The 230,976-nt window shown below is 44.4% G+C and overlaps 34 protein-coding genes and 4 pseudogenes across 38 annotated transcripts, besides 4 other annotated features; 20 read left to right on the top strand and 18 right to left on the bottom strand.

Annotated features, from left to right (window-relative positions):
- Positions 1-25,565: 25,565 nt before the first annotated feature.
- NCS54_01372400 (Cytochrome P450 monooxygenase-like protein) lies at positions 25,566-27,649 on the top strand (the record flags this gene model as incomplete). Its single annotated transcript, XM_053158898.1, has 4 exons — positions 25,566-25,689; positions 25,738-25,834; positions 25,882-26,474; positions 26,523-27,649. The coding sequence occupies 4 exons, from the start codon at positions 25,566-25,568 to the stop codon at positions 27,647-27,649; spliced, it is 1,941 nt and encodes a 646-aa protein (XP_053014873.1).
- A 7,513-nt stretch (positions 27,650-35,162) lies between these two features.
- On the top strand, positions 35,163-36,955 carry NCS54_01372300 (Hypothetical protein; the record flags this gene model as incomplete). The annotated part of the gene is made up of 2 exons (XM_053158897.1): positions 35,163-35,490; positions 35,550-36,955. 2 exons carry the CDS (start codon positions 35,163-35,165, stop codon positions 36,953-36,955), a joined length of 1,734 nt encoding a protein of 577 aa, XP_053014872.1.
- Positions 36,956-37,941: 986 nt separating this feature from the next.
- On the bottom strand, positions 37,942-40,849 carry NCS54_01372200 (Hypothetical protein; the record flags this gene model as incomplete). The annotated part of the gene is made up of 4 exons (XM_053158896.1): positions 40,459-40,849; positions 38,731-40,387; positions 38,265-38,648; positions 37,942-38,215 (listed from the first exon to the last, which is right to left on the bottom strand). Exons 1-4 carry the CDS (start codon positions 40,799-40,801, stop codon positions 37,942-37,944), a joined length of 2,658 nt encoding a protein of 885 aa, XP_053014871.1. The 5' UTR covers positions 40,802-40,849.
- Positions 40,850-41,246: 397 nt separating this feature from the next.
- Positions 41,247-42,378, top strand: NCS54_01372100 (Hypothetical protein; the record flags this gene model as incomplete). Its single annotated transcript, XM_053158895.1, has 4 exons — positions 41,247-41,489; positions 41,538-41,699; positions 41,943-41,998; positions 42,063-42,378. The coding sequence occupies exons 1-4, from the start codon at positions 41,418-41,420 to the stop codon at positions 42,376-42,378; spliced, it is 606 nt and encodes a 201-aa protein (XP_053014870.1). The 5' UTR covers positions 41,247-41,417.
- A 3,199-nt stretch (positions 42,379-45,577) lies between these two features.
- Positions 45,578-49,307, bottom strand: NCS54_01372000 (Hypothetical protein; the record flags this gene model as incomplete). The annotated part of the gene is made up of 4 exons (XM_053158894.1): positions 45,578-48,702; positions 48,762-48,893; positions 48,973-49,029; positions 49,088-49,307. 4 exons carry the CDS (start codon positions 49,305-49,307, stop codon positions 45,578-45,580), a joined length of 3,534 nt encoding a protein of 1,177 aa, XP_053014869.1.
- Positions 49,308-50,065: 758 nt separating this feature from the next.
- On the top strand, positions 50,066-50,937 carry NCS54_01371900 (Hypothetical protein; the record flags this gene model as incomplete). The annotated part of the gene is made up of 2 exons (XM_053158893.1): positions 50,066-50,140; positions 50,278-50,937. The coding sequence occupies exons 1-2, from the start codon at positions 50,099-50,101 to the stop codon at positions 50,935-50,937; spliced, it is 702 nt and encodes a 233-aa protein (XP_053014868.1). The 5' UTR covers positions 50,066-50,098.
- Positions 50,938-51,260: 323 nt separating this feature from the next.
- On the bottom strand, positions 51,261-52,478 carry NCS54_01371800 (NACHT-sigma domain-containing protein; the record flags this gene model as incomplete). The annotated part of the gene is made up of 1 exon (XM_053158892.1): positions 51,261-52,478. The coding sequence occupies one exon, from the start codon at positions 52,476-52,478 to the stop codon at positions 51,261-51,263; it is 1,218 nt and encodes a 405-aa protein (XP_053014867.1).
- Positions 52,479-54,443: 1,965 nt separating this feature from the next.
- NCS54_01371700 (NACHT domain-containing protein) lies at positions 54,444-57,140 on the top strand (the record flags this gene model as incomplete). Its single annotated transcript, XM_053158891.1, has 1 exon — positions 54,444-57,140. The coding sequence occupies one exon, from the start codon at positions 54,444-54,446 to the stop codon at positions 57,138-57,140; it is 2,697 nt and encodes an 898-aa protein (XP_053014866.1).
- A 2,546-nt stretch (positions 57,141-59,686) lies between these two features.
- Positions 59,687-62,143, top strand: NCS54_01371600 (Hypothetical protein; the record flags this gene model as incomplete). The annotated part of the gene is made up of 4 exons (XM_053158890.1): positions 59,687-60,187; positions 60,245-61,193; positions 61,249-61,533; positions 61,842-62,143. The coding sequence occupies 4 exons, from the start codon at positions 59,687-59,689 to the stop codon at positions 62,141-62,143; spliced, it is 2,037 nt and encodes a 678-aa protein (XP_053014865.1).
- A 6,787-nt stretch (positions 62,144-68,930) lies between these two features.
- On the bottom strand, positions 68,931-69,685 carry NCS54_01371500 (Hypothetical protein; the record flags this gene model as incomplete). The annotated part of the gene is made up of 4 exons (XM_053158889.1): positions 69,507-69,685; positions 69,126-69,458; positions 69,033-69,077; positions 68,931-68,973 (listed from the first exon to the last, which is right to left on the bottom strand). Exons 1-4 carry the CDS (start codon positions 69,668-69,670, stop codon positions 68,931-68,933), a joined length of 585 nt encoding a protein of 194 aa, XP_053014864.1. The 5' UTR covers positions 69,671-69,685.
- A 157-nt stretch (positions 69,686-69,842) lies between these two features.
- NCS54_01371400 (Hypothetical protein) lies at positions 69,843-70,992 on the top strand (the record flags this gene model as incomplete). Its single annotated transcript, XM_053158888.1, has 2 exons — positions 69,843-70,836; positions 70,886-70,992. 2 exons carry the CDS (start codon positions 69,843-69,845, stop codon positions 70,990-70,992), a joined length of 1,101 nt encoding a protein of 366 aa, XP_053014863.1.
- On the bottom strand, positions 70,950-71,426 carry NCS54_01371300 (annotated as a pseudogene). The gene is made up of 2 exons: positions 71,226-71,426; positions 70,950-71,180 (listed from the first exon to the last, which is right to left on the bottom strand).
- Positions 70,950-71,426: a sequence feature.
- A 925-nt stretch (positions 71,427-72,351) lies between these two features.
- NCS54_01371200 lies at positions 72,352-74,845 on the bottom strand (annotated as a pseudogene). Its single transcript has 2 exons — positions 74,617-74,845; positions 72,352-74,558 (listed from the first exon to the last, which is right to left on the bottom strand).
- Positions 72,352-74,845: a sequence feature.
- Positions 74,846-76,117: 1,272 nt separating this feature from the next.
- Positions 76,118-78,378, bottom strand: NCS54_01371100 (ULP-PROTEASE domain-containing protein; the record flags this gene model as incomplete). The annotated part of the gene is made up of 4 exons (XM_053158887.1): positions 76,118-76,390; positions 76,450-76,494; positions 76,540-77,179; positions 77,234-78,378. 4 exons carry the CDS (start codon positions 78,376-78,378, stop codon positions 76,118-76,120), a joined length of 2,103 nt encoding a protein of 700 aa, XP_053014862.1.
- A 4,996-nt stretch (positions 78,379-83,374) lies between these two features.
- Positions 83,375-83,763, bottom strand: NCS54_01371000 (Protein kinase domain-containing protein; the record flags this gene model as incomplete). The annotated part of the gene is made up of 2 exons (XM_053158886.1): positions 83,375-83,388; positions 83,451-83,763. The coding sequence occupies 2 exons, from the start codon at positions 83,761-83,763 to the stop codon at positions 83,375-83,377; spliced, it is 327 nt and encodes a 108-aa protein (XP_053014861.1).
- Positions 83,764-85,722: 1,959 nt separating this feature from the next.
- NCS54_01370900 (Hypothetical protein) lies at positions 85,723-87,234 on the top strand (the record flags this gene model as incomplete). Its single annotated transcript, XM_053158885.1, has 3 exons — positions 85,723-85,776; positions 85,823-86,123; positions 86,435-87,234. Exons 1-3 carry the CDS (start codon positions 85,729-85,731, stop codon positions 87,232-87,234), a joined length of 1,149 nt encoding a protein of 382 aa, XP_053014860.1. The 5' UTR covers positions 85,723-85,728.
- On the bottom strand, positions 87,227-87,987 carry NCS54_01370800 (Hypothetical protein; the record flags this gene model as incomplete). Its single annotated transcript, XM_053158884.1, has 3 exons — positions 87,799-87,987; positions 87,462-87,751; positions 87,227-87,413 (listed from the first exon to the last, which is right to left on the bottom strand). The coding sequence occupies exons 1-3, from the start codon at positions 87,958-87,960 to the stop codon at positions 87,227-87,229; spliced, it is 639 nt and encodes a 212-aa protein (XP_053014859.1). The 5' UTR covers positions 87,961-87,987.
- A 1,637-nt stretch (positions 87,988-89,624) lies between these two features.
- On the bottom strand, positions 89,625-90,540 carry NCS54_01370700 (Hypothetical protein; the record flags this gene model as incomplete). The annotated part of the gene is made up of 3 exons (XM_053158883.1): positions 89,625-89,894; positions 89,942-90,486; positions 90,537-90,540. The coding sequence occupies 3 exons, from the start codon at positions 90,538-90,540 to the stop codon at positions 89,625-89,627; spliced, it is 819 nt and encodes a 272-aa protein (XP_053014858.1).
- An 11,792-nt stretch (positions 90,541-102,332) lies between these two features.
- Positions 102,333-105,572, top strand: NCS54_01370600 (JmjC domain-containing protein; the record flags this gene model as incomplete). The annotated part of the gene is made up of 1 exon (XM_053158882.1): positions 102,333-105,572. One exon carries the CDS (start codon positions 102,333-102,335, stop codon positions 105,570-105,572), a length of 3,240 nt encoding a protein of 1,079 aa, XP_053014857.1.
- Positions 105,573-108,785: 3,213 nt separating this feature from the next.
- Positions 108,786-109,212, bottom strand: NCS54_01370500 (Hypothetical protein; the record flags this gene model as incomplete). Its single annotated transcript, XM_053158881.1, has 2 exons — positions 108,786-108,962; positions 109,012-109,212. The coding sequence occupies 2 exons, from the start codon at positions 109,210-109,212 to the stop codon at positions 108,786-108,788; spliced, it is 378 nt and encodes a 125-aa protein (XP_053014856.1).
- Positions 109,213-110,530: 1,318 nt separating this feature from the next.
- NCS54_01370400 (Hypothetical protein) lies at positions 110,531-111,217 on the top strand (the record flags this gene model as incomplete). The annotated part of the gene is made up of 2 exons (XM_053158880.1): positions 110,531-111,058; positions 111,104-111,217. The coding sequence occupies 2 exons, from the start codon at positions 110,531-110,533 to the stop codon at positions 111,215-111,217; spliced, it is 642 nt and encodes a 213-aa protein (XP_053014855.1).
- A 7,366-nt stretch (positions 111,218-118,583) lies between these two features.
- NCS54_01370300 (Hypothetical protein) lies at positions 118,584-119,480 on the top strand (the record flags this gene model as incomplete). The annotated part of the gene is made up of 1 exon (XM_053158879.1): positions 118,584-119,480. One exon carries the CDS (start codon positions 118,584-118,586, stop codon positions 119,478-119,480), a length of 897 nt encoding a protein of 298 aa, XP_053014854.1.
- A 5,683-nt stretch (positions 119,481-125,163) lies between these two features.
- NCS54_01370200 (Hypothetical protein) lies at positions 125,164-127,324 on the top strand (the record flags this gene model as incomplete). Its single annotated transcript, XM_053158878.1, has 2 exons — positions 125,164-127,184; positions 127,240-127,324. The coding sequence occupies 2 exons, from the start codon at positions 125,164-125,166 to the stop codon at positions 127,322-127,324; spliced, it is 2,106 nt and encodes a 701-aa protein (XP_053014853.1).
- Positions 127,325-129,088: 1,764 nt separating this feature from the next.
- NCS54_01370100 (Hypothetical protein) lies at positions 129,089-129,883 on the bottom strand (the record flags this gene model as incomplete). Its single annotated transcript, XM_053158877.1, has 1 exon — positions 129,089-129,883. One exon carries the CDS (start codon positions 129,881-129,883, stop codon positions 129,089-129,091), a length of 795 nt encoding a protein of 264 aa, XP_053014852.1.
- Positions 129,884-136,160: 6,277 nt separating this feature from the next.
- On the bottom strand, positions 136,161-136,575 carry NCS54_01370000 (Hypothetical protein; the record flags this gene model as incomplete). The annotated part of the gene is made up of 3 exons (XM_053158876.1): positions 136,528-136,575; positions 136,240-136,472; positions 136,161-136,191 (listed from the first exon to the last, which is right to left on the bottom strand). The coding sequence occupies exons 1-3, from the start codon at positions 136,567-136,569 to the stop codon at positions 136,161-136,163; spliced, it is 306 nt and encodes a 101-aa protein (XP_053014851.1). The 5' UTR covers positions 136,570-136,575.
- Positions 136,576-139,989: 3,414 nt separating this feature from the next.
- NCS54_01369900 (Calpain catalytic domain-containing protein) lies at positions 139,990-142,177 on the top strand (the record flags this gene model as incomplete). Its single annotated transcript, XM_053158875.1, has 4 exons — positions 139,990-140,808; positions 140,864-141,159; positions 141,205-141,520; positions 141,584-142,177. 4 exons carry the CDS (start codon positions 139,990-139,992, stop codon positions 142,175-142,177), a joined length of 2,025 nt encoding a protein of 674 aa, XP_053014850.1.
- A 5,943-nt stretch (positions 142,178-148,120) lies between these two features.
- On the top strand, positions 148,121-151,218 carry NCS54_01369800 (NACHT domain-containing protein; the record flags this gene model as incomplete). The annotated part of the gene is made up of 2 exons (XM_053158874.1): positions 148,121-149,728; positions 149,785-151,218. The coding sequence occupies 2 exons, from the start codon at positions 148,121-148,123 to the stop codon at positions 151,216-151,218; spliced, it is 3,042 nt and encodes a 1,013-aa protein (XP_053014849.1).
- Positions 151,219-152,337: 1,119 nt separating this feature from the next.
- On the top strand, positions 152,338-153,204 carry NCS54_01369700 (Hypothetical protein; the record flags this gene model as incomplete). The annotated part of the gene is made up of 1 exon (XM_053158873.1): positions 152,338-153,204. The coding sequence occupies one exon, from the start codon at positions 152,338-152,340 to the stop codon at positions 153,202-153,204; it is 867 nt and encodes a 288-aa protein (XP_053014848.1).
- Positions 153,205-156,173: 2,969 nt separating this feature from the next.
- Positions 156,174-156,773, top strand: NCS54_01369600 (Hypothetical protein; the record flags this gene model as incomplete). Its single annotated transcript, XM_053158872.1, has 2 exons — positions 156,174-156,236; positions 156,297-156,773. 2 exons carry the CDS (start codon positions 156,174-156,176, stop codon positions 156,771-156,773), a joined length of 540 nt encoding a protein of 179 aa, XP_053014847.1.
- A 954-nt stretch (positions 156,774-157,727) lies between these two features.
- NCS54_01369500 lies at positions 157,728-161,641 on the bottom strand (annotated as a pseudogene). Its single transcript has 2 exons — positions 159,851-161,641; positions 157,728-159,794 (listed from the first exon to the last, which is right to left on the bottom strand).
- Positions 157,728-161,641: a sequence feature.
- A 3,395-nt stretch (positions 161,642-165,036) lies between these two features.
- NCS54_01369400 lies at positions 165,037-167,480 on the top strand (annotated as a pseudogene). The gene is made up of 2 exons: positions 165,037-165,125; positions 165,161-167,480.
- Positions 165,037-167,480: a sequence feature.
- Positions 167,481-169,295: 1,815 nt separating this feature from the next.
- NCS54_01369300 (Hypothetical protein) lies at positions 169,296-169,745 on the top strand (the record flags this gene model as incomplete). The annotated part of the gene is made up of 1 exon (XM_053158871.1): positions 169,296-169,745. One exon carries the CDS (start codon positions 169,296-169,298, stop codon positions 169,743-169,745), a length of 450 nt encoding a protein of 149 aa, XP_053014846.1.
- An 826-nt stretch (positions 169,746-170,571) lies between these two features.
- On the bottom strand, positions 170,572-173,775 carry NCS54_01369200 (NACHT domain-containing protein; the record flags this gene model as incomplete). The annotated part of the gene is made up of 4 exons (XM_053158870.1): positions 170,572-170,703; positions 170,752-170,925; positions 171,367-173,479; positions 173,525-173,775. The coding sequence occupies 4 exons, from the start codon at positions 173,773-173,775 to the stop codon at positions 170,572-170,574; spliced, it is 2,670 nt and encodes an 889-aa protein (XP_053014845.1).
- A 513-nt stretch (positions 173,776-174,288) lies between these two features.
- Positions 174,289-175,602, bottom strand: NCS54_01369100 (Phosphorylase superfamily protein; the record flags this gene model as incomplete). The annotated part of the gene is made up of 1 exon (XM_053158869.1): positions 174,289-175,602. The coding sequence occupies one exon, from the start codon at positions 175,600-175,602 to the stop codon at positions 174,289-174,291; it is 1,314 nt and encodes a 437-aa protein (XP_053014844.1).
- A 284-nt stretch (positions 175,603-175,886) lies between these two features.
- Positions 175,887-177,545, top strand: NCS54_01369000 (NACHT domain-containing protein; the record flags this gene model as incomplete). Its single annotated transcript, XM_053158868.1, has 3 exons — positions 175,887-176,167; positions 176,215-177,361; positions 177,516-177,545. The coding sequence occupies 3 exons, from the start codon at positions 175,887-175,889 to the stop codon at positions 177,543-177,545; spliced, it is 1,458 nt and encodes a 485-aa protein (XP_053014843.1).
- Positions 177,546-188,119: 10,574 nt separating this feature from the next.
- On the bottom strand, positions 188,120-188,920 carry NCS54_01368900 (Hypothetical protein; the record flags this gene model as incomplete). The annotated part of the gene is made up of 2 exons (XM_053158867.1): positions 188,120-188,485; positions 188,537-188,920. 2 exons carry the CDS (start codon positions 188,918-188,920, stop codon positions 188,120-188,122), a joined length of 750 nt encoding a protein of 249 aa, XP_053014842.1.
- A 1,448-nt stretch (positions 188,921-190,368) lies between these two features.
- NCS54_01368800 (Hypothetical protein) lies at positions 190,369-192,927 on the top strand (the record flags this gene model as incomplete). The annotated part of the gene is made up of 2 exons (XM_053158866.1): positions 190,369-192,138; positions 192,874-192,927. 2 exons carry the CDS (start codon positions 190,369-190,371, stop codon positions 192,925-192,927), a joined length of 1,824 nt encoding a protein of 607 aa, XP_053014841.1.
- Positions 192,928-193,349: 422 nt separating this feature from the next.
- NCS54_01368700 (Hypothetical protein) lies at positions 193,350-196,029 on the bottom strand (the record flags this gene model as incomplete). Its single annotated transcript, XM_053158865.1, has 5 exons — positions 193,350-194,413; positions 194,485-194,834; positions 194,893-195,395; positions 195,506-195,716; positions 195,782-196,029. The coding sequence occupies 5 exons, from the start codon at positions 196,027-196,029 to the stop codon at positions 193,350-193,352; spliced, it is 2,376 nt and encodes a 791-aa protein (XP_053014840.1).
- Between the last annotated feature and the right edge of the window lie 34,947 nt (positions 196,030-230,976).

Below are 230,976 nucleotides of genomic sequence, written 5' to 3'. Positions count from 1 at the left end.
TTATTTTATTTATTTTATTTATTTTATTTATTTTATTTATTTTATTTATTTTATTTATTTTATTTATTTTATTTATTTTATTTATTTTATTTATTTTATTTATTTTATTTATTTTATTTATTTTATTTATTGTATTTATTTCATTTATTTTATTTATTTTATTTATTTTTAATGCTTAATATATAGCTATAGATATTACTACCTATTAAGAAAGTAATTAATCGCTTAATCGCTTAGGTTTTAAAGACCTTAAAGATTATATTTAAAGCCTAATCTTAGTATAAATACCTTAACAAATAAATTATAACGTATAAAACTAATTCCTTAGAATTAAGTTTAAGAGCTCTTAAGTTATTTACTTAGAGACCTATAATAAGAGTATATAAAAATACCTTATTAAGGGCTATAGCCTAAGATCTTTAATAGGTAAATACGAAATTAAGCTAATAATAAAAAGTAAAAGGACTTAATTAGGGTTAGGGTTAAATAAATAATAATAATATAGAAAAGAAAATAAATAATTAATAAGAAAAATATTAATATATAAGTAATAATAAAACTATTAAGAAATAATAATTAAGGAAAATTAATTAGACTAAGGATTTAGCATTATAATATATATAATATGCCTAGGTATAATATATAAATAATATTAAGTAATAATTAAGATATCTAAGGAAAAATATATTAAATAACTTTTATTAATTAATAAATTTATTATATTTTTATAGTAATTTTTACTTACAAGTATAGTAAAAGTATATTCCTCACTTCTTTATATTACTTAGTTATTATATATATTACCTTATTAATAATTAAAAGTATATATCTTTAAGAACTAAAAAAATCTTAAGCTAATACTTTAAAATAATAAAAAACTAAATTATAAAAAAAGAAGGCTTATAATATTAAAAAAATAAATAATTCATTAAATAAAGGTTAATATATAAAGAATAGCTAAATTATTAAGAAATAATAATTAAAGTAAATAAATATAATTAAATATTTAATATTAGAATACTTATAATAAGCTTAGCGATAATATAGAAACATATAAAGTAATAATAAAAATATCTAAGAAAATATATAATAAGTAATTTAAATAAATTTAATAATTTATAATATTTTTATTATAATTTTTATCTAACAGATTAAGATTTTTAAAAGACTTATTTATCTAGGATATTTAATTCTTAAATATATTATAAATTATTTAATTAATTAAAACTACTTAATATATTTTTCTTAAGATATTTTTATTATCACCTAATATATTTATATACTATAATTAGTTTTAGTATAAAAATTATTATATTAAATAGCTAATTTTATTCATTTCTCTTAATTATTATTTTTTAATAGTTTTATTATTACTTCTATATTAATATTTTTCTTATTAATTATTTATTTTTCTTTTATTATTATTATAATTCTTTTTTATACTTAAGTCTTTTTTATTATTTAATATTAAATAAGTATTTGATTTATTTTATAAAGGTTTTTATTTTTAATAATAAAAAGATAACTTAATATATAATTATTTTTATTTTTTATTTAAATTACTATTAAAATTACTATTATTTATATATTTATATAAGTTAAGATATATATATTATATATTTAACTAGATAGGTTTAATGAATTAAACCTATAGACTTTTATCTACTGCTAAGTCTAGCGCTAAGCCCTAGCGCTAATTATTTTCAAGTTTATAGAACTCTAATACTAACTCTAGGAACTAATCCCTCTAAAACGTATAATGCTAATAACTCCTATTTCCTAATATAATTATGCCTATAGCTATATAGCTAGATCCTAGCTAGCTATAGTAAGACTTCTTTAATCCTCTTATTTAGTAATATAAAAGGTCTTTATAGTTATTATAAGTATTATAACCTATGCCTTATATTACTTATTATTTTATAAGCCCTTAAGGAATTTAGTATCTTTATTAATAAGTATCTTTTTCTTTTTTTAGTTTTTTTTTAAGAGCCTTGAATAAATAAAGCTTTTTTCTAATAAAATTAAACCTTTTATTAATATTATAATTAAATAAAAAGAGGCTAGGTAAAAGAAAGATATTATAACTAAAGATTATAAGGTTAATTAATATTAATTTATTAGATTATATACTTATTTTAATACTCTTAAGGCCATTATCTAATATTATTATTTATAGCCTATTATATATGCTTTTTGCGCCCTTATAAAGCTTATAGACCTCCTCGGTAAGGTTATCTTAGTTATATTTAAAGGTATATTAATAGGTATTAGCTATATTACTTTGATTATTTAGTTAAAGGTCTCTATAGAAAGCTATTATAATTTCCTTAATATATTATTAATTAGTTAATTAGTCGTTAATTGGATAATTAGTTAGTTATAGTGGTTATTATTAGTTATAGTTAAATATCCTCTTACGAGGATAATAGAAGCATGATCTTTTAAGATTTTAACCTCTTTAAGTGGTTAAGAATTGCGATCGGAAGGTTAATATTAGAGGGGAGAGCTATTATATGAAGGGGATTTTAACCTCTTTAGTTAGTTAAGATGTAAGCTATTTATTATAAATAGATCTGGCTTTAGCGCGTTATTAAAGCTATCGATGATTATATAGATAATCCTTATTGATTTAAGCCTATTAAGACCTCTGGCTTTAGGTATAAAGCCTTTATTATTAAAACTACTAAGATATTAATTAAGATACTTTAATCACTATTTTAGGTGGCATAAAGTAATATAATAATAATTATTTTTATTTTTTTCTTAATAGACCTAAGGCTTTAAAGATTAACTCTAAGTAATTACTTTACTACCTTTTAATATATTTTTAAGGTACTTAAACTAAGATTTAGCCTTAAATATAATTCTTAGGGTCCTTAAGACCTAAATAATTAAAAGATTAGCTCCCTCTTTAATAAGTATTAATATATATTACTATATATTAAGCTTTAAGATTATAATTTGTAAATTAAAGAAAAAATATTAATTTCTTTAAAAGCCCTTTATATATTTCTTTTTATAACAATAGCCTTATATATAATATAAATGACTAATAAAACCTAATCTTTAAAATATAAATTATAAAATATATATTTAAAGATTTGATTTTTTAATTATAGCCTTATTTTAATATATTAAACTATTTAATATTAAGAGCCTAGAATAAATAAAATACAGTAATATATAAAGCTAAATAATTTCTTTTTATAATATCTCTTTCATTTAATACATTAATAACCTTTATAGCTATTAAAGATAAAAAAATATATAAATTAATTTATAAATTAGCTATATATTATTTTAATCCTAGTAACATAATTAAATTACTTATTATATTTATATATTATCTCTATTATTATTATATTTTCAAACTCTACTTAGAATTAAATAAATAAATATTTTATTAAACCTTTATTTAAAACCTTATTGTATTTATTAAAAACCTTATAAATTAAGCTTTTTACTTATTAATTTTCTTTTTAAACCCTCTTTATAAAATAACAAGGCTCTTATAATTATATTTCTTATTCTTTTAAGGTACTAAGAAATATTAACTCTTTTGTATATAAGAGGTAATTATATTTAATATAATTAGTAAAGTTATAGAGAATGTATTTTTAGAATTTAATAAATTCTTACTTATTATTAATAAAGATATTTCATTATAATAAGTATATATATTCCTAAGGGATAAACTAGTCGTGCTGGGTTTATATTAATAGATAAGACTAATCGCGCTATGCTTAAATAAGGGGGGTATTATATTTAGTAATATACTTATGGTATTAAGTATAACTAAGTTACATTAATAGCTAAGGTAGCTACTATATAGGTAAATATAATAAATATACTCTATATACTTAGGGGGTTTTCCTTAATTATTACCTCTAGGGTATTAATTAGAGTAATTATATAAGTAATTATAAGTAATTATTAAGTAATAATAAAGTCTTTTTTAATTATATAATACGTATTTTATTAAGTTATAATATAATATTTCTACTTTATTAAGTTTTATCTTTAAGGCCTATAAAATTAATTACTTAACTTTTCTTAGTTTATTAAAACCTTTTTTATTAAATATTTAAGTAATATTACTAATATATTAAAAATAAAATTTTAATCTACTATGCGCTATTATTATCTATTTAAGCTAATTAAACAAATAGGTTTTAAAGTTATACCTTATTTAAATTATATTTAGAAATACCTTTAATATAAGATACTTAAGAGTATATCTTATTATTTAGAATATATCTATTAAGGTCGTGCTTATAATAGCTTAAGAGTATTAGTTTTTATTAATAAGTATAATTTAGCTTAATATTTTCTTCTTATTAACCTAATTAATAGTATCTCGCCTTATAGCTAAGAAGTATTACTTTAAGCTTAAAGAAGAGAGGGCTCAAGAGGAGTTAATTACCCTATAATAATAAATAAATAAGCGGCTTTCCTACTTAATATGCCTATATCGCTAAAAGAAGTAAATGTATAAGCGAGATATAGAGATAATATATTAGGGTTTAAACTTATTAAATAAGTTAGATAAGCCCAAGAGGGTAGAATTACAAGCTATAATAGCTATATAGCTTATAGGTGCTATAGATATTATTAATTAGAATACTATTTTTATTCTTTTGTTTAATATTCTTAATAAAAGTCCTTTAGAAGGTATTATATATTAATAAGGTATTTTAGTAGTTTCTATATATTTTCTAAGTCTAGATAGTTCTTTTATTTAATAAAGTATATTATTTCATTATTTATTTTATCTATATTAAGGATACTTTTTATATTATATTCCTCTAGTTGATTAATTTCTATTTCTAGCTTATTATTAGTTTTAATTTAGATAGTATTTTTTAGTAATTTAAGTAATAAAATATAAAAGACTAAATAAAGCTTAACCTTAGGTAATAAGTTTAATATATAATTATATTTTAAGATTTTTTACTTAATCTTATAGGGTTTAATATATATATAGTTAAGTTTTATATATTATTATTTTATTTTAATATTTCTTATTATAAAATAGACTATATCTCCCTCTAAGAAGATTAATCCCTTAATTTTGTTTTTATTAATATAATTTATTATCATATTTTTAATAAACTTAAGTTTTATTGTTATTTCTTTATATAGGTTTTTTAGGTAATCACTAATAAGAATTATATTAGGATTAATAATAGTATCTTATATTTAATAATATATATCTAATATAAATTTAAATTTAGTATAGGCTAATATACTCTTTATACTCTTATTTATAGCTATATTATAGGCTAGCTATATAGCTAATAGCTTCTTAACTTAGTTAGTTTACTTATAGTTAATATAATATTAAAGGTATTATTTTAGAGTTTAGTTTATAGATTTATTTATTTATTTCTTTTCTTATAGTATATTATAAAAAGCTTATAGTTAATTCCTAAATATCCCATAAGGCTTTATTAAGATTTTAAAGTAAATAATAGTCCTTAATTTATAATAATTTTAAGTAATATATTATATATCTAATAATATAAAAATAAAAAAAGTAAGTAAATTCTTTAGTTATTATTAATTCTTTATAAGGTATAAAATATAAAAATTTTATAAGTTTATTTATAATAATAAGAATATTATTATAGAAGTTTCTAATAGCTAATTCTTTTAATAGGGGTAATTTAGTAATAAAGTCTATAGTAATTAAGTCCTATAGTTACTTTATAACTAGGAGTAGTTATAGTTTTCTACAAGATTTATAGCATTATGCCTTAGTCTTTGCGTAGAGATTATATTATTTAATAATTATTAAGATAATCTTCTTTATATTAGGAAAGGTAAACATTATCTTAACTTATTTTAGGGTTTTATTAATTCTCTAGTATCTATATAGCTAATAGCTATATAGTTTATATATAAGGTTATAATATAGTTTTTTTAAGACTTATTATTTATTTATTTTTTTATCTTCTAGGAGTTATTTATTTACTCTAAGATTTATTTTAGAAATAAATTACCTTATTTTATTATATATATTATTCTTAAGTTCTTTTACTATTTTTAAATATATTAGTAAATAATATAATTCTTTATTTAGGTTTTATATTCTTTTAAGAAATTACCCTTAAAGAACGTATTTATATATATTATTAGTTCCTCTAGGTTCCTATAGGTTTTATTATAAAATTAATTTATAAGTTATTTCTTATACTCTTCTTCTAAGAGGTAGGTTTATATCTCGGCTATTTACCTAGCTACTTTATAATATTTTTTATAGTAGAATATATTTCTTTATACCCTATATAAGAGTTTATAGTTATTATAGTGCTATTATATAGCCTAGGTTATCTTATCTCTATTCTTATAATATATAGCTTAATAATAATAGTAATTAAAGATAGTCTAAAATACTTTATCTAAGATAAAGAGTTTTTCTTTATAGGTTTATAATCTATCCTTCCTTCATTTATATCCCTATATATAATTAATAAAGTCTATAACTTATTATTTATACTTCTTAATAAGTGCAAGGTATTTTAATAAAGGTATTAGCTTTTATATTTATTTAATAAATTTCTATTAAAGGTATCTTTCTAGGGTAAAATATAGTAATTATTCTTTAGCTTTAATCTTACTAATATCTAAGTTAGGTTATTAATTAATAATATTAGCTTAGCTATTTTTTATTTTTTTAATATAGATAATAATATAATTAAATTCTAAGAGGTATTTAATATATTTTAGCTATTATTTACTAAGTTTTTAGGTTTTTATAAAATAGGTAATATTTTTATAATTTATATATATCTTAATCTAGTATTTACTTCTAAGGAGGTAATATTAAAACTCCTTAAATATATTAATAATTATAAGAAATTATTTATTATAAATAAAGTAATTAAGTTTTACTTTATATAGCTTATAAGAATAAAATTTAATAAGGTATAAAAGTCTTTTATTATCTTATTATCTAATTTAAGTGCCTAATATAAAATCTAAGGTATTTATTTTAAGTTTAATTTATTAAGATAAGTTAAATATCTTAAGTATTAGTTTACTTAGGATAAGTTCTTTAATTATATTAAAGGCTTTTCTAGTCTTATCCCTAAATATAAATACTTTATTTTTTTTTTATAAGGTTAATTAATAATAAGGTAATTTTCTTAAATTACTTAAAGAATTTATAATAGTAATTAATAAAACTAAGAAAGGCTTATATTTCTTTAATATTTATTAGTTCTTTTTAATTCTTAATTACTATAACCTTCTTAAGGTTTATATATATCTTATTATATAAGATAATATATCTAAGGAATTTTACTTCTAAGGTATAGAATTTATTTTTCTTAGGTTTTATTAATAACTTAATATCTTATAGTATTTATAATACTTTATAGATATATTCTATATATTTTTTATATATTTTAAAGAAAATATAGATATTATCTAAATACTATATAATAAATATATCTAGATATTCTTATAGTATATTATTAATTACTTATTAGAATATCATAGGTATATTTATAAGTCTAAAAGGTATAATAAGGTACTTAAGTAATTTATATTTAATATAAAAAATAGTTTTTTATTAATATTTTTCCTTAATCTAAATAAGGTTATAGACTCTTTTAAGGTTAAATATAATAAAATATTTTATATTAAAAAGTTAATCTTTTAACTTATTAATAAGAAGTAATAATATATAATCCTTAATAATAATAGTATTAAGTAATTAGAAATTAATATAGAGTTAAAGCTTTTTATTTCTCTTTAGGATAAATATAATAAGGTATTTAATAAATAATTTATTTTCCCTAATATATCTTTTTTATAATATATCTTTAATATATTCCTTTAATATTAATAATTATATTTTATTAAGTAAGTAGAGTTTATTAAAGCTAGGTTATATTTTATTAATAAACCTAATCTCTAGGTTATAATATATATATTTTAATAAATTAGTTTTAAGTTTTTTTATAAAGAGTTTCTTATAAATCTAATATTATAATAAAATATTTTTAAGTTATTTTTCTTTTAATATCTTTTTAATTTACTTAAGGTTTCTTTTTAATTTATAAAATTATTATATAATATATATAATTATTTATGAATTTTATTATTTTTATTTATTATAGTATTTATATTATGCTCCTTTAAGTAAAAAGGTATCTTATATTTACCTCTACTTAGCTTCTCTAGTATTTTTAATAAAAGTTTAAGATTTTATATTATATCCTAAGTTATTATTTATTATTAAGGGTATCTTATTATTAAAGGAGAATATCTAGCTAATTCTCTAGTTAAAATATAAGTTATAGTATTATAACTATAGGTACATAAGTATAAGATTATATTACTTATTTAATATTATATTAAATAATATCTCTTAGTTCTTTCTTTTAATAAATATTTTAAGGTAATTAATCTTATTATTAATAATATTATTATTATAATTAAAAGGGGTTCTTTTTAGGTTAATAACTAAGTAAGATATCTATGTATACCTCTATAATAGCTTAAGCCTATTTACTATTATTAAGTTAAAGTAATTCTACTTAGCTCTATTATTTACTAAAATATTTAAGTATTTTCCCTTAATTTATACTCTTAATTCTAAGTACTATCGCTTATATACTTTATTTATAAAGTAAAGGGCCTTCTAGGATAATATCTTCTTATATGTACTATTTATATAGGCTTTATAATTATAATTATCTCCTTAGCTATTAATTTAATCTTAATAGCTGTATTTTGCGATTTTATTTCTTTTATTATATTAAGTAATATTAAATTCTTTTATTCTTCTTAGCTAATTTATATCTATTAGTCCTTAAATTTATAGGTAATTTATTTCTTCTCTTAGATAATATAATAGACTCTTAAGGAGTATTATATATTTATAATATTAATAGATTTATATTAATATATTATTTTATATCCCTCTATCTTATACTATAGGTAAGGTTTATTATTTAGCTAATATAGTAGTAACGTATATAATAAGCGAGCGTCGCATCCAAGCAAGCGTCGCACCTATATTGTATACTAAAAACTAAAAACTTTAGATTTTCTAAAATAGCCTACATAGCCTTAGGATTTTTTAAAAATTAATAATAAATATTTAACTAAAAGAGTTAGAAGCTAGTATTTCTTCTAGACTTTTAAAAAAATTTATAAGCCTTATAAAAATAACAGTTTTAAGAAAAACAGTGCGGATAGGAATTTTCTTCATAACTTCTTAAATAATTTTTTTAAAAAATCTAGGAAAATTAATTTATATATAAATAACTTTAATAGGTTTAATTTAAAAATATTTACTATTTAGGCCTAGTCTTAATTTTTAAGAATTATTTTAAAATCGCGATTTAAGGTAAAAATCTTACTGCGACGCTTGCTTGGATGCGATGCTCGCTTATTATATATGTTATAATAGAGAAGTAATCTTATTCTTATTTTTCCTCCCAGTAGGTTTTATATTAATAGTATCAATATAATATCTAGGAGATATTAATATACTCTTAGTATATTAGGTATATCCTTATATTATCTTATAGGTTAAAAGATACTTCTAGGTACTAAGGGTTTTTAGCTATTTCCTTATAATAGGCTTAAATATAGATTTCTTACTTATTTACTATTTTAATATATTCCTATGTGGTTTAGATATATTTCTCTCTTAGGCTATTTTAATATTGCTTATTATTTTTATTATATAGTTAAGGGTAATTTTCTTTTTTTTATAATTCTCTATTATTTTTTTATAGTCTTTATTATATAGAGCGTTCTTAATATAGCTTTTTTTATAGTTTTTAGGCATCATACTTAAACTTAGTTTAATTAATATTATTATTATATATCTTAGTAATTTAATTATTATATAGTAATTTATTATATTAATTTACTTTTCATTATTTATAGATCGTATTATATTTTTATAATACCTTAATTTAATATTAGAGGCATAAAGTATGGTTATATTATATAGGGTTATCTTATTAATAGTCTTTACTATAAATTATAATAGCTATTTAGAATTACTTATTTTTATTATATCTTATAATTTATTTCTTATAGTTAAATCTTTTTATAGTAGCTTCTTAGAAATTAGCTTATTTATTTATTATTCATAGAGGTTATTATATTAGGGTTAATATTATAGATCCTTTAGGTTTAGGTTTAATACGCTTAGTTATAGTAATAGTTTACTATAGCAGGGGATTACTTAATTATTACTCCTTTTTATCAAGTTCTAAGAGTAGCTTCTATCTTATTGTAAAATACCTTCTTCTTAAGAAGGTCTTTTATAAATAAAGTTCTAGAAAAATAAGCTTATAAGATATAAGCCTAGGATTTTATTACCCTATACTTTAGCTTATGCGCTTTCCTATAAACTGCTTACCTAAGCAATAGCTGCTTAGATAAGCAAGATATAAGGGAGTATTAATAACTGCCCTTTCTAGGCTTATTTCCCTTATAGGAAAGTCACTTGATCTCGGCCTTAGGGTTTTATCATAAGCCTGATAATACTGTTAAACCCGTGTTCCTCTAAAGGGTATTTCCTATCCGGTTTTAAATATCCTAGTTTAAAACCCTATAGGTTTCAACTTCTATTATGCTATAACTCGGCTTCTAGTTATCCGTTATTAGCAAGACTAATAGGGTTTTAAAGCCCGGAACTAGGGCTACCCGACGGTATAACCTCTATCCAAATCGGGCTAATAGATTCCGAGCAATTTGCTATATAAGCTATAAACCCTCTCTTAGAAATAGCTCTAGAGATCAAAAACCAATTCAGACAATAAGAACACCAATTAGAAGCTGGTCTTCTCTATTTTAACCCTATTATCTATTTGCCCTACTTTCATTACTCTATGATAGCTTACCTAGCTAATCAGCTTTATATAAGGACTGATTCCACTGCATATTCACCCTCCTATCTCTATTACTTACCCTATAGTCTTTGAAGACTATATTTCCTCTATTTTTCAGTCTTTTACACTTATAAAATGTTATGCCAAAAGTCTAACAACACCAGACCCACATCACTACCCCCCCGTCTTCATACATTATCTTCATCCTTTAATTACGCAATAATAAGAAGCCCAATAAAGCCGAAAAGTATATCAATTTAAAGCCCTTAATACATAGATGAATATTTTATATAATAACCCCCTGCTCGATGCATGGCTTGAAGCCAGCGCTATATTAACTGTGTTAGCTTTTCGATAAGGCCTAGATTTAATATATCCCACGCTTCCTTAATCCACGATACTATTTTTATTATATTAGCCTAACTTTTGCCTAGTCTAATAAATTTAGGGTATAATCTTCGTAATTTAGACTTTAAAGCTTTCTAATGGTACTCTATGGGGTTAAGATTAGGCGAATTAGTTAGCTAATTTATAGGCCTAATTCTATAGAGAAGTAGCTAGTCTTTGGACTTCTCTAAAGTATAAATCTAGGTATTATCTTATTAAAAAAGCTTAAATTTATTAATAAAAGAAAGAAAACCTTTGAATAATGCCTTAATATAGCTCTAGCTTATATAATTATTCCTCTTAGCCTTAGGATCCCTTATTATAATAATAAATATAATCTTCTTCTTTTTAGCTATACTAGCCTATATTATAATAGACTAATAAACTTTTTTATATTATTAAATATTAATAAAGTCCTTATAAAGCCTTTTATTAGGCTAATAAAAGACCTAGCTATCTAGGTTATTTAGAGCATTTTAAATTATATACTTATCTATAAAGTAGGCCTATGGGAAAGTTAGTAGTAAAACCTTTTATCTTTTAGGGCTAATTTACTAATAAAAGCTTATTAATCCAAGGGATCTAATACTTAGTAAATTTAAGCTACTCTTTTATATTATCCTCTAATAATATAATATATCTTTTAGACCGCTATTTATAGCGCTAATAGCTCTAAAGCCATTACTAGAGGGTCCTCTTACTTATATTTAAATCGAGCTCTAAAATTAGGTTATTTTATATTAAGTGCTAATGCTAGTTAATAAAAGAATTTATCCTTATAATCTATATAGCTATAAGTTTTTTTAGCTACCTTTTATAAGGTCTTAAGTAATTATAATAATATTATTCTTAGCGCCGCTTTATATAATAAATAATACCTGGATCTATGCTATAGTTATCTATAATAGCCCGATATGATTTATTTATATAGATCTTAGCTATTATTATAGATCTTTACTTAGGAGTAAATTTATAATTTCTTTAGTAATTTCTACTTATTTTAGTGCTAAAATTGCGTATCTTAGGTGCTATTTTAGGTAGTTATTCTTATATTAAAATTAAAGCCTATATCGCGAAGTCGCATTGTAAAGCGGGGTCGGGGCGGGGGTATTACTAGACTTTTAGCACGTGATTTTATATTTTATAATATATAAGTATCTAGTCTTATAAGGTTGTTCCGCGGTATATAGCCTTAAACCATAGTATGCTCTATAGGCGATAGTATATTTTACCTATTCCTTTAAGAAGTAGGCTTAGTTATATAATATATTTAATTTATCTAGCTAGATATTAGTCTTATTATATTCCTATTAGGCTATTCTTAGTATTTTAGGAATATAGATAGCTATCTAGGGTTTATTATTATAATTAGTTATATTTAAGTATTTCTTACTTTTTAAGAGTAGCTAATACTCCTTAGGCTAATAGTATTTTTCTTAAATATCTTAGTACTTCTTTTAGTATTTATTAGCCTTATAGCCCTTCTTATAATAGTAATAATATTTAATATCCTTAGGCCCTTATTAAGCTACTTTAAGTTTTATAGGTCTAGGGTATATATTATATATAGTATTATTTTACGTTTTTTTACCTTAATAAATATTAAAATAAGGATTATTAGCTTTATTATTTTTAAACCTAAGGTTTTAGAATTTCTTTTAAGAGAATTATTTATTATTAATCTTAATTACCTTATTAATATATTTAATATGGTTATTAAGTTATTCTTTTTTATAGAGTTTTATTGATATTTTTTTTGAAATTTATGAAAAAATAGAGATATTAGATGTTCTTACTTTTAATTAAGTTTTAAGGTAAGTTAGAGGTATTGTATTTTATACTCTAAGGTAAATTAAGTCTATTAAAGCGCCTTAATTTCCCTTTTAACTTATACCTTTTTATTAATTATTTTAAAGGCTTATTAAAGTATTACCTTAAAGGCTTTATAATCTAAGTAGAGGTAATAAATATTAGGTAAATATTAGCTAGCTAGGGCTATAAGGTATTTCCGTATAATAGGTTTAAAGTATATAATAGCATAGTTTTTAAGCCTTCTTATAGTATATTAGACCTTATTAATAGGTAAGGTAAATTATATTAGGTAATATATTATAAATACCCTTAGCTAAGTAAGGAATATAAGTAGCTTATAGGCAATCTTATTAAAGGGTTCTAAGGGGTTTAGCTTTAGGATTTCTCAAATATCTTTTTTATATATAGCGGTAACTACTATATTACTAATATTTTAAATATTATCTATATACTATATATTTTAGATACGCTAGGTCTCGCCTATCCTCTTAATAAGGTCGCAGAGTCTATTTATCTCTGCGCTTATACTAGTAATTTAGCCTTATAGTTATTTATTTTTTTTATTATCGTCGCTATTTATATTATTTATATCTTTACCTTAGTTAGCTAGGATAGATATAATAGGTAGGTAATTAATAGGTAGGACTTATTAATAGTTATTAATAAGAGTTACCTAAGTAGCTATTATATTATTTAAGGTAATATAAGTAATCCTCTAAATATAAGCTATAAATATATAATAATTATATATATTCCTAAGAGATAAACTAATTATATTAGGTTTATATTAATAAATACGATTAGTTATACTATACTTAAATAAGAGGGGTATTATATTTAGTAATATACTTAAGGTATTAAATATAACTAAGTTATATTAATAGCTAAGGTAGCTATTATAAGAAAATATAATAAATATACTTTATATACTTAGGGGGTTTTCCTTAATTATTACCTCTGGGGCATTAATTAATATAATTATATAAGTAATTATAGGTAATTATAAAGTAATTACTATAATTACTTAACTTTTAATAGTAATTATATCTTAATTAGTAGGTAGTAATAGAGTCTTTTTTAATTACGTAATAGGCGTTTTATTAGGTTATAATATTTATAAATAAAGTAAGAAGTAATTAAAGACTATAAAATAAACTCTCTAAAGGTTTAATAAAGCTCGCGAGACTTTAAGGAGCTTCTTTAGCCTTAATAATTATATTAGGCTAGTTTACTTTAGGCAATTTAAGGTAGCTTTAAGGTTTAGCCTTAATAAGATTTATATATTAAGAGGGCATAAAAGTATAATCTTATATTAAGTTATTTTTATACTTAAGTTATTAAAAGGCAAAATATACTATGTAATTTATATAAGAGCGTTTATTTTATATTATATTATTCTTATTAATACTATCTTATTATTATTATAACCTATATCTAACTAAAGGGGTATCGCAAGGTTAAACCCTAAAAGAGTTATAATAGGCCTATATTACTATAAGATAGTAGGCCTCAATGGCTGGATTAGGGTGAAATCGTAGATTGAAGGTAGGTCTTTATTATGTGTAAGACTTCAACTTGCCGAGCCTTCCACGGTGGCTCGGCTGCAGAGCTTTCAGGAGGTCTCTGCGCACGTGATGACTAGCCGGGGTTACCCCGATTGGTCGGCGGATTCAACGGCCGCCCCACATCCTTACAATTACCTAGACTAATTGGGGCTAAGAGCAATATATAAAAAGAGTAAAGCGCCCTTAGAGCAATAATAACCCTAGAGCAATATACTCTACAGGGCCTTATTGTTGTAACCTAATAAAACACTTATAACGTAATACAAGAAGGCCCCACTGCCCTTTACTAACTAGAAAGTAATTACTTAAAGAAGCTAAGCGATTATAGTAATTACCTTATAATTACCTATAATTATATATATAATTACCCTAATTAATATACTTAGGGTAATAACTAGAAGAATCCCCTTAAGTATATAAAATATCTTTAGTATATTTTTATATATAGTAGCTACCTTAGCTATTAACATAACTTAGTTATACTAAATACATTTAAGTATATTACTAGATATAATAACCCCCTTATTTAAGCATAGCGCGACTAGTTTTTCTACTAATATAAGCCTAGTATACCTAGTATATCCCTTGGAAATATATATAATTATTATACTTATACTTTAGACTAATTATTATAAGTATATAAAATATATTTATAATACTTTTTTATATAATATTTACCTTAGTTATTAATATAACTTAATTATACTTAATACTATTTAAGTATATTACTAGATATAATACTTCTATTATTTAAATATAGTATAATTAATCTTTTTATTAATATAAACCTAGTATAACTAGTTTATCCCTTAGGAATATATATAATTGTTATAATTATTACTAAAATAAAACATAAATTAGCTATTTTTATTATTACTAGCTAGTAATATATTCTTAATAAGATAAGGTTTATCAATATAATAGTTATATATATTCCTAAGGGATAAACCAGTTATCCTGGGTTTATATTAGCAGATAGATTAATCGCGCTATACTTAAATAAGGGGGGGGTATTATATCCAGTAATATACTTAAAGATATTAAATATAACTAAGTTATATTAATAGCTAAGGTAGCTACTATATATAAAAATATAATAAATATATCCTTATATACTTCATGCAATAAAGCAGATCATAATAGATCATAGCCTGTAAGGCCTAAGCTATTATAATCCTACTTAATAGATTAGAGGGGATTATAGCCTATAAGATATAATCTATCTTAATCCTTTATGATTAATAGAATAAGATAAGTCCTTCCTATTATATGGCCTAGGGGTCTCTTAGGCCATAATATAATATCTCCCCTCTATTAATCTTATCCTTAAGGCTATATCTATAACCTTAGTTATTTCGCATATATATACTAATCTTCATCCTATAAAAATCTTTTACTAATATATCTAATTATCCTACCCTTTCTAAGAAGTAATTAACTACTATTAAACTAGGTAATACTATTAACTAATTTAGATTTAAAATCATACCTTACTCTTTTTATTATTCTTATAGCCTTTATTATATAGCCTTACCTAAGAAATTAAATCGCTATAGAGAATATACTTATTATAGCCTTTTATATAATATATTAATAAATATCTCTAGTGCCTATTTATATATTCCTACTTATAGGTTTTTTATTACTAATAATTTCCTAGTAAATCATATTTACTAAGAATCTAATTATTTAGATTCTAAGGAAGAATATACTAAAAAGGACATTTTATATTTATAGTAAGAGGCATAAGAAGCTTAAGTAAAGATAAATAAGGTTTTAGCTCATTTAACCTAACTTTATTATTAAAAACGCTAATTATATACTAAGGGCATTAAGATAATTATCTATAGACTTTATTCCTTAGATAAGCTAGAGCCAACTAAGAAGATAGAGTTAGAGGCTATAATTACCGCATAGTCTATAGGTGCTATAGATATTATTAACTAGAGTGCTATTAGCCTTAAGTTTATTTCCCCTTTTAATATTATTAGTAAAAGTCCTTTAAAAGGCATTATACGCTAATAAGGTATTCTAGGGGTTTCTATATATATTTAGAGTTAAGATAATCCTTTTATTTAATAAAATATATTATCTTATTATGAATTTTAGTTATATTAAAAATAATTTCTATAATATATTCTTTTAATTTATTAACTTCTATCCCTAATTTATTATTAGTTTTAACTTAGATAATATTTTCTATTAATTTAAGTAATAAAATACCAAAGATTAAATAAAGCTTAACCTTTAATAATAAGTTTAATTTATAGTTATATTCTAAGATTTTTTATTTAATTTTATAAGATCTAATATACTTATAATTAAGTTTTTTATTTTATTATTTTATTTTAATATTTTTTATTATAAGGTAGGCTATATCTCCCTCTAAGAAGATTAATCCCTTAATTCTTTTCTTATTAATATATTTTATTATTTTATTTCTAATAAATTTAAGGTTTATTTATATTTCTTTATATAAGTTTTTTAATTAATCACTAATAATAATTATTTTAGGATTAATAATAATATCAGATATTTATTAATATATATCTAATATAAATCTAAAATTAGCATAGACTAGTATAATCTTTATACTTTTATATATAACTATATTATAAGCTAGCTATATAGCTAATAGCTTTTTAACTTAGTTAATTTATTTATAATTAATATAATATCAAAGGTATTATTCTAATATCTAATTTATATACTTAGTCTATCTATTTATCTCCTTATAATATATAATAAAGAGTTTATAGTTAATTCCTAAATATCCTATAAGGCTTTATTAGAATTTTAAGGTAAATAATAATCCTTAATCTATAATAATCTTAAGTAATATACTATATATCTTAGTAATATAAAAATAAAAGAGATAAATAAATTCTTTAGTTATTATTAATTCTCTATAGGATATAAAATAAGAAAATTTTATAAGTCTATTTATAATAATAAAAATACTATTATAGAAGTTTCTAATAGCTAGTTCTTCTAATAGGGGTAATTTAGTAATAAAATCTATAGTAATAAAGTCCTATAGTTATTATATAATTAGGAGTAGTTATAGTTTTCTATAAGGTTTATAGCATTATGCCTTAGTTTTTATATAGAGGTTATATTATTTAATAACTATTAAGATAGTTTTCTTTATATTAGGAAAAGTAAATATTCTTTTAACTTATTTTAGGGTTTTATTTATTCCTTAGTATCTATATAATAAGTAGCTATATATTTTATATATACGTTTATAGCATAATCTATCTAAGACTTATTATTTATTAGTTTTCTTATTATCTAGGAGTTATTTATTATATTACTAGATCTATTCTAGGAGTAAATTACCCTATTCTACTATATAAGTAGCTATATTAATTTAATAGGGTATCCCTATAACTTTATCCTATTTATAGATCTTAGGTTTTTTATATTTTTTATATTTTAGGTAATATTAGATTTTACCTTAGATTTATTTCTTAAATAAGTAATTATTATAGATCTAATTTATAGCTTTAAATATTAGTTAGTAATTCCTATTATAGGGAAACTAATTATAGTAGTAATTAAAGATTTATTTAAAGACTTTATTCAGTATAGTAATCTTTCCCTTAAAAGTAAGGAGTCTATCTTCTTAATAATTATATCCCTATATATAGTTAATAAAATTAATAATTTATTCTCTATAGCTTTTAATAAGCTAGAGATACTCTAGTAGGGGTATTTATTTAGTATTTTCCTTAGTACTAGTAATCTTTCTATAGTATCTTTTATATTAATATATTTTTCTTTTTATTTTATTTCTAAGGTTATAATTATTATAATATTATTATATAGCTTAGGTTATTTCTTTTAGGTTATTATAATATATAACTTAGTAATAGTAATAATTAAAAATAGCTTAGAGTATTTTATTAGGGATAAAGATTTTTCCTTTATAAGTTTAAACTCTATTACTTTATTATTAATATCCTTATATATATTTAATAAAGTCTATAACTAATTATTTATATTTTCTAATAAATATAAGGTATTCTAGTAAGGGTATTAGCCTCTATATTTATCTAATAAACTTTTATTTAAGGTATCCTTTTAGTATAAAATATAAAAGTTATTTCTTAGCCTTAATCTTTCTAATATCTAGGTTAGGTTATTAGCTAATAATATCTACTCTGCTATTCTCTATTCTTTTAATATAGATAATAATATAATTAAATTCTAAAAGATATTTAATATATTATAATTATTACCTACTAAGTTCTTAAATCTTTGCGAAGTAGGTAATATTTTTATAATCTATATATATCTTAATTTAGTATTTGCTTCTAAGGAGATAATATTAGAATTCCTTAAAGGCATTAATAATTATAAGGAATTCTTTATTATAAATAAGGTAATTAAGTTTTACTCTATATAGCTTATAAGAGTAGAATATAATTAGATATAAAAGTCCTTTATTATCTTATTAGCTAATCTAGGCGCCTAATATAAAGTCTAAGGCATTTATTTTAAGTTTAATTTATTAAGATAAGTTAAATATCTTAAGTATTAGTTCACTTAGGATAAGTTTCTTAATTATATAAAAGGCTTCTTATGCCTTATCCCTAAATATAAATATCTTATTTTTCTTTATAAGGTTAATTAATAATACTATGATTTTCCTAAATTATTTAAGAAATCTATAGTAATAATTAGCGAAACTAAGGAAGGCTTATATTTCCTTAATATTAATTAGTTCCTTTTAGTCCTTAACTACTAAGACCTTCTTAAGGTCTATATATATCTTATTATAAGAGATAATATATCTAAGAAATTCTACTTCTAAGGCATAGAACTTACTTTTCTTAGGTTCTATTAATAGCTTAGCGTCTTATAGTATTTATAATATCTTATAGATATATTCTATATATTCTTCTTTTATTTTAGAGAAAATAAAAATATTATCTAAGCAATATATAATAAATATATCTAGATATTCCTATAGTATATTATTAATTATTTATTAGAATATAATAAGTATATTTATAAGTCTAAAAGGCATAATAAGGTATTTAAATAGTCTATACTTAGTATAAAAAGTAGTTTTCTATTTATATCCTTTTTTAATCTAAATAAAGTTATAAGCTCCTTTGAGGTTAAGTATTATAAAATATTTTATTTTAAAAAATCAATCCTTTAACTTATTAATAAGGGGCAGTAATATATAATCCTTAATTATAATAGCATTAAGTATTTTAAAATTAATATAAATTTAAAGTTTTTTATTTTTCTTTAAGATAAATATAATAAGATATTTAATAAATAACTTATTTTCCATAATATATCCTTTCTATAATATATCTTTAATATATTTCTTTAATATTAATAATTATATTTTATTAAGTAAATAAAGTTTATTAAAGCTAAGTTACTTTTTATTAATAAACTTAATTTTAAGCTTATAATATATATATTCTAATAAACCTATTTTAAGTTTTTCTATAAATAATTTCTTATAGATATAATATTATAATAAAATATTCTTAAGCTATTTTCCTTTTAATATCTTCTTAATATACTTAAGGTCTTTTTTTAGCTTATAGAATTATTATATAATATATATAATTATTTACTAATTCTATTATTTTTATCTATTATAGTATTTATATTATATTCCTTTAGGTAAAGAGATATCTTATATTTACCTCTACCTAACTTCTCTAATATCTTTAATAGAAATTTAAGATCTTATATTATCTTCTAAGTTATTATTTATTATAAAAGGTATCTTATTATTAAAAAAAAATACTTAGCTAGTCTTCTAATTAAAATATAAGTTAAATTAGCATAACTATAAGTACCTAAGTACTAGGTTATAGCCTTTTATAGGTATAATATTAAATAAGATTTCTTAGTTCTTTCTTTTAATAAAAACTTTAAGGTAATTAATCTTATTATTAATAACTCTATTATTATAATTAAATTATTTCCCTTTAAGGTTAATTATTATATAAGGCTTTGCCTTATATCTCTATAATAGCCTAAGTCTATTTACTATCCTTAGGTTAAATAAATTCTACTTAGCTCTATTATCTACTAAAGCGTATAGCTATTTTCCCTTAACTTATATTAATATTTTAAAATATCTTAGGTTATTACCTTCTTTTATAGTATATCGGGCCTTTTATAGCATTATAAGTTATTCCTCCTCCTATAGCCCTTTTATAGCTAGACTTCCTAGTTTTTTAATATTATTATAGCATAGCTAATACAATTATACTTATATTTATTATTATTATATACTTTATAGTTATATATATTATCCTAGCTATATAGCTAGTCCTAGTATTATTATTCTTATTCCTATTCTAGGTTTTCTTTATTCTCTAAGTTATAGGTTTTTATTCTTTTAGTATTTCTTCTTAGCTAACTTATTTCTACTAGTCTTTAACCTTATAGATAATTTATTTATATTTCTAGATAGCTTAATATAGGTCTTTATAGTACTATATATATATAAGTCTAATAGCATTATACTAATAAAATACCTAGTAGCCTTTTATTTTATGCTATATATAAGGTTAATTATTAAGTTAAGCTAATAAGGCAATAAGAACATAATCTTACTTTTATTTCTCTTCCATATATTTTTTATATTAGTAATATTAATAAAATATCTAGGAGATACTAAGATATTCCCTATATATAAGGTATATCCTTATATTATCCTATAAGTTAAATAATACTTCTTAGTATTATAGGTTCTTAGCTAATTCCCTATAATAGGCTTAGATATAGATTTCTTATTTATATATTATATCTATATATTCTCACGCGGTCTAGATATACCTTTCTTATAGGTTATTTTAATATTAATTATTATTTTTATTATATAACTAGGGGTAGTTTTCTTCTTCTTATAGCTCTTTATCACTCTTCTAGCACTTCTATTACTAAGAGTATTCTTATTATATCTCCTTCTATAGCCTCTAGGCATTGCATTTAAACCTAGTCTAATTAATACTAGCGCTATTTGCTTTAGCGATCTAATTATTATATAGTAACCTACTATATTAGTTTACCTTTTATTATTTATAGATCTTATTATACTCTTATAATGCTTTAATCTAATATTAGGGGCATAAGGTATAATTATATTATACTAGGTTATCTTACTAATAGTCCCTTTAATATATAATAGAGGGCATTATAAATTATTTATCTTTATTATATCTTATAATCTATTTCTTATAATTAAAATATTCTACTATAGCTTCTTTAAAGTTTATTTACTTAGCTAATATTAAGGGCACTTATTACTTTTGCCCTATTAGTATTATTTCTTCTCTTTATTTAAGCTTCTTAATAACTATAATAATAACCTTTTTGCTATTTATTACATTAGGCATAGGGTTTTCTTATTTTATTAGTTCTAAGAGTAATTACTATTATATATCTTAAGTTTCCCTAGATTATTTCAGCGTATATCCTACCTAGCTATAGGCTGCCCTTTTGTCTAGTCTTTGCTTATACTTATTATTATTTATTTCTATTAATATATTATATCTACTTTATAATATCGCAATAAGTTTAATTATTTAAATCATAGTTTAGGGTTTTTTATCTTCCTATTAGACTTATTATGCTATATTTATATATTTCTTACCTTTTAGGAGGGTCTAGCGCTAACTTAGCTAATAATATCCCTCCTTAATATCCTATTATTTCTTATAGTATACCTTCTTAATATAATTCTTTTTATAGTAATATTAGCATTTAAGGCTATAATAATCCTATTTGCCTTTCTATATAGCTCTAAGTATTATAAGGCTAGCTTTTATATTATAAGAGGTATTATTATTTCTTTTTTTACCTTAATTAATATTAAAACATAAGTTATTAACCTTATTATTACTAAACTTAGGGTTTTATAGTTTTTTCTATAAGAACTGCTAATTATTAATCTTAATTGCCTTACTAATATAATTAATAAGGTTATTAGGTTAGTTTTCTTTATAGAGTTTTACTTAGACCTCCTTTTTAAGTCTATTAAAGAAGAATAATATTAAGGGTTCTTAGTCCTAATTAAGCTTTAAGGCAAGTTAGAGATACTTTATTTTATATTCTAAGGCTAAGTAGGTTTATCTAAGTGCCTTAATCTCTCTTTTAGCTTATACCTTTTTATTAACTATTCTAAATACTTACTAAAGCATAGCCTTAAAGGTCTTAAAGCTAGAGTAGAGGTTAATAGTTTTAAGGGAAAGTTTAATAAATAAGATAATAAGATATTTTTTTATAATAGGTTTAAACTAAGCTATAATATACTTAATAAGTTATTTTATAGCATATTAAACCTTATTAAATATTAGGTTAAATTATATTAAGTAATAAATTATAAAGGTATATAGCTATATAAGGAATATAGGTAGCTTATAAGTAATCCTATTAAACCTCTCTAAGGGGTTTAGCTTTAAGATTTCTCTTATATCTTTGCCCCTTATAGTAGCGATTACTATATTATTAACTTCTTAGATATTATTTATATACTAGGCGTTTTATATTTATTATATTTCCCTTATTTTTTTAATATATTTATAAAGTCTATTTATCTTAGCGCTTATAGTAATAATTTAGGCTTATAGTTATTTATTTTCCTTATTATTAGAGCTATTTATATTATTTATATCCTTATCCTAGTTAGCTAAGATAAGTATAATAAGTATAAATAAGTAATTAATAAGTAAGACCTATTAGTAATTATTTGCGGGAATTACCTAAGTAACTATTATATTTAATATTATTTAAGGTAATATAAGTATTTTATTAAATAAGAGCTATTAATATATAATAGTTATATATATTCTTAAGGGATAAACTAGTTATCTTAGGTTTATATTAATAGATAGATTAGTCGCGCTATATTTAAATAAGGGGGAGATATTATATCTAGTAATATACTTAAAGGTATTAAGTATAACTAAGTTATATTAATAACTAAGGTAGCTATTATATAAGAAAGTATAATAAATATATTCTTATATACTTTATATAATAAGGCAGATCATAATAGATCATAGCCTATAGGGCCTAAGCTATTATGATCCTACTTAATAGATTAGAGGGGATCATAGCCTATAGGACGTAATCTATCTTAATCCTGTATAATTAATAGAATAAGGTAGGTCCTTCCTATTATGTGGCCTAGGGGTCTCTTAGGCCGTGACAATTAAGGTAATATATTAAGTATAAAAGTATTTATAAAGTATATTTAATATTAACTCTTATATTAAATAGCATTAATTAAAATAGCCTAATTATATATAAAATTATATTTCTCTTACTAAGTGCCTTAATTTATCTTTAGGTATGCTATAAGGTTAAATTACTTTTTAATAACTCTAATAATATTATAATTAACTATTTAATAAACCTTAGATATAGCTTTTAATACATTTTAAAAGACTTAAAAGAAATCCTTTTATGGAGATAGAATTAAGCCCTTAGGGAGATATAAGTATAGTAAATAAAGTTTTAAAATTAAACTAAAAGTATTAACCTTATAATAATAAAACTATATAGTAAATAAATAATAATAAGGCTTAAGAAATACTTTATATCCTTTAACTTCTATATATATTTAGCTCTTTAGCTACCTTATACCTAGCTATTATTTATCTATTATTCTTCTTTTCTTATTAGCTCTTAAGCCTAGCTATTCTAGGTTTATAGGGCATTATACTAAGCAGGGAGTAATAACATATCTACTTTATAGATAGCTCTAAGCCTTACATTCACCGGATAAAACACTCGCGCTACACAGAGGCCTTAATCTTTAGAGCAGCGGCTGAGCAAAATTTGCGGTATGTATGTCTAGTGGTCCTTCGGGGAGAAATATGTCTTCGTTCCCTAATAGCAGTCGGGAATAAATAAAACAGAAATCCTTGCGAGGCCATTCCTCCACATATAGGGTAAACACCCAATCGAGGCTCCCTGCAGGATTATATATACTCCTGCATAGCGGAAGAGGCACCCTATCCCTTGAGTTGTGTTAAACCTCCCCTCCCGCCAGGTCGCGGAAAGGAGGTGTAGCTAGTTAAAATGCGTCAATCCAAAGATACCTATCACTATTTCAGCCTGTGATAGAAGTACCAGCAATTTCTCGAGTTACAAATCGCTACATCACACTGCACACATTCCCAATCTATCACGAGGTTCCACCTATGTACCTCCTAGAAGATGGTGGGCATATAGGGCCTGGTACGGCGGGGAGGTTCAACACAACTTAAGGTATATTGCTTCTTCCAGGGAAGTGAATGATTCTTTATCACTAGGTTCTGAAACTTTCCGGCTCCTCGGTTAAAATATGAGACAGCTGTTCTAAGAGTCGTGGAACTCGCTAGAAACCCTTCACAGGAATACGCTTCCATACGAGGTGCATTCCATACTCCATATTCCATACAAGCCTGTATGGAATATGGAATATGAGCAGAAAGGCCGGGCGTAAGGTCGGACAGGCGTCCAAGAGGAGGAAGAAGGCAAGAGCAGATGCGAATTGGTCCATTGATCTTTCGTCCCACCCGAGGCGTGAGTTGAGGTGAGTTGGTCGCCACCTTGGGAGGATCTGGTTTTGTTCGAGGCCGACTTTGGTGTTACTCTCACATGTCTTCACATGCCATGCAACTGCGATGCATGTGATGCAATTAAGTTTAAAAGAAGCTTTCTCGCTGGTGGAAACATGGTCACTGGTAGAAAGCTCATTGGGTAGTGTGGCGATGACTACGTCAACATTATTTGTCCTGGTCTTCCTCGTTCTCCGGGTTCACATTGTCAAATATTTGTATAATTATCCTCATTTGAAGACTGACATGGGGCTGGGTGTCGTTGAATCCTTTTCGTCGATGGCATTTGGAAGGTGACAATCTACCCCGCCTACACATCTAGGAACCCGTCTCTTCTTGACCTCATGATCTCCGCTCTCGTTTTCCTGCTAGTTATCTTTCCAGCCTACTTCATATACAAGAATATCGTCGATCTCCGTGCAAACATCGCAGCTGCTAAACAATCCGGTCTTCCGTATAGCGTCGCTCGTGAGTTGGGCCCTCTAGCTTACTTAGTTCGCTATTGACCGTTAGCAGCTTGGGCCCCTTACAATCGAGCATGGTTTGTAAGCTACCGATTATGGGTTCCCCTACTTCGAAGGCTGCCAAAATCCTGGACAGAAGACTGGCTTAAGTTGGTTCAAAATCATCCGGGGCTTCGAAAGATGCTAATTGGAACAGTTACATGCCTCCCGATTGGGCTTGGGAACTTGGCTACGATGGTATGAAGCTCGGCGACAATTTCTTGGTTGTATCTCCCGGCATGATCATCCTCCACACGTCCGACCCAAGCGTGATCCACCATATATGCAGCAGACGTGAGCAATTTCCTAAACCGCTTGTCCAATATGCGATCCTCAACATCTTTGGCCGAAACTTGGTCACCACCGAGGGTCCAGAATGGCGCATTCATCGCAAGGTCCTGTCCCCAAGTTTCAACGAGAAAAATAATGCAATTGTATTCAAGGAGGCGGTGTATCAGGCGAAAAGCATGCTGCGAAAATGGATGGGAAAAGCTGATGGAGAGGGCGTTGTTGAACTCGGTGATATGCAGCTTGATGCGATGCGTCTTGCACTACATGTCATCAGTCGTGTCGGTTTGGGATTACGATTACTTTGGCCTGGAGATGAGACTACTGAAAACAATGACGTCAAACAGAGAGTGTACAAGAGCTTGGAGCCTTCCGAGGGGTATAGCATGTCTTTTGAGGGGGCTCTAAGCACTCTCTTAGAGAACGTTTCTTGGGTTCTCCTTATTCCTGGATGGATATTAAGTTCGTTTTGTTCCCCATTCTAGCTATTTTATACTGACAAGTTATAAGAGCGGTTGCCATGGAAACCCGCCAATCTAGCACATGAAAGCTATACTAACTGGAAAAAGTATATGTCAGAGCTCTTCGTTGATAAGCTGGAAGAAATACGGCGCGGGGAACATGGCGACGGAATGGATATCATGAGGGCACTAGCCATGGCCTCCGTCCAAGGCCAGGTCCTAGACCCCAGTCCATCGTCTACCGAGAAAGCACAGCTCCCTCGATCCCTCCTAAGCAACGCCGAAGTTATGGGAAACACCTTTATCTTCATCCTCGCCGGCCACGAAACTACCGCTGACTCAATCCACTTCTCCATCCTCCACCTAGCCATGAACCCCGGCTCCCAAGTCAGCCTACACAAAGACGTCAATGAGAAATTCGGCACCCGAGATCCCGACGAATGGAACTACAAAGAAGCCATCAACAAGCTCTTCGGCGGCATGGTCGGCGCGATATTTTACGAGCTCCTCCGCGTCATGCCGCCAGTAATCCGGATTCCGAAGTGTGTGACCATGACCCAAGACCAAGTGATCACCTCAGGCAGTCAGAAATACATCCTCCCCAAAGGCACCTACATCAGCCTGAACGTTGTCGGCGTCCAACACAACCCCAAACACTGGCCGACGAAGCCCAGTGAGCGCACGAACAAGGGCCATGACCTCGACGACTTCATACCCGAGCGGTGGTTCAGATGCGACGCGAAAGCAGACACGAGAAATCCCGATGACTCGGGAGACGAGGACGACAATGATTTTGGCGCCTATGCGGGTACGTCTAACGCTACGATTCCTACGAATCTCTTTCGTCCCGTTCGCGGGTCTTTCATTCCATTCTCAGAAGGTGCGCGCTCGTGTCTCGGTCGCCGTATCGCTCAGACTGAGGTGACGGTTGTCCTCGCGACGATCTTTCAGCGATACTCAGTTGAGCTGGATGTCAGTTCTTGGGCGAGCGATGACGAGGTCAGGAGGATGGGATCCAAGGAGAAGAAGGTGCTGTATGCGAAGGCGGCGAGAAGGGCGGAGAAGACGTTGAAGACGGCCAGCATGAGGCTTACGTTTAAGTTGCATGATGAGCCGAGGTTTGTGCCCATGAAGCTTGTGCCCAGGGGCAGGGAGCGGTTTGTAGGGTTTGTGTAGGAGTCTGCAAGCCGTACGGCTGTCCATGCATCGTCCCTGGTAGAGAGGAACTGGCCTTGGCAGCGATCGGTAATTGTCTCGGAGAGGGTCGACCGCATGGTTAATCGGTAGGCAGCAGTGTGGGTCAGGGAGCGAGGCAGGCCTCAGGATAGCCGGTTGAAAATGACACGAGGACCATGAGCCAAAGCTAAAGGCGCCTTTGCCAATACCAGACACATCCTTGTTAACGCGTCAAGGCTGATAACATAGTGGAGTCAGAGGGCTAGTATTGCCGTAAGATTACTCATATGAGCTTATTGGTTCTAGAGCATCTATATCCATATCCAAACGGCGCTACACATGCATTCCTCCCCTCTTTGCTCCGAGATTCGGCGGTAAGTAGGCATTTATTACCACCTAGTTTTTATAAAGATATATAGCTAGGCAGTAATCTAACTTAGAATAAGTTTTTCCATTTAGTTAAGGAGGTTTATAAGATGGCTCATACTCGGCAAGACCATTCCTCTTCTTACTCCAAAGTGCTACCCATCTAGTGCATCTTAACCTTCATATCATATTGCCTTCCCTTTCCTGCTTATCCTCACCCATAAATACCTCGCAACCTTATACTTCACAGTAGATTCAAGGTCCTAATATCACCTAACGAGGGGGGATCTAGATATGACTATGAGCTTACATGGCGTCTTCTCGAGTCCGACCCCTAGTTAATAGCCTCTTTAAGCCGCGGAGCATCCTTCCTAGCATCTGATTAATGGCTTTCTGGTCTTTGATGTTGATGGAGTTGGTGGATATGTCATGGACAATAACTCCGTAGGTCGGCACGAGGAGCTGGGCCACGTCCTAGACGTGTTGGAGGATCTCGCCCACCGCAGGCTATCGCAGGATCTTGCCAATGAGCGCGATTGTTGATGCAAAGTATGGCTGGACTATGTTCCAGGGTACCTGGTTCTGCCGCCCTCTGTATACCGCTTGCAATTGTTTGCATGCGTGTCTAAGGTATGTGGCGTGCTGGTTGATGTGTTCGGGGCCGTTGTTTACCTGTGGCCACTTAGGCGCCATTACCGCGAATTGGCGCGTTTTGGAATTGCAAAAATATACCCGTTTTCAAAAATGTGTTCCGAGCTGGTGGTGGTGTTTTTGTTTCGGAACAGGCCTGCATCAATTGAGAAAACAGTGTTGTACCGGTCTCAGGAACAAGGCCGCACCAGTGATTGCCTTGTTCCCAGAACCAGGGGGACATCGATGGAGGAAACAGCATCACACCGGTCGTCAAGTGCAAGCACTTCGGCCACGAGACAGATAAGGGCACTACCAGAATAAGGACTTGCGTCGTCATTGCCCCAATTACAGAGGGCACCAATAGTCTAAGCAATCTTAACTCACTTAGCACTTTCCTATAGCAGATAAGACTTTTAAGCAAATACTTAATAAGCTTACTACTAAAGCAATTTTCGCTAATAGCTATCTATTTAACCTATTTAAGTCTGAATAAATGCAGGTTCTATTAGACAGGCTAAATACTACCTAGCAATTATTATAATAATTATAAATTCCTTTATCTGGTAAATATGAGGCTTAGAGCGATTTATAAAATAGATATATTACTACTTTATACTTGGTATAATACCCTATAAACATAAAATAACTAAGTTTAAGAGCGAATAAGAAAGAAAAAATAATAGATAAATAATAGCTAGGTATAAAGTAATTAGAGAGCGAAATTTATATAGAAGTTAAAGGATATAAGTATTTCTTAAGTTATATTATTAGTTTTAATTTTATTTAATATATAGTTATATTATTATAAAGTTAATATTTATAGTTTAATTTTAAAACTTTATATACCTTAAATTAATATTTATTTTAATAATATATGAATATATATAACAAATAAGTATTATAATTATATAAGTATTATAAAAATCTAAATCTTAAAAATAAAAATTAAAAGAAAAATACTATAAATTATATAATTAATTAAAACGATTTATTATATTCTTTCTTAGATATTTTAATAATTACTTAATAAGTCCTTATATTATGCCTAGGCTTATTATAGATATCATAGCACTAAATACTAAGTCTAATTAAGCTTCTTTAATTACTACTCCTTAATAATTTAGCTATTACCTATATATCTATATCTATTTAATTAATTATTTATCTTTTTTTTATTATTATTATTACCTCTTTTTTTTATAATTTAATCTTTTTTACCCTTTAGCGCTAACTTAATATCTTATTTACTTCTTAAAGGTCTCTAACCTTAGCTATTAATAAGACAACTTAATATATAATAGCTTTTATCCCCTTTATAAGAGACTATAAAGCCTCTAAGATTAACTCTAGCGAGCTACTTTAATGCCTTTTAATCAACTTTTTAAGGTATTTAGATTAAGATCTAGCCTTAAGTATAATCTTTAAGGTCCTTAAAGCCTAAGGGGTTAATAATTTAGTTCCTCCTTAATTAGTATTAATATCTATAGCTAAATATTAAGCTTTAAGACTATAGTTTCTAAGTTAAGAGAAATAAGCTTAGCTTTTTTAAAAGCCCTTTTAATATTTCTTTTTATTATAATAGCCTTATATATAATATAAAAGGCTAAAAAGAATTTAATTTTTAAAATATAAGTTAAAAAATATTTAATTAAATACTTTATTTCTTAATTATAAGTCTTTTATAATAGATTAAAATACTTAATATTAAGGGACTAAAATAAATAAAAGAAATAAAATAATATATAAAACTAAATAATTTTTTTTATAAGATTTCTTAAATTTAATTAAATAATAACTTTTATAATTATTAAGGATTAAGAGATAATAATAATTATTTAATTACTTAGCTATATATTAATTAAAATACTTTAGCTATTTAAGATTAATCTTATTATTAATCTAGCTATTTTAAGTTATTATAATAACTTAATTACCTAAGAGATTATTTTTTTAATATTAATTAATAAAATAATATTAACCTATATTAATAATAAATAACTAGATTACTTAGCTTTTTATATTAATTATTTAAATAATTATAATTTATTCTTAGTTTCTAAGCTATACTAATTTTAGCTTTAAATACTTTTTTAAACTTATAATAATTATTTGATTTATAATTATACCTATAAGAAAGCTAATCTTATTAAAGTTATAGATATTATCTAATTAGATATTATACTTTATAATTATATTTACTATAAGCTAAAATTAATTATAAATAATAATTAAATTTTTATATTTAGCTTTTTAATAATTATATTTATAGAAAAAATATATCTTAAGGTCTAAGTATTACTTAATAAACTTATAAGCCTAATATATAGTAATTAATAGCATATCTTAGTTAATACATAATTAATTAGTTATTTCTTTTATAGTATATAGCTATAGGGGAAATCCTTATAAATCTAGGTTAAGAGTAAAATAAATAAGGCTTTATTTCTTTAGATTAGATAGCTAATATAATTTCTAAATAATATTATATTAAGATTAAATACTATGCTATTAATAATATAATGTATAATAATACACCTTATAGATAGTTATAGCTTATTAGATACTTAACTTAGGGTTATTTCATATAGCCTAAAGGGCAAGAAATATCTTAGCCTTAATAAAAGCTAGTAATATATTAGGTAATTAAGAAATAATTAATTAAATATAGAAGATATAAGTTAACGGATTTTTAAAATACTTATATAACTATGATACTTGCTGATTATATATGTTATGATTTAAGTTATAAGGTAAGACTTTTTATTTAATAAAATTAATAGCTAAAATAATTATTTATATATTATTTAATTAGGATTGAAAAACTATAAAACTATATTTAATTAAATACATATATAATACCTTAGCTAAATAAATAAATAATATATTAAGTATAAAAATAATTAGAATTTATATATAGTATGCTAGATATAGCATTTATGATTTTGATATATTATTAAGGTATACTTAAATAATTGTTTAATTAAATATAATAATTAAGATTATAAAACAGAGATTGTAAAAGCTTATATTCTTATAATATTAAGGCTATAAGATTTTATAAGGTTTTTATAGTGTATATCTTTTAAAGCTAATATTTATTATCACTTTAATAACTTTAACTTATTTATTATTTAGCTAAAATATACTCTAAGATAATTCTTATAATAGTTTAATATATTTTTTAATCTTAATTATTATATATATAAAGTATTATTATATAATAATTAAATTATAAGTTTTTTATATGATTATTAATTTACTTTATTGAAGTTTTATTCTTAAAATAAATTATATATATTTTAAATTTTATATTAATCTTAATTTAATAAGATTTTAATTAATTTAATCTCTTTATTTAAATTATACTTATATATTAAGATTTTTAACTAAATAATAATTAAAGTTCTTTAATAATATATAAGCCTAATTTAATATAAGTAATTTACTTAGTATTAGTTATAAGATCTTAATAATCTTTAAGTATTTTTTTTAAAATTATAATAAGAATATAAAAAATATACGAAGTATTTTAAAAACTTTTAAATTTAAGACTTATTACCTAATTCTTATAAAATACATAGTTATTTTTTTTATATTTATAACCTTTAATTTTTTCTTCTTAAGTCTAATTATATTTGTTCTTAAAATAGATTTTAAAATATAAGACATTATTTCTTATATCTTAATAATATTTTTAATATAAACTTCTTTATATATATATATTAATAATAATAATAATAATAATAATAATAATAATAATAATAATAATAATAATAATAATAATAATAATAATAATAATAATAATAATAATAATATATATATAATATTAATATTTTTAATTAATGAAAAAATATAAAGATGTTATAAATTTAAAATATCTTAAGAAAAGTTCTTAATAACAGGTTTTAATTATATAAGATATTTTAATTTTTTATTACTTTTATAAGTAATTAATTAAATTATTTAACAGATTTATATTATAATTAATAAAAGCCTATAGCCTTAAAGCTTTGTAAAATATAATTATTAATTATAAGGTTTTATAATTCTATTAACTAAATACTAATTTTACTATAACTATATTATTATATTTATTTAATTAAAATAATATTTTTAAATCTAAGAAATACCTTAATTAAGTATAAATTACAAATATTAATATTATTTTAATATATTTTTTTAATAATAGAAATATTACCTTAGGGATTATAATATATAATCTTATTATTTATATTAACATGTATATATAGTAAGCATCGCAGTTAAGGAAGCATTATACTTTTCCCTCTTATACCTAACTTTATATGTAATTAATTAATTCTTAACTACCTAATATACCTACCCCTAATCTTAAAGCAAAAACTCTTCTTACCCTTTAGGCCCTTTAAAATAACCTAAAGCTAAGTATTTAACACGCTATAATAACCTATAAGATTTCTAAGTATTAGCTATATTACTAATAATAAAATATCTAATCTTAATGCAATATTATCTAGAAATTATATTAGCTATTTAATCTAGAGGAATAGATCTTTATTTAGTTTATTCTTAACTTAGATTTATAAGGATTTCCCCCCTAGCTATATAATATAAAAGAAATAACTAATTAATTACTTATTAATTATAATATATTATTAATTAATATATATTAGGCTTTAAATTTTATTAAGTAATACTTAGAGCTTAAGATATATTTATAAATATAATAATAAAAAGCTAAATATAAAGATTTAAGTATTATTTATAATAAATTAAAATTATAATAAATATAATTATAAAATATAATATATAATTAAATAATATTTATAACTTTAATAAGATTAACTTTCTTATAGGTATAATTATAAATAAGATAGTTATTATAGGCTTAAAAAGGTATTTAAAGCTAAAATTAATATAACTTAGAAACTAAAAATAAATTATAATTATTTAAGTAATTAATATAAAAAACTAAGTAATCTAGCTATTTATTATTTATATAAGTAAATATTACCTTATTAATTAATATTAAAAAAGTAATCGCGGACTCGCTGCTGCTGCCTCCGGTTTAGCGGCACCGCCCATTCGGGCAAGGTACGCTCGCCGCGCACCAAACTGACCGCGCGTCACGTGACTCTCCTCTATATAAGACGGCGACCTCCTCGGCCCCTGTGAACATGTATCTTTGACTTCTGCTTCCTTCCATCCTCCGCCCCTTTGCATCCACCGTTTTAACTCTTCGGTGGCCTTCGTTGCACTCAACCCCAGCCCCCTTCCCCCTCCTGCCGCGTCATCGTCCTGCATTATGAAGCTCTACGGGAATCGATCGATCAAGGCGACACCTGCTCTCGTCCCCAGAGCCAGGTCTTAGACGGCATAAGAACATTGCCACTCATGGCCATCATATCCTCTGTTTCTTTTTCCTACTCTGCGGTTCGTATGGCTTTCCTTTCTGCCCTCTTCTCATGGAGTCTAACAGCGACTTAGAGCCCAGAGGCCTTTCTCCCCACAGGACTGCCTCACAGCGCTACGATGCTTCCCAGGCAGCAGAGCATCTCACGGCGATGCTTGTTTTCGTGAGGCCTCCAACAGCACCCAGCCAATGGCAGAAATGCCGCAGTGGCTTATCAATCCCCTCCTAGCCCTGAAAGCATGATGGTGGATGGTGCCATCTCAGGCCCGCCTCCTGAAACTGGCACGGGTGCCTACGGAGGCTTCCGACACAGTCTTGCTCCCCGATTGGTCCCCAGATCTGGACGAAGAGTGAGGTCACAACTCGCTTGGCGGGATCCGAGTCACCATTTCTCTGCTCAGGGTTGCCGAGACTTCCTGCCGCTTGGGGGAACGATCCCTCGGCCCGGCGCCGCTCGCGATGGCTCAGCGGCTTCGAAATCGAGAGCAGGCCAGCGAACTGAGAGGGATGATTGGTGGACGAGGGGACGGGGATGCGGACGGGGACGGGCGCATTTCGGCGAGTTGTTGGTGTTGCACGCATGTCAACCCCGTTTGTCTCACTGCTGCGGGTTCATGAGGCGTTTGTGACGGCATCTGGTGCTCTCCCGTCCTCTGAATGGCTCAACAAGTTCGTGGCTGTGGGCGACCAACATGCGCAGGCGCGGCGTTGGGCTCCATCACGGTCAGACGGAAGAGCTAGTGCTGCCGGGAACTTTCTACCCGATGCTGTGACCGACTGGAAATGACGTGCCGTGCGTGAACAGCCCAACATGCATGAAGACCTGCCTCATCTGGTATCTCCCCGAGGACTCTGCCTTGCCAACGAGTGGCGCGAATCCCTGACGACGTGCGGCAAGCTGAATCGAGGGGGGCATCATGTGTTCAGCATAGCTGCCTCGGTGTGGCCCGGCAGTGAAGTGATTGGGACGAAGGGAAGCAGTGTTACGTGTCTGCCTCCATCCGACCCATCACCATCCTGGTAGAACACAGGGAGGCAGCAGGGAGACATCGAGCTGGGCGCCCGCAAGCGGCTAAGACTCATGTTGCCGCATGGTTCAGCAGCGAGCATATAAGCCGGACAATGCCCGCCCATCTTCACCTGGCTGCACTGCGAACACCAAACCCCTTTTCTCTTTTCCTCTCCGCACTCTACAACGCAAGTATGGCCTCGGCGACTTTTAACTCTGAACAGCTGAAGCTGCGGCAAAGCCTCACTCCTCCTGCCTCTCAGCCAGACGCGATATCTTTGCTGAAGAAGAAGGCGCTCTCGGCTCTTGGAAAATCCAGCGACACAGCGATTTGCATTCCCTCTGATGTCGAGTCTGACACTGAAAATGAAAATGACGAGGATCGAGAACTCAACAGCTTGCAATCTTACGCAACACGTGCCAGCACCCCGGACTATCTGGGTAGGTCTTCGACGCCGTGATGCTCCGTTAGGTGGAAGTTTCTGACAACGGACGTCTAGATCTCACCGGCACCGAACATGGTGCAACTGAATCAGAAGCTGCCATTGGCGTGGTCACTGCGCCAACAGTATCCCCAGCTCAAGCGGAAGCCGCCCCAGCTTGGCCGAATGAGACACAAGCGTCTCACCTCGCTGATGCCGAACCGAGCCAGCAATCTTCTTGTGAGATGAATCACATACTCACCGGAGATACGTCTGCTTGTAAAGATGTCAATTTTGCAACGCCTCCTACTAGCCCTGAAAGCCAGCCATACCCAGTTGCGGCAGGCGGGCAACAGCTTCGACCCGTACCAGCCAGTCAACAAAGCAACATGATGGTCGATGCTGTCTTTGACCATGACGCTTGTCATAGCGCCCAGGGTCATCCGGATTCCCCCTCAACTTGCACATACTCTCCGTGGACTGCCAGCCCCGTCGAGGTGGTCCAGGCATCGCTCCGGGAAAGCGAAATACCTGCCGGCAATTCGTCTGACGATGCCACCCCTGGAGCCCGCAATTCATCCCTGACAGCAAGGATGTCACCCGAACCGCATCGGGGGCAAGACTTGGGCGACGCAAGCGGCGGGTCCAGCGATCCCGAGTCCGAGGCCGTGGATGGTGGACCCGGATCGCCAGACAAGGCCCGGCCATCTCCCCAGTTGCCGTCCCCGCGCCGTTCTCGTCGCAGATCCCCACATGCGCATACAACAGCGCCAGAGGACAGTGACGCAGATACTGAAAGCTCCGGCAGTGAGGATGGCCCCGATGTTCCAGAATATGCGCGTGACGAGGACTATTGTCCTTCGCCTCCAGAGGTTCAAGGATCTGGCTCGGAAGACGATGATGTCGACGATGAAGAACATCAAGATCACAAACGTCGCAAGGTCTCTAAGTATCCTTCCTGTTCGACACACAACGCGGCTACCAGTGCTCGGGATTCTCGCCGAAGGAGGCGATCCACAAGAGCTTCCGCACGCTCATTGAGGGAGCGCGACACATCGGCACTCGGCTTGTTAAGTCCAACACCACCGCGTGCAAGATCTATTCCCTCAGAGGCCAGTGCGGTTCTTGCTCGGTTTCAGGAATGGCCGCTCGAGAACGTTTCAATGAAACGCATTACCGAAAATGGCAAGACTACGTTTCAATTCCAGTTTGAGTGGCCCCTTTGCACAAATCATCAGCATGCCACCAGTGTGATCCCCGATTCAGCCCGCTCGGTCGCGACAAAAAGAACAACCAAGCGAGCTCCAGCTAAACGGGGAAAGTATTCAGACGACGAAGATAACTTCCTCATACAGTTGAAGGAAGAGGAGCAGCTCAGGTGGGCGGAGATTCGTCGGCGTTTTGCTCAACGTTTCCCCGAACGAGGCAGCTCGAGTCTGCAAGTGCACTACTGTACGAAACTCAAGTATCGTAGGAGAACTTAATATCATCATGCTCTTCTAGGTCGGGACTTCGTTCGGGGAATGCGTTGAACGAGGGCTCCGATGTGAACTCTCCGAAAGCCGATAACCCACAGTCGAGATTGTCATGTAGAGGAACCAATGTGGAATATCAACCTCTCGTAGTATCCAGTAAAACGCGTGCCACCATCCAATAGTTGCTAGCTAAGCAACATTCTTCCAGTTTCTTGGGCATTCCTTTTGCCACATCTTGGGTATGTAAGGAAGGGCAGACAGCAGGTAGTAGGCAGGGAGGCGGTTTATATGTTATTCATAGTTTAAATTATTAATAGAAGCATGCTACCTATGATTTAGGTTGTAGAAGCTTGACGACGGCGTCGTGCCCGCTCCTGGCGGCCCCGCCTTGGTCACGCAGCGCTCTTCTTGGCTTCAAGGTATCGACAACATCAAGCGGTACAAGTTCTGCTTTCAGACGGGCGGATCAACCCGGGCACCAAGGACTAGTACGGTTCGACGTCGTTATTTGTTGCGGTAGCGAACGGTCTCATCGCTGGAGGCGCAACCATCGAGAAGCAAGATGGTGGAGGCCGGGGTCTAATATGGTAGGCACGGCGCACTAGCAATCCTCGGGTGCTCCAGCTCTTAGTGCAGCATGCTGAAAGGGCTGGCAGTCGTATCCCTGACGCCCTACTCCCAATGATGCCATCTCTATTCTGTTTGATCCCAAAGCCGCTTGGTGCGACGCCTGTACGCTGAGCATCCGGGAAGGTTGCGGGTACTCTTGCAGCGTGTGTGACAATGGGGGTTTCTGCTTGTGTGCGGAGTGCTTTGACGGAGGTATCCAATGCTGTGAGGACTCTCACGTTCTAGTGCTTCAGTGAGCGCCCAAGATATCAATACCGGCCATACCGGGCCTACCGGTGGCATGTGCTACAGGAATGGGCGGTGGCACTTCGCGTCCCCGAGACGGAAGAATCGATTTAGCGGACTCTGTATCTTCTACAAACCGCCTAGCCCGGGAGCTCATACACCGTTGTCTGAGTCTTCGTCACTGCATCCAACTCATAAATGCTATAAAACCCTAGATCACCCTCGAAGGGCTGGATGGTTATAACCTTTGCATTGCCGAGGTCAACGCGGTCTTCGCCGGGAAGGGCCATGGGCGCCGAGAAGCCAAGGAGTTTGGTTGTGCGAGTGTTGCAGACGCGGCAGACCACGGCATTGCCGTAGGTCATGTAGTTGGTGATGCATGAAGAGCAGAAGATGTGATTGCAGGGGCGAAGACTTCATAGTCTGTCAGTATAGACACTGGTCTCAGACACATGATACCCACATCGAGTCACATAACATTCTTCCACAACAAGTACATCCCACCTTGGTCGAACCACTCAAGTTCGATCCTAGCTGAACATTTCCTCCAATCGCATCGAGCTCACCCACACTCTTCGCGCCGACTAGATTATGTCCCCCGTCAGTGACGGCTCCCTCGCCATCGGACGCGAAGAATGGCAACCCTTGTTGCATATACATCTGTGGTGTAATGGGTGACGGCGGCGCGAGCATGCCCGTGAGAGATTCGAAGGCCACCGAGTTGAGAATCTGTACGCTGAGTATCGTCGCCCGGGCCTTGCACCATGTGACGCAACTGAAGGGGTCTTTGTGGATGACCTGGCGGATGCGTGAGCCAGCGGCGATGCCCATTTCCCAACCTCTTTGACTATGAAAACGATGAGTGTGAGTAGACAAAGGCACCTTAGTGCGGATTGGCTTGAAGGGACAAGAGGAAGATGTAGACTTACTCTTTTGGAGCGGGGCCACCATACGCAAATCTTAAATTCAATGCAGCAGAACCCGACGGCATCCAAGCTAGGGGACCACCCGCCCCGTCATACATAGTGGAAGGTGAAAGTAAGTGTGTTTTCCGTCCGGGCAGGCCCCCTACAAGGGGACAACCCGTGTCGCAAAGAGGTTTGCTGTTGCGGTGGCGATTGTGCCAAGGGTGTGCCCTCATTTGAGTAGGGTTCATGGGCCGTGGAGACACAGCCTGGTTCACCACCTGAATGATCGAGTTGTCCTCCATGCCCTGCTCCTGCAGAGAGCCAGAACCAAGGAGCTTGCCCTGGTAAAGCAGCCCAAAGTTCCCCTCGTCGAAAAATTTGCCCATGACCTTGACTCCTGCCTGTGCTCGCTCTTGAAAGCAGGCTTCAACCGTCCACCAAGGCGGCCACTCGACAGACATAGTGCAATGTATGCCACGCTCCACATATGTAAGCGTTATGTTGAGTCGATATATCGCCGCCATATACACATCGGCTCCCGGTCGCCATGGAATAAAGCCCGGAGCCACGTTGGGCTGCGGGTAAATATAACCTGTCTGGGGGGAAGCAATGACCTGTGAACCGTACAGATGGCGCATGTAAATCGGACGATGTTCCTCGATCCAATTACCCGCACTCTGAGATAAGTCGAGGGTGGAACCCTTCATCAACTCCAGGTTTGTCCAGCTAAGAACGGCGATGTCTGTGTTCAAGCTTCGCGGCGTGTCGTATGGTGAGGCATCCTCCACGCCCTGCGGCCCGACACGCCATTGGTTTCCTGGAATGATTTCGAGCTGCATACCACCTACGTCTTCCTTGCCCGTGACTTGTTTTTCGACGGAGTAGCCTGAACCCAATGGCATCGCAATGAACTGTTTGACCTCATCTTGCCCAACAGCAATGCCATCAACGAACTCCTGCGGCGGCACCGACACATAGTCCTGCTTTGACAACCGTTGAAATTGGGGTGCATTCCACGGAAGGCCAGAAACAGCGTTAACGCCGCCAACAAAAGGCCGCACAGCGAAGCTATCTTTTGTGGCTTTGAACGACATAAACATCGCTTCGCGTTGATACATCGGGAAGAACACTCCACCTTTGCGGGCCATGTCCCTCAGGCTGGCATTGCCCGAATTCCGCAGCTTCTCCGCAATACATGCGATATTCGTGACTGGAATGTGGCCTACACCGGAAGGCTGATTATGTATCTTACCGTCCTCCGGCAGCCTCAAAGTTCGATTGAACGTAATCTCGAGCTGTGCAGGAAACGACGTCGCCACTACCTTTCCTTCTTGGCAGCGAATTCTCAGGCGACGGAGGGTATCAGTGAATCGGCCGATAGGTTCGTCCCTGTTGATAAGTAGCCCTGATCCGGCATTCATATCATAGCAAGACCGCCCGTCAACGGCGAGGATCTGGAACTCCTGAGGCATGGCTTTGTTAGGGTTCCAGTTGGGCACCGCAAGACTTGCATGCTTGGCGGAGACGGGCGCTTCGAACTTGTGCTCTTCTAGCAGCTGGATAACTTGCTTGAGGGTCATATACCAGGGCCCATGGATGGTCACAATGAATTTCTGGGCGTGGCTGGGCTTTTTGACCCCATTGAGAGTCAGATTGATGTAGTCCCCTGGAGGAAAGCCTAGACGTGCACGATAGTTAGTTGTGACTTGTTGTAAACGCGGAATACCTCACAGAGCTGGTAGAACGAACCTTTCATATTCAATAACTCGGTATGCACTGGCTGAACGGGCATTTCCGCAATGCCTCCGCCGTGAGGGTCTGGCATGAAACTTGAAAGCCAAGAGTCGAACCCGGAGAACGTCCCGACATCATCCTGAGGATCAACTGGCGAAGAGGCATTCCGACGGTTCGCATCATAGACTGGCGCAGACGCAGCCGTCGGCGCTGATGATAAGGCAGGATCACACGGATACACGACGTGCTTGGAGCTATCCTCGCCGAGGTCGCTGATGCCCTGGGTTGGACAAACTCCCCTTTTCTGGCCCTTCGCCCCATTCCTGGTACCCTTGAATTTATGGATGAGTTTCTTCATAAGCGGAGTCTGCAATTGAGCCGGAGGCTGATCCGTATCGGGAGTGGAGGAATAGGTGATATCGGTGCTTCTTGGCAAAGAATTCTGAAATCAGGTATTTGAGTTGCCTTTGTGGCGAAGTTGCAGCTATTAAGCTTTCGTGGCGTTTTTGAATGTTGGCTATCAATAATCCAAAACTGGGCTTACATACATGACGCAAGATTTACATATGCTAGTTGTCACCATCTTCTACAACTTTGAAGAACGGGAGGATAAGTGGGTGTGTACCCGTTGGATAAGCCCCACTAATCCAACTGTCGAGGTGAGCTTCGCACCTCTTAGTTGGGGGCCAAAACGTGTGGACAGCCCCGAAACCCCTGGGCACGTCTTTTTCCCACCTATTACTACTACTACTACGGAGTACTACTATACCAATTACCAGCCAGATTTGACCAAATTCCACACTTTCGTCCGTGCGCTCATCCTACTCTTGATTCCTTCCGTCTCACCACACGTGGCAGGCGATGATTTCCATACACTGGCCTGCCGGCCCCGGATTGTCTTGGGAAATCTCATCCATCAAGCGATAAGCAACTTTTTTGCCTCCCAAGACGACTATCTAGCATTCCAGAAAGTCATGGAGAAGGTTCTAGACCTCCTTTCTCGACTTGTTGAGGATGAAACTGTCCGCATATCTAGGGCTGAGAAGGTACGGGATCATTGGCATAAGAATGAAGGTTTGGCTGACAGCTGTTAGGATCACGCCAAAATGTACCAGAAATTGGAGAAGTTCCGGAAGGATCGCCTTGCGGGAAGCACAACAAGTAGCTTCTTGGAACGGTTCAAGTTCAGGAGGAAAGAGAAAGATCGCAGCACATGTCTCACGAACCTCAGGACGTGGAACAAGCGGGTCAAGATCGTGATAGATGCGGCGTGGGCAACTGAGAGGAGACAGCCTGTCTCCACACGCCCTAAAGGGCCGTCGTCTCGACTTCGGATTCTCTCATAGCGTCTTTTCACCGCACTGTGGAAGTGCTGGTCCTGCGACTGCGCGAGCCGACACGAGGCGAGGTTCTGTCTCGCCAGTTGCGGTAATTCAAAGAAAGACCCTAGTCAGGGTGGGATACACTTCGATTTTCTCATTGCGCATCCCCACTGTCAGGCGGCATGGAAGTGGCGTGAAGGCACCGTCATAATCAGGGCTCAGGATGCTACTAGGTATGACCGCGGATCCGAATCTCAAGCTCAACGAGCGAGACGTTGACCGATTTCAAACCTTCAGTTGTATGGACTCGCAGGATCGTGCTGAGCTGGAAAGAATTTGCGATGCCGCCGCTAAGGGAATATGCGAGTGGCTGCTTCGGCATGAAACGTATATGAGATGGGCCTCTCATGATCGAGGTCTGCTCTGGATCAAAGGGAAGCCCGGCTCTGGGAAATCGATGTTGCTGCGATATGTTCTGAATAACGTCACACTAATACCGAATACCGGAGAGAGAGGCTTGATCCTCTTATTCCTCTTCCACGGTCGCGGCTCTGAACTCCAAAAGACGCCGTTGGGACTCTTTCGGTTGCTCCTTTACTATCTACTGTTCTAGGTCCCTGAGGCCTTGACAGACCTTGTATCCACTTTTCAATAACGGTGCGAAACTGTTGGTAGGCCGGGCGAAAAGTGGCAGTGGCATCCGCGTGAATTGCTATGACTCTTTGAATTATTGCTTCTAAAAGTCTTGGGAACTCGTTTAGTCTGGTTATTTGTCGATTCGTTAGACGAATGTGGCCAGAAGAATGCGGTTAGGCTGGTCTGGGAGTTCAAGTCCCTGCTCTAGGGGCTCCCGTCTACCGGTTCACAGTTTCACATCTGCTTCACTTGCCGTCACTACCCGATTCTGGACCAAGCTTGTTAGTTCGAAATATGCCTCGAGGATGAGAACAGCCAGGATATTTCGACCTACGTGCGAGCGTAGCTTTCTGTATCCCGTGAGCTAACAGCATCTACGATTCCGGATTTAATTATAAAACGTGCCCAGGGCGTTTTCATATGGGCATATCTCGTGGTGGACCAAATCCTAGACCTTGATAATGGAGGAGCAGGATTGAAGAAGATTGAAGACGAGATCTATTCTATCCCTCTGGATCTAGATGACCTCTACCATGACCTCATCTGAAATGTGGACGAGAGACCAGCTTCTCTCGAACTGATTCAATGGATCTGCTTTGCCGTGTGGCCCTTGTCACTAGACGAATTGCGATGGGCCATGATCGTCGATGCCGATTGCCTACATAAGTCATTATAGGAATGTAAGAGCACGAAAGATTATATATCGGACAGTGACAGAATGAAGAGGCGAGTTCAGACGCTTAGCCGCGGTCTTGCCGAGGTCATATCGGATACGAAGGTTGTCCAGTTCATCCACTAGTCCGTTAAGGACTTTTTCGTCGAGAAGGGCCTATCGGCTCTGGATAAGTCCGCTAACCCCGACGCCGTAGTCGGAATCGCATACTATCGGCTTTCTAGGACCTGCATACGCTACTTGGCGATGGAGGAGATCGGTCGGTCAGTAAGTCACGAGCCTTACCGCTTGAGATCTGAGTTTCCTTTCCTATATTACGCCACGACCTCGTGGGTGACGCATACGAAGCAAAGTGATGCTAGAAGTGTCCCCTAAGAGGATCTTCTGGAATATTTCGCAGGGCCATTAAATGCTATTATGGAATGATGGACGCGTATTTATAGAATATTGGATATATATTTGGATGACTGTCCGCCAGAAGGGATTAGGATGAAGATGTGTTGTTTGCTCTTGTGCCCCAGCCAATCGCGCGACCCAGCGGAGCCGGGTGAGCTCTGCCGGAGCTGGCTCACCCGACCCACCCTTCAGAGTGAGCCAGGCATCCACGCAGGTCTTGGCCTGAGGCTTATATCCAATAGCGTTCAAGGTTGCACTTGATTGGCTTCTCTGTTGCATCGCGCAATTTGAACGCGTGGTTGGAACGCGTGACTTGGACGCGCCGCTTGCATCCGCGTTAACCACCTCGCCCTTCCCCCACCTACGAATGACACTCTTGCCCAGGACGAACCCATTGACCACGACTTCTCTCTCCTCTTGACTCAAGACAACACTCGAATGCTCGCTGATTCATGGTATCTCTGGCCCTGTCTTTTATCAAATCCTCAATGACCATGGCAGATACGAGACCCCGATAACGGCTGAACTGCCGTTTACGATCCTCTGGCAGACACTCGAGCACGCATGCGATGATCCTTGGCCTACCGGATGGATTCACTTCCGGTGCACGTCGCCCAATTGAGTCGATCGAATCACGATGGGGCTTGCAGATTTAACGACCAACAGTCTTTACTCTCCCCGTACCTTCAACCTTTTCCACGACCAAGAACAGTTCGATCTGGTTCTGTTACGTTCTATTTCTCGCCATTCCGATGCCGAAGTGAGCCCAACCATCATTGAAGGTTTGAATGAGTACGGCACTGCGAGGGCTTGCGGACACTCTACCATCGAAGATGAAAGCGGGAATGATGGGAGCGTGAGAGGTCTTGGGGGATGCGTCTGGCGCGGGTCTCTCCGGTTGAGTCTGATCTTGCGACTCGTATCGGATTCGCTTCCGCGACCGAGGTTCCCTGACACGTCATGAACTCGGACGATGGCCGCAGTGCGATGGGATAATCTCAGGACGGCTCCAGCCGGTCGATGAACATGGGGGTGCCGCAGAGCAGAATGTGTCTGAGCCAGAGAGTGTGCTACGGGGAGCCGGTGGGCCGAGAGCAAGAGACGACACAGGCACGCCGCGAGGTGGCGAGGCCCATTCAGAGGAAGAACGAAGCAAATCGCATGGTGAATCGTCCGTCATTCTAAGGCTCATATTCAACACTCATTGAACTCTTGGCTAATTCTCCTCACTCGCACATCGAGGACAGCGGACGAAGGCAGTACCGGTTTTGGTAGGCCAATAGTAGAGACAGTTGGCTGGGAAGTAGCCGGCCGCCGCACTTGGGGCCGGCCGGCCTCGGCCACATCCGTCCGTCGCCTTAGGTACCTTCGGTTGCCCGCCTCACACGGTTCGGTGTATGGAGTCTACACAAGGATTTCAATAAGGCAGCCTGCCATATTCGGGTGGTTCTGCTGCTAACTTTCTACTCCGACAGCACAGACATTGTGAAGCCCCAACTGTGCAACCTCGGACGCGCGTGGCCCGCCTAGAGAACCTTGGTCAGGTAGCTCGACACAGCACATCTACCCAAGACTATACCGCCTCTCGCACACCCATTTCTGTGTGGCTATATGGCGCACTGGAAGAATCCAACGGAGTGAGCCTGGGTCAAGGTTAGTATAAACCATTCTGCCAGAACAATTGCACTTTACGCCGGATTACGGTGTGGGCAGGATGAGAGGTGATCGGGCTCACCTGTGGAAGTGCTGGTACTGAGGTGTTAAGGGACGAAGAGGGGGTCATAGCAGACCATTTTGAGAAAACGAAGCCATTTTTGATCAACCAGGAAGTTCAAGATGTCAATGCTTAGCGGAGACCCGGATGTTGCCGGCAAATTTCGGCGCAAACACTGATCGAATATCCTGAGGCACTGCTCGTGACGCTGGGTAATTGCATATGTCAATGGCAAAATCGGACCAACACAGGGAAACTAATCGACTTGAGTTACTAATGAATGTTTCCAACGTTCAAAATGATCATTAGTACAGCATTTTCCAGTAGGCTCTACTAGCTAGAGATAGGTATAAACGAGGCTCAGAAGTAGGTGGTAGGGTAGGGTGGAGGAGGTCAGCGCAACGTAGTCGACGAAGGTTGAGAAATATGGACTTGCAGCAGCCGTACGACGGCCTCGTGCCCACCCGCGGCGGCCGACAATAGTGGCGTCCGGCCGTCATTGTCCGTCGCCTCGGTGTGGGCACCCCGCTCGAGGAGCAGCCGCACAATGGCCTCATGCCCGTTCTCGGTGGCCCATAACAGCGGCGTCCGGCCCTGAGTCCTATCCGCCGCCTCGGTGTGGGCGCCCCGGTCGAGGAGCAGCCGCACGACGATCTCGCGCCCCTTCTTGGCGGCATACGATAGCGGCGTCCGGCCCCACATGTCCGGCGCCTCGATGTGGGCGCCTCGGTCGAGGAGCAGTCGCACGACGGCCTCGTGCCCGTTCTCGGTGGCCCATAACAGCGGCGTCCGGCCCCACATCTTATCCGCCGCCTCGGTGTGGGCACCCCGCTCGAGGAGCAGCCGCACAATGGCCTCATGCCCCTTCTCGGCGGCCCTCGACAGCAGCGTCTGGCCTCCCCTGTCCGCCGCCTCGATGTGGGCGCTGCGGTCGAGGAGCAGCCGCACGACGGCCTCATGCCCTCTCTCGGCGGCCCACCACAGCGGCGTCCAGCCGCCATTGTCCGTCGCCTCGATGCGGGCGTCCCGGTCGAGGAGCAGCCGCACGACGATCTCGCGCCCCTTCTCGGCGGCCCTCGACAGCGGCGTCCGGCCGTAATTGTCCGGCGCCTCGATGTGGGCGCCCCTGTCGAGGAGCAGCCGCACGATGGCCTCATGCCCTTCCGCGGCGGCCCACCACAGCGGCGTCCAGCCGCCATTGTCCGTCGCCTCGATGCGGGCGTCCCGGTCGAGGAGCAGCCGCACGACGATCTCGCGCCCCTTCTCGGCGGCCCTCGACAGCGGCGTCCGGCCGTAATTGTCCGGCGCCTCGATGTGGGCGCCCCTGTCGAGGAGCAGCCGCACGATGGCCTCATGCCCTTCCGCGGCGGCCCACCACAGCGGCGTCCGGCCGTAATTGTCCACCGCCTCGATGTGGGCGCCCCTGTCGAGGAGCAGCCGCACGACGGCCTCGCGCCCGTTCTCGGCGGCCTGCGACAGCGGCGTCCGGCTGTCATTGTACGCCGCCTCGGTGTGGGCGCCCCGGTCGAGGAGCAGCCGCACGACGGCCTCGTGCCCCTTCTCGGCGGCCAACAACAGCGGCGTCCGGCCATCCTTGTCGACCGCCTCGATGGCGGCACTAGGCTTGCCCGATGCGAGGACAAAAGCAAGGATAATCTCGTCACCACCCTCTGCTAGATATGAGAGGAAACTTCGTCGTCGTGAAAACTTGAAGTCGCGTCCAATATCAACTCGTTTATTTCCATCCTGGTAATATCGTTCCCACCGGCCTTGAAGTGGAGACGCTAGGGGCTCGGTTTCTACCTGGGCTTTTAAAAGTGTGCAGACCGCTTCACGACTGTTAGTAGCCAGCGCGGCAAAAATTGGCGGGCCATAACGCTCATCTTCCACTTCAAAGCAGGATAGCTTGTCTGGGTGACGGCTAATGAGATTCCCCATATTGTGCTCCGCCAATAGATATAAAAAACTTGCTTTAGGAGTGTGTCGGCGTACGTCGTGTTTCTCAAATAGGTTGTCGTGCTTGATCCAGTCGGCAAGCTGAAAGGTCTTAAGAAAACTCCTCTGGCTGACGCCGCCGCCTTCTGCTGCATCTGCATGGTACAGGACATTCCGTACAGCGTACTCTAGGAACGGAAACTCTTTGTTTGCCGATTGGCGGGCTTCTGCAGCTTGCTGGGACGATGCTTTCGGAAGTGAATTGCCAATGTTCAGAACAGCGATGCCGATACTCATGTAGCGGAGACAACACTGCTTTAGTCGCTCGTGGCTTTGTCCTTGGAAGTTCCTTCCGAAGTCGGACCAAATTTCCTTGAGTCCATTTTCTTTGAGAAGAAAGTCCCTGACTGACTCGTGAATGAATTGAACCGTCGAGTTTTTGGACCTTGTGACTTCGGTGAGGCCTTTGGAGGAACTGAGGATAAATCTTTCGATATCGAGTGCTGTGATTTCATCCGGATTCCACACGGACAGGGCCTCGGGTTCAACGCCGGAGAGGACAGCAAAGTACAACTGCTCCGGCTTCAACGGCTGCCTTGCGAAGAGCACCCATTGAATACACAGAAGTAGTTCACCTCTTTTGTGGTGATCGCGTGTCAAAATATCGCGGAATAGCTCATGCAGGTCCCCGGGGATGTCTTGGAGTCTTTGTCGAAGCGTATGCTTGCGGCCATGGTCATACTCCCGTTGCAGAATCCCTACCACCAGAACAACCCACATGAAGACCCCAGATGCCTTTTCTTTGAGATCGACGCGGATCTGCTCGGCGAGCTTACTGTGTCCAATCTTCAGCTCGCTGTCTAGGTAGCTGACTATATCCTGGCTATGTCCCTCTTGTCCTTCGAGAACCAGGTTGAGCCCTTTCGAAATTGTGATATGGGGGTAGTGCCTGCTTGAAAAGCAGACTTGGAATGCAATGCCGGCTGACGTGGTCAATTTGCCCACGTGTTCGAAAAACGATATCATGTCCCGGATCTGAGGCTCGTCGCACTCATCTAAAGCATCAATGAAACACACCAGTGTAGACTTTTCAAGACCCAGCACAGCTTGTTCAAAGAGTTCTTTTAGTGACTCGACGTTCCATTGCTGGGGGGCACTATTCCATGATGCGAATCCAAGAGAATCGAAGACGGCCTGAAGTTCTGGAAGTCGTTCGAGAAGCTGCAACAACAGTGATCGATACATCCCAATCGTAGACTTCTCCAGGTCATCTCCTCGCCCATTGAAAAAGAAAGAGATGATGATGTTGTGCTTCATCTTGCCCTTCTTCCTCCGAGCGTCGCCGAGAACGAACTTCATTAATGTCGACTTCCCGGCCCCTGGCTTCCCTTTGATCCACAAGAAGCCGTGATGTTCAACGAGCTTGCCGGGATCAAGCCAGTCGAGATACTCGGATTTTTCCAGCAGCCATTTACATGTCTTGTCATGTGCTTTCTTGATGGTATCGTGGCGAGCATCGATTTGGTCGAATCGCAATGAGTCCAGCAGCACTCTTTTCTTGTTTTCATCCAGTGATCTTGGTGCTTCACAGCAATTTAGCTCAGGTATATTTTCGCAAAAGTTATAAGCTAATTCTCCTTACTGGCTTGAACTCCATCAGGGAAGGTTTGCAAACTTTGGTTGCCAGGATCTTCATAACGGCGCCTCTTGAGTCTACCATCAGTGGCACAGAGAGAATGCTCGTTGAGTCTGCGCTTAGGTCTGCCGTCCACGCCTATCGCCACGGCATCACCGAGGTAATAAGTCAGCTCAAGACCCTTTTTGTAAGCGAAGCAATTGTGATGCGCACTAACCTGGAAAAGCCAGTGATCTTAAGCAATCTCGTAACGGATCGAAGTGTTCCTTTGCGCCTGGAAGATAGGGTGAGTTGAGAATCTCTATACTGTCGACGACAACGGTTGTTCTCACCAAAATATATAGGCCCATGAAAGTTGGCTCCAGGGAATTGATTGCCGGGGCCTTTGCTGATGTTCAGTTTGCCCTCGGGAGCATTGAATTGATCCCCAGTGCCGTATCTATTGAAGGACGAGCCCTGGGAAGACGGCCCAGTGCGCTCCGTTTCCCCTTGTAGCCCACCAGTCCGAGGCCGCTTCTGTGGCGGAAATGTCTCGTCTGTGGCTCTCTCCATTGTCTAAGGCACGATAGACCAGTTGGAGAAGGCTGAGGACGACGGAAATATGAGCGGAGTTGCACCAGGAGTATGATCTGTCCGAGGTCTTATTAAGGCCTGTAGGTCTGGCTGAAAAAGGAAACGCAGGGTCAGAGCCGGGCTACTCAAATCTCTTCGTCGCGGCCGAGAAGGAGGAAGATGTGCGAGCGGACGCGAAGTCACCTGGAAACGGTGACGACAACGAGGTCAGCCCGTCGGTTTACTCGTTGGCGGTCACCGCGGGGAGGAGGCTGGGGGTGGCCAGCTGTCGCCAATAGGGCTTCGCGAAAACGTGACGGCACAGACGGATACAAAAGAGACAGGTCGTCTTGAGAAGATCAAAACGCGTACGGCATGTAGAGGTTTCGCTCGCGAGACGAACAACAGAGTGACTCTTGGAAGCGGAAAAGAACCTCTGGCGTCAGATTGGAGCGTCAGACAAGGACGAGGCGGTCAAGTGCAGCACGCTCCTCCTCCCAAGTTGGATTTTTCAGCCGTTGGCTTCCCTTCTCATTTTCACGCCAATCAGTTACCATTGTCGAGCATCGGCATGTCCTGAACCAATTCGACGCTACCAACCTGCAAGCCACATCACACATATAGCAAATGATCAAACGCAAGTGACTGTCGAGAACTTTTTGGTGGTGGCGCAGGCTCAGAGGGAAGTTGATCAAGCAACATTTTTTAGCCGTGAACACCCACCTAGCAAATGAGAATCTAACTTAGATTGCCCATGCGCGATACTGCAGGGCGCTCGTACCCTCCTACAGATGGAGGAAGCCAGGCGTCTTTATTATTCAACGCTCTATAGAGTAAGCGCTCTGCCTTTCCCCTTCGCTAATCCTATCGGTTCTGATATATTCCGTGAGCTCGCCTTCTCGCAATATTCTCTGTGGGCGTCAAAACGTGACTCTTGGAAAGAAGTATCGACAGCTAATAAGTGTCCCAGCCGTTGCCAGCATCGAAGCATATCCACAGCCCCGATCTCGTCTTGCATCTAAGGATGGCAGCCATCGTCACAACCTTGATCTCGAGCACGATCACCACTCTCGAGGAAGTCATCCATCATCACAACGATGTCAAAGATGACAATGGCCTCCCGGAGGCTTTCCATGAAGCGGGTCGAGGGCTGCTGCTTGTCAACCAGGCTCTCCAAGCTGCCCAACGCAACTCAGCCAAAGAGCCTCAAAGCGCCATGAGCCCCGTGTGGGCGTGCAACACCAAAGCAAACAGCTCCGCGAGCATATTTAAGGCCGTCGCTAAGGCACCGGAGACTTGGAGGTTCAAGGTTTACGAAGCCGCCGTGAGACAAGAGGGCAATGGACAGACGGTGGAGGTCTTGGTGGTGGGGATGATGAATGACGTATGTGCCTTGGCCGAGAACGGTGCGATCAGAGCTGGAATGGAAGACCAAGTCAACGCGTTGCGCGGTGCCATCGAGAAGCTGACAAAGATGGAGGCGTCCGTGCTAAACGAGGGGTTGGGCGATACTTTTACCCACTATGGCTCTGGCGACATGCTCAACGCTCCTGGAGGTACCGTGAACAAGAGCACAGGCAGTGGCAACCACTTCCCTGGGGCTACTTTCTCTGGATCCGTGACCTTTTGACAACATTCCGACTTGAGTAGGACTACGGTGGAAGCCCCACATACCACCATAAGGTTGAAGCCTGGTCAGCATGCCATCCGTTGTTAGCTGGGCTTGATGTCTAGGTAGTGCGAGCAGGCGTTATTGTGCGTTTGGTACCATGACTTGAAGACAGTCAGTTTCTCGATAGCGTTAGTTTTAAAGAAATGAATCAAATGAAGATGAATCACAAGGCAATGTGTCCTATTACGCATATGCCTCGGATTGGATTCGCAGCCACCTTGATCGACCTCTGCCCAGATATCTTCAGACACATGCTCTCGAGAACCCCGCTCGCGAACCCCTTAGCCAAATTGCACAGTCCCAGAGAAAGTAGCCCCAGGAAATTGGTTGCCACTGCCCGTGCTCTTGTTCACGGTACCGCCAGGAGCGTTGAGTTGGTCGCCGGGGCCAAAGTTGTTGAAGGACGAGTTGGCCGACTTTTTTATCGGGGCTTCTTCTATCGGCCGTCTTGGTTGCCTGGCAGCTGAGTTCCTGGTTTGCGATTCCCATCTAATCAGCTCGCCAAGTAGCCTTTTGAAACCATTATCGTCCACGGAGCTGAACTTGACCATGTTGCTATGGTTGGCGTGGATGCTGATCGCGTTGTAACTCTCAAGGGTAGCCGAGTCCTTGGAGACGACTTTTCCGACTCCAGACAAAGGCAGTTCTTCAAAGAAGCACGTAACCTCGAGATCCCGGCCGGCCTTCTGCTGTTCCCGTACCATAGACCAGAACCGATCTTGAACGGACTGGAGGTACTTGTCGTCTGTCTCCAAGATCTTCAACAACGACGTGTTGGTGGACTTGACGATCCCAAGGGCCGAAGCCGGAATCCTGGCCCAGTCGGCCATCCAGGATCCCCTGTGAGGCGTGCCCAGGAATACGATGCCCTTGGTGCAGTCGAATAGGCCCCGGAGATGTGGTTCGGGGTTGCTTCGGGAGAGAAGAATGGCTTCCTTGCAGACGAGGCCGCCGAGGCTGTGGGCAACAAAGACTAGCGGTCGAGAGGACGCATCGGAACAGGCTCTGTCGGTCGACAGGTCGTTCAAGAGGTTCGCGGCATGATCGATCAGCCCATTTGTCGATGCTACTGATTTCCGCACGATGTACGCGTCGTAGCCGTACGTGAGTATGCGAGCCCTGCTGAGCTTGGGCGGCAGGAGCGTCTGGGGCCAGGGTTTGGACTGCCCATTCGCGGTCCAGGTGCTGTCCCGATTGCCAGTCAGACCGTGGACAAAGCAGATGTCGATGGTGGCGTCGCGGCAGTCGTGCAGAACTTCAACTCCGTCCGGGAAGGAGGGAACTGGAGTGCTCTCAGAGGGTGGCCGGAGGTCTGTGTCGTGGCGCGATGGAGGACCAGGCGGGCCGTGGCCGCGGCTTGTCTCCTGCTGTTGATGAATTTCCAGCGAATTGTCGCCAGTCCGATGCTGTTTCCGCCGCGGAAATTTCGCTCGCAATCTCCTCATCGGCGATGCGTTGTAGAATCGATAGGAAAGGGAGCTCGGGTCGGCGGAGATCATCACATTTGTGCGTGACGCATTCTCCAAAGAAATGTGGCAGTTCTAAGATGAAGTTACGAGGGAGGAAAGCGGGTAATGCTGGCTGAATGTCCGCGGGCTGCGGCGGCTGCTGCGCCGCAACCAACTTTGTTGTGGCTATCGCCTTGCAGCCTCCTCTTCACCCTGGTTTTTTTTGGTCTGCGATGTGTGATCGTTTTCGGTTGTTGTAGGATAAGCGGAAGGTACGACGGTATCCAGTCCACCTGTTCGAGCCTTTACTAGCAGTATGGCATGACTCCCGACCCCCTGATCTTGCCATCCATGCGTTCCGGGGTTGGTGAAGCTCGATGGCCCCAGGGTAGCGGGACGCGAATCGGGCATTTCGCTTAGAAGACAAGCCTGCGCGATGACTCCTTGCCCCGCGACAGGGCATCAATCCCTGGCATCTGTCTTGTACCGCGGCAGCTCACTACCGGTCCGCACTAGGCACGGCCCGGACCCATTTGCCTATACAAGTGATGATCAAAAGGGGTGGTCAATCGCCGAGCGGAGCTAAACTGGCTATCAAAGCCATAGCAGCACCATCTCCAATATGGAGACCGGAGGAAAGATCAAAGGCATTCTGAGGGAGAAGTACGAGGAGCAAAAGGGAGGGGTCCAGTTGCTGGAGGGCTTGCTGCGCTCTGATTAGTTGGTGAGACGAAGAATGCATGGAGGTCATTCAATAGATGCGATTGAGCGCTTGGTCGGAGAACCGGGAAGCTTTCAAGAGCGTTTAGAGCGTTCGATCATCTCATTTGCTGGGCTTGTGTGCGTCGTGGCTTGGCGTCTCAAAAATGTTTAGACCACTTGCGAAAGGGCCCTCTACCTCAGCCACCAAACAGTTCTCGGCGGCTACTGGTCTTTGATAATTCGCTACGTGTGATTTCGGCTTCAGATTGGCCGCCCCTAAACGGACGCCACCCAGCCGTTGAACCAGCTGGTGTGTCTATCGTGGCCCCGAGAGGATTATAGAGGCTCTGCTGCCTCAAGCGGCTCATCTGGATCTGGAACCCCAATCTGACACTAGAGGTGGTTTCTCGCTTCCTAAGAGTATCAAACTATTGTTCAGCTCGCGAGCGAACCCTCGGCATGTTGCACGCGTTTTGATCTTATCAAGACGACACGAGTTTCATTTGTATTTCCGGTCTGATGGTGCCGCCACATTCTTGACCGCTAACGACTCAACCTGACCTCGTCGTCCTCGTTTCCAGCTGACTTCGCGCCCGCTGGCACATCTGGTTCCGCGACCGAGACGAAAAGATTCTGGTAGTTTGGTTCCCACCCCGCGTTCCCTCCTTCAGCCGGAAATACTGGCCTTGATAAACCATCGGACAGACCAAATTTCTGGTACAACTCCGCGCATCTTCCCCTCGACTTCGGCCTTCTTCAATTGATCTAACGCGCCTCAGACGATGGAGAGATCCACAGACGGCAATCCGTTGGGAAGCGAGCGGTCACGAGCAAGCGGCGAACCACCCCTCCAAATTCCGCAATTCCAAAGCGAGTCGAAACACCCTGGGCCCTCGGCTCAGAACTCATCCTTTACCGCACACGACTCTGGGTCCCAATACAACGCTCCTCACGGTACTCAGAGTATCAGCACAGGGAATGGGCCCCAATTCCCTGGATCCACTTTCCAAGGGCCTGTGTATTTTGGTAAGAACAACCGTTTTCGTTGACAGTATAGAGGTTCTTAACTCACCATATCGTTCAGGCACAAAGGAACACTTCGATCCGTTACGAGAATGCTTAAGATCGCTGGCTTTTCCAGAAATAGACAGTCGGTCAAACGATATCGATACCGCCGCTAAGGGAACATGCGAGTGGCTGCTTGGGCACCAAACATGCACGAGCTGGGCGTTTTGTGGTCGAGGCCTGCTCTGGATTAAGGGGAAGCCCGGCTCTGGGAAATCGACGCTGCTGCGATATGTTCTGGACCATGCTATGGCGATACCCAATACCGGAGAGGGAGCCTTGATCCTCTCATTCTTCTTCCACGGTCGTGGCTCTGAACTCCAAAAGACGCCGTTGGGCCTCTTCCGGTCGCTCTTTCACCAACTCCTACGCCGGGTCCCTGAGGCACTAACAGACCTTGTGGACACATTCCAACAACGGTGCGAAACCATTGGCAAGCCAGGCGAAGAGTGGCAGTGGCACCCGCGCGAGCTGCAACGATTCTTCGAATCATCGCTTCTGAAGGTCTTGAATACTTGCCCAGTCTGGTTGTTGGTCGATGCGTTAGACGAATGTGGCGAAGAGAACGCAGTGAACCTAGCTGAGGAATTCAAGTCCTTGCTCCGGAGGCTCCCGCCTAGCGGCTTGAAACACTTTCACATCTGCTTCACTTGTCGTCACTACCCGATTCTGGACCTGGATGGCGCGTTCGAAGTATACGTAGAGAAAGAGAACCAGAAGGACATATCGACTTTCGTGCAAGATAAGCTCTCTTCGTTCCGTGGACGAACATCATCCACGATTCCGGAATTGATCACGAAATGCGCCGGCGGCGTTTTCTTATGGGCGTGGCTTGTGGTGAAACAAGTTCTGGGCCTAGAGCGGAAGGGTGCCGGATTGAAGGAGATCGAGGCTGAAATTCGTTCGGTCCCTCAAGAGCTCGATACCTTATACCGCGAACTCATCCGGGTCATGAGCCCAGACTCGCTGAAACTCATGCAATGGATCTGCTTTGCCACGCGGCCTTTGTCACTGGATGAATTGCGATGGGCCATGGTCATCGAGGCCGATTGCCGATACCGGTCATTATATGAATGCCAGCAGGCAGGGGATTACCCATCCTACGACGACGGGATGAAGAGGCGAGTTCAGACGCTGAGCTGCGGTCTTGCCGAGGTCACACTATCATCTGGTAACGGGGATGAGAACCTATCAGAACCGGACAGCAGCTCAAAGTCTATTGACTCATCAATCAGGACGGGGGTCACGCCGTCATCCCATGCGCAGGTTGTCCAGTTCATCCACCAGTCCGTCAAGGACTTTTTCGTTGAGAAAGGCCTGTCAGATCTAGACTACAGCGTAACGTCGACTGACACGGCAATCGGAATGGCGCACTTCCGCCTATCTAGGATTTGCATACGCTATCTAGCGATGGAGGAGATTGATCGGTCAATAAACTACGGGCGTGATAAGCTAACAATCGACTTTCCTTTCCTGCATTACGCCACGACCTCGTGGGTAAAGCACACGAAGCAGAGTGATGCTAGAAGTATCTCTCAAGAGGATCTTCTGGAATATTTCGCAGGGCCATCAAACACTCTTGTGGAACGATGGGTGCGTATTTACAGAATATTAGAGACATATTCTGATGACTGTCCGGCAGAAGGGACTAGTGTAGTACACGTTATGTCGAGGTATGGAGTGGCAGGAGTGTTATGGGCTATTTTGGAAAGGGCAGACCAAGCTGGCATTAATATCGATGCCAAAGATTCGCATGGCCGGACGCCGCTATGGTGGGCCGCCGAGAACGGGCACGAGGCTGTCGTGCGGCTGCTCCTCAAGCGGTGTGCCTACACCGACGCGGCGGATAAGTGGGGCCGGACGCCACTATTATTGGCCGCCGCGAACGGGCACGAGGCCATCGTGCGGCTCCTCGTCGACCGGGGTGCCCACACCGACGCGGCGGACAAGTGGGGCCGGACGCCACTGTTGTTGGCCGCCGGGAACGGGCACGAGGCTATTGTGCGGCTGCTCCTCGACCTAGGCGCCCACACCGAGGCAGTGGACGAATGGGGCCGGACGCTGCTATCATATGCTGCCGAGAGAGGGCACGAGGCCATCGTGCGGCTGCTCCTCGATCGGGGCGCCCACACCGACGCGGCGGACGAGGGGGGCCGGACGCCGCTGTCGATAGCCGCCGCGAACGGGCACGGGGCCGTCGTGCGGCTGCTCCTCGAGCGGGGTGCCCACACCGACGCGGCGGACAAGTGGGGCTCGACGCCGCTGTGGCGGGCCGCCGAGAACGGGCACGGGGCCGTCGTGCGGCTGCTCCTCGACCGGGGCGCCCGCACCGAGGCAGCGGATAAGTGGGGCTCGACACCGCTATCGATAGCCGCCGCGAGCGGGCATGAGGCCGTCATGCGGCTGCTTCTCGAGCGGGGTGCCTACACCGACGCGGCGGATAAGTGGGGCTCGACGCCGCTGTCATATGCCGCCGCGAACGGGCACGGGGCCGTCGTGCGGCTGCTCCTCGAGCGGGGTGCCTACACCGACGTGGCGGACAAGTGGGACCGGAGGCCACTGTTGTTGGCCACCGGGAACGGGCATGAGGCCATCGTGCGGCTCCTCGTCGACCGGGGTGCCCACACCGACGCGGCGGACAAGTGGGGCTCGACGCCGCTGTCGTGGGCCGCCGCGAACGGGTATAAGGCCATCGTGCGGCTGCTCCTCGATGGGGGTGCCCACACCGAGGCAGCGGACAAGTGGGGCCGGACGCCGCTATCATGGGCCGCCGCGAACGGGCACGAGGCCGTCGTGCGACTGCTCCTCGACCGAGGCGCCCACATCGAGGCGCCGGACATGTGGGGCCGGACGCCGCTATCGTATGCCGCCGAGAAGGGGCGCGAGGCCGCCGTGCGGCTCCTGCAATTCCATGGTGCTCAACTTTCGTCGACCACGTCTCCTTAAGCTCCACCTCACCCCACCGCTTCTGAGTCTCGTTTATATACCCTGTTATCTCTAGCTAGTAGAGCCTACTGGAATCTGTTTAAAGTCATTTCGAATGTAGATAGTTATTCAGTAGTAATTCGAGTTTTGAAGAACAGCGAAAGCTGCTCTCAAAAGAAGACCTGCCTAGCTACACCGGCGCATTTTCTCGATCTCATGGTCTCCCTTGTGCTCATCGCCCTACAAGAGCAGGATCAAACCCTTCGCCTAGAGCACTTCCATATACACTGGCATCTTAGCCGCAATGGGAGTCTCAATTGCTACTTGAGCCTCGTCAATATATTGATCGAATAGCTGCCAACTCAATTAAGCCACAATCAAGCACTCAGCGGGAGCCTAGTGCATTCGAAGCAGTTGAGGCAGCAACACGGCCAAGAGCACAACCTACATGCAGCAAACGCCACACACTAGGTCATACAATGACCTCAAAGTCATGCCCTTTGCGGCACGCGGAGCTTTTGCAACAAGCAACAGCGGCGCCGGCAACAGCAGACACCAGCACCAGCAGCGCCGGTACTGCGGTATGATGACCCACGGGCTATCTATCAGAGATATACTGCAGCAAGAGAAGCTTGGTATAGGGCGCAGCCTCGTGGCAGTATCAAGACTAACCAGCAGTATCGGAAGGCAATGGGTCTGCCTTTACCATATAGCAAGCTGACTACGACTGGTGCCTCGACTGGAAGCAAATGATCAAGCGTTGTATAACGCCAACAGGCTCTAGGGAATGGACCAAGGAAGAGACGATGACATATCTTGACTGGGATAAGTTAGAGAACGATGTGAGGAGGGATTTGAACGACCGACGAATCCATGCGTACTGGCCAATGTGAGTTTGCCTGCTCGGGCCTCAACTACTTGCTAATATCATCGCAGTGTATCCGTGTATGGACAGAAGCCGCTTAGTTGAAGACAATGTTCAAGGCAGAATTGACCCCGGTTATTCACTCGTCTAGCTATTTGGCCCGGATGTGGTCGGGTAAACCTTAGCCAATGCTTCCCAAGATCACGTTGAAAGAATTCTATTTGATGGCTTGAGTCTAATCTCAGGAGCCAGTGCTAAGAAAGGGGAATAAAAATAGAGCAACGCCTACTATACCAACTGTAGGCGACCCTGTGGGAAACCACGTTTCCGGTTGTAATTCCCAAGATCTCCTTGTCGTTTCCTCTTACTCCCGGATACCTTGGAAAGCTGCTTATGCTCGAGGCGTGGAAGGGTAGCGTGGTCGAAGTCAACAAGCATAACGCGGCGGCGCTCGTCGTTCCAGAGCCGGTTGGCGTCGCGCTCGTCGCCTGCGGTTCTCAAGCTTTCCAGAAGCCACATGATCTTAGATCTATATCAGTGTGGAGATGAAATGTCAAATAAAGTCCTGGCGCTTTCTACCTCGCCGCGAGATAAATTACTCATACAAGCCGAGGTTTTATTGCCAGAGCGCCCGTACAGGACAGCAAAAACCATAAACGGCCAGCACCCCTTATCTCAACCCTCCGCATCAAATGATTCACTTGAATATCTCTTGCCATTGGCTGATATACCCCATCGATAGGCTATTCCATATTTAGTTGTCTTGTGTTAAACCTCGGACCAGTCATTCCTAGAGGGTCGCCCATTCCGCCCATTCCGGACGGTCAACGCAACCCATTTCAGGAAAGCAATCTACCAGCGAGATAGTGTTGGGTCCCCACCCCCGTACAAATCAGTGGCCAGAATTATCCGCCCGAGGCAGATGCGAGAGGTGTGAACCAAAGATGCAGCCACTTGAGGATATTTTTAGAACCAATACAGTGTAAATCAGGGTTCTCAATCGAACTACGGAGTACTGTACCGCTTCAACGTGAAGGAATTGGGTCAGGCAACGAGGCACCATTCGCATCCCCCACAACCTTCCGAAGAAGCAATGCTACCCTTGGTGTTTCAAAAGTTGCGTTCCTGCTGGTGACCAAAGGAAGGCAGCAAGGATGCTTCAATGAACGTGGATAAGCCAGGTTAGATTATCTGCCCTCCGATACCACCATCTTTCAAAATGGCTGAACTCTAAAAATCTTGAGCCTCTTGATTGGCAAACACACCCCTGAAAGGGATGCTTATCAAATCCTTTGTCATACGTCGGCGAGGATTCGCCATGCATGATTATCCTGGGACCAACACTCTGGATTCAATGCGAAGCCACTAAAAGTCTGCATATTATCCAGTGATCTCGATGTGACGAGGCAGAAGAGGGGTGAGTTGCATGGCTCTGTGCATTAGGACTGTACTTTTGTAAATGTTGGTCTTGGTCCCTATTGCTGGTTTGTAATGATAGCGCACGGGGTCACCAACCCGCTGTCCTTGGACTGTGATCAAAGTTCCTGACGAAGGCGACGGTGACGAATGGTAGGCCTTACCAGACTGTCGGGCCAGCCGTAAGTCATTTAACCCGAAAGTTGCAGCTCAGGCTGTGCCCAGTTGGAAACTCTCATACCTATTCTTCGCCCTGCCCGCCTTCGCGCCATTTTAGTCCTGGACCATGACAGCTTCGTGCGAGACGCCGGTTCCGAGATCACTACATGTCTTCAACCAGATCAAACAAGATGTGACTCGGTGTGGGCAGAGACTTGCAGGTATACAATCGCCAGCACAAAAACACGAAGACGACGTGAAGGCTGTCCGTGCCAATCTCGACGCGGCATGGGACCGCATTTTCCAAGCCAAGGATTTGTCTGAGCGTCCCCAGTTACAGACTAAGATTCAAGACTATGCCGGCGAACTGGAAAGACTCGAATTTAGTTACAGGTCAGGCCTCACAGACGCAGAGACGGAGTACGAGCGTCAGGTCGACGCGGTTGTGAAGGCTTGTTGCGAAAAACTCGGCGAATCAATAAACACGGTGCTGCGCTTGTTCGACTTCGAGAGGTCGCGAAAACCTACCAGCAACGACTTCCACCATGATTCAAACGATTCACAGCACACGAGCCAGCGTCCACAAGCCGGACGTTCAGACGACCAATCTGAAACAGCCCAAAATGCAGTAAGCGTGAAAAGCTCTTCCATTCACATATCTTGCTTCAATTGCTGATAATACCAGGAAACACGCAAAAGGAAAAGAGGTTGGGATGTCTTGGACCAGCAGAAGCATCACCAACTCGCAACGGCCCAGAAACGCAAAAATGTCAAGAGGTCAATACACTTTGAGGAAGTCTTCCAGAATGGAAATGCCCCCATTAAACATGTCATCGTTCAATGGCCCCCGGACCAGGGTAGCTGGTACATCCTTCGATGCGAGGAACACGATTTCAACTTGAAAGACAACCCGCTTGTCGGCGCGGCGGCCCATATACGCAGCAAAAAGCACGGCAAAAAGTCAAGTGATTACAATACAGTTTTAGAGCTATTGGGAATTGAGGTCTTGGGGTGCGACGAGAGCTTGGCCGAGAAAAATAACGTTGCTGTCCGAGAGGCGTTCAAAAATGGTTATGCACATCCCACTGCTGCGGGCATTCAAGTGAGTAAGGAGATTGTCCCTTCTAAGGACAGAGGACGTACACGTGGTTATCGACGACAACACGGAACGCCTCAGGCAGCTGTTGATCCGGAATATGGGCAAGTATATCGCGTGTACTGGAATCTGTCGAAGCAGTGGCTCGCAGCACTCCTCCTTCCTATGCAAAATCTGCATGACGTTGGCATACCCTACTCGATCGAAGGCTTAGGGTTACTTGAGGATCTGCCACAGTGTTATGCTTATGATTGTCAGAGCAAAACCTTTTCATGGAAGGAAGGATATGAAGACAACGGGCCCCGGGTTTCGATGCGCAAATTCCCGGTCATGTTCTTCGACGGTTCGCCTTTCCCTAGCAAGAGCTCTGTTGCATGGGTCAGTGCCAGTGACCTGCAGATTTACGACCCGTCTGCGAAGAACCTTATCGAACACAGTCAACAGGTTCTAAATTATCTAGAAGCTCGGGAAAGCGCGGGAGGACAGAAGATCGCTTCCGAAGCTAGAACCAGAGAATCCTTCCCCGCCGACCCAGCGAGTGAGTGCTCACAACGGGAATCAACGTCAGGTTTTATACGAACATTGCTGATGAGACCTTTACTGTCGCGAAGCAGAAGAACAAGCTCAAGACTCCGGATCTCCTTCTTCATCGACTTCCTGGAACCAGGAGGCACCGGAGAACTCTCAACCCGGCACGACCGCGACGCCGATGATTACACCACTCGTTGAAACTGCCCCCATCGGCGAGCAGGCTTTTCAGCATGCGCCGCAAACGAACAGCGACACCTCGGCTCTCCAGGGACATCCAGATCAATCTCCCAATGACCGGAGCCGCGGTGTCGCTACATGTTCAGCCAGCGGCGCTGATGAAGAGCCTGGTGCATCCATGGCAGGCCCAGATGGACGGGTATCACAATCTACACAAGAAACATCGCCAAGCGAACAAGAGGCAGCCAGAGTAGCCCAAATGGCGTGGGGTATAATCAATCAAACCACCTCTGGGACTGGAGGTGCTCCGCCGAATCAGGTCCATAGCTCACAGGTTCTATCTCTTGTGAGACAACAGGAGCCAGCAATCTCTCAGGACGTACCAGGTATCCGTACAAAACCAACTTCCGCCGAAACAGCCAGGCAGACATCACAACCTGAGGATGTATTTCGGGTCAATGCCAACCCCCATCCGCAGAGCGCAAACTCAGCGCATCATATGGTTGTTCCCCAGCAGAGTTTCAGGATGGACCAGCAGCCGACGTCCTACGGACAATTGCCTCCCATTCGGCCCCTCGGGGAACTTACTCCGCCAGCTGGACAGGGCTATCATTGGCCAAATGGAGCTTCTGTCTCCTCAGTAGACAGCTCCGGTCACTGGATTGGTACGACAGCCAACCCACAACTTCAGTCACGCGCCAGGGGCTTGCAAACCTCAACGGCTACGATGACCTTCAATCCAAATCTTCCGGTGTGGCAGACTCCGTCCGGTGCAACTGATGCGTGGCTCTCTAAATTTCCACCACCGCTCCTGGATGAGCTCAGACGAATGACCCGATCGACCGGCCGTGATCCTCAGCCAAAGGATTTCCTTAACCCTCAAGGCGACTTTCGATGCCCTTTTTGCTTAAAAGATAGCGCTCGACTTGGGGTCTTTATTAAACACTTGAAAGAGCGCTGCCACGCTGTTCAATCGGTCGCACAAACCGCTACGTTGCGTACCTTAAGGCCTCAATCGCACGGGACTTGACGTGTTTTTTTTTTTTTTTTTTTTTTTTAGATCTTCAATGGAATTGGGACATCGGCGGTCTTGGGACGTTGGTCATTTCGGATAATAACTGGGCGCGTAAGGGCCCCGAGAGCCAAGGCCCCGAGAAAATGGGCGACGTTGCTCCACTAAGTACTCCTCCGTGATGCACTGACCTCTTGTGAGATGACTGGCATAGTTTCTGAATTGCTCATATCTAGTCTCTGTCTATATTGCTGTAATCTAAATTTCTACAAACTTTGGGTTAGCGGTAACTATTTCAGCTAGCCGTCTCCTGTCTCCCAAATCAGTCATCTTATTTGTTATTAATTCGTGTTTAGAGGTTCTTGGGGCTTGGGAGAACCATTCTGCGCCACGGCACGGACACCGCCTCAGCCTGACCTGAAAGAGGGCGCTTCCTTGCTCAGAACGACCTTCGAATCCCTTTTCTTGCAAAACAATGAAGGTTCAGGCCGCGCCTAATCCAAACCAATATGAGGAGAGCCGCCACGGGCAAGCGCTTTACTGAGGCAGCCTCGGTCGTGGAGCATTCGGGCCAAGTCATCAAGGCTTGCTTGTACTTCCTGGGCAACAGGCGCATGGAGGCGGCCGAGTTTCTGGGTGGCTTGGCAATGCCGTCGAACCAATGCGTTCCGACCAGACGAAGGGTACGCAGACGGTACTCCGAGCTTGCCCTAAAGGGGGAGGGCAAAGACGCGGCTGCGAGGGCGCTGAGAAGGAAGCTCCTGTGGAACTTGCCCACGCAGCTCGCATGCAACAACCCCGGCTACCAGACGTTCGCCTGGCGCTTCCGCGGCCACGAGGGGGCAGGCGAGGCCCTCAAGGCCGTATATTCTCGCGGAAGGCTCCCGCCCGATCGGCACAATCGCTCTCACCATGGCGCATAAGTCCACCGGGCGCGTGGCTACTCATCATGCTATGCGGTGAACAAATGGCGGCCGTATGCAACCACCGTTCGGCGCAGTACCCCAAGCACACGACGACGACCAAGGAGCACGCCCCGCGTCCGTTCCACGCCTGCCGCGTCCTGGCGTCGGAGGCAACCGCTGTGCCAACTGCGTCTACACAACCACCGGGACTGCGTCTGGCTGAGCCTCCCAGCCTACCTCCCGCCGGGCGCGGCACATCGACCAAACGGCCGCGTGGGAGCAGGCCATAAGCGAGACCAAGGAGCGCATCGCCATCCTCGAGGTTGATGCTCGTGCGCGGCCCCCCGAGCAGCACGTCTAGCAGGTCTGACCGCGCCGCAGGAGATTCTGATGGCCGGACGCCGCTGGTGGTCCGCCGCGGCCGTGCACGACGCCGTCTTGCGGGTGCTCAACCTTCGTCGACTACGTCACTCTACCCCTCCAACCTGCCCCTGGCCCCTTTTATAGACCCGATGTTGTGTAGTGTTATCTGAATAGCTGCGGGTTATATCTTCCGACGCTGGGTAGAGAGTGAGAGAGCGAGAGATCGAGGATGGGAAGAGAAACTGGAGCGGTACCGATGGCGAGGAGCCATTGCCTGGTATCTCGAAACGACGGAGGACAACTCATGCAAACGATGATGGCGACTGGGGACACAGACATCCCCGAACCAGGGTCTCAGAGTATGGACGAAGATGACGACGTGAACGACCAGCCGGGTGGCGATTCTATAAAGAAAGATAGGTGACATGCCCAAGACCAAGTCTATTCAAGAATCTTCTCATGACTATTTCTCGTGCTCCTTAACCGTAAACTCTCCTAAAGTCCCCTCCCCGGTGATACTCAACCCCTCCCATAATAGGCTAAAATGGATTCTCTGTCCTTGACTGATCTGTCCAACTTTACTGGTTACAGTCCGATATCCCTCTCGTTTAACCGTGGGATTGAACTTGGGAAGGACAACGTCGAGAAGGGCTTTCAGATGTGGTTGAGTTGGCAAGGCAATCTGCTTTCCATCTAGACCGTGCCATTCTTGTGCTTGCAGAATCCGTAACAAAAGCCCTGCCGCATCTTCCGTCGTCCGTTCTGCCGTGATGTATGCCATCAGTCCTAAGAACTGGACACCACATGGATCTTGAAAGTATTCGATCGTGCTTAAGTGCGCATCGCCTTGCCCGTTCTCCAGCGTGTCGCATATGCTGGGTCCAGCAATGCTCCGGCCAAGATGTTTGCACAAGATGAGCGCCAATGCTTGTACCTCATCACTCGCAGCCGCCACAATCGCGGATAAGTCCCCAAGATGCTTGGCTGGAAACTCTTTCATCTCTCCTGTTGCTAAGATTAGCACCTGCTTTGGTGATCTCATAATGGGCAGGCAAAGGGTCTTACATGTGAAGGTCAAGTGTCGTGGAGGTTATGTTGGAGGGGCGTCTCCTGTGGTCGAATGAATAGAGGGAGGTGGCTGTTGAAATACATCTAATAACTACCCCGACGTTGCGGGGCCACTGAGGTTGGGGCAGGATCTCCGCTTTGGCGCGTCATCGCTGCCTGCTGATGGGCTCGGCGCCGTCTACGGAGGGTCCGTCACAGGTTGCTCAGAGTGGGTCGCGCCTCGGGTCCCAGTCTATCAAACCACTTTTACAGTCAGCAGCAATAACGTCACGTCCAGGCTTTCCCATGTACCTACAACCCGTGAGCATGGCGTAGATCTTGCCCATCACATTCTCGAGCAGGTCCTCTAGAGATAGGTCGGGAATTGGTGAATGCGGCTCAATTGGTGGTTAGCGCCGCGCGGCTCTCTAAGCGCGTCTTATCTTCCAAAATAGCATCGCGCCATTGACAGACGAGCGCCAGATGCGCTATTGGCCGGCACTGGAACGCCCTGAGACGCAAGCGCTTAAGCGGACTGTACTTCAAAAGTAAATTTCGCTGAGTACCTTTGACTGATTCACTATCATCAACTGCATAATAAGAGCAAAGCGGAAGTTTCAAAGCGGCGCTGCAGGGCCCAATAGGAATAACGCAGAGGGTAGAGAAGAGAACAACCATCCGGCTCGTTTTTGTTTTGTCCCCGTGGGGGCTGTGGAAGATCCCCGCGATACGGAGCAACACGGCGCGGAATATGGACCCAGGTTCGGCTCCGGTACCCCGCTTCCGTGGCCCACTTCACGGCCTTGGACGGACCGACAGCACACCTACGTTGTCACTCAGGGGTTCATGTGGCTGCCAGAGTCACTGCGACTTCTTCTGGGGTTGGAGTGGGATGAAGGTAATGCTAACTATCATTGTTTCTGGTTTGCATATCATAGAAATAAGAATCGGTATTAAGATTGGTGGGCTCTAGCCCGCAGGTTGAGGTTGGCCAGCGATGACGACGACGACAGCGACAACGGCGATGGCGAAGACGACGGCACCGAGCTCAAAAGCGCCCAACGCCGCAATCCTTAGGCGACTTAAACTTGCCCAGAGCAATATTCACGGTATACCATCAGACCGCGTTATTGCTGAGAAACAAAAGCGCTCTGTGGATGCGGTAAAAAACATGGACCATGCAAAAGGCAGAGAGCAGGACGGCAAGGGACACAACCAAAAGACGTGAAGAGGCAGGAAGGCTCGATCAAGCCGCTAGATTGTGGCCTTGTTTATCGGCTCATGTCACCATCTGACTACCTGAAGGGAATACTGGGAGGTCGTTCCGCGAGTGACGGGTCCCGAGAAGCAGCCCCGAGACGTTGGCTGCGCCTCTTCTGCCTCAGACAGCTCACCTCCTTCTCATTTGTGATGCCCACCGTCGTGCCTACTACGGTCGCCATCTGGCGATACATGACATCGTCCAAGCCTTCGACAACGATTGGAACGGTACGGTGCATCGAATTGTCGCTCTTGTCGGACTGTGTGGTACCCTTCTTCAGACTCGCATAGTTTGATCAGGCCCAGGCGCGTCACTCCAAGGATGCAGAGTACCAAACTTCTCTCCTTTGTTGCCGCCTGGCAGTTAACCATTAGACGCCTCACTCAGCCGCATGATATAGCCGCAACATCGGATTTGCCATAGAACTCTACTACTGTCTAGATAGAAAGATGCACAAGAATAGAAAGTTAGCAACATCCGAGATCACCCATGTTGGAATAAGCCACTTTGTTTCCTCCTTCTTCCCTTCTTCCTCCTTCTTCCCTTCTTCCTCCTCCTCCTCCTCCTTCTTCTTCTCCTCCTCTTCCTTCTTCCGCTGTCCCTCGAGCACGCGAACTCTTTCCTCAAGTTTATTGTACAGGTACATCACGTTCGATTGAGGGGGCGGCGATGGGGTGGAGCTAGGCGGAGCCGTCGCCTGCGGGCGAGAAGGGCCGGGGAGCTTGACGAGTAGATTGACGAGTAGATTGAGTCCCTTTTGGGGGTCACCGGACGGAGGCAAGTATCCCTTGATGCCAGCATATTGCCCCAAGTGAAAGACAGTTTCAAGTTGATCAAGTTTCTTTCTCCTGTCAAACGACCATCTCTGCGCCCCACTCAAGCGTAGGATACAATCGTAAGTCGTCAGCCCCGGGCCAGTGTCTTTGTCAGAGGGGGGCTCTTGAAGGCGCGAGCGTTTGCAGAAAAAAAGGCAATCCTCATCTAAACTCCGCCAGGTGCTGGGACCGATAGTGTCTCCAGGATGCCGCGCTTGATGCCGCAAGTAACAGACAAGGTTGCGCGTCCCTTGATTGGCGTGGACCTCGCGGAGGCTTTTGATATTCGGCTGGCGGCGTGACTCGAACGTAATGACTGCAATGTAGCTAGCAATCATCGCCGACATGTGAGGTGCGACATCTTTGCAATCATCGAGGGGCTGGCATAGGGTTTCTCGTTCATCCTAAAGCTGTGTTAGTCACCGGGTTGAGAAATGGTTTCAGACAGGCCTACAGAAGGCGCCGCCGGGTTGTCCACAACTTCCCGGCTGACAGGCTGGTCATCGGGGATATTCCTAGAAATCATGCTGAAAAAGAGTCGTGTTTGGTAGCATAGAGATAGGAGTAAATTGAGACCTCGCGGAGGGAAAGGGCACTATTTGTGGTGGACGGTGCTACATGCCAACCCCCCTTCTAGGTGAGGCGAGCGGCCACCCGCGCACCGCATTCTGGTCCAAGGATGTGTTCCTCGACACTCATGTGACGATGTTGACGCGGCTCAGCGCCCCGATTCAATCGCCTGCATAAGAGGAGAATACGTACGCAAGGTTTCTGCTCAAGCCACCTGAGGGGGCATCAAGACGCTTCAAGAGATGCAAACAGAGCCTCCCTAGCTCCCCTAGTCACACGCCCTGGTGGCACCCTTGGTGGCCAGGAGACACCACTTCAAACTGGTCAGGCATGCAGCCATCGATGGCAAACAGGCGCCTGGATGGGCTTGGCAGCCACCCCCATACTCGGACACATGCAAAGCAATACCCCCCTGGGGAGCCGGGTACGGAATTGTCTCGCTTCCTGCTGGCCTCTAGTGGAAAGCTATTGTTTCACTGCAGATTTAGGTCTCTTTAAGAACCTTTCCATGCGCACCGCGGTTGCCTTTCTCTGGTTGCCTTCAACAGACATGGAGTTAAAGTTGATTGAAAACCTTCCGCCATCAATTTTTGTCGGCCAGGCCATTGACCCGCCGATCCAAGCGCGATGCTCCGCCCGACTCGGCGCCTCCTCTACTCGGCTAACCGTGCATAATAACAGAGGCTCCGAGGACCTGTTATGCGGCCTGACGGACGTAACTCCCCGTCGGTACGGGGACAATCTATTTTTCAAGTTCTGTTTGTCAGAAAAGATAGAAGAGAAGGGAGAAGGCAGGTGGCCGCGGTTCACAGCTGCTGCAGAGGGACGGTGTGTGAGACTACGAGTCACACTCTTTCAGGGAGAACGTGAAGTTGCCACGGACCTTACAAAAGAGGTTCTCGTTAAGGCGACCAACTTTGACTACCAGCAAGAGTGGGTTCGCCGCATAGAAACTCAACGTGCAGCTGAGGAAGACCGTGCTTTGGAATATCGCCAAGTTCTCCGTTACGTCTATCCTAGCAGCGGTGCCCCCATCTTCCTTCGTTAGTACTTTTCTCCCCAAGGTCTTTCTCTATTAACAGCTCATAGGCTCGATCCTCAAGGCCATCCTCAAGGTATGTAGTGGACATTTAGATACAGATATACAACTAACTTCATAACCAAGCGTCCAGCAAGTCCCGGGCTCTGGTTCCAGCCATTTGAGGCATAGAGCCCTCAAGCGGAGGACCCTCAAGCAAAGACGGAGGAATGAAACCGCTGGAAATTCTCATTAGAGGGAGCCTGGGAACTGATGATCGAGGGAGCTTTGTCTTTTGGAAAGGAAAAGAAGAGAAAGGACTAGATAGCGCCATTTCCTCTGGCGCTTTGCAAGCCTGCGAGCCATCTAATATTACCTCCTTGATCCGCGATCTCCCATCTTGCCTAGGCATCATTCACAAGCCCCATCCCCGTTCCCTTGGACATTCAGGCCACAGGCCTCGCATATGTTAAACCCCTTGTTACATCCCCAGTAGTCTTAGTCCTGCATGATTGTACACGAGCTCTCCGGGCATCCGATTTAATGCGTTTGGCCTTGCCAGCACTGCCAGCACTGTCACTGGACGGGAACGCGTCGGATAGTCGGCGTTTTCTGGATGCTGGGGTTGGTGAGCTTGGCGCGGTCAAGGGACGTGTACGTAAGGAGCCTTCGCCTGACCCTGGGTTCTCGGGATCCTCTCTGAGCTCAAGAGTAAGTTCATGCCTAGATGTTTATTAGTGGTGCCGAACAACAATGATAGTGATATCTTACCTGCACAGTTGTGGTGTTAGTCCGGCTCGCAGTAGCTCGCGTCTTAGATAGAATGCGTTTAAGGCAGAAAATGAACCCTTGTTTTGGTCGTAATATATGCATGTCAGGGCTTCAAGCGTCTTCGAAAGGTATGGGCTCGAAACATTGAAACCTGGGACTGGTTCGAGACGGCTGTCGGTGACATTGTATCCCCTAGCATGAGACCACTTCGATACATCGGCTTTCCGCTTTTCTTGAAATCGAATGAGGTCGTTTGTTGTAGGTAAGGCCTCAGAGGGAGCCTCTTTGAAATCCAAGGTTACATATGGCAGCTTGATGGAGTGCGGCCGTGATCTTTGGCTCGAGTTAGATCTTGAAACAGACATATCTGGACAAACTTACTTGCAAATTTCGCCGATCTCATCCTCGGTCAACGGTAACGAGGGGTCCTCTTCGTCCAAAAATCCGTCGTCACACAGTTCCTGTTCTGGCGGTTCGCCAAAGTCGGGACCAAACTCAGGCTCCGCAGAGAGTCTTGGTTCGCCGCTCTGTTCACATACAGCCATGGCAGTTGGATGCTGGTTGGAGTTGCATGGAACCGAAGCAGGCAGATGCGACCAAGCGTAAATAAGGCAACTACTACTGCAGGCCTCAGATGGATCGGCCACCTGATCCCGGTTCGTGCATTAACTAACTTCACCCCTGGTGTACAGCCTCCTCGACACATATTGCTTTTGCATGACCCACATCTACCTTGGCGTTTCTCACACCTGCCACACTTCTCACATCTGGTCGCAGACTTCTCACATCTGGTCGCAGACTTCTCACATCTGGTCGCAGACTTCTCACATCTGGTCGCAGACTTCTCACATCTGGTCGCAGACTTCTCACATCTGGTCGCACACTCCTCACATCTGGTCGCACACTCCTCACATCTGGTCGCACACTTCGATTCTCTCACCCGACTTCACAAGTATCATTCGTTCTATTATGGCGGTGAGAATCCAGTTGGACAATACGTTCTTGCCTCTTCGCGATGCATTTCAGGACCAACCTGTCAAGACTTTGCTGGTGCTTTGCACAGCATTGATTGATGTTTTTGCTGAGGGTTTTGAGTGTTTTGCTTTATTACTTCTCTTTGCTCACTCTATCCGGCGTCAACGCAATGCCGGCCCCTACGGCCTTATTGGACTTCTCAAATACCTCCATGATGGCCGAGATGGTACTACGGATACTCGCTCGGGCTGCGACGACAACACATCCTTAAACCACCAGACCGAACCGAAGGGCCTGGCTGTTCACGATGACAGTGTTTGGGTACTCGGAGGTGACGACCAGATCGAGCGTTTCTTCTTTGATAAAGGAGGAGACCGTGCAGTAACTGCCCTTGGCGCATTTGCACAAGATTGGAAGAGTTGGGATGAAATATTTCGAAACCTCCGCCCCGTTCATCTAAGGTATTTGCTTACGGCAATCCTGGAAGTTAAGCCCTCCGACGAGTTCAAGTACATTCAACGTGAGGCAAAGAAACGTTCGGGCAGGTCGCCCGCAACCACCACTCGATTTCCCGGACTCTACCCGCGGCTCCCCCCTGCAAGGAAGCCTAAGGAGAAGCGAATTGGAAAGAAGAGAAAGCGAATCGACGAGAGTACGACTGAACCTTCAAGGGAGTCTTATAATGGCGCTGGTCTTGTCGATTCTAGCCTAGACCAGCCGGCTATGCTTGCACAAGGTATCGTCTTCGGCCCCAAGCCCGCATCACTGAATTAACAAAGACATAGCCAACATGGAATGGGTCGATTTATTGCCTGATGCGGCCTTGTTGGGCACCGTTATCGACGGCAACTATTTGGAGAATACCGCCAACATGCCCAGTTGTCCGCCTTGATCGACCTTGAGAGATGCTGAGTTTCGGAGTGAGATCTTGGTATGAAGATTGACCGAGATCTGGCCGATCTTCGGTGGCGTTTCCCCGCGGTACCAAAGGGGCACAATATCAACCGCGACGCCCTTGGGGTTCACAACGTCATCGCTTGGTCCCGAGCATTTCAGAACAAAGGCCATTCTATCCTTGCCCTGATGGAGTGAGTTATGGCTTCCAAACTCTTCATGCAAACTTACCTCAACGCCGTATCTTCTGACCAAGTTTTTGATCCTTTGTTCTCGGTCCTTATGACTGCATATCCAGACGTCGCTCCCTCCCCACGACGTCCAATGCTCCTCTTCTAGTCCTTGGAACCAGGGGATGTCGGTTTGGTCGCTGCTCATGGGGACTTGGTCTTTTTGGTGTTGCGTCGTGATCTGGGTGAGGGTCTTTTCCTTTCTGTATTGAAGTCGTGTATTGAACCCCTCCTAAGGTTCATGATGCGTGGTATAATGACGGCCTGGGAGAAGTGGTGTTGGATATTATCGTGGGTCTGTGTTGAGGGCGGGGTTTTTCTGACCAATGAAGCAGTACCTCGATTATCCATTATCGGGTCTTATGGAATTGCTTTCTAACATCTATCGTTTGAAAACCTATTTGTATTATAGAAGTCCTATGTTTCTACCATCTCCATACGTCTTATTTCTCACTTTTTTTTTTCTTCTCCTATCTCTTTCTTCTTTCTAGCAAGTCAAGCATCTTACACTTGGTAGGCGGAGTTCGAGATTATATACGCCGTGGTTTACCCAGTGGTCAGTTGCGGTCCAATCAGGTTGACAGGATCAGAGGTCTTTTTTGAGCTTCTCATTGATATCTCGTTCCCTCTTGACGTCTTCTATGGCTCGTCAGAACTTGACATTCTAGCTGTCTCCTTGATATCTAGGGTCAAATCGCGTCTGACTGAGTGATAGCTTTCGGGGGTCAACAATACAATAAACATGGAACATGAATGCATCTCCCACGCCATTGACGGTAGAGAAGCTCAAACATGCGTTTGCTACACGGCCTAGGACCGTCCTCATGCTATCAAGCGCTCAAATCAATCCGAAATCTCGTCTTCCTTGTAGAGATTCGTAGTCTCAAGGACGAGAGGACATCCACCCCTTAGCGTTGTGCAGCTACATCGTTTGCCGCCTCCTTCAACACCCCGCGTCATCGAGCGTGTACATTTGCATCATCCCACGATACGCCCTGACATCCGCTCCCTTGCCAAGTAGCAGCCGCACATGGTACTGAGCCACTCGGTCCCGTAGATAATATAATGTCCGCTCTCTGATGCCATTTCCAGGTCATGTCGGAGTGCGATGGCACAAATCCACAATGCTATCCCTCTGCCAACACCCGGGGATCTTTTCCGGCTTCCTGAAGGAGCTCCCTCATCCAAGCGTATAATTCTCTATCCTCTCGCTCCCACCTTCCACCATTCGGAAACATCACTTTCCGTAACCTGTTGATCCATGGGATTAACGGCTGATAATATGATGTGAAGTTTCCGTCTATAATCCTCCGGAAATCGCCTTCATTGCTGATCACGCCCGTTTTAGAGATTGCCAACTCCTCCGTGTCCAAAAAATTCCACTTATCGAACCTTGGAACAGCTCTACCCTTGTCTGGTCCATCGTAGTGGATGCATATCCAGAATAGGACCCAGAAGAATGACTCGAGATCGTGCATGAAGGAATGCTGCTCGCCCAGTAACGCCCCGATTGCCATGAAGGCCCTTGTCCCAGTTTTCCCCTTTGCTCCTGAAGCAGCCTCTCGTGACTCTTTGATAGCCAGGTCAAGGTCAATCAAGAAAGCAGGCCAGGAGGGGTTATTATCATCCTCGTTGATCATGAGGTTGTTGACTGAGATGTCTCTGTGAAGGAAGCCTGCCTTGTGCAAAGACTCATATCCCTCGATGCAGCCCTCGAACGCAGCAAGCAGAGCCGATCGGGAGCTCGCCTTGTAGATGGGCATCCCATAGTCTCGGAGAATGACACGCCGATGTACCCGATTTGGAAGCGTACTGACGGCCTTCGTTGGAGACACGGAACAGGATCGCTTGCTAGAAGGAAGAGGAGCGCCAGTTTGGCTAGATGACCGCTTCCTGCTGGTGCTGGTACTGCTGCGCCCTTCCCTTGATACGCCAGATGCGATATTGTTCCGCGGCATTGGGCGCGCCGGGCGGTAGTTCGCAGCTCTCCTGATATCCAGACCACGCCGAGTATTGCTCCGAATGTCATCATCCATCCCGCGTATCTGAACTGCCTCGTGGTAATAATATCGAGCCACGTTGACGACTCCCTTATTAGTCGCTTCACGTAATAGGTCGCCTTCCTCATCGCGCTCTGGGTACTGCCATGAATCCTTAACGACAAGCAGCACCTCTGGCTGTCTTTCAGGATGGGCTTTCCAACATGTTGTCGCTCGACCAGCTATGCAACGCGCGCGCTGCATGACCTGGTCGATGATAATCCGCTCGGTCGAACCATTCCGATTGACCTCGATGAATCGCTCCTGGTTCGCCGACATGATCGTCGGATCAAATCCAAGTTCCTCCTCGTTCATCCAAAGAAAGCCGAGGACCGTAGACACAAACTGTAGCCCATCATCGTTGATGTTGAACTGTTCGGATGCGACACCCCCGAGTCGGTCAAACACCCAGACCCTCATGAGAGATCCGCAGATAGTAAAGCCCAAGACGAATCGACGAGTGTCCTGCGCAGCGAGCACTTCCCTCGCGTACCTCCCAAGATCAAGCCATGCCTCCGAAGCTTTGTCGGCGGACGGGTTGCTCTTGAGCTCTCCTGGCACGAGGATCTGGGACCAGTGGCATCTCGAGTCCTTCCCAGCTTGAGGATCATTCACAAATCCAACGTCCAACTTTCGTTTCCCCACAGAACCGTCAATGGGCTTATTAGGCTTTGCCAATGGCCTTCGCCGATGTCGATGCGTCGGAATTGACTTGTGGACGTCTGCGAATGCCGCCAGCTTCTCGCTGAAGTCAGCAAACCAGCTCAGTACATCCTCCTGGTTCGCATCTTTGGGCCATCCCTTCCAACCACCCTCAAAGCGTGGGTCATTACCTTCGAGGCATTGCTCAAAGAACGCCTGGGACGCTGTCTGAAGGTCGGCCACGCCTCCAAAGTATGTGTCATGGAAGTTGGGGAGCCCGACATACATAGGGCCAAGCTCCTCCTTTAGTACACCATCGACATATTTGCGATGCTCGGAAGAATTAGCGAAGCTGCTTGTATTGCGCAGCCACGGGGTTTGTTGGAGGGAAGACGCTGTCAAACGGGGGGGCGGGGTCGATTCGGTGACGGCGTCATAGACGAGTTTCCAGATCAAAGTATCGTCGGGTTTGCCGGCAAGAGCTGATCTCAGGAGAGGCTTAATACGATCGAGGTTGAAGGCGTCGGAAGTGATCGCTGTATTGAGCCTTGATAGTTCGCTGAAGAGTGTTCTTCCGCTATTGGATCGAAGCAGACGAGAAGCCGGAAGGATTTGTAGCGTCGACACAAGGACAAGGACGAGGTTTTGGAGATCTGCGCGATGGTTAGACAAATATGACTGGGAACAAAATGCTTGACAACCACTCCTTACCCTCTTGGCCGAGTTGGTCTAGGGCGTCTGGAGTGCAGGAGATGCTCGCGCCTTCGCATATCGAATTGAAAGAGGCACGAAAGGCATCAAGACCATTCCCAATAGGGTTGTCCTCGATGATCTTCGACTGCGGTTGATTCCCCATGGCGGGTGGGAACAAAAAGTCGCGTTCGTGGCATGTCCCTTGCGCAAAGGTTCTGGCCAGCAACCCAGCCACCAGGCTGAGCCACTGCCGGGAAATTTTTGTTCCACATTTCTTAGTCAGCTTAGCCCCACACGACCTCGGACGCTGCTGACCAACCAAACCTCACCACCGCCTCCAATGGGAGGTAATTATTATGATATGGAATGAATGGACTGTAACCTCTTTTATCTTGCTCTCTAATGCGACCAGAGATATCTGCAGGGTGATGTCGTGGATGGCCAAGCACTATACCTCATCACGTGATCAACTCCAGCCACTCCACTGTCCCCCCATCCCCACAGTTCGACGCTTCCCGTAAATCGTAGCAAACCCCATTTCTCTGGGGATAACGACTGAGAACTCGGCACCACATTGACAGCCGCTGGCTTGAGCATCATAAGAAAATGGGCCATGACACTTGCCCCCAGCCCTCGAAACAAGGAGCTACCAGCATTCTGGCCCGCACAACCTACTCTCAGACCCCGTTGTGTTTGCCAAAAGAATCGTGTGCTGCAGAACAGTCCAGAGACGATATCGTCTACCTCGGGACGTCTCCGCTGCAGCCAGACCGCAGGACGGATGAGAATTCAACACCAGACATTACCACAACCACCGGTAGAATCCACAAGCCCAAGGAGAAAAGACCCAGCCGGCTCCACCACAAGGGTCCTTGCCAAGGAATAAAATCGGCCAGGGGAGGCAAAGGCCCATGCCACACGATGGTACCAGTGTCGATAAGGAACCAGAATGTTCGGATAGGACACGCAAGAGGCTCCAACGGACAGGTATATGGCTTTTTCGATGAGGCAGGACGTTTCCGCCGTCGGGTTGAAGTCGACCGCTCTCGTCCAGACGCAGATCCCTGCCCGTTCATAGTCTTGGAGCCAATATCGCATGAACAGGTGCTATACCGGCGGCGGTATCAAAACATGTCAAGTCGACGGGTGCGAAGCGAGGTTCGTCAACGACTGATGGAAGGGCTCATTGGTTCAATGCCCAAGGGGGAGATATAGTTGGTTCGGCTGGCGAGCTCCATTCATGCTTGCGATCCCTTATATCGTCAAGTGAAAGCTAACGATGATGGGACCGCGACCTCGAATGCAACCGTTCGTGTGAAACTAGCATCTTGTGAATTGATTGAACTAGCTTCCTGTCACATATCCCAGCCAACCCCGGAACCATTTCCGGCCTGATAGCCAGCTCCATGGCCCCCCTCCTAAGTCGCCGCCTCCTGCGCGCTTCTAACTCTTGAGAGGTTTGCCATAGAACACACATCGCTTGATGCGGGTCCGTTGCATTGCTTCCCCATAACACTCCTCACTCTTTGCCGCTGGCCTTCTTCTGCCTCTTGCCCTTTCTCCCCTGGCTATCCTGCTCTCCCACCCTGGCTTTCCGTTTCCGCCTTGGTGCCGCAACCAACCTGCCGCTCTTCCATGCCGAGCTTAAGAGCCACACCGCCTCAGCCCTCAATTCCCTTGCATCATATGTATCGTTACCTTTGGAGATGACAGGCTGGCCCAGCATCCGATACTGGGCATGCCGAATGACAAGCGGACCACAACTATGTCCGTCGTCTTGGCGTAATGCTCTCTGTTTGCTCGGTGTTAGCCAAGTTAAATTTCCAAAATACTGACATGTAGGGCACACACCTTCTCGATGTATCGAAGACGAGGGAGCTCTTTCTCACATATCTCCTATCAAACAATTAGTATCGTGCTCCTCCTTGGCAGGCCACTCACTCTGCGAACCTTGATATCACTGTTCTCTGTTTCGCCCATCGAGTCATAGTGGAAGATAGACTCTTCCCTCTCGTTGATTTCGAGGAGACTGAAGTGGCTCTGGCTCTGGAAGAGAGGAAAGAAGCACACCAGGCGGGTTCCTGCCTCCACCTGGCGGTGCCATTTCGCCATCTGCTCCACCACCCTCTCGAACGGGCGCTGCATCAAGCTGTGGGCCTGCATCTGCTGATGGATTGAAACAGAGAAGCCGACGCGGACAAACGCAAGTTTATCAGACAGGTGTAGGCAAGCGAGTATGACCTCGTCATTAAGCCACGTCCTCCCACTTAGCCTTCGGAGCGAGCCCACGCCGAAAAGGAAGTCAGTGCCCTCGACAAGGAGCATGTTGCCAGTGATGGAGTCTCGGATCTGCTCAGACAAGGTGCCAAGCTCGACACATGCGGCAGACAGCGCTGGGCTTGGGGACGACAGGCTTGCGCTCCTTAAGCCATGGCGGAACTTGTCTGGGCTCGTCCTGCCTGTCTCCAAGAGCAATGCCACCTGGACCTCCAGGAGCCGCAAGACGGCCATCTTCTCCGGGCTGCCTAGCAGCCCTCTGACCAGCGTATCCAATGTCACCTCTGGGGAGTTGGCGAGTTGCCTGTCGCGGGTTAGTCAATCAGCCTCTTTTTTAACAATCCAAGGGCGAGCATACCACGCATCCTTGAGCAGGATACCGAAGCCGAGGTCCTTCACCAGCCGCGACCACTTCCGACCACGGGTCAGGTGCTTGTCGAGCCTCTTTGGGCGTCGTTCCCATCCCTCCTTGCTGTTCTCGTCATCTTTGGGCTTGGGACCAAGAGCCCTCGCCAACACTTCTTGGGCGGCTTCCTCGGGTGCCACCGAACTGCCGACGAGGTGCTCTTGAGATGCGTACCATCTAACGAAGGCGATGGCCGTCAGCGCATAGAAGATAGCCGCTTTCTTTCGCTCTCCGTCACTTGACTCTAGCAGGGAAACCCACGCCAAGCCGTGCGACCACTGGGCCCTACCCTCTGCCTTGCTTCCGAGAGAGTCGAACAAAGCCCTGTAGGTTGCTCGCGAGTTCCCTGGAAAACTGGAAAGCCGGACTTGCTCGTGACTGCCATGGACGAAGTCATCCATAGGCTGATCCAGAAGACAAAGGCAGCCCCGCTCGATATAGTTTATCAGCCTTTGGGAAGTTTCTCTTGCTGGGTCGGTTGGGGAGGGTGTCTTTTCGGGAGGCATGGTTTCAATTCTGGGCGCCACGTTGATGGGCATGAAAATCGCGGTACAGAAAGGTTCCGAAGTCAGTGTGTCTCCCTCATCCACCTTCTCAACGTGGATTGGCAGCGAACTCCCACCCTCGGTTGGCCGAAAGGCGGACTGCTTGTGGACTGCGCGTGGCTTTGTGTCGCTGCTCAATACCCTGTTATCCTCATTCTCGGCAATGTGTGCTGGCTGAATAGAGCTCGGAGGCCTCGTGGCAGATCCAAACGCAACACCACCTCGGACTCTGACATCGCTGCCGTCAGGTTGTTCATGACTCTGTCTATATTCGACGTCGACTTCTTGGATCATGGGACTCGAATCGTTCCTGCACAGGCTGTCGAGATGATGGCAGAGTCTGCGAGCGAAGGATCGTATCCGGTGTTGTTCTCGGGCAGACCGCTGGCTCAGGGCCGACCTCAAGCTTCGGTCGAGTTGCTCGCCTTCGTCTCCAACCTGGAGGATAGCATCGAAAACGGGAGGAAGGCCAGAACGGCAGACGAGAGGCTCGAAAGAAGGGGGCTCAGACCCAGCATGATCTTTCTCTGGCTGGTGGCTGGTGGGAGGCATTGTGGCAGGAGCTGTTCAGGGCAAACTGTCGAAACGCAGAGGCAAGAAGGGAAAAAGATGATGGGAAAGAGGAGAAAAAAGCGTCGCCTTCAACTCGGAGGAGGGCATGGCCTTTATACCCGAGTCTTTCATCCCACCATCCTTCAGGCCGTAGCATCATGGCTTAGATCTGAGGTATAAGTGGCCAGACGGCCCAACAACACAAGCTTGCCCCCACGCCTCTCGTCACTGTCTCTGCCGCCGTGACCAGGGCTTGCAGCATCTTGATACCGAGTAGCACTGCAGCTCTCCAGTGCAAGGCCGTGAAGCGGACCACAGATGTTGGGCCCGCTTAGTTCCAGTGGCGCAGTTTCCCTCAGCCGACGATGTTTAAGGAGAGCCCATCCTGTAGGCTTGGAGCACCTGAGCTGGCAGCGTCGGCAGGGGATCGTGGCTTTAACACGGGGAGTAATGAGGTGTAGGGCGTGTGTGAGAGGACGCTGGCCGAGATATGCCATGAGTGAGAGATGATGTCGAGTTCGGCAGAGCATCAAGAGCCAGCGGAATCTCTGGATGTGCATCCGGGGGTGGGCGACTTGGCTTCGCTTTCTTTGCAGATAGCAAGGCCGTAATTGGTTCTCTGGCGTAGACGATGCCGTGAATCATAAGAGCACTCTGGTAGAGTCCAGTGACTGGAAGCACAACCGCGACTATTGAGATGACGATCATAGCCAGGCTGACCCATATAGAACCCAAGACCCGAGGCCTAGGTGTAGTCTGCCCCGGCATGCTGCGAAAGGTGTGATGTATCATCATCATAATGATGATAGTTTGAGATGTAAATGGTGTTATAACGCATGCGATCTCGATGTAGGCCGTGACTTGAGGAATCTTAAGTATCAAGATGACGATGATTAAGACCTCGATACACCCAGCAATCGCCGTATACCCTGCGAATTTATTTAAGGGAGTGCGAGACCCGAGCTGGTAGATAACAGCAGTGACCTAGATTAACCACTGGTTTAGAACGAGTGTATCGCAGGGAATAGACTCCTAACTTACTTGCAATATGGAAATCCCCCATAGGGACGACGTTACGAAGATCCCGTACATAGATCTCATAGGGGGCCACGGTATCTTGGTCTTCTCTCTGGTTTGGACAGCAAAAACGGCCAAGCTAGAGAGCTCCAGGATTGCCCATGCCGCCATCAGGCACCACCAGCGCCGCTTCTTCAACCAGGGAGCTCCGCGTATGGCGTATACGACGACAAAGACAGGGACCCCGAATAGTGACAGTGAGAAGATGAAGTAGGCATCAGTAATCTGATGTCGAGAAAGGGATTCCATGTTGATCCAAATGAATAAGAGAAGTTGCAGTTGGTGTGAAAATACGATGATGAGGGGATTTAAGGTCTTATTTATGCCAGCGACCCGATCAGCGACCCGAGACTGTAGAGTAATGGCTCCACTACTTCAGTCAGCGTGTGATTGATGAAACAAAAGGACCAACACGAAGATGGTGGTCTGCCTCCACTCCCTCGCGACTTGCTAAACTCAGGGGTAGGGGATCTTGGCCGACTGCATACGCATGCCGCGGTCTCGCGCAGACGTGTGGCTCATCGCCCACTTTCGCCAGTAACAAGCAAAGCAGAGTCAAGCTTTCTGCGATAGTTATCCCTTCCGGCTACGTGGACTTCGTCCGTACCAGGGGGCCAACGATGGGTGGCTTGGTCGGCGCACCAGAATCTCCAAAGGGGAAACAAAAGGCGGGGGGAGAGGATGATTCAGAGATAGGGGACAAGTGAAAGAAACGACCCAGACAAGGAAGTGGCTGACACATGCTCGGTGCTTGGATCCTTCAGCGGGAGTATTTGAGGCCTGTTTCTCCCCTAACCTCGCTCTTGCTTGGTTTACTTGCTACCTCTACATTCCCCTATTTACACGCCGCTATATCCATCTCGCAGTGAGGCCCATTGACTTCCTCTTTATCATGCTTGCACTAATGCCCTTCTGACCCAGATCCAAGGAAGATGGCCAACGCTTGTGCTCACTCGTTCCGGATGATCAAGTCCGATAGCACCTTGATCCAGTGGGTTTGCCAGCACTGTCGCTCGGGGCCTCACTGGATGATTTTTGAGTGCACGTACTGCAAGCTTCACTTGTGCCGGCCTTGCACCCAGGCTTGATGAGAGGGCTACGCTCAGACGGCTCCTCCAATGACGCCGTCGACGACGACGTCGGCAATGGAATGAATAGAGATGTCCAGAATGTCACATAGACTAGAAATAAACTTCAATCCACTGCATGATGTTGTACTTCTTCCACACAAGCCCGCGATAGCGTTCAAATTCATCAAATCCCATACCCGGAAACATCTCACGAATATCTTGCCATCGGGCACGAGGGACGTGTTCAATGGCGAACCTCATTAATCCTTCAATGTTCGGAGGCTGAGTCTTTCTATCAAGCTATTAGTACCTCTTGTAAACAGTAGTTCATAGATCGTACTGAAGGTGATAATACTCCGCATGAATCTCCTGTTCGGGAACATTAGGCATAGCCTTGATTGTATCGTCGACTGAGACTTGTCCCCTGAACTTTGTGGCTACATGCAAAGCATCATATTTGGTGTATTGGGAAGCAATGTGGGTCGACAGTATTTGGGGTTGGGGAGACGGACGGAACTGGAGAATATCAAGTTGACGGCAGAGTACCAACTCCCCAGAAGAAGCGACAAAACGAATGATATCCGTTGGTAATTGATCGCGCGGTAGATCAATGTAGACAACTGGTATCGGGTGCGATTTATTGAAGTTGATTGCGAATCCCAGGAAGTCGGTGCCACTCAATACGTTGACTACCCATGGCATGCCTTGAAACTCAGCCGTAATTCGCACGTATTTCGGAGACAGTATAGTCGCCCAGGCAAATTTCATAGGAGGAAATACCTGGACGGTTCTGTTCAACGGTCAGGGGAGCCCGGCTGATAGTGAGTAACTCACAATGTACAAGACGGTTTTCCTGGTGGTGTAATGATTTGTTTCGTTTGTTCTTCCTCAACAAGCTCGTTGAAGTCGCTGAAGTTGGTAGTTTGAAGAAGGGAAAAAAAGGGATCGAGCCCCTCCGGAATCCCGAGGGAGAATATTTTACGCTCCGTGAGATCCAGATAGGCAATGCCAGATGGCGTAGGCGTATCACCACTTGGGGAGTGAATCAGAACCGAATACAAAAATGGGCGATAGTACTGGTGGTGATGTTCCATGGAGGACGACGGGGACGTGAAGATGTCAAGACAATTGGCAATCGCATGTGAGGCATGAGCTTGGGTATCTTAACACGGTCAAGCGCTCTTATGGATGCCATTCTTTGTCTGGAACATGAAGAGGGCTGCACTTCCGCTCCTGTTGCCGTGCCATGCGCAAGGGTGGTGTAAACCAACAACGCCTCAACGGGATGGGGGTGTGGGCCATTCGTGCACAGACTGTGATCTTGAAGGGGGCGTGTATCTCGGGTTGAGCTGACCAGCCCGCCCCGGCTCCCCAGTCGATCGCCGGGGGTCCTTGACTTGGCTTAGCGCAGGTTCCTGCTTGTCTCCCGACGAGGAAACTCGTTGCTTCTGCTGCTTCCCTGTCGCGGCGATTCTCCTTTAAGCTGAGTCCTCGGGAGACGAGTTGTGTATTGAAGCAGCTTCCTGTCACATATACGAGCCATGCCCCGACCGTTTTCCCTGATACCAGGCTCGTCCCCAAGATAAGTCCTTTGATGGCGTATCTTCTATTCAATCCATGCTTTCGAGGGAGCTGAATCATTCGCTGCCTTTTCTGCTCCTACCATCATGAATCATACCTCTCTTCATCACCAACATGGCCAGCCTATAACAACCTCGCACCCACAGCCACGCCATCCCCTCTGTCTCGACCATGGCCTACGACGGGCCCAAAAGTCATACGTACCCGAATCCAGAGAGGCTCGGCCGGAGATTCATTCGCAATTGGCCGCGGATATCAAGCGGATCGAGGAACTAGAAGGGAAGAACTGGCAGTCGAGAGCCTACATAGACAGCGAGTTGGCCCAAGTCAAATTGGGGTGTATATCCACGACACCAAAACCATTTAAAGCGCTGAATGCAAGGGGGGAAGAGGTCAATCTGTTCACCTCGATGCCGGTATTCTCTGACAACTCTCCAAAAACAGCACCTGATACGACCCAGCCTGAGCAACCAATCCATCCCGCCACCCAGCTCGAACGGGATGCTCCATCTTGTACTTCTCAAGCACCTGCTCAGCAAGATGCTCCGTCACTGCCCTCGATTTTTATGTGGCAGCTAAAAAACTTCCATGACAACGCGCCATATCTATGTCATGGTTGTCCGACGACGATGGGATTCGAAACACTGAACGATCTTAACCAACACCGGAAGAGCATCCATGGCAAGGCGGAATATCCATACGAGAATCCGATGGGACTCAACGGACCGCCGGGCTGACATGTATCACAAGAATTTAGGGTGTCTTCCGCTGGGAGACTGGTTCATCGAAGATAGTTTTATAGAAGCAAGTGCGTAATTTTTTAATGGAGTCTTTTGCCTTCCTTCTCACGGTCGTCCAGATAACATTTGGCAATTATGAAGAGGGTGAATACATGCTGGAAATCCATCCTCTGCGGCGGGAAGTGCGCTGAGTTCCGTCGCTGATCTGCCCAGGCTGAGAGGCATCTGTACCTGCATCAGTGCGCGTCCTCTGTCAGCCCCCGGAGATCATGACCGGGCACTGGTCTGGCAGGGAAGGCAAGGCAGCTCCATGCAAGTCAACAAGCAGAGAGGGCAGTTGTTCTCCTACTACAGGTCGCCCAAAACGAAACCTACTCTAGGTTGCATGCTTGTCCAGATTGCATCTCGCCACTGAAACCTTTTGGCCCCCACGTTGACATCCAAGAGCGGGGTTTTCTGCCAATTACCCAGGCCACAACAAGCAACCATCGCAAGGTCAGGCCTCACTCGACCACAAGCGATGAGCCGCTAAAGTCGGCAATCTTGAAGTCGAGGTTAGCATCCAGGAGGAAATTATGTGGCCCAATATCGCAATGGATTATACCATTCGCATGGAGGAGGGAAACAGCCTCGGCAGCCTGCGAGATCCAGCCAAGCTTTTGGGACAATGGGATTTGCTCGAGGCGAGACCAAAGGTAGCTCTCCAGAGTGCCGCTAGGCATGTACTCCAAGGTTAGAGTGTAGGCTCCGGGATCCCAGCGTTTCATCTTCACAAGACGAGCATGCTCTCCCAGTCTTTTGTAGATATCGACCTCAATGGCGATCTCCTTGCGACAATCGTCCTCTCGGTCATCACCTGCCAAGGGAGTCTTGACGATGTCCCCAGACGGCAGCAGTTCCACCAGTGACAATCCCATTGGGTGGGGTCGGTAGTTGGTTGTTGATGGTGCTGATTTGCACTGTCGCGAGACTGATGGAAGTTGTCATATTCGTGTGCCGCAATGCGATCGAGGCTGCGCTTTGTCGAGGCGAGGACCTGGCACACAATATGAATCAATATTTCGCTTTCCCTTATTGCGCCCTCATGCGCTTTCCGACGAAAGCAGAAGCCAGATTGCTGGCCGAATCGCGTGAGACGAGAATCTCACAAGCCATACCTCACAAGCCACAGATGCTGATTAAGATATCAGTCATCCGGCATCAAACCATCTGAAGCGCTTCCCATGGTTGGGTAAGCGTCAAATCCTTCCCCTATCGTGTGCCCTGTGCTTGTGCTTGGCGACAAGGATGAGGAGAGCGATCTCGACATGAGGAGGGTACTCTGCCACAGGTACTTCATAACTGTCACGGCTGTTTTGGTGCAAGTTAAGCACTGTGCATAGGGAAGCTGCTGTGTGCAAGACTGCTTGCCGCGCTGGCTCTGTGAAGGGTGCTGACCATCCGAGGCAACGATGTGAAACGTAGCCGTCTTAATTTTAGCAGATGGTTCCCACACACGGCGACCACGAAATAATAAACGGCTTCCTTGGTTCAACTCTTTATTTTAGGATCGTTATTCAAAATCGCCGATATGCGCCGCTTGCAAAGGTCAACTCCCACGCTCAATCAAAATGGATGACAAGCACCGTCCTGAGGATATTCACGTGTTAGGCTCGCCGGCCCCTGGGACTGGAGCCCAGCACGCCCAGCGACTGACCCCGTACAACGCCATGATTGTCCAAGCACACGAGGTTCCCAGCGCTTACTGCGTCCTTGCTGCAGTCGCGAACTGGTTCTTCTACGATAAGCCAAGCCACCGAGCGATTCTTAGGCCCCTCCTCGTGGTTGGTAGCCTTTATTGCTTCGCTGGTGGCGCTGGGATGGCATGGGTTAGTTGGTCTTAGAAGCATAACTATGTCTGGATTGTTGACGGGATTGTCTTATAGGTGTTCCCAAAGAGTCGGGGTAGCTTGCCCTCTAGACTCCTATCTAATAGACCAAGTTACCTTAATTCGGTCGTTGCCCTCCTTACGAGTCTCATTAATGTCTATGAGCGTTGGTTCCTTAAAAACCCGAGGCAAATTTCTTGACAAAAAGTTGACGTGTTCTTAGCTGGTAGCATGCGGGGCGCTGTCATGCATTTATTGGGTGCCTCCTGCCCGAGGAAACGCCTCATGACCGAATATAATCTTACTCGTTGGATGAATCTAGTGTCAATGGCTAAATCAAGGTGCATGTTTATCACGACATGATGGAGAAGCGGAGAGAACCAGTCTTTGATTTGCTACGTATCGCATTTCTTCAGCTTCCCGCACCCAGTCAATCCGAGAATGCCCGTCGTTGGGTTTTGGATTGGGGAGCCACCTGCTACTTCCTATCCTTTGGCAGGATCAAAAGAATGCATTCGGGATAAATCCCCCTTTTCATGAACAGCCCGAACGCTGTTCGGGCTTTGAAGGGGACTATGACAAAATCCACCAACCTACTTATTTCTTTAGCGTATGCTGAGAGGGACTGGAGACCTAGCTTACCATGTTACATGAACCTTGCGGCCAAAAACAGCCAAGTAGCTGAAGCTTTATCCTCATGGCTGTTGTTTTCCGGTGCCATCGCAAACCGTACATTCAAAGGGGCCCTTTTTCCCTGTGCCATTGCAATTCGTGCATTCCGGCATATTTGTTGATCAGGAGTTGACGAAAATTGCTAGCTTCAATCGACTTGGTTGGTATGGAAGAAAGACATCTAGGGATGGCAAGGAACGCTGGCGTTTTGGGGTTTTATTCTCCAGTCCTCCGCTGGTCACTGGATGTCCGGTGGGGCTCAGGCTACTCACGTGTCACACCCTTCAATTCCTCGCCACTTCCGAAACAGGGACACCTCAAACTTATTTCCCTCAGCTCACCATGTGCGACGCCAATCCCGTGGAAATATCCCACCTGACTGAAGTGATTGTAAGTCATTGAACATGTATTAGGGTTAAGGCTGACACTACCTAAGCGCCAAGTGCAATCACTGCGCGATGATTTCAACAGCTCGCAGCGACGGCTTGAGTCTTACTTTCGTACCAACCAGGATGAGATGAATCGTATCGGATCCTGTCTATCACAGGTCTTGCAGTGTTTCCAAACATGCACACTTCCACGCAACGCATTTATCGAAGAGTCTCCTGACTCGATATCGAGCGACGATGAACGGGATGAGAAGCCGAAGGATGAGAACCGTTGTCCCCATCCAGACTGTTTGGGCCGCGATAAGCGTTTTCAATCGCCATCGAATCTCTATCGACATTATACCACCCGTAAGTCTCCCGACCTCGACCCGGCACAACCTGATCTTACAATTTAGATCTGTTATGTGGGCGTGAATGTGGCAGCTGCAAGAAACCACTTGGGACCGAGCTCAATCGCCTTCATCACTTAAAGAATTGTTTCAATGGCAACGTCACAGGTTTGCAAACTGCAAAGGAAGATTGGCAGAAAGCTCTCAAAAAAGCAAGAAATAAAATCGACCAGGCCAAGAAGCGGCCAGCGCAAGAGACGTCAATACAGCCCCGCAAGGCCCAAAAGCTAGGGGTAGATTGGCGGGTTTCAAGCGTTGCTATTCTGCCAGACGCTCCATTTGGTCCATCCGATGCTCTACCCGCCGCTCCGTCTGATCAGTCTAACCCGTCCGATGCTCTACCCGCCGCTCCGTCTGGTCCGTCCGATGCGTCCGATGCTCTACCCGCCGCTCCGTCTTATCCGTCCGATGCGTCCGATGCTCTACCCGCCGCTCCGTCTGATCAGTCTAACCCGTCCGATGCTCTACCCGCCGCTCCGTCTGATCAGTCTAATCCGTCCGATGCTCTACCCGCCGCTCCGTCTGATCAGTCTAATCCGTCCGATGCTCTACCCGCCGCTCCGTCTGATCAGTCTAATCCGTCCGATGCTCTACCAGCCGATTCTCTGCCTGTCGCAACTCATGAGCTTCTGCCTCCTCGCGGTCGTCCGGACGGAGTCCCTGATCCATCTTATGGTCTAGACCGAGCTGCGATAAGCAATTACAACATGGCATGGGAAGGCCAGATGCCCCATGAGCTTCTGCCTCCTCGCAGTCGTCCGGACGGAGTCCCTGATCCATCTTATGGTCTAGACCGAGCTGCGATAAGCAATTACAACATGGCATGGGAAGGCCAGATGCCCCATGAGCCCCTGCCTTCCAGCAGTCGTCCGGACGGAGTCCCTGATCCATCTTATGGTCTAGACCGAGCTGCGATAAGCAATTACAACATGGCATGGGAAGGCCAGATACCTCATGTAAATACATTCAGCAGTGCTCTAGATACTCATGAGGGCTTCACAACATTCATTCACCAGACTATGACCGCGGGCAAAACTCCTGCTATGGTACCCGCTCAGCAGCCTATATAGTATCCCCAAAAGACACATGCATATCCATCGTCTCTTCAACCATATCTGTCACTGTGGGCTTTAGGGCCATCGGCAGAGTCGTTCTAACCCAGGATTGAGCCTCGTCTGGAGTGGCAAAAGCAAGGATGGCAGCCTTCCCCTTCTCGACCTTCCAAGCACATCGTGCATCTACTATCGCCCTAGACGGTGTTAGACGCTGTTGCTATCTCGTAGTACGGCAAACATACAAACCGCCGCGATCCAAAGTGATAGAATGTGGCCGTATACTTTCTTGGTTTAAAGATGCGTCTGACGACACCATTAATAAACCGTTTGCAGCTTGCGCTAGTTCAAGTTGACGAAGATGTGATCCCGACCAGATGGTTCCAGCTGATTCGCTAGACCAGCAAAAGACGAGTAGCATTCGCATATCATCTGTCCGACCAAGGATAGCGTGCTTATGTTTAGTTTTGCCCATTGTTTTATAGAGCACAAGCGTCGATCGAGGGAAGAAAGACCGGATGATCCCAGAAACGAGCTGGCATAAGTCAGAAATGGGATCAAATTTGTCATTTGCTCACATACCTCATTCTTGAGCACTGCCAGTTTGAGGAGACTCAAGCCCTGCTCCGTTATCGTGTGGTAATTCGATCTGATGATCTCTTCCATCTTCTCTGAAATCCTTGCATCATCCTGCTTCCAAAACCCATTTTTCAATATTTCCTCTTTGATCTGGTCCAAAGGCATGGTTCGAGACGTTGTCGCATGGTGGGCGAGAATGTTTGACGTTGGTGCCCGAATGGAGGGGACGTTGCCTCAGTAGCACGTGATTCACGGCAATTAAGATCAGCTGACTCGTGCACCAAAAAACCAATTACTAAGATCGCAGTCCTAATCGCGCTAATGAAGGCGCTAATCTTAGATTAGTTAGGTAGCTGTGGCTAAGTGTGGCAAAGATGGCTAGGTAAATTCAAGTTATGATTTATAAGTAGCTTTTATTTACGCGCTATTTCCGGCTAGCTAATGAAAGATCTACTTATTTCACGCATTTCACGCATTTCACCCCCTTCACGCATTTCACCCCCTTCACGCATTTCACGCATTTCACGCATTTCACGCATTTCACGCATTTCGCGCATTTCACGCATTTCGCGCATTTCACGCATTTCACGCATTTCGCGCATTTCACGCATTTCACGCATTTCACCCCCTTCACGCATTTCACGCATTTCACGCATTTCACGCATTTCACGCATTTCACCCCCTTCACGCATTTCACGCATTTCACGCATTTCACGCATTTCACTCGCTAAGCGATAACCCCCCTTCCAACTAGGTATCACAGTCTGGAACTCAGACATGGTCTGAGAATGTACTGGCGAGTTGCATGACTATCCTTTGGCCAGTTGGACCAATAAAGTCAAAAGATAGCCTCAGCCAACCCCTGTATTGAGCGAATGCAGCATGCCAGACACTTCAAACAACAACGACCAGTCACAACCATAGGGCCATGTCTCTGCGCTTATCGAGAACACTTGGAGGCCTGTCATGTGGCCAGGTTTGTGAGCTCAGGGGAGGAGAGCTTTGAGGCTTGAGAAGTGCAGCAGGGATTGCTCCGATGGCGTTGAGAACCCACGGCTCCCATCGTGGCCAGTTCCGGAGGCCAAGCGTCAGCAGGCTAACAAACAGAGAGAACAAGAGTACTCTTTAACGCGTTGATTTCTCCAGCGAATGTAATTCAAAGCCCCTTACAAACTTATGGTGCGGCTAAGATGGTGATCATATATGGGGGTTTTGAGGTTTGAGAATCATGGCAGGTGGCTATGGGGTTTTGAATAGAAACTACTATTAATACGGAGACGTGTATAGAAGGACAGGCCTGCAGTAGCGCATCCAAGGCATCGAAATCACAGCAGGGCTAGCGACAGTGGTGTTGAGAACCCATGGCTCCCATCGGGACCAGTTATGTAGACCAAGCGAACCAACAGCTAGACAGCTAGCGAGAAAACTACGGAGAGAACCAGCTGGAGATTCTCACTCCGCGTATCTAGCTGATGGAGGTATAAAAAAAGCAGCTGCTCTGTGCTGTTCCGACTCAACAAAATGAATAAAAGTCTCAGCTGACTGTCTCGTGCTTCACTCCCGCCTCAGCGACATGCCGGACAACTCCACCAATCCCCCACAGCAAGATGCCAGCGGAAGCATCGTGGACAAAGAACCTCAACAGGGAACCCCTTCAGGCAAACATCAAACCCCGAACGGTAAGTACATGCTATCTTTGCAGATTGTGCCTGACTCGTTGATAGACAACTCACAAGAACAAAAGCATGCCAGTCGCAAGGATCCCGTCCCTGTTGACAATATCAATGGTTCAAAAGGCCAGGTGGTCGTGATGAAGTAATTCATGTGGTTTAGACTGCAACTAAGATAGAGATATACTGAATTCCTAGCGTTGTCGACAGTACGGTGCCCTCGTCGAGCAGGTATCCAGTTCGCATGTTCCAGTCAGCCATTGTGTTAACCTTGGGGCCCCTGATAGAGATTTGCAAAGGCACGCTTGATGGCGCCGTAGGTACCACAATCTGGAGCCGCTTAGCTGGAACGATTGTTTCGCATGAGCTCTGATAGAGTGCAACCTTGTCAACGTATACCTCGTCACGTTTCAAAACTCCATCTCGTGCCTTGCAGATTAGTAAGACTTCATGCTCCGTGATGGCGCTCGACTCACAAGATCTTCTAGTGCCTGGTACATCACGGGATCGTGAACATCAGCAACCCACTCGTAAGCAAAGAGAGAATAACCTGGCGTGAGGATGCATCCGCTTTGCTCCCTGTTTGCCTTCCGAGCTTTTAACTGTAGGTCTTGTGACATATCAAAAGACTTGAAGCCTGGGATATGGATGCGGACCTCTGCTGGGTAGTTGGATTGATAATCAATAAGATCCACGAAGTCCAAAGAGGTGTTTTCGTGCGTTGCGTTTTCGGTAGGTAACAACGGTTTCTCAACCCAAGTATTCCGTGCTAGATCATAGGTATACGTGATCTCTTTCCATGCTATCCACGTATCGTAGTCGTCCTTGCTGAAAAGACTTGTCTGTAAAGCTTCGAAGACACGAGTAATTTCGTATGTAGGTCGTAGGAGGGCGACTAGGAAAGGGATATACAACAAAAAAAATGACTTGATCTCTGCAGAGGGCAGGCGTTCTCGAAGAATGGATTTAAACTTATCGAACTTGCTGTCGCTCTGTTGCCGCAGAATCGAGATGGGAGTTTCTAAGCGGCCTGAGTAATAAAATAGCAAAGGAACATGAATTCTCACTTACCCATAAGAATAAAAATCTCAAAAGCTAAGCTACTCTTGTTCCAGCATGAGTACAACTCATCCATCAACTTTATCAGCCGTAGAACTGCTCTCTTATCCCGTTCAATCGTGTGGTAGGAGAGTCGTTTGCCGTGTAGGATATGCAACGTCGATGCTGAGATCTCTTCTTCACCGACGTGACTGTCGACGATAGTCGCAGCGATAACAACTGTTTTTTCCCAGTCCTCTAAAAGGAGTTGTTGATGCGGATGACGAATCAAGTCCAACCGCCGGTCGAGCGACGTCAGTTTCTCAAGGACCTTCCTTGGGTCGTCCAGTCCATGTTGCCTCCTTCGTCTACTGTAGCTCTCTCTTTGGGTTAGAGAATCACAGAGTGAGATGAATGTCTTGGGTAGATTCAAGGGCGGTTGTTTCCGTGCTTTCTGGGCTGCTGCCGGGTTCTCATGCACAACTGTGAGCTCTGGAGCGATTGTGGCACGCGTAGAACTGAGGTGGGGTTCAGATTGATCAGAGACAAGTTCCTCAGCCGAGGTCCATCGTTGGTGTCGATAAGAGAGGCCAGGAGGCTCTGTGTCATGCATGGTGTCAGCCTTCAGCCTCTGGTCCATGGTTCGTTGAAGTCGGAAGCAAGGACGTGTCGTGATGGAGCGGCGGACAACGGGACAAATTCCCCGGGGCGCTAATCCTATTTATCCTTAGCGCCTACTTGTCCACAAGCGAATGCGGCTAGCGGGCCCACAGCGAGTGCTCAGGCGTGAGACTAGGAAAGAGGGGCCAACCTTTCCATATACGGCACGGACAGATCGGCACTAAACCATCTTGATCAACAGGCACAAGCGTGGCCCCACTGGGCATATTATCTTGGTGTGTGGGCAGTCTGCCCATGCCTCTCATCGGCAGAGAGGGAGACTGGGCCAACAATACCTGTGAGTGATGCCTACTTAAAGGAAAGTGCAAGCCCACAAGGCAACAGCATGCACACCGACCTGGTTCGCCCAAGCCCTCTTGTTCACTCTCTTTCACCGCCCTCACTCCATGCCCCACGGCGCGTACGACACAACTGGCGTTCCAAAGCCTCCACCAAGACCCAAGCCTTATTAGGGATGATGTCACCGCTATTGTATGCTACCATTGTTCTGTCTGTCCTGGAGTCCGTCACGTTGATGCTTTGCATCCTGCTGGCTCGGCGCCTGCGGCAACAGGGGAGTCGGATCGATTCAATTGCGGTGGAAAGAGAGGTTTATGAACTGGATGAAGGTAGTACGCATATGATCCTGCACGAATAAAGCTAACAGCAACCAGCTACAAGCACTAAAAGTGAAAGCAATCTGCTCTCCCGCCCCATATTGCCACACTTGGGGAACCTAGGACACCTGTCCCGGTTTCTACGGCGCATCGGGCCGCAACGACTCAGGCACTTCCATATCGCCTTGTTGGCCAGTGAGGCCTGGCTTTCGGATATGAACCTTTACCCTGGCAATATTCATATTGTCGTGGATGGAGAAGGTTATGAGTACTCGCTCCATGTGAACTGTTGGGTTAATATTGAGGATAAGAGTGGGAAGTTGGTACCACTTACACCAGAGGTGTGCGGGGATAAGAATGAACGGCGAGTTTGGGCGGTGATGCCTTTCCAAGATAAACCTATCGCGCGTATCCACGGGATGGTCATTGTTAACGGGGCGCCGCTAGAACCTGATATGTTGAGCTTATTCAATAAGCTACCAATCTCCATAGCCACTTGCTCAGGCTCGCAGCGGGGGTGGGTTAGCGTCCGGCTGGATATTCAGAGGGAAAGGAAGAAGAAGATAGCGGCATACTTTTCGAGGTCCATGTGGCTCAGAAAAGGGTCAGAGCCGCCCCGAAGCGATGGCAACATTTCATGACGAGACATGCACACGCGGAGGCAAAGGCAGAGACTCGTATGTTAGGATATTTATTTACGGGCTTGGGTAACAAATTGACTTCTCTTTTTGCATTTAATGGGTTTTTCAGATTTACAAAGGATGCCTCCCGCCTCTTCTTCGTGCCTTGGTTAATCCAGTGTTGGCGTGTTGTTTGATGGAAAAGTCCAGTCACTTAGAAGGAGTTTGCCCCGAATCAATGCCAACTCTTGAGATCATGATGAGACTGGCACGCGGCGGCAAAGGCAGAGACTAGTTGGGATGTTTGTGTAACAAATTGACTCTCTTTTCGCGTCTAAGATGCCCCCTGCCTCCTCTTTGTGCCTTGGTTAATCCAGTGTCGGCGCTTTGTTGCTGGAAAAGTCCAGTCACTGGAAAAGACTTTGCTCTAAGTCAATGGCAACTCTTAAGATCATGACGAGAGCACACGCGGAGGCAAAGGCAGAGACTAGTATATATGGGATGTTTATGTACGGACTTGGGTAACAAATTGACTCTCTTTTTGCATTTAATAGGTTTTTCAGATTTACAAAAGATGCCTCCCGCCTCCTCTTCGTGCCTTGGTTAATCCAGTGTTGGCGTGTTGTTTGCTAGAAAAAGCCAGTCACTGAAAAGACTTGGCCATCGTCCAGCTTGCTCTCCTCTCAACATGTAGGTTGGGGGAAGAAGAGCATGTCAGTGGAGAAAGTCTGCCACGAACCAGCGCAGCGATTAGGGGGTGGCTGTCCCGTTGCTAGATACAAATACAGGCATTCATTCCCTGCAATTCACTTGCTCCACACGCACCTTGCCACCTCAGAGTCAACCAGTTGCCTTGCCATCCCCAACCCAGTCACAAATCCCCCGACAATTCAACATGAGCAACGAAGAAGCCTACCTTCAAATTCCTGACCCCAGAGAGGGGAGGGGACCCAGAAAGAGAAGGTCTGAAACTATTCTCAACACTAGACGGAGCAAGAGTCCTCGACAAGCCGAGACCGACGACAACGAGAGAGCCGACGACAACAAGAGAGCCGACGAGGAGGTTGACCACACTCCGCTGGCCAAGAGTTTGCAGTCAGCACCTCTGAACAATGACGAACACCTGGTTTCAAAGGAACCCGAGCAAGACGGCAGCCACATAGCCATTGAGGACGGCGATGAGGCCCAAGGTGACGATATTTTGGCTATCTGGGAACAAATGAAAGTGTTAAGATTACAAGATAAGGAGGAGAAAATTGAGGAGGAAGTGTTTAGATCGAAAACTATCAGACGTAGGAAGAAGGTAGAATGCCCGACCTGTAAGAAGTTGTCAAAGCCGGGGCGGTGCTGTATGTGGTGTGACAAACCTCTTAATAACGACAAAGGGGATGAGAAAGACAAGGAGACGATCGACCTGTCTGGCGGTAGATAAGTGGCATAGCCGCACAATATTTATTGAGGCCGTCCAGCCAAATATCAGCAAAGCAGCTTATGGCATGTCCATGTGGTTCAGAGCCGGGGGATGGTCTGTATATGTGACAGCCGCGCGTTGCCAACGGAGCTACTCGTCTCCATCCCATCTCCCTTGACCAATAATCGTCTCGCCACCAATTCACGTTCCAGACCCAGCAGAGGGAAGTCCCTGAGAGGGCAGAGGGCTCGACAACCCGAGGCTCGGGGGTGTTGAGAAAACAGCGCTAAGGTAGGTAGAGTGACACCCCCCTCCAGCCAGAGTCCATGCGCACCGATTGCCTTCACGCCAGGGTCCCTCGTCCTGCCCGGGGCGACCCTGCTGGTGATTGTCGTCGTGAGCCACACAGGTCAGCAAGTCGTTCCTCCAATTAGGCCTGAGGGAAGCAGTCTGATGAAAATACCTGTTCCTCACGCATGAATTCAGGGAGGCCAAAGATACGCGGCAAAGAGTTCTCGGAGAACGAAAAGGAGTGTGAGATTGCTATCTAAAGAGAACACAAACGAGCGACGGAATCCGAGTCGAGGGTCTGCGTGCAAAAACGAAGGTCCATACATCCATCCTCCCCAGTCCCATCCTTGAACCTAGTGTGGTCGAGCTATTGCTACAGAGAAGGAAGTTTAAAAGATAAAAGAGCGAAATAACCCTAAGCAGCGCCCTCCGTCACGAAAGACCCAAGGGTTTCCATCTAGTGTCCCGGCCCGTCCTGTCCTTCAGCCATATTTGTTCGAGGGGTCGTCAGGGCCAATTATGAAGACAGGAGTTCCCGTCTTCTTCCTTTTCAAGAGCTGCGGGTTGATGCTGGGTGGCGAGCTGGCAGATGTGGGAGCGTGATTTCCATCTGAGAGTTCGGCACGGTTGAGTTGGGAGGAGCGCAGGATCTGACCCTCAGCAACGGGAGCGGAGTCAGTGTCGCTCGAGATAGGGTCGCTTTCTGATGTCTTCTGGAGGTGGTTCTTCGTGCATTCTTCGACGGGAGAGTTCATAGGAAAAGTGGTAGGGAGTGAGGGCATAGTATCGGAGTGAGGGCTTAGGTAGCTAGTTGAAGATCTGACTACCCGGTGACAGGATCTCGCTGAGGTTAACAGATGGCAAGACTCAGAAAGAGACACATGAGGTATAGAAAACACAACTCGCTTGGGGACGGCCTGTATATGTGACAGGGCCTGTTCCCTCTCAATGCCACGTCGGAATCCCAGACAACCCGTGAAATGACGCCAACTCGGCAGGCTGAAGAAATAGGACTCTAGCCCGCGCGGTTGCATGGTGGATGCTACCACGAGCCGCACGGGTCAGCCCCCTTACATTCTGAACAAGACCCTAAGCTCAGGTAACTTTGCTGTGGGTGGAGAACTCCGAAGGATCTCCTGGAGGGTCGGATATGCTGTTGCCGGTGTAGGCCGTACTCCAGCAAGCCACCAATACCGGGAGGCTTCCTTGCAGATCCATAATGGCCCTGGACTGAGGAAGACACACCCAGGGACGCCTGTCCCCTCCCATGTCACGCTGAGATCCTAGGCAACCAGTAGAACAGCGGTTACCCGGCAGACTAAAGCGCAGTTGCGTGGTTGCCGCCGCCCCGAGCCGCACTCCGAGCCAGCGCATACTCTTGCATTATACTGTGGAACCGGGAGTCTTCAAAGTATCTTATGCACTTAACCACAACCTATCATGCGTGCAGCTCAATATGTGCACTTGCAGTAGGGCTCCGGGTATTTGAGGGGAAGACTGAGAGGTATCTAGCATCGGCTGCCTCGTCCCTTTGTCTTGACGGTTCGCCATGGATCCTTCACCCACCCACAATCTCGAGACTGACTATGAGACCGACCTCGGGACTGATCATGAGCGTCAATGGAGGCTTGGAACGTTTTTAGACCTACTCGAGCCGGATAAGGTCAAAATCCCCTGTATAAAGGTTTTGTTGTTCTTCTTGATCGTGAGGCACCCTCTTGAAAATGCATGGACGCTCCCTTATAGTATTGTTGATATACTACTAGTGTGGAAGAAGGGAAAGTACTTACCAAGAATCGGGTTTCATAGTCATATTACTCTTACTTTGCACTGGGAAGGCTGGCAAGTATCATGTGCCGTGCTGAAGTTGAAGCTCTTTGTGGCCGAGTGGAAGTGGAAATATAAGGGTAAGTAACCCTCACTCAACTTTCCTTCAATGCCTAATCTGTTCAGCGGGACCGATCCTTCCCCTGGCATGCCAGCCATCCCCTGGTCGTGAACCCAGCCTCGTCGAGGTAGAGGATCAAGGGCAATGTGATATGGCTGCAGAAGCTGCATCCAGGGGTGAGAGCCTCGCAGACGGCATCCATCAAATAACCAGTGGTCCTTTCCTTGCTCTTATATTCCGTCGGCCATGGCAGCTTCTTCTCAAGCTTCCACATCATCCTACTCAGCACGAACTTCAACATCATGAGCCACAACAGTAAGTCGGTCCTATCTAAGCAAAAACATCTCTGATAGTAGCCAGATGCAGACACATGTATATCTTCCTCCTTGACCGCAATTCAAGGCGGCGGCCGGTCTGGAGACAAGCATTACGAAGACAACCACGACGAGCGCCAAGACGAACGTCAAGAAGGCAGCGAGCCGGCAGGTTCAGGACGCGATGACCCGTGCCAATATGAGCCAGTTGAAACCCAGGATAGAGAAACGAGCACGTCGTTTGACACTACTCCTGCTTCTAATTGCTCGCCCGATTGCGTGCCTGAGCTTGTTCTATATGTTCGACCAACATCTAGAAGCCATGATGTCTCGAGTCACGACCAATCTAACTGTCGCACGTGCAGTTGGGTGAAAGAAGTGGCGGAGCTGAGTGCAGAGATGGAACGGTTTGAGATGGACCGGGATTTGGAGAAGGTACCGCTTGAGATGGCGCATGCAAAGGCACCGTTTGAGATGGAGCAGGGACGTGCAAAAGAACGGTTTGAGATGGTACAGCTTGAGATGGAGCAGAGGCATGCGGAAACACTATTTAATATGGAGCAGAGGCATGCAAAAGAATGGGTTGAGACGGTGCAGAGTTTGGTGAGAGAACGTCTTGAGATGAAGCAGAGGTTCGCACTTCCCGAGAACATCATGAGATCGATGAGAGTATAGATAGCCTAGAGACCTGACTTAAGGGTGCGAGGTTCTCAGACGTTCCGTCATTTCGAAGTGCGGCGCCTCGTAAACGTCTTCGGGGGTCAGGTCGGTGTTGCTGTCCCTGCTCCGAACGCAAAGGCCACTACATTAGCGTATTGGACCTCTCCCCTGCACGCCAAGTCGGTGGAGCCTCATCGTCCCCCGGTGCCGCGGTCCGTGTGTACTGGGGTGACATGACGGCTCATATCCGTGTTCCGCGCTAAAAGAAAGTTGACGCAGGTTCCACCAGCTGAAGGGCCTGCAGATCATTGCATCCACGGATCAGGGTGCCCCTGTCAAGGTCCGGTGGTCCTATGAAAACGCAAGTGTCCCCAGAGACAGTCAGTCGTGGCTCAAGTCAACGCTCCTACCGCAACTTCACAGCTTCAATCCGATATCAACGTTCTCAAGCAACTTCCCAACAGCAGCGATCCATTCACCAACAAGGCCCCATCCTTTCGTTCCTAGGCACATATTCTCCAATCCCTGTGGTGATCGAGCCGACTAGAGGACTTCGACGGCGAACAAGGCCACAGATATACCAGCTTCTTCGATGGAGTCAACCACGCAGGGCAGCAAATCGAAAACGTCACTGGAGACGGTTTTGTCTTGCGAGGACCCGGATTGCACGAAGACATTTAAGTCTAAGAACGGCCTAAGGCAGCACGAAAGGGCTGCACACGTTGAGAAGCCATTTACTTGCAACTACCCGGATTGCGCGAAGAAATATAAGTACCGGAGTGGCCTGAGAGAGCACAAAATGGTTGATCACGAGCAAGTACCGTACCATTGCAACTACCCGGGTTACACGGAGGAAGGCCTAAGAGAGCACGAAAGGGCTGCACACGTTGAGAAGAAATTTTCTTGCGACTACCCGGATTGCGCGAAGAAATATAAGTACCGGAGTGGCCTGAGAGAGCACAAAATGGCTACACACCTTGAGGAGCCATTTCCCCGCAACTACCCGGGTTACACGGAGGAAGGCCTAAGAGAGCACGAAAGGGCTGCACACGTTGAGAAGCAATTTTCTTGCGACTACCCGGATTGCGCGAAGAAATATGCGTCCCAGGAAGGCCTAGGAGAGCACAAAAGGGCTACACACCTTGAGGAGCCATTTTCTTGCAACTACCCGGATTGCGCGAAGAAATATAAGTACCGGACTGGCCTTAAGGCGCACAAAAGAGATCATCACGAGCAAATACCGTACCATTGCAACTACCCGGGTTGCACGAAGAAGTATAAGTCCGCGAGTGGTCTTTCCGCGCATAGGTTGAGAGGCGATCACACCTCGCTCGCCAATGGCGAAGAACAAGAGTCACTCCCACCAACTCCTGGAAATGGAGCTCCATCTCACAGTACCTGTCGGCAACGGGATCAACCACGCCAACCCCGACAAGCCGCCGCGACTATACTCCGCAGGTCAGATCGTCTCAAACCGCCACTGGCCCCTGACAGCTCTCCAATACCCATCAGCCTCGACGCCAGCCCGGCCAGGGAGGACGGCGACTACGACAATACCGACGACGACGACCGCGTTCAACCTGGAGATTTCACTTCTAGCGAAACTGCGACGATGGCCCCTAGAGGCGACGACGAAAGCGATCCAGACAACGACGCTTACGATGCCTATCAACAACCAGACCCTTCTAGCAAGAGACGCCGCCTTAAGGAACTTGGGGAATACCCTAGACGCAAAAAACAAAAGATCCAAGAGCAGCAGAACAGAGGTGACATGTCCACCCTCGGCGACACGGCAAACTATGACTGCAGAGGGTTGGGAGACGAACCAGAAAGCCAGTTGCCGTCAGAGGCAGAATCAAGGGATCAGCCACATCATCAGCCTCAGCAAAATGCTGCCACTTCATTGCCTGGCAGGGAAGGTTTAACTATCCATGTATCAAACCATCAGCTCCCACAAGCTACCGAGGACACCCGCGGCGAGGATGGCAATTTATATGAGGATCTTGTTTCTAGTGAAACCGCGGTGGATCCTAGAGGCGAACCAGAAAGCGAGGTGTTGTCAGAGGCAGAGGTAGAGCCCCAGGCACATCATCAGCCCGGAGAGTCTTCATCAGTCCACAGCTCCCCAACAGCAGCAGGTGGTTTCCCCAATGTCATCCAACCTCAGCAACCCATGAGTCTCAACACCGACCAGCCCGGGGATGGCGAGAGCAGTGAGGACGATCGGGATTTTGGCCCCAGAGGTGGCGATGAGTATACGAACTACGGCGGCGGCGGCGACTACGGCGACGATAACACCTCGCTCGGCGGTGATGAAGATGGGCACCGGGGCCAAGATCATACGGAACCAATAAACCAAATGCAACCAGGGGCAGATTCAGGGGCTCAACCACAAAATCAATCTCAGCCAGTTACCGAGAACAGGTTGGGTGTCAGCTTCGTCCTCAATCCGGAATCTTCTCAGGCTCGCTCTCCCAGACAGTCGCTCGCTCCTGCACCCGGCGGTAGCATTGCATTTTGCGAGACTTATTCACAGCACTCTCATCGAGAGGCTCAAGATGACATGCACTGGGATCAAGAGCATGGGGGACCAGCAAACGAAATGTCATCAGGTCCAACGGCTCTGCCATGCTCGGCTCGACTATCTCTTGAACCCCAAGCACCTCCCTCACATGGAAACAGCGAGAATGACGAACTCTTTCATGGAAAGAGTGCCAAGAGACAGAAAACCCAAGGCACATCTGGAGTGGAGCCAGGAAGAGATGTGCCTTCGGGGGAGGATCAACCACCTCAGCAAGCGCAGCAAGTCGCAGGAGACATCGCTCAGAGACGGGACCATGGAGCAGATGACGCCTCTTCAGCACTATTCTTCTGCAATCATTACAATTGCCGCATCGCCCACAACAAGGCCGAGCGTTTCACAGACCTGGGTCACCTATATCAGCATGTCTGGAACCATTCAAAAGAGAAGCGACGAGAGTACACTTATCCTGATGAGACGCCTGAGGCCTACGAAGAGTTTGGGAGACATCTCCAAAAAGGCAAGTGCCAGCAACTTGACCTATCACGCACACCTGGTTGTGTCAAGGGCATGATGGTCTTCGGATACATCAAGGATGGGGCAGAGTTTACCTTTGATAGCGTGAATGCACTGCAGTAAGTTGCTTAGAGCCTGATTAAAAATCAAAGTAGCTAACACTTTAAAGGGAGCACTTGAAGAAATCACAGACTGTATGCCAGCACTGCGGGGATCAATATCACAATATATGGAAGCATCTCCATACATGCCAGCGGTTCCGTGTTCAGGCCTGGTGCCCTTACTGCCGAGAACACTTAGCATCGAATGACTGCTTGACGCATCTCGCCAGATGCCCAAGGCATCTGGATAATCAAGGCCCGGGTAGTCCTCTTATATTGGGCGGCCAAGACGAGGCAGTGCGATTGGACAACCCGGCACCCCTGGGCCGACAAACTCTAACATCTCAAGCATCGCCTACTTCCGCGGCATCACCTGGCAGAGGTTCGACCATCCATGTGTCAAATGAGCCCCTTTTCACCACCCAGCCTGAGCGGCCCATGAGGCTCGATATCGACCCGGCCGGGGATGGCGACGAGGGCGGTAAAGACGACGACGCTTCATCTGGAGATTTGATTTCTAGCGAAGCTGCGATGATGACTGAGTCCGACAGCGTTCAACCAGCCCAGCCTAGCATGCCACCACAAGCTGCCGAGAACGCTCTTACGCTCGATTGGCAACCACAGCACCATGATCAGGACCAGAGCAAGGACCTGAGGGAAAAGGCAGCGCTTAATCTATCCGACGCATCAGAGACAGAATCAGGGGTTCACACCCTGCCAGCAGCAACCTCATTCCGTGAATTATTGACGCCCGGATCGACTCTCGAGATGGGAGAGAACATCTCTCAGTGTGGAGCGATGCCAGCAAGCGATATACGGGACGCCGACCCAGCCGAGGACGGCAATTTTTGTGAGAATCTTGTTTCTGGCGAAGCCGCAGTGGCTGCTAGTTCAACAAACGACGATGAGGATGAGGAGGAGGATAACGACGACGACGACGACAGCTCCGACGATGACAGCGCCAACGATAACTACAGATCGCTTCCCACCATTGGTCAATTTGCGGCTCGCGGTGCCCATCAGCAATCAGGCATTTCGAGGAAGAGGCGAAGACAGAGACGACGGAAAGGCCGATGCAAAGAAAAAGCAGTGCGGCCTAATAGTCCGGCACATTCGGTAACAGAGAGACAATCACCTCCTGCTTCATCACTCGGCAAAGACAGCTCGCTCACCAATGTATCGAATGATCCCGCGCCTATCAGGCGTAAACGCGACCAGCCTAGAAGTAAGGAGGGTGAGGATGAGAGGACAGCCAAGAGGCAAAAAACCGGACGCAAACAACAGGCATCCGAATCCGTGGCGACTGAGATGGGACAAGATCAGGGCCAGAGTTCGACCATCCAACCTCGGCATTCATCCTGCGGCAGGTCAATTTGCCTCGACTCTCCAGCAATACCCACTCCTCCAGAAGAGTCTTCATCAGTCCATAGCCCCCCAAGTCGTTCCCTGAATGCCAGTCTCGACGCCGACTCGGCCAAAGACGGTGACGACGACCGCGTTTCATCTGGAGTTTCTAGCGAAACTGCGATGGTGGCCACTGGCCCTAGAGGCAGCGACGCAGGCGCCCACGACGACGGCGATGACGTCCGCGGTGCTCATCGGCAATCAGACCCCCCTAGCCAGGGAGAAGAACAGAGACGCCAACAGCAGCAAGACACATTTGAACGACAAGACATCGCAACAGAGGTGACAGCGAAGGTTGGTGGTGCATTTGGGAAAATGGACGAAAGTGTGAAGAGCGCAGAGGTACGCCAAAGGGAGGCTGAGAAGGAAGAAGAGAACATAAAGAGCAGGATAGAGTCCGAAGAGATGTGGCAACATAACCTGAAGGAATCCATAAAGGAAAGCGTCGAAGAAGTGCGGAAGCTCGAAAAGAAGCTAAAGGATTGCCGGAAGGAGAAGGAATCGGCGGCAAGAGAGGCAAAAGATGAGAGTCAACGCAAGAGGGACATAGCGCAGGAGATAGAGGATGTCTTACGCCGGCACGGAGGCATGTAGAATGTACGTTCCAACAGAACATAAATAGAACTCTGTTTCATGCACGACCGTCGCTTAAAACCCCAGGCCGAGAGTGGGCCCGATGCCGCATATCGCGGGGTGCTGACCAGGTGCATTGACCAGGGTGCCTCTGCTCGGATAAGTCTCGGAGGTGTAATATACTTAAGCCTGCCATGGAGCCGCGCCTCGTTCACTCGTTGCCCCTCAGAAGTAACCTCGCACATCCGCCAACATGACTGAGCCCGGCACTCCAGCACCAGATCTCGCCGCGCTCTTTGATGAAGCCCGTCGAATACAAGAGTGGGTCAAGTCTCGACGCGATGAGATGCAGAAGTGGCTTGATGTTATTGAGGCATTCACTGAAGAGCAGAAAAGTGAGCCAAAACCGAACACGCGACGCCCTCGTGGCAAAGCTCGAAGACCGCCGCCATGGATCTCTAACATTGCCTCTGTCGTCAAAGATATCAAGGAGGAGAGGTATATGCTCGAGGCTTTTGGGGACCGCCTCATCACCACCTTGTCACGAGCGTCACAAGAGCCGCCTCGCACCAGGCAAGACGGCAGTGCAGTCGCGCATGATGCCTTGGGTCAAGGACGGAGGGATCCAGGGCGAGAAGAAGTACGGCAAGGCGGGACGCCAGCTGATACTGCTGAGGGCGGATCCCATGAGCAGGCAGTTCTAGCAAGCACCGAGAGTCGCGCCGCATCCAAACCGAGCACGCAGATTATCGCAGCCACCAACCCAGAGGCTATCAGCGACGCAGCCCAGCAACAGGATAGCAGCACAGCGAAACAAGACGGCAACGCAGCCGCGCAGGGCGCCTCAACTCATCAACGCCGCGACGCGAAGGACCAGGCCCCAGCAAACGCCCACGGCGACAACTCGGCCACCAGCATTGAGGCCAGCAGAGATACATCAAGCGATGGCTCTAACGAAGATACACCCATGCGAGACTACGATGAGGTGCAACCATCACCACCTGGAAGCACGGCCACAGCAGACACGCTCATGACAGACGCCGAGCAACCGACGTGTGGACAAGACCTGGCCAAGCGCGCTGCCGAGGCTACAACGGTCATGTCACCGCAGGCTCACGAGGGTGAAGGTGGCCCCGAACCCATCGTCGCCAATGACCAAGCAGCAGAATCTCTAGGCCCAGAGGACAGGACGGGTCGGCCATCTAAACCCGATGGCCACACGGCCACGCCGCTCCCAGCCGCACAGGACCCGGCCAGCCGATGCGCTTCCCCCAACGACTCTGCCAGTAACCGTGAGGACACAGCCAGCGCACAGACTAGCACACCAACTCCTTCTAGCGGCACCACACCTCAAGATAGAACCACGCAGCCGCCAGCGACGCCAAACCCATCGAGCCAAGATGGTGACGCGCATCTCAATGTGCAAGACAAATCTCACGGCACGACACCTCAAGGCAGCGACACGACCGAGGACACATCCCGCGCCACCACCCCGGATACACACCTCACGTCGCCAGACACCTCAGTGTCAGACTCGCCGCCCCAATTGACTTTATCGAAAGCCGATATGGGAGAAAGACTGGTCGAAGCGCTCGGGAGGATTATCAACCGGGACGACACTATGCACAAGATTTCGGTTCCCAACCTGCCCATCGACCTAGATTTAATCAAAGCCGCGGTAAAAGCCGAGTTAAGTGCGCCAAACCCCGACTGGCAATTCACCGCCAATAGATTCGTGCCCGGGCCAAAAGGCGAGGGCTACATGCGTGCCTATATCTCGAAACGTCGATCCCACTTCGCATTCCCGGACTTTCCAGACAAGGTGGTGATACCGACCAAGGAGGAGGCCAGGAAGTGGCTTGACGACTACTTTGATAACCCTCCAGAGGGCATTGTTCCATACTTTACCGGCCATCTAGATCTTCCATACGGGGATCTGCTAAATCCAGGAGCAACGATACTAGACAACCGGAAACTCCTCGACCTGCACCGCCCATACTGGCACATTGGCGGAGATAAATCCGCGAACCGGTTCCATATCGAAGACTATAATTGCTCTGAGGACGAATCGCCCTGCGGCCTGCGTTCTGCCAACCTGGTGCTGGAGGGAGTCAAACTCTGGACTGCCATTGAGACGCATCACACAAAGAAATTTGAGGCCTTTGTCGCCAAGAACTGGGACTGCAATGGGTGCAGTCAACGTGTCGGACATCAGTCTCTGTTGATATCCCCTTTGACACTTGAGAGAGAAGGTATCGATTTTGAGATCAAGGTTCAAGGGCCTGGCGACCTCATGATCCCTGGGCGCAGCCAGTATCATATGGTCGTCAACATGGGCTTCAACATCGCCATGTCCATGAACCACTTACAGCGTGGAGATCGCCTCAAATCTACGGCGTTGCGCCAGTGCGTCAAGTGTGGCGTACTGGACGATACTGTCACTCGCGTCCCACCGCCCAAGTCATCAAAAGCTATTCAAACGCCTCCGCCAATTCCAGACACACCGCCCGGGCAGTCAGAAGCCGGATCGCCTTTGGTGTCAAGTCGAGACCCACCGCCCAAGTCATCAGAATCTATTCGAAGGCCTCTACCATCAATTCTAGACCCACCGCCCGAGCAGTCAGAAGCTCAAACACTTCTAGGCAAAAGGCCTAGGGCCGATCACCAGGGAACCCAGACCTCGGGTAGGGGAAAACGTGCATGCACAGCGGCCAGAAGGAAGTTAAATGCACTGAAGGAAAAGATCAGGAAGTGGGATCCTGACTGCCGCATTCCCCAGGTACCCGGGGATTCAGATTCAGCTCCACCAGAAGACGCCTTCAAGGCCGCAGCTTCAGTTCAAAGTTCACTGGCAGTAAGGCAATTTACTCTCCTGGTGGGTGAATGGAGACGTCGCGATAAAGACGTGTTTCTTTCAAGTGGTACAGGACACACGGTGCTGCAGCATGGCAAACGTTTAGTCGATCTTGTTGGCAAGTCATCTCTCGCCGATTTCCTGTATCGCCATGCTCAAGCCTGCGTCGCTCGACAACTTGATCTACAAGTGAAGAAGCGTGGCAGTATGCGACGAAGCAAAGAGGACACCGAGCAGCTCGCTCAGCAGTTGGGGATGAAGATAGAAGAGCTGAAGGCCCATTTAGAGGAAGGACGGATATGGAACTCAATATGTGGCCCTGAAGATGATGGGCTGTTGCCATTCATCATTGCTGGGTTGAAGGGGCCTTTTGAGGAAGAGGATACCCTTATTGTCAAGGAAAAGTGTCCTCTTCATATCAAGAAGAAGGAATGGAGGTCCCTGGCGGGGAAACCACAGGCGTTCCTTAAGCTCCTCGATGTTGGCTATGTTAAGAACCTCCGTCAGGCCGGAAGGGCTTTTGAGAAAATGGTATTAACGGGTTCAAAGCAGGTATTTAGATGGGAGAAGGAAGGGCTTGATACACAAACGGACGGCTGGGAGTCGTTGCTCTGTCAGGTGGATGACGTGGCTGACTAATAAGGCGGCGCGGCCGCCTTATTAGTCAGCCAATCCATCCCAACTAGTTACCCTACACATACACATAGAAAGCAGTCAACGGAGACCAAATGTTCATATCTCGGAACGTTGATCCGACTTCGCGTGTTCCATATGAGCGTCCCCTGAATCTCAAGGCCGCAGTTTCAGTCCAAAGTTCACTGACTAGTCAAGCGATTTATTAGCCTGGTGTATGACTGGAGATGTCGCGATGAACACATATTTCTTTCAAGTGATACAGGAGAGAGAGGTAATTCCTGTATCGCTATACTCAAGCCTGCGTTGCTCGAGACCTTGATATGCAATGGGGAGGCGTGGTAATGCGACGAAGAAAAGAGGACAGCGAGCGACTCGCTCAGTAGCTAGGGATAGAGATGGAAGAGCTGAAGGCGCATTGGGATGGACGGGTTTAGAACTCTGTAGCTTAATAAGCTAGGGGAACCGTTCCCCTTGGGGCAACTTGACCTAAAAAGACAAAAAAGAAAACGAAAAAAAACTCTACTCCTGATAACTCAAAAACAAATACACTTTCGTGACTTATGCCTCTGTTATCGCCGTCAATCGCTCAAGCGCCTCCAAAACATCGCCCTCTTCTAGACTATCCCAGTCAACGTCCTCGCTAGGCATAAACTGCTTCCCTTGGTCTACAGCCTCAAACCAAGCTATCGCCACAGCACAAATCGACTCAAAGTAGTCATTGCCCTGTAGCTCATTATGGAATCTTCCAAGACTCTCGCCCTTGCCGTCTTCTGCGAGAGCTAGGTAGTCTCCTGAGGAAGGGAGGAACGCTAGGAGCCCCGCGCCGTGCTTCAATCTTGCACAGACTTTATTCCATTTATTTCCCGTCTTGTTTCGCTTCTTGCTGGTCTCCCTACTCACCCCATTCATCCGACAGACCTCGGTGACGATGTTGGGTGGCAGCTTGTCGTAGCCTCTTTCGTCCTTCAGGGCTTGGTAGCCTAGGGCGTATTGGAGTTGATCATACCTGGTAAAGATGCGCTCGAAGGTCGTCCTCTCTTCGCTATAACTCAACTGCCTACCCCTTAGCGCTATTGACCTATAGGCCGGGTCACCGTCTTCCAGGTCGATCTCATCGAGAGGCTTGCGAACTCGCTCTGCCTGTGGCTTTTTTGAGTGCTTCACAGCCTCGGCGAACCGCTGTATGGCTTCCCTGCTCAAGACAGCTGACACAAGATCGCCAGCATCATCGGCAATAGCCTCGCCCTCCACCGGCCTTTCAAGGGTGTCTCGATTATTGAGTCCATAGATCCGCCCGCTCCTGCGTGGCGGTGGAACTGCATCAACCAAGACGTTCCCAGTCGTCCTCCGCCTCTTCGTGTTGGCGGTATGCCGGCCCGCTTTCCTCTTTTCCCTCGGAGCTTCGGGCGCCTCCTGAGGCCTCTCATCGGAATTGGTGTCTGGCTCGCCGTCACGGCGATTGGCTCCCTGGGGAAGCTGCGGCGTAGTTTCATCCTCGGTGGCGGCGTTCTCTTGGCCAAAAATCTCCTCGTCTTGCCCTTCCTCAGGGGGCTCAGTCGGTGACATTTCTTGCTGTTCGATCCTGCTTTCGAGACTCATTAACCCGCTCCGGAAATTCCCCACTTCGGTTTTGACTCTGGTTAAAAATACTGCAAAGTCGATTTGGCCATTTGCGCTGCGGTCGTCATGGGCCCCGTCGTCATTCTCCTGGTCGCCGTCCCCTCCCCTGGGACCTCCGGACAGGGAAGTTCCTTGCGATGCCGCGTTCTGTGTATCAGATTGCTGGAGCAGGCTTGGGTCTCCAAGTAGCCCTTCGAGAGTAGCCAGTCCTGTCGTAAGACGCGCAAGGTCTTCCTTCATGCCCCTGATATTCTCGTCCGCCATAAGGCGGTATTGAATGAGTAATGGTAGCAGTTGCCGTGAAAACTCATCACAGTCTCCGAGATACTCAAAGTTAATGAGAGATCGGAACGCTTCTGCAAGTGTTGGCGGCGTCTTGCTCACCCATGCGACTAACCCGTCTGGGCTGTGCGTCCTGGCTGCTCGACAAAGCCTGTCTGCGAATCTAAACAGTGAGTGAATCGACAATTGTGTCCCAACAATCAAGATGGCATCAACGGGATGTTCCAGATCGTAGTTGAATGCAGCTGTGATCCTGGATTCAGAGGGAGAATCTTGTCCATAAAGAAGAACACTCGTCCGGAGCGTTCCCACATTTCGCCGTCGCTTGCCCTCCGCAGCCCGCTTGCTCTGCTCTTCTTCACATAAGGGACAAGAAGCTTGTATCCATCGTGGGAATGACTCTGGAGTAACCTTCATGGTATGCGAGGGTCTTATCCGGCAGACTAGTGTGTCTGCTCGGCCATGGAGCCATACTGTCTTCCGCGAAAGATGAGCGAGTCTTGACTGGCGGCAGTCGATGTTCTGGGCATAATGTCGTCGGAGGCGGCCAGACTGAGCCAAGCCCTCGGCAAATGTATCGAACATGGTGAACATGGCTCTTTGACCAGATTGGAGCTTCTGTAAGACATCGGCATGTAGCTGATCGGTCGTCTCCTTTCTCAAGTAGGCAGACATATCATATACGATCCGACTGGAATTATTAGAGCGGGAAGAGCTCTGGTAGTCGGGAACTAACCAGCTTGTTTTAGAGGTGCTGATGGTGAAGTGGAGGTGAGACTCACTGCCCGTATTGGTTGAGATACCAGCACCACTAATAATAATAATGCTTCTCTTGGTGCTTAGCATCCCCTTTAAGAGCTCAATGTCTGCCGCATAAGAAGGGCTCGTCGCGGAGATATCCATGTCACCCGCCAGCCTCACAACAGGGATATCGTGCATGGTGTGTGACCGGAAGAGGTGTTTTGATCGCGGAGAGTACTTAGCCCAGATGCGTGTCAGCTAAAGAGGGCGGGGCCAGGAGGGGGATTATATGTGTGAGGGGGGGGAGGCCGCGTGACCTTGATTTAATCCTAGTCGAGATAGGTCAAAGGCTTGCGACTTCTATAATGCGGTTCGCAAAGTCCAAGGATCCACCCGTTGACTCAGGTAATATAAACAAATGGAAAAGCGATATAGTTAAGTCTGGTTTAATACCGCAAAGTAGAAACCGTATTGTAAATTACTAAATGAGTGTCTAATCTAATATACTAGAAGGAGCGGCGCGCCTATCCTGGCATTGCTTAAACGAACTAAAATCCCGGCGATATCATAACCCTACTTCCTACCGTATTGCTGGCTGCTGCTGCCGGGATCTGCTTGATCCACCGCCGTGTTGTTCATCCCTATTTCTATGGCTGCTTTCTCGCTCCACGGATTTGGGTTCGTGGGTGTAGACGGCGCCGTAGGTCCCTCTTCCTCCTCATCGTGAAGGAGAGGATCGGCTTGATTCAACTATTTTTAGTTAGAGGCAGGACCTAATCGTACTGATTCGAACACGTACCATCGCCACTACGTCCTGAAGAACCTGTCTGGTTTCGACACGCAGTCTCTGACTTGCTGCTGTAGACTCATGCCACATGAATTCGGCCCGGCTCAAGCGTTCCACTATGGCCTTGGCTTGCCGATCTACATATAGCACTCTGGTAACGATCTTGTCGAGCGTTGCTACGATGTCGGCTTTGGTGGGTGAATTCTGAGCCATGGTCTCTGGTCTCGGGTGTGTTTGAGGCCCATATCAGCCAGAAGGCGTGTTCGATTGAGCACTTTATACCTCGAGAACGAGCACATGTCTCTGGGCCCTTGTTAATGTTCTATTTTAAGTGACAGAAAGCCAGTGTTTTCTAAATATAGATAAAATGTCTTTTTTTAGTACTTCCCTTTCCATTCGTACGAAAATCCAAGCCTAGTAGCTCAAGTTATCCCTCACACGTTTGATCGCCACCTCGGTTTTCACACATCTTGGTCGCCACTATCTCAGAACATACATGTTTGTCTATGTATATCTAGCTTTGCGGTCTTAGATTATTACATGGGTGATGCATGTGTTCAAATGGGAAGAGTTCATCTCGCGCGCGAGAACACACACATAGACAGAGAGAAGAGAGCAAAATATTTCAGTGAGTACGTTTACAAGTCAAACCTAAAGAAATAAACTAGGCTGTATCGCTCTTGGCTGTGTTTGGGGTCTCGGATGGTGATGTTTTGTTCGACAACTCGGCAAGAGTTTCCAGCTTCTGGACAATTTCGCTCTTTTTCACCTCCTGAATGGGTTCCTTATCATCATCTTTGGCTTCTGCATTCATAGCCTCCTCAGTTAGAGTCTGATATGTGGTGGGAGGGCCAACGTCAAGGGGCATCTAGAATGTTAGCACAGCTCTCAGGCACGTTGCAAGGCTTGAATTACCAAATGGCCCATGAGGCAGTTGAGTCGCTGGTTTTCTCGAGAGAGGCAAGAGATGCGTGTCTGTTGCGCCTCAGCTAGCGCATGCAATCGTGCTAGTTCAGTGCTAAGTTGCATGTTCCGTTCGACTTGGCCTGCATATGCACCTTGCCAGCCCCAGCATGCGCATTGGGATTCCAGAAGTTGATTGCAGAGCTGATCGAAATCCCCGCTAGTCTCCATTTTCATCTTTGGCTGTGGTGCGACAAAACTAATGACCTTGATGATTATAGAGTTAATATTTCTAGCACTCTCCCTTATATGCGTCTGTCTTGAAATGTCCCCATTATGACTTTAGAACATAATTGATTCATGAAGTCAGATTCGGGTAGTCAAAATTAGGTCCGGGTTATCCAATCAACAGGGAGTTCCCAAGTAGCGAATCATATCGATTCAGATTCTGGACCAATTAAATCCCCGGACGCCTCTTTCCAATAGCATTCAGGGAATAAGCGCGCAAACTCGAATTGGCACCCCTGGGCGTGATTAGGCCATTGAATTTAATTGGATTTAGCAAAGCCTCAGTGATTGGACAGATGAAGCCGCTCCAACTTGCGTCTCAGGAAACAGTTTCGCGAATATGGAACATAGTCGTTCAGATGGAGGCTATCGCCAGGTCATCCGGATTCCTCATTACCTCAAATTCGACCCGATCTGGGCCCTGAAATCGTGGTTTGGCAGCGCTTATCCCGTCATTCTCGTCTCACTACTGATCATGGACGCTTGGAACCAGAATGTATCAAATGTGTTGGCGAGATACGAAGTCAGCATCCAAGCAAGGCACGCTTGCCGCATCGAGGAGGACCGGGAAGCCGACGAAGCCCTGGCATCGATGCTTCAAGGGATGCACGAGAAGCTAGCGGCCGACATAGAGAAGCTAGACAACGAGCAAATAGAACTCAAAGACCGGGTGATGACGTTGCATGACGAAATACTCGCGAATCTAGACGCCATCGACGACAAGCTCAAACGAGGCGAGGAGCTCAAGAAAAAAACGGAAAGCTTGAAGGATATATACATAAGAGATTCAGAGGAGGCGAAGCAGGAACTAGATCGGAAGAGAGTTTGCGAAGATATGGATCACCGTGCCGCACTGCAGACCGAACTGGTACGCCCTCCACTCATCTTTTCAACATCCGCTGATCGTCATCAGATAGAAATGATCGAGGCTCGGCCGAGAAAGAAGCGCCGTTGTGATGGGTCTCATGACAGCACCCCATCGGTTCCTCCAACAGCTAGCACAGGTGCATCTTGCCAAGCACAGTAACGGAGCAGGAACGTTGAGAGACCAGCTCTTCTTAGGTCTATAGGAGCAATCTAAAACTAGTTTTCCAACGTGACATCCGATCTTATCTTAGAGGTTCCTGTCAGGACTTCACTATGAGAATGCTTGTATCATCCATCAAAGCGAATTGTATCGGCTAGTCAAAACCATCTGAAGCGGGTGTTGGATATCTCCCTCTTCTATAGTCATCGTATCCCCCCCAATCATCCCTTGGGCAGTTGTCCCAGTCTTGTCCCCACTGCTCAACACGTCTTCTGTGATGTGGATAGCCGCAGTCTTCAATGGGAAATTCTGAGTGAACCGGTCGCCTTGACGCTGGTTGAGCTGATGGCCGAGATGATGGTCCTGCTGAAGGACCCGCCGAGAGCCGAGCTGATGGCCGCGATGATGGTCCTGCCGAAGGGCCCGCCGAGAGCCGAGCTGATGTATCATAGTAACTATCTGGCGGTTGACGTGGATGACTCCTGTCCTGCCATCGCACACCTGGTGGTTGAGTTGGTGGTCTACGCCTGTTAAAATCCTCGAGGCCTAGCCTAACCGGACTGGACCGCCTCTCCTGTCCCTGCTGTCTTTGCTGCTGTCGATACGAGTATTGTTCCTGCTCTTCCTCCCATCCATACTGTCTCGGTTGGTTGCGCTGTGTCTGTCTTTCTTCCCCCAGTCTTCTTCGCTGTTGTCCATCTTGTAGATACTCTTCCTCTTGTTCATACCCTTGCTGCCTCCGAAGTCTCTCCTCTTCTTGCCTTCTTCGCTGCTGTCGATACGGGTATTGTTCCTGCTCTTCCTCCCGTCCATACTGTCTCGGTTGGTTGCGCTGTGTCTGTCTTTCCTCCCCCCGTCTTCTTCGCTGTTGTCCACCTTGTGGATACTCTTCCTCTTGTAGATACTCTTTCTCTGGTTCATGATGTCTCCGCTGATTCCGTCTCCGTTGATTCCGTCTCTGTTGATCCCGCTGTGTCTGTTGGTTACTCTGTCTCTGCTCTTCTTGTTCTTCCTGCTCTTCCTCTTGTCTATGTCTCTGCTGTCTCCGCTGTGGATTTTTCGACTGGACAACTTCTTCTTCCCTCTCTTCTGTTTCACGGAGCACTGTATTCTGTCGGTCCTGGCGCTTTCTTTCATCGTGGATGTCTGGTATAGAGTCAAGGGGGCGGGCAATATTCCCAGATGGTCGTGCTTTTGTACCAGACTCAGCCATTATCCAGCTCTGAGTTCTGCCTTTTCCGCAATTCTTCTCCACGACTGATTTAGTATACCAAAGGTTGTCCCACATGAATAGCATCTCTCCATTACATCGGGTCCCCAGTGCCAATCTGCAGGCGGTTTCGTGCGGTGGGTTCCTCTCTAAGTCACGGCGGTAGATACGCCTTGCTTCTCCATAACTGATTCTTGGCATAGGCGTGGAGGCCTTGAACTTCATTTTAACTTCAGGAAAGAGATGTTGCGGGATGATTCGGCTCCGGCATCCCGAGCGCCCTGGAAAGGTGAAGAGATATGAGTTGCGAGCCGTCACGCCTCTGAACCACGCCCAAACTTCCCGGGCTACACCCGTATTTGAATCCACATTCGAATCCGCATCCGAATCCGCATCCGCATCCGCATCCGAATCCGAATCCGAATCCAAATCCAAATCCAAATCCAAACCCACATCCTCTATTTTATGCCAAAGCATTGAATGATATGACCAGGATGGAATAGGTTCCTCGTTCCTTCCCCCACTTCGCCATAGGCACCGGGGCCGTTTCATATACCCATCGTAACGAGCTTTCGGAGGGTGAGTTTCTTCCCATGTCTCTGGGTTAAATGATCGTGGATCATCGGTACTGTTGTCATCGTCGCTATCATCATCATCGCTATCATCATTGCCATCGTTGCTATCGTCATTGTCGCCATAGTCATCCTCGCCATAGTCATCCTCGCTGTTCTCTCTGTTGCCTCCGCTACTGCCACTGATGTTGCCGTTGCCACTGTTATTATCATCGCCGCTTCTTCTGCTGCCATTGCCACTGGCGCGACGGTTGCCATTGCTGCTGCCGCCGCCTCTGCCGCCGCCTCTGCTGCCGCCCCTGCTGTCGCCATTGCAACTGTTAGTATCATTCCTGCGGTGGCGGCGACGGCGGTCGTCTATTACTTCCTTCAACCTCTTGATGTCTCGGACAGCGAATCCAGCAACGGTTTCCAATAATCCGTACATTCGGTAGCTAGCCCAAGATTCATCAATGTTAAGTGATGTGCTTCTATCTATAAGCTCACTGAGCTTATCTTCGAGGTCATCAATACTCCGGTGGTCGGCGTCTTTTAGAACTTCTTTTGTATCTTGAGCTAGTTTGTTCACTTGCTCTAAAGCCAAATTGAATTCTTCGGGTTGGTCATAGATACCTCTACCTGAACTTTCCTCTTGTATTGGAGGAGAGGTATATATCTGTTTATCCTTGGACTTGGAGCCTGGGGTAGGCGTTTTGGGATCCTGTCTATCTTCCTGTGTAGAAGAACTGGAAGCTGAACTATGAATCACTATTGGATGATCAGAGTCGGCACCTTCAGGATAAGCGCCTGGTGTGCGAGAAAGCATTGATTGCTCCGACTCTCCGAACTGGTCATGGCGGCCTTTCCTTGTTGTTGTATTCGAAGATTCGCCAGACGTAGGGCTGAACCATCGGCGTAAGAATGAAGGCTCTTGAGATGAAGGCTGAGGCGTTGAAACCTTTGGAGATGAAGGCTTTTGGGATGGGGATTTTTGGGATGGAGGCTGAGGTGTTGGAGTCTTCTGAGATACTGGCTCTTGAGATGATGAAGGTTGAGGTGTTGGAGTCTTTTGAGATGAAGGCTCTTGGGATGGGGATTTTTGGGATGGAGGCTGAGGTGTTGGAGTCTTCTGAGATACTGGCTCTTGAGATGATGAAGGTTGAGGTGTTGGAGTCTTTTGAGATGAAGGCTCTTGGGATGGGGATTTTTGGGATGGAGGCTGAGGTGTTGGAGTCTTTTGAGATGTTGGCTCTTGAGATGACGAAGGCTGAGGTGTTGAAACCATTTGAGATGAAGGCTCTTGGGATGGGGATTTTTGGGATGGAGGCTGAGGTGTTGGAGTCTTGTGAGATGTTGGCTCTTGAGATGACGAAGGCTGAGGTGTTGAAACCATTTGAGATGAAGGCTCTTGGGATGGGGATTTTTGGGATGGAGGCTGAGGTGTTGGAGTCTTCTGAGATGCTGGCTCTTGAGATGACGAAGGTTGAGGTGTTGGAGTCTTTTGAGATGAAGGCTCTTGGGATGGGGATTTTTGGGATGGAGGCTGAGGTGTTGGAGTCTTCTGAGATGCTGGCTCTTGAGATGATGAAGGCTGAGGTGTTGGAGTCTTCTGAGATACTGGCTCTTGAGATGATGAAGGTTGAGGTGTTGGAGTCTTTTGAGATGAAGGCTCTTGGGATGGGGATTTTTGGGATGGAGGCTGAGGTGTCTTCTGAGATGCTGGCTCTTGAGATGACGAAGGCTGAGGTGTTAGAGCCCTTTGAGATACTGGCTCTTGGGGCGATGAAGGCTGAGGTGGAGTCTTTAGGGATGCTAAGAGTTTCTTCGCATCAACACGCCACTCTTCAAGGTCTTTGATGAGGTGCTTCTTGGTTTTCCACTTGGCTAGGGTTACTGCCTCTCTCTGAACTTTTGGTAAATCGGCTGAACCAAGCTTATGCACCAACTCGATATCACTACTCTTGATAATGTTACGATGCTCCGCATTGGCGTCGTTGTAATAGTTTTTTAGCTGTCTTCCAAGCTTGTGTATCACGTGAACGTCCATTCTGTTTGCTTGTCCAGCTTTCGTTGTGGAATTTTAGGGAGAGAAGGCGTCCAGAATGCTTATATAGTGCTAAACAAAAATAAACCTGATTACTGAAACTGGGAAACTGGGACGAGGGAGGGTGAGCAGATTTTTTAAATACAAAATAGAGATTTCCTGAATTTGAACCCTTGATGTTGCTTACTGTTATGAGTCGACCTGATCTATATAAGCCATGCATAAATCTCCTTAAAAAACCCCAGCTTCCAACCTGTGACATTAGAAGTTCCCAAATATTGGGTCTACCTGTATAATGAACGGCTACGACGATCAGTCAGAGAGAGAATCAGACGAGGAGAATCGTCTCCCTCTCCAGGAACTCACTCCTAGGAGACCGGCTCCTGCACTTGGCTTTTACCGGGATAATGAATCTTTTCGTAATGGTGAAGCCGCCCAATACACCAACGGTATAAGGCCACTGGAGCATGAGCTTTCTGAAGATGATCATGAATATAATGATGATGGATATAATCCGCGTCGTTTCAGGGATGTATCTGATTTCATTCGAAACCTGGAAGCCATGGACCCGAAAAGGGCATACAACCGTTTCGTCCTCCAGTTCGAGGAAGCAGTCAAAGAAGCCCTTTCAGATGGGCGATCTACGCTTCTTGACAACATAGCCCGCGAGAATGCTCGACTATACTTGACGTTCAGGCTAGACGGCAACTCTTCGCTTTTCCACAACGTCCTTGATCATAATAGGCTCACTAGGGATATCCAGATGATACTCCATGCTTTCCAACAATTAAACATAGTGTTGAGGCAGATGGCAATAGATTTCAGCGATGAGACCCTATGGATTGGAGATCCAACATATTTGAGACATACGATGTTACTTCTTGGAACACTGGTTCCATATCTCTGCAGGGTGCTCACTAAACTGGGGTTCACTCACTTTAGTGGATTAAGCTAGGGGCTACTTTAGGATTGAGCATATATCTCGAGCCGGCTCGAGATAGGAGTATATTCGGGTAGCTAGACTAACTCAGATCCTCGTTAACTGTCTCTTCTGCACCATTGACTTCAATTCATGCTCTTCCCTCAGTGTGATTAAGCCTGTCATGCTTGCCTCGTCCACACTGCTGTGAGTGACTTGAACAGGCCACTGGGCTGTCGGAAGACGGGCGGGCAATTTATTTTTGAGTCGTGAAGGCAACAATATTGCCTCCGGTGGGAGAGTTGTAGCATGCCTTTGCCGTGGGTTGGGCTGATGTTCGATCTCGTGAAATGTTGCTCGGGGGTTCGTCCGGGTGATGTCTCTGGCTATCTGCCGGAACACCGGCGTGCCAGAGACTTAAAATCATTAGAAGGCCTTATATCGAGGAAAGAACTATCTTACCGGCAGTGACTATTGAACCTGGCGATGTCTCCATAGATTCCTTCAACTGGAAATTCATCCTCTCACTCCAGCGATTCTTTGGTACATCTGCAAGTTTACAATGCCCGGGAAACTTGTTGCTTGCTTCCAACTCCTGCTGAACGGTTTTACTGTTTGGCTTGGTAGGATCGGGCATCGGCTGGTAAATTTCGATATGAAGTAGCGACTGTCGAAGTTAGCGTTGATGGAAAGGGACGATGTGAGAACCTACACATTTTGGATCGAGATCCATCAGCGTATTAATCTCTTCCCTGGCCCATTCCAACTGAGAGCTTTCATCCATTGCCCATATGAGCGTCACTAGCCTGGTTTGATCAAGATGATATTGCCTGTTCACGGTGCTATGGGCTTTCGCACCGCGACCTGACTTTTGTAGACGATCGTGCTGTCTCCTACTTGCCAGGGCGAATGCGAATGGAATTATGGCAGAGATCCCGATACCCTCAGCCAAAAGGAAGACGTGATCATACTCACCGAGTCTCAGATCGCGGCCATACGGACCATCGATGGTTATGCTTGTCCCCGAGAACATAGGGGCAAGACACGGGCGGTCTTCAACCAGGAAGGTTAGCTCGGACACTAAACACTTACCGTCACGCCAGTATGTCTGATCGGGCATGGGCCAGGTATAGACCATCATAGGGACCCCGAGTTGTCGTCTCCAAAATGATTTTTGGTTGTAGAAGATATAGAAGTAGGCTCCAGGATAGATTCGAATGTCTGTGGGCAAGCGAAACTTGACTCTGTACGCCCCAGTATCAATCCTGGTCGAAGCTTTCAGATTGATACCGCCCGCCATCTCTTCGGTGTCGGGTTCTTTTGTGATAAGCAGACATTTCGTAATATCTGGTTGAGCTTTTTGGAAGCGGAACCGGCGACACAGAATAACCAAGAAGGATATTCCGATAACGGAGAGCAAACCAATACCGGCTATATGACGATCAAGTGGAACGAGCCAAAGATGTGCGAGAAGGAAACTAAGCGAGAGGTATGCAAGTGCCTTGTGGCACCATATAAACATGACTTCATACTTCCTTCTGATGTAAAAAATGGATGAGCCTGTGATGAGCATAAAGAGAAGCATTGCCTATTGCAGACGTCAGCCAACGCTTCAACAGAGGCATCAGTACTAATACCGCGAATCCCATCCCTGACTGGACTGTCCATCTCTCTTGCTGTCGAATATGGATGCCAGCGTGCACGAGCGTCTGTAACAGCGCGAGTCTTGCTAGCCAGTGATGGAGTAGGTAGTAGAACTGAAGTGACAGACCGAGAAAATCGGCGATATGACAAGTCCTTCCGCCAAGGATCACTGGGATGAGGTTAAGTGCAGCTGCCAGCGCCGCTCTCCTTCCCGGTGGACCAAGTGGCGATAGCCACTTCCAATTCATGACGATCATGATGTTGGCTATAAGCCAACATCCGAAAAGCCCAAGATGACGCCAAGTAATGGTCTTGCCATCCCAGGTGGTGTACGGTGTATGGGAGAGGCCCTGCCGTATAAGCATGGGAATTCTCCGCGGTTGGCAAAGACATAGTGGGATACGCGTGAAGAAGCGTGATACCTTCATGTTAGGACACTGTCGGAAGTCAAAAACGATGAGAAGACTAAAATCATTGATGTGTTTGAGCATCGACGTGTTTGTGTTTGGGTGAGTTCAGGGCAAACCAGCATAAATGGGTTCCTGCTTTGTCTGATGAGACCCGGCTGTGTTTCTAAGCACACTTCGATGAGATTAAAAAACAACTCAGAGCTGATTCGACAGCGAGCCGCGCTGCGCGTTTCTCCGCTAACTGGTTACTGTAAACTGACAACACCTGTACGTGTCGGTTACTATAGCCAATCATGACCGTGGGTAGACCGGCCAATTAGCTGCTGCACTGTAGGCGCTGGTCTTCCTATTTTGGTAGTAAGGAAGACTGTCACTCATTGGCATGAATGTCTGATCATAGAACTTGGGTATGAAACGACGAGGACTACTTTCAGAATAAAAGGCTGGTGTTCAGCGAGACAAAGTCACCAACAACACACTCAATCAACTCACCACACTCATTCAATTCACACACACACACACACACACACACACACACACACACTCTCTCTCTCTCTCTCCCATATCATTGCTGTATCTGATATTACCATGCCTCGCACACCGATCACACCAAGTCGTTCTTTCCAGATCCGTACCAACGGGCTCTTCAAGAAAGGCAACACTTTGTTCAACTTGTTGCACCCTAAGGTTGTGGTTTTTATCCATCCTGGCAGCGCTATGATCCCTGGATGTGGGGAAGCACTTGCCTACGCCTCTCATGGGAGGGAAGAGTGGCCTGAACTTTACAAGTTCTTCGATTCAACTGGTGTGAGACCTCAAAATATATGCGGGCCCGATGATTTTGATACCGTGGCCGCTCGTCGGTCTGTGGCCCCGACCGACCGAGCACCCGCTCCTACAATTCAGCCCTCCCAGCTGCCTCGGGGGATCCCGTGTCCTGAGATGCCTCACCAGACCAAGTTCTTGCGGCCTGAACAGGAGAGTCAGTCTTCCGATTCGTATCGAGAGATTCCATTTCCCGAGATGGCTCCTATGCCTCACCAGGCCAACTTCTTGAGCTCTGACCCTGAAAGCCAGTCTTCCGAGTCTCTTCGAGTCACTCCAGTTCCGGAGACGACCTCGGTGCACCAGCAGGTACATGGCATGACACCTCCGATGACTGAACAGGGCATCGATGAATCACTCCTTTCTCAGATAAATGAATCATTGGAGCATGGATTAGGTGACCTCCAGTTTGAACCACAAACTCGGCCGAGAGCGCCCCAGGGAGTGGACAAGAGGACTAAAGCATTGGGACGACCTGATAGTGAGCGCTTGAATTGGTCCCGTGAGGGCACACCGCTCGCAGCGAACAAGCGTAAGGCAGCGCCGGATGCGGAGGGGATGAGGAAGCGGCGATCCATGGCTGGGCCAGAGGATCGAGACCGCCGCCGAAAAATGATGACTCGGTCACAGGGAAGGGGACATTCCTTTTACTCTAAGTAGACAAAGAGCTGGCTCTAGTATTTCAAGGATTCTAATAACGACGTTATCTGGCATCTTCTCGAGGTCCACAGACCCCTTCGTGTCATGCTGAACTTGCCCGCTCGCTGTAGGTGATCAGGGGCACCTTGTACATCCAATGGCAACCCGAACAATCTTATAGCTAGTAGATCCACAATAGAGACGTTACGTCATATTACTTTAAAGCAACAACGCATACACTATTCCTAGGAGCAGCGTTAAAGTGAGAACAGTATTACCCTGTTCCCAGGAACAGATAAGAATGCAGTATTGCCTCTTGTTCCTTTGTTCCTAGGAACAGGGCAATACTGCTTCCTCATCTAGTTCTGTTCCTGGGAACAGGGAAATGCTGCTTCCTCATCTAGTTCTGTTCCTGGGAACAGGGCAATGCTGCTTCCTCATCTAGTTCTGTTCCTGGGAACAGGGCAATGCTGCTTCCTCATGTAGACCTGTTCCTGGGAATAGTGTAATACTGCTTCCTCATCTAGCTCTGTTCCTGGGAACAGGGAAATGCTGCTTCCTCATCTAGTTCTGTTCCTGGGAACAGGGCAATGCTGCTTCCTCATCTAGTTCTGTTCCTGGGAACAGGGCAATGCTGCTTCCTCATGTAGACCTGTTCCTGGGAATAGTGTAATACTGCTTCCTCATCTAGCTCTGTTCCTGGGAACAGGGAAATGCTGCTTCCTCATCTAGTTCTGTTCCTGGGAACAGGGCAATGCTGCTTCCTCATCTAGACCTGTTCCTGGGAATAGTGTAATACTATTCTCACTTTAATCCTATTCCTAAACAGAAATACTGCTTTCTCGCTGATTTTATTCTTAGGGTTTAGGATGGGGTGAGAATAGTATATTCCCCAGTTCCTGGGAACGCAGTTAGCATTTAGAAAACAGTATTCCATGAACTGGGAGCGGATTGCTGTGGAGTGCGAAACAGAGTCCAGTTTCCACCGCCTCCACACCCCCCACAGTGGTTCCATCTATTGGGCGACTTTGAGAGGTCGAATCACTCCAAGGAATTCCAGCGAGCATTGGCCATCTTTCACGTTTCCCAACGCATATTGTAGTTAGATGTCTAATTAGAGATATTGAACGATGCGCATCAAGTTGAGACATCGACACCCGGCATGTACGAAATGAGAAAGCGGGGGTTCGCTTGTCCCTGGATGCATCTCTCCCTTTCCTCCATCCGAAACTTTGTGTACCCGCTACGCTTCAATTGGCCGGGAATTGGCAGAGGTCAGCATATGGAAGCAAGGAGGTGACGGAAAATAACGTCTCAAATGGTGATGGGCCCATTTTGGCGGGGAATGGGAGGTATCTAAGGTAACGAGCGTAGCATTGATTGTCAAAACTCAACTGTGCGTAATAATAGAGTCCTCAAAACTAGAATCCTGATCACCTATGCCGCAACTGGCGTTCCAGCTCCGTCACTCGTCTTTCTAGGTCCCTGATCTGCCGCCCGTTCCTTCTCGCCTTGTCGTCAACTTTGTCCACCCGCCTCTCACTTAGTACTTGTTCCTCTTCACAACGGCGATAGGCCTGCCACCACGACAGCGATGCCGGTGGCGCCTCATGAGTCTGCTGGGCATCATGGGCATATTCCTCCATTGTGTCCACATCTCCCATATCGTCCATACCGCCCATTGAATGATTGGCCATATCGCCCATTGCCTCTTTTGAGTACGAGACAAGGGAGCTTGGAAGCGCCAAGGAGGCAGTCGGAAGCGAGGGGACGGCGGGTTGCTGCGGTTCGAGTCTGGGAGCAGGTGGGTTGACTGGAGCTTGGGGGTTGACATCCGTGTTTGGCTGGCTGGCCGGCATATGGGATCGAGGAGTCCGTTGCGAGCTGACGGTCGAAGTCTGGGACAATGGCCGTGGCGGTCCTTGGGGACGGCTTTGGCCGTTCACTTCTTTTGGAGCTATCGGGCGTTGTTGAGTGAAGCGTGGGCTAGAATACATTTTGTGGTGATTCATTTTGGGAGAAAGCAAGTGTAAAAGAATTGATTGCATTCTGAGCCAGGACTGGCAAGCAACACCTGTATTTATAACGAACACTATCTAAGATTGTGAAACCCGCACAGCAGGATCACGTTGTTACCCAAGGTACCTTCCGATCACTTGGAGAGGAAAGCAGGGGAAAGAGAGGACGGCTAAACGCGCGTCAGTCTCAGGCGTGCTTACTTTCTCGGCGTGGGGCACGCCGAGACGGTGGTGGTGATGGTGACATATGATGGCTGATTGGCTGATGTGTCTCTGGCAGTGGTGACAGTGGTTGTGGAGCCGGGGATTGTGGTTGTGAAGCCGGGGATTGTGGTGGTGGTGTCAGTGTCAGTGAGGGTATCGATAGGAATAACGCTAGGGATGGTGACAGTGGCGGTGGTGGTGATGATGGGAGTGGTGATAGTGGATGCATCTGTGGGCAAATTTATGCCTGTCCCGCCAGCCTTATGTGTGCTACCAGTTCCTATCAATGAGCGGTAACCGGGAGTTTGGATCCATGGCTTCGTCGAGGTGGTTGGCGTAGACGCACCAGTAGCGACGGAGGTTGGAGTTGAGATACGGCTTGCAGAGGTTGGGTTGAGGAGCCTGGTATCCAAGAATATGCCAGTTGGCATGCCCTCGTCCACAGTGCGGGTAAGAAGCGTTGTAGATGGAACACAGCGCGCAGTTCCTGGCTTTGGCTGAGGCGATGGAAAGACCGGGCCACCCTTGCTATTACTGATCACGATGTGGATGCATGACATGGGGCTGTCTCCATCACATTGCCTGTAGAAAGTTAGTCCCCCCAACACTCATGTATGACACGCAGCTTCTTTGCACCATGTGAGATAGGCATCCCCGTTGGGAGCTCCGGAAGGAACAACAAATTCGGCAAGCTGCAGATCGACACAATCGATGGCCGAGAACGACCACGCCATTTTTGGGAACTTATCATCGGAGAACTCGAGTTCCGCTCGGCATTGCTCGCCCCATGGGTTCTCAATCTTCACGGATAGGGGTGACCCTGCCTTCACGGGCAACATGGGTTCCCAGGTGCAAAGCTGCGAGATGCCTCCTAGGGCCAGGCCGTAGGCTGCGAAGTAAACCACAGGCAATAGCTTAGTGAAATACATGTTGATGGAACGTGGTTTGGGAATGAGAATGATGCGGCACATAGTAGGGAGAGAAGGGGGTGAGGCTGCCCATTTAAAATAAAAAGCATTGATGGAGGTGAGGTTCTTCTGTCGAGTTTTCTGTTTTCTGCCGGTTGATGACAGAAGCCGCAATTCGATTTCCAGGAAGAGGCAAACAGTCCCCTGTGCGTGGTATTTTGCGCCAGCAAAGGTATAAAGAGCCCCTGACGGACACCAGGAGAGTAATCTAACCCAACTCTTTCCCACCACACCATTCGAATACAAACCATTTTTCCTTCGTGCTTACAATGGATCAACTCGGACACAACGGACCCTTCATGGGCTTTGATGATCAGTCGATGGATTTGTTCGGCATGGTTCCTGGGCCTGAGCAGACTGCCGACAATCAAGCCCAGATTCCGATGGCCGGCATTGACCAGCAAAGGTGCGTCTAGAGCCAACGAAAGAGGAATGGACAATAACTGATAAAATCAAGTTCTCATGACAGCAAGGTTTTGTTGAAACTGGTTGTGGAATACCAGATCAAGCTGAACCAGCAACTCGTCGACCTTCAGAAGAAAGTCGAGCAGAAGATGGACGAGCAAGGCGAGAAGCTTGGGCAGATGATCCATCAGCAGATGAGAAGCTCGAAGAGCAAGTGACTTCCTTGCTTGGGGGATCGCAAATGATGCTCGAAAGATTGAATGACTGCATTGGAATCCTAGAAACCCCGATGGATGAGCCAACGTACACAGACTCTGAGTACAGTGACCCTGACTCGCTGGACGGACCGCACACTTACGCAGATTCCGTGTCCAGCCAGGACTCAGACTCTGACTCGGACGCATTCCGCCCCCTCCCTGAGCTGAGATACTGTTAGGTGTGTGCATAGTCGACCAGGGATAGGTATAGGAAGACCGGGCGGGATCTGGTATCCTGCTTCTCATGAATGAAATCTCAAATCTGTTTTCTCTGTTCGTAAACTTGTATTGCATGTTCTTCTAGGTCGTGCTGTAGGTATCCTGCCAACTATTAAACCCAGCGTTTCCCGCTGAATAGATTGGGTCAGTATTGCCCTCACCATGGTCACTCACGATAAAGAATTGCCGCCTATACCCCTGAGGTCCTCGCAGCCACAAACATCCGGTCACCCCGATGCCATGTCTGATCCTTGCAGGCCTTGCCGTGGTGTGCACAACTCGAGAGAGCGAGAGAACGAAGAACTCCGAGAAATCAACAAGCGACTGCAGTACCACCTGCGTCGGCTGACTGTTGAGAACAGCAACCTTCTAGACTGGAAGAAGCAAGCCGAAGAAGAAATGGAGTATCACCGAGAAATCATAGAAATACAGAAAGGGGCGCTCAAGGACATCATGGCACACACAGTCACCACTACACAGCACTGTCGGATGAGCGTGAAGCGGGAGCAGACCGAGCGGGAACGGGGGGAAACAGGGCATGCCTCCCTCTCGAGGGGCACGGACACATCCATGATTTAGTCTAGTATTCATTGACAATGGAATCCCTTCCTCGTGTTGATCATGACCACCTCAACTGAACAGAGCTCTCGGTTGAACGGACATTCAGTCCTCCAGATTACGCACCTTGGGCAACAAAAGGACCCTCGTCGGAGCAGGCTTGACCGTAACAGGTTATCGCGCACAACAAAGCGGCGCGTATCACCTCCGGGTTTGCCAATGAGAGAGTGAGCATAGGCCGAAGAGAGACTTGTTGGTGATGACTTTTCAGTCAGCCCACAGCAACACGGGATTCACCAATCATGGCTTGATCCGGCAGTTTGGAACCGAACCACCACTAGTCTGTACTAATTATGCCAGCTGAAACGTAGTTGGTTATACATGTGCGTGGCGATACGCACGCTCCACCTAAAAACTGTATGGATAAATTTTGAGAGAGAAAACAAAGTTTGTCCTACGCACTATACTAAGATCTAGATCAAGCTGTTTGCACAGACGTAGAAATTAAGGCACAGGAACAAGCAGCAACGGTCGCACCTTAGCTTGAGCCCGGGCGGATGCTGGGTTGGCCTGCGCTAGTCAAGCCACCAACAAAGGAATGGCGTAGCAGTGGGGGTTAGCCAACCCAATTGGCCCGGAATCCACAGGCCCCTCTCGTAACCTGCAGTGCTGCCCCACTTGACAGGCACCCTTCTAGGGCTGAGGAGGTGGCCCCCCTGCAATATCCTGCTACTTTCAGGAACCATGATCTGTCGCCATCGCTGGCGCAGTGTGGGAGTGGCAAAGTACCCACGTAACTTTCAACACAGTCACGAAAACTGAGAACGATATTCGCCCTTCGGTCTGCCAATCAACACCCTTGCTGTAACCTTATTCCCGGCAGGATTCTGTAGTCTGGCTCTGGCATCTTGTTCCTGTTTCGGGTTTCTCGAGCAGGTTGTCGGGTTGTTGGTACGACCTTTCCGAGCGTGCCGCTCGGGCCTCTCTCCTGGCCGATCCCTTCGCCGTTGCCCTTACAAATCCTCAATTGCCCCTACCCTCCTCTCACTCAGGCTCACCCAACTGCTACTCAGTCATGGCACACGAGGCGCTGGTACTCTTGGGAGTCGTCCAGGTCCCAGTTGCGAACCTGTACTTCGTCAGAAATATAGGAGGAGGTGTAGGAGAACGGCAACATAGCAAAAAACAAGCCCAACGTCTTGTTGCTTTGTTTAGCAAGACGTCGATTGACCATGAAGATCACAGGCATTGGATCGATGGCTACGTGGATGGATCAGATGTTCCGTCAATTCTGGACCAGGTGGGAGGTTCCATAACCCTGCACCAGAGCAACGCTGCGGGCTCCTATCCTCGTCTGAGCGGTCAGCGGGTCGCGTATACTCATGGTCGCCACCGCGTTGAGGCTTCCGAAAAGATTGACCCTCAATCATGTTGGACCATCCTCCTCTATAGCACAGATCTCACGATGCTCACCAGGAGCCGGGTCGTCCAGAGACGGACGGAGCAATTCCATCACGAAGAGCCCTACACAGATGGTTACATCTATTCCAAACTTCGTGAACACATTGTCGACAGTCCAGACTACAATACATGGTACATGAGGCTCAGTACAAACAAGCAGAAGAATTTCCAGGCTATCAACAAACACCCAGATGTTTCGACAGCTTTAGATAGGCTCGTAGGCTTTCCGGGCCTCATTGACGCCCTGAAACTGGGTAACTTCCGCAAGTATTCTGCTTGGGGTCTTTTCAGCGAAGCCCATATGTGTCTCGAGCATATTTACAGCAAATGGTCGGGGTACACTCGTGGCAACCGTTTCGTACAGAGGTGCCTCACTCCCCAGACCGTGGAGCTGCTGGAAGGACGAGCCCCAGCCATCAGCCAGTCCGATCATGAATGGGTCCGTGCAGTCTTCCGGGCCAAGATGGTTTTCCCCGCAATAACCGACCAGCAACAACGAGATGAGCTGGAGAGAGGCATCTTGGGATCATCGGGCATGATTCCAAGCCTTCGATTCTTCCAGGCAAATATGCTCTACCTCGGAATTGCTGCACAGATCGTATGGTCTCTCCTGGTTCCCAGCGAGCTCAGGAAGACGGCCAAAGCTGAGGATGGGTCGACAACGCTTCAATCAGCGCTCTGGGAGTGTTGGGTTGAGACGGAGCCGTACGTTGAAATTCGAGAAGGCGAATTTCAGCCGGTGCTCGGCCCTCCTAGCTTCAACCTAGCTTATAACACGGTCATGGTAGCAGCTCTTCGTCAGTTTGCCTACATGGCTCGAGAGGGGCCAAAGGTTGAGCGTGGAGAGCCAGCACTTCGACCATCAACCGACGACATCAACTCTTGTGAGTCTTTATTTCAGCGCCGAGCAAAGCTCCTAGGCTTCCGCAATCGTCTTATCGAACAAGGAGCTGCAAAGACAGCAACTCCATTCGGCCCGGAGAAACATGTCTTGGAACTGGGTGAAGATGGTTTCTTGAGTCGGGTAGAGCGCCGCTGGGGCCGGCCATTTGCTCGGGTGTTTCCTATTATTCAGGAGGTTGCTTTTCTGCCTCGCCTTCTTGATGAAGAGGGTAAGTCAGGAACGATCACAGAAGCCTTCATCTTGAAAGATTTGGTGCGGTCGTTCCTGCCCCATTGCTCATTCAACTTTGACTTGTCGCGTCGAAGCACACACATCAACGGCCCTGCGCTAGAAGCCGGGCGACAGCTTGTCCACTCGGGCCACCAAGGGTCAATATCCGTTGATCTAAGCCGGGGAATCAACATGAATCACAATGACTATCATAGCTTGGATGCTGAGAGTACTGAAATGGACGTGGACACCCCGCTGGCCTCGCCCGCTGTCCCAGATTTTGAGGATGAGGATGTGCCCATGGAGGGTCACTCCTTCGAACCGGCCGCAACTGAGGAAACCGAAGAGTCTGATTTCTGGGAACAGCTCCTTTTCGAGTACCAGACTAATACAAGTGCCAGCAGTCGATCCAGTCGCCTGCCTTCGGACTCATCGACGCTTGTGGTGGACGATTTGAGTAACCCGGGAAGTCTTCTGAGAGGATCCACCGCTTGCGGCAGTTCGTCTGCCTTTTCTATCCCGTCCTACTCTTTGGTAGCTGATCAGAGTCGAACTGTATTTGACGATTCCTCCCAGTGTGATCGGTCGACCCTATGGTCGCCAAGTGGTTCAGAAGACGACCCAGGACATCAACCATGCGGCGACTCACGGGATGCTCTAGACATTCACCACACGCAAAGACTTGGCACAGCAAAGAGTGTAATCCATAAAGACCTCTCAACATTCAATGACCATTCTACAGTGCTACATGAGAACGTCGTAAAAAGTACTCATAGCGCACAACTGAAAGACGACAGGCTCTCGCGGCCTCCTCAATTGCACAAGCCTCTACCCAATCTTCCGCCCCTAGCCCAACGAGACGAACTTTCAACTGAATTTGACGGCCACTGGCGGGAGAAATCATCTTTGGCGGCGCCTTACGCTCCCAGCCACTCATCGCCTGGTCGCCAGTGCGGCCGTCAAGCCGAGGTAGATAGATCGTGGCAAGAGGAATCGCCGTCACCATGGCCACATGCGCTCCCTCTTGAATCTTGCCGCGATCCTCATTCCGCCATAGCCAGTGCCTATAGCACCACACCCGAAAGATCGGTATTGCCATCGCCGTCTGGCGACAAATACAGAGTTCCCGAGGAGCCTCAGGTGCACAAGGCAGTCCCTTCCCCTTGTTCTGACCGTCGTTTTACCGCCGCCAGTTTCTATACCGCTCCACACCCGAGGTCAATCCTGCCTTCACCAACTGGAGCTCATCAGGCGTCTCAGTCTCCCCGAAAGGGTGCCCAAACTCATGGACCCACCCGGGGTCCATGGAGAGGACTGTCTTCCGCTTCCGTATCGGCTGCGTCGCAGTCGTGTAGCGCTGACCTATCACAATCAGGCCACTCTCACGCCCATTCACACTCGAGCATATCACCTATCCTCTCACGTTTCAGCAATGCTCCGGGACGCTTCCCGCCGCGTTCGACATGCGAGACACCGGTGTGGGGTGATGACAGCTTTGAAAAAGCCCCGATTGGAAACTCGCATGCCCTTCTGCAAAGACCCCAGGGGCCGGAGGCACAATTCACGGACAGCGAGGACACCCTGACGACAATCAGTTTGGGTTAACTCTCTGGAGCTTGACTCTGCAGAGAGCACATGTTCGCGACAGATCACTGGCTGGCTGTCAACACCTTTTCACGCAAGTTCAAGAGTTCGTTTACTTGGTTTCCTCCACCCTCTCACCGGTCTCAAGACAATCCATGGCGCCGCCAATCAGGGCCTACTCAGCCCTTTGGGAAAGCTTCCCCAAAATGAAGGTTTTGGTGCTGATTAATAAACTACAGTAGGGACGGAGTTGAAGCTGGATTCCGCCGAGGTTGGTCGCAAGCGCAAGACTGGTTAAACCTCAGGTGACAAACATTCAGTGAAACATCATGTAGTTAAAATAGGACAATCAAACTCAGATTGGATGACCTGCAAGCACCGAAACTACTCCTACTCTATACCACACTTATCATAATCCGCGTCATCGACTCGCCAACATGATGAACCATAGCCTATTACTTGTCAGCCCCCGTCATTCTTTTGGCCAAGTGACTACAAACGGTCTTCCATCAGCTGAACTTTCACTAGTAACTCTTGGTAGCTAACTCGAAGCTCTTTGAGTTCTTTCAGCACCATATCATGACAAGTACATGCCAAATCCGTCTTGCGCTCATGCGGTAGCTTCTGGTAGAGAACCACGGGTGGTTTCCAGCGACGATCAAACATGCTGTTGGATTCACTGGGCTTTGGTGGAGGTTTGGAAGTGGAAGCGTAAGTGTCAGGCATAATTTTAATTGCGACAGGAGTGACATGTATGCACTAGAAGTCTAGGAAGCATGAGGGCCGTGGGAACTGCCTTTTTATAGATCTTAGAGCTACCTTACAAGGGTTATCTTCCCGCTTAGGAAGTAACTTCAGCCGCCAGCCATGGCGACTGCGCGAGCATGTCTGCCTCCACAATCGCGCCGTGCTCGAGGAGCAAGTGAACAATGCCAATGTGATTCCTCTCCATCGCAAAATACAGCGGAGTCTTGTTAGACAGACCTTCAGAGTGTGGACTGGCCCCACGTTCCAGAAGAAGCTTCACGCAGGACTCGTTATCGTTAAAGACGGCGATGTGCAATGCAGTGTCGCCACGTTCGCCCGCATCATCGAGACCGTTTCCGCGATCAATGTTAGACATGCAGCAAGCACGGATAACGCTCGGTGCATTGTCTCCCAGCAGAAGCTCCATCAGTTGAAGACTCTCTTGATCCGTTGGCAACCCCGCTATGATGTGGAGTGCATTGTTGCCAAGGCGGTCGGTCTGTAGAGGGTCGATGCCGTGCCAGATAAGCTGTCTAAGAACCTCTGGTTTATTGCCCAGGAAGTGGCTATGAGAGGTGCGAAGAAGGAAGTGGAAGACCCGGTCGCCCATCTGCCCCAGAATTACTGGGTTTAGATCTACTGCCGGATTCGCAGAGAGTGCCTGGATCATTGGGTGACCTTGAAGGCATGCCTGGTAGATCGTCCATGCATCAGACGGGCGAGTGTAGGCCCCAGCAGCCGCCAATTCCCGCGTCTGAGTCAAGTTTCCAGACAGAACTGCGTATGCCGGAGTCTCTGAAGGAACTTCGACATCGTACAAGGTAGATACACTGCAGCAAGGCCAAGGGCTCTGAGGGTCGCCTTGCGACTTGGGTGTGTCGTCGTGCATCCCAAATAAGAGGTCTGGAGGTAGCTGCACGGGTGAAGAAGTGGATTCAGGCTCTGTCGACATTAAAAGTGTAAGGAAATTTTCAGGAGGCGACATAATGATCTCGATAAGGAACGCAGCTGCCTTCGCTTTACTTAAAGGTTTTGGTTGGGCCACTGCTTTGACAGAGAGACGAGGTTATTGGAGACAAACAGGAGGCAGATACGAGAAAGAGGCACAGCAGATTTCTTTTTACAGGTTTCATAAGCCAGTTTACAGTATCTTCGTGTATGCTATCAAGCTCAGCAAGCGTCAGGATGTACCAATTAGAATCACATTCGGCTACGCAGGGGGCAGAGCCTCGGACGAGGCCTCACGGGCAACATAAAACAAGGAAGAGAGAAAGCGTTGCTCGAATTCTCCATTGAAATCACAAGCCAGACCCTATTATTTTCTTGCAACTTGACCCTAGAAGACCATGTTGACATATTATGCCACAGCAATCAACGCCTTCCACGCGGATTTTCCCGCGAACGCGCACAATGAAATGGAATTCTTCCCTAATCATGGCTTTGAAGCTCAACACCACATCGTAGGAAATCTGATGCTGGGATACAATATCGCTACTGCGAACATGATTTGGTCCTCATCTGTGGCGTCAGAGACGTGGATGCCATCGATTTCCCCTCCTTCCTACAGTGTAACGCAAGAGTTACCTTGGCCATCAACGATCTCAAGGAGCAAAAGCTCAAGCAGCGAAACCTCGGGAGTTTGTGAGTTACAATTATCGGAAGGCTCGACCGTGAGAGCATCAGCTTTGTTGGCACCCGATGCAGACAAACTTCAACATAGTCTCGAGCCTGTGACAGAGATAAAGGTCGACTGTGAATCGGCTAGTGTCACTTCTTTGCCTCCTAGGTTATACCCTCAAGCCAACGTCGATACGTGCCGCTAATGCAGTCATTCAGACTTCAAGAAACCCCCTTGGTAGAGTTGGTTTCGATAGAAAGAGTGCCTCCGCGAGATCATATCGATTACAGCAACCCCACCCCTGGCACTGATGGACTCTTCCATTGCCCCTGGGAAGGGCAGGTGGGGTGCAAACATGAGCCACAGAGGCAGAAGCGCGCCTATCGGTAAGACCGAGGTTATGACCCAAACCACTATCGCGGCTGACACTATTTCCATGAGTAGAAGGTTTGTGGAATGCCATATGAAGCCTTATCGATGCACCACATGCGACAAGCGGTTTGCTTCTGGGAGTTCTCGTCGCCGACATGAACGTGAGATGCATAGACTGGAAGGCAATGGGAGTAAATCGCTTCTTTGCCCCCATAGCGGATGCGTCCGCGCACAACCTGGAAAAGGGTATACTCGCGGAAGGAAACTTCGTGAACATTTACGTAACGAACACTCGGATAGTACTCGGGCGGGTGATTGTGAACGAGGCACAGCATAGAAACGAAACGCAGAAAATCACAATGTAGATTGACCCTTGTTAGACATTGGCCTTGTGCCGAGGGCTCAAGCCACTGAACTTGAGGCACCCCGAAGTGAGCAAAGCCTGCTAACCACCTGATCAAATGAGTCGGAATTGGCATGTGAGATTCGGCTAGAATATGGTCCAGTCAGTCACCCGTGGCGTATGATGGGGGGACTAATTCATTCGTCAATAAGGACAGTTAGACTAATTGACGAATGAGATTCGTCGACGAATAGGAATTATTGATAAGCGCTGTGAAGTCCGTCAACGAATGAGGCTCGCCGACAAATAGAAATCATGAATAAGCGCTGTGAAGTCCATCGACGAATGAGAGACGCGGACCAATCAGCTTAATAGCGTTTTGCTTTAATCCTGATCCTATTAAACCCTTGTAGTCGAGTCTTGTGCCTGTCGATTTGATGAACTGCGGACGATCTGCCAAGGGGCCCAAAAAGCCTTTATAATTATCAAGCACCAATTCAGAAGCTCAGAGGAACCTGTGCTGGTGGACCTCACCATTAACGCAAGAGCAATCAAGACAGAAGAATACCAGACAGCCAACGCCCAGCATGCTCGAAGTACCCGCTTCCATCGACAGCCAGACAGAAGACTCAACCATATATGTGAAGGGGGTAAGTTCCTCGCCGGTGCGACTGACATGGGGCGTTTTCTAACTAGTTGGCAAGCATGACGCATGCCAAAGGCTTCACCGTGGAAGCCAACAGCGAACCCTTCGCGACCGAAGTGTCAGTCAAACGCTACGAACCAGCCCCCGCCGACAAAGGGCTTCGAAATCCGTCCTGAAGCCCATCCCCAACGAAGTATACGTCGCATATTGGTCGATGTCAAAGAGTTGGTTCGCGGTGCTTATCGTGCCCTTCGAAGATATCGAGAAGTTTGGACTCAGTGAGTCGATACCAGCTTGCTACGACTACAATGAGCACACAGGCCAAGTCGACTGGAAGCGGGGATACGAAGATGGCGGGCCCCTCGCGGTATACCGAGAGTTTCCCGTCATATTCTTCGAAGAGACGAGAGACTTCGATAAAGGTACACTTGGCTGGGTGGCTGCCAAAGACATTCGGGACTTTAACGACAACGGCTCACAAGCCTCCCTCATTCCGAATTACGACTTAGTGCGCACCTTCATTCGAAACCGTCATGTTCCACCGGCAGATCACGAAATCCAGAACGATCCGCAATCAGACTCGACTTTTAGCTCTGCAGGGAGGGCCACCGAACTCTCGAGCGAGCGAGGGTTACGATCCAGACAGCCAACTGCAGTGCGGCTTTCACCTGAAGATCAATCTGCTAATAACGAGACAATTAGTACTGAGAAGATGCCGACAGCAGTCGAAGCTATGCCGAGCATACAGCTTGACTCTACAGCCTATGCTCAACATGTGGAGCTCTCTGGAGGCCGAGCTTCCCAAACAGCAATTGCTACTGTCACGCTGCCAGCTTCGTTCTACCTCACCCAGCCAACCTGTGTTTCAGGGTCAGGTGACTCGCCGACTTCTTATCATCTACCACCTCTAAACGCCGGGACATCTCACACGGCTCACTCTCTCCCCAACCTTAGTGCTATACTTGAACCCACCTCAACATCGCCACAGAGACCGCCTCCCATGTCTACATATCCCGACATCCACGCAGGCACGACCTACCGAAGCATAGAACCCACGGCAAGATCAGTCATTACCTGGCCGTCTTTGTCTAAGCAACAATACATAAAGCAGAGAAACCGGCCTCCGACATTATCATCATTACTCGGCAGACACGTTGGCGGAACAAGATCTCTAGGCGGGCAGCCACGGAATGGAGACTTCGGAGGCCTTGGACGGGGATACGACTGTCCTTTCTATGACAAGCTACACGCAACCCTGGGTGTTAAAGCGTCACTTAGAAAGGCACCACATAGAAGGGGCACCATTGTGACGAGCAAGACAGGAGGCGAACGTGAACGGATGGGACATTTCGGCGGGCTTAGAACTGGCACAATTTGAGGAATCATGTCATGAATGCAAAGTAATAGTCAGAGTTGTTATTTTCCCTCACTGAGCCAGTCTGATTCCCTCTGATGGCTGAACATGAGTTAAATGCCGGCCCTCCGTACGAACATCAAAGGGTGTAAAACAGGGGAACCTGTTGCGTGATAAAAAAAAAAAACTACTTGATATAGCCGTTCCGAAGTAGGGCCTTGACGCCTGGATGCATTATAACATCTCGTCACCTTACCAGTTTCTTTTCCATTGGCTCAGGCCTTTTCGGCGTCCAAAGGGAGGAATCTGTGCATAGATCTTTCTATTAAACGATAGGCGACCTTTGCAACCAGTCAGCACTGTACCGGTACAATGCGACACTAAGTTTAGTTTTATTTTTTTCTTTATTTCCTCATCAAATCCTACTGGTGGAGGATACTATTTGATCCGATGAATCGAGGGTCCCCCATCCATAAACTCAAAGTCTTCGTCCTTTGTCTCTCTCTCTCTCTCTCTCTCTCCCTCTTGCTCCATAACAACCGGTAGCCTAGAGCCTTTAACACCTGAAAGTGTGCCTTAAAGTGAGCGGTGGTGTAATGGCAGTCATCATGGGAGCTGGTTGTTCTTCTGTGAAGGTTGTCGTAACGCCATGTAGGATACACGCCTAGATTCGAAGCAAGTAGATGTATAATGTCTTCTGCGTTTGCACGTAGAAACCTATGCCAGGAGGGAGTTTTGCTGCGCGATCGTTACCGATCCCTCGGGAAGGCTTCTCGGCTTGGCTCAATAGAGGCTCTAGCTCAGTAGTCTGCAGCGCTTTCTGGTATACGCGGCGAATATCGAATAAGCAGCGTACTGGACGGTCGAGAGGTTCACCGTTGATATGAATGATCTTCAATCCGAGTCCAGTGACTTGAACATCAGTAACTCTCACTGAAATATGATGAGTTTCGTGGCGCGCTTTATTCATAATGAAATGTATGCTGATTTGTTGGAAGTATGGCGTGAGCGGCGCGAGCATTAGTATTTTTCGGAGAGTATCAATGTGAAGCGTCAAAACTCGTACCGGCGTCGCTATTTAGCACTTGCCCGAATTAAGCGGCTTGCTTCGTCAAAGTCGATAGGATACATGTACCCACCCTGTACCCACCAATGCAACTAGAATCAACGAGAACTGCGTCGTTGACACCCCCTGTGACTCATACAGAGTAACAAGCACGCCCTCTATAACCAACAGGAGGTAGGAAGCCCCTATGTCCAATAGGAGATAGGAAACTACCATAACCAATAGGAGACAAGAAGCCCATATAACCAATAAGAGACAAGTAACCCCTACAGCCAGTAGGAGATAAGAAACTCCCATAACCAATAAGAGACAAGTAACCCCTACAGCCAATAGGAGATAAGAAACTCCCATGACCAATAAGAGACAAGTAACCCCTACAGCCAGTAGGAGATAAGAAACTCCCATAACCAATAAGAGACAAGTAACCCCTACAGCCAATAGGAGATAAGAAACTCCCATGACCAATAGGAGACAAAAAGCCCCTATGGCCAATAAGAGACAAGTAACCCCTATGGCCAATAGAAGACAGAAAACTCCCATACCCAATCGGAGATAGCAGATAGCACGCGCCCACAACCAATGAGAGACAGAGAACCCCTATAACCAATAGGAGACAAGAAGCCCCTATGTCCAATAGGAGATAGGAAACTACCATAACCAATAGGAGACAAGAAGCCCATATAACCAATAAGAGACAAGTAACCCCTACAGCCAGTAGGAGATAAGAAACTCCCATAACCAATAAGAGACAAGTAACCCCTACAGCCAATAGGAGATAAGAAACTCCCATGACCAATAGGAGAAAAAAAGCCCCTATGGCCAATAAGAGACAAGTAACCCCTATGGCCAATAGAAGACAGAAAACTCCCATACCCAATAGGAGATAGCAGATAGCACGCGCCCACAACCAATGAGAGACAGAGAACCCCTATAACCAATAGGAGACGGGAGGCCCCATGTGACCAATAGAAGACAGCATGCTCCTAAACCAATAGGAGACAGAAACAGAAAGTGCAAGGAGTGGTCTTTAGAATGGATAAACAGGAGCTTAAAATAAGACAGTCTCCAACACCCTTGATAATAAACAAAACTCCTCATTCTAAAACCCACCATAGTCGTTCGTGTTCTCGATTATCTCACTCACAACATCTCTACGATGAGACCTCATTGTCAGTACCCAGCCCTCTCATTCGACGCTTAGCTGACGTAGTCATCACAGTTGGTCAGCGGTTGGGCAGGCATACGACGATTGCATTCGAGCGGATTGTTTGCCTGTACCCGTGGTTCGGAATCATGGCAGCTTTCTTGGGTGGCCTGTCTGTGTCTGTCTTGACATCTCACGACCTCCATCGCGGTACCTCGACCGCCTTCATTCGAGCAGCCGCATTCTTGTTGACGAGTACCATTATTGGTTCTGTCGCCGTCATATTCCTCGCAGCGATGCTTCTTTTCGCGTTCAGGGGATATCAGAGGCCAACAAACGAAGAATTTGTGATCGCTTTGACTCCGTTGCTGTTGCTCGACATCACTGTCATTAAGTTTCTGCTTGGTCTGAACTTTTGGTTCGCCCATAGGTACTCTCAATCGTCTAGCATTGTTCTTGCCGCAGAGACCACTTTGGTATTGGTGCTGATGGTAGTCATTGCTGGGTGGATGTGGAGACGATGGTGCACAGATGATGAGCCTTATGAGCCCTACGACAAGTCGATAGATAGCTAGACGAGTGAACAATGGAATCAATTCTGCCTTGAACATAGTCTTCATCTATTAAGCTGGCTTCTGTCCATACACGGATACACTGCGGAAACGTTAGTAAATTAGTTGAGGCCCGAGGAGGCAAACTCACATTGGCCAGTATGCATGGATTCGTCGGTCGTTCAAATCCTTCCTCACCTGGGCTGTAAAGGTCCGGACTTCTTCGGCTTTCCACCCAAGTGCCCTCGTAAAGGGCGCTAGAGTGAGTGCCTCAAGTGCACTGCCTATATTGGCGTTATGCAGCTGATATCTGGCGGCAAACGAGCGGGAAAGGCGCCAATGGCGTACATCACCAATGGAAGAGTCCTGATCGTTGTCGAAATGCTAAATCAACTTGAGCTTGGTTCTCTCGGCTGGGCGCGGAGGGCAGTAAACTTGCCTCATCGGGCGCTAGGGGCTGCTCCTCATCGACGGTCGCCATCGTGCGACTTTGAGTCGGTTTGGTGGAGGGCGATGGAGCTCGAGAACCCCCATCCTCTTTACAAACCATGAAGATTTAGTCAGCTCATGACGGGAGCAGGGGCCCTATTGGACCTCACTGGAGCACCCTTGCTTTGTTATCGGCGACAGCCGAGCCAATGAAAGGGGAAGCCCCTCGCACTGGGCAATGACAACCACTACAGCTTGCACCGTGTATAGATCACGCGGCGACGGGAGCAGGGTGAGCGGGACGAAGTGTTTGGTTCAGTGCTATGTACATCTACTGAAAGAGCTCGGGCTTTGTTGCAGCACGACACCGGCCCGGGCTTGGGCGAAGTTATCGTGAAGTAGATCAAGGGCCACTCGCGTTGATCGGCATTCAAGTCGACTTTTCTGTGCTGTTGGTCGCCGAGCAAGGAATGACGAGAGATTCCGGCGCGGGGCGCGGCAACGAGGCTCAACCCCGCCTTTGTCATGTTCTCGACGAAGCTGCCTTATCCTTGTTGAGATTTCAGCGATGATTTCCTCATATCTCTCCTGCGTAGCCCTCAAACGCCTTTGTTGCAGCCTAGGCATCTCTCGAAGCAGTTTTTGGATACGTCTCTGCTTAATGCTGATGGCTTCGCAGATTTTACAGACTGCGAGGAGACGATGCGTTTCGAAGACAAGTTTCATGCCGCATGTCTCTCCCTGACGATGTTCCCCGGGACAATGCTCCCGGAACAGCCCCCATCTCCAGTATCCACAACTCCAGAGAAACTGCTCGTAGAAGCACATGGACGTTTTGACGCGCGAAGGAGTTATAATAAGTGATTTATAGCTAGCTGGTTCACAAAGCTACCCTCGACAATGCGAAACGCGTCTTAGAACTATTAAAGCTCGCCCTTTATACAGGGCATGTTGCCCGTCTACCAACCATAGGGGGGCGTGTTATTTGGCTAGGGGTGTGTTGTTCCCTATTGGACTTCTGTTGACTTTGGTGTATGCTATCTCTTATTGGTCATAGGGGCGTGTTACCTCCACAATAGGGCGTGCGGTCCTCTATTGGATGGCAGAGCGTTGTGTCTCCTATTGGCCCTTGCGCCGGTTAGCCATGAGGGGCGGGTTGTCGCGGAGGTGTTTCTACTATTGGACTGTGGGAGGTTAGCGAGTTGGTGCGAGATAACATGGCTAGAGCTGTCGAAATGTAGGCAAAACGCGATGGACGGACGCTTGTAGAGGCAAAGTAAGGCAATGCTCCCTAAACAACTACTATTGCTAGAATGGCTAGAGCAAAGAGACAAATGAATGCTTCTTGTGCATCGTATACGCTCATGTCCTTGTTCACAGCCGACCGCAGATGCCTCTGTGTGGACCAGGCAAAGTAGGCTGAGGCGCCGGGAACGCCGTAGAAGATAGCCAGAAGCACAGCTATCTCAACAAGGGCGAGGAAGGCGTCGAGCAATATAATCGGTGAGCATGATCTGGCCATGGGAGCCATGGCAACGCCGACAACAAATTAGAATGAGTGAAGTGAGATACGTTGAGTGCTTCTGAACCCCTCCCCCCTTTTGCCCTCTTATACCTTGGCGGGAGGACGTGTGACCTGAGCTATTCCGGTCCAACTGGGCGGCACCACATAGCGCGAAACAGAAAGCAGAAAGCTGACTTCACACAAAGTTCTAGCGCTCGCACTTATTCGGGAACAAAGAATCAGAAAACTCAAGTCTGGTGCTGCAGCGTTTGAAAGCAATCAAGGCATTACACATCCATCTTCCTTCCAAACGCCCTTCCTCATGCATACCTGACCAACTATGATTCAGCGCCATCACGAGCATCATCGCATCAGCAGAGCTTAGCGTTCGTATCTCAGATGCTACGATGACTAGTTGCATTACTCAGACTCGGATTTCCATACCATGAACCTTGACTTTGCCTCCCAAAACATAGCCGAAGGCATGGAGACAGAGGATGGAGACCACTCCGAAGACTACCATGGTGTTGTTGGAGAAGGAGTCATGATCAACATCAATGCCAACATCGACATTGTAATCTCGGCCGGAAGTCGCGCGAGGGCCGATAGGAATGAGAGAAGGACACGAAGAGAGCGCCGAGCTGGGAGCAAAAGGGAAAAGGATCAACGAATAAGAGAAAAGCGATATGGATGGATTGGCACGGCTGGGTAGCTATGGATCAAGACAACGCCCCGAGGCAAACTACCTAAGCACCACGGATTATCTCCTGTTGTACCGAAGTCTTCTATAATATTCACAGTCCACCTGGGCACATATTACTATAGAAGAATGTTGTTTGTGACTTTTGCAGTCACGGGACAAGTCTTGAAGCATTGGTAGAGATTGAGACAGGTTTCATCCATCCTCTGCTACACACTAAATTCATACTTGTCGTAGCGGCGGGATAACGAGGGTGATTCAATAGATTCACCGTCCCTTATCAAGTCCGTCACCAAGCATTTGAACTTGGCAAATAGCTGCTGTTGTCTAGAATACTTCCGCTTCAGGTCGTGGTAATCCCTCTTATACTTCCCCACGTGCCTCTTTGCCAGCATTAACTCAGATCTTTCCTTTTGTGCGAGCTGCAGTATCTTAGATCTTTCCTCCTTGAGTTTGGAGATTTCGTCTTTGAGATCTTGTGCTTCGGTTCCGTTCCAAGGTTTCTTGCAAACCTCTACCGACGGTCGTACTGCGTGAAAAGATGTCCCTACTTCCTTATAAAGCTCCATAAGCGGTCCGATAGAGAGCTTACTGAGATGTTTCTCGAAGAGATGCTCTTTCTCGGAACTCCGTTTCCATCGATAGGGATCCTCCTCGCTGGGTATCAGGCGGACATCTGCTGGGTCTACTTTTAGCCCCAAGCTCTTATCTGATGAAGTTAGCATTGCTCTGTGAGGTTTTGTGTGGGTTCGTACTGATATGCTCGGCCAGCCGCTGCCGACACCTGGTCCTCCATCGACTTCGATCGACGTTGCTAGGCTTAGACATGTTGCCAGTAGGATTCTGCCAGGCACCTAATTTTTTGGCTGTAGATACCAACCTTTAAACATTTCCCTTTACAAACCAAATTCTGTTTTCTTGATCTGAGATCTGTGGTTTGGGCGCTTAGAGTGGATGGCGAGCTGACCAATCCTACCGATGGAAAACAAGCTGTTATCAGGATGCTAGTTCCAGAAAGTTTTCTTCTAGCCGCCGTCGCTCCCCGCTGCAACCAAGGTTCTCTATGCTTTGGACCATTAGTCGGTTCAGGGTTCCGAGTCTGGCGCAGGCATAGCCGCCGCTGTCCTGCAGCAACAGCCTTCGGGTACTGTATGCACTACTGTCCTTATGGCTATAGGCGATGAGTTAGGATACTCTTAAGGCATGCATTGTCGACGTCACGAAAAGCCATAGCCCATTACTTTCGTTTCTTTGTCCCAATAACTAGCATGGAAGCTCCGTTTTCAGCCCATTCTAAACCTCGCCCCTGTCTCCAGTCAAAGATGAAACCACTCAACCCTCAGGACCTTGTTTCTAAATTTTGGTCCGAGTATCATTCTACAGCTCTGGGCAAAGTCACCTCCATTTTCCCGCTGAGCCTCCACGAGTCGCTCCTAGGAGACGACATATCTCCTTACAACACGTCCGAAGGAGCCCAAACATACGAAGAAGCAGCCCAGCGATGTCGATCTAATGTAAAAGCCATTTCCAGAGAGTGCGAGCGTACCAACTGCAAGTTCAGCGATCCAGAATTTGACATCGAAAGCGATTTTTCCGCCTGCGCTGACAACTGTCTGTTCGGCATTGTGAGAGCCTGTGACAGTGGTGATGATGGTGATGATGACGATGATGGTCGACCTTTAAAGCCAGGTTCGGTTCATCGTATACCCTGGATCTTTGAGAAGCCACAATTCACCATCAGTGACTTCTCCTCAGATCTAATACAAGGAGCCAGCAGGAACTGTTGGTGGCTTGCGGCGTTAGCAACTATCAACTGTCGGAAGGACTTGATGGAAAGGATATGTGTCGCCCGAGATGAAGAGTGTGGTGTCTATGGGTTTGTCTTTTACCGCGACGGGGAGTGGATCTCAACAGTCGTGGATGACAACCTATATCTCACGCAGGAGGATTTTGATCAGGAGATATATGACGCTGCAGGCAAGAAGGCTAAGCTCTACAAGAAGCAGAAACAGTCAGGTTCAGACGCCCTCTTCTTCGCCAAGTGTGGAGATGCCAATGAGACCTGGCTGCCATTGCTCGAGAAAGCGGTAAAAGACTTTTTCCTATCGACATTCCCGATATTCTAGAACTAACTATTACTAGTTTGCTAAAATCCACGGTGACTATGAAGCGCTGGACGGTGGATGGGCTGGTACAGCAGTTGAAGATCTTACTGGCGGCGTCACTACTGTTCTTGCGGGTGATAGGGTGCTTCGTAAGGAACGACTCTGGCGTGAAATGGTGGGTATGGGGGAAGGAGACTTTGTTTTCAATCTATCTGTGGGTAGTCAAGGTGACAAGCATAGGAATGGCCTTATCTTGGGGCATGACTATTCTGTTCTTGAAGCTACAGAGGTGGAAGATGAACTGGGAAATAAGGTTTCCCTAGTGAAGATCAGGTGGGTACCTATCCTTTCTTGGAGTCTCCTTCGCTAACTCAATAGAAACCCTTGGGGCGAAAGGTGTGCAAGTGGCCATGGAGAGTGGAACGGCCCGTGGTCTGATGGCTCCGAGGAATGGACATCATTTATGATGGAGAAGCTCCGGCATAAATTCAGTGATAACGGCACCTTCTGGATGTCCTTCCATGACATGCTAGATAATTTCCGTTGGATTTATAGGACTCGTCTCTTTGATGAGGGCTGGATCACAGCCCAACGATGGATGAGTGTCAATGTACCATGGCTAGGTGGCTACCTTGATAAGAGGTTTGTTATTGAAGTTCAAAAGGAGGGGATGGTAGTCATTGTTCTATCCCAGGTACATGCTCCTCGTTGTCTACTTTCCTTCCTCAATAACCCCCATCAACTAACGACTAAGTAGTTGGATGACCGATACTTTCAAGGCCTTAAAGGACGGTACGAGTTCACCCTCCATTTTACCCTGAGGTCTCTAGGAGGCAGGACGGCGATTTGCCAAGTGCAAGCAGCCCCCCAATGGAATACACGGTCGGTGAATTGTGAAATCACACTTAAGCCTGGGAAATACGAAGTTATCCCCAACATTGTTGCCGAGCAAGACGAGCAAGACATGTCCGTCGAGAGAATGATACGTTTGGCCGCACTTACGAATCCTTCGAAGCTCAGACAACTCGGAAAGCAATATGATCGTGCTCATGCTAAAGCAGGAATCGCAGATAACGAGATATCGTATGACAGAAAGGAGGGCGGACCGGAGAGGAAGTCTGGGCTACCGGAGATTATACCTAAGCCAGTGGCAGATACATCCGGGTCAAAGGCCGAAGCCGAGTCCCTATGCTCCAATGCTAATTCAGATAGCGACTCTGACTCTTCTCAACAGCAGCCGTGGAACGCGGTATGCATTGTTGGCTTACGCACCTATACCCAACAAGCAGGTATCACGATCAGCCTCGAGGGCGATGAGGGGCAACGTAGCCATGGTTACAGAAGGTGTTAATGAGAAACACCAATGGCAAATGTAAATTTGAGCAAAAGAAAAACGTCTCTGTTTATGGATTCCTTCATGGAACAGAACTAGAGAATTAACTGCTCAAGAGTGACATCACGAAGTGCTTTGGCTTGGGAGCAAGGTTGACTAGGGGAGCCTGCGGCCACTCGTGAGGAAGAATCGTCAGTTATGTAAGCGGGATAAATTGGCAGTGCTGAATGACACCAATAAGTGATTAGTTGGCTCGTCTGAGGCAGTCCTCACATGAACCGACGCGTTAGTAGGAACGATCTAGCTAATTACTTATTCTTTGCCGTAGCCCATTGAGCAAATACCGCCCTCAACTATCCCTGGCTGTCCCACATACTGAAAATGCGCAGTCAGGGCAGTTCCCACAATCACTACCATCAGGAGGTTGGTCGGGACTTTCGCCGCCAGGTCTGCCAGGTTGGTCTGCGAGCCCAGGATCGGGATGTCGTTCATAGTCGGCATCAAAGTCATCAAGTACTCGCTGACGCGTTCAGGCAGGATGTTCGTGGCCCACAACTGGGGCAAGGAGACCGTCGACTTGGAGACCCTCAAGTCGGTCGTGAGGATCATCTAGACCTACAACACGATCGAGTGAGACCAGCTCGTTTTAGACGATCATAATCGTCAAGAGCTCGAACTGGTAATACATGACCTACATGACGGCCTTCGACATGTCTACATGCCCGCAGAACAGCCTGAACCAGTCCGCCGTCAACGGTGTGTCGTTGGACGGCAACTTCACCGTTATGTTCACGACGCCCTCGTAGTCATCGTCAAAACCAGACGATATCATCACCGACGACGGGTCGGTATACTGCCTGTAGCAGGTCTTGGTCTGCTCATCACACGCGAACGAATGAGTTATCACACCGGTGTTCATATTGAGGTACGTGAGGCTTCTACGCGAACCACGTGAAGTAGGCAGGCTCCCGCTGACGTCGATGTACTGGCTGTTGGTGTATATGGTGGTGTCAATGCCGTCACTAGTCGTGTCCTGGATGCAGTACACGCTGAAGCCGCCGTTGTTCATCACGCTGATGTTCGGCGAGTATATATCCGCTTCGAGTATCCAATCCGTCACGCACCTCGGCCACTTGCCGGGGCCTGGTAGAAGTGGAGTGCCTACTGGCAATAGACTCTTGCAGATGGACCCGTGACAACCGCCTGGACATGCACGTCCTGGCCCATCAAGTCGGACAATCTCGCCCGACTCGCTCATCTTGTAGTTGTCAACCTCGGCCAAATCCACGCCGTATACGGACCGGTGCGCATCCAACCTCGTCACCACGTACCCAACGCGAGATACACCGATGATCCACACCTTGCAGTTGCTGGTGATAATTCCGTTCTTGACGTCCGTCCAGTACGACACCAGGCGGTTGTACCTGTTCATGAGAATGTTGACAGCGTCGCCTACCACCAGGACTGTGTCGCCTCGCTCTCGCAAATCGTCGATCCACTCGCCACACCCGCTGATGAACGACAACTCCCTCTCGATGGTCATAAACCGCTTCATGAACCCCTCTCCAACCAGACGCCACAATCCGGTTGCGTATAAGAAGGCCGATGTGTCCGTGGACGACAAGTTCTTCACGATTCCCACCAAGATGGGGTAGTTGGCGGCGCACACCTTCTCTATCAGGGAGTAGTGCATGATTAATTCGTGGATTGTGTCGGTAGAAGACGATCCTCAAGTGCTGAGGCAGCAGGCGAGTGTACTTTCGTGTTCCGACGATGCAGAGAATGGTTGTCTAGCGGATGGGGATGCTTGTGAACTGCCTCGGTTTGTTGATCACCGCGGCCTCGTTGGTGAGGTACACGGTGATGGTGATGTTAGAAGCGGAGTCTTGGTTGGTCCCATGCCAACTGTCGTCATGAAGAAACGCCGAATCAGAGATCAGAATTGCAGCGGCACTTCTCATTGGATGTATAACCCAAGACTACAACCAACTTCCCCGAATAGCTGCAGGTCTGATCGGACCACATTGCCTCCGTTTTAATGACACTCCTATTATTCCTTTCATTGGCCGGTCTGACAAACCTGTTGACGATAATTCCTAAACCCACCCCGGCCTGTGGTTGATATCCCAGAACCTGACGAGAGGCTTATGCATTTCATTGGCTGACGTATCTCATTGGTTGATACCCTCCACCCCAGGAGTGAGTCGGGTGATGTGCTAGATGCACTCCCTCCAGTATCTTATTGGTTGATGCACCTCGTCTCTTATTGGACATACGTGAAGGGGAGTGCCATTGTCTTTTTGGGCGGTTGGGTGTGTGTATTCCAGATGATTTCCGCCCTTCCAGATCTTGTATGTACCTCGGTCAGTTGAGCAGCTGTTGTCTGTGGTCTCTGACCCGCATGACACTTTGCAAACTTCTCTGGCTGGTGGCAGTGGTACCAAGTTTCATCAGAAGAAACAACTTCAATGGGTATTTGAGGCGTCAAAGGCTTCGTCGGTTTTAACAGACTATCCTTTCAATGTCTACCCACACCATGAGCTCTTCAAACCCGTTTTACGCGAACCCAGAAACCTCTTGTTGCGCAGCCTCTTCGCTCTTGGCCGAGGAACGACGGCGCAGTGGTCGTACTAACCTGACACTTATGGGCTGTCAAAACCGTCTGGCACTTCTCGAAGCCTTGCTGGAAGACACAAAGGATCAAATGAGACAGCTACGCTGGGAGAACCAATGTCTTGCACTAACACTACGTCAATTGGTGAGAAGCTGGTATTCGGAATCCCTCCAGCCTTCGTTGACACCTAAAAGTATGCCCAGGCACCAATGGAAGCTGAAAACGCCGAAAGCCAGTCTATGAGGGAAGGGGAAACAAGCTCGGCCACAGAATCGGGGCTTGCCTCACCCCTGGTCGACGGCACGAACCGCAGGTCAACTATTGTCAGCGAGGAGAGAACTCACGGTGATTTAAAGTCTCGTTCTCTCACTCCCGTCACTTTTCACCTTCCCCCTCACAAAGCCACCGCAATTTCATAAGTCATGTTTTCCATACTCACTCCAGCTTTTTCCAGGTTCCTTGGCCTTATAGTCCTCCTTCTTCTCATACTTTACCTCATTTCTTTTCACCAAAAAGCATCAGAATCCCCCTACGCATACGTCTTTTATGCTACTCAAGATACATACGCCTGCTCTGCTGCGGTCAACATATACCTTCTCAAAGCTTTGTTCAATACCAAACACCATATCATTATATTCCTATCACGTAATGTATCCTCGCGATATCGCCCTCTCTTGGAAGCCTTAGGCGCCAGGATCATTGAGGAAGAGCCGATGCCCCTTCATCACGATACTATCCCTTACTATCGTGGTTGTCTCCTCAAGCTTGCGTCTTTCCGAATGCATGAGATCGAGCCGAGTCTGAAAAGGATCATCACTCTCGATGCAGACCAGCTCATTCTCAACAATCTTGACCATCTCTTTGACCTTCCAATGGAGGGCTTTAAAGCCAACATCGAGGCAGTGGCGTCGAGTTCAACATACTTTGGCCGACCCATTACCCCAGCAATATGACATGGATATTATAAATGTTCTATTTCAAGACAGGCCATTACGGCTTTCAGGAAAATACGTCACCTTAAATAGCCATTGGGAAGATTGGAATGTGCCTCCATGGTTCGACTCATCAACCACGTCAGCATCTGAGGACGATTTGAATGACTTATACCATCAGGCCAAGGTCGTCCACTTTACTGCAGTCGGGAAGCCTTGGAGCTACCAAGTCGAGGAAGTTCACCAAATGAAACCCAAGGGTCACGAGGCGCTATTTCAGCAATGGGAAAGATGGAGACGCCTCGCGCGTGATGTATGCCCGCCGGGCGTGGTTGATGAAATCTAGGCTGGTCAGGTGGGAGAGGAAGTTGGCCCTTTTTGTTGAGGATGCGGCCGGACTGGCCTTGTCATGCAAGCGTTTTAATCAGACAGCCATATCATATTTCAATGCCTCTCCGGTGAGCTCGCCGACCCGCCGCTTGAGCCGGCCGGGCCCACACCAAGCCACCGACACGGAGGTAGGTGGGACCAGTATCAAGGCGCTTACGGCACGGAACCCGCCAGCACACGGCCAAGCGGCGGCAAGGGAGAGATGGGGTGGATAAGGCAGGGATTATGGCGTGCGCTTGACTCTTTTTACAAAGCACCTATCGAAGCATTAGACTAGCAATACCGGACCTTGCTTTTCCATCACACGGCATCCTCAGTGACGAATGCGCTGTTGCAATCATCGATGGGAAGACAGTAGACCCTGGTTGCGTAGACTAGCGCCTCCAGAACACTGGTACTCGGGAAGTGTGAGGACAACGCCGCTTAATAAGCTAGGGGAACCATTCCCTTAGCATTCATAACTGGTAGTCGACCCAACTTAACTACCTAATAAAACAAAACAAATAGACTGATATCACAAGCTCGCCCCCACCCACAGATTCGTCACCCCCCTTTGCGACCAGAGCCGACTTCCCAAGGTAGTCACGGAGGCAGTTGTTAAATCAGGTTGTGAATTTGACCCCTTGACCCCCGGTTGGCTCAGGTAGCTATGTCGCAAGATGCAGTTGGTTGGCGTGTTTAAAGCCCTCCTGCAACAACGCGCACGCTTCAAAGTCATATTCGTCGACTATAAAGACCGAGGCTGCTCTGCCTGCCCATATAGGGAAAACCTCCTGGTTCCGCTGTTTTGGACTATATACCGGATACCTTGGCGCCTGTGGACAGGTGACACGGTTTCCTACTGTTTATATAACCGCAATCGAAGGACTCTACTTCTCTCCCCACCTTGCCAGGTACATCCTTTTGTTTGGAATATCCGTGGTGCACGCCCTCTCGCCAGAGGTGTTGTCGTGGACTGTCCGTCTAGGTCACGCTCGTATCGCCTTCATTACACTACGCGTTGCATCTAGATCCGACCCATACTGTAGCAATCCCCTGGAATTTTATGGGGAATGGCTCAATTACCGTCTCGCGATTTGCCAGAAGTGAGACATGGGTTTTCAGCCGTACGCCACACCGAGTGATCCCGTCGGCATGTCCCTGCGCCAAATGCTCGGCCTCGTTGAAGTTCACGATGATCAACAGCTTCTTTGGTACAACCTCCTTGGACCCGTCTTGTGGATAGCCAGGATAAGCTACCCGCCCGGCGTGATCTGACAACCAGCCGTGCACACATAAAGTCAAATCGTGCGTCTGTTCTCACCTCCCTCCTCACCTGCTTTGCCTTGCACTTTCCCCTTCCAACACGACAGAGCCCTGGGATTGACCTGGCGCAGCTGTACACCACATTACTCAGCAATCCTATTGGTCTCACAGGCTGCGCCTGCCTACAGGGGTCCTTCCAGCTGCTGAGGCCTCCCCGCACGCAAATCCTACAAAGATGTTGCTGTCCCACATCGTCAGAGATGACGATCTATCGCCGTCTCGACTCATGGATCGGGCCAAACAATCATCCTGCAAGCGGGGGAGACCTGACCGTGAGGCTTTGACGAGCTCGTCGACTTGTGATCTTTGAGTACAAGGTCTTCTAACTGGCTGCCTCTCTCCCCTGGAGCCTCTAGCATAGTCTCAATTACCCAAGTCATCTATCACTGAGCCGTCCCGGGCGCAATCTGCAACAAGATGGCGCTGATAATTGGTGGGCTACGCGCCTCGTCTGTAGCCATATCACACACGGGAGCGAACTTGCAAGCTGCCCCTCTGTCTCTGCTCTCCGCAACCCTCATCCCTCGCCGCAGCTTGATGTCCCTGGACTTGTGAGGCTACAATAGCCCTCGCCCTCTTGCCAAAGTCATCGGCCAAGTGCCAAACTCGTCTCCCTCACAAGGTTGAGGATCGCTGCCATATGTCAGTACCAAAATGGGTTGCTCTATGCGAATGCTAACCGTTATGCAGTGTGTGGTACAATTTGCTCGGGTCTCAGAAATGAGCACCATGTCGAATGCAATCCACGCTCTCACCGCCGACGGGGATGCTCGCATCCACGTCGGCAACAACATCTACGGAACAGAAGACCACTGCCTAGCAGACTTGCGATCGACCGATCCCCGCGATGACAAGAAGCGCATCGAGCAGACCAAGGGCGGCCTGCTAGAAGGCTCGTACCGCTGGATTCTTAACAACGACGATTTCCAGCAATGGCGCAACGACGAACAGAGTCGACTGCTCTGGATCAAGGGCGATCCCGGAAAGGGCAAGACCATGCTGCTCTGTGGCATCATCGACGAGTTGAGCCCCTCGACGAAGCTAAAGGACCCAAAGGCCCCCGCGCTGCTGTCCTACTTCTTCTGCCAGGGCACCGACTCCCGCATCAACGCCGCAACGGCCGTGCTGCGTGGCCTCATCTACCTGCTAGTCGGCCAGCAACCATCGCTTATCCGGCACGTGCAGAAGAAGTACGACCACGCGGGCAAAGGCCTCTTCGAGGACGAGAATGCTTGGTGGGCCTTGTCTGAGATCTTTGCAAACATTCTGCAAGATCCGAACTTAAACAGCGCCTTCTTGACCATCGACGCGCTCGACGAATGCATAACGGATCTGCCACAACTTCTCGACTTGATTGTCGAGAAGTCATCCGAGTCTCCTCGTGTCAAGTGGATCGTCTCTAGTCGCAACTGGCCGAACATCGAGGAACGGCTGGAAACAGCGGGACATAAAGTAAGGCTGTGTCTCGAGCTAAACGAAAAGTCCATCTCCAATGCTGTCAGTATATACATCAAGCACAAGGTGGATCAATTGGCGCGGCTGAAGAATTACAACCCCAAAACACGGGACGCCGTTCAGCACCACTTATCCTCGAATGCAAATGACACGTTCCTCTGGGTGGCCTTGGCCTGTCAAGGGCTTGAGAAGATCCCACGATGGAACACTCTCGCCAAGCTAGAGGCGTTTCCTCCAGGACTTGATTCTCTTTACCAGCGAATGATGGTGCAAATTCGCAGTTCAGACAATTCCGACCTGTGCATAGGCATACTAGCCCTCCTAACGATTGTCTATCGACCCATTACCCTACACGAACTCACGTCTTTTGTCGACATACTTGAGGACATTTCCGATGACCTTGGCTCTTTGGTGGAGGTCATAGGGCTTTGCGGATCGTTCCTGACTCTACGCGACCATACCATCTACTTCGTCCATCAGTCGGCAAAGGAATTTTTACTTACAAAGGCATCCAATGAAATGTTTTCTTCTGGGATGGACCACTATACCGCCTTCTCGAGGTCGCTGCTGGTGATGTCCAGGTCACTGCGGCGCGATATGTACGACTTACACCATCCCGGCGCCTCTATCGACGAGATCCGCCAGCCCGAGCCGGACCCGCTAGCCCCGGCGCGGTACTCATGCACCTACTGGGTTGACCACCTAAGCGATGCAATCTCGCATAGGACTTGGATGCCCATCGACGACCTCCACGATGACGGTAGAGTCCATCAGTTTCTTAGCAAGAAGTACCTCTACTGGCTCGAGGCACTGAGTCTTCTCCGAGACATACCGGGAGGAGTGGTTGCGATGACGAAGCTCGAGACATTGCTAGTAGGCGAGTTAGCTTGATCATATGGAACCGACGTACTAATTAATATCTCTACTAGGAACGGTCCGATGGGTCCTGCTTATTCGACCTCGTTCGAGATGCACGCCGATTTATCCTATCGCACGGATGGGCGATAGGGAAGGCGCCTCTTCAGATATATGCGTCGGCGCTTATCTTTAGTCCTAGGCGGAGCATGACGAGGAAATTGTTCGAAGGGGAGGAGCCAGATTGGATTATAACTAAACCGGCTATGGCAGAGGATTGGGATGCATGTATGGCGACGCTCGAGGGCCATGGCGATTGGGTTCAGTCGGTGGCCTTCTCGCCCGACGGCCAGCGTCTCGCATCGGCGTCACACGACATGACTATTAAGATCTGGGATGTCACGACGGGCCACTGCCAGGCGACGCTCGCGGGCCATGGCGATTCGGTTCGGTCGGTGGCCTTCTCGCCCGACGGCCAGCGTCTCGCATCGGCGTCACGCGACAAGACCGTCAAGATCTGGGATGCCACGACGGGCCACTGCCAGGCGACGCTCGGTGGCCATCGCAGTTGGGTTCAGTCGGTGGCCTTCTCGCCTGACGGCCAGCGCCTCGCATCGGCGTCAGCCGACAAGACCGTCAAGATCTGGGATGCCACGACGGGCCACTGCCAGGCGACGCTCGAGGGCCATCGCAGTTGGGTTCAGTCGGTGACCTTCTCGCCCAACGGCCAGCGTCTCGCATCGGCGTCACACGACAAGACCGTCAAGATCTGGGATGCCGCGACGGGCCACTGCCAGGCGACGCTCAAGGGCCATGGCGATTGGGTTCAGTCGGTGACCTTCTCGCCCAACGGCCAGCGTCTCGCATCGGCGTCACGCGACAAGACCGTCAAGATCTGGGATGCCGCGACGGGCCACTGCCAGGCGACGCTCGAGGGCCATCGCAGTTGGGTTCAGTCGGTGACCTTCTCGCCCAACGGCCAGCGTCTCGCATCGGCGTCAGACGACTCGACCGTCAAGATCTGGGATGCCACGACGGGCCACTGCCAGGCGACGCTCACGGGCCATGGCGATTGGGTTCGGTCGGTGGCCTTCTCGCCCGACGGCCAGCGTCTCGCATCGGCGTCACGCGACAAGACCGTCAAGATCTGGGATGCCACGACGGGCCACTGCCAGGCGACGCTTGATGTAGGTAGGCCTCTTTATACTATCCGTTTCGACGAGAGCGGCGCTCGTCTCCTTACGGATGATGGCACTTTCGACCTGAGCGTGCCCTCGCCCTCACCACCCGCTGCGCTACCTGCATCCGGTCCTCTGCGTCACTCAAATCAAAATCAAGGCTATGGCATCAGTGCCGATTGCGTATGGATCACGTATCAAGGTCGGGACCTGCTCTGGCTCCCGTCAGAGTATCGTCCAGGGACGTCAGCGATCGCGGCATCCGCTGTCGCTATTGGCAGCCATTCGGGACGGGTCTCACTATTCCGGTTCACGGGGGACGTTCGTTAGGGTGCTACACTAACCAGGTCGGTCTGTGTATTGATCCAACGGTCAGTCCTCTGTTCTATATGTTTTGTTTAATCTCTTTCTTTTGGGCGGTCGTAGGGGTCGGCGTGAATTTAAATAACCATCTTAGTTACGCCGAGATGGTTCGACATCTTGTATGACGTCAGACCTCCTTTGCTTTTGTATCCTTGGCGAAGGTAATCACTTGGGAACGTGGAAGCGTGGCATGCTTGACACAATGCATATTCTTTCCAACGAGCTCATTATTGCTTCTCTATCAGGCCATACTGCGGTTCCCTCAGTCAATGGTACTTTGTTTCCCGAAGACTTCGACAATCAGTCGACTGACGCAACCTTACGGGGTGTTCGCCACTCTGGCTGGGGTATAAGCACTGACGGTCTATGGATTGTAAAAGGTGGAAAGGGGATGGTTTGGCTACCTCTGGAGTATCGCGCGTTGAAATCGGCTGTGGTGGGATCAACGGTCGCTATCGGCTGTCGTTCAGGCCGTGTACTGGTGATGAAGTTCTCTTAGAGCGGAGGCAGGCATATACCCTGGGAACGATGTGGAAGAGTCCTGTGTATCTCGGCCCAAGAGTAGCTATCTTGTTTCATCCTGCGTACTGTCTTCCTCTCCTGGCGCCCACTTTCCACCAGACGATTTTGCAGCCCGGGATGAAGCCTTGGGCGGTCTTCTGCCTTTGTCAGGCCTTGACACTGACCTGTTGGCATGCGCAAGACTTGGGCAAGGGGTCCACTCAAGCTGCAATTGAAACGTTGTCTTGCAGCTCTCGGTGGTGCACTTCAATGAAACGTTTTCGACAGGCCATTCTTCGAATCGAGCAAGAACCGGACTGGCCTCAGAGGGAACAAACCCCACGGGATTCATTGTTCCTGTTGTGTATTCGTTGTTCGTTGCCATGCCGAGATTATTGAGGATCAGGCTGGTCGATCCGCGCCCGAGGTCAAGCAGGCTCGGCGGTGGTCGTGACGGCGCTTAGGTGGACCACTGAGATGCCCTTTTTCGTCAGCCGTACCATCTCCTCACGTGGTGCAGCCTGAACCAAAAAGTTCCCGTCGGAGACGAGAAAAGTCCGCAGCAATTCACCTCACACGACCAGCATGGCTGAAGTCTTCGGCACCGTGTCCGGCGCTTTGAGCGCGGCGGCCTTGTTCAACAACTGCGTCGACTGCTTCGAGTACATCCAATTGAGCCGCCATTTCGGTCGAGACTTCGAACGCTGCCAACTGAAACTCGACATCGCCAAGATCCGATTGAGTAGATGGGGCAAAGCAGTCGCGATCAACGACGACCCACGCTTTGCCACCGACGCGCCTGACGACAGAGATTCTCGACAGGTCCAAGCGATCCTGGAAGAGATCGAACTGCTCTTCCAGACCGTACAGAAGTCATCGAAGCGGTACGAGATCGATGCCAGGAAAGATGATTTGGTGCGCTTCGAAGAGAAGGACATGCAGCCGGTGGTTCGGAGACTGCATGGCCGACTGGGGGTTGTCGCTCACCAGAGACAGAAGCGAACGGGTTTGTTAGCGAAGGCGGCGTGGGCGCTGTACGACGGCAAGAACTTTGACAGGCTGGTAGAACAGATCACGGGATTTGTGGATGATCTAGAGAAGCTGTTTCCTGTGGATACCACGCTTCGTAAGCTCGTGGAGCTAGAAATTGAGGAGGTGGGCGATGAGCCGAGCTTGATGGCTCTGCAGGACGCTGCTGCCGGTACCGATAGTGTCTTGTCCGAGGCCGTTACGGAGAAGATTGAAGGAATCGCAGGGAGAAACTATGCAAAGGACATCAACAGCGAAGGGATGGCGAGGGTGCGAGTCGGGAACGAGTGGAGCGAGACTGCCTTTGCTCGTGGCACGGGTATCGCGGATCGGACCGCGAACCTAGCCGATTCTGTCGCGGCGAAGGGTACGTCCGTGGTGCACATCGGGAACCAGTATGGCGGACGGGGCATCTTTAATTAGGGCCGGATTTTAACTTTCATCTATCTACCTTCTATATGTTATTTCGTCCAGGGGCGATGTATATACTCATCCACGTCAAAAGCTGCCATCCTTGTCGAAATGAACGCTATTCATCTAATAAGTTCATCGTATATTTTGGGATCTACCCTCGAGACCGGCGCGACCCCCCAATCTTCGCTTCAGTATTCCACCGGGCATCCAGCCTCCCAGTGTCCCCTGCATCCACAATTCATGCAACGTCCTGACTCGAATCTGCGATTGCGGCCTTCCATAATGGTTGCACGACTTGCAAAGCAATCATCTACCCCATGACCCCATGTATCGCACTTATAGCACCTCATATTTCGCGTTATTCCGCGGGAATATGTGCTCCTAAAGAATAGTCTCGTGTCCCGACTTTGCGTTGGGATCGTATCCGAACCGACGTATGCTCGCATAACTGTGGACAACGGTTAAACCTAGCTCGTGACGAAGATAAATTGCATACCAGGGTGTTCCATGGCTCTAGTAATCTGCTCCACGAGAACCGGCGAGTCGAGAATCTGGAACGTCAAATGAGTGTTGTTGTTGCCAATTTGCACCTTTGCATTTCCAGATGCGCTGATCTCGCCGGCATTGTTGAGCGTCATTATTGCGTAGTTCTTAGCCTTGGATTGTTTGCTGGAGGCCGAGCAAGATTACCAGTGCCGCGGGATTTGACGCGTTGGCAAGATGGAAGACGCGGCCCCACGCCAAAAGAAAATGCTCTAAAGGTGGGGCACTTCCTCACTGACCATTCCAGTGAGAGCATCCGCCCCCGAATGATGAGGTAAGTGCTACAAAATAAGGCTCGGCCTCGGCTCGGGACTCGGCTCGCTATTCCGGTTCTTGGGCAACTCTTGGTTACGTGCCATAACTGGCCAGTCGGTGGATGTATTGGCTCATCGGTCCATCAGTCCTCCTTTCTAATTTGTTTTTTAAACCTCAGTCCTTTGTTGGGTTGTAGGGGTCGATGTGTATATATATTCCCATTTTAGTTCTTCAGTGAGGGTAATCACCTGAGAACGAGGAAGCATGGCATGCGGAGAAGATTGGAGTCGCGGGGAATCAAGGGCTAAAAGATGGAGAGAGTGGAGCGAGACTGCCTTTGCTCATGGCACGGGTATCGCGGATCGAACCGTGAACCTAGCCGATTCCGTCGCGACGAAGGGTACGTCCGTGGTGCACATCGGGCACCAGCACGGCAGGCAGGGCAACTTCGATCAAGGTAATCTCTTGACTTTGATTCGTCCACTCTCTTGGCTTTATTTCGTCCCTTGTCGATGATAGAGCTACAAGTTTCCAACCGCAGTCAGGTCCAGGGCATAGAAGCGCGACTAGTACCATGCAATGTACCTCCTGTGTCAGCGCTCGAGTGGACGTCTCCGCTGCCGTTAGCTGACTGCCTCGAGGATAGTGTTGACGTGACGCGCACATGGTGGAGTGAGCTCGTGGGAACGCGGTCGGCACGGGGCGCGTTTGGGGTCGCACACACGGCCCGGCCTTGCGCGCGTTCGCATCCAGCACTCCACGACGCGGCGACCAGACTGCAGCCTAGCTTCCGGCTTCTGGCATATGTTGTTGGGCTGCCTCTTTCACCGGCCTGTCCCCAGATTTTCCGGAGAATAATCGCAGCAAAATGGCGTCCGCAATTGGTTGGCTACGCGCCACGTCCCACATGCAGTCTTGTCCAAGATGGGAGCAGGCTGGCGACTGCCTCGCGAACGTCCTTCCCCTCTACTATCCATAGCGGCCATACTCTGTCGTCAGCTGCGTACCGACACGCGAGACGACGACAAACCGAGACCGGTTCTGTTCCACGGTAGTACCCAACAGTGTTTCTGGGGCTTGCGAACCGTAACGACGGAGCACCAATTGTTTGTGTGTCCAAGCACAGGTCAGCCATACGACAAGTTGGCGGTTGATTGCGTTCAAACCAATCATCACATGGTGTGTGTGACTGCGGCGCAGCCAAGGAGTCTGACTTCGACCACCCCCCCGGAGTTCATCCCACTCCAAAATAAGAGAGAAATTGTTAGATTGGCGCCTGTGTGCGGATAGAAGGGAGTTTGCTCCTCGTTATAACAATGTGTGGCTTGTGGCGGTGAAAATATCAAGAATGGACCAACGCCCCCGCACGATGACGAAGCGAGCAAGAACAAGGTCATCAAGGCTTCAATCAATAAAATCATCAATCTCTGGCCCACAATCTACTGAATTCACCCCTACCCCATCGCCTATCCAACAGAAATCGCAGGGTTGCTTTTTACACCCCTCCCATTCGTCAATGTGCAACTAACTGTCAGACGAAGGCAACCCGTTCTTCTACCATTTTGTTTGTATTCTTTTCAGAATATCGAGTGCCTAAATGCTTTTTTTTTTTATTAAAAATTCATCCAAAAGTGCTCTCTTGGGCCCAGGGAGCTTACGTGGCGCTCGGGATGATCTTACCCCGGCAGAAGCGTGAATAGAGCCCTTGTTGATCTTATGCGCACTCACACCTTCGCCAATAGGATTGCCCCGAGCAACCAGGGCCATTTCAGCCGCTCGAGCCTTCCCGCACGGAATTTAGCAAGATGTGGCCGGCTCCCGCTCCCAGTCATGTTCTCCCGCCGTGATCGCCCTCGTCAATGGGAGAAGAAGCCATCTACCAACCATCACCATCACACACGAGTGCGGCTGGTGCTGAACGGGAGGATCGGCGCAGCCTGTCCCATCGCAACACGAATGCCTCCCTTACTGATTCGCTGTTGTGCCATGCAAGGATCAGGCGTGGCTTGTGTTGCTGAGTGAGCCATCCATTGCACCAAGCAGGCGCCCAATTATATAAAGATTGCTTGGAGGCCTGCAGACGAACGTGGGTACTTAAATTAAGACTCTCCGGGGAGAGAGGCAAGTAAGATAGACTGACGTTAGGTGTTTACTTGTGCAGACGACCTGCCGTCGTCAATATGACTACCCAAATCATTCCAACGGGGAGCTCGACCATGACTGAGAGCGAAGCGATCATATCTGTCCAGACTGGTCAGCAGTCAATTACCCAAGATTCCCTTCCCACGGCTGACAATTCTTAGAACAGGGCAAAGTCCCAGTCAAGTATAGCGACGACGACACTACTTGACATGAAACGTCAACTCGAGGCTTCCCACGGCTACCGTATTGAGAGTCAACAATTCTCGTTCTCCGGCGGGGTTCCCGGAGACTCGGTCGAGGAAGTTGGAGACGCAAGACTTGTCCGGGACTTCGCCCGGAGATCAGGCACGCTCCGACTGAACGTGAAATTTGCCCACGTGAATAAGGCGGCAGCTGAGACAGGCACGGCCTTAGGAGACGACAGAGTCCAGCAGTCGACTGCTAACAATAGCATCGGCGATTTGAAGATGTCTGACACTGGGCGAGTCGTCGTCGGACAATATCACAGTGAAACGGCTGTAGCCAGTGGAAGCGGCGGAATCTCAGGAGCCATCAACACGGTCACTACTGCATCGGTCATCGGAGAAGCCAGATTGAGGGTCGGGGACAAGTTTGGCGGTCGCGACCCTGATGAATAATTGGATGGGAGTGCAGAACGGCGCAAGGATAAAATGAGTGTCGAGCGCATTGTGCCAATGCCTGTGGTACATTAGAGGGCTGCTTGTTTTGTTGGTTCCTTTAATGCGGTGACGCCGAGGTGAAATAAAAAGCCATGGATTAGATGATTGATTTGATGCTTCTGCGACAAGACCTTACTTAAGCGGCTTTATTCCACCTTCCAGTCGACGGTCGCTGGCGCAGACACCTCAGGTGGGCTGATTGTGTGGCTTGGCGAGATGTCCACTGCAAGCCCTCTGCACAAGCCTGAACTACCAGCGTTTGCAGGCTTGCCCAACGCGGTAAACTGGGGCAGCATATCAGTTGTAATGGGCTGGTTCTGCTGGAAAACCGAGGGGCAGCTGCGTTCAGGCACGCAGCCGGACGGGGATCTCAGGTCGATGATTGCGGTGACCCTTGTGGCCAGGCCGACGGCCTCGGCCATGGTAGGGAGATAACGTTCTGTAGGTTTCGAAGGAGTCTAGCTGGCGGTTCAACAGCTCGAGATGAAATTATCTGGAAGCTACAAGGCGACAGCCAATGAGGCTCATCCATCCTGCAGCCTGAGCACGCACCCCCCCACACACAATACTAGCAGAGGGCGCTTGTGCGCATTTTGCAATGATCGGCGCGACACCGTACATCACTCTGATCACTCTGTTGGGAGACATGCGATGGCTTACTACGACGAGAGTGAAAATGAGCAAAGTCGTTTGTTCTGTGGAGGGGCTTGCCCATGTCGGCGGTCTTCGTCAAAGGAGGTCTGACGTCATACAAGATTGTCGAACCATCTCGACGTAACTAAGATGGTTATTTAAATTCACGCCGACCCCTACCGACCCTCCAAAAGAAAGAGATTAAACAAAACATATAGAACAGAGGACTGACCGATGGAATAATATACCGACTGACTGGTTAGCGGTTAGTGTAGCATCCTAACGAGGTGCGTCCCCCGAGAACCGGAATAGTAAGACCCGTCCCGAATTGCAACCGAGAACGACAGTCGATGCCGTGATTGCTGACGTCCCTGGACGATACTCTGACGGGAGCCAGAGCAGGTTCCGACCTTGATACGTGATCCAAACGCCATCGGCACTGATGCCATAGCCTTGACGATGACGTGGGTGATGTGTAGGACCGGATACAAACGGTGCAGCGGGTGGTGAGGGCGAGGGCACGCTCAGGTCGAAAGTGCCAACATTCGTAAGAAGACGAGCGCCGGTCTCGTCGAAACGGATAGTATCGAGAGGCCTACCTACATCGAGCGTCGCCTGGCAGTGGCCCGTCGTGGCATCCCAGATCTTGACGGTGGTGTCGTCTGACGCCGATGCGAGACGCTGGCCATCGGGCGAGAAGGCCACCGATAGAACCCAATCGCCATGGCCCGTGAGCGTCGCCAGGCAGTAGCCCGTCGTGGCATCCCAGATCTTGACGGTCTTGTCGTATGACGCCGATGCGAGATGCTGGCCGTCAGGCGAGAAGGCCACCGACCGAACCGAACCGCGATGGCCCTTGAGCGTCGCCTGGCAGTGGCCCGTCGCGGCATCCCAGATCTTGACGGTCCTGTCGTCTGACGCCGATGCGAGGCGCTGGCCGTCGGGCGAGAATGCCACCGACAGAACCGAACTGCTATGGCCCGTGAGCGTCGCCTGGCAGTGGCCCGTCGTGGCATCCCAGATCTTGACGGTCCTGTCGTCTGACGCCGATGCGAGGCGCTGGCCGTCGGGCGAGAAGGCCACCGACAGAACCGCACCGTCATGGCCTGTGAGCGTCGCCTGGCAGTGGCCCATCGCGGCATCCCAGATCTTGACGGTCCTGTCGTATGACGCCGATGCGAGGCGCTGGCCGTCGGGCGAGAAGGCCACCGACAGAACCGCACCGTCATGGCCTGTGAGCGTCGCCTGGCAGTGGCCCATCGCGGCATCCCAGATCTTGACGGTCGAGTCGTCTGACGCCGATGCGAGGCGCTGGCCGTCAGGCGAGAAGGCCACCGACCGAACCGAATCGCGATGGCCCGCGAGCGTCGCCTGGCAGTGGCCCGTCGCGGCATCCCAGATCTTGACGGTCTCGTCGTCTGACGCCGATGCGAGACGCTGGCCGTCGGGCGAGAAGGCCACCGACAGAACCGAACTGCTATGGCCCTCGAGCGTCGCCTGGCAGTGGCCCGTCGTGGCATCCCAGATCTTGACGGTCCTGTCGCGTGACGCCGATGCGAGGCGCTGGCCGTCGGGCGAGAAGGCCACCGATAGAACCCAACTGCGATGGCCACCGAGCGTCGCCTGGCAGTGGCCCGTCGTGGCATCCCAGATCTTGACGGTCCTGTCGCGTGACGCCGATGCGAGGCGCTGGCCGTCGGGCGAGAAGGCCACCGAGTCAACCGAACTGCTATGGCCCTCGAGCGTCGCCTGGCAGTGGCCCGTCGTGGCATCCCAGATCTTGACGGTGGTGTCGTGTGGCGCCGATGCGAGACGCTGGCCATCGGGCGAGAAGGCCACCGACAGAACCACACCGTCATGGCCTGTGAGCGTCGCCTGGCAGTGGCCCGTCGTGGCATCCCAGATCTTGACGGTGGTGTCGTATGACGCCGATGCGAGACGCTGGCCATCGGGCGAGAAGGCCACCGACTGAACCACACCGTCATGGCCTGTGAGCGTCGCCTGGCAGTAGCCCGTCGTGGCATCCCAGATCTTGACGGCCCTGTCGTATGACGCCGATGCGAGACGCTGGCCGTCGGGCGAGAAGGCCACCGACCGAACCCAATGGTGATGGCCCTCGAGCGTCGCCTGGCATGCATCCCAATCCTCTGCCATAACCGGTTTAGTTATAATCCAATCTGGCTCTTCCCTTTCGAATAGTTTCCTCGTCATGCTCTGCCTAGGACTAAAGATAAGCGCCGACGCATATGTCTGAAGAGGCGCGTTCCCTATCGCCCATCCGTGCGACAGGATAAATCGCCGTGCATCTCGAACGAGGTCGAATAAGCGGGACTTGTCGGACCCTTCCTAGTAGAGACAATAATTAGTACATCAGTTCCATATGATAGAGCACATTTGCTTACTAGTAATGTCTCAAGCTTCGTCGTCGCAACCACTCCTTCCGGCGTGCCTCGGAGAAGGCCAAGTGCCTCGAGCCAGTAGAGGTACTTCTTGCTAAGAAACTGATGGACTCTACCGTCATCGTGGAGGTCGTCGATGGGCATCCAAGTCCTATGCGAGATTGCATCGCTTAGGTGGTCAACCCAGTAGGTGCATGAGTACCGCGCCGGGGCTAGCGGGTCCGGTTCGGGCTGGCGGACGTCGTCGATAGAGGCGCCGGGATGGTGTAAGTCGTACAAATCGCGTCGCAACATATCAGACATAATCTGTAACGATCTCAAGAACATGGTATGATGTGCGGCTGCAAATCCATGCTGGAAAATTGCATTCGACTCCTTGCTCGTCAGGAAATCCTTGACGGACTGATGAATGAGGTAGACATGGTCATCCCGGATCGTAAGAAACGAGGCACACATATCTACCACAGATCCAAGGTCATCGGAGACATTTCGAGGCAAACAAGACAGCGCGCCCAGCTCACACAAGCGGAGAGGCCGGTAAGCGGCAGTTGCCGCCGAAATAACAAGGCGGCAGAACTCGCTATCCTCAGGCTGAAGTTGCTGAATGTGACGCATCATTCGTTCGTAGAATGGCGTTAGGCCCGACGGCATCTGCTCGAGGATACTTAAGACGTGCCAGCTCTGGACCTTCTGAAGTTCCTGCGCGACGAGAGCAACCCAGAGGAAGGTTCCATCGGCCTTCTGACACATCTCATCCCGAACTCGATCTTGCAGTGATTTGTTGGACTTCAGCGATACAAGCTGCCCGACTTTGTGGTCGACGTACGTATCGACGGCCCGGGCGACATGGTGTGCGTTCAGCTCAAGGCTTAGCCTCGTTTGTGAAGCAGCGCGATGCAACTGCTGCTCAATATCAGGCCTATTTCGGCTTGAGACGATCCATTTGACGTAAGCAGACGCAGATACGCTCTGGACAATAACGTCTAAGAGTTGAGGTAGGCCTTGCTCGCATTCGTCGAGGGCGTCGATGATCATGTAGCAATCCTTCGCGCGACGATCGCGTAGCATGCTAAGCAGAGCCCGAGATAAGGTGTACAACGCGTTTGCATCCTCGAAGAGCCGTCGACCTGCATGGTCGTATTGGCTTTGGATGTGCGAGATGAGCAATGGTTGTTGACAGAGCAAAACATACATCAGTCCTCGCAATACGGCTACCGCCCTGTTGAGTTGGGAATTGGTCCCTTGGCAGAAGAAAAATGATAAGGGACGTGAGTGTGTTGGCGAAAGGGATAATTTCTTGAATCGGCGCGACATCTTCACCCCGAAGTTACCGAACAGACCACCCTCGTTCGCGTTGACTATTTCCGCCCGTGACTGCGATAGTTCGTCGATGACCCCGCAGAGCAACATTGTCTTGCCCTTGCCGGCGTCGCCTTTGATCCAGAGCAACCGGCTGTCTCTGTCGTCTCGCCATCGCCGAAAGTCCTCATGCCCCAGAATCCACTTGTACGAGTCCCTGAGAAGACCACCCTTTATCTGCTCGATGCGCGTCTTTTCGACGCTGGGGTCGGTCAATCGTAGGTCGGCAAGGCATCGATTGCGGTTCGGTTCGTTGTAGTTGTGGACTTCAGTGTAGTTGTTTCCAACCTGAATTCTGCTTTCGCCGCCGGCGTTCACGTCCCGGACGAGGTTTTTCGGTCGCGCCGTGCACTCCTCGCTGTTCACCCACGCCATTGTGGTATTGGTGATGGGAAGAATGGTCTTCGTGCGCAAGCTGAAGCAGGCTCGGAGTTGGCTGCGGGCGGCGCTTAGGTAAACCACTGAGATCCCTCTTTCCTCAGCCGTACCGTCTCCTCACGTGGTGCAGCCTGCACCAAAAAGATCCCATCAGAGACAAGAAAAACCAGCAGCAATTCACCTCACACGACCAGCATGGCTGAAGTCTTCGGCACCGTGTCCGGCGCTTCGAGCGTGGCGGCCTTGTTCAAAGACTGCGTCGACTACTTCGAGAACATCCAACTGAGCCGCCATCTCGGTCGAGACTTCGAGCCACACCAGGAAAATCAGCTTGCGGCGAGGGGATGAGGGATGCGGAGGGCAGAGACAAAGGGGCAGCTGCAAGTTCGCTCCCGTGTGTGATATGGCTGCAGACGAGGCGCGTAGCCCACCAATTATCAGCGTCATCTTGTTGCAGATTGCGCCCGGGACGGCTCAGCGACAGATGACTTGGGGGAGAGAGGCAGCCAGTTAGAAGACCTTGTATTCAAAGATCACAAGTCGACGAGCTCGTCAAAGCCTCACGGTCAGTTCTGCCCCGCTTGCAGAGTGATTGATTGGCCTTGGTTATAAGGCAATAATTCGCACTGTCTCCGGCACGGTCACCTAGGTAGGTCTCGCACCGAGACTTGCTGAACCTCCGTTCAATCATGCCTCAAACAAGCAAAGATAACCCGGAAACATCTAAAGTGCGGGGTACCTCCTTGGATGTTGAAAATTCTGCCCACCTCACCGAAAAAGCTTTCACTTGTCAATGAAGTTCAGACCCAGTCGTAAAGAGAAAAAATAGCATTTATCTTCATAGATCCTTGATATTCTATCGGGACAGCCTAACGTCCGACCTTGTCAACCTTTTTTGTTTATCTTAGTCGAGTACCGGACTTGGATCGTGCCCTGAGAACGATGGGGAAGGACGCGCTGGATCTCAGCCCAAGAACGGCCAGCCCGTCTCATCGTGCGCACAGTATCTTCCTCTTCTGTCGTCCACTTTCCACCGGATGATCTTGTCGCCGAAAGCGAAGCCTTAGGCGGTCCTCCGCCCTTGGAATGCGAAACGGATCTGTCAGCATGCTGCTGACTTGGATCAGGGGCCCATTCAAACTGCAATTGAAATGTTGTTCTGCTACCCTCAGTGATGCGTTTCAATGAAGCGTCTTTCAAAGGCCATTCCTCGAATCGAGCGAGAATTTTGCGGGCCTCGGAGGGGACTGATGTTGCCTGTGATGGTGTTGGATCCTCGATGTCGCATACTGATATTCGATGCTCTCTCGGTGAATGCAAGTGGCGTCTAGTCGATCGTCTTTGGCGAGAGCTCCGAGCACTGGTGGGGGTACTGCGAACCGAGGTGTGAGGAGGAGATCGAGATACTCTGCGACGCTTGCGAGCATGATGTTCTTCATCATCGGAATCGTCTCCAGAGTCATGTCCCTCAAGTTTTCGAGGCGGCAAAGTCAAGCTCACGGGAAGGGAAGTTGCAGGCTTCATGGTTGAGGAACATGAGGGATGTAGGCAGTGTATTGCAAGATCCATCTCCAAAACTCCGAGTCTCCTGTACGTTCTTACCGGCAATCCCCACGTCCACCCTGTGAACCAGTTCTGAGGATTATGCGCGTCTTGGTGGGCTTTGCGACTTGAGTTTGCTTGTTCAATATGATCCGCGTATTAGTGGACTTTGTAACCTTGGTTTTCTTGGTCCGCCGCTTTTCCAGCGGATGAGATTGAACGGTTTTAGCACCGGCATGCTCATTCCCGCCTTGGACCCGTGGTTTAATCTTCAATGTGATCCGACACTTCTTCCGCGGAGGCGGGGACTCAACGTCATCAGTGTTCTCGTTCCCACCACCTGACGCCGTAATGACTTTGATCCGACGCTTTTGTCCTCCTGAGATAGCTTGGCTTGGCATTGTCGAGCCCGTGTTGCTCGTGGCATTAAGAGGCGTTGGCTGTGAAACCGGAGGCGCAGCGAGGGGGGTTGACGAACCGTGTGGAGATGGTTCGGGGCTCATCGGACCGCTGCCCAGTGGAGGAGATATCGAAGCCGTCCGACCGGGTGATGAAGGGTTCAGATTGGAACGGCCCAGTATGCCCACCTTCCGATCTTCATCAAGAGAGGGCCCCGTGGTCGGTGGGCTTCCGGCAAGCATACCCGACAATAAGGTGTCTGAAGCGCACGGTTCTAGTAATAACAACGATGACCTGGCAGCGGAAGCTAGATCAAGCTCTTCAGCTGAGGTCACGGCGGGGTTGCCGATACATGGATCTTGGGGGAGGACTTGAGACTCTTTCAGCACTGTTGTACGCCCAGGACCATAAGGCGCCATTGCTGGTACAGCTGGCTTCCTACTCATTGGGCTTGTGTCCGATAACGCCCAGAGTGCACAAGCCGTGGTTTGAGTGCTGTCAGCTGGTGATGTGGTCTCCGCAGGTTCCGACGATGTTGGCGAAGTAATTTGCGTCCTGGTGCCGTAAGGTCTTCTCATCATAGAGATTCACAGCTCTCTCTCTGTCGCGTTCGTGCTGCTCGCCGCTCTTCCAGCCACCAGACTTTGCGCGATCAGCAATGAGTGCTGGGTCTCTATGGAGTTTCGGAGGAGGCATCGCTTCTGGAGTGTCGAAGGTGGATGGGTGAAGAAATGCATGGTGCCGGCGCTTGGTAGACACCCAGTATTTAGCGATTGAATGGTTGCGTGTTCTTGTTGACGTGACGCCTGTTATCGTGTCTGTGTTTTGATTTTTGGATCGTGAATGTTGGTTTAAGATGCAGCGCTCACCCAGGGTCGCGCGACATGTGTGGCAGCTCACCTCAGGCATCAACTGTGGGCTCCGGCGGCACGGGCCATCTTGGGGGAGCCAGATGCGCATTTTCCGATCGACGATCGGCCTCCGTAGGGCCTACCGGGGTTGCCTTTGCGGAGGCTCATGAGTGGGGTGCTGCCTACACCGGACAATGCTTCAGGCAGACCTGTTGACGCAGCCTGAGTCGCAAGTGAATCCGCTGAAGCGACGAACCGCTCGTGCAAGCATCAAACCAGCACATTCTAGGGCTTGCGTACGCAGGAACAAAGCCAACGGTGCAACCTGCCTGCATTAGCGGAGACCGCGTCATCAAGGGAGTGGAGGGCCCTGAACTGGGCTGAGCGGCTAAAGTGCTAAAGGACAGACTAAACCACATGGGCACCTTGGGCATGCAGTGGCGTAACTGAAAGAGCAAAAATGGGTCAATGTTCTAGGGGCGTACTGCCCTATTGCAGACCAGCTCTTGTTCCGAAACAACTTCGTCTCGTCTTCCCTTTTCAACACATTCCAGGACACCATCTGCTATACATCAAGGTGGTGACTGTAAACATGGCGCTTCCAGCAGGGGTTGGCCCAAATTCTGGGGTTGATCACATGCGAGTTCCAACGGGCCAGAGCAATTGAAGATCCTGCCACCGAGCGAGTGCAAGCCCCACACTTCGGCCGTAGATGTGGCTGTGCGGACTGATGGTTCACTGGTCAGCGGGTTCTATTGTCCCGATGTTTTTCCCCTTCATCCAGCGTCTCACGGCAAATCAGTTCTCGACGCCGATCATCTGCCCCTTCTCGCACAAATCCATTAGCCTCCATGGAAGAAATTGAGAGGCTGCGGAAGCAGCTACGGGAAGAACAGCGCCTACGTGAAATCGCTGAAGGTCGCGCCCTTGAGGAACAACACCAACGAGAAGAAGAGCAACGCCGACGCGAAGAAGAACAACGCCGACGCGAAGAAGAACAACGCCGACGCGAAGAAGCCGAAGAACGTGCAGACGCATCGCGACCATTGATACTCCAACAATATCTCGAAACATGCCATTCCCTCAGCCTTGGTGTCGAAATAGTAACCGACCGTTCCTTGACGACACAAGGGGACACGACGAGTCCGACCGGCCGAATTTATCCTCGACGAATCATCCCGTGGGCCACATTTGCAAGGGAACAAGAACATATCTGGGATGAGCTTTCCTTCAGTCCCTCTTTTTCTTCCCAAGCCGCCTTCCCGTCTCGACATCAGTTAGACTATGTGAGGTCCCTGCTTCGCCCGGTTAGCAGCGAGATTGGACTCCGAAATAGCGAGCGAGACGTTGTGGAAAATGCCGTCCAGAAGTTGATGGACGCAACGTACAACGACTCGTCACTGAGAACTCATCTCGGCCTTGATGGAGTGACTTTTGAAAGTCACACGAACCTCGGTATTACCGACGACTCCCTCTCCGAATCGATGGAGCAAGTGTCGATCAGTTCCAGGCCATCCAGCCGATTGACTCGGCGTCGACGAAAGGCACGGGGGAAGGGCAACCGAGCAGATCAGTTCTGCATATACCGGGCCTCTGACGAACAAAATATCCCTGCCGTTGCGATCGAGTACAAGGCGCCACATAAGTTGAGACGCGACGAGATCGTTACTGGGTTGGTCTCTGAGATCCAGCCGGATCGTGATGTGATCAACCAGGAGGGCGAGGGATATGCATTCGCAGCGAGGCGGCTCACCACTGCCGCCGTGACCCAGCTCTTCTCCTACATGATAGGAAAAGGCATCCAGTATGGGTATGTATGCACTGGGGAGGCATATATTTTCCTCCACATTCCAGACGACCCTTCCTGCGTCTACTACTCCGTCTGCGTGCCAAGTCTAGACGTCCAAGATGATGACGAGACTCGGCTCCATCGTACTGCTGTTGCGCAAGCCTTTGCCTTTGTGCTTCAGGCCATCCGATCGCCGCCACCCTGTCAGGCCTGGCATGACGCTGCTGAGCATCTCGATACATGGGCCGTGGAGTACGAGGACGTATTGCGAAGCATCCCGGAAACAGATCGGAAGCCGCGACGTGAGACTACTTACAAGGCGCAACGGTGGAAAGGGTTTGTACGCTCTCCAATCCGGACACGCTCCCGATGCTTGCCACCTCAGGACGGGGTGCAGCAACCCAGCCGTGACGACAGCAACGACGATGACGACGAGAGCCCAAGCCCAACGCCAAACCCAGGCGTTAGTCGTGGGGGTGCCTCGACCACCACATCAACAGGTGTCGGATCGAGCGAGATGCAGGGGCACGATGGAAACGCAGCCTCGCAAAAGGGCACCAACGTGCGACCAAACATTCAAGATCGACTGTACTGCACGCACGAGTGTCTCCGTGGGCTCGCGTTTGGTGACCCAATGGACCAGAAATGCCCCAACTTGGCGGATCATGGCAATGCGCACATCAACCGGCGCGAGTTTCTTCAACTGGCACGGGATCAACTAGCAGTTGATCGCGGAAAGGATGCTGATTGCGTGCCGCTCTACTTGTCTGGTTCGCGTGGGTCACTCTTCAAATTCTGTCTCTCGTCACATGGCTACACACTTGTGGCGAAAGGAGTAGAGGCTATGGATACTAAGCATCTGCTCTACGAAAACAAGATATATAGGCATCTCTGGGATCTCCAGGGGAAGTTCGTTCCGGTCTGTCTCGGCGTTATTGACCTCATCAAGCCCTATTACTTCAACAGCGGCGTGTACGAAGACTTCATGTTCCTCAGTTATGGCGGGCGACCAGTGTTGAAAGGATTGAGAGAAGTCAATACGGATATCGTCAATGAGATTCTTACTGCACTCGGTCGATTACATCAGCATGGAGTCCTCCACCGCGATGCAGAGCCACGCAACGTGCTCTACGATAAACGCACTGGCAGATGCATGATCGTGGATTTGATGCTGGCGGAACTCCGTACTCGACAACCTCTCGGACCCGTCAACGGCAACCGACGAAATCGGAAGAGGAAATGGGTGTCGGGAAAGCATGAAAAGGACTTGTTTGTTGCTGAGGCGCAGTCCTTGCGGGCGAGTCTGGCACAATAGGGTCGGGGTCTAATGGGCATGTTTTGGGACACATGCTGTGTACTGTGACGCCGAATGTACCGTGAAGGAAGATACTATGATGCTGAATGTACTGGGATATTGAATGTGCTGTGACACTAAACATACTATGCCAGGAACTATGCTATACCACTATGTACTATCCTAACTTATGTGCTATGACATCATGTGCTATCCTAGAAACTGGTCTAGGATGTAATGTGCTATCTCATAACCTGGGCTGGCTCATTGCGAGGTCCCAAAACTGGGCCTATTGTATTGCAGCCGGATTCAAGGTCAGATTCGTGGCCCAAAGATTCTCGTGTTGGTTGCGACAGTGTACTCTTATCTAGATAAGGAAATACCCGAGACTTAGCCGCTCAAGCAGAAAAGCAGCCTATTGTCTCTGGTTCGCGATCCTTCCACACTCAATGTGCCGCGAAGAAGGTGGTCATGCTTAGACTGCCTTGACGATACCAACCTAGGCAGTCAGCCAGATTACATCGCCCCAGCAGCCGGCTTATTCCATCACTAGCCACTACCAGACGACAGTGTAATTGCTTGTCTACTGTTTGATGGGGCTAAGCAGAGTAACCCTATGCTTGAGAACAACCCCGGGGGAGCGCCTCCACGAAATGACCCCCCAAAGCACAACACAGGCGCATCGCGGCCTGTGGAGCTCAAAAGAAGGGCAGAAGGTGCGTCATGCGCGTCAGTTGGGTGGGGTGCCTCACATGCGGTGCCTTTACAGGGGAGCGGAAAGTTGCATGGGCCCACTTTGCTGGCCAAGTGCAGCTCAAGGGGGAACAAAAACAGGTCCCTGGATATACAAAACTATAAACTAACAACACCAATATGGCATCTACTAAAATTAGCGGCAATGGGAGGAGCCAGTTATTTATACCCCACCCCCAGGCCAAGTTACAGTCATTGCCTCGTTAACCTTTCATAATGGCAGTTGGTAAGCACGCCCAAAGGGCTAAAAGAGACCGAAGCAATGAGAACTTCAAGAAGAAATGGAGCACTCTTAAGAAGAATGGCCTCCATATCCATCAGACTTACGATGCTGAGGTATATATATGTATACGTCGGAGAGGCGAGAGATATGAGTTCAAGTCTACTGAAAAGGCTTTGCCGCTGTCGGACGAGGAAAAGGTCAGAACGCCCAAGTGACAAGCGGATTGCTACTGACAGAGTACGACAGAACGAAAGCTTCCCCCTGCCAGTGCTCGTGACTGCTGCAGATGTTGCAGATGAGAAGAGTGACCAAAAAGTTTCCACGTCGGGAATAGAACGGGGGCGGGAAATTGACCGAGAGTTGTGTGTAGGAAGCTTGTCAACTAGGCTCGAGCAGAGCAGTCCTATCGGTATAGAAGAGATATAAGAAAAACATTGTTTACTTTTGCTTTTGCCCTAATTCTCCATGAGGATAGCTTGTGACAATGGTAATGTCAGGCGAGAGAGGCAGAGCGGGCCGGAAGCTGACAACCATGACAACCATCGCCGCGAAGTGCGATGCACGGGGGCGCAAGGAAGCGAGTGGCCTGTTCACCTGTGGATTAACACGACCAACAACGCTGGCCACGGCCTACTCCCATCTAGTTCAAGATAATATGCTAAAAACCTCTCAATAACACATCCATTCCCCAAGTCAATTTTCTCTCCCTCGTCCCCAAGTTCTCTTCCCGCAGACCAGTCGTCCAAAAATCGCCCACATATTGCCCACAATCATCAGGACTCCCAAGCGCATGGTGGATCAGCCATTCACAGCCCCACCAATCGCCCTCCCGATCATAGCACCTGCTACAGACCGCCCCCATGGCAGAAGAACGCGACCGCGAAGATACCTCCGACACCCTCGACGACGAAACATGGTTTCGCCTCCGCGACGCCGCAATCGCCGAACTCAGGGAGCAGAACCTGCGCGGCTTCCTCCATAGGGTCAAGAGGGCAAGGAGCCAGGCAAGGAAGAAGCAACGCCGGTCGACAACCTCGCCACGACGCAAGACCAGCCCGGACTGGACGTACCGCACCCGCTTCTCCCGCTCCCGGGACCTGTACAGGTTTCGTCCGGCTCATATCGAGCTTGACGACTTCGTGGAGAGGACGCTGGGGGGGTTCTCTGATAAGATGCGCAACGACCCGGCGACGTTTGTCATCAAGCAAGGGGATTTCGGCTTTGTCGCCTTCCGGGGACCGGACGGCACGATGACGCTTGCTGCGACATGTGACGCTTGCTGCGTTCTAGGCGTGGCTTCAGGCATTTAATAGAAGAATGAGGTATACCGTGATGGAAAGTATGTTTGTTGGACTTGGAATGTGGAAAAGACAGCATGGTTCTTGATTATATGGAAACTGTGGCCGATGTCCCCTCTGAGTGTTAAAATTGTTGACCTGGCGTTGTGATTCACTGATCACCTGTCAATAGCATTTATCCAGCTGAGGCGATGGAGCCGGGGAGTTGGCGTTTTGGGCTCTGAGTTCTCACAAGCTGGTTGGCTTCCCCATCATTCGGCGGCTTTTAGTGCCACTTGATCGGATCATAGCAACTCTTGTTTAAGGCAAGTCAATTATAGGCCACTCAGGGACGGTCGACACGACCGTAGCTACTCTATTTCTCTACTATACTGTTCGGACTGTGATGCCAGAGCTATTCCACGGGTCCTCTTGATTAGCATGCGCCGCATTAAGATTCACTGCCTATGTGGATGAGAGACTCGTTACAGTCGCCTAGCGGACCTTCTGTATCGTTTTGCCGATTCACCGATTAACTGAGTCGTAGTAGACGCACACGGCGACCAATGCGGGTTTGGCCGCGATTATAGCGACGGCAGGCCGACAGGAGCAGCGGCCGATACGGACGACAGTCGGTTTGGCGGATATAGGCGGTCGATACGGCGTGTCGTGTCGGTCGGAATCTATAAATGGAAGGATACAGAAAGCTCGACCGATACTGACCAGGCCGACCCCACGCCCGCCGACCTTGCGCCGCCGCTGTATCGGCCGGGCTTTCTGTATCCTTCCGTTTACAGACTCCGACCTATACGCCATCCCGTATCGGCCGCTGATACCCGCTGAACCGACCGCCGCCGTATCAGCCGCTGCTCTTATCGGCCGGTCGAGGATCCAGTCGCAGGTACCGATGAGCCTCTTCTGGAGGGAGTCGTGGTAGCGCTCGCTTGGGGAGCAGCGATGGGCCAGGAGTGGAGTTCCCGTCGCATCTCGGCTCCGCGGCGTGAGCTCGGGGCTAGGAAGGCTGGGTGAAGTACCTTACCTCGAATCTCCCGCTCGACCCGAACCAGGATTCGCCGTATCTCGACAGGCCACGGGTGACCTGGAGGATTTCAATGAAAATGTGTATTTTCTTGTCCTCGAGCCAATCGTGCGACCCAGCGACCACGATGGTGCCGACATGTGAGTCGGAGTAAATGTTTGTGTATGTGGCGATCTGGTTGTCGAGGTCGGCACGGTTGGCGGGCCGAGACCGTTTCCGGAGCCATGTCCACATGCCCGCATGCCCACAGCGTTTAGCTAAGACTACAGACCTGAGGTCCATTCACTAAAGGGAAATGTTTGTCTCAACATGACAGCCTGGGCAGGAGCAGCTTCTAGATATATGACACATGGCATGCTGAAGTGGCCACTCTGTTCTATATAAAGTCTCGGCCTACTATTGATGTTCGTTGTCATTTGCCATGTCTTCCCTCAAAGAATCGCGGTGTGCCATACAGGCTCTCGTAGTAGGATGATCCGATCCAAGGGCTTTCACGTAACCGCTACAGGCCCTCTCATAAAGCCCACCAGCGTCGGAGAAGCGGGCTTGTCTGTGGAGGAGGTAAGCGAGATTGTAAATACTTGTGAGCGTGTGTGGATGCTCTCTACCGAGCACCTTCTCATACCCCTTGAGAGCTCGTCGGATCATCGGCTCCGCCTCTTCGTACTTTCCCTGGTATTGCAGCACCGACCCAAGATTGTTGACGCTCGCGAGCGTGTCTGGATGCTCTCTACCCAGCACCTTCTCCTTCGCCTCGAGAGCTCGTCGGTTCATCTGCTCCGCCTCCTTGTACTTTCCCTGGTATCGCAGCACCGACCCAAGATTGCCGACGCTCGTGAGCGTGTGTGGATGCTCTCTACCGAGCACTTTCTCCCTCGCCTCGAGAGCTCGTCGGATCATCTGCTCCGCCTCTTCGTTCTTTCCTTGGTATTGCAGCACCGACCCAAGACTGTTGACGCTCGCGAGCGTGTCTGGATGCTCTCTACCCAGCACCTTCTCCTTCGCCTTGAGAGCTCGTCGGTGCATCGGCTCTGCCTCTTCGTACTTTCCCTGGTATTGCAGCACCAATCCAAGAATGCTGATGCTTGTGAGCGTGTGTGGATGTTCTCTACCAAGCACCTTCTCCCTCACCTCAAGAGCTCGTCGGTTTATCTGCTCTGCCTCTTCGTACTTTCCCTGGGATTGCAGCACTAATCCAAGATTGTTGACGCTCGTGAGCGTGTCTGGATGCTCTCTACCAAGCACCTTCTCATATCCCTCGAGAGCTCGTCGGATCATCGGCTCCGCCTCTTCGTACTTTCCCTGGTATTGCAGCACCAATCCAATATTGCTGATGCTTGTGAGCGTGTCTGGATGTTCTCTACCAAGCACTTTCTCCCTCGCCTCGAGAGCTCGTCGGTTCATCTGCTCCGCCTCCTCGTACTTTCCCTGATCTTGCAGTACCAATGCAAGATCGCTGACGCTCGTGAGCGTGTCTGGATGTTCTCTACCGAGCACCTTCTCCCTCACCTCGAGAGCTCGTCGGTTCATCGGCTCCGCCTCCTCGTGCTTTCCTCTCCCCGATCGATACCATCCTGCATTACAAAGGAGCATAGCATACTTCAAAGCATCTTCCCCATCATCTGGCTCTTCTTGAACAATCCCTTCGATATGGGGATCCAAACTCTGACACTTCACCCAGTTTTCATACTCCCCTGATGGATATAGCTCTGATATCACTTTCAGAAACTTCCGCTCCCACCGCTGTGTATCGCAGAATGATGATAGCCACACCCGCGTGCAAAATTGCACCAAGGCATGCATCTCGAATGATTCACTATCGGCTGTCATCGCCACCAATGAGTACCCGCGAAGGGTCTCAAGGTCCTCGTCAAGGTCCTCATCAAGGTTCTCATCAAGATCACCCTCGCCGTCTGGCCCACGGTCGCATGCATAGGCTTGAAGCGCCGATTCGGGGATACCTTGGGGATTGAAGAAGCTCATGAAGGACAGCAGGTCGGCGGCAGATGGCCTCTCGTGACGGATCTGGTCGAAAGTGACCTGCCACGTGGTCACGATCGAATTGGAGGCGGACTCGTCCCGACGGAGGTCACCTGCATCTCTGTTGAGGAGGCTTGCTCTCTTCTTATCGCTTCTCCGGAACTCATCCAGGTAAGCCGATACCGACATACGCGGCCCCCTTCGCTTGATGTAAGCGGCAGCCTGGGTTATTGCAAGCGGCATGTAGTTTAGATCATCAACTAGATCTGACATCGCCACATTGTCCTCGGCCCCATCCTCCCCGAGCCTGATCTGGAGAAGCTGCAGGGCTTGGCTTTTCTCCATCGTCGGCACATTGTAGATGGCACCCAGACCGGCCAGCCTCTCCGCCGCATCCGTGTTGCGGGATGTGATGATGATCGATCCGCGGCCGGTCTTTGGTAGGAATGACGCCAGCGGCTGGTCGCGTGAGCCATGAGCGTCCCGTCTCGGAAAGAACACCTCAACGCAGTCGGCGTTGTCGAGCACCATCATCCATGGTCCGTTTTCTTCGTCGCATAGCCAGGCATGCACCAGCTGGAGCACGTTGCGCTGTGGATCATCTCGTCCGGGAAGCTGCAGTTTATCGGCGATGTTTCGGTATGCCTCTTCGAAACGGGCTCTGGAGCTCGCATGCACCCAGAAAACCCAGGGATCTGGTGACGCCCGTCGGACTTCGTGCGCGTAATGGATCGCGACCTGTGATTTCCTTTGTCTGTTAGCAAGGCCTTGGACCATAGGGCAAGCAGCCTACCCGATGCCGCCGAGCCCGACGAGCGTAGCCCGGCTGCCCGGCTGCGCCGTTTGATCTCGCAGCCAGAGTAAGATGTCCGTCCGCTCGACAAACTTGGGATCCGGTGGGAAGGGGACGGTCGAGAAGGGTCGGGTAGATCGCGGCGGGGCATCAGCGCCAAAATTGAAGTGGATCGCCCCCCCAGTGGACGCGTGCGCGCCGGCGATCACGTATTCGCCGCGAAGTGGCCCTTGAAAGCTGGTATGACTCATGGAAGCAACGCGTCGCGTGCCTCTTTATCTCTTGCAAGCTCGCTGCGAGGATTTCCCTGGGTGTAGTTTCAGTGAGGCTGCGTGCCAGTCATGCCTGCGGCTGAGGAAGAAGCATGGGACCACATGGGACGAATCACAGCTCAGCAGCACGAGCAAATCAGAATGGCGGCGGGTCGAGAACGCAGCCTCATCCAAAACACCAGCAGCTTTAGCGGGATACGCATGGCAATCTCCAATATTACTTTGGTACATGCTATCCATACACAACCTCGCACGGGGTTGGTACCTAGAGGAACATGCCAGATATGCAATGTGGCGCGACAATGCGGCAATGAATTCGAATGGAAACGGGGGGGCAGCAAGCTTCCCCTCGTCCCATGTTGGCATAAGCAGATATAGCATATGACATAAGATTTCAGATCATCGCCTCTCATGGACGAACCACCAAGAGCTAGCGACACCTGTCCCGCTATCTTAGCTTCTTAGCTCACCTGGAAGTCCCCTTACCCTGCGTTAGCTCTGCGGCCCGAAATTGAGGTTGGTGGTCCCTCCCGTCGTCGTGTAGGTTCCCGGGATGACGTATTTGCCTGAGATGGGGCCATAGAAGACTGGCCCTTGCGCGGCTTTGGCTGCTCCGTCCTGTTGAAGTATGCTGGCCGCGGAAGCATTGCCGCTCCTGCCGTCTTCTTTGCTATCAGCCCTCTTCGCAAATGTCGGAGGCAACCTGCACTCACCCTCGCCGGCGGATGCTAGGTGAGCTTTATCAGTCAGGATATAGCGTTCTAGAATTGCCTTGGACGCCGATGCCGCAGTCGCCGCCGCAAAGTTCTGCCACCCTTTGTGCTTGTGGCTGTCCGCATAGTCGCACACTCCCTTGACCACGATGCACGGCACTTCATCCCAGACCCCAGCGCCCTCCATCTCGAACGCAATCACGCCTGCTTCCCTCGAGAGCCTGTCCCGGTCCGCAGCCGACTTCATCACCCCATCTCCCGACGCGACAACTCCCACACGCACCGCAGGCTGCGGAGACGTGTCGCTACCCTCGTGTTCCGACTGTGGTTGTGCCTGAAGCCGTTTCCTCGCAATTAGATGTTTGTCGTCGCATCCGAGAGTCGCGCATGACGAGCTGAGCGCCTCGTCGCAAACGGGGTCGAAGTCGCTGAAACAATCGCGGCAGATACAGGTCGGCGACATGTGGTGCTTGTGGCGGTAGGACGGCTCGAATAGCTTGTCTTCCGTCGTTCCGGGGTAGTCGTACTTGCCCCGACGCCTTGTCTGGGCAACGTTAGCCTGGAGCTGCCGGAGAAAATGGGTAGTCCGTTGTTCGAGCCGGTCGAGGCCCCGATCGGTCTCGAATGTGGCGACAAGGTTGCGGGCGTCTTTACTCGGCCGGCCAAGATTATCTTCGACAGTGTTCTTGCGTACAAACTTGTCTGGATACCTCCGGCCGAAATCGTACTGGATAACGGTCTTGCTGATGACAACGTCGCCCAGCAAGTTTTCGCCGTCTCGGCCGCGAGGCATACCACCACACACTCCGACAAGGAGGGCTAGTCGCAAGCCGCCATAGCTCGATCGCATACTGGCGGCCGCGCTGGCTGCGTTGGCCCTGCCCATGTGCGGCAAGAGGGCCAGAACGACGTTGTATTTTCCCACACGGCCCGTGGTATAGCCATTAGGGTCTCCTGCGGCTCGTCCGTATTGATCGCCCTCGTCGTCCCAGAACTCATCGAAGATGTAGCAAACGGCGTCGTACTCGAGCGATAGTGCGCAGATGATTGCAACCTCGAAGTCGTCGCGGCGAGAAGGTCGTAGAGAGGACATGATCAAATGCAAAAACGACAAGCAAACTATTGGGTCCTTGCTCTTGACGCGGCTCAAAGGATCTCGGCGACCGGGCCTTACGACAGATGCGTGTTGTTTCGATGCTGTGGGGAGGCTGTTCAGCTGCGGGGCCTCCAAAGCAGGGCTGTGCCAACAGCACTTCGAGCGGGCAAGGCTGCGCTTTGTATCTGACTCTTGTCACCTATTCCATGACCACACTTACGAACGAGTTGTTGCCCCCCGCCCCCCCAAGAGAGCGATACATCCCAGCGGCAGCGGTGACGATGGACGCCTCCACTCAGTTTCATGACGCAGTCAGTGGCCAATACACCATCGCCGGCCCGCAAGCGTCCCATGGTGGATCGAACAACTTCCACTTCTACGGACCCCGTGCACCAGCCGACCCAGCTGAGCGAAATCCACCTAAACCCCGCAAGCCGTTCTCAACAGTGCCCTTCCCACCTGATCCCGACTTTGTCAACCGTCCCGATATCCTGAAATGGATGCATGAGAAATGTGCCAGACCTGCTGCTCGGATCGCGCTCGTCGGCCTTGGCGGCATAGGGTAAGTCCAAGTACGGCACAACTGGCTCCCTCCGCTCACGATCAAAGAAAATCGCAGCTTGCCGTTCAATATGCGCATCAAGTCAGGCAGCGCTCGCCCAACACATGGGTCTTCTGGGTGCATGCTAGCACCCGAGGGCGATTCGAGGAGTCCTATCAGTCTATCGCAGACAGGCTCGAGCTACCCAGACGGAGCGATCCCGATATTAATGTCCTTCGGCTGGTAAGCGAGTGGCTCCGCGTCGAGGAGAACGGGCCATGGGAGATGATCGTCGATAACGCTGATGATGCCGATGTCTTCTTCTCGATTGCACAGGGACGACTTGCCTCGTTCTTGACGCAGAGTTGTAACGGATCCATCGTCGTTACATCGCGAAGCATGGATGTGGCAGAAAGATTAGTGGGTGGTCGGAGCAACCTCTTTGTGATACCGGCAATGGAAAGAGATGAGGCATGCCAGCTACTGCGAGGAAAACTCGGACTTAACCATGACAATGGATCCGCAGCTGACTTAGTACGTGTTCTCGACTACATGCCTCTTGCGATTACACAGGCGGCCGCCTTCATCAACCGCCGGGCACCGCGGATGTCAACATCCAAGTACCTAGACGAGTTCCGGAGGAGCGACACGAAGAGGGTCAGGCTCCTTGACAGAGATGCAGGAGATCTTCGTCGGGACGAGTCCGCCTCCAATTCGATCGTGACCACGTGGCAGATCACTTTCGACCAGATCCGTCGCGAGAGGTCATCGGCTGCCGACCTACTCTCCTTCATGAGCTTCTTCAATCCCCAAGGAATTCCCGAGTCTGTGCTCCGAGCTTACATACGAGACCAGCTGGAGGGCGGCGAAGATGATTTTGAGGAGGACCTCGAGGTCCTACGTGGATACTCAATGGTGGCGGCAATGACCGATAGCGACGTATTCCAAATGCATACCTTGGTGCAGTTTTGCACACAGCTGTGGCTGTCGTCTGACGAGATGCAGCGGTGGAAGAGGGCGGCTTTGCAGGCGATGGCGGACCAGTATCCGACGGGAAATTATGAGAACTGGGTAAAGTGTCAGAGTTTAGATCCCCATATCGAAGGGATTGTTCAGGAAGAGCCAGATGATGAGGAAGATGCTTTGAAGTGTGCTAGGCTCCTTTATAATGCAGGGTGGTATCGATTAATGAGAGGAAAGTACGAGGAGGCCGAGGTGATGAACCGACGAGCTCTCGAGGCGAGAGAGAGAGAGAGAGAGAGAGAGAGAGAGAGAGATTTATTTAACGCCAAGGGAGCGCAGGGCGCTCCAGCCTCCCGAGGGGCATGTGGCGTGCAGAAGGTTATCTGATGGCTAAGGTAAGTCATAGGATATCCTGCACTTCTGGCCTAGTAGCTAGGAAATGTTGCGATCCGCACCCGTGGGCTCCTTCATTCGAGCTCGTGTTCGGTCTAGGAAAGGTGTTATGGGGTCTTGAAGTCAAGGTCGAAGGTCGTTGTGAAAGCTCTCAAAGGGCTGCTAGGGTTGCTAGCGGAGAAAGAAAGGGGGTCTGCCGGCTTAGGTCTTGAGAGACGGTGGGCAGATTGTCTTGAAGAACCCAGTGGTCTTCAGGAAGGCCGCGTAGTCCTCGGGACTAGCTATCAAGCGTAGCCAATAGTCCCTTGTGCTCCTTGGCTTGGGCTTGAAGACCGGCCACTGCTGCTGTAGCTGCCTGGTCTTCCGGCAGTAGACGAGATGCTCCGGGGCTCTCAGCCCTCCGCATGAACAGCGTTTACTATCTTTGTGTTGGAACCGGCGATGGTACCAGTCGAAATCGCCGTGCCCTGACCTTGCGGCCAGCAGGCTGTGTAGTGTCGGGCGAGGGAGGTCTAGTTCCTTCGGGCAGGCTAGGGAGGCTGTGAGACCTAGGTCTTGATAGCCTCGGCAGGTAGGGGCAGTTACTTCCCACCAGTCTGAGAATTGGTTCCTGATCTTTGCCTTTCTTAGGCCGCCGATTCCGGCTATCGTAGGCAGCGCCTGTTTATCTTCCGGTAGCGCAGCTCCTGCCTTCGCTAGCTGATCAGCCTTCTCATTTCCTTCGATGCCCTGATGCCCTGGAACCCAATGGACCTGGACCCGGGCTGCGGCAGCCAACTGCTGGAAGTCTAAGAAGGCCTCTTGCGAGCTTGCTGGGGCCTGTCCTAACAGTCCTTGGATAACCGATGTGTTGTCGATGCATACGTGGATCTGTGTGTCCTGGTTGATCTGCCGGGCTCGTCGGAGTCCGTAGCGGGCTCCTTCTGCCTCTCCGTCGAAGACTTCTGCTAGGCCGAGCCGGCCTTTTCCTTCTCCAACCTTCCAGCCTGCTCGATAGATGACATAGCCCCAGCCGACAGCCCCAGTGGGGCCCTTCGACCCGTCTGAATAGACTATCAGGTGATCGCCTGGGACCGTCTCAAGCCAGGATCGGAAGGTCTTGGCCCTTTCCTCCTTGGTCTCTTTCTCTGCCAGTGTTGTCGGAGGCGGCAGGTATCTCTTAGGCAGCAGCTTTGGGCGCGGGGGTCTAGGAAGCAGTCTAGCTGCTCGCTGTATCCTTGTTCGCGCTGGCTGAAGCTCTCCGTAGCCCCTGCCGCGAGGAAAAGGTCGTCTCGCTACCCTATGTGTCAGAGGGTGGTCTTCATCAATGGACCTGAGCCGCTGGCTCAGTCTTAGCTGAACGCCTTCTAGGGCGATCCTTGCTGTAGGGATTCCGGCTTCCTTGTAGAGTGCCGGGGTTGGAGCCGTCCGCCAGACTGGGAGGATAGCTTTGATCGAGGTGTTGATGACGCTCGTAACCTCGTCTAGCAGGTGTTCCTGCCGGGTTGCGATAACCGGATCTAAGGTCAGGCTGGCGTTCCGTCTAGTCTTCGAGGTTCCTTCGTACCAGACCTCTGCCCCGTATAGCAGGCTCGGCAGTACGCAAGTTAGGGCTGCCTTTCTGAGGGAGCTTGCTGGAGGGCCGCGTTGGGTGTTGGCTAAGCTTCGTAGATGGCTAGCAACTATTCTTGCCTTAGCTGCCCGTTTCTTTACGTGATCCGTAAACTTCAGCTTCCGGTCAAACCAAACGCCCAGCCATCGGACTGCTTGGTCCTTGCTGGGGCAGATGGTAAAGTCATATTCCGGCGCCGAGACCTCTAGAGCCTCGTCTGATCTAGCCCTTGTGAAGAAGATCAGGTCTGCCTTATCCGGGTCAAAGGTGACCTTATTATCCGTTCCCCAGTTGAGGATCTGGCGGAGGTCTTGGCCTAGCAGGTCGGCGTTTCCTTGGAGGGTCTTTTCCGTTCGAACTATGCAGATGTCATCTGCATAACCAAAGCGGTGTACTTGATCTTCTAGACAGATATCCGCAATATAGAGCAGGAAGAGGATTGGAGATAGCGGCGATCCTTGAGGCAACCCGCATTTGATAGGGCCGGCTGGTGTTACCGTGTCGTCTAGCCGGATACTAGCCTGCCTGTCATCCATAAAGGAGCCGACAAGCCTGACGAGGCTCCGCGGCCAGCCCTGCTGGATCAGCCGTAGCATGAGCCTCCGTCTGAGGGTAGCATCAAAGGCGCCTTGTACATCCAATGTCATCATCGCAGCCGTGCCGCGATTCTCTAAGGCATGTTCGATCTCGTGTGTCACGCAGGCCAGTAAGTCGGTTGCTGACCTGCCCGGCAGGGCTCCGGCTTGCTGGGCGCTGACGACCTTCTGCAAGAGGGTTATCATAGCGATCCGCCTTGCAGTCAGTCTCTCGAGCCCCTTGCCGAGGCAGGAGAGTAAGGCGATCGGTCTCCAGGACCGGACGTTCGTATAGTCCTTCTTTCCCGGTTTCTTCATCATTACAACTTCGGCTGTGCGGAAGGCTCTCGGGAAATATCCGACCTTGAGGCAGGCTTGGAATAGCTGTTGCACTGGGTCTCGGATTACGCTCCAACAGGCCTTAAGCAGCCGGACTGAGATGCCGTCTGTGCCTGGGGACGTGCTTTTGACCTGAATGGTGGCTGCGGCTATCTCTTCGTGTGAGACGTGGTACTGCCACGGCAGCTGTCTCTGCGGCACGCTAGGGATCGTAAGAGGGTCCGTTTCTAGGTCTTCGTTGCTCTCTCGTCTCTCGAGCAGAGCTTGCTTGAGTGTGTTGGCCTTCTCTATAGCGTTCATAATGACCCTTCCGTCTTGGACTAGAGGCGGGGAGCTGATGGCCGGACCGAGCTTGTGCCATTGAACGATCTCATAGAGTTCCTTGTCCGACCTGATCCCATCGATCCGGCCCTGCCAATAGCTGGCTTTTTCCTCCCGTACGACCCGGAGGAAGTCCTTGCGTTCTTCTAGCAGGATGTCCCCTGGGTTCTCCCTGCGGGCCTTGTGGTAGGTCTTCCGGGCCTTGCGGCTCTTCTCTGACCACCACGGCGCGCTGTGATTATTCCGGCCCGGCTGGTTCTGAACAGCCTGTGCAGCATCTTCCAGGGCGGCTAGAATCGCAGCTGTGGCTGTATCTAGGTCTGATGTGTCTGGGGCCCTCGGCATTCGAGGCAGGCTGCCGATGCCTAGTTCGACGAGGTTAGCAAAGGTCTCTAGCTTGCTGTCCGGGATAGCCGGTCTTCTCCGTTCGACATGGATGCCTCGTGGCTGCGGGACTGTTATCAGGATGCCCTCGTGATCCCTCCCTGGGTGAAGCCGGCCTGTTATTCTAGCTGTTGCGTGTGGGATGTTTGAGAAGGCTAGGTCGATCGTATGACCCCCATCTTGCGTTGGTACGCCCGCTTCGCCGATATAGTTGAGCTGTTGGTCTGAGGCCCAAGCCGCTATCTCCAGACCATCGTTCCTCGTCTGTTCAGCCGCTGGGTCCCAAGACCTATGCCAGCTGTTGAAATCCCCAGCGATAAGACATCGCGGCGGCGCTGAGAGGTCTAGTAGTAGCCTTGTTGCCTGGTTCAACGGGCTGTGTGGTTGTTTATAGATATTGATAATTGTGTAGCCGCTGACCTCTAGCCATAGTAGGTCTCGGCAGCTATTCCAGGGTCTCATCTGTTCTGTCTTCAAGCGGCTAGACTTTCTGATGTACGATATGACCCTCGGTTGCGTCTCTTGATCGGCCCAATTGTCGATCGGAAGATAGGCTCTATAGCTTGGGTGGGAGGTAAAGAAATTCCTCCCGCCTCTCTCTGCCCAAGGCTCCTGAACTAAGATAACATCGATCTGATCTTCCCAGCAGAGCTGGAGGAAGGCCGAGTTCGCTGCAGCTGTTTTGCCGACATTGCCTTGAGCTATCCGTAGAGGGGTCTGCTGGGCGGAGCGATTTCTTCTATGCCTCTTCAATTACGAGGGAGGAAAAGGCGTTTGCGATATTGTAGTTCTTCCGCGGGAGGTCTCGGCCGCGGCGTTGGCTGCGAGCCGGCTGTGTGTTGCTGGCTTGCTGGCCAGGCTGCTGGTCTAGTTGCTGGTCCGGCTGCTGTGCGTTAACCTCGATCTCCATCTCGTCTTGTGATGAGGCAGAGGTCGAGGAGCTATTAGTTGAGGCCCTGCGGCCTGTCCTAGCTAGATCGGACATTGCAAAGGTGCTCTGGCTGTCTGTTTGTTGGGCCCGGAGGTAGCTCTTCTGGCCGATCTTGCGGATAGCCGTGAGTTCCTTCTTTGTCAGAGGGATCGTCTCGCCATTCTTTCGGATCGGCCTTGCCGGGCAGTTCTCGTGGCTAGCGGGGAAGGGTCCGTAGCAGTTAGAGCATTTCGGAGAGAGGCTACAAGGCTGCTGATGCCCTTCTTCCAAAGGGTCACTGCAAGTCTCGCAGCGTTGTTGCCGGTGGCAGTAGCGGCTTGTATGGTAGCCCTGACATCCTGGGTTATGTCGTTGGATTAAAGCTTTCTTTTCGATCCGTCTCGCCAATGCACTAACGCCGAAAAGCCGAAAAGGCTCTACCGGCTGGAGGAAGGAGGCTATCCAGGTCTTCCTTTCTGCATTGATATTCTGGGATGTGTGCCTTGACGGCTGTAGTCGTACAGGTCGTTGGCCCGTCTGTGCGATGACTTCATCTTCTATCGTTGCTTCCGTATCAACGAGGTCTCCGAGGATGTTAGGTAGCTTGTTCGGGCAGCTAGGGATAGCGTAGTTGAACCACTTGACCGGCAGTTCGACCTTCGAGGCCCTGAGGCAGTGCTGCAGTTGCTCTTGGCTGGCGATTATCTTATCGCGGATTGCTGTATTGATCGGGCGGATAGAGAATCCTGTTGCTGTATTATGGATGTCTGGTATCTCGGCTAGCGATAGGCCTAGGGCCCTACAGGTAGCCTCTCGCAGGGCAAAGTTCTTTAGACTCCGGGCCCATTCGTGATGCTCCTGAGGGACCCTTACGAGGACCTGTAGGGGCTCTGCCTTTAGCTGTGGGCTTGCTTTTGCTGCTGTGGGCTTGTCTTGGCTCTGTGTGCTTGACTGTCCTGGCTTGCTAGAGCTGCCAGTGATAGCTGCCCAGGTCTTCGAGCTATCTGAAATTACTTTTAGACTTCTTAAGAAAAAAGTCATACAATAATTTTTTTTTTTAGATTTTTTAAAAAAAACTATTAAGCTAATTAATATTAAAAGTTTTAAAAAAAACAGTGCGAATATGCTTTTTCTTAATAACTATTTAAAAATATATAACGTATTCCATAAGCGAGTGTTCCATACAAGCGAGTGTCCCAGCTATACTGTGCACCTAAAATAACTAAACCTTAAATCTCTAAAACTTGCTATATAATTATTAAAATTCTTAAAAAAGTATTTCTAGCTATTTAACTAAAAATAAGACTATATATTATTTTTTTATAATTTTTAAAAAATCCCTTTATATAGAAATAGCTATTTATACAGTGCGAATAAGCTATTTTCTAATAACTTAGTAAGCAATTTTTTAAATAAATCTAGGAAAATTATATTTTAATCTCTATTATATTATTACTGAGTTTTTAAAATATTAGCTATTTTAAGTAAAGCCTAATTTTTCTAGAATTTTTTAAGTAATTTTAATATAAGGTATAAATGCTAAGAAATTTCATTTTGGAACACTCGCTTGTATGGGACACTCGCTTGTGGAGCACGTTATATATAATTTAGAAAAATTTTTATATATAAGGACTTGCCTAATAGAGCTAGTCTAAGATTTATAGCTATTTTAGACTAAGCTTGAATTTTTAAGAATTATTTTAAAATCGCGATTTAAGGTATAAATTCTAATTTCCGACTCGCTTGTATTTCCAACTCGCTTATCATGTACGTTAAATAAAAATGAAAATAAAAATTGGAGTCTTTCCTTAGCCTCCACCTCAGCCCTACTCCCTACTTCTGCTCTCCCCACCAAGTATAGTTATAGACATATTGGCTTGCGTTTTCTTTATATCTTATCTCCCATCAATCGGTGCCTATGCTCATCTCTGTGGCATTAAACGAAAAAGGACATCCTGCCTTCGCTTTAGTCGCTGCATAGTTACATTACCAAATAAGCCTCTTCCTAGCTACTAGGTCTCTTATGACTTTGGAGAATTTTTACATGGATCGACCAATACGGATGCCATAGCCTTACAACCTGGCATATTCAATCAGCTCTCGTTTTATTTCTTCTGAAGAAGAGTAAGTAGTGCCTTCTAAAGGAAGCTGCATTAGCTATTCTTCACAATCAGCTAATAGAGTAGATGCACCTTGTCTTTCTGGTCTGGACTCTGAAGTCTCAATTTTCATATCAGTCTTGTTCTTAGTTCTACTCCGTAACGTCTTTCACGGGGCTGCATCGAATTGCTAACCTGGTTTGTATGATCTCGTGCAAGGTTTTTAGCTACTTGCTAATATCAGCTGTATCTCTAGTTAGTAAAAGAGACTTTAATTAGAAAATATTAGACAAACCACTTCGATTAAACTTATTAGCTATATTATAGTGCAGGTTGTATGGGATAGTAGGGTATTCAAGCCCTAAGATCTTACCGATCCTTCTGATCTACTGCGCAATCATCTGGTAGGTGATAGGCTTATCCGCAGCCCTGTTGCTTCCTTATCGAAAAAGCACTCTCCTGCTGAAGCCAACTACCCGACTCAAGGCATCAACAGAGTTGACCAGTCATCGCGACGTCGCGAGCGCTTGACTACTCGGGTCATCAAGAAGATGCCAAAATCCATGGAGGATTGTGAGACCGGGGTCTCGGGTGTCAACCTAGTGTCTCTGAAGGCGCTTAACGACGGTGTATTATTATCACTTCTTTCCCACCAGCATTGCCCGCGGCTTGGGATGGAGCCATGGGACAAAAATAATGAGGTACGGCACGGCGTTGCGCTATTTGATCAGAGCCGATTGTCTCTTCCCTCTTCTCTCTGCTCTCTTTACTGCGACAGACCCCCGCAGGATGGCAATGCTCAAACCTTAATATTACTCGAGCGGCGACGTGAAATGGGCTTCCGGGAGCTCGCGCCTGGAGGTCAGTGGAGTCAGGGTTCAGCATTTTCTGTGCGCAGTCCGCACCCCTGAAAGGTACATTTTGTGCGTGGCTGTGGAAGGGTCGTAAAAAAACAGTTAACGTGCCAAATAGTCTAAGCCGTAAAACCCGGGGAGCCATGGTGGCTGGGCTGATGAATGGTTTTTGCGTCGCCATGCGAATCAATGCATCAATACGCTCACCGAGGCCAATATCGCTATCTGCCTCACACAGAGCCTCAGCAAAGAGCGGTGAGGAGACTATTGGCTGCGAGGTACAGAAACTATGTAACGTGGCTGCTCCGCACTCAGAATAACTAGCTCGTGGCGGAGTTTGACTGTAACCTTGAGGCTTAATTTTGCCCAAGAAGCGCCACCGCATTCAAGCATAACAGAAGATCCTACTGGCTAAGTTTCTAACTAATCTAAACATAAGACTGCAATTGACTGGAGGCTTTAAGCCCTAGGGCTCGGTGAAGGAGTCGGCAATTTGGTGGCTGGGGCTATGGTAGCCATTAGCAACTGGTTGAGAGTGAGATATTGGGGCACAACCGTGAAGTCAGAAACTACCGTCTGCAGGAGTAGGCTAAGGGCATGGAAAAGCCCTTCTAAAAGGGAGGAAAGTGGAGATGGTCCGGTGGCTTAGAGCTGAAAAGTATAGCCTGGTACTGGATGTAATCATCTTTGCGGCTGGAGTAATAGATCCTCGAGAGATAAATACCTTACAAAGACGCTGCATTCTAGATCTTTAGAGTTCGCCTAGCCAAGGTCTCAACATTTTCAAGTCCACCCTATTTTATTATTGCTCAGCGTCACATGAAGCATTTCTATCCTTCTCTTTATAGTCAGGATATTCTCAAGCTATAAAACTATACGCGGCCTTATCTTTCGGTTACTTTTGTTACATTACGAGGCTACTATTTAGCTATCCAGCAAGAGTGCGCCACATTCCTGATTCCCTCACAGCCAAAGGAAATAATGTTCGTAATTTGGTCAACCAATGCACGTGTGTCGCTATTAACTGTGAGGGTATTGACGAGTCTTAAGTTTCCAAGCCGAGTTATAGGTCTTATTCAGGGTTATCATATTTTCGACATGGCTCCTCTCACTCCCATCGATGGGATCGGGTGGGATGTTGCATGTCGGGATAGTATCAACGAGTTCTTAGACAACATGAGCGAGTACGACAAATGGGGCTCCTCAGCAGCCACAACAATCACAGCGCTTGTGCCATTATTAATCTCTGTTTGGGGACTACCTACCGCAGACATCCTCGAACTGTGTCTCATAGACGAGCACTTGGTCGCCGCCTTTACCGCCGGACTGAACTTCGGGCTACCGGTTCGTCAGGAACCGAGCTTTGAGAAATATACAGAGGAGTATTTGCGGTCTCATATCCTGCGATTATCAGCACCCGGGCCCAATTGTCATGGCCGCCTCGACACCCTCTATCGGATAGCGTTCATCACATCCCAGATATCCCTTATTACGTTAACTATCGGATTCAACCATTTCCTTGCTGGTTCTCCTCCCCAACCTTTTTGGAGCTGTCCAACTGGGCCGGCAATATGGCATGTCCTTTTTCTCGCCGCTATCCCTTTGGTAGGATTTACATGGGTGGTCACTTTGAGGATTACATATCGGAAGATCCCCCTGGAGGCAAGGAGTGAAGTCCTTCTTTATAACAGAAGATTTGCCTTGCACCCACTAATCCAACTAATTCCAGGGCTTTTACAGGCCCTTTTAACTATCTCATACACCTTCATGTTTGCCGTTCTCTATGGGACTTCTATACGATCGGCGCTAGAAAGGGTCATCGTTATGACCTTCGCGATATTTCTATCGCGTGCGCTAAGTCTTTGGTATGCACGAGTATATAAGGACCGGCATCCGAAGTTGCTTATTCATTGCGAGGATGGAGATAACTTGAACGATAAGCGCGAATTTGTCGAAGCCTACATTGGAATACCATTGCCTCCGTCAACGCCAGGATCGGTTAGTGTGGCATCACAGCGAAACTATGAGCCTGACCAGGTACAAGTCCAAATGTACGGTAGTGGAATGGGGGAGCAATGGATCCCGCTCACTGACTTGAGTGAGAGGCAGCAACAGAGTTGTCGGAATTTGACTTTTTGACTCAAGTCGACAAAGAAGGCGGAAATCGGTGTTTAGCGAGTGAGCGAATTATCATGTAGCCAGCGACACAGCGGAGATAGCGATTTTTGTATTCGAGAAGTTGAACCCGGGCCTGCCATTGAGCCCCATACTGTGAGAGAATTAAAATTTGTTCATCCGGGTACTCCTGTCTTACTCCTGTCTGTGGGGATCGCATGGCAGTGTTATGTCGGGCTCTTTCTTTCACAAGGCAAGTGCCTTGCTTTGCCTTGCTTTTCAGGCTCGTTCCGAAAGGCATTAGCGGACCCCGTAGGGGACCGGTCTCCTGTTCATGCCTAACTCTCGTCCCGTTCCTCAAGGCATTGGCGGACCCCGGAGGGGACCGGTCTCCTGTGCCTTGAGGAACGAAAGGTTCTTTCTTCCGCGCCCTCCTTACTCAAGCTCGGATCGCCAGGTGGTCCGTGCTAGTCGTCTTCGCCACAGTTCCTTCACCACGATCTCTGCGCCACAGTCTCTATGCCACACAGGGATCGGCAATCGGCTGTCCCTACTCGAAGGTCTAGTTTTTGTACTGGGAAATAAATAAAATTAAAAATTAAAATAAAAAATTGGGAACTTTCCCTAGCCTCCACCTCAGCCCTACTCCCTACTCCTGCTCTCCTCCCTTAGCGTATGCAATAGACCCATCGCCTAGTCTATGGTTATGGATATGTTGACTTGCGTTTTCCCTATGCCTTATTTCCCATCGGTTGGTGCTATCTTAATATCTATGGCATTAAACGAAATAAACGAAAAAGGACAATCTGTATTCCCTGCGCGGTTACATTGCCAAACAAGCCTTTTCCTCGCAACTGGGTCTCCTGTAATAGGAGACCGTTCCCTGCGGGTCCGCCAATGCCTTTCAGAACGAGCCTGCCGGATCTTGCGATTGATGGAGCATCCATGTGCAAGATATGACAAGATAGTATTATAACTAGGACTAGAACTTTCACGATAACCTCATCGGCCCAGCTTAGCGACGTCTGGCCAGACCCATCCTTCGGATCGACGATGTTGACCTGCTCTATGACCAGCAACTGCTTTGAAACTAAACTATTGTTGGACACGAGTAATGATGATGGAAATAGACGCTGCAACAACTTGCGCGAATGCAAGAGCAATTCCCCAATCCCCACCTCCCACCCCCCAGAGGACTAGGCAAAGCCAAATAGCGGCAATTCCAAACCAAGCACATGAGATTCTGAATGGCAATTCTATGCTCATTCGATCTGTCTGCAATCCTTGCACGAAGTGTAGGCCTCTCATCCGAACTGTTTCTTGGAATCTTTGATGCGGAACAGGTAGTGCGACTTGGTTCGGGCCCCTAACTAGGTCAGAATGTGACCGTTTCTATAATGAAGGTGAGGAGAGATGGAAAGAGAAAACGTTATAAATACTTTGTGTCGTAGATGCAACTCTCTTGCGCCAAACCTTCCAACGTATGCAGACCATTGGCTCCCGCCGGGTCCCGAGCACAGTCCTTTAGGAGCGATAAGAACAGAAGCCGGTTGCGGCGCTGTTCTGCTTTCTCTGCGTCAACCCTGATACACGGTTGCGACCACTCCTCCATACCAATGAGGCATTGGTAACTGTGATGATGATCGTCTAAGCATACATCGTTAATATCAAAGTATGGACCGGTTGGGTGCCTTGCAATAATCCTCTCGCAGTCCACTAAGACGTTGTCGGGTTTAACTGGATCCATCTGGATAGGATAGCGCCCATCCGGGTCGATAACCCCGGCAAATTGAAACTGTATTTTTAACGTCAGGTCTTTCCACTCGCACGATGTGTCTAACCTTACGTTGACCTCTAGCACTTCAGTGATTCCGTAGTAAGGCAGCCATCTCTTCCACCGGCCCAGATGCTGGTAGCATGTGTCGACTAATCTCTGATAGATATCGCTATCTGACTCGCAGGCACTGTCCCAAGGCATCATCTTCTCATAGATTGGTTTCGGATTGTCAGAGAAAATCCCAGAATGCCCTATCACTCGGCGGGCATTCGCTGGTCGAAGACACGGCACGAGAGCAGCATACTGCCCATGTCTAGGACTCTCTAGGCAGAGGAAGCAGCCTTGCCCCGCTCGATCTCGAAAGTCTGGCATGTTTTTGATGACTTGTGAAAAAGTCCGGACACCGAGGCCGGCCTGGCGTTCAATATCGTGCACGTAGCTGATAGAAGGCATTTCTAATGAAACCAGTGGACTACTGGCTTGAAATGGGATGTGGTTTGAACAAATGTTGTGATCACGAGAACGGGCTGCCTGGTGCCTGGAGGAACAACCCGTGTGGCTCCACTATTATAGCTCGCGGATCGATTGTGGCCCCATATACCTTGTGGCTTTAAACCGCGAAAAGGAAAAAAGAAAAAAGTCATACGCAGCCACCAGCCACTATAGTCACCCGCCACAAGTCTCCCTATCGCCCACAGAGCCAGTGCCAGGTGCCTTACTTCTCAAGCTCTCAACTCGTTCCGAAAAGGCATTGGCGGACCCCGTAGGGGGCTTGCTGCGCCCTGATTTCTGCGCCACATCAAGCCACAACTCAAGCCACGCACGCTTGCTGCTTGGGTCTAAGTTTGTACTTCTCCGTTTAGCAGGCGGCAAACAGCGCTTTCAGGCCAGCTCAATGAAGAGTATCTTCCCACCAAACGATGACAGCACATACAGGCTGTATCGGGTGGTACTGAGTGGGCACCGTCTGACCATCGATTTTCGTTGTCTTGTCCCCCGCGATTCTAGGACCACCCGTTCCAAGGTTCTCCCCTGGACCTTGTAATCTGTGCACGCGAAGGCTCGCGTGCATGGCAAGCGTGCTGCTGCTACGGTCGCTTTCTCTGGCATTCTATCTTTACCCTTATCGGCATCAGGAGGATGGTGCCAGGCGGCATGCCGATAAAGTGGAACTCCCTGGTCGTCTCTGGCGCTAGCAGGATCCCCGCCGGGGGCCGGAAGTGGAATAGTATCGGCTGAGATCTGATGACCTGGGTAGGCCTTATCGAGGACGACATTCAATGCTGTGTAGCTGGCATCATTGACGAGCTTCAGGCCTTGATGCGTGTTGTGGTTCGCCACGACGGGCATACTCGGAAGGAACATGAAGATGGGCATGTATTAAGACCACGAGTGGGGAGTACTTGATCCACTTCAAGAGATGCACCCAGTCATGGATTACCTGAACCTTCCGTCCGTGACATAAATGACGATATGAAATTAGAAAGAATCCTGCACTGTTCTTTAAGGAAACAGGTGAAGGACAAATGAGTGAACAGATGATTGGCGGACGTAGTTGAAACGTGGCATTGTTTGATACCAATCATCTTGATAGGGCGCATTGCAGCCATTTCAATAGGTTGCTTGGCCAGTGCTCTGGTTGGGGCTATAAACTCTGCATTAGGCCCCTTGAAATATTGTATTGTATTCTGCCTGCCCTGATTTAATAACTTTTTCAACGACCGCTAGAATCATTTCTCAACTATCTTTCTTTGCCTAATATGGACCAATACACTGGGAATCACCGGTATGAACCCCTCAGAGAAGGTTCAAGGAGGTTATATAAGAGAGATGGTTCATTTCCCCCTCCCGATTTGCCTGAAAACAGCCTCTCTCTCACAGCTTCAACCGAGAAATATGACATGCAGATTACGGGAGATATCCGCATTCTTTCACTTCTACCGGGATTGTTCAATGATCCCATTCGATGCGGATTGACTGTGGAACCAATCGAACAGGATCTTCAATACGACGCTCTGTCATATATGTGGGGGGATCCATCGGTCACCCAACCCATCACCGTCGACAACAACGAGTCGTTCCCAGCAACTGCATCACTTCACGAGGCCCTGCGTCATCTGCGATTGCCAGACCAAGTACGACATTTATGGGTTGATGCGGTATGCATCAACCAAAGCGATACCAAGGAACGCAGTCACCAGGTTGCCTTGATGAAAGACATCTACTCTAAGGCCGGAACTGTCAGAGTGTGGATCGATGTCCACCTGTCTCCACATAATGATGCTGTCCGAAAGCTACTTTCGTTTTCCTCTCGCTCAACTTTGGACGATCTCGGAGACGATCCGGTCTTCTGGGAGCCTCTTATCCCATTATTCCAGAGTCCGTACTGGGACAGACTCTGGATACAGCAAGAGCTCGTTTTCGCAAGCAAACTGGAATTTCACTGTCATGGAGTTAATATTCCCGGTGATAGCCTGATGGCATTCCAACACTTAGTCTTTCAAAAATCGTCTCCCTCCCAGGGGCCTTTCGATCCCGTCCATGACTGGGGGATCTTTGGGAAGCGAGCATCTATCCGCAAGTTCTGTTCACGAAATTTACTTGGCTGGAGGAAGATGCTAGAGTGCAAGGTGCCAGTGGATCCACACAGTCTCGTGCCAAATTATTCTCTACGCAAGCCACCGGCTGAGTGGCAGCTTGATCCTAACAAATGGGGTCCCTCGATGAGCACAAGCCCAATATACTTGCTAGGAGCACTGAGACATGTCCGAGACCTAAAGGTGACAGATCCAAAGGATCGAATTCACGCTACACTGGGTCTTGTTATCGACTATGATGACGACGGCGAGATTTGGGATTACGAGGCAGGCCTTGCAGAAAAGTACACCCGCATAGCCTGGTTGTTAATTTTCAAGTGTAACAGTCTCCGTTTCTTTGCTGACATTAAGCTCACCAAGAAACCTGACCCAACAGTGAGTGGGTTGCCCTCCTGGGCCCCAAACTGGAATTCTCCTGGGAATGCGGATTACTTCCACGCTTCCTTTCGCGCAGCAGGCGATATCCCTATGTTTCCTTACCCGTTAGGAGAAGAGATGGAAGAGGGGATAATGCATGCACGGGGATTTCAGTATGATACAGTATACCGAACCTTGGCGACTAGAGACAACTCACGCTGTCCACTTTCTCAACTATTCACCTTTTCAACCTCAGTCCTCAATTCTTGCGTCGATCTTCCCAAATATTTTGATGACCTTTCCTCGGCCCTTACTGAACCTTCTCTGGCCAAGCTGCAGCTCTCTCAAGATTACTTCAGGAAGACTGAAAAGATATTCTATCTTTACATTCTTCACCACTACGCTTTTGCCACCCCTGGGCTTCGCATCACCGATATCCTTCCTTACGGAACAAAGATCTACACTCAGTCGCAGGAGGAATGGACTGGTTCAATGAAGGATTTACGAAATTTTCATGATTTCCTTCCCTCCGCCTTACGCATGCTTGATCTCGAGAAACTATCGGCCTCGGTTCCTCAAAGTCTCGACCAATGCCAACGATTCGGGCACTTCATCACGCTGATGAGCCAAACTCTCACTTCCGGATGTCTCATGTCATCAGCTTCATTCCATTTGGGAATAACTGAAGGCAAGGCAGCGGTTAAAGAAGGCGATGAGGTATGGATATTATTTGGATGTCCAGTACCCATGATCCTTCGACGTGATGGATCCGCTTTCATCGTTGTATGTCCTACTTATATTCGCAATATCATGCATGGACAAGCTGTCGAAGGAATACGTAGTCCTGATAAGTATAACATGTGGCCTAAAGTGCTGCGAACGGGCTATTTTGGAATGCCACCAACCTATGGACACTCATATGTCTCAGGAAAGGGCAATTTTTTGGTCGAAGTTATTAGATTGAAATAGAGATTTTATATATATCTATTGATGTAGTAGTCGTTGAAATCGGCTGTCCCTCTCCTCAATGTGTTTCCCACCGATCACTCATGACACACACTATCACCGGAAGATGTTCATTCCTCCTCCTTTCAGCTATATAGAGAGATATATATCTCTGCCCGCCCTTTGGAATAGAGGTCTACTTATAAACATTCCAATCAACTTCTTGTCAAGCTGCTTCTCGATACGGGCAGAGTCAACTCACCGGCAACTATTGTTATTGCTCATACTAATACCTGGCCTTCGAAACGGCCTAATCCTAACAACGATACACGTTCTCCCGAGATAACTTCAAAACGATCGCGCTATTCGGCCACAGCCACATCTTCAGTCGACGCTGGAACTGTAAAACAAAGTGGACGAATGAGTCGCTAGAATATGCGGGTCGGAAAGACAAGCCAAGAGCAAGTTGGAGAACACGGAAGCATCTCGACTAACTGCAGTCGGCAGAAGTACATATTGCTCACGTCTGCGCGTCCTCGCGGCGCACTGCTCACAATGTAGGGGCCGCAGCTGTCCTATCAACATGTCACGTTTGCTTGAAAAGGGCGCCTCAATAACCGAGATGAACGATATGTTCGAGCTCATGGACGTCGATAGCGAGCAAACCATAGCGTGCCCTGCGTCTGAGACGACACGCGAAGTTAACATTACTTCCGACTTGACGCACACAGACAGCAACAGACAAGGCTGCTCATATTTGTACTCTGCTCACCGAGAGTGCAGAATGGACTATCAGGCCCGGCTGTTTAGTTGACATGCGCCAGATTGCGGCTGCACAAATAAGGGAAGTTCTCAAGTAGTTCTTGTTTGGGCGCAGGTATCGCTGTCCCTCCAAGATTTGGCGTGGGGAGTACGCTGGCCCGGGCTGCTTCTACTAGATCTATGACATGGAGGAAGGGACTTTGGCTCTGGCCGTTCTATTTCTAGGTTCTATCCTGTTGTGGGCGCTTTCCCCTGACCATCTGGCGGCGCTTTACCTTGCGCTGTCGCCTCTGCTTCACTTGCTCTGACGTCCGCAGCGTAACACCATGGACTTCCTGAACGTGGCGTCGGAAGTGGTTGACGTGTTGAAATTTGAGATCTCGACACTTGGGATGCTCGCACCGTATATTCTCACCACTCCGCTCAGCTTGCTCGCGTCTGACCAGATGCTGGTCATCGAAATGGTCGTTCATGACAGTCGGGCGGCAGTATGTGAAAGTGCGCTCTTCACGAGAGAGTCGCTCATCACCGATACAATCGGGGCATTGCGCAGCATGCAGGAGCAGAGGGAATCGATCGGGGCTAGGCAACGGTTTGTGTTCTATTTCGAGAGGCTCGGTCTTTATGGACAGGCAGGCTTTGGCCCTTTGCTGAATGCGATCACGCTTGGCCGTCTCTCTCTTGTCGCAGAGAGCCACCATGAGATTGACGGCCTCGATCTTGCGCTCGAAGATCTGATCTTCAGTCAAGTCGTCGGGCTGACGGCAGAAAATCTCTGCCAACGTAGCGCGTTCGGGAATGGTGACATTGATGTCGGGCTCTGCGTACTCTTCCTCCTCTTCCCCCCGGGCCTGTCTTTCAATGTCCCAGGTGGGCCGGTTATAGAAGTAATACTCGCGGTATTGCTTGACCACCTGTCTGTCACGCTGCGCACGCTTCTTGCGAATGTCTTGTGTAAGCTGGCGGATCTTTTCTTCGTCCGTGTGGCCGTCGATCCGGTAGTTGCCTTGCTTGAGTTCTGCGCGCTGCTCTTCAAGCTTGACAATCTCTGGATCCGGCGGGAGACTTGCCCACACGTCCTCAGGGACCATGTCGGCGGCGGCTCGAGGATCGCGCGTGAGACTGACGTGGGCGAACAGTCGGAATAGCTGGCTCTGCTTCTCCTCCTCCAGGAATGCGTTCTGGAGATCGAAGTTGGCGATCTCGTTGAGATAGGCGTGGTGAAATGTCGCGAATTGAGGGTCATGACGCATCATCTGGTCACGCACCGAATCAGGTGCATCTCCTAGAGGGGAAAACAAGTCGGGTCAGCATCGTTCTGAAAGTGTTAATAGTGATAAACATAGAGGAACGTACCGTTGGCAGCATTGCTGGCACCTCTACGGGCAAACCTAGGCGTCCATCGTCTCTCGTGTCCCGAGTTGAGGCTCTGGTCACCGATGTCGTCTCGGAGCTTGGAATACAGCATGGCCTCATCCTCGGAGAGGGCCGCTCCATGATACCGACGGAATACTGGGATCTTTAACTTAGACGACTTCCAGCGGAGGGGAGTGGAGACCATATAGGATGGCGGTTTCGATCCAAATATTGCAGAGGCAGTTGTCAAGCTAGGCGCATCGAAGGCGTCGTCATGCAGGGCAAGGGCGAGGATCGTGGAAACAGCACAGAAGAGAAGCTTCCTGGTGGGAGTAAAGAAGAAGATAGTCCTATAAAAGACTGTCAGCACGCGCCATCAAATGCATCACATTATAAGGGACCACCTACGGCCTAGGCTTATTATCGGCCCCCTTGTGATGGATAAACTTGATGGCCATGGCCGGGATGCACCGTCTGGTGACGGGGTGCTGCACGATCATCATGGAAATGTCTTCGTAGCAGAGGGCCTTGGGACGCCCGCGTCCGACAGTCTCCTGCGTGAGAAGGCCCTCAACCAGTTTGTATTTCTCGTCGGAGGCCGGCGCAGGATCCTTGCCGTCTTTCGAGGAGGATGACTGGCTAACCTTGTGGCCAAAGAGTTCTTCCACAGAGCCGTCTTTCGGCTTCTTCCGCTCGCCATCCACCAGCTCAGCAGGTCGTGCTCCGGTATAGCATAAGAGCTGGTAGCAGCCGGCCAGACTGATGCGATGCCGTTCGCTGGGGAAGATGGAGTTGTCAAAGGCGATATTGAATGTCAGAATGACACGCAGGTTGTCGACATTGAGCACCGGTTTGCCGTCGATGTTCGGCGCCCGATGGCCGAAGCGCGAGATGCAGACGCGACGATAATACTGGCTGCGTGTTAATACGGCGAGCAGATCAGATTGAGCCGCAGATCCAGCCGTGGACAGGACACCCCCACGCCTCCGTTCCCCTCCCGAACGGGCAAGCTGCAACGTACCTTGTATACCTCCTTGGCGTCATTTCTATCCATGTAGTGTCCGTTCACTGTCGTGTAGAGTTGCTGGAATTGACGGATATACTCATGAATGCTGCCCCGTGATCTGATATTGTATTGTTCGCACATATACAGGACGAAATCCTGCGTCGTTTCGCGTGTGAGATTCTGGATCGTTGCCTTCCAGTGGCCAACTTTCAAATCGGTGCAGTACCTAAATCGAGGATGTTAGAAAACACGGTGGATGCGAGATAGCGTTCAAAAGATAGCGTTACGTACTGCCTCCATTTGTTGAAGATGCCGGTGACGTTGATTTCGGTTTCGTCAGAGTATTTGGGCTTGATGAAGCGGACATCGGTCATCTGCGCCCGGTGCGCAGCATGCTCTTCGATCGAGAGCGTCGGCTTTTGCTTCGCGGCTCGGTTTTGAGCCTCTTTGGCAGCAAAGCGCTGAAGAAAGGCGGCGTGGTTTTCGTGCAGACCAGGGGCGGCTGCAGACCGGGGCGCGATCATGGTGTTGGTGGGCATCTGGTTGAAAGAGTAGATAGATGACGATCAACAACGACTCGTCTCGAGCGGATGTGGATGGGGGAGCAGAGAGGGTGTCGAAGGCAGGCGCGATGCTGCCTCTTATAGACTGAAGAATCCATGGCAGCTCGGGGAAGACTATTTTGGGCGGCAAGGGATGGATCCATGTGGATGACAGGAAACAGAAAACGGAGGCGCCAGGTGCTGGAATCAGACTTCCTTTGATGATGGAGGAGAGAGGGAACACAGGGCGAGGGGACAGAAACTGGGCCCCCAGGTGAGGCGGGGCACGCCCTGATACCCCCTGCCGTGACAGCCCCAGGCGCGTGCAAGTGGTCTGTGCGTGGGCGAGCTGGCCAAGTATATGGTACCTGCCCCGCGACCTCTTGTCGCTGGACTCCCCGCACTGCTCGTGCCTGCCAAAACGGCGACACTTTCCGCCCGATTTGGCGGCTCCAGCAGCGCTTTCTCGGTTTATGGAGTAATATCTTAGGTAATTAAGCTATTATAATAACTTAAAGTAATTAAATTAATAATAAGATTAATCTTAAGTAACTTAAGTATTTTAATTAATATATAATTAATTAATTAATTAATTTTTATTATCTTTTAATCCTTAATAAGTATAAAAATTATGAATTTTTAAATTTTAAGAAATAATATAAAAATAAAATTATTTAGCTTTATATCTTAATTTATTTCTTTTATTTACTTTAATTATTTAATATTAAATACTTTAAGTTACTTAAAAAGGCTTATAATTAAAAAATATTTAATTAAATATTGAATAATTAATATTCTAAAACTTAAATTCTTTTTAGTATTTTATATTATATATAAAGCTATTATAATAAAACGAAATATTAAAGGCGCTTTTAAAGGAATTAATCTTATTCCTTTTAACCTAAAAGCTATAATCTTAAAGCTTAATATATAGCTATAAATTTTAATACTTATAGAAAAGAGGGTTAAACCTTTTACCCCTTAGGTCTTAAGGACCTTAAAGATTATACTTAAGGCTAGGTTTTAGTCTATATACCTTAAAAAAGAAATTAAAAGGTATTATAATAACTCCTTAAAGTTAATTATAAAGGTTATAAAGTCTCTTATAAAGGTAATAAAGGGAAATATATATAAGATTATATTATTAAGAACTAAGGTTAAAGACTTTTAAGAGGTAAATATTAAGTTAATATTAAGGGTAAAAAAGATTAAATTATAAAATAAAGAAATAATAATAATAAAAAATAATTAATTAATTAAATAGATATAAATACTTGGGGAAAAGTAAAGGTATTAAAGAATAATAATTCAAAATGGTTAATATAATTAAGTATTTAATATTATAATATATATAATAAGCCTAGGTATAATATAAAGACTTGTTAAGTAGTAATTAAAATATCTAAGGAAGAGTATAATAAGTAGTTTTAATTAATTAAATAATTTATAGTATTTTTATTATTATTTCTATTATAAAGGTTAAGATTTTTAAGATACTTACTTATTTAAGATACTTACTTATTAAGTATATTAACTAATTATAAACTTTATTAACTATATATTATATAGAATATGTATATAATATATCTAAGTATATAATGCACTTTTTACTACTTTATAGTATTTAAACTATAATAAAAATATAATAAATTAATTAATTAATTAAAACTACTTAGTATACTCTTTCTTAAATATCTTAATTACTACCTAATATATCCTTATATTATATCTAGGCTTATTATATATATTATATTACTAAATACTTAGTCTAATTTAGCTTTCTTAATTATTTCTTCTTAATAATTCTATAACTACCTATATATTTATATATATTTAATTAATTACTTACTTTACTTAATTTATTATTATTACCCCTCTTTTTTATACTTGGGTCTTTTTTACCTTATAATTCTAGCTTAATATCTTATTTACTTATTAAAGATCTTAATTTTTAATAATTAATAAGGTAACCTTATATATAACTACTTTGATCCCTTTCTTAAGAGACTTTATAGCCTTAATAATTAACTTAGAAAAGTTATTATAATACCTCTTAATTTATCTTTTAAGGTATTTAGACTAAGACCTGGCCTTAAGTATAGTCTTTAAGGTCTTTAAGACCTAAGGGGTTATAAGGCTAATTACCTCCTTAATAGGTATTAGAGTCTATAGCTATATATTAGGTTTTAAAATTATACTTTCTAGGTTAAGAGGAATAAGCCTAGCTCTTCTAAAAGCTAACTTAATATTTCTCTTTATTATAATAGCTTAATATATAATATAAAAGGTTAAAAAAACTTAGTCTTAGAAATATAAGTTATAAAGTATTTAATTAAATATTTCTTAATTATAAGGCTATTTAAATAAATTAAAGTATTAAATATTAAGAAGCTAAAATAAATAAATAAGATAATATATAAAATATAATAATTTTCCTTTTTTTATAATATCTCTTAAAGTTAATTAAATAATAACTTTTATAATTATTAAGGATTAAAAAATAATAAAAATTAATTAATTAATTATTGATATATTAATAAAAGTATTTAAGCTATTTAAGATTAATATTATTATTAATTTAATTATTTTAGCTTAATATAATAACTTAATTTCTTAAAAAGTGATTTTCTAAATATTTATTAATAAGATAATATTAGCCTATATTAATAATAAATAGCTAAATTACTTAGCCTTTTATATTAATTACTTAAATAATTATAATTTATTTTTAATTTCTAAGTTATATTAATTTTAGCTTTACATACCTTTCTAAGCCTATAATAACTATTTTAGCTATAATTATACCTATAAGAAAGCTAATCTTATTAAAGTTTTATATATTATTTAATTAAATATTATATTTTATAATTATATTTATTATAAGCTAAATTTAATTATAAATAATAATTAAATCTTTATATTTTGTTAGAGAAAACAAAACACACCAACCACACAGCCAAAAATCTTCTAATGCGTCTTTCTTTCAGTAACTTTTCGAAGAGGGATTTCACACACTTTTCCGTAATCTCAATATCATAGAAAATAATAAGGGCAACTAATCAATTAATAGTAATAATAATCACGCCAGAAAAGAGAGCCCTAAAGCTCCCCTTTCTCGACCTAATTGGTGAAGAAGATAATAATAGTTAAAGGTCTAAGGCCTCTAACTCCTTTTCTATATACAAGAAATTACCCAATGGCCCAAAACGGCTTAGCACCTATTTCCCCCAACTCATAGCTCCCCACGAGGCTTTAATACCTATCCTCACGGTTCCCAAAAAGCCTCATTAAACCTATCCCCCTTCTTCATATATTGTTCCCATCGCGCCTTACCTAGCACTATGCCAGGCTCATAGCCACCACAGATCAATTAATTAAGTATCCCTGCTCTTCTGCCGCTTCTTTATTCTCTCATCTCGGCTCTCTTTTAATACCGCAGTAGGTATCCAAGGCTAAGCGGCGGCGGCCAGAAGCTTATCCCACTATGAAGGTCTTACCATCCCGTTAGGGAGGTGAGTGGCATAGTTGCCAGTTAGCAATCACTACGTAGGCCAGCCGCGCACCATACCGAGCCAACTCTTTTCCCCTGGGTCGGCTAATATAATCTTTATCCCTGCCTTAATCGCCTTTCGCTTCAATATAGATCCCTCATTGGTCTTATAGTCTAAGTAGACGAAATCTTTAGCGCCGCGGATATAAGGCCCTTCTTCGACGATATAAGGACGCCCATCTTTGGTTTAACCCTATCTATAATTAGTTATTATTTAATTAGATAAACCTAATAGCTTTTGCCCCGTAGTTATATCTTCCACACCCTTAGATAAGAAAGGGCTCCCGTTTTGCTAGTACTTAGAGCTATTATTCGATGAAGGTCATGGCCGCTTTAGGGTTCCCAGGGATAGATTCTTAAAAGGTTTGCTCGGGGTCTAAGGCTAATCCTTCTGATTAGAAGGTATAAGAGTCGAGGATTTGTTAGTTTATTTCTAAGCTTTAGGCCTTAGGCCAGCCAGTTTTGCCATTGGCTTCTTTGCTTTTAGGTCGGGCTTATTATCATTAGCCGAGATAACTATTCCCTCTTAGTAAATGGGGAAGTTATCTATGATCTCTATGCCTCAGTCGGTATACTATTTGATTAGTCGCGCGGGGAGGTTAGGAAATATGACCTTAGAGTTAAGGACTATAAATAGCCTTAGTCCCTAAGGAAGTTCTACTGCACTACCTAGATTGCCCTAGGGAGTTGGGATTAAGCGGTGGGATTACTAATTGCTAATATAGCTAATATCCCTCATGTTTGCCGGTATATATCCTCCCTAGTCGGTGTAAAGCTAGTCTTGGGGCACCTTCTAAGCGAATCCGATTAGACTATAGTTAATTAAATCTGCGTAGAGGGACTATTGTTTTGCTATGACCTTGTTGCGGGTGCTCCTGCGCCAGAAGTAACCATCCTTAATTCCTAGCTCGTCAAAGATTATGGTCTGGTAAATGCCCTGGATCCCCTCTAGGTTGTTGTCATATAGGATATCCCTGGGCTTTCCTCCCTTAGTCCACGAGTCTAATAGCTAGTCGCGGACTAATAGATTAAATAGTTGCGAAGGTACCTCCTTACTCCCATCGATATTTAAGGCCATGGGAGGGCAAATCGTGGCTAACTCGCTTAAAGTTACTCCTATGAGTCCTCTAAGGGTTTAAAAGAGGCAGAATATGCTAAGGAGACTATATTCCTACTTTCCTTACTGTAGAGTTAAAGGGATTAAATAGAAGTTAAAGTAGTATAGTTAACTAGCGCTTATAAGGTATTCCCGCTAGGCAATAAAGGCAAGCTTTATATGGAGCTTCTGATTAGTTAATACTGTATCAAAGTAATAGAAGTCGCCCTTAACCCTATCCTATATAAATATAGTAAAGTATTTATTATATCTAAACCTAAAAAATCCCATAAAGAATCTTCTCCCTCTATAGGCCTTACGCTACCTCTAAATCCCTCTAAAACCTATATCATAGTTTATTAGGACTCTCTCATAGTCATCGGGGAAGAAAGGCAAAGGCTCCTCTTAGTCAGAGTTATACTCTAGCTTCTTCTCCTAGATATTAATTTCATACTACATAGCTATAATAACCTTCTCGAGGCCATTCCTAAGTATTCATAATACTAACAAGATCAAATTATTAAGGAGCATCTCCCTATCCTTCTCTAGGTCCTAATATAAGCGCCATAGAGCTAGCGCATGCTCCCTCTATAATATATTATAGGCAGGGTTATTATAGTAATACCGCTAGAACTCATCCTTCCCGAGCTTTAATTTAATTAATTAATAACTATCTAATACACTAGGGTATTCAAAGGTAGCGGGGTCCTAATAGTCCTATTCCTATCGTAGCTAAAAGAAGGGCGGCTACTCAGAGTCATATAGCTCTTCGATCGTATTAAGGCTAGTCTTATTCTTCTTAAGAAAGCTTCTTACTCCTCCAAAGTATTTAACCCGAGCCACTAGGTAGGCCATTTTCCCCTTCTTTATAAACCACGAGTGGTCAATAGGGGCAAAGAAAACGGTTAGTTGCATAGGTAGAGGCATCTTAAAGGTTTAAAGTATACTCAGGGACATAGAGTTGTTGCTCTTGGAAAGTCTTTTCATTAATTCATATATAGTATGCATAGTATATGGTTATTATGTAGTTACGCTTCATATAATCAAATAGAAGAAGATCGCTCAGTCTTTTAAACTTCATCGGTTCCGGAGTATAAAGAGGTTAATCTTAAGGTTAGTTACTAGTCTACGCTGATCTCGCTATTATTAGATAAAGAATCTTACTTTATCAAACAGAGGCAGATATGTATTCTTAAATAGGCAGAAAGGGGCTTTATATTCTAATTAAATAGTCAATGCAGGTAATTATAAATAGGGAGAGGTTTATGTCTTTATGCCTTAAGGAAAATAAGTAATAGGCCGGTTTACGTACGAAATATAAAAGAAGGTTAGTATATTATTCTTATCTTAAGAGACTATCTAGCTCTTTTAATGTACGCGGAGGGTAGCTATAAATTATAGCTCCCTATATAGAGATTACCTAAACACGCCGCTCCTCTTTCTTTATATGTTTTAACCCTGCATATATATAACTTCTATATGCTCCTTATTTTCTTATTCTCCTCTCTTCTAACTTTACTACTCTTATCTATGCTTTTGATCAATCGATTCACTATATCTACATAGACTCCTTACGAGATCCTCGCTAATAAGCGATAGAATATCCTCCCTAATATTTAGACTCTCGCTTAACCTCAGCTTTCTCATATTAACTTCTAGAGGGGTATTTCTTCTTAGTAGAGTAACCATAGCGGGTTTAAGGTAACTCCTATAGAGGCCTAGACGGCTAACCTCCCCAGGGCTAGTTCCCATATCCTCTTTGCTCTTGATAGCCTTTCTGACCAAATAATCAAATAGGTCTATGAGTGCCTTAAGGTCTAGATTTATTCTCGCTTCGCCCTTAACTAAGATAGTTTCCCTCTATATATCGAGCTTGCCTTTGATAATACGGGCCATAAGAACCTAAAGGCTATCGCGAAATATTTCTTTAAGCATTATAGCGCTCCCGATGCGGTTATAAGAGAGCTTATTTCGTTAATACTAAATCATTCCCTCTAGACCATCTATATCCCTGCTGACTTTGCCTATCCTTATAGATGGTTCTTTAAGTAATTAATTACTCGCCTAGAGCACCGGAAAGCTCTTAGGATCGCCCTCCTTGGGTTCTACAACCCCATCTTTTATCAACACTGCTACTAGTCTTACTTAACCAATATTAGCTAGAATAAGGAATATATCCTCTACCCCTTCTCATCTTACGTCTTAATTAAGGGTTTTATAGGCGGGAAATATGCTAACTACGTTTAGTACTAGAAGCCTTGCGAGTAGGAGTTTCTGCCTAGGTATTAGCTAAAATCCGCTACTAAAGGTCCTTTAGACTAGCCTCTATAGGGGAAGGATACTCTAAAGGATCCGCCTAATGAGGTTAGAATTAATTAATTAAACCAGGTATTTTATCCTCGTATTTCCTACTTATACCCTTCTGAGGATAGGAATTAAGAGTAAGACCATTAGCTTCTCCAGGGAATGCGCTAATTAGCTCTTAATAAGAAGGCTGATTCCTCTGGGTTCTAAAAGGGGGTAGATTTTAAGTCTTAGAAGCTTTTCCGCTAAGGGATAAATTTTAAGTATAAGTAAGGCATTATTATTTTTGCTTAACTAATAGTAAGGTCTAGCTTTACGTCTATAATTACTTTTAATTAATTATTTACTCCCTATTCCTTACTAATCCTCTTATTAGTCCTACTATCTAGCTCTTATTCTCCTGCGTAGGTTATGCATCAAATTTATTTCTTATGAAATAGGGAATTTAGGCATTGCATCTAAATTATCATAGATAATATTACTACTATCTTTTAATATATCTTACCTATCCTAGATAGCGTCTTTAGTGTCTTAGGCAGTATCCCTAGTATCTAATTAAATAATCTATATATCTCTTATAAAATAAATACCTAAATTTATTAAAAATTCCGGTGGTTATATTATAGTACTAAAACTTTCTCTTCTATTTCTTTTTCCCCCACTAGAAACCTAAGGGTCCTTATAGGTTTTTAGTATTACCCTCTTTCCTCTTTGTTTTATTTTAGAGGCTCTTATATTAAGTAGCTTACTTAGCAGTAAGGCTAGGGAGTTATACTTCTATGCGCATTAGAGTATTTCTCTTTAGATATAGTATTTTACTCTTTTCGCTAAGATCCTCCTCCCTACTATCTATTTTATCGCTTTTATTATCGCTTTCTCGGCTAACTATTTAATTAGCCGCTAATTTCTTACTTCTCATTACTTGCATGCTTTCTTTATTTCCGCCGCCTTCTAGTCTTTTCTTCTCTTCTTTAAGCTTCTTAAGGACTTCCTCTTTATTTAACTCCCTTTCCCACTAGCTATTTTTATCCTTTATGAATTTCTTTAGGTAATCCCTATAGATAGATTTAGTAATCTCATAGCCATCAAGTATCTTAAGTTTATAGTAATTTGCCCTATTATAATACTTAAAGATACGAAATAGGCTATACTACTTATGTGCTATCTTTATCTTTATTAATATATTATTTAATCAGGGAATATTAAATCTTAATACTAAATCCCTAACCTTTAGAGGGGTCTTTCTTAACCTATAGATATTCTTCTCATTCTATCTCTTTATAACTTTTGCCTTAAATGCGCTAATCTTTTACCGCGCTACTTCTATATCTTTACCTTTCCTTTTAAGGATCCTAACCCTCGCAAGGATTAGGTCTTCGGCTATTAATACTTTATCCTAATTAATTAATCGCTAAGTAGGAAGATTAACTTCTAGAGGGTATACTGGCTCCCACCCGTGGATAAGATAGAAGGGAGAGTGTCTATATGGCGCTTTCGTAGTTGTTCTATCGGCGAATAGCGCTCTTTCTAGGTTGTTATACTATCTCGGCTTTCCTTTCTTCTCTAGCTTCCTTAAGGCCATAGAAATTAAGTAGTGTCCTCTTTTATTAATGCTATTGGCTTTGGGGTTATATAGGGACGTGACGATGCATAGAATTCCTAATTCCTCGAGTAAAGGTAGAAATTCCTTCTTAAATTCGGGTCTACTATCCATAACCGCTATAGAAATCATGCTAAATCAGTAGATAAGGTTAACTACGAAGCGCCTTAGCGCTTTAGCTATGATCTTCTTTAGAGGAATCGCTTCTACCTATCCTATCATGTCATATCTTGCCTCCGCGAGGTATTTAAACCCTTGGTCTAGCGGTATATACTAGTAGTTAAAATGGACCTTGACTATGGGATTAAATGGTTTAGTATGCTAGACGGCCTCTAATGGCCTCTAGGGAGCGTGGGCTTGGCAAGTGGGGCAGCACTATACTGCCTTAGAGACCTGGTTCTATATGCCGTTCTAGAAGTATCTCCTCTTCGCAAGGTTATAGGTTACTTCCTTGCCCTTATGGCTACTATCGAAATAGTATAATTTGATTAACTTCTTCTACATCTCCGGGTTATCTACCACTAGCAGGGGCGAGTTATATTCTCGTTTTAGCTGCTTCTATAGATACCGTCCTTAAATAAAGAAAAAGAGCGCTTTCTTTTTGAACTATTATTATTATGAACGAGTTAGACCCTTAGGCTTCTCAAAGGTACATAGGTATTTGGCTATATCCTTATGCTCCTAGGAGTAGATGCCGTTTAGGACGTTAGGTTCCCCATTGACATAAACTATATTGAGGTGGAGGTTAACAAAGTCCTTAATATCCCCTTTAACTTACGCATCTAGTTGATTAGATGGTCCTATATGCTTCCGTGATAATCTATTAGCTATGCGGTTCTTCTTTCTAGGTATATGTCTGACTGTAAAATCAAAGAGAAGAATATAACTAATCTATCTCAAGACGAGGGAACCAGGCATATTGTCTGCTTTGCCGTTGATTTAGTAGACCAATACTTACGAATTAGTCTCAAGAATAAAGGGAATGCCATAGATTATGCCCCTAAGGCGGCGAAAGGCATAGAGGACCGCCCTATACTCTCTTTTTGTCGCGTCGTACTTAGTTTCGGCCGGGTTCTATAATCCAGATTTAAACCGGATTAGTTTCCACTTCCCTTCGATCACTTACATCAAAATATACCCCTAGCCCAATAGGCTTACATTAACTATAAGGATTACCTCCCTGGCTTCCTCAGAGTAATTAAGAGTAATAAGGATCGGTAGAGCTATGACCTTTTTCTTTAATATTTCTATGGCTTCTTTCTGGTCTAGTCCCTAGATAAACTCGGCGTCTTTCTTTAATAGGTCTATTAAGGCCTTTACAATCTAGGCGAACCATTTAATCTATTAGCGGTAGTATCTCATAATGCCGAGGAAGGACCTTATTTCCCCCATATCAAGGCAGACTTCCTACTCTAAGATTTTCATAACCTTCCTCTCTTCTAGCTTCCTCCCATAGGTCCCACAAAGGTAGCTAATAACTACTGCCATTTTTCTATAAAATTAAGACTTCTAACCTATAATCATGTAGCCTAATAGCTTAATATTTACTAGTACTTTATCGAGGTTAATCAAATACTCTAAAATAAAGCGATATATCCCTAGTGCTACCTCCTCCCTACCATAATCCATTATAGGTCCTTTAATATAGATATTATCTAGAAAGGACCGATAAACATCAGGGATTAGATCTCTTAAGATTTAGAGGATGTTTTAGGTAAACTAGGCGACTAAGTTTATAGCTCTTTGCGGCAACGTATATATTCTCAGTAGTCCAATTAGCATCATAAAACTAGTTAGGTCTCTATTAACCTCCGCTAGCTCTATCTAATCATATCCTAAGAAGAAATCTAAGAGTAATAATATCTTATATATGGCAAAATCTACGGAGAACTCATCGCAGCCCGGGGGGATAAGGCTATCCCGTATTATATGCTTATTTATTAATATAGCCGAATTAATTAATCGAAACTAATTATCCTTTTTCTAAATAAAGAAGAATGGGTTTCTATAGGGGCTATGACCTTCCTCGAGGATTCCTCTCTCTATCTAGGTTCTTAATAGCTTAATAACCTCTTTCTCATACCCTTTGGGAATAAATATGCCTTTTACTTACTAGGCTCTATGCTTAACTACCCTAATGACTTATAGCAATGCGATTAGCGGGTTAAGTTTTCTATACTCTAAAAATTCCTATATAAGCGCCGCTTCTCTATTATATATAATCTCGAAGAATACATCTAGTTCTTCGCGCATAAGGGTACTATTTACTTAATTAATTAGTCCTTAGAGTCGCTCTTTGTAGATCTAGGCTCCTCGCTTAATATCTAAGAATTTCAGTATAATCTAGTCCTAGTATTTTAAATCTTCTTATAACTTCTCCTTTACCTTTTCCTACTTTTTAGCCTTCTATTCCAGATTACCTTCCGGGGTAAATCTATCTAATAGGATATCATCTCTCAGGTAGATCTTAATGCCTTTCCTTTTATAGAGGGTATTAACTAAAATTTCCTTTAACTTACCCCGGTCAGGCGGGTTTTTTCCTTTTTATATCTCGTATTTCTTCTTTATCTATTTTCTAATTAAATGGTTTATATCCTTAAGGGCTATATAGTATTGCTTAATTATCTCTGCTTTAATGATACTAATTACCTCCTCCCCTAACTCCCAGCTCAGCCACCGCAGTGATATCGAGATATCATCTAGTTCTAAACCGCTCTTCTAGTTAACCTTAGGTTTAGAGAGAAGGTTAATATTTATTTTAACGATATACTGCTATCTATACCGTAGGTTAGCGCTTCCTACTTAATGGAACTAGCAGCTAGGGTAACTACTCGCATATTGCCTAGCTGGCATCTAAGGAGTATAAAACTATCCCTTATCGAATGATTAAATAATACCCTCGCTAAACGAATAAATAGCATGCCGAGGATAAAGGGAATTAAGATTCCGCTAGAGGGCGCCACATATATCCTCTATTGGATCTATATATTGCCTAGGTATAGTCGAATGGTTGCTTGGCTAAGCATGGTGATCTAGTCTTAAGAGAAGGATATCGTGGAGGCTCTTATCTTCGTGATATTAAGACCATAGGCTTTCATAAGTTCTTCTGAGATTATATTCCCTTTAGAGCTGGTATCTACTATGGCCTCTACTACCTTGCCTTCTGCATTGTTAAGTCAGACTAAAATCCAGGGTAGTTCTTGCGACTACGTAACCGTCTTGCCCTAACCTTCTAGTATCAGTCTAATAGTATTAATCATCTGATCAGCCGTTTCATCGTGGTCTATGATAGTTCTAGTTTCTCCTAAGGTTTCCGTAGTATCCCTTCGCACTTCCATAGTCCTAGTCGCTTCCTAGCTCATTCTTATATTAGTTATTATAATATAGTCACCGGGTTGAAGGTCCTTAGTGTTATTATTAGTCTATTCGGTTCGGGGCTCGTCGTTAATAAGGATTATATTAACTCTAGCTCTCTCGCTAATCTTAGCCTAGTAGGCTTCTCCCTAGTCTTACTCGCTAACCTAGATCGCATTCGTGCCCTAAGGCTTCTAATTAGATAGTCTTTGTGTCTCCCCGATAGTATATAGGGCCAGCTCGATATAGGTAATCTATTCGACGCTATTAGCAATATCTCAATAATCTTTAGCCACTTCTCTTCTGAGCTGCGGTAATAGCATAAAAAGCTTATTAGCGGCAATAGAAATCTTCTTAGTTTAATACTTATCTCTTAATTCTCGCAAAATAGAGGCCTACTTCTCCTTAAGCGTCTAGAACCTCTGGTTCTTCTCCTTATCAATAGCTATAGGCCTCTCTACTAGGGTGGATTTCCAAATCGGCTATGCCGCTTCTTAAACCTCAATAATATCTTTAATATAAACTCTCTTCCTTACATTTATATTAATAGCGATTATAGTCATAGTAAGCACCTAAGGCGTTTTTAATCGATCTAAGGGTAAAGAGTTTTCGTTAACTAGGATTATATTAGTAGTGGTCCCCGGTGGCAGGTTCTAACTATTTAGAATATCCTAGTTACCTTTCATGACGTCCATAAGTAATCAATTAAATCCTTCAAGGGATTTATACTACGGTCGATAGAGGCTTATAGCTTTAGGGTTCTTTCATATAAAATCATCGATTATTATATCCTCTTACTACGTCGGTTTAAAGTTAATTCCGGCGCGGTTATGCTATTCCATCCGTCTAACTAGGTAGAACATATCTAACTTCGGGAAGCGACTTAGCTAGTTATGAACTAGCTTCCTAATTCTAAACTTCCTAAAGATATAGACTAGATTTGGCGGCAATATCTTATCGCTTCTTCCAAGGAGGGCAGCTCTACCCTAGGGGTCATAGCTCGCAATTCTATTACTCTTATTATAAGCGAGGTCGGAGTAGTTGTTCGGGAAGTGATTTCTCCTAGTGCAATACTAGCACGCTAAGTCACTCTAGTAGAGGCTTCGCCTAGACCTATATACCGCGTTTATATAGAAATTCTAGTAGTCTTACATCTGATTAATTAATATAGTATTTGTCCTAAAGGGCTAGGGCGTTCCCGAGGCTGCTTGCCTATTATATTCCCTTTCGATAATCTACGCGAGCTAGAGCTGCGATTCTTGACCTTTCGCAACATTGATCGCGAGTTGACTTAGTTATGCAGTCAGTTGGTCTATCTTCGAGCTAGAGGGCTCTTTGGGATCTTTCTTAAGGATCTTCGGGGCTTTTATTGCTTTTGCTGAGGGGCTTAGGCTCCTTAGAGGGGTTAGGGCCTAGGTAACTCGGTGAGTATTATCTTTGGTCCGGGGGCGGTGGGTCTTCTTGATTTTGATCTTATTATTATAATACCATTTGATTATTTAAGTGAGTTCGTGGTACTTTATAGCCATAATATCGCGGACATTCTTATTATACTTCTCGCAGATACCCTCGATGACTTCCTCTAGAAGCGCTTTATAGATAGCCCAGGACTAGGCCTTAGATTCCTTCTAGTTACTATCGACCTGCCTAAAGAGGTATTAGTGCCCATTTAACTATTTAACGATGGCATAGAAATCTACCTTCAACCGGGTCTTATTAAGCATTTCCAGTTTTTCCTCGACGGTCTTAGATTAATCAGAGTCCTTACTCGCAAAGGACTCCTTTAGATTCTCTTAAGTAGCTGCCTATTCGAGCCTATCTATAGCCTATTAGACCTCTTTTTTAATCTCTGGGTTAGAGTATAACTTAAAAAGCGCCCCTCTCTTATCTTCGGGGATATTCATGAGGTTAGCCTACTAATTAAAGACCCAGAGGTATTTAGTTATATCCTTTCTTTTAAATAGAGGAAGAGGGTTAAGTGGGATAGCGAAAGAGAGACTAATTGATCCTTTGGTTAAGAGTTATACTAGGAGCTTAGTAACCTCGTCGTTGCTTTTAGTAGCTTTATTGCCTTTTACTTTTGTGCTCTGGCTAGTATTAGACTTATGCCCGTGGTCGGTAGATTTATCGTTCTAGGCCATTTCCGCAGTTAGAGTGATAGTACTTATGGTATTAGGCATTTAATTAGATGGTTTCTGGGAGCTTGAGTCTCTCGTGTTTGAACCTCTTTGCTAGGGAAAGTGAAAGGGGTTTATGACGGGTGTCTTCTTAAACGTCGTGAGGATAAGGACGAGGGCTATAAGGGTCTCGCTTCCTGTGGCCGCCTAAACTAGGATTCTAATAGCTAAGACCTTCTATTGCTACTTAGTGAGGATATCCTTAGGTAGGTTAAGGAAGGCTAAGTCGCTTATCTTATTGGGAAATAATGCTTTCCGTGCCAGCTATAGGTTAGTAATATCCTTCTTTTCCTTATTTATCATAGGCAGATTCCTCTATCTCCCTATATTCGCTTTTTATGGGGTATAAGGAGGATCTATTTTAATCTCGGTCCCTAGGGGAAGGTTTGATTAAATGGTTCTACTAAATCTAGATCGAAAAGGGGTAAAATTTATTCGCAATTAGCATTCCTCGCGACTAAACGACTTTTCAGGGTTTCCTTAATCACCCACTTCTTAACTTCCATATCAGTTCTTAATACCTCGCGCCTTTTAAGCTAGTGGTAGTAGTTATGTTTATAGTTCATCAATTAGCAGCGTAGAAGTGCGCTCTCTTATTTAATTAATTAGATTACCTTTAATAATATATCCTAGTTATCATAAAAGCAAGAATATCGAATATCCTATATGGGGGCACCAGATTTATTAGAGAAAACAGAACACACTAACCACATAGCTAAAAATCTTTTAATATATCTTTCTTTCAATAACTTTTCAAAGAGGGATTTCATACACTTTTCCGTAATCTCAATATCATAGAAAATAATAAGGGCAACTAATTAATTAATAGTAATAATAATCACGCCAGAAAAGAGAGCCCTAAAGCTCCCCTTTCTCGACCTAATTAGTAAAGAAGATGATAATGGTCGAAGGTCTAAGGCCTCTGACTCCTTTTCTACGTATAAGAAATTGCCCAATGGCCCAAAACGGCTTAGCACCCATTTCCCCCAACTTAATATTTAGCTTTTTAATAATAGAAAAAAATATATCTTAAGCATATAATATTATATAATAATAGTATAAGCTTAATACTTATTAATAAGTAATATATTATAATTAATAACTAATTAATTAGGTATTTCTTTAATAAAATATTATTCTAAGAGAAATCCTTATAAATCTAAGTTAAAAATAAACTAAATAATTATCTATTCCTCTAGATTAAATAATTAATAGTACTTTAAGATTTAATTATATCGCGATTAAATACCTTATTTACGACGATGTAGCCTTAGCTTAAAGAGCTTATAGATCTTTATAGCGCGTTAGATGCTTAGCTTTAGGTTATTTTAAAGGGCCTAAAGGGCAAGAAGGGTTCTAGCCTCTATATATAGGTATAATATAGTTAATAGTAATATAATTAATTCATTAAGTAGAAGGTTAGGTATAGGAGCGAAAAGTATATTATATACTTAGATATATTACATACTTATTATATATATTATAAGGATATTAATAATAAAATAATAGAGTTTAGAGCTATAAAGGGAAGATTTCTATCCTTAATAAAATACTTTACACTATTTTTAATTATTACTATTACTAAGTTATACATTATAGTAATTTAAAAAAAGTAACCTAAGCTATATAATAATACTATAATACTTATAACCTTAGAAATAAAATATAAAGGAAGATATATTAATATAAAAAATATTATAAAAAAGCCTAGCTATTAATATAAGAATTACGAATCTATAAATAGTTAAAGAGTTATAGGGATACCTTATTAAATTAATATAATTACCTATATAGTAAAATAGGGCAATTTACTCTTAGAATAAATTTAATAATATAATAAATAACTCCTAGATATTAAGAAAACTAATAAATAATAAGTCTTAGATAAACTCTATTATAAGAATATATATAAAATATATAGCTACTTATTATATAGATACTAGGGAATTAATAAAACCCTAGAATAAATTAAAATAATATTTACTTTTCTTAATATAAAGAAAACTATCTTAATAATTATTAAATCATATAACCTCTATATAAAACTAAGGTATAATACTATAAACCTTATAGAAAATTATAACTACTCTTAGTTATAGAATAACTATAGGACTTAATTACTATAGATTCTATTATTAAATTACCCTTATTATAAAAGCTAGCTATTAAAAACTCCTATAATAGAATATATATTATTATATATAGACTTATAAAATTCTCTTATTTTATATTATATAGAGAATTAATAATAACTAAAGAATTTACTTACCTTTTTTACCTTTATATAGCTAAGATATATAATATATTACTTAAAATTATTATAAATTAAGGACTATTATTTATTTTAAAAGTTTAATAAAGCCTTATAGGGTACTTAAGAACTAACTATAAACTCTTTATTATATATTATAAGGAAATAAATAGATAAATTAAATATATAAATTAAATATTTAAATAATACCTTTAATACAATATTAAGTATAAATAAACTAACTATATTAAGAAGCTATTAGTTACTTAGTTAGCTTATAATATAGCTATAAATAAAAGCATAAAGACTATATTAGCTTATACTAATTTTAGACTTATATTTAATATATATGATTAAATATAAAATATTATTATTAAGCTTAAAGGAATCTTTATTAATAATTAATTAAAGAATCTATATAAAGAAATATAAATAAAACTTAAATTTATTAAGAATAAAATAATAAATTATATAAATAAAAGAAAATTAAGGCATTAATCTTCTTAAAGGGAGATATAATTTACCTTATTATAAAAAATATTAAAAAAAAAATAATAACATAAAAAACTTGATTATAAATATATTAGATTATATAAAGTTAAATAAAAAATCTTAAAATATAATTATAAATTAGACTTATTACCTAAGGTTAAGCTTTATTTAATCTTTTATATCTTATTATTATAATGAATAAAAAATATTATTTAATTTAAATTAATAATAAATTATAACCTAAAGTTAATAAACTAAAGGAATATATTATAAAAGCTATTTTTAATATAAATAAAATTACTAATAAAATAATATATTTTATTTAATAGAAAAACTACTTAGATTTATAAAATACTTAAGAACCCCTAAAATACTATATTAATATATAATACCTTTTAAAAACCCTTTATTAATAATACTAAGTAGAGGTTTATTAAGGCTAATAGTATTTTAATTAATTAAATTAATAGCCCTAAAAGAATATACCTCTATAAGAATATATAACTCCTTATAGAGCTTACTTAACTCCTCTAAGGTATATAAGCTATATTTAAAGGCCTTATTATTATATGCTTTAAATAACCTTTTTTACTTTTAAATATAAGTAAGCTTAGCTATTACTTCCCTTAAGGTAGCCTTTACCTTAGCCTCTATATTTTTTAAATATTTATACTTTTAGATATTTTTTATACGTATAAAAAATTAATTAATAAGCGATAAAAAGAGTAATAATATATATTTATAAAAAAAAGCTATATTAGCTATATTATATATAACTTTTATATTAATATAATTAAAATAATATTTAAAATAATCTAAAATTACCTTATATAATAAGCCTTAATAAAAGTAATAAATATAAGGTATAATCTTAAAATTAAAAAGCCGTAATATATATAAAAAGACTTTATACTTTAGAAAGTTTTTATAAAGAAATATACTTAGAAACTTAGCTTAATATTCTATTAATAAAAAGAAGATTTTTATATATTAAAGTTACCTACTATAAATACTTAGTTATAAAAACTAGTTATAAGGATAAGAGTAATAGAGAGAGAACCTTATATTATAGCTATAATATAGGCTAAGCAGGGAGATATAATAGAAATACTCTAATTAAGTAGGGACTAAAGGGACTAAATATAATTTATATTAATTTAAGGACTAAATATAAGAAATATTAGACTTACCTTAGACTAAAGTAAAAAAATATTAATTTAAGGAGTAAACCTAACTATATAAAATATATTTATTATACTTCCCTATATAGTAACTACCCTAGCTATTAATATAGCATAATTATACTTAATACCTTTAAGTATATTATTAGATATAATAACCCCCTTATTTAAGTATAGCGCGATTAGTTTCTTTACTAATATAAACCTAATACAGCTAGCTTATCCCTTGGGAATATATATAAGTAATATACCTTATACTGATAATATTATAAATATTTTTATTATAATATATATAATAAGCTAGTAATATAGATAAGTAAGTTATATGGTTTCTTGCTTATATCTAACCTTTACTTAATTAATTAATTTATTAACTATAAAATCTATTAGACCTAAATATTAAAGCTGAAATCCTTTTTACCCTTTAGGCTCTTTAAAATAACCTAAACCTATATATTAAACGTATTATATAGATTTATAAAATCTCTAAGGTAAGATTATATTATTAATAAGATAAGATTTAATTTTAAGGTAATATTATCTTTAATCTTTATTAATTATTGAATTTAAAGAAATAAATTATAATTTTATTTATTTTTAACTTTAATTTATAAGGATCCTTTTCTTAATTATATATTATAAGAGAAATAATTAATTAATTACTTATGAATTATAATATATTACTTATTAATATGTTTTAAGCTTATAATTTTATTAAGTAATATAAAGAGGTAAAGATATATTTTTTTATACATATATTTATAAAAAAGCTAAAAATAAAGATTTAATTATTATATATAATGAAGTTTAATTTATAATAAATATACTTATAAAATATAATATCTAAGTAAATAATATTTAAAATCTTAAGATAATTACTTTTTTTTATAAATATAATTATATATAAAATAGCTATTATAAGTATAAAAAGATATAAATAATTAAAATATAGCCTAAAAACTAAGAATAAACTATTATTATTTAAATAAGTAATATAATTAATTAAGTAATCTAGTTATTAATTATTAATATATATACATATTACCTTATTAATTAATAATAAGACAATAACCTCTTAAGTAATTAAGCTATTATAATAACTTAAAATAATTAAATAAATAATAATATTAATCCTAAGTAATTATAATATTTTATTTAATATAAAAATAATTAATTAAATTATTTTTATTATTTTTTAAGCTTAAATAATTATAGAAATTATTATGTTATTAGTTTTAAGATATATTATATAAAAAATAAAATTATTATATTTTATATATTATTTATTATAATTTCTTAATATTAAATATTTTAACTTATATAAATAAACTTATAAGTAATAAATTAAATATCTAATTTATTATAACTATAACATAAGCTAGGCAGGGAAAAATAATAGAAATACTCTAACTAAGTAAGGACTAAAAGGACTAAATATTACTCGTATTAGTCCTAAGACCAAATATTAAAAATATTAGTCTTACCTTAGACTAAGCCTAGAGAATATTAGTCTAAAGATCTACTATAAGTATATAAAATATATTTATTATACTTTCTTATATAATAATTATCTTAGCTATTAATATAACTTAGTTATATTTAATACCTTAAGTATATTACTAGATATAACTTATACCCTTTATTACTTAGACTATACCTAGTATTCTTTACTAATATAACCCTAATATAACTAGTTTATCCCTTAGGAAATATATAATTATTATATATTAATAGCTCTTATTTAGTAGTATATTATATACTCTAAGTAATACTATTATTATTATACCTAATATTAAGTTACCTTTTATCTCTCGCAGTAAGCTACCTATTACCCCTTAGTAGGGATAGCCCGCGATTAAGCTAGAGAAACTTAATATCCTAATAGATATAAATAATAATAATAAAAAATATATTATCTTAGCCTCACATAAAGATAAAATCTATAAACTTAGAAATAAATATAATTACTTAACTACTAAGTATAATTACCTCTTAGATAGTATATAAAATAATACTAAGATTACCTAAGAATAACTTATAAGTATAAAGGTATTTATTAATAATATATAAGAATATTTTCGCTAAGCTATAAAATAGTAATAATAATAATATTAGTAAACTATTAATAAATAATAAAATTATATTAATTAATTTATTATACTTTAAGTATAATAAAATAATCTAATATAATAATAAGTTTATAACCTTAGTAACTTAATATTTAAGCATAATATTACTAATATAACCTATAAAGATATTAGTAAGATTATTAAGCCTAAGGACTTAGAGCTATTTAATAGATAAGTTATTTATATTAAGATATTTCTTATATCTCTTAGGGCATATTAATAATACTTCCTTACTTAAATAGCTAGTACTAAAAGTAAGGTCTTATATATTAGTAAATATCTTATAGGTAATATATTTACTTAGTTTAAGCCTAAGCTATATAATCTTTTTAGAAATAAGCTTATTAAAGAAACCTAACTCTTTTTTATTAAATATAAAAATTTTAAAAATATAATTAAATAGAATTTTAGAATTATTAATAAAAAATAATAAGTTATATAAAAACTTAAGAACCTATAATAAATAAAGGCTACTTTTACTTATATAACTAAGTTTATATAGATTACCTTATTTTTTAACTAGGGAATAAATACCCTTTAAATTATATTTTATAAAGGACTTAAAGATAAGATTAAGGATAAGCTCTATAAAGTAAAAAAACCTAATAACTTCTAGGACTATATTAATATAGCTATTAAGATTAATAATAAATAATTTAAGTTATATATAGTAAAATCTAATAAAGGGTAAATCTAAGGTAATAAAAATAATACTAACTAGTCCTAGAGAAAAAAATAAACTAGAAGTAATATATCTTATAAGACCTATATAGGACCTATAGAACTTAGAGTAGCCTAAAAAAATAATAAGGATATTAAATATTACTATTACTATAAAAAGGGCTATAAGGCTAATAAATATTAGAAAAAATAATAGGATATTAAGGAAAAATATTATTAATTAAAGCTATAATAAAACCTCTTATAAGGTAAAAAGCACCTAAATATAATTAACTAAAATAGCAACCCCTAGATAGCTATTTATACCGCTAAGATACTAAGAATAATATAGAAAGAATATAATAAAATAAGACTTTAACTTAGAGAAGTTATTATGCCTTACTAAACCGCTTACCTAATAGAGGAATAAGCTATTAGTAATTATATAATTAGTAATATTATAAAAGAATAACTCTATAAATTAATTAAACCCCTAAAGGTCTATTAGTTATACCTTATTAACCTAGGTATATAAAACCCTTTATTAGACTTAAATAATAAAAAAGAAAACCTTATTAATAAATAATAAATAATTACCGCTATTTAGCTAAATAGATATTAAGAACCTATTAATTATAGCTAATACTCCGCGGGAGCATAGGCATAATAGGAATAAGACGCTACATAAACCTACTAATAGTAATATAATTAATATATAATACTCTAAGAAGAAATTATAAGATATTAGTCTGCGAAGGAAGTAATAAATACTACTAGCTTAATATAACTACTTAATATATCTAATTAGCTAGAAAATACTAAAATATAAATAATATAGAGGATATTTATATATAAGTATATTATAAAGAAATAGCTATAAACCTAAGATAGCTTAAACCTTATTATAACCTATAAGATAACTTATATATAATATTTATATACTTATAATATAAAAAAGTCTCTTAGGTATTATATAAGAATTATTATTATAATATATATATTATAAATAAATAATAAAATAACTACTTTTTAATCTAATTATTTTAATTTAATATTAAGCCTTACTTAGCTTATAAAACCTTTTAATATAAGGTAAAAAAATAATATAAAGGACTTAATATTACTACGCTATAATTCTACTCTACTAAAGAGAAAGCTATTAGCTTAGAATAATAGGTTATTATTGCGATATAATAAGCTATAATAAGGTAAGAGGAAGTACTTAATAAAAGCTACCTTAATATAAAAGCTATATTATGCTATAAAGAAATATACCTATAATATAAATAATAAGTCTTAGCTACTTATAAATAAATAAAATATATAGTAAAGAAAGGATTTAACTTCCTAATATACTAAGGAAATATAATTAGTAAGAAATAATATAAAGGTATTTAATTATACCTTAGAAAAGATTATAGACCTATAGATAAAGTCTTATAAGAATATACTAATTATATCTAATATAGAGACCTTAATAAGGTCTACCTAGAAACCTAATAATTAGATTATATCTATAATAATAATAAGGCTATAAAATAAAGTTATTAAAAATAGATTAATAATTAAGTAAATAATTATAACTATAAAGCCTATATAGATAGTAAGTATAAATTTAATTATTATAACTACTTAATAATAAAAAATTAAATACCTTATCTAATATAGGGTAATAAATAAATAAATATAAGAGAAATTTACCTTAAAAAGCCCTTTATTTTATAAATAAAGTATATAAATAAAGATACCTAGAATTAAAAGTATAAGTTAAGGGAAAATAATTAAATACTTTAATAAATACTAAAGCTAAATAGAATTACTTTAACTTAATAATAATAAATAAGCTTAAGCTATTATAAAGGTATAAATAAATACCTTACTTAATTATTAATTTAAAAAGAACCCTTTTAAATTATAATAATAGTATTATTAATAATAAGATTAATTACCTTAAAGTTTTTATTAAAATAAAGAACTAAGGGATATTATTTAATATTATATTAAATAAGTAATATAATCTTATACTTAGGTATTTATAATTATAATAATTTAACTTATATTTTAATTAGAGAACTAGCTAGGTATTTTCTTTTAATAATAAGGTATCCTTTATAATAAATAATAACTTAGGATATAATATAAGATCTTAAGCTTTTATTAAAAATACTAGAGAAATTAAGTAGGGGCAAATATAAAATACTTTTTTACCTAAAGGGATATAATATAAATATTATAATAAATAAAAATAATAAAAATAATAAATAATTATATATATTATATAATAATTCTATTAATTAGAAGAAAATCTTAAATAAGCTAAGAAAATATTAAAGAAAAAATACTTTAAAAATATTTTTATATAATATTATATCTATAAAAAACTCTTTATAAAAAAACTTAAAATAAGTTTACCTAAATATATATATTATAACCTAGAAATTAAGTTTATTAATAAAATATAACCTAGCTTTAATAAACTCTATTTACTTAATAAAATATAATTATTAATATTAAAGGAATATATTAAAGATATATTATAAAAAAGATATATTAAGGAAAATAAATTATTTATTAAATACCTTATTATATTTTAAAGAAAAATAAAAAGGTTTAGCTTTATATTAATTTTAAAATACTTAATATTATTATAATTAAAGATTATATATTATTACCCTTTATTAATAAGCTAAAAGATTAATTTTTTAAAATATAATACTTTATTATACTTAACCTTAAAGGGGCCTATAACCTTATCTAGATTAAAAAAAAATATAAATAAAAAACCACTTTTTATATTAAATATAGACTATTTAAGTACCTTATTATGCCTTTTAGACTTATTAATATACTTATTATATTTTAGTAAATAATTAATAATATATTATAAGAATATTTAGATATATTTATTATATATTACTTAGATAATATTTTTATTTTCTCTAAAATAAAAAAAATATATATATAAAATATATCTATAAGGTATTATAAATACTATAAGATACTAAGTTACTAGTAAAACCTAAAAAAAGTAAATTCTATACCTTAAAAATAGAATTTCTTAGATATATTATCTCTTATAATAAAATATATATAAACCCTAAGAAGGTCTTAGTAATTAAGGACTAAAAGGAACTAATAAATATTAAGAAAGATAAGCCTTTCTTAGTTTTATTAATTATTATTATAGATTCCTTAAATAATTTAAGAAAATTATAATATTATTAACCTTATAAAAAAAATAAGATATTTATATTTAGGAATAAAATATAAGAGGCCTTTTATATAATTAAGGAACTTATCCTAAGTAAACTAATACTTAAGATATTTAACTTATTTTAATTAATAAAACTTAAAATAAATACCTTAAACTTTATGCTAAAAGCTTAGATTAAGTAATAAGATAATATAGGATTTTTATACTTAATTATATTTTACTCCTATAAGCTATATAAAGTAAAACTTAATTATTTTATTTATAATAAAAAATTCCTTATAATTATTAATACTTTTAAAGAATTCTAATATTATTATAATAATTATGTATTTCCTAAGGGATAAACTGGTCATGCTGGGTTTATATTGGCAGAGAGTGCTAGGCATATTCTAAGCAAAGAGGGGTATAAGTTACGTCTAGTAATATGCTTAAAGGTATTAAGTATAACCAAGTTATATTAATAGCTAAGGTAGCTATTATATAAGAAAGTATAATAAATGCGTTTTATATACTTAGGGGGTTTACCTTAATTACTTATTCCTAAGAGGTTAATTAGAGTAATTATATAGGTAATTATAGGTAATTATAAAGTAATTACTATAATTACTTAGCTCCTAGAGGTAATTATATCTTAATTAGTAGATAATTATAGGTCTTATATTAGCTATATAATAAGTGCTTTATTAGGTTATAATATAATATCTCCCCTCTATTAGGTCTTATTCTTAAGGCCTATAAAATTAGTTATCTAACTTCTTTTAGTTTATTAAAATATCTTTCCCTAAATATTCTAGTAATACTAATAGTATACTAAAAGTAAAATCTTAGTCTACTATGCGCTATTATTATTTATTTAAATTAATTAAAGAAATAGGTTTTAAAGTTATATCTTATTTAAATTATACTTAGAAATATCTATAATATAAGATACTTAAGGGTATATCTTATTATTTAAAGTATATTTATTAAGGTCGTGCTTATAATAGTTTAGGAGTATTAGTTTTTGCTAGCGAGTATGGTTTTGCCTTAGTGCTTCTTCTTTTTGCTAACTTATTTAATAGCGTCTTATCTTATAGCTAAGAAGTATTATCTTAAGCTTAAGGAGGAGAGGGCTAAAGAGGAGTTAATTGCCTTGTAATAGTAGGTGAATAAGTGGCTTTTTTGCTTAATATGTTTGCGTCGCTAGAAGAAATAGATTTATAAGCGGGGTATAGCGATAGTATATTAGGGTCTGAATTCTTTGGATAAGTTGGATAAGGCCGAGAGAGTAGAGTTAGAGGCTATAGTGGCTACTTAGCTTATTGGTGCTATAGATATTATTAACTAGAATGCTATTTTTGTTTCTTTTTTTAATATTATTAGTAAAAGTCTTTTAGAAGGTATTATATATTAGTAAGGTATTTTAGTAGCTCTTATATATTTTCTAAGTCTAGGTAGTCTTTTTATTTAATAAAATATATTATTTTATTATTAATTTTATTTATATTAAGAATAGTTTTTATAATATATTTTTCTAATCTATTAATTTTTATCTCTAGTTTATTATTAGTTTTAACTTAGATAGTATTTTATATTAATTTAAGTAAGGAAATATAAAAGATTAAATAAAGCTTAACCTTTAGTAATAAGTCTAATTTATAGTTATATTTTAAAATTTTTTACTTAATTTTATATAATTTAATATATTTATAGTTAAGTTTTTTATTTTATTATTTTATTTTAATATTTTTTATTATAAGGTAGATTATATTTCTTTTTAAGAAAATTAATCCCTTAATTCTTTTCTTATTAGCATAGTTTATTATTTTATTTTTAATAAATTTAAGTTTTATTTTTATTTCTTTATATAGATTTTTTAATTAATTACTAATAAGAATTACTTTAGGGTTAATAATAGTATCTTATATTTAGTAATATATATTTAGTATAAATCTAAAATTAGCATAGGCTAATATAATCTTTATACTTTTATTTATAGCTATATTATAGGCTAGCTATATAGCTAGTAGCTTTTTAACTTAATTCGTTTATTTATAATTAATATAGCATTAAAGGTATTATTTTAGTATTTAGTTTATATATTTTATTTATTTATCTATCTCCTTATAGTATATAGTAGAGAGTTTATAATTAATCCCTAAGTATCCTATAAGGCTTTGCTAGAATTTTAAGGTAAATAATAATCCTTAATTTATAATAATTTTAAGTAATATATTATATATCTTAGTAATATAAAAGTAAAAAAAATAGGTAAATTCTTTAGCTATTATTAATTCTTTATAGGGTATAAAATAAAAAAATTTTATAAATCTATTTATAATAATAAAAATATTATTATAAAAGTTTCTAGTAGCTAATTCTTTTAATAAGGGTAATTTAGTAATAAAATTTATTATAATAAAATCCCATAGTTATTATATAATTAAGAATAATTATAGCTTATTATAGGGTTTATAGCATTATGCCTTAGTCTTTATATAGAGGTTATATTATTTAATAACTATTATGATAGTTTTCTTTATATTAGGAAAGGTAAATATTATTTTAATTTATTTTAGGGTTTTATTAATTTCTTAGTATTTATATAATAGGTAGCTATATATCTTATATATAAGGCTATATTATAGTTTATCTAGGACTTATTACTTATTTATTTTCTTATTATTTAAGAGTTATTTATTATATTTCTAGATTTACTTTAAAAGTAGATTACCTTATTCTATAGTATAAGTAGCTATGTTAATTTAATAGGGTATCTTTATAACCTTATTATATTTATAGGTTAGTAATTTCCCTTATCTTTAGGTATATCTATAAATAATATAGTCCTAGGTTTACTTATAGTATTCCTCTAGGAAGTCTCCCTTAAAGTACTTATTAATATATCTTATTAGTTATTTTAGGTATTTATAGTTTATATTATAAAATTATTTAATAATTTATTTCTTATATTCTTTTTCTAAGAGGTAGGTTTATTCTTAGCTTACTTATTTAGCTACCTTATAGTATTTCTTATATTAGAATATCCTTTTTTATACCTTATATAAGAGTTTATAGTTATTATAATATTATTATATAGCTCGGGTTATTTCTTCTAAGTTCTTATAGTATATAACTTAGTAATAATAGTAATTAAAGATAGTTTAAAATACTTCTTTAGGAATAAAAAGTTTTCTTTTATAGGTCTATAATTTATTTTTCCTTTATTAATATCCTTATATATAATTAATAAAATCTATAACCTATTATCTATGTTTCTTAATAAGTATAAGGTGCTCTAGTAGGGGTATTAATTTATATATTTATTTAATAAATTTCTATTTAAGATATCCTTCTAGTATAAAGTATAGTAATTGTTCTTTAGCTCTAATCTTTCTAGTATCTAGGTTAAGTTATTAGCTAATAGTATTAGCTTATTTATTTTTTATTCCTTTTATATAGATAATAATATAATTAAATTCTAAGAGGTATTTAATATATTATAGTTATTATTTACTAAGTTCCTAGGTTTTTATAAAGTAGGTAATATTCTTATAATCTATATATACCTTAATTTAGTATTTACTTCTAAGGAGATAATATTAGAATTCTTTAAAGGTATTAATAATTATAAGGAATTCTTTATTATAAATAGGGTAATTAAGTTTTACTTTATATAACTTATAAGAGTAAAATATAATTAGGTATAAGAGTCTTTTATTATTTTATTATCTAATCTAGGCTCTTAGTATAAAGTCTAAGGTATTTATTTTAAGTTTTATTAGCTAGGATAGGTTAAATATCTTAAGTATTAGCTTACTTAGGATAAGTTTCTTAATTATATAAAAGGCTTTTTATATTTTATTCCTAAATATAAATATCTTATTTTTTTTTATAAGGTTAGTTAGTAGTATTATGATTTTCTTAAATTATTTAAGGAATTTATAATAGTAGTTAGTAAAACTAAGGAAGGCTTATATTTCCTTAGTATTAGTTAGTTCCTTTTAGTCTTTAATTATTAAGACTTTCTTAGGGTTTATATATATTTTATTATAAGAGATAATATATCTAAGAAATTCTACTTCTAAGGCATAGAACTTATTTTTCTTAGGTTCTATTAGTAACTTAGCGTCTTATAGTATTTATAATACCTTATAAATATATTCTATATATTTTTTTTCTATTTTAAAGAAGATAAGGATATTATCTAGGTAATATATAATAAATATATCTAGATATTTTTATAGTATATTATTAATTATTTATTAGAATATAATAAGTATATTTAAAAGTCTAAAAGGCATAATAAGGTATTTAAATAGTCTATACTTAATATAAAAAGTAGTTTTTTATTTATATTTTTTCTTAATTTAAATAAGGTTATAAGCTCCTTTAAGGTTAAGTATTATAAAATATTTTATTTTAAAAAGTTAATTCTTTAACTTATTAATAAGAGGTAACAATATATAATCTTTAATTATAATAGCATTAAGTATTTTAAAATTAATATAAAATTAGAGCTTTTTGTTTTTTTTTAAAATAAATATAATAGGGTATTTAATAAATAATTTACTTTCCTTAATATATCTTTTCTATAATATATCTTTAATATATTCCTTTAATATTAATAATCATGCTTTATTAAGTAGATAGAGTTTATTAAAGCTAGGTTACTTCTTATTAATAAACTTAATTTCTAGGTTATAGTATATATATTTAGGTAGACTTATTTTAAGTTCCTTTGTAAAGAGTTTTTTATAGATATAGTATTATAATAGAATATTCTTAAGTTATTTTTCTTCTAATATCTTCTTAATATACTTAAGGTCTTCCTCTAGCCTATAAAACTACTATATAATGCGTATAATTATTTGCTACTTTTATTATTTCTATTTATTATGGTATTTATATTATGTTCTTTTAGGTAAAGAGGTATCTTATATTTGCCTCTTCTTAACTTCCCTAGCGTCTTTAGTAGAAGTTTAAAATCTTATATTATTTTCTAAGTTATTATTTATTATAGAGGGTATTTTATTATTAAAAGAGAATACCTAGCTAGTTTTTTAATTAAAATATAGGTTAAATTATTATAACTATAGGTACCTAAGTATAAGATTATATTATTTATTTAATATAATATTAAATAATATTTCTTAATTCTTTTTTTAATAAAAACTTTAAGGTAATTAATCTTATTATTAATAATACTATTATTATAATTAAAAGGGGTTCTTTTTAGATTAATAACTAAGTAAGGTATTTATTTATACCTTTATAATAACTTAAGCCTATTTGCTATTATTAAGTTAAAGTAATTCTACTTAGCTCTATTATTTATTAAAGTATTTAATTATTCTCCCTTAACTTATACTTTTAGTTCTAGGTATCTTTATTTATATGCTTTATTTATAAAATAAAGGGCCTTCTAGGGTAAGTTTTTCTTATATTTATCTATTTATTGCCCTATGCTAGATAGGGTATTTAGTTTTTTAATATTATATAGCTATAGTAGTTAAATTTATATTTATTATCTATATAGGCTTTATAGTTATAATTATTTGCCTAATTATTAATCTATTCTTAGTAGCTTTATTTTATGGCCTTATTATTATTATCAGTATAGTCTAATTATTAGGTTTCTAAGTAAACCTTATTAAGGTTTTTATATTAGGTATAGTTAGTATATTCTTATAGGACCTTATCTATGGGTTTATAGTCTTTTCTAAGGTATAGTTAAATGCTTTTATATTATTTCTTATTAATAATATTTCCTTAGTATATTAAGAAGTTAAATCCTTTCTTTGCTATATATTTTATTTATTTATAGGTAGCTAAGACTTATTATCTATATTATAAGTATATTTCTCTATAGTATAATATAGCTTTTATATTAAGGTAGCTTTTATTAGGTACTTCCTTTTACTTTATTATAGCTTACTATATCGCGATAGTAATTTATTATTTTAAGCTAATAGCTCTCTCTTTAGTGGGATAGAACTATAGTATAGTAATACTAAGTCCTTTATATTATTCTTTTACTTTATATTAGAAGGTTTTATAAGCTAAGTAAGGCTTAATATTAGCTTAGGATAATTAGACTAAGAAATAGTTATTTTATTATTTATTTGCGATATATATATTATAATAGTAGTTCTTATATAATACCTAAGAGACTTCTTTATATTATAGGTATATAGGTATTATATATAGGTTATCCCGTGGGTTATAATAGGGTTTAAGCTATCTTAGGTTTATAGCTATTTCCTTATAGTATGCTTATATATAGATATCCTTTATATTATTTATATTTTATTATTTTTTAGCTAGTTAGATATATTAGGTAGCTATACTAAGCTAGTAGTATTTACTAGTCCCTTCGCGGATTAATATCTTATAGCTATCTTCCTAGAGAGCTATATGCTAGTTATATTATTATTAGCGGGTTTATATAGTATCTTATTTCTATTATGCCTATGCTCCCGCGGAGTATTAGCTATGATTAATAGGTTTATAATATCTATTTAGCTAAGTAGCGGCGATTATTTGTTATTTATTAATAAGGCTTTCCCTTTTATTATTTAGTTTTAGTAAAGGGTTTTATATATCTAGGTTAATAAGGTATAACTAGTAGACCTTTAGGGGCTTAATTAGTTTATAGAGTTACTTCTTTATAATATTATTAATTATATAGTCATTAGTGGCTTATTTCTCTATTAGGTAGGCGGCTTAGTAGGGCATAGTAACTTCTCTAGGTTAAAGTCTTATTTTATTATATCCCTTCTGTATTATTCCTAGTATCTTAGTAGTATAGATAGTTATCTAGGGGTTATTATCCTAGTTAGTTATATTTAAGTATTTCTTACCTTTAGGGAGGTTCTATTATGGCTTTAGTTAGTATTATCTTTCTTTAATATCTTATTATTTCTTTTAATATTTATTAGCCTTATAGCCCTTCTTATAGTAATAGTAATATTTAATATTCTTATTATCTTTTTAGGCTACTTTAAGTTCTATAGGTCTTATATAGGTTTTATAAGATATATTACTTTTAGTTTATTTCCTTTTCTAAGACTAATTAATATTATTCTTATTATCTTAGATTTATTCTTTATTAGATTTCTCTATATATTATTTAAACTATTAGTTATTAATTTTAATAGTTATATTAATATAGTCCTAGAGGTTATTAGGTTTTTTTACTTTATAGAATTTATTTTTAACCTTATTTTTAAGTCTTTTATAAAATATAATTTAGAGGGCATTTATTCCCTAGTTAAGGAATAAAGTAATTTATATAAACTTAGCTATATAGGTTAAGGTAGCCTTTATTTATTATAGGTTCTTAAGTTTCTATATAGCTTATTATTTTTTATTAATAGTTTTAAAGTTTTATTTAATTATATTTTTAAAATTTTTATATTTAATAAAAAAGAGTTAGGTTTCCTTAGTAGGCTTATTTTTAAGAAAATTATATAGCTTAGGCTTAAACTAAGTAAATATATTACTTATAAGATATTTATTAATATATAAGACCTTACTTTTAGTATTAGCTATTTAGGTAAAGAAGTATTATTAATATGCCCTAAGGGATATAAGGAATATCCTAATATAGCTAGCTTATCTATTAAATGGCTCTAGGTCCTTAGGCTTAATAATTTCGCTAATATCTTTATAGGTTATACTAGTAGCGTTATGCTTAAATATTAGGTTACCGAGGTTATAGACCTATTATTATGCTAGATTATTTTGCTATACTTAGAGTATAGTAAGTTAGTTAATTTAGTTTTATTATTTACTAATGGTTTATTAGTATTATTACTATTACTATTTTATAGCTTAGTAGAAACATTTTTATATATTATTTATAAATACTTTTATACTTATAAGTTATTCCTAAGTAATCTTAGTATTATTTTATATATTATCTAAGAGGTTATTATACTAAGTAGTTAAGTAATTATATTTATTTCTAAGTTTATAGACCTTATCTTTATATAAGGCTAGGATAATATATTTTTTATTATTATTATTTATATCTATTAGGATATTAGGTTCTTTTGGCTTAATCGCGGGCTATTCTTATTAGGGGGTAATAGGTAGCTTACTATGAGAGGTAGAGGGTAATCTAATATTAGGTGCTATAGTAATAGTATTACTTAGAGTATATAGTGTATTATTAAATAAGAGCTATTAATATATAATAATTATATGTTTCCTAAGGGATAAACTAGTCGTGCTAGGTTTATATTAGTAGAGAGTATTAGGCATATTCTAAGTAAGAAGGGGTATAAGTTACGTCTAATAATATGCTTAAAGGGATTAAATATAACTAAGTTATATTAATAGCTAAGGTAATTATTATATAAGAAAGTATAATAAGTATATTTTATATACTTAGGGGGTTTACCCTAATCACTTATTCCTAAGAGGTTAATTAAAGTGATCGTATAGGTGATCATAGGTAACTATAAAGTGATTACTGTGATTGCTTACCTCCTAAAGGTAATTATATCTTAATTGGTAGATAACTATAGGTCCTATATTAGCCACGTAATAAGTGCTTTATCAGGTTGTGATAATTATTTCCTTAGAAATAAATATTAGATTAAGGTATATATAAGTTATAAAAATATTACTTATTATATAAAAATATAAAAACTTAGTAAATAATAATTATAATATACTAAATACCTTTTAGAATTTAACTATATTATTATTTATATTAAAGAAATAAAAAATAAATAAGCTAATATTATTAGTTAATAACCTAACTTAGATATTAGAAAAATAAAAAATAAAAAATTAGTATTATATTTTACCCTAAAGGAATACCTTAAATAAAAGCTTATTAAGTAAATATAAAAGTTAATACTCTTATTAGAATACCTTATATTTATTAAAAAATATACATAATAAGTTATAGACTTTATTAACTATATATAAGGATATTAATAAAGGGAAGATAAATTATAAACCTATAAAGGGAAATTTTTTATTCTTAATAAAGTATTTTAAATTATTTTTAATTATTATTATTACTAAGTTATATATTATAAAAACCTAGAAAAAATAACCTAAGCTATATAATAATATTATAATAACTATAAATTCTTATATAAGGTATAAAAAAGGATATTTTAATATAAGAAATATTATAAAATAGCTATATAAGTAAGCTAAGAATAAACCTATCTCTTAGAAAAAAAATATAAGGAATAAATTATTAAATAATTTTATAATATAAATTATAAATACTTAAAATAACTAATAGGATATATTAATAAATACTTCTAAAGAGACTTCTTAGAGAAATACCATAAGTAAACCTAAGATTATACTATTTATAGATATATTTAAAAATAAGGGAAACTATTAATCTATAAAAAGGATAGAATTATAGGGATAGCTTATTAAATTAATATAGCTACCTATATAATAAAATAAAGTAGTTTACTCTTAGAATAGATCTAGTAATATAATAAATAACTCCTAGATAATAAGAAAATTAATAAATAATAAGTCTTAGATAAATTATATTATAAATTAATATATAAAATATATAATTACCTATTATATAAATATTTAGGAATAAATAAAACCCTAGAATAAATTAAAATAATATGTATTTTCCCTAATATAAAAAAAACTATCTTAATAATTATTAAATAATATAACCTTTATATAAAAACTAAGGCATAATACTATAAACCTTATAGAAAACTATAATTACTCCTAATTATATAATAACTATAAGACTCTATTACTATAGATTTTATTACTAAACTATCCCTATTAGAAGAATTAGCTATTAAAAACTTTTATAATAATATTCTTATTATTATATATAAACTTATAAAATTTTCTTATTTTATATCTTATAAAGAATTAATAATAATAAAAGAATTTATTTATTTTTTTTATTTTTATATTACTAAGATATATAATATATTACTTAAAATTATTATAAATTAAGGACTATTATTTATTTTAAAATTCTAATAAAGCCTTATAGGATACTTAGAAATTAATTATAAATTTTTTATAATATATTATAAGGAGATAAATAATTAAATTAAATATATAAATTAAATACTAAAATAATACTTTTAATACTATATTAATTATAAATAAACTAATTAGGTTAAAAAGCTATTAGCTATATAGCTAGCTTATAATATAGCTATAAATAAAAGCATAAAGATTATATTAACCTATGCTAACTTTAGATTTATATTAGATATATATTATTAAATATAAGATATTATTATTAACCCTAAAGTAATTCTGATTAATAATTAATTAAAGAATTTATATAAAGAGATATAAATACAACTTAAGTTTATTAGAAATAAGATAATAAATTATATAAATAAAAAAGAATTAAGGGATTAATCTTCTTAGAGGGAGATATAATTTACCTTATAATAAAAAATATTAAAATAATAAAATAAAAAACTTAACTATAAATATATTAGGCCTTATAAAATTAAATAAAAAATCTTAAAATATAATTATAAATTAGACTTATTACTTAAAGTTAAGCTTTATTTAATTTTTTATATCTTATTACTTAAATTAATATAAAATATTATTTAAGTTAAAATTAGTAATAAATTAGAAATAAAAGTTAATAGACTAAAAAAATATATTATAAAAATTATCCTTAATATAAATAAAATAAATAATAAAATAATATATTTTATTAAATAAAAAGACTACTTTAACTTAGAAAATATATAAAAACCCCTAAAATACCTTACTAATATATAATACCTTTTAAAAAACTTCTACTAATAACGCTAAGTATAGGCTTATTAAGGCTAATAATATTTTAATTAATTAAATTAATAGCCCTAAAAGAATATACCTCTATAATAATAAATAACTCCTTATAGAGCTTATTTAACTCCTCTAAGGTATATAAGCTATACTTAAAAGCCTTATTATTATATGCTTT

Source organism: Fusarium falciforme, chromosome 11, assembly GCF_026873545.1.
Source record: "Fusarium falciforme chromosome 11, complete sequence".
NCBI classification, from domain to species: Eukaryota; Fungi; Ascomycota; class Sordariomycetes; order Hypocreales; family Nectriaceae; genus Fusarium; species Fusarium falciforme.
This window is presented reverse-complemented; position numbering and strand designations above follow the sequence as displayed.